Here is a 288,358-nt window from a genome sequence, read left to right as displayed (position 1 = left end):
TGTGTGTGTGTGTGTGTGTGTGTGTGTGTTTGAGAGAGGGGGAGGAAGGGAGAGAGGGAGGAAGGAGGGGAAGGAGAAGAAAAAGAAAAAGAAAGAAGGAGCAAAGGAGAAAAACAAATGCTGTCGCTTTAAATTGGAACTGAGCATGCCTGGCTGTGGAATTCTGGGAGTTGAAGTCCACAAGTCTAAAAATATTTGAAACCCAGCACTGTGTCAGTGCCTCACCAGTCATAAACTTCACCGCACGTCACTGGTTGTTAGTACAATATTCTATAAGCAATGCATGACTATGTTAAAGCTATAAGGTAAGATAATGCCTTTTGTGGTCAATTGTCTACTGCAGGGATCTCAGCAGTACTGATCTGAAGCCTCTTGGAAACCATGCCATAGAAATGGCACGCAGGCACATGAAGTTTCACTTGTGCATGTGTGGGATCCAGATTGTGACCCAAATACTTTTGTCTTCCTCACCCCACCCCCACTACCACTCCTGGTCCATGGAGCCAAAAAAGATTGGAAACATCTAGTCTACCGAGATCCTCAGGCAAAATAATTAAATACAGGCATAATTACAAATTAAATAAAACACAACAGAATTATTTTTAATGTTCAATAATTTATATTTAGAATTACAATCCAGGGGAACTTTTGAAGCATTCTTGAGGCTATATCCAAGGTTTTCAGGGGGAACCATGTGTATTTCTGGCCCTTTTATTGTGTACTTTTGAATAAACTGGAAAAAAACAAAAGGAGTAATCAGTGTCACACCTCTTCATTTTCTTACAAAAAGCACTGACAATATTTTACTTCAATGTATTTGGTTTATTGAAAGAAACATTTATCTCCCACAAGTGGAAATGCACTCGTGGTCAAAGTTCAGTATATTTATTTGCTTATCCTTTCACTCTTTACTAAATATGTCTGCATGTGATTCCCAAATATTTATGCATCTTTTCATATTTTTCCTATAGATCAGTGATGGTGGACTTTTTCCGCACTGAGTGCCCAAAACATGTACATGCATGTGCGCATGCTGGACCTCCGAAAACCCAAAGACAAGCTGGCCAGTGTGCATGTATGCATCGGCCAGCTGGTCTTTGGGTTTCCGGCATGCACATGCTGGAAATCCCAGTGCTTAGAGCACCGGAAACCCGAAGACAAGCTGGCTGGTGCATGCATGCCTGGTTTTGGCTGTTTTTGGCCGTTTTTCAGGCCATTTTCAGATCATTTTTCAGGCTGTTTTCAGGGCACTTTCCGTGCTGTTTTCAAGCCATTTTCAGGCTGTTTTTCAGGCCATTTTCAGGTGCTCCAGCACCAACAGAGACCAGCTGGTCAGCATGCATGTGTGCGCCGGAAATTAGAAGAGCAGCTTGTGATGGTGTGAGTGCCCACAGAAAAGGCTCTGCATGCCACCTCTGGGACCATGCCATAGGTTCGCCATCAGGACTATAGATGAAGTCAATTATTTATTTCCTCTGTCTAGGCATGAATTGTGTATATAATCACTAGCTCAGAAGCTGAAATCTAATATGTGCAGAGGATCAGCAAATCTTTGGAATTACTTTTTATTTAATTAAAAATTATTGTTATGACGTGCTTCAAAATTCAAATACATTCCTGTTTGTTTTCTGCTCTTAAAATGTAAGATACCCCAGGTTACTCTGAAGTTAGACAGCCTTTATGTTTAATTAATAAATAAAATGAATATATTACTTGTTGGTTTTTCCTAAGAAAGCCTTCAAAACTTTTGCTCTAATTAAGCGGAATTAGAATGTTCATTTGGATGATTTTTTAATATTAAAATACTGAATTTACAACAAAACAGATAATGTTATAAAGTTGCTATAATTTAATATTTTGAATTGTCTTCCAATATCCTATTTATTGCAAGTAGAATAGCAAACATTATTTCATTCTTGGAAATACATTTTTATGTCTTATTGTAGAATTAAATATTTGTCAACAGTTGAATTTATGGTTAGAAACATTTGACTATTAAGAAACCATATTTCATTTTAATGCATTACCTCAGTTTTTGAGTTAGTGAAATTTTCTTTCATTGGCACTTTTCTATAGTTGTCTGTGTGTTTAGCAGTTTTTCTATGTTGATAATTCTGTTATGATATTTTACAATTTACTTTTAGACTAAAATAAAGCTGTGATTTGGTTTTTTAAAGAAATTATATGATATTCATTCATCAAAGTTGAAAGTATACCCCAACATTACTTTTTCTTTATTTCTGATTATTTTCAAATCCTGTACTCTCTTAACTTTTCTTCCGCTAAGATTAATAAAACATTTGTCTCCTAGATAAAATTAGTTTTCAGTGTTTAATAATTTCAACATTCTACTCCCACTCAGGAAGTTACTTTCTTCCTGCATTTAAAATATAACCCTGCTACATGCTAAATACCATTTGTCACTGCAGTATATCACTTTATAAAACTCCTTTGTGCTGACATATATTTCAATTGGAAATTTTTGTGTGGATTATTTTAGCAATACTTTTTTTGAAAGCAGTTAATCGTAGCTTTAAATATGATTTTGCACTGTAGCTGAAGCTTGCTAGACAGATGGAAATGCAGTTGGGTAAAAATAGAGATAAGTCAGAAAGAAATCCTGGTTTTCCCCCATAGCTGCATCTCTACAAGATCTATGAATTGAATTCACAAATATGTAGAGCAAAAGTCTGGAAGGGGGAGAATGCTACAAGTGAAAGAGGGTAGATGACTTTCAGTAATTTCTCTTTCCTCTCGAAAATCTTTTCTGAAAGGTTGGGATACAAAGGGGAAGATAATATTCAGCCTACAGAGGAGGTTGGATTGATTAAAATTATCAAATCATTCTTCCAATGAGAAAGGTGCACTGGGTCTTAATTTTGCCTGCTGTAAATCAATTAAGTCCAGATATTGTTGATTAAAATTAATTTCACCATAAGCTTTTAACTGAACACCAAAGACCTCACATCACTATTCATGTATTTGGCTATCCACTCATCCTTGAGTTGGGAGAAAACTAACTTGGTACAATTTTGAGGGCTCTACTGCCCACCCTATCCTATTACTCATGCTTTTATTCCAGTCACCAAACCTTTTTCTAAATAATGAATATCAAAGGCTAATAGATTTTACATACCAGAATCTACTTTCAGACAGTATTGTAATAAAGGGGGAAATACTATTTTAACAGCAATAAAAGCTAACGGCCCCTTAAGTAAGTCTTATTCATTGGCTGGGAATAAAATAATGATAAGGGACATGGTGGCTCAGTGGCTAAGACGCTGAGCTTGTTGATCAGAAAGGTCAGCAGTTTGGCGGTTTGAATCCCTAAGGCCACGTAACGGAGTGAGCTCCCATTATTTATCCCAGCTTCTGATGACCTAGCAGTTCTAAAGCATGCAAAAATGCAAGTAGAAAAATAGGGACCACCTTGGTGGGAAGATAACAGCGTTCTATTGTGCCTTTGGCATTTAGTCATGCCGGCCACATGACCACGGAGACATCTTCAGACAGCGCTGGGTCTTCGGCATTGAAACGGAGATGAACACTGCCCCCTAGAGTTGGAAATGACTAGCAGGTATGTGCAAGGGAAACCTTCACCTTTACCTTAAGATGATGATATTAGGAGCACACAACTGAAAAAAGGATGTTGATAAAGGTTAGGGTTAGGATTTAAGTGAAGTATTCAAGTTGATCTTCTGATAAAGGACACAGAAAGTTAAATAGGCCTTCACAGGTAAGTTCAGTAATGAAGAAATGCTACCATATATGCAGTGACATCACAATGCCACTTCTTCCCTTTTAGACTAATGTTTTGACACCAGCTGCAAGAAAGCAAATCATGGAGTCTTCATCATGATGTCAAAATGTATGTTTCCTCAGTCTTCTGTTCTTTGTGGGGGCCTGTAGACAGGAGGAGAAAAAAAGAAACTATCTCGCTATTTGCTTCCTTGAAAACTGGGAAAACAGATTTTCCATAAGAAAGAATCAATGTGCAACAAAAGTTAGTATCTTTTGTGGAACTCTTCTGCCAAATTTATTGCCAGTTTATTTTCCATTATTCTGTTTTTTCTTGTTAAGTATTTTCTAATAAAAGAAGAGTATCACATCATGGATGGGTTCCTACCGGTACCAATTCACTTTGTGCATGCGCCAAACGCACGTTGCTCGTGCATGTGCAGTTCATTAAAATTGTTCTGCGCATGTGTGAAGACCATGAAAAGCTGATAAAATACATGCCAGCAATGTCAACAGAGACAGGGGAACCGTCTCCTTAGCATGGACAGCCTGGGTCGCTGCCGGTTCCGCGACCCAGGCCAAATTACCACTAGCAGTTTGCCCAAACTGGTGCGAAAAGGTAGGAATCCACCTCTGTATCACATATATAAATAATGGCTGGATAAATTCCCTTGAATTAGAATTTGGCTCTAGCAGCGAACCCAGTCTGCTAGACAAAAGCACATACAGTACATTAATATTTTGGGAAACAGCTTAAATTTAGTTCAATACAAATTCCTGTAGAAATAATTCAGACTTAATGATATATGTCTAAATGGATGAAACACTTCTATCTGTGAAGGTTCAAATCTAAAACCAACCCAATATGTACTTACCTTATAGTTATAAGTAGAGCTGTGGAAAGCACCCTCTTGAGATTGCTTTGTGGAACAGCATGTCTCATTCATTTTTAAGAGTGAAAGGAATTGGCCACATATTGCTTCATTTGTTCTGCTTTGCTGCTTTTTTTTTTTTTTTTTTTTTTTTGCAGTCTCCACTTGCATCCTCTGGCACTTGAAATAGATGGAACAGACAATTAAGGCAAATCAAAACCATCCTACATATACCTACTAGCTGGTAAATTCCAGCTTGATCTGCAACCACTGCAGTTTTAACCTCTTTCGCATAGAAAGGATGGGGTTTGGGAGTTGTGGACGACTTGTAAAAATACCACTTTCAAAATTAAATAGAGATGCGTATTAAAGTAAAACAAAACTACTATTTCATGAAGCACTCTTTGCACTACCAACATGTCAATTTCATTTGACAATTTAGAATTAGGGTTATAAGCGGGACTCCCTCCACTTGATTACCCTCTATCCCATCCATCAAGTCTGAAACATAAGACATGCTGCAGTTCCCATCTGCCAAGGAATTATATATGACTGGTCTCAGGAGGTAGGACTTCTCTTCTTTGGCAGCCACCTTGTGGAATTTTTCCCCCATCCAGAAGTTCCATCCTTCTCAACAAGACCCTCAGAATCTGACCCCAGAGGTTCAGGAAGATTTTGTGATAGCTGCCTTACTAATAACATACTCTCTCATGTGCCTTTTCATAGTCATTGTTTAACTATGTTTTCTAAGTATTTATTTTTTTAATTAAGTGTGGTATGCAGAGGTGGGCTTTTACTGGTTCGCACCGGTTTGGGCAAATCTGGTAATCTGGCCTGGGTCGCAGAACCAGCAGCAAGCCAGACTGGCCACGCCCCCAAACTGCTTCCCCGGTCTCCACTGCCATTGCTGCCATGTTTTTTATTAGTTTTTCATGGTTTTTCCACATGCACAGAACAATTAAAGGTGAACTGTGCGTGCATGTGCAGCGAACCGGTACCAATGCCGGTAGGAACACACCCCTGGTGGTATGGTATATCACCCAGAATCATTTTCTTGTGACCACGGTGGCTCATGTAGTGAGACGCTCAGCTTGTGCTCTGCTGAGGTTGGCAGCTTAACAGTTTGATTCCCGTGAGTGAATAAACAATATAGGGATAGGAAAGGAGGCTCCCGTGATTGCCTTTTGGCATTCAGGCATCCCACAGGTAAGATATCACTGCCCGAAAAAATTTCTTTCACAGAGGCAGCCTGCCACTTCAGTGATCCCTGGCTGACATGTACCATATGCTAAAAAAAACCACCCCACTTTCTTGTGAGATGGACAGTACAAATATGAGAGCAGGGAGAGGGAGGAGAGAGAGAGAGAGAGAGGGGGGGACATGAGAATCAGAATTTAAAATTATATATCAGGGCTTTTCAAACTTGGCAACTTTAAGATGTGTGGACTTCAACTTACTGGCTGGAGAATTCTGGGAGCTGATATCCATATGTCTTAAAGTTTCCAAATTTGAAAAAAACACAGTTCTATGTGATATTTTCAAAAGGCTGACCCAGGGGTGGGATCCGGCAGTCCCTACCGTCAGTTTGCTCATGGACGCACTGCACCATGTATGCAGGTGCTAGATGCATGCTGTGTGCACATGCATAGTGCAATAAAATTCCTCTGTGCATGCGCAGAAGCAAAAATCAAGATGGAGAACTGGTTCAGGGATGTGGCAGGCTTGGTTTGCTGCTAGTTCCAGCGACTCAGGCCTCCAAACCACTACCAGTTCGGCCGAACCAGGCCGAACCAGTAGGGATCCACCACTGGCTTTACCATAACTGGAACTGGCCAAGTAAAACATGCAGAAAGTAATAGCATTAGCAATGGCATATCTTACCATGAGAGGTGAGTACTTTACATTGTCCATCCTGCCACACATCTTGTTTATAAACATTATAGCTTGATTGCGGAATGCATTCTTCAGCAGCAGAATACTTCAACCAATCTATCCAGAAGTCCTTCATTATCATACTTTTGAAATCTAAAATATTTATTCAACTTTTCTTCTTCATTGAGGAAAGGATGAGCAGCTTGCTCAAATGTATCTGAATTTGGCATAAAGATTCAGTTGCCGGTGTCACAAACAGGACTTTTATTTAAACAAACGACTATCAACTTTTCTTTTCAATTTAAATATATGTTGTAGTTATGCACCTGTCAGCTTTAAAAGAAAACCCCACAACTTAAAAAGTGATTAGGTGGCTGTTATTGTGTACCCTCTGGGTACAGCAGATGTTCCGAAACTCTCAAGTGTCAAAAGTGTTACAAGAAACTTTATAGCTAAAATGCAAATGGTGAATTCTAATCGGTCGCTATTTAGTCTTGCTATTTCTTCTAAGGTTTTTTCATGGTTTGCTTTTGTAATGCCATGTTTGTTATCACAATCTGTAAGTCTATGGGAGAGTTCAGAATTAAAATAAATAGTTTAAAAGAAATATTGTTTACCATGTTTTTCCTTTGTTTTCAAGTGATAAGAATGGAACAAATTTAGAAATAATTAATCAGGTAAACTTTAGCCAGACCTAATTTTAGTTCTAAGCACATTCTGTGATTTTCCAAACAAGGCACACAATACTATATAGAAAAGTGTATGTACTGTTATAACTTCCCTTTTATAAAAGGATTATTTATTTTTTAAAATATATGGCCGACAACTCACACATAAAAACTTACAACCCACACAGACCCCTGGCAGCAATAACGGACTAAAATCCACCATTTGATTTTCTTTACCTCCATTTGTGGTTCCCAGGCACCCTCAGAAAAACAGTTATTTGAGATAGGGCAAACATACCTCAGGAAAAATTATGTTTCATAGAGAAGGGGCCACTACTGAGAAGGCCCCTTTTTGTAGTCTCACCAGACAAATTGATGGGACCCATAACATACCCTGCCATCTCATCCTAGTGGCCCACATGATAGAATAGGGGAGAAACACAGATACCTTTGTGTTGTTTTAGTACATAGCAACATTCCCAAACACAAACAGTATTTATAAAGGCAGGCTGGTTTTCCATGTCACACTAAGCCACGATTTGCTTAATTATGTTGTATTTAATGTAGTGCAATTAACAAGATTCACACAAAATATTAAACCACACTATCTGCTTCCCAGAAGTAAAGTCTACATATAAAATCTGTAACTTCTTCACCAAAAGCCAAGTAGATTTCTACTTTGGGCTTGTATAAAAAGTACCATTAATTAACTTGACTATTTGGAATGCCAACTAAAAAATTATCAAAGAAAACCCACAAAAACCTTTGATAGAGTCCTTTAATTCAATAGGGAGAGTGGGCAAGAATGCAGCTTTTATCATAGTGCTCATAACTAAGGTTAGCATTTCCCTCAGCTTTAAAAATGTTGAACTGCTATATAGATTCAGTCATTGCCTTGGAAAAGGCTGAACTGAATGCTAAAAGCAAGATCTGAGACCAAAGAAATAAACATAACCAACATTGTAAACTAGGACACAGAAGCCTCTAGAGTTCAGTGTGACTGTTTGATTGTACAACAACATGAACTTCTGTCTTTGAACATTTCCTACAAGGAAAAAAATGAATCCCTGTGAAACTAAACCTATAATTTGTTCCTGTTTGTTTTTTAATCCAATTATCATCCAAATGACAAACATTCAGAAGCATTTAACAAAATCCTGAATACACAGAGCCAAAACATCTTGCCCTTCAGTAACAATTTACTGTCCTCTGTCACCAACTGGGATCAGGAGGCAGAGGACAGGAGAAGACAAAAAGACATCCTTTTGCTCGCTTCTTCTTTTCTGTTTACTTTTAAACACCGTGACTTTTTCAAGCAATTACCTAGAAAAGTCAAGAAATCTGCCTAGCGACTACCTTACTTCAATCTCTAATGTTTAGAATTCTATGGAGGAGCTAGCTTGCCTTTTGGGGAACCAGAAAAAAGCAATAACTTAAAGTCCGCATCTTGAAGTTTAAGTTATCAGCCCCATTTCACAGGCAGGTGAACAGGTTGAATGTTAATATAAGTGAAGAATTCTGCCCAAGCAGCAACACACTCTAGAAGCTAAGAAGGAAAAAGATTGTTGCAAAATGGCAGTGACTAAACATACCATTTATTTCAGGAAGTCAAACTGGCGGCCTAAGGGCCAGATGCATCATGCACAGGCCACATCCACCCCAGCTCCATGAAGGGAAAAAAATATCGCAAAACTTCACATTATGGTAATGTGACGCCGCAAGTTTGAGTAGTTCAGACAACCAGCAAATAGGCTGGTCCCGCCCCCACTGCCTCCCAGCCTCCCAGCTGATCTTCTTTTGTTGCCCTGAATAGGAGAACTGAGCTGGAAAGCAGATTATTTGGGTGGGGAGGGAATGGGGATTTTGTAGTAACCTTTCCCCAAGAGTGGGGAGGGAATTTTGCAGTATCCTTCCCCTGCCATGCCCACCACGCCATTCCCACCAAGCCACGTCATGCCCACCAAGCCACGCCCACAGAACTGGTAGTAAAAAGTCTTGAATCCCACCAGTGCTACTTGGTTTCTAAAGACCATTGATCTCCTGAAGATATACACCCAGGAAAGTTTCATAGACTTGAAATGAAGACATTGCAGTATTTTCCAACTACCATTTGCTTTCCAACACAGAACTACCATGTCATTAAGTATAGATAGAATAATTAAGAGAAATGAAAAATAACAAGCAATTTCCCAAGAATTACATTCAATGAAAATAAAATAAAAAACTAGGATTCACTTTGAAACAATCCTTCCGAAATTTGCCTAGGCAACTAAATAGATTAGATCCTTTCCAGATTAGAATATGCTATTAACTGTTGATCTTGAACAAATACTAAATTAACGTTGTTTGATCTCCTTGAAGAGATATAGTAGATATGCTATAGCCCACTTGCCAACAAGTCTAGAACTATGGCTTATTACTGTATAAAAATATTTTGGAATTCTGTTTTCTAAGCAGCTGCAAGGGGCACAAATAATTATATTTACCATTTACAGCTAAAGTAAACTAATTTACATTTGTTATAAACAAAACTGTATAGGCTGCCCAAGAAGAAATTGGGATTGGTATGTCATAGCATACTTTAAAAACTATCAAATTTAAAAGCCACTATTTCACAACGTATCTTCATCTTCTGGGAACAGTCAGCACTTTTTCTATGACTGGCTATATCTCAATGTTTACTGTTTAATCATTTATTCAGTTTAGATCCTGTTCTTTTTATCTTAAATGCTATTCCACTTCCATTAACAGGAATGAGTCAAAGCGAATCAAGCATGTTCTCACGGCTCTCTCTCTTATTTTGAGATAATTGTGGGAGGGATTTCTAGAAGGCTTCACATTTGACTGATCACATCTGTTCCCTCCTTCAGACGTGAACATTGATTTGCTAGAAACCAAATTCAAAATATACATTATGAAGCTTGCTCAACTCAGTGTTAAAATTCACCACACACGAAATGAAATTAGGATCATTCAACAAATGGAAGTGAAAGTTTAAGCATCCTCAAGGCGGTGACGGAGGAAATGAGAATGTACAAGTCTGGAGTCTACTTAGACTTATTCCCATGATGATAAATCAGAATTTTAACTCGATGTGTACAATAAATCATGATGGAAAATCTGGGTTGAATCTGCACATTTCACTCCTTGAGTGAGATTTATTAATCATGAAAGGAATGCTTTAGGAAATGTAAAATCATTGCAGAATTAAAAGTTGAGCCTTCAAAGTATTGTCTTAAGGAGGAGAAAGAGAGACCACTTTTTTCTTTTCTTTTCTTTTCTTTGGATTTTTTTAAAAAAAATTTGTTCTCTTACATACCATTTTAAGTATACATTCACATAATTCTTCTTCTTTACATTTGTCATTCTTATATATTTATTCTTTCATTTAATAGGTTATAATATATAGTTTGGGTTGTTTTATTTACCGTCCCTTCCTCCTGTTCTAATACCACCTTATTTTCCCTTTCTTTTCTCCCTTCCTCACTTCTCTACTTTCTTCCTTCCTCCTCTCCTTCCCCTTCCTTGTTCCCTTACCTTTCTCCTACTCCTACTCTTCCTCTTCCCCTTCCTACTCTCTCTTTCTTCTCTTCATCTCTTCTATCCTTCTCTCCTTACCTCTTTCTTCTTTCCCCCTTCTTCCTTTCATATTCTGACCACTTTTTTCTTAACATAATTTGGAAAGAGGCTTTAAAAAAATGTCAGCAATTTAATAAACCAATGTATTTTATTTTCAAGTCACTTGATTCCCAGCAGCTGAAAGGACAAGTCCATGCAGTTTCTTGGTAACATTTTTGGAAGGGATTTGCTTTCCGCCTAAGGCTGAGAATATAACTGGCTCAAAATCATCAAGATGGCTTTGTGCCTAAGGAAGGACTACAACTCAAAGATTCCTTGCTCCTAATTCAGCATCTTACCACTGGCCTGCTAGATAGGATACATATGACCTTATTTTATGTTCACATTATAACACTGGATGTCTATATTAATACTGTACTGCTGTGGTAACATGTTTGTATTATAACTCCGATTAGTCTCAATCAGGATGGTGAAGAAAAGGCACTGGGCCAACTGTAATCCAAACCTCTTGTAGGTTGTCTGCTCCTGAACTGCTTTGTACTTTGTAGTTCAAGCCCCAATGAAATATGTAGAGTTACACAAAATGTGTAATCTCTGAAGATCAAGAAGATGATACAACATTTATAAGTTTCAAGCCCCACTTGATCTCAGTAAAAGAGCATTTTGAAACATTGGCTTCATGTGGCCACTAAAACTCACAGGGCTTTTAAGCATGCTTGATTTTGTCTTTGGCTCTTCTGCCTTGTAATTAATCCAACATGAGATTCACTGGACTGAAGGGAATTTGCCAATGGGGCCTCTATTTGCACAAGATGTGTGTGGGATTTGTTTGTCATAGGATTTGGAGGGCGGCAGGAGGAAGACAGGTGTGGGTCTTTGCTTATCATGCAGACCATGCCTTGCCATACATTGTTTGGAAGCCCCCTAAGTATAGGGCATTGTGCTTTAGTGAAAATTGTAAGGATACATTGTGCATCTGCTGGTTGATAATTGCTGAGCGCTTTTAATGATTGATGAGAACTTTGTCCTACTTTCTGTCTGGAGACGATCTTTTTGAATCAGTGGATGCAGCACAAAAGGAAGAAGTTTAAATAGTAGAGCCAGCTTTCCCTAATCCCTCTCCAAAGCCTTCTCATGGAAGAGAAACAAGAAGAAAATTGTGAACTTTCCAGGAACAAGCCTGTTTTTAATATATTGTTACTTATTTGTAGTCCAGTATAAATCTTGCCACTGTGTGTAAAGTCAGCGGGGTGTGTGTGTGTGTGTGTGTAAAACCTGGGTTATCTTTTATTCCTACTACTGAATAAATGATTTCAACCCCACGCACTCCAGAGACTCATCCTCATTAGTATGTATGAGTTGTTATAGTGTGAAATGAGTGGAATAAAAACTGAGCAATGGAGATTGTTCTATATTTAATTTAATTTAATTAATAAGGAGAATGTACTGATTTTGATGGGGGTGAAAGAGGCAATGTCCATGGATTTTTGCACTGTCGCTGTAATTAGCAAAATAAATCTATCATGGGCACAGAAACTTTTAAAAGTGTCTGTAACATTTCCTGGTCATCATTAGCCAGTTTTTCAATCTCCATGTTAGTATGTACCACCCATAATAGGTAGAGTTTTCATCATGAAACAATTTTCCTTTCAGAAGTGTAAATCTCAGCAGGGATATTTTAGGGTGCAAACAGGCTACCGACAGCTAGTTTTAAATGTGATGTGAATTGCACTTATTCCTCCTGAATTCCAGAGAAATTACAATTCTTCTCCAAAAACAACAAGAGGGCATGAAAAAAAAGCTATGTAAAAAAGTAATTCTCATTAGTAGCATAGGAATTGCTCAATTTTATCATTCAGAGTTTAAGAAAAAAATTAAATAAGCCTATCTTGATGTGTGTACTATCACCAATCTGAATATACACCAATCCATAACTGAGCTCATGTGTTTGATTCTTGTTAAACAAATAATTGACCCTGAATAGTTGTTCCTACAAGGAGTAATCCAAGGTCAACTGAGCAGTTCTCTACTCTCACTTTATAAAGATACACAATAAAACATAGTCTTTGACTTACGGTCACAACATTTCTGTTGTTATGTGAGACATTTGTTAGGTGAGTTTTGCCCCATTTAATGACCTTTCTTGCCACAGTTAAATGAATAACTGCAGTTGATAAGTTAGTAACATGGTTGTTAAGTGAATCTGGCTTCCCCATGGAGTTTGTTTTTCAAAAGATGGTAATAGGTGATCACATGACCTTGGGACGCAGCAACGTTCATAAGTATGAACCAGTTGCCAAACATCTGAATTTTGATCACATGATCAAGGGGGTGCTACAAAGATCATAAGTGTGAAAAACAGTCACACATCCCTTTTTTCAGTGCCGATGTAACTTTGAATGGTCACTAAATGAAGTGCTGTAAGTTGAGAACTACCTGAATATTCAAGAATGACAAATATTCTTTAGATTAGACAATGCAGCTGTGTTACTTCTGGATCTCTCAATAGCCCCATTCAGCCCCATTAATTATGCTATCTTCTTGAGGACTTGATGGAGTTGGGAGATGCCACCTTCTGAGCCAGTGCAAAATACTCACAATATTGTTGGGTTTCATTAGACCATTACTTTAAGTTTAAGGCTGATAAAGAATGATTCAACAAATTGTATCTTTGATAATCTATTATTATAGATTTTAGGCAATATGTAATTAGAGCGGAAAATAACCAGAACATGCCAACTACAGTATAAGCCTCAAGACATGCCTTTCCCCAGGTTCAAATCTTAGCATTTTTTCCATCTCTGCATCCTGAGAGCTGGTTGCCTCTCTGAAGAGTGTGGGCAGTTGAATCTACAGAATTGTAATTTTAATCTATCTAGCCTGGGGCTCTTTGCATCTGATTTTTATCTTTCCAGGCTTTAAACAGATTAGAACTAACCAAGACTATTTACTCCCATACAACACTCCCTGCACTCTTAGACCATCAAAGGGCAACCTACTAGAGAAAAATGAATAAGTCCCCTTCTTATTCAATTCAGAAGGGCATTCAAAATACTATTCTCTCAAACAAAAACTGTGCCTTCCAGTTTTTTTAATGTGTATTTTATGAAGTATTGCTTATTAAGGTAAAGATAAAGGTTCCCCTCGCACATATGTGCTAGTCATTCCAGACTCTAGGGGAAAGTGCTCATCTCTATTTCAAAGCCAAAGAGTCAGTGCTGTCCGAAGACGTCTCCGTGGTCATGTGGCTGGCATGACTACATGCCGAAGGCGCATGGAACGCTGTTACCTTCCCAAGGTGGTTCCTATTTTTCTACTTGCATTTTTACATGCTTTAAAACTGCTAGGTTGGCAGAAGCTGGGACAAGTAATGGAAGCTCACTCTGTTATGAGCTTTCGAACTTCCAACTTTTCTGATTGACAAGCTCAGTGTCTTAGCCACTGAGTCCCTACGTCCCAATATTGCTTATTGGTTTAATAATATTTTGATATTTATTTTAAATTACACTTTTGCTTTAACTTGGTTCTGTGACCTCTCTCAGCTGCTAAAGCAGTGAGGGTCATACAAATTCCTTCTTTCATAAAAGGAATATAACTGAGGCTAAGAGATAAGCAATACACACCAGATATTGAGTGCAAGATAGAGTTGATAGAGTCCCAAATCCACAAGCCTCTGGACATGATTCAAAGTTTTATTGTGGCCTTCCCCAAGAGTTATTTCCTTACCTTTCCATATTGACTTGCCAGAAACAAGATGCAATGACAAAACAGTATCCAAGGAAGGACACAAATAAAAGAGAAAGCAATTCTTTTCATTTATAATTCATACGTTTAAAGGCCAATTACCAGTCATATAAATAATGCCAAACAGTGCATTTTCAGGATTAATAAAACATGTCAATCTTCAATACAGCTATAGAAAACAAGCTACCAAAATCCATCTTAGCTGCATACCATGTAGGAAAACAGATACTTTCACATTCTTTATCCTTAAGAGCTTCGTGTTTTCTGCTGCTGCTGCTGAAGTGGATGAATAAAATAACAGAATACCAGAGTTGGAAAGGACTTTGAAGGTCTTCTAGTCCTAACCTGCACAAGCAGGAGACCCTATAGCATTTTAGAGAAATGGCTGCCCAATCTCTTCTTCAAAACCTCCAGTAATGGAACACCCACAAGTTCTGAAGGCAAGCTTTCCCACTGATTAATTGTTCTGATCGGCAGCAAATTTGTGCTTAATTCTAAAGTTACTTCTCTCCTTGATTAGCTTCCATCCATTGCTTCTTGCCCTGCCTTCTAGTGCTTTTGTGAATAGATTGATTCCCCTCTTCTTTATGGAAGATAACACTGCTATCATGTCACTCCTAGACCTTGTTTTCATAAAACTAGACATACCCATTTCCTCTAAGGGACATGTTGACTGAGTGGCTAAGATGCTGAACTTATCAATCAGAAAGGTCAGCAGTTCGGCAGCTTGAATCCCTAGTGCCGCGTAACGGAGTGAACTCCCATTACTTGTAGCAACTTCTGACAACCTAGCAGTTCAAAACCATGTAAAGTAGAAAAATAGGCACCACCTTTGGTGGAAAGGTAACAGCATTCCATGCACTTTCAGTGTTTAGTCATGTCGGCCACATGACCACGGAAATGTCTTTGGACAGTGCTGGCTCTTTAGCTTTGAAATGGAAATGAGCACCACCCCCTAGAGTTGGGAGCAACTAGCACATATGTGCAAGTAGAACCTTTACCTTTACCCTACCCAATTACTGCAACTGTTCTTCAAATGTTTTGATCTCCACTGTGATTCTGTATAGCCTGGGTTCCCAATATATAGCCTGGGGGTATTAAGAGACTGAAAAATACTCCCTTGGAATCCATTAGATACCATGTAGCATCCATCGTTATTTTATTTTATTTAGAAATTTATTAATAAAAATGGCTTTGGACCTTGCATATAGCTCAGAGAGATTCTTAAAAAGTAAATGAACAGTAACTAGTGAGTTCATCAAAGCCTAGCATTCCACAAGCAATTCCATCAACAGACATGCTGATCTACAACCAACCTACGAACCCCTCAAAATACAAATCAACCACACAGCCAACCAGAGGCAGAACTGACACTCAACCAACACACGCACCCCCTCCCACCAGCAGTTCACCTCCCAATGACCCTGACCTGATGTAATCTCCTTATCACAAGACCCATCACAATACTCACAGCTGACCCATCACAAAATCCTCACTTGATACCCACACCTGAAGCCCTTATAAACAGAAGACCACTGATACTGCCATCCCCTATACTCTGCTGAAGATGTTACACCTAGCCTTGTAATGAAGCATTTGGAAACCAACACAGAAGCTTGGAGAACAAACTTTCACCCTCATCCTATACCTGAATGATAGATATTTGCCACTATTGCAAAGTAACACAGTGCTATATTTAGAAATGTGCATGTGCTTAAAAAAAAGAAGTCAGAAATGGGTGAAAATAGCAGGTAAGCTTCTTGGAGTCTGGAGAAAATTGTAGGATATGGGATTCTGTGTCTAGTGACATTTTATGAGAATGGCCGTATCTGCTTATTAGTTCTTATAAACTGGGGGAGGGGCTACAAAAAAATCCTTTTATCCAGTGGATAATAGTAATTTTGATGTCCCTGTGCTATGTAGGGATAAAGCTTCACAATCTGCATGTAGAGCTATAGTTGTTGCTGTTTTTGTTTTTTGTTTTTGCCTTTGGGAATGCAGAACGTTTTATATCAAAACAATTATAAGAATCATTGAGCAACTAATCAGGCTAACAACCTAAATGAGACCACCATCAAGGCTGGGTCATTCATGTCTATTCTTCTCTTTTCCTAGGTATACATTAGGCTTACAAAGAGACAAATAAATGCGCGACTGCAACCACAGCAAAGCAAAAAAGAGAAAAAGTACTTGGAATTGTACAGAAGGGATTAATTGAGAATAACTTCACTGGAAATCTGTAAGAATTATCATCTCAGTGTTGAAAGGAGGGGTCTTTGATGCTCTATGATCTTGGTCATTTTCTTGCAAGCACCAAGGATCCCTGAGTTATCATCTGCCACTAATGAAAAACTGGTAGAAATACACAGTCAAAAATGAGCAGATTGAAATATTGTGTAGTTTTCCAAATACAAACTGGTAAAGTCTTGATTCATTACACACCAGATTTCACCATGGTTGAAAAGAAGAAAGCATGGATAATCGATATGGCACAATATCAGAGGATAATAGAATAGAAGACAAAGAATTGGAGAAAATCCCAAAGTATCAAGAAAATCAAAGTTGAAAGATTATGGCATAAATCAGTCATGGTCATCCCAGTGGATATATGCATACTGGGTGCCATACCAAAAACTTGAACAACACTTTGAAAATCTGCACATTGACAAAATTTCCATCTGTCAGTTACAAAAGGCCACATCACCTGGATCCTTACTATACTACGCTAATAGTATACAACATCCTAGGTTCTTGGAAAGAACTCTTTGGCTTGTCTCATCCATGCCAGCAGAAAGAGACATGATGCAGACTCCATAAATCAAGGAATTTTAGCTGGTAGGTTTCAGAAGAAGAGCCCCCTCTGACATGGCTGGTGCCCTTTGGAACATCTTGCTCCTAAGGTGAGGTCCACTCCCACCCTTCTGATCTTCCATAAGGACCTAAAGACTGGCTTGGGGTTTCAATGGGGGTACATCACACTGGAGGTGGCTGATGGATTAATACAAGACCCACTACCCCACCCCCTGCGCATCCTGCACCTTTCTTCCCATCTTTTAAATTCTAAATTATTATTGTAATTTTAGTATTTATTTTTGCAATATTTTATTGGCTTTTAATGTTGGAAAGCCATGCAGAATTGCCTCAAGATTAGCTGGGTGAAAAATAAATAAAATAAATAAATAAACTTGATGCATATCAAACTCAATGCCAGCTAAAGAACTGGCAGGTTTTATTACAGATTGATCATCCTCATCTAACCTGGAACTGGTTAAGAACAGGAGTACTGAAAAAAGAAACAGAAGACTTTATTTTGGCAGCTCAAGAACAAGCCTTAGACACAAATTGCATGAAGGCAAAAATTCAGCATGTTACCACCAATAGCAAATGTTGCCTCTGTAATGAGAAAGATGAGACAGGCGACCATTTGATCAGTGGGTGCAGCAAAATTTCACAAACTGACTACCTACAACGCCATGACCGAGTTGCTAAGATCATTCACTGGAAACTGTGCCAGAAGTTTGGATCTGAGTACAGCAAAACCACTGGGAACATCAGGTTAGAAGGTTCTAGAGAATGAAAAAATCAAGATCTTGTGGGATTTCAGAATTCAGACTGACAGGCACTTGGCCCACAATACACATGATATAACAATAGTTGAAAAGAAAAAAGTTTGGTTCATTGACATTGCAATACCTGGTGATGCACGAATTGAAGATAAGCAGCAGGAAAAAATCACAAACTACTGGAACTTGCAAATTGAAGTTGAGGGACTGTGGAAAAAGAAATCATGTGTTGTCACGATTGTAATTGGAGCCCTTGGAGCAATACCTAAAGGGCTACCTCACTATTTGGAAATTCTAAATTTATAGGACTTGAACATTCTGACTCTACAAAAAACCACCCTACTTGGAATAGCTTATATCCTCTGACATTACCTTAACAGTTCCTAGGTCCTTGGTTAGGACTCAAGCTGTTGAGCTACTAACCAGCCCCAAAAGATTATATTATTATTATCATCAAATAATAATAATAATAAGAATAATAATAATAATAATAACAACAACAACAACAACAACAACAACAATAATAACAGCAGCAGCAGCAACAACAATAATAATAGACTTCCAAGCTTTGAATCATAACTATCTTCAATATTGAGAGGGACCTGCTTCCTATTTTATTGACATATTTTAACTTGCAAGGATACTGTTTCAAGAACTATCCAATCCAACTCTGCTTTAAAAATAATTAATGAAAAAGGCAGAAAAGAGAATGTCCTATCAGAAATTGGGACATGAAGACTAGCTAACCTCTCTATAACAGTAAGTAATGGCAGTAAACTAGCATTATATTCTAGTTAAACTGTATTCACTGTATTTCCAGATTTGCATTTATACATAGAAATTAGCATGGGCTAGCTTTGTGAAAATCCCTCCTTTAGTCTCTTTGGGAGGGATGCTTTGTGCCTGTCTCTAATGATGTGTTAGCAGATATCCCAGTTCCTTATGGACTGACAATGAGCAAATAGATTTGATCAAAGTAGGCATTTCAGAGTACAATGCATACCAATTGTTATCTGTTTGGAACTTTATATCCTTTTTCTCCTTTAAAAGAACTCAACAAATGATAATACAAAGAAGGCTACAGAGTTGAATCAGAACTGAAGAAGCAAAATGAACTACGCAATTCTGTACCTGTCTACTTAGAAGTAACTCCCACTGAGTGTAGCTTGCTGCCCAATATGTGGATGTAGACTTGAAGTCTTACTATAAAATGGCAGAGTACAAAAGTATTTGCACATTGTAATAATATAATCCATTATCTGCCAATATAGTGCTGCAAGTATTTTTTTTACAAGAAGAAGAAAAAACCACACAGCAGTTTCAAGTCTATTCCCAATTTCCCATACCCCAAAAATTCTCCAAAAGTTTTAGTCCCTGATAAAAGGCTAAAAAGTAAAAAAAAAAAAAAACCTTTTCAACTTGAGAAGCATTATTGAGTTTTGGGAACAAAATTTCTTAGGAAATCAAGATATATAAATAACATCTTCTGAAGCTTTCCTATGTTTCTGGCTGGCTAGCTGCATGGAAATAGGCAGCTTATCATATATGTTAGTCCCAAACTATGAATGTTTGTAAGGTTTAGATTAGCATCAACAGTTTGAAATATATTGGCTGGCAAAGCAGGCAAGTCTCACTGATTATCACACAGCTCTACACACAGAGGTGGGTTTCACATAATTTTACTATCGGTTCGCCGCACACCCAAAATGTGAGAATGCACGTACATGCATGTGCCGTTCCATGCACATGCTTTGTGCGTGTGCAGCTTACACACATGCACTCAGCTTAGGAAACATGGCTAAATAGGATGGCATAGAGCCAGGGTCACCACTACCACTTCAACTGAACCGGTCCGAACCGGCTGAATACCACCACTGTCTACACAAGCACTCTAACATTCACATTTACATTCAGATCAAAGCAGAAAAGAACAAGCTATTGCCAACATTACAGCTGAACCATAAATTCGAATACTGAAGTTTGTTTAAGGGATTATAGCCAATCTCATTAATTTGAAGGTTCACTGTACCAGATGTTACTCCTAAAGAGAAATGTTACCATTTTAGCATAGGTTAGGCAAAAATATCTAGATCAGGGGTGTCCAAACTTGGGAACTTTAAGACTTGTGGACTTCAACTCCCGGCTATGCTGGCTAGAGAATTCTGGGAGTTGAAGTCCACAAGTCTTAAAGTTCCCAAGTTTGGACACCCCTGATCTAGATAATAGTGTCTTGCAGTGTATAAAAGTGTTCTATGAAATCCTTCACTCCCAGTCAAAATATGAGGATTTTTTTTTCTTCCTAGCATTTTCCTACAAGAGCAGGGTCCACCTTTAAAAAAAAAATCAAAATAGTGTTGATCTATTGGTTTTGGCAGTAATTGACTGCCTGGCTTGTCACCTGAGCCTGGCATTGCAGACTGAGAGAAAGAGTGACTGACCACTCCACCTAGCCAGTTTCTCTACCTAAGGTGAAACTAGCATTCACAGCCTTCTGATTTTTAGCCTGTGCTTTAATCACTAGACCAGTGATGGCTAACCTTTTTGTCGTCGCGTGCCAAAAGCGGGTGTGTGCAGATGTGACAGTACGTGCGTACGCCCATATCCATAATGCAATGCATGCATCACCCCTGCATGTCCCCCCACGAACATGCATGTGCCACCCTGTCTACATGTGCCCAGCCCCTGTGCATGTGCTTGCGACCCTGCACATGCATGTGTGACCCCCCCTGTGCTTCCATTTCCCCTCCCACCCACCCCTTGCCCATTTTTGGCTTCTAGGTTGGTGCCGGAGGCTTTTCAGGCCCACAATGGGGAATGGGGGTACTGCGCGAGGCCCCAAAATGCAATGTGAGCACCTCCCATGCAGGCACAGCAGAGACCCAAAGACCAGCTGGCCAGCAGGAGGGCTGCATGCCTGTGCAGTGGAACTGGGCTGGGGCGATGGTTGGCATGCCCACACAGAGGAATGCCAGCTGTGGTGCACAGCCATAGGTTCGCCATACTCAATACTCTTTCTTTAATATACGTGGATATTTAAACACTAGCAAGAAACTGATATATACTGAAGCTTGAAAACAGTTTACATATATTAATGTATACACTTTTTTCACACCATACTTTGTTCTACTCTTAACCTTGGAGCTGATTAAATAAAGAAGAAATATGATACCTGCGTTTAGTATTCCAGCAAATGACGGCTTAATGAGCCAAGTTGGTGCAGTGGTTAGAATGCACTATTGCAGGGTAATTCTGCTGACTGAATCAAGAGTTCGATTCTGATTAGCTCAAGGTTGACTGAGCCTTCCATCCTTCTGAGGTGGATAAAATGAGGACCCAAATTGTTGGGGGCAATATGCTGACTCTGTGAACCATTTAGAGATGGCTGTAAACTACTGTGAAGTGGTATGTAAGTCTAAGTGCTATTGCTAATGCCTGCATATAAAAGGGGTGGGACTTCAATGACATGCTGGCAGATGCCATCTTGACTTTTTTTTTTTACACAAACATATCTAACATTCTTTTTCTCCACTTTTCTTATAAAATACCCCATAAACCTATTTACATCCCTAGTTGAAGTCTTAAAATCAGCAATGTGTAACAGTTCTGAACAATAATAACTGCTACAGGCTCAAACTTTTCAACTTCAAGAGTGTTTAAAGGCATTAATTCCAATTTGTTCAGCTAAATTCTCTTTCATAGTCTTTTCAAATTGAATATGCTCTCATTTTGCTTTTGTGGTGGCACTTAAAACCATAAAATAGAAAACAATTTTATAAATTTATTTAGGCATCCTGTGATAAACTCTCCATTCAGTTGCAATAATTTTACTTTTTTTTAACCACCCATAGCTTTGATTGCTATTTTGAGAATTGTAGCCAATAATAATCTTCTTTAACCATGATTGTCTGCTGCAAAATCAGAGATACAATTTTGGTAAAGTATTTATCTCCCCTAAAGTTTTCACTGTCTCTTGATTTCATAAAGTACCACCCAAACAGTGTTGTTTAACAGTTGTTCAGTGATCTTGCACAAAGGTAAATGTATATATTATTTGAAAGCATTTCCTAAATTATAATTATTTACATAAAACAAATCATTGATATTTAAGTTTATTTTTCCCCGAATTTTAACCAATTAGTTGACATTTGAATTTGTTCCAAATATTTTGCCTTTTGCTGAGGAGATTCTCCTTGTATGGGCTTCTAATTCACACTAGGATTTTGTGACAATCCAGAAATTTTCAATAAGCTTGTACGGTTTCCAAGATTTGGAGGGCACAAAGACTAAAATATGAAATGTCTAAAATGAATAATGAATCATGCAGGGTGGGAATTATGAGACCTGAATACATTTCAAAGATATCAGACTCAGGACAATCTAGCCTAGAACTGAAGAAAACTTTATTAGAGAAGGTTTAAAGAGAAGGTTTGATTCTGAGATTCTTAATTTCTTTATCAGAATCTTTGATGCAGATATCAAAAAGCTGACCCTGTGCCTTAAGCTCTACTTAGAGAATATGTAGTCTACTTGGATTCTATATATTAAACCTAATTATATCCTCATCTGTCCAGTTAGGATCTGTACATAATTTAGAATTTTAGATCATTCAAAAAATGCATATTCAAATATTTAACTGCATAGAATTTCTAATCTTGTATATTTATGAACACTGATATTCTCCCTGACTTCTAGTTGCTCAGTTATAATTTAGCTTCCTAGCTCCCTGAAGAACTAAATTTTCTGTGAAGTTATGATTTGCCAAGGCACCCAGTTGAGTTTCACAGCTCACAGGGTCTAATAGCTGTCCCCCACACACACACACTTCCTTGGCATTCTGGTTTAGCACTCTACCTAAAGCACCATGCCGGTTCTAAGTGATTTGGAAATTATGACAGGAAACTTCCATAATATGTTTTCCATTAGTGGGAACATAAAATTAATGTTATTTATGATAACATTCTGTTTATAAGTGCATAGGTTTTCTAGATGATTTGCAAAGGATGTTTTCCCCCTACTGATTAAATCTCAGTGTAAAAGACAAAAATATCCCTAGCTCACCCTTCAGATTTAAATCTAATGCACTAAAAGGCTCTTACAAATACGTAAAGTATAATCTTCAGGCAAAGAAATAAAATAAATCCAAACGTCTTGATTTAGATTACAGCTCTTTCAATAAGGTATTTACCTTCTATTCTACAGATCTTTTTTATACTATCCTTCAGAATTGTATTAATTCAGAGTTCTTAAAATATCTTGCTCTTTAAAAATAGCAAGTTCTCTGAACTCATGTTATCTACACTTATCTTAACAGTACTTCAGAATTTATTCCAGATGGGAAATTAAGCCTGGGTGTCCTAACAACATGAAACTATAGTCAATGATTGTTTCAAAATTTAAAGTAAAGTACATTGAAACCATTTCAACTCTTCTGCATCTAAGCTTGACATCAAACAATTGTCTGTAGTTAGTAGTGGGTTGGACAAGGACTAAGTAACTAAAGTGCAAATTCAGGTAAGTGAGGCTTGCCTTCCTTGCAGGATGGGAGAAGCAAAAAGGGACATGATAAATCCACCTGCCCTGTTACAACTGCCCATCTCACCCAGACTAGTAGAACAGGCATGTTCTTGTCCTGTCTATAAGGGAAAGTCATCTGTCAAGAGCAAGAAAATAGTATTTTTTGTTGTGGTACCCACCCACTGGAACATCAGATCTGCAAAGATTAGATCAGCTCCAATGCTGCTGGCCTTTTGCAAAAATCTTAACTTCATGGTTTATAAACAAGGCTTTCGAATCTTGATGTGTGGCAGAGCCTGTGCAATAATTATGTGGATTTTCTTTTTCTTGGTGGTTCTGTATGATAGTTGTTTTTTTTTTATCTTTGCTGCTGATTCTCTGTATGTTGTTTTTATAGTTCTGTGTTTTATGATGTTTTTCACTGGCATTAGTCACCCAGAGTCATAAATTTGAGATGGGCAGCCGTACAAATAAAATAAATAAATCCATACTGACACCAGCCAAGCACCCACTGCAATCTGGATTGGAATTTTTGGATTAGATGTAGACGATTTTAAAATTGAATGTGTTCAGCTGCAATGCAGAATTGCCCTGAGTGAATTTTCTCTATCTCAAACCAATATTCCAGCCGCTACATTCTACTAATAATGTACTGCTTTTCCATTAGTCAACAGAATAGCCATACAATTCCTTTTGTTTGGCAGCATTAGAAGCTTTTTATTTGGATGTATCTCCTATCCTTATGTTTCTTCTGGTCTCTTCTTCTAATTTCCTCATCTCTAATAAGTAGAAAGGTAAGTAAGATTATCATTATATGTAGTGCTCATCTGGCTTTCTCTGTTCCAGCATTTCTCTTGAAATGACCCTTGATAAAGAAATTCTGAGTTCTGCCATGTACTTCAGGTTTTCTAAGTGCATCTGACAAGCTCATATGCTAAAAAAAACACTCAGTTAATTCTGCTCTGGCAACACAGTGATGCCTTATGTCTGAGAGTTCTGCTCTGTCCCTTGCCTTTTCACTTCCTTGTTGCAGCCAAAGTAAACAGAGCTGGCACCACTGAGCCATGTTGTGGAAGCAGCTCATTATGGTGTAGATTTTCAAATGATGCACTCGGTTTTTTTCTTTACAGCCAATCCTGCACTAAAATGTGCCTTGTTACATGATTTTTAACCAGATACCTTTGGTGGATATACAATTAATTCCTTAAGCCCAACAAAAATTGGGCTTAATTTTAGTTCATATAGTCTCCAAAAGATTTTTTTTATTAACGTTTTTTTCTGCCAAATGATTATACTGATCTGGGTGCTGATGGCTGCAGAATATAAATTGACAGCAAGCAGCACACTTTAGTAGCACTGATGGGTGTTACCTAGTTTGGGTAATGGCATGTCTGCAAGAAAACAAGCAAGATCAGAGGGCACCCAAAACACCTCATTCCAACCCTGAACTACAAATATTCTCTTTTATTGAAACTATTAAAGAAAAAAATTTTCCATTCTTTGACCTGCCAGCAACATTTTCTTCTTCTTCTTCTTCTTCTTCTTCTTCTTCTTCTTCTTCTTCTTCTTCTTCTTCTTCTTCTTCTTCTTCTTCTTCTTCTTCTTCTTCTTCTTCTTCTTCTTCTTCTTCTTCTTCTTCTTCTTCTTCTTCTTCTCTTGCTTAGGGAGGGTGAAAAGAGCCTCCTCCCCCGGGAGGCCCTCCGGAAGCTTCATGAGCTTCCCTGAAGCCTCCGGAGCACAAAAACCCAGCCCTACGGGCAAACCGGATATTCAGGAACGGACTTCCTGTTTGCTCTGAGGGTTGTTTTGACTGCTCTGGAGGCTTCAGGAAAGCCTCTTGAAGATCCCTGAAGCCTTCGGAGCGCTTAATACGACCCCCCGAGCAAACCGGAAGTGACCTCCGGTTTGCTTGGAGGATCATTTTGACTGCATCAGAGGCTTCAGGGAAGCCTCCTGAAGGTCCCTGAAGCCTCCGGAGGGCTTCCGGGGGGGCTCCCCATACTCCTATAAAGCCTCTGGAGCCTGGGGAGGGTGAAAAAAGCATGCAAAAATAGGGGGTCGTGCCTGTAGCACGTGTATGCGCACTGGGGGGTCGCACATTGCATTATGGGTGTGGCATGCCTGCACACGCCCCCCCCTGCGCTGCCCCCACTTATGGCACGCGAACCAAAAAAGGTTCGCCATTGCTGATCTAGTATTTTACCTACCTTTCACCAATTCTGTCATTGCTCAGGGAATAGCAAAAACAGGCAACTCATGAAGAGCAGCAAGCTGAGGCCAGGCTGTACTTACTCTCAGAAGTAGAGGGTAATCTAGGAAGGCAAGGAAAATATAAAAAATATGATATTGGCAACTTTAAGATACATGGTCTTCAACTCACAGAATTCCCCAATCATCATGGCAGAGGGCTGCAGGAGGCCATCCCAGTTGAAAATAGGGCCCAGGGGGGCATGTGTGCCCCCAAGTTCTATTTTTGCTGCCAGAGGGCTAGAAAAAAAGATAAAAACAAAACAAAAGGAGAAATGTTTCCCCCTTTGCATTTGAGCATGCAAGAAGGGACAGGAAAGGAGAAAGGGAAAAAGGAAAGACAAAGAAAAAGAAGAGAAGATGGGAAGAGGGCAAGGAAGGAAAAATAAGTAAAGAGGGGTAGGAAGAAGAAAGGAGAATGAAGAAAAAAGGAAAAAGAAGAAAGAAGGAAGGAAGGCAAGAAGGAAGGAGATGAGGGGGAAGTCCTGCTTTAGCACTTGGCCACTACAGGTCTCCCCCCCCCAAGAGTGATGGCAATCTGGCCATGCCCACCCTGGCTATTCCTACCCCAGTCCCCCGAGGTAAAACACAACCCTGATGCAGCCCTCAATGAAATCAAGTTTGACACCCCTGCTCTAGAAAATGCTGAGGTTAGATTGGACCCAACCTTCCTAGCCTTTAGAAAATCATTGGGAACACAGTTTTGCCATCAAGCATGGAGAACCCATAGTAGTTGGGAATCTGAGAGATGACCATGTTGTTTGTGAATTATTGAGTTAGCTGTCTCACCATTTATTTTTTAATGTCTTTGGACAATCGGTTTTTAAAAAATATTTATTTATGAGTTTTACCTTCTGTGGTTTTAGCTTGTAAGCTGTCCAGAGTATGTATGTGAGATAGATAGCAAAATAAATTGATTGAAATTAGACATGCAGGTGGTCTTGTATTGTTACTGCCTGCATGTCATAGTTCTTCAGATTTGCAGGCCTTTTTTTTCAAAATGTTTCAATCCAGCAGCCTAACACCTGAGTCCGGTTCTAGTGTCTTTTGTTTTATCATAGAAAAGACACAACAATAGAAATGAAGTGGGATAATTTTAAAAGGCTGCCAAGATTCATCTCCTGAAAGGGGGAAAGGGCAGCAGAACAAAAGCATGAAGCAATCAAACAGAACAGTTTACAGTGGGTAAAGAAACAGAGGAGTGGAGCACAGCGGGATGGCTAGCTTCAGTAGAAACGTGGATATGTTCAACAGTATCACAGATGACTAGACATGTATATATGGAGAGAGACTTGAATGAAGTTGGAGGCACAAATGATGCCAGTACTACTGAGCAATATGGTAGGCAAAACAAAGGGCCGAACTGCCCCAGCAAACCTTCACAATTCATTGTGTAGAAATAAATAATAAAAATAATGTTGGAACAATCAGTACCAGAACTCTTATTGACTGTAGAGCAGGGGTGTCCAAACTTGGCAACTTTAAGACTTGTGGACTTCAACTCCCAGAATTCCCCAGCTGGGGAATTCTGGGAGTTGAAGTCCACAAGTCTTAAAGTTGCCAAGTTTGGACACCCCTGCTGTAGAGTGTTTTAGGTTACAGAATTTCAGACAAAGAAGGAAAAAAGTCCATTGTAGTAAATAAAGCTGGATTTTTAAAAATGTCTGAACATTGCAGATGTGGTAAAGGGCTACATGATATATTGAGAAATATGTAGAATTCTAGAAGAAAATATAGCTTTTTTAAAAAAAAAAGTTTTTAATAGAGAAAGATCTAACATTTAAGAGTGTTTGAAATTGCTATCTCCACAAAAACTGCTGCTAGAAATGTTGTAAACTGTTTGGAGTAAAAGCAAGAGTAAATAGGTTTGCAATACTGTATAGAGCAGTGGTTCTCAACCTGTGGGTCACGATCTCTTTTGGGGTCAAACGACCGTTTCACAGGGATCGCTAAGACCAGCACAACTCTAAAGTTTAGACTCCACCTCGCATTCTGTGAAATCCCCGCGGATGGGCTCCGGAGTGGCCACGCAGAGCATTGCTGTGGCTCCACGCCGTAAAAAACTTAGCTGTGCATGCACACCCCGTACAATTAGCCTCGGAGACTTCATAATGGAGGGGAAGTGTTCCTGCGAGGGAGGAAGGGGCTTAGGTCCCGCTCCGGGCTGTAATTGTGTGGGGCGTGCACACGGCTATGTTTTCCACACCACTGCCAAGTACTTTTAACTGTATCTAAATCAACAACCAGACCTGTCATCAAGAGCCAAGCTCAGGAGCCCGAATTGGCCCCATTCACACAATGAAAACCTGCTTGCTAAAAGTACCATAAACCATGCACAAAGGAAAAGAGCAAAAAAAATGCAATGCAAGTAAACAATTTTAAAAAATGATACAAGTGGAATTATAAAATGTAACAGAGAAAATGATATGTATGAAAAAATAAAGTTGGGTTTCTTGAAATACCACCCTGACAACCCATCAGAGAAAGTAAATAAGCAAGGGAAACAATGGAAAGGGGGAAAGATGAGGAGGGAAAGGAATAAAGGGAGTAAAGGAGGGGAATAAAAAGTAGGAGAGACGGTAAGAGGGAGGAGAAGAGAGGAGGAGGGGAGGAAAGAGAGGGGAAGAAGAAGGGAGGAAGGAAGAGAGGGAAAGGAAGAAAGGGTAAAGCAGAGGGAGTAAAGGAGGGGAATCAAGAGTAGGAGAGATGGCAAGAGGGAGAAGAGAGGAGGAGGGGAGGAAAGAGAGGGGAAGAAGAAAGAAGAAAGGAAGAGAGGGAAAGGAAGAGAGGGTAAAGCAGGTGAAGCAAAGCAGGGGAAGGAAGAGTAGGAGAGATGGTAAGAAGGAGGAGAAGAGAGGAGGATGGGAGGAAAGAGTGGGGAGGAAGGAAGGAGGAAGGAGGAGGAGGGGAAGGAAGAAAGGAAAAAGCAGAGGAAGCAAGGGAGGGGAATTAAGAGTAGGAGAGAAGGGAAGAAGGAGGGGAAGAGAGGAGGAGGGGAGGAAAGAGAGGGGAAGAAGAAGGGAGGAAGGAGGAGGAGGGAAAGGAAGAAAGGGTAAATGCAGAGGAAGTAAGGGAGGGGAATTAAGAGTAGGAGAGAGGGTAAGAGGGAGGAGAAGAGAGGAGGAGTGGAGGAAAGAGGGGAAGAAGAACATGAGGAACTGTATTAAGGGGTCACGGCATTAGGAAGGTTGAGAACCACTGGTATAGAGTGTAAGAGGTCAAAATGAATGATGCTATTGTTCTGGTAGAAGTTCATATATCAGCTTGAATGCAGATTTAAAGGATAAACCAGCCAAATATGCACTACATAAAGACACATTCAGAGAGATTGTCACTAAGGTAAAAACACAAACCATTTGCAGAGATCCGTGCAATAAAGTATTGATAAATAGCAATAGCACTTAGACTTATTTACTTGTTCACAGTGCTTTATAGTCCTCTCTAAGTGGTTTACAGAGTTAGCCAATTGCCCCCAACAATCTGGGTCCTCATTTTACTGGCTTCGCTGAGTCAACCTTGAACTGGTGAGAATTGAACTGCGATTCAGAAAAAGAAAGTGAGACAGGCACAGTTAATTTGGAAATCACATAAAAGTAGGATCAAGTCAACCACATGGCTAACAACAAAAGTGAATCACAAAAGTGTAGTAATGCAATTGGACGCTGTTTATGTCCTACTGGTTATAGTTCAGTATGATTTCAGAGAGGTGCTGAACTAAAGTCATCAGAAAAACAGTTAAAAACAGATGCTGGAGGAAATATTCATTCCCAATAATATCTGTAAAATATAATACCAGCAAAGGATGCTGTATTTATGAAAATAGGGGCCAGATTCAAAAATGCTATCAAGATTTGTACTTTTAAAGTTTCCATTAACCCACCATTATCTTTACTTATAATTGAAAACATTTTTGCTAACCTTGTTGAGATTCAACCTGTCAGCAGAAGAAACCCAGCAGAAGCTTATTTACAAAATCATCATGCACAATGATTCCAAAGCTTTTCTCATCATAAATACACATAAATCATTATAAAGTATATAGTAGTCTTGTTTTCAGAGTAGCATCTGCATCAGTGCTTTGGCAGAGAGTCCTGGACCAAGTGCTACAAAGATTGTCCAGGAATCCAGTACTATTTAAATGACATCATTGTCACCAGAAAAAAACAATGCAACTGCATCTGAAGACTTCATTGGAATTGGTAGACTGTATAACAAATGCAAATTATTTAGTTTTGTCTTACATATTAGAGTCACATCACAAGTTTGCAGAGAAAATTCAAGTAGTTGTGAATGCCCAGAGGCTACAAAATATATCACAGCTATTATTCTTTTTAGCTAAATTTCATTTTGCATTCCCTGTACGGTACCAAATGTAGGAGCGTATGCCATGAACAAAACAATGACAAGAAGTCAAACACACTGCTCACACAGTGGAATTGGCTTGTTATGCCTCACAATATGGCATTGGCACACTTACGTCACACATTGTGAAAGATAGCTAATGTCTTATACACTCTAGCTGCAGAGAAAGAAAATCCACAATCAAGGATATGTTGAGCTTGGCTTGAGGAACTGTACTTCAACCAATGCTGATATGGACAAGAGTTTAACCTCGTAATTTTTCATCAGGCACTATTGAAATCTGTTGTCAATCTTCTGTGCTCCTCCCCAAAAGTATTTTGTTTATATGAGCTTTATTTTTTTCACTAAACATACTGTATGCATGCATATATAGATAAATTGTCTTATTTACCTGTATAACTTTAACTTTAACTTTTATTTAATTTATAAACCGCACCCTCTCCCAGAAGGGACTCGGGGCAGTGTACAGTCATATTAAAACACAATATAAATTCATACAGATATAGATAAATATAGATAAATATAGATGGAGGAGGTAACATATAAACTGTACAATAATAATTAAAATTAAAATTAGAGATACATTAAAAACTACCCCTAAAAAACTACCCCAGAATAAAATGTTTGCCAGGAGGTTAAAAATGGGACTATAAATGGGCCAGGCCAGCTAATTGGAACAGGTGGGTCTTGAGTTTCTGTCGGAAGGAGCAGAGGTCGGTAGTGGTTCTGATATCGGGGGGGGAGGTCATTCCAGAGGGTTGGGCCCATCACAGAGAAGGCTCTACTCCTGGGCGCCGCCTGTTGGCATTGCTTAGTGGACAGCACCCGGAGGAGTCCCTCCCTGTGGGAGCGAATTGGTCGCAGGGATGTATGAGGTAAGATGAGATCCCGCAGGTAACTAGGTCCTGTGCCATGGAGCGCTTTAAAGATGGTAATCAACACCTTGAAACGCACCCGAAAAACCACAGGTAGCCAGTGCAGCTCGTGCAGGAGAGGTGTTATGTGGGAGTACCTAGTACTCCCCATGATAGCCCGCGCGGCCGCATTCTGAACTAGCTGTACTCTTCGGGTATAGAATAAACAATCTGAGAAATACACAACAGGTAGGGATTCCTTTGACATATTTTATCTCACAGAGATTGGAAGTCTTTTTATGAGAGCTGACATTGTAGGAAAAGAGACACATGAGGTCTTTGATGCTCTCTGAGCTTGGTTGTTTTCTTGCAGATATTTCATTACCAAACTGGGTAACATCATATCTGCAAGAAAACAACCAAGTTCAGAGAGCACCAAGAACCCAGAGTTCCACCCTGAGCTACAAATATTCTCTTTTATCAAGAAGAGACATGTTAGCCTTTGGTAGCCCAAGATCAGAAGGCATCTGATAGCGCTTTTTTCATTGAACAAATTTATATTTAAAATGGTATAAGTTTTTGTGAAATACAGATACACAGATTGGATGAAATTCATGGATCCTATGATGTCCATACATATGATGAATTGAGCCATAGTTCACAATTTTCGTTACAAACTTTAATATTTCTTTCAGTATAAAAAGTTGCCACCAAATTCCTCCTGATTTTCATCAGAGCTTAGATGTTTCAAAGTTACAGACTGAATACTACCGTGTTTCCCCGAAAATAAGACAGGGTCTTATTTTCTTTTGCCCCCACGAAATATGGCCTTGGGCTTATTATAGGGGAGGGCTTATTATTTTCTGGGCAGGTGAGAAGCGAGGCGTGCCTTTTACCTTTCTAGCTCCGTCGCGTCCTTCGCCATTATGCTCAGGGAAGCAGCTGGTAAAAGAAAACCTTCTCAAGAGTTCAGTCAAACTTCTTGAAGTCGCAAGAAGGTTTTTTTTTTTACCAGGGGCTTCCCTGTACACAATGGCGAGGAACGTGACGGAACTGGAAAGGTAAGAGGCGTGCCTCATGGCCCAACACTGCCCACTTCGCCCCAATGGTAAAGGCAGCCTGCCTGGTTCCCTTCCCCGTCGTCCCTTTAGTGAGGGGTGGCAGGTGGGGGGGAGAAGTGAGGCGCTCCTCTTACCTTTCCAGGTCCGTTATGTTCCTCGCCCTTTCGCCCATTGAATGCCCTTGTAAAAAAACAACTCGCGATTGAACTCATGACGTTTTTTTTTTACAAGGGGGTTCAATGGGTGAAAGGGAGAGGAACGCAATGGACCTGGAAAGGTAAGAGGCGCACCTCACTTCTCACCCCCCCCCCACATGCCACCCCTCGCTAAAGGGACGGCGGGGAAGAGAATCAGACAGGCTGCCTTTGCCATTGGGGTGGACAGTGTTTTTTTTTTCACGAGAAGGAACAGGCGAGAGGCGTTGATCGCATTGCTTGCCTGCCGTTGTGTTTGCGGCTGGCTCTTTTTGCGCGGGAGGGAAGGGCATGAGGTGGAAGCACTTTGCTTCGCCTGCCTCTGTTTTTGCGGCAGGCTCTTTTTGCGCGGGAGGGAAGGGCGTGAGGTGGAAGCACTTTGCTTCGCCTGCCTCTGTTTTTGCGGCAGGCTCTTTTTGCGTGGGAGGGAAGGGCGTGAGGTGGAAGCACTTTGCTTCGCCTGCCTCTGTTTTTGTGGCAAGCCCTCTTTTTGCCCCGCAAGCTGTACGGGTAGGAGGTACAGTGATAATGGCGGGGACCTGTTGCACATGCGCTTAAATAGTTGGAGGCTTATTTTGGGGGGAGGGCTTATTATTATGGCGCATGCTCTGAAAAGCCCGATTGGGCTTATTGGCAGGGCATGTCTTATTTTCAGGGAAACACGGTAGCAATAACACTCAGACTAATATCCCATTCCATAGTGCTTTACAGAACTCTCTGTAAAGTGGTTTACAGTATCCACCTATTGTCCCCAACATTCTGGGTCCTCATTTTACTGATCTTGGAAGGATGGAAGACCTAGTCAACACTGAGCCAGTTAGGATTGAATTCCTGGCTGTGGGCAGAGTTTGCGTGCAATACTGCATTCTAACCACTGTGCCACCATGGTTCAGATCTGGAACATACCTGACTAATGTCACTTTATATAGTTTTATCAGTGCCATTATAAATGTACACACTGTTAAAAAGTTATTATAATGTTTAAAAACAAAACATATTAACAGTAAGAAAAACAGCAATATCTAACATTAAAATTGTAATACCAAAATGAATACAAATAAAATAATAACATAAACAAAAAAAATACTTGTTAGAATATTAAATGAAACAAATCACCAAAATAGATCACATATTCTCTTAATCACCTGATAACAATCTATCCAAGTAAAAACGTGTCCATTTTTGTAAAATATTATGAAATATACTGTATATACGAAGGAAACTCATTAGTAGAATTAGATGACTAGAAAAGATTGAAAGTCAGTTCAAAATGAACAAATTACACATTTCTTGAAAACAGTCTTTAATAACAGAAGAATAGTAATAGTGGTGAACCTATACTTAACTACAGTTGTATGTGACAACTGGGGATAATGTCCAAGGTGAGAACTGAAATAGAACCACTCTCTAGACTTGGTTGTTTGGTTGCAGACATTTCATTACCCAACTAGATAACATCATCAATGACATGTTATAACCCTGAGTTACAATTGGTCTACAATATTGGTCTAGAGTACTATACCCGATATACAACTAAGATATATTCTCTTTAGCTGAGAGATCAACTGTTGCAGGAGCTGCATGATATATATCTTGAATTTGTAATAATGAAAACTCTGCTTAGAGTTCTTTCATCAGGAAGAAATTGGTAATCAGGAATAGATCAGCAAATCAAACAGCAATGAATTGCTCAGGTTGCTGACTGGTCCTAAATATGCCAAGAATAGTAGCCCTCCACCGATGCCCTGTCTTGCCATGACAAAAAATTCAGACATATTGGTACTTTGCAGGGCCATTGATGGCCCCAGAAATTGTAGATGGAGTGGATGCAAATTCAGAGTAGCTAGGAGTGTTTCCACGACTCCAAGAATTGCCATGCAAACCACAGATGTATTTTAAAATTCTTTGTGAGAGCAGGTGTTCCATAGTGAGTAGAGTTTAGCAGAGTAGAGTTTAGTGAGTATAAAGGATCACAGTTAGTAAACAAAGAACTTCAGGCATTCTTGGGAAAAAAATGTAATTAAGCATTGTATCATCTTAGCTATAAATGGATTGACTAAAAGGGTTGTTCAAAATTTCCCGACTGTTTTATGCTCAGTGTCTGAAGAAACAGCACATTTAATCAAAAGCTTGATTTCTTTTTAATTTGCATTTTGCAATGGAATACATTTAGACAAGCAATAAATTTATTATTTATTAAATAAATACAACAACTGTAGGCAAGCATATAGCCCCCTAACTCATACACGGTAGCTCTGGGTGGTGTATAGTAATGAGAAGCCATAATTTTAAACCCTCAAATACCCTCACCTGCTCCCCCCCACCCCCCAACAAGTGGAAACAAACACAACCAAATAAGACATTTAATTGACTGCTTATTTCCTCATGGGCTCCAACACAACCATCTTCAGGGCCTTTCAAAAAAGTAGCAAGGTGAGACCAAGCTTATCTCCAGAGAAGGGAGCCACCAAAGAAAAGCCCCTTTTTCTTGATCCCATCAGATTTATTTCCTTAATAAAAGAGATCTGCAACATGTCCTGCCTTCCTGCTCTGGTGACCTGGGTAGATGTACAGTAAATGGGGAGAGATGAAATGCAAATGTTGTTGTTGTTAGGTTTTAAGTTACATTGAAGGCTGGAACTTCCGAAACATAAATTTGAAGTATTCAGAGCAAACAGCTAAAAAAAAAATCCCTAAGGAATTTTCTTATACCAAAACATGATTCATTTACCCAGTCAAGAGAACTGTACTACAGAATGAAGATGTTGTAGTTCACATGGTTGAAAACTCAATTATACTGTAATTTCTGAACTAAAACCAGTAGCATCTATTCATGAAGCAGACAAACAACCGGTAAGTTTTCTGTAGTCATCAGTACCATTGGACATAATTGGTTTCTGGTGATACAGTAGATCAGTGGTGGGTTTCAAAAAATTTTAGAACCTCTTCTGTAGGTGTGGCTTGCTTTGTGGGAGTGGCTTGCCGGCCATGTGACCAAGTGGGAGTAACTTGCCAGCCATGTGTCTGGGTGGCCAACTTGTAAAATGTGGTGAAACTCACTTAACAATGCTCTTGCTTAGCAACCAAAATGTTGGCTCAGGAACTCTGGCATTGAAGTGTGCAAGTCTTAAAGCTGTCAAGTTACAAGATCCTTGCACCCATAACCCTTTAGAAAAAAACCCCAGGGGTGTTCAAACTTGACAGCTTTAAGACTTGTGGACTTCAACTGCCAGAATTCCTCCTCTCGCTCTTCATCTTGATGATGTGGACAGGCGGGGAGAGGGAGCTGGAACCGGTTCTAAATGGCACTGTAGATTTGTGGAACCTCTTCTATAGAAGAGGTAAGAACTGGCAGAAACCCACCCCTGCAGTAGATCTGGTCTCATTTACACATAAATACATAGTACTTAGATTTGTAAATACAATAGGGTCTGTATTTTAGTGGGAAAGAATATGGATTATGTTATTGTTATTATTAATATTGGACATATCTATGAAACTTGTACTGTTGCTTATTTTTGGCTGCTTGTATCTTGGTTGGTTGGTTGGTTGGTTGGTTGGTTGATTTTATAATATGGAGGCCACCTGATTCCTGATGGCAATGGGTGGTTTTACAATTGAAAAGAGAAGAACAGTTTAAAAAACCCATAAAATGTCATAAATGACTTAAAGACAACCAAAAACCAATCTAATGAGGGCTATCCCAAGGTCTGGAAGAATAGCCAGTTCTTCAATGGCTTCTTGAATGTCTTCAGGGTGGAAGTAATCCAGATCTCTGGAGCAGGGGTGGGTTCCTATACCAGTTGGTACCAGTTCTCTGCTCGCGTGCACGCTGCACATTGCTCACACATGTGCAATTGACTGTATATGTTCTGCACATGCAGAGAAACATGCCAGCAATGGCAAAAGGGACCAGGGAACTGGTTCAGGGCATGGCCAGCCTGGGCAGCTGCCGGTTCTGCGACCCAGGACAAATCACCACTACCAGTTTGGCTGAACTGGGAGCAACGCACCTCTGTTCTGGAGGAAATATATCATTCCAGAGAGCAGATGATACAAGGGATATAACACATTTCCTGGGTTCTGCTAGGTGATATTGCTTAATTAAAATGCATCCATTCTGCCCAATCTCAGCAAGTGTCTTTACCTTGATCTTATGCTGAAAAAGTGCTTTATCAGGTGATAATGAGCAATTTGAATTGCACCTGGAAGTCTACTTCCATGTAACCAGCACAGGTCAAGAAGCATTGGTGTGACATGAGTATAATGAAGGCTACCTATCACTGCCTTCATCTTTGCATTCTGGAAGAGATGTATCTTCTGAGTTAGGGGACGGTTCTGGTTGCTGCTACTGCCGGTTTGCTCAGGGACACACCCTGTGCACAAGTGCAGTACTAAAAAATGCTTTTGTGCATGCGCAGAAGCAAAAAACAAGATGGCAGTGCCTATGACACTGCCGAGAGAACTGGTTCGGGGACATGGCAGGCCATAAGTTACTACCTATTTGGCTGAACCAGTCCAAACCAATAGGAATCCACCTCTGTTCTGAGTGTTCAGGAAATGCACAACTATCACTACATGTACATGCAAAGGCCCTCTTGTATCCAAGGCCATCTTAGTCACATCTTCCACATGCTCCTTGAACAGAAGTTGTGAGTCTAAGATTATTTCTATACCATGCACCAATTATGAATGGAAAAGTACAATCACATCCAAGATGGAAAGTTCCTTGTCTCAGGGTACCTAACTATCCACAATGCCTCAGTCTTGTCAGCATTTAAACTGTATCTGTTCTTCCCCATCCAGACCTAAAGAGCCTCCAGACCAGTGGTGGGTTCCTGCCGGATCGCACCGGATCGCGTACGCTCCCATTCGGCAAGGAACCCGGAAGTAAGTTCCTGCCCCGCCCCTGGCGACGGGACGGCACTTGCCTGCACTCCACCAGCTCGGCTGGGACCGGAGACGTTTCCTCAGCGGAGCGGAGCTCCTGAAAGGGACGCAGGCTCAGCCTGCCAGGCTGCCACCGCTCCACTGAAGTCATGTCTGAGCAGAGAAACGTCTCTGGTCGCACCTGAGCTAGTGGAGTGCAGGCAAGCGCTGTCCTGTCGCCAGGGGCGGGGCAGGAACTTACTTCCGGGTTCCTTGCTGAACGGGAGCGCACGCGATCCGGTGCGATCCGGCAGGAACCCACCACTGCTCCAGACCATGGGACAGTATCACTTGGTTGGCCCAGAGTTGAATTGTACAGTTGGGTATCACCAACAAACTCTCCAGGAGAAAAAAATCATATCGAGGAAGTATTGAACACATTAAATTTCAAAACCCATGTACACATCGAAAGAGGAGATTACCCAAAAACATATCTTTCTTGAGCGATGGGTATTCACATTTGTATTCAAAAAGAGTTTGCATTGCCTTTATTGTCAAGCAAGGATTTTAGAACTGAATTTAATGTTAAATGTTTGCCCAGTTATTTCTGCTAGAAATGGTAATTATCAGACTTCATTATCCGCTGATTGAATAGTAAGCTGCTGGCTAATTTCTGAAAATTCTTCCAAAAGGATATTTATCTTTGCAAGATAGTAATTATTTCCTGGACATTCAAAAATGACTTTCTGGGGGGAAAATTACTTGGTGAACTTTATTATTATATTTGATGCATATTATAGTTAGTTACATGGTTAGCCAGAAGTTTATACTGGATTTGGCTATTTTATCCACCTATTGAGTTCTTCCTAAGAACCTGGGATAGGCAGATGTTGTTTGCAGATATCAAACATATCATAAATTGCTTTTTCCAATTGACTGAAATTATTTTGTCAATGCCAATGGTGTCCAAGTGGTGCACCAGTTGTTTTGGAATTGTACCATTATTGGTACTATCTTTGCTTTCTTTTGCCACAATTATTCTATTTCTACTTGCAAGTCTTTGTACTTTGTGATTTTGTCCAGTTTTTTCCAATGAATAATGTTGGCAATTTGGTCATAATCCTGCTTATAACCAGTTTATGAAATTTTGATGCAGCCTCTAATCGACTGGTCAGTTGTTTTATCTTTTTTACTACAAAGGTGACGTGCTGTTGTTTTATTACATTTTGAGTTTTCACCTTCATGAGATTAGTTAGCAAAACTTTTTCTTGAGCCACTAAAATATAGTCTTCTGTTTCTTTCTATAATACTTCTGATCTTACCCAATCCCGTGTGATCACCCATTGGGATGTTTTGCCAGTTAACAAATTGGTTTTTTTTTTCCTGTATTCAGCTTTCACCTCATTTGTTTTCAAGACCTTTCCTTAATTGATTTCTTCAGCAAGGGCTCTTGGCTTTTCTTAAGGTAGTCATTTAGGCCATGCTTTTCTTCCTCCACAATTTATTTCACATGTAGGAGACCTCTACCAGTTTAGACTTGTAGCAAATATAAGTGTTCAATATCACTTTGGGAGTTCAAACCATGGTACATTGTCATTAGTTTTCTTGCCATTCAATCCAATTTACTAAATTCAATCTGGATCTAGTCAACTAATCCTACTGTATATCAAATAACAGGATATGCCCATATAGTTATTGTTTAAGTGATATTTCCACAATTTGGGTTTGATTTCAAAATTTTCTGAACTCATTTGATATATTTGGAAGACGTATTTTCTTTGACTTGCTTCTGTAATAAATCAGAAACTTCCAAAATCCAAAATTTCTTCTGGAGCTATTGTTTTTATGGTTAAGCTGTACGTCATCATCTTCAACAATGTTCCCTATCTTTATGGCTATTGTTGCACACTTATTGATGCCAAATGATATTCTAGTGATTACTGGATTATTTTGTGACTTTTAATAAAGAATCTAATTCTCCTTTATTTTTCCAAAGAATTTTAAGTCATCCATAGAGTAAATGCAACATTTTTTACTTCTTTTTTGCTCAATAATATCCACAGTTCTCAACTAAACCATGTCTAAAAAGTCTGGAATGTGAAACAATATGTTTTATCATATCTTAATCCTCCTTCAGCTTTGGTGGTCTTCCTTCTTTATTAAAGCTGATGACAACTTCTTGGTCTTCTTCGGAATTTAGCGGTGAAGTCACTGAATCTTGGTTTAATGCAATATTTTTCAAACTTGGCAACTTTAATTCCACACTTTAAGATGTGTGGAATTCAACTTACAAGATTTCTCAGCCAGGATTAGAATTGAAGTTCACACATCTTAAAGTTGCCAAATTTGAAAACACCAGTTTAAACATTTTGATGTTACATCTTTGTTTCACTACTGGCTACAATCTGTTCAGAAAGTAGCTGCAAGAACTTTATTGATCTTTACTATGTTAATTGATGCTTTTGGATGCTTTTTCTTTTACTTTGATCATTTGTGTTGCATCTGTGTTTTATTAAGCAAGGATAGACGCTTCCAATTTGGAATTCCAGTTGCTTTACAACTGTGTAAATTTTAAAATTTGTTTGAATAATTTCATTGGCTGATAAGTGTACTTGAAGTGCCTTGTGATAATACCCCTGTCTTCTTAATCAAAATAAGTCTCACATTTTTGGTTATGCTCATTTTGCCTTTGAACTCCCCACTTTTGGAATGGGCTCATAAACATGAAATGAGACTAAAAAGATTCTGTATTTCATTACAAGGAAGATTACCTAAGATAAAGAATCATTAACTCTTCCAAAGAGAAGGAAATGTGACTTGGACTTCTCGGCACTATAATTAGTCATTTCTGCTCTGCAGGCAAGTTACCAATTTTAGTTCTGTCAATTGCCTTCTTCCAAAACAATTCATTTCACCATTTACTTTTACAGGCAAAAGCTATTCAAAGGTATTTGGATAAGAGTTTTTCCAATTGTTTCTGGGAAACGTCTAAATTTGAGTCTGGAAACTATTCATGTTCAAGCTGCATGTTCTACCACTAAGTGATACCCTTTCTTTAGAAACACTTCCTGAACTCTGAGACCCAATTAATTTATAACAAGTATGTTCCCAGAGATTGTTTGTCTGAACAATGAAACTGCCTTTAAGAGAATCAGATAACTGGCCCGTCTAATTGAACAGTGGCTTCTTTTGCAACAGTGATTCATGGCTCCAATCCAGCATTTTTGCATCCTAGTTGTATCCAATTTGGCTATAAAAGTAACTTTCAACAACAGCTTGATTTATATAGTTTGGTAGAGAATCTGAAATTTCATAAAGTATTCCCATTGAAAGTTTGTGCTGCATAGTTTGATACTGTCTAGCCATAACTGATAAGGACTATTATCAGTTTTCTGTTGATTCATTCAAGTATTCACTATGTTCTGGTTCATTCATATTTTGGACACACTGTATTAAATTTATGTATACACATATACAATCAAAGCTAATCTCTTGGTAAATTAACTATCTTTCTTAGAACTCTTTAAACTACCTATTCTACATCTTTGCAACTTCAAAAGGAGCTGCCAAGATCAAAAAGAAACTCTCAATGTGATGGTGACTATCCTTGTGGTAGATGACAAGCTATTACTAGAATAGATGTCATTTTCAATGAAGAAATTGTTTTCAAAACTCACAGAAAAGATACACGCAATATTCATTCCTCTAAGTCAGGGGTGCAAACTTGCGTTGTCACAGTGGCATCGCGTGATGTGTCAGGACTTTCCCTCCCCCTTTGCTAAACCGGGCATGGGCATGGCCATCATGTGACACATCCAGCCTGCAGGCCATGAGTTTGACAGCCCTGTTCTAAGCTATTGAAAACACCAAATTAAAAAACTATTTGCTATGCCATTGCATGAAGTTTTTTTTCCCCTTTTGAATATAATCTTGCTAACAAAATACATCCATCCTCAGCAATTGTGCCTTTGACTAAATTCTGTTTTGAGTTTTCAATCAAGAGCAATGTAAACAATATAGGAATTTTCAGTTCCCGTCTTTTGGTTTGAAAAGTTACTTTGCATACATACTGAGTTTAAAGTATCTTGAGAAGAAAACATTTGCTTGATCCAGGAAGAAAGCTTTTCCTCACAATCTAACATAGTTGGAAGCAAATAAATGTATGCATGCCTTAGATTGGGAAATCAAAGCAACTCCACATTCTAACAGTCCTTTCATTATCTAAAAGCAAAAGGCAGACATACAGCACCATGTAATTATTTTAATTTTAATGCCATGCTTCTTGTAGCCACATAGTAAATTGCCTAAATGTTTTCAATCTGTACACTTCTCTGGATTTGAAAATATAAATCATCTTAAGGCAATTGCCTTGTGAGTGAATCCACTGGAAAATAGGTACCTTCCAAGATGAAATGAGTTGAGCATGTCATTGTAAAACCAAGTCATCTGAGACTTGAATGCTGCTTGAGATGTGGGATGATTCTTTGCCCATATTATTCATTGGAGGAATTTAATAAAATGAAGGAAATCTAAATGCTTCCGCCCTGTCTTTGTGGTTCTTGAATTTATATTGCCTTATTCTTTTCCAGTATAATTTTGAATTTGTCTAATGATAATTTCATATCAAAAGTGAATAGAGCCAAAGGGAATAAATGAAAGGATTTCACAAAGTACAGTAGAATGATTGTTGAATACAAAGGATAACACAGAGCTGAGGAGCTATTCATGAAACAGTGATACACTGAGGGCACTGTTTAGAAACACTGGCATATTAGTGCAAGCAAAATTGAAGGGAGATGGTCTTCTTTTTGCCCGGCATGAATTCAGATTATAGCTGAGCTGCTTCCCAAGATTTCAGAAGTTATGTTTTCTATCCATGTTAAAAAAAATTAAGAAGTTCCCACGTGTTGTTCTGAATTGAGGTGGTTTCCTGGGGATTGAATTGCTTCATCCCTGTCAGGAAGACTTTGGTTCAGGCATCCCCTGGCAAAACAGCTTCCATCACAGCTTTGCTCCCAAATTCCTACTGGATAATACAGCCTTTGCCTGCTTACCATGACATAAGTTCTATTTTGTTCAACAAGTCTTACCACCAGGTAAGTGTGCATAGCATTAGAGCAGGGGTGTCATGCTGGCGGCCCGCAGGCCAGATGCATCATGCGCAGGCCACGCCCACCCCAGCTCCGGAAAGGGGAAAACCATTGTGAAACGTCATGTGGCAGCAACGTGACTCCCCAAGTTTGATATCTGTGCATTAGAGTCTCTAAGTCTACACACAATAAAGCCTTTCCCCTGTGACCTTGTTAAATTATTCTCCATCCATCTTGAGCTGTTGGAAAACCATACAGGTTATCTATTGTTCTTCCTCTTCCTTATCCTTATTGTCTTTATTACCAATTTATGCAAGTCACTTAATTCTATACAGATGGTCCTCAACTTACTTGTTTAGTGACATTCAAAGTTATAAGGGAAATGAAAAAAGTGACTTATGACCATTTTTCACATTTATGACCCTTGCAGCAACCCCATGATCATGTGATCAAAATTCAGATGCATGGCAACTGGTTCCTAACTACAACTGTTGGTGTGTCCCAAGGTCATGTGTCCCAAGGTCATGTGATCAGCTTCTGTGACCTTCTGACAAGCAGAGTTAATGAAGAAGCCAGATTCACTTAACAGCTGGTTACTAACTTATCAACTGCAGTAATTGACTTAACAAGGGTGGCAAGAAAGGTTGTAAAATCGGGCAAAACTCACTAAACAATTGTCTCATTTAACAACAGAAATTTTGGATCATAAGTCGATAATTACCTGTACTTTGAGGCATTTCAGAATAAGTGGGGAATGGTACTTTAATTTCTGTAAACAAAAGCTAACTTAAATTTGTCTTACTTATGGGTTAGTATGAGATGAAGACAGAGCCATGGGGCTATGACAGAAGTGAGAGGCGATCATGCCACATGTGTGCTATGGGTAGTTGAAATGGGAGAAATCGTAAGAAAGATAGCTGCATTGCACCTAGCAGAACTTACTCCTTAGAGCACAGAAATGATGTGTTCAACTTCAGACATTGCTCTTTTGTTCAAATTTTGTTCAGTTTTTTTTACTTCAAAACGCAATACTTCAGCATACATTAAGTATATCTTGTTACCATGATTTTAATTAAATTCATGGAAATTATGTAACATATACAATACATTGGGTTCCCAGCTCTAGCAAGGCTAACAGAAAAATTAAGAAGAAAAATAGGTGTTCTTCTGGAAATGATGCACCTTTATTACTTTAATAAAGAAGAGTAAATTTTCCAAACATGAGAAATGGGAAAGATGCAGTCCCACAAATTATCATCATTGTGTCATTGCCTCAAAGTTGAGGTCTGTGCAATCTACAGGTAGTCCTTGATTTAAAACTGGTTGCTTTGCAACTATTGGAAGTTATTATGGAACAATCTTTGATCTACTTATGAGCTGGATATAAGTTCCAAAATTCCAAGTCATGCCCCCATTTCAGTCACATGACTGAAATTTGGATTTGCATTTATAACTGTAGCATTCTGTGGTCACAAGGCCGCATTTTACAATAGTTTTGCCTAAAACCACCAATTACTTCCAATAATCAGAAAATCCACAGTGAACCACTTGTTCACTTAATACCATGGCAGCCATTTTGTGATGTGGTACAGGTAGTCCCTGACTTACAACAGTTCATTTAGTGACTGTTCAAAGTTACAAGGGCACTGAAAAAGTGACTTTGGACCATTTTTCACACTTACAACCATTGCCGTATCCTCATGATCATGTAATCAAAATTTGGACGCTTGGAAACTAGTTCATACTTATGAGGGTTGTCCCGGCCTCATGTGATTATCTTTTGCGACCTTCTTACAAGCAAAGCCAATGGGGAAGCCAGATTCCCTTAACAAAGAGGTTAGTAACTTAACAACTGCAGTGGTTCACGTAACAATCATGGCAAAAAAGATCATAAAATTCACTTAACAAATGTTTCAGTTAGCAACAGAAACAAAGGAGTCAATTGACATCATAAGTTGAGTATTTTCAAAATTTGTAAAAAATATGTACAAATTTGTAAAAAATATTATAAAATAAAGACATAAAATCAAGTTGGTCGTGTTTTGCAACCATCATGACCTATGAACATTATGGATAAAAGTCAAGGACAACCTTTTAACCCTGCATGCGATGTTGACATACAACAAATAAAAAGGGTGGGACTTCAAGCCCTGTGATAAAATTGCCTTTAGCCTTTCTTATCTCCCTGCCTCACAGCCTGTGTCCTTTGCATGACCACTGCAAGCTTGGTTTGTCTATTTCCATGATCCCAATTAAATCAGTGGTACTATATTGTAAGGGTCAATATTAATTTTGCTTAGTAAAACAAGAATTCCGATTCAGTATACAGGCACGTGCACAGCAGAGGTGGTATTCAGCTGATTCTCTCTGGTTCAGCCAAACCGGTAGCACCAGCTCTGCCTACCCACCCCGATGTAATGTGCAAGCACTGCATATGCACAGAAGGCAGTGCGCATGTGCAGACGAAGCACATGTGGGCAAAGCGCACATGCTCACATTTGCAAACCCATATGGAAAGTAAGTGAATCCCACTGCTGATGCACAGAGGTTTAACTAAAGCAAACAAAACACATGATTTGAATCAGCAGATAGATTGATTATTGTCTGCAATTGGAGAAGCAAACCCAGATCAAGGAAAGCAACATGCCATATAAGATCCATGTTAGGACACATTAGGTGTTGGCACAATTACTCAATACAGAATTTATAGATCCACAACCCCTAATGCATGTGTATGTACATGTATATATGTTTGTGTGTGTGAATCTGAATCAGCAACCAGAATTTGAAAAACCTAATTAGTTATCAAATCATGAATAGGAAATGGAAAACGAGGGAACGTGGATTGGGATACGTGTGGTTTTATAATTTTAAATAGATTGGTACACATACTATAAATATAAAGGAGAACTGCCAACAAAATATTGCAGCGATAGAATGCTTTCACTGGGAATCTCAATTCAACATGCTGTTTTTCAGGAAAAAAGAAATTTTACTCCAATAGTTTCTCTGGTTAACAGCTAATCAATATGTTCTCTTTTCCTTTCTCTTCCTCTTTTCCATTCAGGTTATTCCCCCCCCCCCCCCCTTTAAAGACTGTCCTGCAAAACTCTGAACTTCCCCAATAGCTTATTTCCAACTTATGTGCCTGGATAGTGCTCTTTTGGCTACACGAGAGTATCCATAGAGAATGAGCCTTATGAGTCTGTTATTAGTAGACATGATTTATTTTTAGAATATAGGCAGAGTGATTGACATTGCCTTCTACCCACTTACAGAGCTCAGGGTGGCCAATAGATGATATGCAAAAATTGTGGTTAGCTAGACTCTGTCTTAATTAACTCACTATAAATGAAGGTTGGAAATTCCTGTATCCAGACTGTACCAATGTAAAGGCACTTTTCTAAATTTGGTGCAGTTGTTGCTCTCTTGATCTTGCCTGGATGTGGGGATCTCAAAAGTTGGCATCCTGACCCTTTCCTTGTTCTTTATTTATTTATTTGTTTGCTTGCTTGTTTGTTTGTCAAACATGTACAAGATAACAAATCTAGGTATGAACATAAACACAAACAAAGGAATTAAATACAGATAAATGGGGACAGTAAGACAGACGGTAGGCATGCTGGTGCACTTATGCAAGCCCCCTTTATGGACCTCTTAAGAATGAGGTGAGGTCCACAGTAGTAAGGTGACCAACTTTTTTACAATGAAAAGGAGGACAAATAAATTGGAAAAAATATATCGTAAATAAAAGAAATATTTCATTCATTGCAACAATAATACACTAAAATATGATATATGCATAATAAAAACATTTGCAACATTTTATATTGTAATTATGCTTACATGCCTGTTAATTATTATTTAAAAGAGTACTTTTCCATTGAATTAATATTTTTTGTCAATGTATCATCTTCTAAGAATATATTGGAAATATCTGAACAAGAAATATCCTTCATATTGAATTTTACGGCAAGTGTTGCAGCTAGAGTATCAACATTCAATCTCGATTTCTCACTTGTCCAAAAATCATTGGCAATTGAAAAAAAACTCTTTCAACTGCTGCATTAGTTCCATGGCAGCACAACGTAAATTGAACAAGTATAAATAAATGTTCACATGGAATATGTTCGTTTTTGAAATGGCTGAAAATATCCACCCATCTTTTATCAATTTCAACGTGTTGATTTTCCCATTGTATTAATTTTTCAGAATTTAAATATACATTCAGTCTTCTAATTTCTTCAAAGAGACAGTTGTCGTCTATTTTAGTGTCTAGCATTTCTTTAGATAAAAATTCAACACAAGATTCAATATCTGTTCAATATACTTGCGATGAAGTAAAAAACCACCATTAAAAACTGTTTAATAAAATACATCACATAACGTGCAACAGATTAGCCTTCAAATATCAAAAAGGAGGACATGTAGGAGGACACTTTTCGAGGGAGGACAGAACTTACAAAAGAAGGACTGTCCTCCCTAAAGGAGGACGGTTGGTCACCTTAACAGTAGACAGTTTGACATTGGAGCTGTGAGGGTTCACACTGTAACAACAGAGTCAGGTAGAGCATTCCAGGCACTGACCACTCTGTTGCTGAAGTCATATTTTATGCAATCGGGTTTGAAGCATTTTATCTTTAGTTCTCCTGGACTAGATGACCTCCACGGTCCCTTCCAACTCTGTTAGTGTTACTGATTTAGTTTGTATCGTTTATTTGCCCGTGTATGATTGTGGTTGAAACTGGAGAAGTTGTTGACAGGCAAGATGTTGTAGCAGACAATTTTGTGTACTATGCTTAGATCTTCCTTCCACTTGTTTTTTTTTCCACTGGAGAGAAAAATTAAAAAGTGATCCTGGGTAGGGACCACCTCTCTGGGTTGCTAGAAAGCAGCAGAGGGAAGGCAGAAAGATGCCACAGTGCTATTGTGTCAGGATCTGAGAAGAAACCTCAGGAGTCAGGAAGGATTGTGGACTTCTGCCAAAGGGGAACTACCTCCCTGAATCTCAGCTTTAGAGGAAATGCAGCAAATCTGTCCTCTGATATATATTTTTTTATGGAGCAGTAGCTGAACTGATTAAAGTTAATTGACTCAACATGTCAAGCCTGCCAAAAGCCCTACAGCATCATTGGAACCAAAAGGGTGCTTCCGATTAAGAACCAGTTTTGCTCCTTACTTTATTGTTTTTGTTTTTAAATAATTTTTATTAAACATTTTTTTAAAGGAGGTTAAAAACTAATACAAATGAACACAATCTAAGAAAAAGAAAAGAAAAAGACAAAAAGAAATCAAAGAACAAGCTAAGAGTGCAAAAAGGGGAAAAAACAAAAATTGAAAAGAATGAAAAAAGATGCAGAGAAGTAGCTCTTTGCAGCAGTTATATAGTTATAAATTTACCTCTTACTCTTCCTATGGTTACAACACAGCTCTCTTCTTTCTCTAATCTAACCCATCTAATCACCAAAAACATAAATGATAAGTAAAACATTTCTGTTTTACACAAAAAATCTAGAAGGGGAGAATTCTATGCTGTTCTTGTGTGTAGAAAGGACTTACAAGTAACTTTCTCACACAGCTTCAGATGTATTAAGCTACATGAGTTCTTACTGGTTTACTCTGTTTAAATTTAATAGAATTATTTACTGACTTATTTACATTACCACTGATTTTGATATTGAATCATCCTGGATTCACAAGCCCCGGAATTATTAGTTGATATTACAAAATATGCCATGCTATATATTATTCTATTCCTTTATTAATAAGAATATGATACATCACCTAGAACAATTGTGAGACAAAAATTATGTATATAAAGCAATACATAGAGTTTTCAAATTTGCATGCAGCCCTGACACCAGATCTTCCTCCAGATAGTTGTCTCCCTTTGACTAACCTGTTTTACACGATTACATTGAAGATAAAATTGTGAAAGTTGAAATGTTTTTGTTTTTTGACACCATGTTGAACCACTGCATCTGGTTAATATGAATGCATAATTTCTCCTCCAAAATGGTTCTAAAGTTAAGCATATTTAACTGTAACACATGATTAGAGTTTGATGGCCATAATTGCATGCTGCTACACATGAATGATTTTCTATTTTTTATTTTTTATTTAGAACTTTAATTTCAAAAGTGGTTGTTAGAATCTACTGATGGATCTGCTTCTCTATTTGAAGCCTGATTATTTGTCAGTGTCAAAATTCCGTTAGTGTTCTTGCTCAGTGTGGTGAGGGTCATCCAAAGATTAACCTTAGAAATGACAAAGCAGGTCAAGGCCAGACATACTAGAGTGGTGGCCATGATCATCCATGGGAGGTGAGGTGAGATGGGTAATGATCACATGTCCCTCTGGAATGAGCTGCCCCCGGAGCTTCGCATAATCCCTGACCTCCGGTCCTTCCGACGCGCCCTAAAAAGTTGGCTTTTCCAGCAAGCCGGCCTGGCCTGTTAATTTTAACTCATTTTTAAATGTATTGTCTTATAAATTCGGTTTGGTTTTTTTGGATATGGATTTAATTTTTTTTTAACTTTTGGGATGTGTGTTTTTTAATGTTGTATGCCGCCCTGAGTCCTTTTGGAGAAGGGCAGCATATAAATCCAAACAAACAAACAAACAATAACATCATCCCCTATTAGAAATGACTTCTTTACCTGCATCAGATGTGGAAGTGTGTAATGATATCATTGGACTGCGGTGGTGCAGTGGTTAGAGTGCAGTACTGCAGGCTACTTCTGCTGCCTGCGGTTCAGCAGTTCAAATCTCACTGGCTCAAGGTTGACTCAGCCTTCCAACTTGCCGAGGTGGGTAAAATGATGACCCAAATTGTTGTGAGCAATATGGTGACTCTATAAATCACTTAGAGAGGGCTGTAAAGCACTGTGAAGCTGTATATAAGGCTAAGTGCTATTGGCATGATGATGCCATTGTGCAGATTTTATTTATTAATCAAATTTACATAGCCACCCATCTCATAAGAGGTTACTCTGGGTAGTATATAACAATCAATAAAAGCAATGCACATATTTAAAGCAAAACAAATATTAAAAATACAAAAAGCAATATTGAAATAAAGAGAAAAGTAAACAATTTATAAGTCACAAACAGAGAGAGAATGAGTGCATCCAGGCTCAATAGAGGAGCCATCTCAACTTTCCAGTTCCTGGTCATTTGTGAAGATATCGTTTTAGCATCCTCAGGGTTTCCTGATGCACACTTGCACACATATCAACCAGACAGAAAGGTTGAATGTATAGTGTGGAGTGAACATAGATATCTTTAGGCACTCTTGGAAGAAACAAAGAAAATAACAGAGCACTGCTTTGTCTTATTCATAGGTCTTGAAACTCTTCTCAAACTTTTTTTATCCTATCTTTATTGTGTTCATAAATAACTCAAGGCAGCAAACATACTTAATACTCTTTCCTCTTATTTTCCTCACAATAACTCTGTGAGGTGGATTGGGCTGAGAGAGAATGACTGGTCCAAAGTCATCCAGTCATTCAAGCCTCAAAGGGACCAGAAAACACAGTCTCTCACCAAACCTGGAGGAAATTGACTATCTAGACCCGCGCCAGTCCGGTTTCCAGCCCGGGCACAGCACGGAGACGGCCTTGGTCGCGTTGGTGGATGATCTCTGGAGGGCCAGGGATGGGGGTTGTTCCTCCATCCTGGTCCTATTAGATCTCTCAGTGGCTTTTGATACCATCGACCATGGTATCCTACTGCGCCGTCTGGAGGGGTTGGGGGTGAGGGGCACCGTTTTGCAGTGCTTCTGCTCCTACCTCTCCGGCCGGACGCAATGTGTGTTGGCAGGGGAGCAGAGATCGACCCTAAGGCCGCTCACTTGTGGGGTGCCGCAGGGATCGGTCCTCTCGCCTCTCCTGTTCAACGCATATATGAAGCCGCTGGGTGAGATCATTCGTGGTTTCGGGGTCGAATACCATCTGTACGCTGATGATATGCAGCTGTACATTTCCACCCCGAACCACCCCAACGAGGCCGTCGAAGTGATGTCCCGGTGCTTGGAAGCTGTATGGGTCTGGATGGGAAGCAACAGACTCAAACTCAACCCCTCCAAGACGGAGTGGCTGTGGCTACTGGTGCCCCGGTTCAACCAGTGGGTTCCATTGCTGGCCATTGGGGGCAAGCAACTGGCCCCCATGGAGTGGGCGCGCAATTTGGGTGTCCTCCTGGATGCCCGGCTGTCGATGGATGACCATGTGGCAGCCGTGGCGAGGGGGGCGTTCCATAAGGTTCACCTGGTGCGCCAATTGCGTCCCCTATTGGACCGGGACGCCGTTTGCACAGTCACTCATGCGCTGGTGACATCCCGTCTGGACTACTGCAATGCTCTCTACATGGGGCTCCCCTTGAGATGCACCCGAAGACTGCAGCTGGTCCAGAATGCGGCCGCGCGGGCAATCACGGGGAGTACTAAGAGTATTAAGCACCTCTCCTGCGCGAGCTGCACTGGCTACCTGTGGTTTTTCGGGTGCGTTTCAAGGTGCTGATTACCATCTTTAAAGCGCTCTATGACTCAGGACCCAGTTACCTGCGGGATCACATCCTACCCCATACATCCCTGCGACCAATTCGCTCTCACAGGGAGGGACTCCTCTGGGTACCGTCCACTAAGCAATGCCAGCGGGCAGTGCCCAGGAGTAGGGCCTTCTCTGTGATGGGCCCAACCCTCTGGAATGACCTCCCCGCCGATATTAGAACCACCACTGATCTCCGCTCCTTCCGCAAGAAACTCAAGACCCACCTGTTCCAATTAGCTGGCCTGGCCCAATTATAGTCCTATTTTTCAATCCTCCTGGCAGTTATTTTAAATTTTGGGGGTAGATTTTATTGTTGTTTTAATTTTATTATTATTGTACAGTTTTTTATGTAACTCGTTTTTACCTGGTTTGATGTCTCCTCTATGTATATGGTGTTTTAACTTTTGACTGTACACCGCCCTGGGTCCCTTCGGGGAGAGGGAGCGGTTTATAAATTTAAATAATAATAATAATAATAATAATAATAATAATAATAATAATAATAATAATAATACAATATCTCCAGTTTTCCTACCACTTGTAAAGACTAACCATATATTTTGACATCTGATGGTCATGCCTGCATGCCACGCTGCAGCTGAATGATTTTCTATTTTTTTATTTTTAATTTAAAACTTGAATGTCAAAAGCGGTTGTTGGAATCTACTGATGGATCTCTATGTTTAAACCTGGCAGGTTCTTCAGTTCAACGGGATGCCTCTGCGAATAATGACAGAAACAGTAAACAGTGTTGGAAGGGACCTTGGAGGTCATCTAGTGCAACCCCTTGTTCAACACCGACCTTTCTGATCGACAAGCTCAGTGTCTTAGCCACTGAGCCACCGAGTCAGTGAGGTTCAAATTAGAACAAGAAGGGGCAGAGAAGAAGAGACCCGTCTAACTTTGAAAAAGTCAATGCGTCCGACATGCAAAGGTAACCATAGAAAGCAAACAAGACAACTTAATTGTTTGTTTCTCTAAGGGAAGGAGCTAAACTCAGAATTAATTTGGCTCCGCTCGTGAAGCAATCCGTTTGCTCTGCTTAATCCTGGCAATTAAATAAGTTTTCTCAGACACAATAAACATGTAAATCAGCTGCGGAGTGAGGGGCACGTTGGAAGGAAACGGGAAAAACAAGAATGGGAAGCGGGGCAAGGTGGCATCTTTCCCCTTGCGTTGAGCCTCCTTGACCGCTAGGGGCACAGACGATAGGACTTTCCGAAGGAGCCGCTTCAGATAAACGGCAGGCAATCGGTTTCCTTGGCGGGAGGGGCTGGGATGCTGAAGGGATTAATTTATTGCTGCTGCTGCTGTTCCTGCTGTTCACTGGGCTGATTGGCTCCGAGGCAAAGACGGATTAACCCAGCCAGTAGCTTTTAGACTGAGAGTTGGTGTATACGGTGGGGAGGGATGTCCGGGGGGGGGGGGGGGGAGGGAAGAAAGGCGTGGGAAGGTCCAGACAGATATGGCAGAGATCCCCATGAAAAGATTGCGACTCGATGGCCATTCGGGGACGCATTTGATTAGCATTCTCCACGCACGCAACTGTCTGCGTATAGCCGGTAGGGCTGGCACGTCCACCAATGCTGTCATTTGCCTGCGAGGGCAATGCTTACCCTGCGCCGGTCAGCATCGCCAGGAGTATCGGCTGAGACCGAGAACTTAAGCCAAAGGACGGTCTCGGTCCGGCACATCGGCTCCTCGTTACGTGATGAGCCCATCCTGTTCCTTAAGGGCGGGGGGGGGGGAGGGAAGACGTCCTGGGAGCAGAGCAGCACGTTTTCGCATTCGCGTTAAGGCTTCGGTCAAGAGTTGGACCATTCATTGTAAAGCGCCAAACTTCTGTCGAATTGATTATTAAAGCATCACTGGCGTAGCGTCCCCTTCTGGCAAAAGCGGCGAATTGCAAGAGGCAAAATTACTATTTCTCTCCCTTGGCGGTAGGACTGTCGTGGTTACGTAGGATGAAAATACACGAGTTGTGCGCTGCGCGCTGATGATCTCTGATAGTTTGGAATTGCGCGTGGCCGGACGGGAAGAGGTTGCGACAGAAAGTCTTCCTTACTGCATCTCGAGTTTTTCAGCGACTTTCAGTTGGAGTTTTGTCGTCCGCTGATCTTTCGCTGGGCAGGGACAAGGTCCGGCAGTTTCCCTCGGCGAACTTCTTCGCAGACCCAATTGAGTTAACCTCTTTTTTGTTTGTTTGCTTTTATTCCTTTGTTGACACGCTATCGCGTTGAGCCGCTAAAAGTCTTGATACAGGAAAGAAAGAAGAAGTTGAATCACTACGGCACGGTCAGATAAGGGAAGAAAATTAATTTGTAACGGCTATGGGCCAGTTTTCTAAGATTATTAGTGCTTCTTCCTTGTCAATAGATTTTTTTTAAAAGACAATGGCTGTGCGCACACGCACGCACCGATGTCCCAGGGATGCTTCTGAGCTCAAAAGCTCTTGGTCGGGTTGAATGCGAAAGGGTCAGCCAAAGTATTATAATTCCAGAGGAGATCCTTATATCGTGAAGTCTTGCACTCCCATACTGGTAAGTGATCTATGGCAGGCAAGGAAAAACCAGTTCATGTGCATGCGTGGGATGCTTAAAGTATATGAAATTGCAGAGGCGTTAGTCCTCTATTAAACTTAAATAACTACGATGCGATTGTCATTGCTTTAATTCTACACGTGCCTCTTGCGCTTTGTTCTTTCGGATGATTTCTTCAATCTTCGGTACGGTATAGTGCGGTTGTTTGGAAACATCTTTTCTCTTTTTCTTCATTCAAACTCTTCTTTACAGTTGTTTAATTTAATTTAAAATAACACCGTTTTCTAAAAACCCAGAGCTTTAAATTTTCCATTAAACAAACTTATTCCAAGAGCGTGGGATATATAGGTAGCAATTTATCACCCTTTCGTTTCTGTTTCGTATGTGCGACGTCGGCGGGGAGGATGAACTAATTCTGAAAGAGATCTGACAGTGCCCACAGCTCACACATACCTCCCACCCACGCACCACAACTAACCCACTCTGTCGCCCAATCGGCATACATTCATTCATGCGCAGAAGTGGGTGTAGGTGAAAATAATTATTGGGCCGGTCCGTTTCCACGGAATCCAGCCCGGGATTTGACTCCACCTCCAGCCAAGCTGCTTTCCAGTGACAGAAAGTGTTGGGACGGAGTCTGGCGGGGAGAAGAGGCAGGGCAGAGATCGAAAGAGAGAGGGAAAGAGGCGCTGCTCCGAAGTCATCCACAAACACCTTTCAATGACCAAGAGAGCTTGGGAAAAGCGCACTTTCCTGCCGGCGCACGAGCGAGGCTACTTCCCTTGGAAGAGTTTCCACGAAGCGATCTCGCCAGCCGAGATCACTTTTGGGGAAGGGGAAAATAAGACAACGAGAGGACTTTCCAGATCCATCGGAAGGGGACTTACTGGAGTGGAAATCAGAGTGGCCTTTGGACGAGGAGTAATCGAAGAGCCCGTATCTTATCCCCACACCTACCCTTTCCCCCTCCCCCCCTCCTCTAGTAGAGATGAACACAGCGCGTTCGCCTTCCCCAAACTAGTTCGGGTCCTAAGCTTCTCTCCCCCGTTCTCCGTTTTCCCAAGAAGCCCCCCCGCGTAATAATGACAAAGGATTGCAAAGGCGAGAGTGGATCGAGTTTCGCTGAGCGATCCCCTTAACTGGATTACTAAATGGGACGCTCCATCAGCTAGTCTTCTTTAAGGCTCCAAATACATGCACCGACGAGGTACGTGAACTCTTCTCCCGCGCCGTTTGTCTGCGCCTAAGGGATCCACGCGGGGCATTGTTCGGGAGTCGGGGAAGGTTGCGCGGCGAGGAGCTTTGCGAAGTCCTGCAAGGCTGCAGTAGAATGAGGAGCAAGTGGCGGCGGCGGCTTATCCAGGAAGGCGAAAGCTGTATGTGGAGGCCACTTGTCCCACCGGCCCTCGTGCTGGGCGCCTCTTTTTAAAGATTATGTTGCCGGTGGGATGGAGGAAGAGAACGGTTGCCACGCTCTTCTTTGCCCCAACCGCCTGCGCTGCGGTATTGCTCGGGGAAACGTTCTCCCTTTCCCTCCCCCCACCCGCCGAAGTCCTTTCTATTTTTTTGCAGCTTGGGGCCACTTTGCCCCGCTGGCTGCCCGGGTGGCGGGGAGGGGGGCGGCTGCTCCACCGAAGCAGCGGCAAGCGCGCACAATGCGCTCCCGGTGGGAAGCGCCGTCGTCGCCTTTCTGCCCAGGCGCTGCCCATCCCTTGACACGAGGTTTCCTTGGGGGGCTTAGCTGGGCGTGGAGTCTTTGTTTCCGAGACAATGTGGGCAGGAGAAGGCGGCTGCGGGGCAGGTTGGCTTGCTTTTGCTGAAGGCGGGGAACTTGAGGCTCTTCTCCTATGAGCCAACGCCTCTCCGCCTTCTTGGACGCTCTGTTTAGTGCCCACCCTGGTCTCTGGGGTGCTGGTGTCGACTGGCGCTGCCGCCGCCCGCCTCTGGCTTTGTTTGCAAGGCAGGAGCTTGGGATTGGCGCAAACTCGGAGCTCCTCTACCTTCTAAGAGGAGCGGGGTGTGGGTGTGCGTGCGAGGGGCTGTCACTCTTCTACCCTCGGGAGACCCAAGGGGCTAATCTGAGGCAAAGGGAATGGAAGTGGGGTCTTAAGTGGAAGTGTCAGGAAAGGGAACGGCTGGTAGCTCAGCGCCTGTCAGCTCTCGCGCGGTGCAAGGCTCTCCTTGCCGCCACTCCTTCCTTCCCTCGGCTTCTGTTGCTGGGGCAAAAGGGGGGTCGCCCGGCTGGGCTACTGTTGTCACACGCAGACGCTCCGCGAACTCCGCTGAAGGGAGAGTTAATTGGGTTATTGGGCCACATGTTGGCTTACTTCCTGCCTTGGGAAGTAGAGACTGGATGTGAGGCGGGGCTCGCGTTTCGTTAGCATTTCCATATCGCCGCCGCTGCTGTTTTCTCTTCCCCCACCGCCAATCCTTCCCTCCCTCCCCGAAGTCCCACAGCGGAGGACTTCGCAGCTCCGGGTCTGGAAGCAGAAGAGTTATCTGGGCGGCTCGGATCCCTCCAAGTGGTGTGGGAAGGATAACTTAGGAGCGGGGTGGGAGAAGCGAACAGCTTTGAAGGAGGTGTGGTTGGGGGCGATTAGGAGAGATCCTTCCATTGGACAAAGAATGGAAACGAGGAGCACAGAAGAGCGATTCGGTGCTCAGGTAAATAGGGTTGGGGAAAGAGCACAGTTGTGAGAAAGAACTAAAGGAGGAGATGGCGGAGAAAGCAACAATTACGAAGTGGGCCTCTGGGAAAGGAATTGTTTAGTTTGCGTGAATATTCAGTAGACAGGGCAGGCTGATCTAAAGGCGAAGGAAGAGAGGGAGGGGTCTCTCGGTATGTGTGTGTGTGTGAATATCTGTATGTATATCTATAAATGCACCTTGCATTTCGCCACTTTAAGATTCGTTTAACAGAAATAGAAGTTTATCAGGGATACAAGAAACAACCTATCTACTCAATCACTGGATTGAATTTTGCAACATCATTTGGAATAATAATAAAGGGTGTGTCTTTAACCATATGCAGAGCGACTTTCCATGACCCCTGGAACAATTGGTCAAACACCTCATTGGACACTAGTGAACAGGAAACCCAGAACAGAAAACAAAACAAAACAAAACAAAAAAGCCTTCCTGTGCATCTGTGAACCTCATTGGTTCTTTCTTCATTGAATCCCACAAGAGAACAGAATATACTAAGGAATTGAGGGGCAGAGTTGTGATTCCCTCCCTTCCTTAATAAAGGATGGGGCTGCACCAAAAGTCTAATGGGAGAAAGGATTAATGGAAACAAATTACCAATGCACTGGGAAAGTGCAATTCTAACTGCCCTCACTTTTTTCCAAAGCTACCAAGATTCTTTCAAAGAAATCTGTCCATGCCATACCAACCACTATCTTAAGCCAGTAGGAGACGAAATTGATTCTGAGGGCAGAAGATGGTGCTGTTAAGAAGAATTTAGGTTGTGTTTGTGTATTGTGTCAGTATGAACAGTTTTTGAGAGTTTTTTCTATTAAATGGCCTGGCTGTGATTTTTTACATGAGTTAAAGGTTTCATCTCCCATGAATTGTTCCCCCTGCCTGCTGGTCTTTTGGAGAAATGGAAAGGAACTTGGAGTGGATGCAGGGGAGGGGTCTTCTTGGAGAGAGGGATCCCCTTGGGGGATGAATGGGAGACTGGGAAAACAATTTCTCTTCCTGTGCTCAAGTAGCCCAAATGCAGTGTGGGCTATGGATTTTAGATTTTTAAAAATGCATTTGGATATTATCAGAAAGTTTTAGTGAAATGTTTGGGAAAATACATTTGTAGTGTTCAGTGTTTTGCACAGAATATTGTTTTGGAAAACAATTTTTAAAAAAGTGAAAATCTGTAGGATTAAGTAATTAAGTTGTGGGTTTGGCATTATTGTTTTTCATATGTATTCATAGTTTTATAAATCAATCCATCTTTTTTTGTTGGGGGAAATGAGTGGATGAGTTTATAATTGTATTTGAAAAGCCCCAGACTTATGTCAAATTAATCACCAGTTTAAATATTGTTAGCAGGGACCAATATTTGGTTATGCACAACATTGTAAGAGTAAAATGAACTTTAGGTAATTATAAACATATCTTGAAACTAACCACAAATACTATGTAACTTCAGAACGAAAGTTAAATATTGTCTTAAAATTAAATAAAAATGCCAACATTCTTTCTCCAACTATTATTCTTTTATGTCATTATTTGTCCTTCTGAAAACACTGTGGTCTTTGCCCTCATACAGTGTTATTAAAATACGTTTATAGCTTTTGGTACAAATGAATCCTGCTGGTTAACATAATCTGACAATGAACCAGAAAAATATGGATCTATAAATCTTTACAATGTTTTAAAAGAATTAACTAAATGGGTGTGTGTGTACACATAAAAGCATACATACCCCCACAGACATGCAAACATGTATGGGGGATGCTTTTCAAGTGATATTTCTCTAAAAGAAATATAGAATATTTTTCATTGGAGCACTGATTGCTCCTAAGAAAGTTTAAAAGCAAGAGTCAGGGTCTTCTGGGTAAGGATTAAGGAAGCATACAGATCATTATTCTTTAATGTTTTCTATTTATGAAAATCTCTTCCAAAATAGCTTAATATAGACTCTTGAGGGGAGAACATCCTGCCAGTAAAAACTGAAACATGAAGGGCGGGGAAGGAAATATAATAGAAGATAGTTGGTTCCATTGTTTTATGCAACAAATCAAAGAAGATCTGAACCATGTGTAAAAAGAACCTAATGTCCACATATGTTGCTCATGCTTTCCATCATAAAAAAATGTTTATTTTTTCCCCCTAATGATTAAAGAGATGTACTTCATGTTCTAATCCACTGTTCCTGAATGGGAAATAACTGGCAGGAGAGGAATAAAGAACAGGTCTACCAAAAATCCCCAGCTGTTTTAATACTAACAGAAATAGATGGTATGTTTCACACAGGATATATAATTGGAACAGTTGAAGTTATGCCTGTTGTATTCTGGAGAAAAAAAGGCAGCAGGAGTTAAAGGCAAGGGGCTGCTTTCATTGATTTTTTTTAAAAGAGAAAATTAATGACCTGTGATAAATTCAAAAGAAAACTCTGTTCATTAAAAGGAAGTGGGCAGTTCAAGTAAAGTTGTAAAGTTGTAAAGTTATTTTCGTCTTTGGGAAAGGAAGGAGGAAAGGTGTTACTTCAGCAAGAGTATGAAGAACCTTACATAAATGCAACAGGAAAGCAATCACATGGTTTCCTACAATAGAGGATATAAAAGAAATTCATTTGAACTCCCCTAATACATATATTACATATTACATCATACAAAAATACACTGTTATGCCACAGACAAACTCCGTAAACAAGTACTTACTATTCTGAAAAGTTAAAGGATAAGTTTGGTATAGTAGTGGAATTTTGAAGGTATTATTGTAAGATTTAAATTCTTGAGACAAATTATATATGGAAAAAGAGAAACAAAATATTGTATTCTCTTCAAGACAGATAATAAGTAATGGATTTAATCTTTCAAAGACTAAAACATGTGAGATTGAAGAATATTATAAACAGGAGAATGGCTACATTGAAATCAGTGGGATCATCTGCATGTAATAAAACAGAATTCACAGAACTCAGGATTTAGGGCAAGAATAGGAAACCCCTGGTTTCCCCCAGCATCTCTTGCCTGCTTAGAGCCGTGAGGGAATCATGTCCCAGAGGCAACGCAAGGATAACTTTGTGGATTCTTTGATCTTGAACTAATATTCAAAAAGTATGCTACTGTGAACTAGTAAGGGATGGCTAGAATCCCTGTTTCACACATTACCGTAAGCCATAATGTATTTTATTATCAGTTTAGCGTGATGTGTAAATCATTCATTTTGATTTATATATGAACCTTCTGTTATGGTTTGTTAAAAAATTATGGCTTAGTGTTTAGTGTGAAAGCATTAAAATTATGTTAAATAAAGCTTGTTTGTTTTGGACTATAATTTAGCATATAGCTCAAAGCAAAGTTACTGTTGCCTTGTTATCTACTTTCTAGAATATTGATAGTTTTTTTTTTTCAGAATATGGAATGTTTTACTCACTATGACTGTTTCATGGCACTACCCAACATATGTCAAAGCAAAGACTTATTTCCTACCTAAAATGTGTTTAAGGTATAGCTCAGTCTAAGAGAGGGGAAAAAAACCTAACAATAGAAAGTGGTAACCTCCTCAGTTGTCAATCTGTCTCTTGATTTTCACCTTTTCCAACATTTTTTCCCATTGCAGCATAACAAGTTGGAAGCTAGTCTTTCTTCTGCAATGTCTATAATTGGTGGGTCATGAAATGCTTTCAGTAATTAATTAATTACATTTCAAAGCAAAGATAGGTAAGAGATATGCTGCGATCAACTCACCTGACAAAGATACAGCTGCCTGTGGGTTTGCAGCTGCTGCTTTAACCTATGGTTGCAACATGATTATTAACAACAGGAATCAAATTTGTAATACTAGAACCTGTAGCCTTCTGGAGTCTAACCTATAATCCTGTTTCACTGTTCTTAGAGTTACAGTGTTTTCTGTTCAAGACTTACTTGACTAGTCTTTAGCTAATTTTTCACCTCTTCCCAGGAACCCTAAAGTCAACAAATCCTTGCTAGTTATCTGTATGACTTGTAATCTATATGACACTCTGCAAAATGAACAGTTTGAGTCATTTCCCTAAGTAATTTGCCATTAAGTTATTAGCTCCAAGTTTAAATGAATTTGGTGAGTTTTTAGATCAACCATGCATTCATTATGGTAGTATGAACTGTCTGCTTGAATGTGGGCTCAAAGTATGATATTGTATAGTTGCTGTTTAGCCATTAACCTTTATAGATTATTTTGGACTTTTTTGGCATTAACCTCAACTGTGTGAAATTTCTTTTGCTTAATAATATGCCCTCACAGTACATGATTATAGTGCATCTTTGTGTCAACAATGAAGACGAAAAGCCATCCATGCATTGCTTTGTCATTCTGAAAATTTGACATGATAAAAGTTTGGTTTCTTTTATTTAGAAATTGGCTTTGAATAAATACATCAAAGTTTGATGGCCACTAATGCTGTTTATATAACTGAATTGATTATCTTACTCTTCATAAAGTAATCCAGTAAAATAACCAGATTTAAGGTGAAGTATACAGTCAATTTCACTGATGCTCAATTGTCTTAAATCCAAGAACTTTGTCAAATTGTGCTGGAAGAAAGGTCAGCAGTTCTTAATTATAAGATCAGGAATTTGGTCTCAAATGATGAATTAATATCTCAGTTTTTCTGGTGGGCTTCTAAAATTGAAAGTCTAATAATCCCAGAATGGAAAGGACAGATTGGTGTAATCCTCAATTTAAAAAATTTGCTGATTTTTTAAAATTCATTCATTCTAGATGACTGTGATTTTCCATTGGGTTATTGAACCAGTATAATGTAGTTATTAATAGAGTTTTAGTATAATGTATAGTATAGTTATCACCTTAGAGACCAAGATGTCTCTACCAATTATATACAAAATAATTGCAAAATATTTTTGTTTAATAATTATTTAAACCGCACCTTTGGGCTATCATTATAAAAGTAACAGCTTCAATCTATTAAAGCTTCAATCTATCACTAGATTAAAGCAGTGGACCATTTTTTTTACTAGTACCTCCATACCAAATACTGTGGTTGCTGCCTCACATGATCTTTTAATGAAAAAGCATTTGGGAAACTCTTTAACAGGGAGGCAGTTACAGCTCAGATAGTGTCATCCCATCTGACGTTATCCTGGGATTCTGAAACTTGCTGTGGAAAACTGAAAATAAAACCTGTGAGATATTCAGACTGTCAGAGGATAGTTACAGGCTTGGGAGTTACATGCTGAGGAGAAATTTCCTGACTGTTAGAACAATTAATCAGTGGAACAGCTTGCCTCCAGAAGTTGTGAATGCCCCAACACTGGAAGTCTTTAAGAAGATGTTGGATAGCCATCTGTCTGAAACGGTATAGGGTTTCCTGCCTAGGCAGGAGGTTGGATTAGAAGACCTCCAAGGTCCCTTCCAACTCTAATATTGTATTGTATTGTATTGTATTGTATTGTATTGTATTGTATGTATATCAAATCTACAATCTAGAAATCTTGGTATGGTGCATTAGTAAAAGCTACTAATTAAGAACCAGAACAAGAACTGGAAGCAAGAAAATACAGATACATATATCTGTATATAAGAACAAGCATACATTATGTATGAGCAAATACATGTAAAAATACATGTAAAAATAATCAGAAATTAAATTTCCAAATAGTCAGTTTTTGTATTTTAAATTTAACTCAAGCAAAAGTTTAATCAGAAGTATTGTAGGCACTTTCGAACTCTGCTTGACAGGCACATAGCGTATCAGTTCATTGGAAAATGGCACAACAATTTAATTTTCTTGAAATCTTGAAACAATTTTGTTAGATTGGGTAATGGATAGGCACACACAGGCTTAACAGTAACAACAGCTTTTTATTAAGTACAACAAGTGAGAACAATCCAGCGAAGGTTGAGTCTGACAGCAGCCCTTTTATAGGGAGCTGTCAGACCCTTCAACCAATAGGATTAAACCTCTGTTCCCGCCGGAACAGAGGACCTTGGTGGAAACCACTGTACTTAGAGCCAGTATCTAACAAATTTCACATGGAATGTTACCACTATGCATTTCTTTGTTGTACCGAATAACATAATTTCTCCTTCCTCACCCCTCAATTCATGGTCTATTTAAAACAAAATCCAAAACTAACTGTGTGCAGACTGAAAAAGAAATGGAAAATGATGAGCCAGCTATAAACAGAACTGACAGTTGTTGTGTCTCAAGAGAAGAGACATGTGGCAACTCACTGAATTCAGTACTGACCTTTCCTTTTAAGAGTATTTTTAATAGTAACTATTCCTATATACAGGGATTCAGTGCAGTGACTTGGAATTTACTTGGTCTTCCCAATTCTGTTCTGTAGCTATGAAGCAAAACTTGTGTAGGAAGGAATCTGTCGTACCCTATAGAAATGTGTGGTGTTTTTATTTCTATTGGCATGTCAGTCTGAGGAGTCCAGAATTATTTTAAAAAGTTTATGCTTGTATCTATGTGCAACTATCACCCAATAGATTAGGCATGTCCAACCCACAGCTTGGACAGGTAATAATGCGATCCCATAAGATCGTAAATATTTAACATTACTATGTGATTTATATACATTAAGTATATTATATATTTTATATGTGGCCCAAGACAATTCCTCTTCACTCAATGGGTTCAGAGAAGCCAAAAGATTGGACAAGCATGCTATAGATTTTGGTTTTGGCTGCCTTCAGTGGAAACTGACTACTTTGGGGAAACAGGATAAAAGAAAATCCTGGTATTTTTATTGCAGGGATTCAGCCAGTCAGGGGCAAGGCTATACTATTTTGTAGGATGAAATTGTGATTATCATATTGATTATGTCCTTTAAAAATAGGATTTGTTCTATGCATAATCCATGATTGCTGGTGGGCATGACACAAAACTTTCCAGCAATTAAAATGAACACTGTTTTGCAGCTACTGTAAGGGAAAGTATTGTTTTTGTCTTTGTAATAAAATAATTAAAGGTTATACCTTGACACCAGAAATCTCAATTTTCCTCTCCAAATGTCACATTTCACGAAACTGTGTATCTCTTCATTGCTTGCGTCTTGATTATGCCTTTTGAAACATTTTTTCACAGGAGGCACCTTCTAAGGAAGAGAGAAATAAGGAAGGACATAATTTGTTACAACTTAATCATATATCTGCGTATAGACAATTTTTATTGATTGCTATCAAAATCATCAGCTTAATGCCAGTTTGACAGGAATCTATGCTAATTCCACTGTCATTCTTAAATTATAGTTTGGCTTGACACTGTCCTTGGCCTCTTCATCTATTAATCATGGAACCTGTTTCCTTATTCAGTTGCCATAGTTTCAGTGCCTCTGATAGTGTTGGGGTGCCTTGGGAAAGGCTGAAGAGATACTAAGACTTGCAAGTCTTGTAGTTCTGGCAGTTGTGTGGCTCTGAAAACACAGAAAACACCTTCTAACATAATTCAGCATTGGATTAAAAGAGGCAACTTCTGGATAAGTCTCTCTGGACCTTGTTATATGCACAGCCAGCAGATATTTACTTCAAGATCTGCTTCCTTTCAGTTCAAAAGACAATTGTTGCTTTAATGGACTCCAAGAAGAGGAAAGATTTTTTTAAAAATCAGTGGTGTTAATGAATATTTGGATAAATGGGTTTACCAGGTGATCTCAGTAATTGATTTCAGAAGGTTTTATGATTATTTACACATGATGGGGCCTCATTATTTGATACAGCAAATTTTAAGCTCATTTAAACTATTTTCGTTTGGTTGCCATCTGTGGCCTTTTCATTTGTCAAAGTTGAAAGAAAACTGAACTTCGGATATCCCAAGATATTATAGTAATTGGAAAGATCCTTTGGTCCATCCATCTTTTCATACTTTCTGCGCATTCATTTCCGATTTATGAGCTACCTGAAACTTAGACACCATCTTATAAAGCAAGTGATGTTTTAGATGTAGGAAGATCAATCTGGAGGGGTAACCCCAAGATACCAGTAGTAATTCCTGCACCTTTTAAAACGATGATGAATTTTTGATTTTAGCTCAAATGCTTTTTCTAAAATTTCATTTATTTTGAAAGAAGTGCTGATTAACAGTATTACAGAGCCATGGGGGTGCAATGGTTGAAATGCAGTATTGCAGGCTAATTATGCTGACTGCAGTTCGATTTTGACCGGTTCAAGGTTGATTCAGCCTTCCATCCTTCCGAGGTCAGTAAAATGAATTTTGTTGGGGGCAATATGCTGAGTCTATAAACAGCTTAGAGAGGTTTGTAAAACTCTTGTGACTGACCTGAGAAGAACAGCATTCATGCCCAGCAGAGTTGGCAAAATATGCTGTCAAGCCTGATCCTGCTGAACTCCAATTCCTATCACACCTTGACAACATAGCCAATAGTGAGACTGCCATCCAACAATATATATGGTGAGCCATCCATAATCCACCATATAGTACAAAGTAGTTCAAAATAGTTGATGGCATCCTCTTTTTGACAGCAAAGGGGATGAGTACTTGAAAGATTAATAATTATACTCACTGCTTTCTTTCACCACTTCTCCCTGTGAGTTCATTTTTCCTCGCTGAATTTCAGTAATAGAGGTGATTTTGGTTGGTTGAAAATTATATGGGAGAGACTAGCTATGGAGAAAGAAACAGCAGGTCAAGGAAGTGTTCGCTCGCATTTCTCTTAATGTTGTTAGAGTTGGATTTTTACCTTTTTATGTATTGGAGCCATTATAAGTTTTAACACATGGAAATTCTGCAAACGAAATTTGTCTGGCTATTACCAACTAGGCTTCATTTTCTTTTTTCTGCATAGTAAATATTAAAAGTGCACTCCTGTATGTTAAAGCAGTGCAGAATTTCAGATGAGAATGTGGAAAGCTGTTGCAGAACGTGCAGGAGCATGCATTTAATACCTATAAGCAACTCTGTAAAGTAAATATAAATTTTCCCAGAATTACATAGCAGCTTTACAATGCCAAAAAAAGAAATAACTATTTTTAAAAAATTCAATTAATTACTTAATATATGCATCTCTGTGTGCTCCAAAATCTTTGCATTTTAATCTGAAGGTCTGCACAGTTGATTTAATGCCTAATCTGAAGTTACTCCAGTTCATTCAATAAAATTAAGTGTTATCAACTACCGTATCTGTAAGGTTGAATCTTAAAACCGTATGAAATGTTTGTGTGAATTGTAATATTGTTTGAAAGCTATATATCGTTTTCTCAGGTGTAAAGTAAAGGATTTGCTTTTCACTTGGTTGAAATGAACGTATGAACAGGTTTTCATCTAACTATATACTTATCCAAAAGACCAAAATCTGACAAATACTTAGTTATACTGCAACATTGCATGACTGCAATAACATTATGCTATGGGACTGGGAAACTCCCATTCACATTTGTAATTATTGAAAGCCTGAAAATGATTAAACATCTTTGTTTACTGCAACATTAAGTGCAGTTAAATGAATCTGCCTTTCCCCATTGACTTTGCTTGTCAGAAAGTTGCAAAAGAGGGATCGTAGGATACTGCAAACGTCGTAACTATAAACCAGTTGCCAAGCATCTGAATTTTGATCATGTGACCATGGGGATGCTGCAACAGTTGTAAGTGTGAAAAACTCTTAAGTCACTTTTTCAGAGCTGCTGTAATTTCAAACTACACGAATGGTTGTAAGTCAAAGACTACGTGTATTACTACCCATCACCTTTAGTACAATACTTACATAATACATATATAGTATTTTAACTTTGTTTACTGTCATTAGCGGTTTAGATCGAAGAAATATTTTTGCTTTAAGAAAATCATTGCTTTTGAACACACACTTGTTAATGAAAGCAGTGTTTTGATGCGCAATTCTAAAAAATACATGTCTGACATCTTTACAGTATTCTCAAGGGATAGTTTGCTTCAAAGACCAAGTATTTATTACAAGTAAAATTACCTATCAGTAAAAATTGCTTTCTGTAGAGCAATTATTCAAAAATGGTTCTTTTTACTTAGTTTAAATAGGATCTTCTGCATCAAAAACAAGGCAAATATCTCTTTTAAATGTACTGAACAATTTCTGATTCTGTGCTTGTTTTCTGCAATAAAAATGTGTGGGAGGGATTTTTGTGGGGGGAGATGAAAGGAGCTCTGAGCAAACTAGATAAATGAGTAATAAAATGCCGTTAAAGTTTAAGAAGGGGGAAGTGCCCTAATACTCACTGGCTTATTTTGAGAATATGGATTAATTATTCCTGACAAAGATTGAATCATCTCTCATTTAGGTTGGATAATGTGTAACTGTAACTGTAACGGAAACAATATCTTGAAGTTTATTTATAATTTGAGAAATAACTTTCTTAAGAAATTAAGTGGTTCATTACATTAAAACCATTCAAATCACTGCTTGTATTCATCCTAAGTAATGAAAAGAACAAATTAAACATTTACTACTTACAAGTAATAAACCTTTGTACTTTAGACTCATTCAACCATGTAAATGAGAGATAACCTCAATAAATTTGATTTAATATTTATGGCTCACTTTTCTAGGAAAATGACTAGAACATAATTCCAGAAGAATTGTCTGGGTAAACTGATTTTTAATAGAAATACAATCATACTTTTTTCCTACTTCATAAAATTTGAACAAAAGGAGGAAACAGCTTTAATTTTAATTAAGTAGTAATGTAAAATGTTTTGAAGCCCTTTTTGTCTATTATTATGACTTTTAAAGAGAAAAAGGGAACCTTTGCATATATTGAGTATCTAAACTCAAATTTGCCACAGTGATATTATATTAATGGGAATACTATAGGGAAGCAATTTATGAATCAACTAAAAATTATTACTCCTGATAGTTCTGGGTGTAAAAGAACTCAGGGAAAAGGGAAGAAACAACATTAAAGGAAATCTATAATCTACATTTGTCAATATGCAAATTTGTAGCGGAGAATTCAGTATTTCTGTCATAATCATTATTTTGGCCAAAAGCTAAGTTTAAAATGATGCCAGATCTGTGTTTTTCATTGTAAGGGTTGAAGGATGAATTCTTTCTAGCAATAGCTGTTATGTAAACTTTTACAGTAATTTTATCTTCAAGGTGTTTCCTTTTTATTTTAATGAACAGAAGTTCAGCATATTTGACTACACTGCTTTTATTTCTTTAGAAGAAACATGTAAGGGTGTTATTGTCCCAACCTTTCACCTTGATTGGCACATAAAACCAGGACATTCTGCCAAGTTATCTTCTCTAACTGGAAAAGGTTGTTGTTCTTTTCTTTTAAAAACAGATTCCAGATTCCATTATTAAGTAACTGAAGTGCATTCTGAAGGTTGAATGAGATTACTCACAGAACCTTTGGATTACTTGCTCTGGATATAAAACTCCGGGAAGGAAAAGGAAGGACTAATAATGTACCCTTCCTGTTTTTCCTTTGTCTTGCTCAAAATATCATTTTTATACTACCCAGTTTAGAAGAGTATATAATTTCTGAGTATAAAGGTTATAAATTCATTTAGCAGAGGAGATAGGGAAATTTGGTGAACCAGAGAGAGAGAGACAAATACCCTGAAAAAAATCATAAACTCTTTAAAAATTTTACTTCAGAAAAAAACATTTATATCTATATTTTTATGTACATACTATTTGTCAAAGAGATGAGAGAACAGTGGAAAATACTTTGTTAAATTTGTTCAAAGAAGGGATTTGTTTAGATTTTGTTTATTAAAGCAGTAAAACTTTTTATAAATGAAATTGCATTCCTAGTCTCAAGCCATATTACTTCATATTTAGCTAGTGGTTTAAAACTGTATTTGACAAATATTTTACAAAAAGTTATTTTTATCTGTTTTTGTGGGAGAAGTGCTGAAGGTGACATCATTTCCAAAAATATAAATAGCACCCAACACAAGTATTGTTGGTGCTGAAAAAAAGAATTACCTCAAGGTAGCTTTTTTATGTGTGTCATGGTGCTGAAAATTAATGTGCCTTTTATAGGAAGAGAACGCTATAGTGTTTATGAATCTTTATATCAGTTGCAAGGATTTAAACCATTATATGTGATGACTATAATATTTAGGTATATTATCTGTAACTTTCAAAAGATATGCAGTATGAATTTAGGAAAATATGGGACAGGGCATAAAATAAATCCATTGATGTAATATTACCATTTTTTTTATACTAGGATTGGACATACAAATATTAGGAAGCATTCTAGTATTAATTAGGTTCCATATCAAATTGCACTAAGTCATAATATGGTTTGTTTGGTTTTGGCATAGAGTGCTTGGAAAATGTAGCAAATTTTCTAGGTGGTGCAGTGGTTAGAATGCAGTACTACTTCAGCTGACTGCTAGCTGCAATTCGGCAGTTCAGATCTCACCAGCTCAAGGTTGACTCAGCCTTCCATCCTTCCGAGATGGGTAAAATGAGGACCCAAATTGTTGGGGGCAATATGCTGACTCTGTAAACCGCTTAGAGAGGACTGTAAAAGCACAATGAATTGATATATACGTTTAAAGTGCTACTGTTAAATTGTGGCACGGTAAGCAGGGAGTTTTACCTCCAAGTATTATATACAGAATCTTCTTTGTGTGTCCCTTTTCTGAGATATCACCTATCAAATTTGTCTTTGAAAAAAACCTCCAGTGCTTTTTAAATGTTTTGATATGAGATTCAGCCTGGGTACTTTGATAGATTATGATAAATAGCATTACAAAAATTATTGAAAACCTTAAATAGGATGTACTTTATATGTGATAAATCGGTATGTGTTAGTTCTCCAAGGACATTTACCTGCTAAGCAGTATGCAAGATAAGTAAAGTGGCCTCATCCCTGAACAGATATGAAGGCACCTTTCAGTAGCAGTCAAAGAAAGATGGAGCTTTACATCACCCAAGGTGGACAACTTTTATCTTTACTTTCATAAAAGCAATTATTTTGCAGTAGGGCTAATTAAATTCAGTGAGATCTACTTCTGAGTAAATATATATAGATTTGAATTGTCAATTATGTTGCTTCCTCGGGGAAATAGAAGTTGCAGTCCTAGTACTCTTTGAAATTTCTCTTGGCATGAATAGACTTGAATGGGTTTTGCTGTATCGCAATCTTAAATTAAGATTAATTTAAGAAGGAAGAAGGGAGTCGTATTATGATTTTAGCAATATTTTTCTAAGTTCATAACTATTCAAAAATGACTTGAGGTAATTTAAAATTGAGAATTTATTTATAATGTAGTTTTTTTTTCTGCTTTAGGATTTTAAAGTGTCCAATCCTATTGAATGTCTTTTCCTGCTGAAATTTAACTTGTTGACTGGTGTAATATAAAGTGCCAAGGAAACAACCATCTAGATAATGTTTATCTAATTATATGGTGTTACTTGTTGAAAGTCCAGGATTTAAGGCAAGGAGGGGGATCTATTTTTCTTTCTCCCGTCTGCCCTCTTGTGATAACTGGTTTCATTGCCATTTCTTTTGCAAGCTAGATGCTTAAGAATATAATTATTTTTAAAAAGCCCTGTGCATATAGTATTTTTTAAAGCTTATTATTTTTGAAATGCATATTTATGATGTTTATATTGAAAGAAGAAAGCCTTTTACAACCCTTTAGTCCAGAATGGTTGGTTATGCATTTTGAGATGCACAAAGTAAGTCTCAGTATTTTATTTAAATTGAAATTGTTCATCAACACACTTTTGCTGCAATCTGGTGGTCATTCTGATTTTTCCAGCCAGATCTGGTAGCTCTAACACATCTAGGGGTCTCTTCAAATCTGGATTTGAAGATTGGCAAGGAAAATATGTAGTCAAATGTCTATTAAGCCTTGATGCCACCGGATAATCCTAAACTTCCAGAATGTGTTATGCGTGTAATGAAAAGGAAACTCTGACATTTTACAAGTAGTTCTCAACTTACAACCATTCATCTAGTGTTCAAAGTTACAATGGCACTGAAAAAAGTGTCTTATAACCAGTTTTCACACTTGTGATTTCATAGATGAGTGATGGGGAAACTTTTTTGTACTCACGTGCCGACCTGCATGTCAGAAATGACACGCAAAGCCATCCCACAAGGAACCCACGGCCTCGCTGTCCTTCGCTCATACGGGACCACCAAAACATGGAAGAGCAGTGGTCTATCTCACATGCACGCACTGGCACCCAAATTTCCAGTTTCCGACGTGGGCCCAACAAACAGCTGGACATCACGCATGTGCGCAGTGTAAACCCAGAAGTTCGGGTTTTGGCACTCCCAGCTGGCCAGCTCATGTGTGCATGCACAGGAATGTGGAAGAGGAGCCGGCAAGGCCACTCGTTCCTCATGGGATGGTTTTGTGTGCTGTTTCCAGCACGCATGCCATAGGTTTGCCTCCACTGCCATAGGTCACATGATCAAAATTTGGCCACTTGGCAACTGGCATGTATATATGAATGTTGCAATGTTTCAGGGCCATGTGATCACCTTTTGTGTCCTTCTAGCAAACAAATAAAGCCAGGTTCACTGAACAACTATGCTACTAACTTAACTACAGTAATTTCATTTAACAATTATGGCAAGACAGATTATAAAATGGCACAAAATTCACTTGACAACTGTCTTGCTTAGCAAAGAAAACTTTGGATTTGCAGTCGTAAATTGAGGGCTACCTGCATATATTTAAATATCTGTGCAAATTGCTAATTTTATAGATTTTACATTTATTTCAATATCAAATTATTAGTCAAAGGCCCTAATAAACATCCATCTATTCATAATATCACAACGGTATATGATTAGTATTACAAATTAAAGTTTTTTTCTGTTCACGCCTAGAAGGTTATTTGAAGATTTTCCTTTAATTTCTCTATATGCATTTGGAAGTTTACTATTCAACTTTCTATCAACCCCACATGTTCTGTTATCCTGGTCTACACCAAGTACCTGGGTCTGCATCTGTTTGTGAAAAATCTTCATTCAGTCCTTTTACCTGCCTAGAAACCAGACTTTCAAGTCAAGCATTTCATTTGTTTACATTTGAAAGATGTGTTAATTAATAATCTCAGCACATGAGAAAGCTTAAGAACAGTAATTATGCAGTCTGAAACATGTCCCAGTGCCAACAAAAGCCTTTATAACCATTGACTCTGTAGCCCTAGGCAACACGGCTCTTGCCCTGTTGTTAACATCACTAGACTAGAAATAGGATGTGAACAACATCTTATCTAGATAAGGGTTGACAGAAGACAGGCTTCATGAAATGTATGAAATTTAAAATAAACACTTTGGATTACTAGCTTCCCAACTATGAGTCCAAAGTCTTTTCTAATACAGTTTTATGATTGCTGGGAACAACGGTAACAAAAAGATTTGCTTTGCCCGCAGCGATCCCAGTGTATGGTATTTTTAGTAGAAAAGATAAGTACCAGTAAATGAAAAATATCTTTGTCAATAATGCTGGAGAACTGCTTCCAACTGAGCTCTCAAATCTCCTTCCAAAAATGCCAGTTTTGTTTCATCATTAATGATTTTCCAAAAACTATTAAGAAGCCTATTGTTTTAAAATAGGGTGCTTCGATATAACGTAATTAGTTTTTTTCTTTTGCTTTGAGAATATTTTAAAGCTTTCCTCATTGTTCCATTGTACTTCCGGCTGCTTTTCTGTTTCAATGTGTAATATTAATTTTTAAACTTGAAAGTTGTATTTAAACAAGTGAGGCAAAAGCCATCTCTATTAATTACTATGGTCCTGGAATTTGTGCCTATTTTTTATGGATCAATGACTGCTTGTTTTCTAAACAGCATGCCAGGGGTTCATTCTAAAATAATGGCGGAGTTATAAATGACAGCATTATTCAATACCCATGACATTTATTTCATTTGCGTAATGCTGATTCAGTGGGCAATATGGTAATGGATACCTTCTCCCAGTTAATCCATGAAAATGATGTTTTATCATATGTATGTTCATAATCCCAAAAAACCTTCTGCATTATTAATATTTTAGATGCTTTCTTTCCAGCTGGGGAAACCTTCAATACCTATCAGCTTTAAGAAAAAGTTAACATAATCTATGGTGATGATAATGTTATCCATTCAGTCATGTCTGACTCTTGGCAATTCTGTGGGCCAGATCTCTCCACATTTTCCAATTTTGCAGTACTTTGAGTTGTTTTATATTCTGTCTTAGATGATGTCCAACCACCGTGTCCTTTGATGGCCTGGTTTATTTTTTCCTTTTACCACTAATGCTTCCAACCATAATTGCTTTCTCCAGTGAACTCCCCTATATGACATGGACAAAATAAGTTTTGTGATTTTGCCTTCCAGTTACATGTTTGGTGTTATGCACTCCAGTACTTGCTTGTTAGTCACCTTTGCTGTCCAAGGAATACACAGGAACCTTCTCCAGCACCACAACTCAAACAAGTCCATTTTCTTCCTGCCTTGTCTTGCTTTTTTAAGGTCCAATTTTCACAACAATAGGTCGCTACAGGAAATACAATAGAGCAAACTAACCTGCATTTGGTTGACAGGCTGATATCCTTGCTTTACCATATTTGGCTCATGTTCCTCATTGCTTACGACATAGTGCAATCTGACATTTTATTTCTGAGCTGCATTCAGTGCTTTGAGTGATCTGTGACCCTAGCAAATTCTTCCACACATTCTATCTCTAACCCAATCTATAGGAAAGGTTAATTCTATCTAATAATGTAGGTTACAATTAATTTGGAGCATTTATTGTTGAACATCCTCTTAGCATTTTGTGTGAACAGCTTTTCACAGTTTGCAATAGCAGGGTTTATTTCTTTGTGTATGGCACATAACGAAAATATAGCATTTGTGTTTTGTAAACCTAGGTTTAATGTTTGTATGAACTTAGCTGTAATATTTACATACTGAAGGCAGCATAAAGGAAGTTTTCCCTTTGAATTGGAATAATTCTATAGGCTTGTAGCTGACATATGTACATTGATATGATTAATAGTCCTATGATGTGCTTTGTACTTATTACAGTAACATATTCTTTGTAGAACACAGCAAGAGAAATATGTTTGTGACTCTTTAAACCATTCCTGATCTTTTTTCTGGATCATAAGGGCTGCTTATGAATTGCTCCATTTACCATCCCATATGCTTTGAAGTACTTTCCATCTTCCAACCAAAGTGTTGCACAATTATGATTTCCCCTTCATGGTCATTCCACTGCACCATCCTGGTTATAATGCAGTATCGCAGGCTAATTCTGCCCACAGAAAGAAGTTCAATCCAGACAGGCTCAAGGTTAACTCATCCTTCCATCCTTCTGAGTTTGGTAAAATGCAAACCCAGATTGTTGAGGACAATATACTAACATTGTAAACTGTGCAGAGTGCTGGAAAGCATTATGAGGCAATATATCAGTCTATGTACTATTGCTATTGGAACCAGCACTATGTACTATTGCTATTAGAACCAGCACTCATAAAGAGATAATGGCATAGATAGAACTTAAGTTTCTAGTGTTTCTGAATATTATTAACTTTTTAATTATGGCTCTCATTTACATACTAGATACTTTACTATGATCACAGTTTGATCAAAATGTCTGGGTTTCAATAACTCTGGTAAAACGAATTGAAAATGCTTATTTTCTTGAACTATTTAAGTTAGACTACAGTTAGCATATTAAATGTCCTTTTCTTGGTGGTTTTCTTTGAAGGAATGGAAAAGATTTAATTTTTGCTGAGTTTTATTTCTCTAGAGCCTGAAGGCTTCTTGAAAAGTTGGAGCTCTTATCTGTAGCTGTTTGGAAAATGACGTAAGAGACAGCTAGAAGGAATCTTTGAATTCTAGAGATGCTCATTTTGTAAAAGATTCAACTTATGTTGTGTCCATTTGCTTCCCGGTATATTATGGGTAATTTATGGGAGTCTATAAGGCTAGAAACAGGAAGACTATGAGTGGGTCTCTCGTAGCCCTAGGAAGCAGGTTCTGGCAAACTACTTCTGGTATCTTGTCAAGAACACTGTAGGCAATCTCCAGGAGTCAACACTGACTTGAAAGCACAAAAAAACAATGGGAGGAACATATTCCAAATAGTTCATGAACTAAATGCAAACAAATGTACCTATTTATTAACTTGCATATTATTGCTATAAAAAGGTAAAGGTTCCCTTGCACATATGTGCTAGTCGTTCCTGACTCTAGGGGGCAGTGCTCATCTCTGTTTCAAAGCCAAAGAGCCAGCGCTGTCCGAAGACATCTCAGTGGTCATGTGACCGGCATGACTAAAGGCCAAAGGTGCATGGAATGCTGTTACCTTCCCACCAAAGCTGGTTCCTATTTTTTTCTACTTATATTTTTACATGCTTTTGAACTGCTAGGTTGGCAGAAGCTGGGACAAGTAACAGGAACTCACTCCGTTATGTGGCGCTAGGGATTCAAATCACCAAACTGCTGTTTCTGATTGACAAGCTCTATGTTTTAGCCACTGAGCCACCGAGTCCCATTATTATTGCTATAAATCAGTTAATTTGAGATTTATTGGAAGTTTCATTTAACACTAGGCTTATACATACTATGTAGCAGTATGTGAAAGTTGAATTTATCTTTGGAATGTTATTCTTGTTAGAACTTTATAATTAGAAAAGCACTTATGCTAAATTTTCTTCCATTTTGCTGTAAATAATTTGAAAGATGCATGGATCCATTCTCTACCTTTTATGTAGAAGAATTTTAGAATAACTGAAAAGCTTTTTTGAGCCCGTACAACCAACACACTGAGATATTTATTCCATGAGTCTTGAAAGGCAATACCTAAATATTAAAAAAAAACCACCTTGCATGCTTAATTTCCTGATCTTTTGTTACTCAAGCTTCCTGTATTTTAGCAAAAGCATTATTTCGGTCTTCTAGAAGTTTGGGCAAGGTGATTTTACTGCAGTAAGACAAAGTTTTTGAGGGCATATCTAAGGCTATCTGGGTCCTTGAGATAATGGCTGCATCACCTGCATAAAACTGAAGAGGAACTAGTGGATGGAAGGTTGGATCTGATAATTCTTCACTAATGAGTTGATGCTTATAAGTTAAATAGAGAGAGAGAGCTAAAATACATACCTGCCTAACTCCCCTGGGAAAAGGGAATGTGTCTGAAATTAGACCTTGTGGATCAAATCATATTCTGATGTTAAAGAGTTTAGATATAACTTCCAGATTAGGAACTATATCTTCAATTGAGTGCCCATCTATCTTCTTAGTTGAATGTTTTATAAAAATTAAATTCTGCTTTGATTGTCAACTTGCAAAACACTTAACAGTAGTCTTACTAAAATCACATATTGATGACAGTAGTAATTTTTCCCAACTTTTGTAAATTAAAATGAAAAATATATTCACTACAGCACCTAAAATGAAAAAAATGCTATGGATGCATTTGACAGCTTCCCCTTCATAAGTTAGATAAATTGTTCCTTCCTGAAAAGAATGTAGGTTGTCTTCAGTTCTGACACTTGTTTTATTTTCCAAAGATCTTTGTGAGTATTATTTAAGACTGACCAGCTGTCCATGTGGAGAGTAAGTGCTAAAATCTAGTTTGGCTATAAGATGTATTCTATTTGCCCGACTTTGACCTGACTGCATGCTGTTTTGCTAAGTTGAAAACCTCAAGACAATAACACACCTATGTGCATACATTAGTGTGTGTGTGTGTGTGTGTCAGTGGTGGGATATGACTGGTATGCCCCAGTACGGGAATACTGGTGCCTGCTGGGAGTACCAGGTACTGTTCTGGTAGGTGCTCCGGAGGCCCACCCACCCGCCTCCTTACCTCTAGTTGAGCTGATCAGGACTTTTGTGCACGGAGCATATGGCGCCTGCACAATGCTCTGCCACGCAGCTGGAGCGTCGCAGAGCGTTGTGGGTGGTAAGTACGCATGTGCTCATTGCACATGTGCTGTGCGCTTGCAGGTGGTGGACCCCCGTCCCTTGCAGCAGTTGCAATGGGATCCGGAACCCACTGTGTGTGTGTGTGTGTGTGTGTGTGTGTGTGTTTCTATAAAGGGATGTGACTCATGTCTGAATTGGTATATTCACTCATGCAGGAATGCAGCAGTATAAAATGTAAGTTCCTTGGTTTTTCTCCTTTTAGACCTTCCTTTCAACTTCCTCCCTGTGCACTGTAGAAGGCTGTCCTCATTAAAAAAAACTTTATGCACTATAGGGGAAAAGTTAAACAATGGATTTCTTAGTTCAAAGCCAAATCTGGTTTTATGGCACAATGTGTGGTTGAATTTTTAGTGGTTTCTCTATTTTTCCATTCATTATTGTGCTTTCTTTGCTATAACTATTTGTATATTAATATTCCGTAAAGACTATGGATGCTAGTGAACTAATCCAACAAGTGCAGTGTTTCATGTAATTATATGCTTAAGTATTATTAAAATTAATGGCAATTAAATATATTTAAATCAGAGATGAAACTGAAGCCTGTAGCTACATCTCAGTCCCATCTCCTGATTTATAATTTGTCTTTGTCATCTTGTTTAGAGTTCCAGGGTGGCCTCACTAGAAAGCGGCTGACAAATATTTTTGGTATGTGTGTGGTAACTGGAAGAACAGAAGATACTAATTTGTTAAACTAACAATACACTTCTTTGTAAGCATTATTACAGCTTCAACAATACATTCAGATCACGTCTGTGATTGTCAGCCCTCCTGAGTAAACCAGACAGGAAACACTTGACTAGATGAGCAACTTCTACTTTATCTGTATGGGTACATTAACAAATCTCCCAAGTCTGAAAGCACAAAACTTCTCGTGCCACTTTTATCTGCTTGATCCTTTAGGATTGGCCCTTTCTAAGTTTCTTTCTTTTACTGTGAAACTACTGGGGGGCTTGTTCTGCCTCTCTTGTCTGATTGTTTACTAGGCAGCATCTCTCCCTCCCTCCTTTCACCAAGGTCATTCCCACATTCCATTACAGTGATTCAGAATAATACATTTTCAGAAAATGATAGAGAAGCTATTGTATGGTTTTAGGAGTACCTTGTAATTTTAACTTTGATATAAAACCTTGTGAATATGTCTGTACAAAAAAAAACCTTAATAAATTCACTTTAAATATCATTTTTCACATTAATTCATATATTTTTTGCTACTTCTATTATTTTAATTCATATTATAAGTAATTCCCCTAACTCTCAATGATTACATATCTGAGTTCTGTCATGGGTTATGTAAATGTAGAATTACTATTTTCAAATTAGGAAGATCTAGACATTTTGATTTGTCATAGTCGCAGGCCTAAGGCCATTACCTAATATTAGTTCTCCTAGAATTTAAAATACTGTGACATGGGATCCATTTATCTGGAATCCTGGAAGTTTACAGAGTCATGTTAGAGACTATTGCTTTAAATTATTAATCTCATATACATATTTCATTATCTGCTTTTAGTAGTGGATTCCTTAAAGAAAGGAAAAAGAGAATGAATGAATGAATGAATGAATGAATGAATGAATGAATGAATGAATATAGACCAAGTCTTCCCCTCTCCCTTTTAACCATTTTACCATTGTGTGGCAGGTAGACAATGGGACAATGGTAATAGAAAACACATGAGAGAAATAAATGGTTATTTTCATGACTTACTTTGAGCATAATTTTGAGAAAAGCATAGACTAGCATTTCTTAAACATTTTCCTCTCAGTATCTTTTAAAATGATGGAGTATCCTAAAAGATCTTTTGCTTGATGAATTGTATTGATGCAGTTGCTGCCACTACCATTTTTTGTGATTGGTTTGTGAGATTTTAACACTGTATTATTTTTCTACATAGGCTGGTAAATAATTTTTATTTAAAAAAACCCTTGAGAAAGTCTTGAGGGATACCAGGGGTCCTGGGAATCACTGCCATAAACTAAAAAAAAAAATTCCACATTTAATTATTATTGTGTCACTGACATTTTCTTGAAATTCAAAAACAATATGCATTTTTGTAAAATATATCATGGTGATGATGCCAAATATTTCTGTTCCATGTCTTTCATTTCTGTGTAAATGTTTGAAGTTATTTCACACATGAAGAGAAAAGCATACCTAGAAGGATGAAGTCTTCAACTTTATATACTGTATCATTTTTCCCTTACTAACTAGAAAAATCAAAATTATTTCACATAGCATATGGAGTTATAAAATTTATAAACTAAAATTTATGTGCAGGTTGAGCAATGATGTATTGATGTATTTAATTGTTACCTCCTCCGTGTATGTACGTGTATGTATATGTATGTGTATGTATGTATGTATATGTTTATATGTATTTATGTATGTTTTTATTGTACGCCGCCCCGAGTCCCTTGTGGAGAGGGAGCGGCTAACAAATTAAATTATTATTATTATTATTATTATTATTATTATGAACCATGGATGCCTTATAGGTAGTTAGTTACTTGAAGGGAGCTCATAGAGAGCTTGTATCATCCAACATTGAAAAGTACTTACTCTTTTTAGATTTATAACTCTTAACCTGCCTCAGTTGAAAATAAAATGGAGAATGGAAACATTGCAAAAATGATATGTGAATCACAAACACAATTAATATAGTAGGGCATAGTGTAGCTAATGTTACTTTACTGTGTTTTACCCTAAATCCCAAACTTATATTGTGCATATATTGTTTACCTTTAGGGCTCATAACTCAGATGTTGACTGTACCTGTTTGTATGCTTGATATGTGTAAGCTGGCCCATGGAAATAGGATACATGCCTTTTTCATATTATACTTTTAAAATATGAATAATATACATATTCACTACCTGAAAGGTATAGCATCTAAGTTTTATATTTCCAGTAAGTGCCAGGGGCATAATCTATTGCTGACTAATGTGGGCATTATAGTCCACAGTATCAGGAGGATATCTGGTTACTTACCCCTGAATTACAAGAAAAGTCTTTTTAATGGATTTGGCTTTAGTATTTGCTATTATGAGAAATGCAACGTTGTTAAACTGATCTTCTTCCCTGTTTGAAATAAGGTGATTATAGGTGCTTGGTGGTATCATTTGATGAGGGTATTGGGAAAGCTAAATATCCAGATATAATACAGTGTTTTATTTTTAAGGGGTAGATTTGAATGGCTTAATATGAAACACTGCTTACATAGTATTAAAGTGGTTGATTTATGCATGTATTACAAGAGAGATCTTAAGATTCTCTATAATACCCATGATACCCTTTCATAGAATCTAAAATTGGGAAGTTTTTCTGTTTTAATTTGATGTTCTCTTCTTGTCAGTTCCCAAAAGTATGAAACATGAATACATTAATTATCTCTTATATACTACCTTATTTGGAAATATGTTTTTTTTCTTATATGATCACAGTATCAAAGAGTTGGAATGATCAAGTTAGACCATTGTACCTAACACTTATTTAGTGTTGAAATTGTCTAGGACAACTCATCATGACTACCTTGTTGTGGCCAACCTACTGCAGCCAACTTCGTATGCCATGGAAAATCCATGTAGTCCACTCAATGCACTAAATGTTATCCACCACTGTTTATCCTACATTTTTCCCCATTTTTGTCAATGGAAATAATGTTGAAGAAACAGTGGCAGATAACATTTGTTGCTTGAGTTATCCCCTGTGGAATTTTCCCATTGAAAGTTGGCCATGGCAAAATGGCTGTGGTGATGTAGCCATGGCGAGTTTTAACTTCATGCCAATCCACTGACACATTGCAAAATTAGATTGATTGCATGCCTAAGAAGATACCATGCTCACTTCTCTTTGATGGTTTAAATTACCCAGGACATTAATGCTTCACCATCTTATGGCATTTTACCAGCCCTTTCTTCAGATTTATTTGAAACACACTTTATTTTACTTTCTCTTTTCATTTATGATATTTTCCCATTCTATACTGTAGATTGGTATGTACTGACAAATACATCCTATTGTTTCCTTCTATAACTTTCTGATTCTGACTGGTTTTATACTGCAGTTGTGCAGAACATTTTAATTCTAATTGGTGCCATTTTCTTGTCCAAAATTAGTTAAAGGAACATTTAGTGTAGGTCTTACACTGCATTTTGGTTGACATTTTGGTTGATAAGTAATCCTTTTCTTGACATGATTGTCAATTTCTGTCCATTAGGCTTGTTTTTGTTTATCCATAGACTCCACTTTATTCTTTATACACTTTTCAAGCCTTACTCTTGTCACTTCAAATATGTCCCTTCATTTTTCATACTGGCATTAAAGAGACTTTTGCCAAATCAAAGCCTTTTAATATAGTTGTCATCCATAAATGTATTCATATATAGTGAATACATATATAAGATTTCTTATATGACATTATATAAGCACACAGAAGTTACTCCAATTCAAATACTGGGGGGGGGGGGGGATCCACTATTTTATTGACTGTCAGAATGGATTCCAAAAATTGCTATGACAAGATTTGATTTGCTGTTATAAAAGAGAAAGTATAAAAAGCCTGATGCCTTCATGTTTCTTCATATGCTTCCCTGTTCCTGTTTGTTCAAGGAAAGAAATAGAAACTTCTGGTAGTGGTTTACAGCAAATAATAGTTTGCAATTTTATATGAATCTGGGAAACTCTGTATTGTATTATGTCAGTGATTTGTATGAACTCTGTTCACACTTCAGGCTGTGTTCATATGATAAAAATAAAACAAAAAACAGTCTTTGGGCCAAAAAGCAGAACAAGAAAATACATAATTTGAAATTATTAATAAAACTTTTTAAAAATGTAATAGTGTTACATAAATATATTATTATAATTACCGTAATACAAATACTGTGGGGTTGCTTGTTTGTGAGATGGGCAGCTATATGAATTAGTTTAATAAAATAAATATATTGCAAGGGCAATCACCAAAACTTTTGGTAAATTTCAATTGTAGGTATGACCATTGAACAAATGATGTCACAAAATGAGGCAACCTGGAAAGATATGTCAGGATCCGGTCAGGCAGAAGCACTTACTGTACTTGCCTGGAGAAACCATGATCATGAAGGTGGTTTTCCCAGGGTCAGACTCATATATTCCATATGTAAACTATGTTTAAAGTCAGCTCCTTTCAAAAGAACTGAATATGAAACCCGTTGGAGTTGAAATACACTCCCCATTTCAATAGAAATATTCATGCATGAGATAGTAGTTAATTTTGTACTATGTTGCAAAAGGAGCATTAACAACAGAAGGACTGGTTGAATAATGCTACTTTTTTTCTCTGGAGGTTGGCAAATCTGATAGTGAAAGATAAGAGGCACAGAAGCCGCATTGGTAACCAAATTATTTAATCTTTTTTCTTATATTCAATATAGCATTCTTTACCAAGGCAATTCTGCTACTGTTTTGACCTAGTGCTCATTTTTAATTTCCAACCTAGGAACAATAAAATATAATAGTATCAAGTAATACTTCAAATAAAAATTATTTCTCTGACCTTTCTGCAATTCAGAAGAATATTGCTGACAATGTACAAATGCTATAGCCAACTTTCTGTCTGTCTGGGTTATTTCTGTTCACTTATTATGGGATGCTGATTGTAGTGACAGCGATATATTAAATTGGAATAAAGATTCCACCATAGGGAGCATCTATAAAAATATATTTATGAAACAAAAAGGTAAATAAATGTATATTATGTTGTAGCATCTGGTTACTTTTTAGCATCTCATTAATATTCTCTGTGTGCAAAACTGATAGAAACTCTGTGAAGTGAAATGGAAATGTGGATAATCTGTCTCTATGTGGATTAGACAGAAATATGCAGCTTAATTATACACAAGCAATTTATCTACAGCATATGACATAAGAAAGCGATGGTATATAAAATCCACGGTGTTAGAATTAAATTATTCACATGGTATCTCACCTTTTATAAAATAGTATAACTTTCTGAAGATCTATGACTGCTTTGCATTTTGTTAGCTACTCATTGATGCAAGAAACAATTTAGCACATACGAGTAAATCTGAACTCTTTATATGACTAAGAGGTTATTTAAAATATTGCAATGTTTCACACTTTGGGTTTTTTTAGGGATGGTGTAAAACAAAGAAAATGTCAGGGAACAGACATTTTTCTTCCCAAGTGGAAACAAATTCTTTGGAATGCAATCACACTCTTATGTAGAGTGTCTCATTTCACAAGTTTAACAAATACTTGGGGAGTAAAACATTCATTTGGCCAAACAACTAACATTGCATACCTTGTCTTGTCTTTCACTGTTTGGAGTACAAATGTCAACTTTCTATCTGCAGATAGAAATACAGCTATAGTTTTCATGAAAACAAAGATCTCAAATGCTTAGGATAAGAAGCATCTGCAGAGAGGCAAGGGGGCAAATGCGAACATCATGATCATGATAGAAGCTCCACCCCTTTTGTACACGTGTCCTAATGTTGTGCGCACATGTAAAAGAATTGGAGCTTATGCCATGAAACTGCTTTCATTGTTTTTATTAAAGCATTAGATCCAATAGATGTCTCTAGTCGGGGATATATGCCTATGAAGCAGTCATAAATAACCACTGTCTGCTTTCTTTGCTTTTTTAATAAACCATAACTCCATAACGATAGCTATGGAGACGCTCTGAAAATGTTATATTGTGTCACATCATTTATCGTTCACGTTTTTGAGGGACATTTGATCTTGCTTGAGGAAAGAATAGAAAGGCACCAGATTTTAAAATGATGTCTCTTCCACCAGCCTATTTATAATGGAAGTTACTACTTATGCTTGAACTTAATTGTAATACATTTTATATCTACATTACTTTAATATTACTATTTTCCTTGTGTTTCTCTTTCTGCATATTTTAATCTATGTTTTTTAACTCTAGGTATCTAAATTAGGAACTTCCTTTGTTTCTTCTTTCTTTTAGATATACAGTACATTCATTCTGGATCTTATCACAGAATGCAGTTTGAAGATGTAATTCCTTTTTAAATCTATTCCGAATAGCAGAACTTTGACAATAAGCCATGCCCTAAATTTCCCCCGCCCCAAATATTGGTAATATTCAATCTTTTCTTTCTCTTCACATGGCATTCCAATTTATAAATATAAAGACAACATTCATGTCCTAGCAATTTCAAAAATGGTAAAGTGTGATTATTCCTTTTAATAAGCACTGACCATAGATCATATCACAGTTTTTCTTGCTGCCAATTAAATATATTAAATATATCAGCAATTCTCAAATGTTTCTTTAACTGTGTCAGTAGGGCAGCTTCCATTAAGTCTCAGGAAACAAAGAAAACAGACCAAGGACTGAAATATGCCACACCAGAACTTTTAATAAGCACCTTCATCAAAGATTTCTAAAACGTATCAAGAAAAAAATATTTACTTAGCTAGCTTATTAAGCAAGCCTTGAGCAATCAGTGTTTGTCAGGAGATTATACCTTTGTTTCTTCATCACACATTGATTGTCAGATACCATTACTGCCAACAAAATCAGAGGCTGTTGTGAAGAAATCCTCTGTAAAATTTTGAAATGAACTTTTTTGTCTGGCCACTTGCTTGATGTACAGCAGAGCAAAGTTGTCGTTTTTGTTGTTACCATGTTTCCCCGAAAATAGGACATGTCCTGATAATAAGGCCATGTCACATTTTTCGGGTAGGCAAAAATGTAAGCCCCCTGGACAACCCCCCCTCCAGCCAGGCAGAGCACCACTCACCGACCTAGCAGTATCCCGAAGGCGCCAATCTGCAGGAACGGGGGGGAGGCAAAGGCTCGCGTTGCTTGGTGCCTTCGGGATACTGCTAGGTTGGTGAGCAGTGCTGTGCCCAGCTGGAGAGGGGGGTTGCCGGGCAGTTGCTCTCTTGCAAGTAGGCTCCCGAAGAGCCGGGCACAGCCTCAGGGTCGAATAGCTGTGTTGCCCTGTCGCAGCAGCACTACACAGCAGCCATCAGGTGACCACGCTCACGAGCAGTCACCCGGCAACCCCCCTTTCCAGCCAGGCACAGCACCATTCACTGATCTAGGAGTATCACCAGGATGCATGAGCGCCAGTTAGCCGCCCTTCGGCTCCCACGGTTGGCGCCTTCGGAATGCCCCTAGGTCAGTGAATGGAGTTCTGCATGGCTGGAGAGGGGGGTTGCATGAGAGGCTTTTCCACTCCCCACTGGCACACCTCCCAGCCTCACAATGCCCTTGCCTAAGTCTCCCTGCAGAGCTAGGGCATCTCCACTGCTGTCGCTGCACGCCGCTGCCGCATGCCTTTTTCTGTGGCTTCCAAAGCACGGAGGTAGGATGCCAAGTCTCCCAGAAGTTGCCACTCTGGGAATACACTCTATGGTTGTATGCTCTTGGAGTACGCTCTGCAGGCAGCCAGCCCACAACCATAGAGCGTACTCCCAGAGTGGCCACTGCTGAAAGACTTGGCTGCGGATCTCCGGAGTTTGGAAGCCGGAGAATAGGTTATGCTTGGAGTGCCGCAGCGACACCCTGGCCCTGCAGGGAGAGCTGGGCCAGGACATGGTGAGGTTGGGAGGCACACCAGCTGGGGACAGAACGTGCTCACACAACCTCCCTTTCCAGCCGGGCAGAGTGCCATGCACTTACCTAAGGATATCCCGAATGCGCCAAACTGTGGGAGCTGCAGAGAGGGCAGAGCACCACGTGGCTTAGCGCCTTTGGGATATCACTGGGTTGGTGAGTGGTGCTCTGCCCGGCTGGAAAGGGGGATTGCCGGGTGGCTGTTAGTGAGCATGGTCACCTCATAGCTGGCGTATTGCGCTGCTGCGATAGCACAACACAGCCGTTTGCCCCTGAGGCTGTGTCTGGCTCTTTGGGCGCCCGCTCGCAAGAGAGCAGCCACCCGTCAAACCAAAAACAATAAGCCCCTCGATAATAAGACCCAATCAATATTTTGGGGGTCAAAGGAAAATAAAATCCTGTCTTATTTTCGGGGAAACACAGTAGTTATGAAGTCATGTCCGACCCATCACGACCCCATGAACATCGTTCCTCCAGGCCTTCCTGTCCTCTACCATCTTTTACCATCTACCGTCTTTTAGATAGTGGTATTAAATAGACGCAATTTTAATAGCATGATAAAAAAAAATTGAAATTACCCCAAGTGGCATGAATATAAGTATATAACAGATTTAACAGACTTTCTAAGAGAGTTGAATCTAGATAACCACAACAATGTATAAATGTTTACTTAGAAAGTATATTATTTCTGAATATACATATGTACAATTAATTGCTACTTACATCTATTTGAAGTTATACCATAACTAATTTTGTATTTATTTCCACCCAAAGTATGTATAACTAACTTAATTTGAAACTGATTACTTGGTTAGTAATACAGTTAGTATTTATTATTTTATTTATTTAATTTGACTTCATTAGTCGCCCCCTCTCCCCCCAGGGACTCGAGGCGACGTACAATAGCAACAGTCACAACAATATAATATGGAGGAGGTGGAAAATAAATAAATAAATTACAGTACTTTAAGACAATTAAAACCCCAATGACAGTTAAAATTTAAAAATTAAAATTAACAATTAAAAATGCCCAAGAGGTGGAAAAGCTCTAAATTTAAGCCAGGCCGGCTAGTCGGAACAGGTGGGTCTTAAGTTTCATACGGAAGGAGCAGAGGTCAGTTGTAGTCCTAATGTCTGGGGGGAGGTCATTCCAAAGGGTAGGGCCCATCACAGAGAAGGCCCTACTCCTGGGCGCCGCCCTCTGACACTCTCTGGAGGACGGCACCCGGAGAAGTCCCTCTCTGTGCGAGCGAATAGGTCGCAGGGATGTGTGGGGCAGGATGCGATCCCGCAGGTAACTAGGCCCTGTGCCATGGAGCGCTTTAAAGATGGTGACTAACACCTTGAAGCGCACCCGGTAGGCCACAGGAAGCCAGTGCAGCTCGCGCAGGAGAGGTGTTGCATGGGAGAACCTCGTTGTATATGTCGTATATATGTCTTGGTATATGTTTTGTTATATGTATGTCGATATATTTATTTCCTATGTTTTGTTGTACGCCGCCCCGAGTCCTTCGGGAGAGGGTGCGGCTAAGAAATAAATATTTATTATTATTATTATTATTATTATTATTATTATTATTATTATTATTATTAATTACCCACGCGGCTGCATTCTGGACCAACTGCAATCTCCGGGCGCACCTCAAAGGGAGCCCCATGTAGAGAACATTGCAGTTGTCCAGGCGGGACGTCACCAGCGCGTGAGTGACTGTGCGTAGGGCATCCCGGTCCAAAAGGGGTCGCAATTGGTGCACCAGGCGAACCTGGTGGAACGCCCCCCTCGCCACGGCTGCCACATGGTCATCCATAGACAGCCGGGCATCTAGGAGGACGCCCAAATTGCGCACCCGTTCCACCGGGGCTAATTGCTCGTCCCCGATGGCCAGAGATAGGATGTACTGGTTGAACCGGGAAGCCGGGAGCCACAGCCACTCTGTCTTGGAGGGGTTGAGCTTGAGCCTGTTGTCCCCCATCCAGACCCGCATGGCTTCCAGACACCGGGACATCACTTCGACGGCCTCGTTGGGGTGGTTTGGGGTGGAAATGTACAGCTGCGTGTCGTCTATACTATTATACTAATAATAGTATTATTGCTATGTATTTGTTTGGTAATAATGGATTTCTGCACATGGTACCATAAATCTAATTTGTTTTGTAGAGGGTTCCTGAAGTTAATATGAAGGCAGCACAGAGTTAAATGATACTGAAGTTGGTAAACCTTAATATTTGGAATGTGCGCTAACGTTGTACATGTGTCCTAATGTTGTGTGCGTATATGAAAGGATTGGAGCTTATGCCATGAAACTGCTTTCGGCATTTTTATTAAGAACCTTGGATTAAGAATAAAATATTTTGAAATGCACAAGATGTATATGTAGCACTTAAACCAAATATGATTCTTCCGGCATTAGTGCCCCTGTGTACTCCAAAGTACCTTTTCATGATAAAATCCGAAATCCCATATGTACAGCCTGCTTGATACCAGTCAGGTGACGGAATCTGAACATAATTTACTAGTGTGTAAGACTACATAAAATCAATGAAGTTTATATGTCACATATGTGAAATATATAAAAACATGCAACTAATGGCCATTAGAAAAGGGCTACTAGGTTGCTTTTGGGTAAGCTAAATGATATTAAAGCACAAAAACATAATCTGGCACAAGTCATAGCACTGAATGTTAAAAAAAAATCAGAGTTCTGTGGCAACTCTGCCCCAGCTGATGACTAATGATGAATTAGCAAGAAAAGAATACTAATTAGTGGAGTGTCAGAAAAATCAGATGTGGTGTTGGTTTATCAAAAGCATGTCAGAAGGAATAGAAAAAAAATACATGTGGGGCCTGTGCACCTTACTTCAAAACCTGACCTATTTATTATAGTGAATCTTTGATTCCAGGAATGAGAAATGAGCTCACAGTGAATTGATAAATGAAAAAAGCAGAATTATTCCATATACAGAATACAGCGTGACACCCAGCAAGAAAAAGAAATGTTAAATCATATACATGTTTTTCCATGGGTCAGATAGATCAAAAATTTGTTGAGGCCACAAAATGTTTCCTATGAACAAGAATGTAAAGTACAATGGTCTTATTAACAGTCTGTATCAGATCTTATTTCCTACAAGCAGTGTCTACATGCAATTCCTGCTCTGTTAGAATTGATTAGCAAATTTGCATACTCCCTTTGTAATTTTTTAAGACCTGCTAAATTTAATGTGGCTTATTTCTTAGTAAATGTGCAAGGAAAGGTTTGTAACAAAATATCAAATGAGCTCTGTCAATTAATCATCCTAGAGACATTGGTTTGTTTATATCTCAATCGGTTTTGAATTATCATTGTAGTCTCACTACTTAGTTAATTAAAAATGCAGGTTTCTGATAGATATTATACGAGACCAGTATAGATAAGATATTTTATTGGACCACTAGGATTTGATAAAAGAGTACAAGATATTACCAGATATACTCTACTCAACTGCAGAAATAATTTAGAGATATAATGTGAATTATTCTTGAAGTATAGTCAACAAAATGAAAAAAATATACTGCATAATGCGTTTGCATATTATCGTACAAACATCAAGGGAGATACTTGATCTTCACTGAGCAGTGAAATTCTCACTACCATAGTTAGTGAAAACTGTTTTCATTACCGGAACCAAAGTCTAATAGAGTGTATCTTATAATACTTTGAAGTATTAAAATATATGTATTTAAAAAGTAAAACTGAAATGTATTTCTATGTTGCAAGTAATATTCCATACCCATATACGTATGATTGTACCAATATTTCCAATAAACCAGAAGTGGATATCCTCAGTTGCCCAGATTTTCAGAGGCTTTCATGTCTCCCAATGACATAATATAAATGAAAAGCTGAAAAATATACTCCTGGATTTGGTCTTGTTCTTGGCAACCAAAGCACTTTACCATTCATCTTGGGTCAGTTTGGATCTGCTACAATCTCTCAGGTTAACTTTATTTCACTGTATTGGTGTAGAGAAATAATGAAAAAAAGTGTAGGGAAATAGAATAGAATAGAATAGAATAGAATAACAGAATTGGAAGAGATCCTGTAGGTCATCCAGTCGAAGCCCTCGAAGCAGGAGACCCTATAGCATTTCTGACAGTCTCTTTTGGAAAGCTTCCAGTGATGAAGCACCCATAACTTCTGAAAGCAAGCTGCATTGTTTGATTTTTTCATTATTATTATACTATATATCAGCGATGGCGAACCTTTTTTGGCTCGTGTGCCATAAGTGGGGGGAGCGCAGTGGGGTAATGTGCAGGTGTGCCGCACCCCTAATGCAATGCACGACCCTCCCAGTGCACATGCACGCACTACAGGTGTTCCCTCCCATTTTTGCATGCTTTTTTGCCTTCCCCAGGCTCCAGAGGCTTTATAGGAGCCTGGGGAGGCAAAAACAGCATGCATGCCATAGGTTCGCCATCACTGCTATATATGCTATATTATAATTCAAGATATACAACCTTGAGCTCCTAAATGTAAGTTTCTTTTAAACTGCAAGGTTAGATGTTTAGCCTTTAAATGACTCACATTCAAGTCTGCCTATGTTGTAAAAATTTAGGGAAGACTATTTCCAAATTACATATTTTAATGAGATTGAAATGGTAGAGGATAAGACACAGGATCTTCTAAGTAAAAGTGCCTCTGTAATAGCATTTTTTTTTCTCCAGAGAAATCTGTTGGTGCAAGTACAATGAAATCTTTGTGAAAATTATGGCCTTTTACAAAGCCATTCAACAAAGGGTTGGGGTTGAAGCAAGGTGCTAACCTTTAATCTGCTGGTATGGCTGCTGCTCAGTTGTTTTATGTTGTTAACAGTTTACATCTGGATTGGCTTAATGGGGTGAGTTAATGTATTTTATTGACACTTATTTTTATTGTCCTTAAAACTATTTTGAGGCTTTCTTTGAAGCATATTATAGGATTTAAATCTTTTTTAAAAAGAAGCTGAAATGGGTTCCATATATTTGTTGAAAACAAGGAAACTATTTTTAATAGCTCAAAGCCACAGCCCTAACCCTTGTATGTACCTGCATTTTCCTTTTTGGAGAAGGAATATTCCTACAACTTTCACTTACAGTGCACTTCTTCAATTAAACAAAGGAAGTGTTTTATGGAAATAATCAAAAGGATACTACCACCCCCTCGTGTCATTTGACATGAAAGCAATCAAATAGAATTTGTGCAGCATCTCATAAGAATGATAAACCAATTGAAGAAGAAATAAGATGACTCAGTAAATCATCAGATACATCAAAGAAAGAAAAAAGAGCTCTCTTTTTTAGCTCATGGCTATAAAAGCAGACTAGGAAAATGTAAAGGTAAAAATGCTTCCATGTTTAAATTATTTAACACATTTAAAAATAGAAAAACCTCACCATCAGCTTTTTCATGAAGTAGAGAGTAAGGGGCAGGCAGTGGATCCACTTTCAAACAATGGGATTTATATTTTGAATTTGCCTTCACATAGAGACCTGCAGCTAGCCATAATGATGCTCAATTGACAAAATGTCTATCCTGATAAGCTCCAAATGTTTCACATAGATCATGGTGTCACAAGCACATATATATTGTGTAGATTTGTGTCATAGTGTACATTTTGTAACTACCGATTGTATTGCCTTGGGGATATTAAAGGCTGTGTGTTGGTAACTTCTTTGATGAATTGAATTTGAAAAGTGCATGCTCATCAAATGTTCATTTATGCTATTCCTCACATAGCTGGAGATAATTGTCAAGAGCTAATTAGTGCACGTATAGAGGGACAGACATGCTTCTGCTCTTGAACTTTTTTACAGTAAGTTAATTGGTAAAACAGTTTTTAATTATTCTCAGGTTGTAATTGGATGAAAATATCATTCGTGTGTGTGTGTGTGTGTGTGTGTGAGAGAGAGAGAGAGAGAGAGAGAGAGATAGAGAGATAGAGAGAGAGAGAGAGAGAGAGAGAGAGAGAGAGAGAGAGAGAGAGAGAGAGATTGATTCCCAAAGCAAGAGGAAAAGGCTATCAGAAAATCTTGGACTATTGTAGCATATCTGACCCTGTAGGGTTTAAGGTTGAGTGTTCAAACTTCCTGTCCCCAAATCTTTTTAAGTCTACACCACTAGGCTCTGCTTTTTGCTTTGTTGTTAAAGCTTCGTAGTTACTATTGTTATTTTCTGCCTTCCAGGAGATGCCTCATGTGGTGTCTTCTGCAACCAACAGCATAGGAGAAAGAGGTTCTGTGTGATTTTAGGACAATTTAACAGTGAAAAAAGGACAAAAATGAATCTATAATCATTCCTGACTTGTAACACTGACTTGTATGCGACTAGAGAAATCTCTCCCTCCCCTTTATGTGGCAATAGATCAATTTCACAAGAGAAAAATAAAATCAAGCTTTTTAAAAAAAAAAGGAAAAGAAAACATAAATCTTGTTTTTTGGCTTTAAATTATTCACAAGCAAAACATTCAGAAGCAAAGTAGATTAAAATACAGAGTTAATCAAATCACAGACAGCATCTGCAAAGAACCTCCAAAAGGAGAGGGAGGAAATGAAGAGAAATATAAAGTTCTGGCAGACCACAAGATAATATTGGTCTACTCCAGTTTATGTGCATTTCTGTTGCACAGAATTCTAGGTATGTTTGTTTATTAAACTTATATGTTGCCCATCTTGCCTAGAGGCAGCTCTAGGTGGCTTAACAATCAATAAAATAACAATGTAAAACATTAAAACAAATAGTAATACTAAAATTGGTTTGAAATTTGTCAAAGATGGGAGGAAGGGAACAAGATGCACATGAGAAGGAAGTGGGGACTTACTTGCAAAAATAAAATTATTCAGCTTGGTAATGAATATTGAGACAAAATATTAAACATTAAACATACAAAATAAAAATCATGTTTAACATTTCTAACTTTTCCTATTTCTCAAGCGATTGCCCTTGAAATCAAATTCCCTTTTGATTTCATTGTTACCTGGAAATCCTTTTATTCATGCTAGCTCCCCAGCAGAAGCTGATAGCTGTACCTCCCCCACCTCTTATATTGCTCCCTATATGCCTGCCTGAAACCTCACAATAGAACAAAGCTGCTTTCTCTTAGAGAGGGAAAGCTGGCTTTTGCTTGTGTCACAAAGACAGTGCCTTAGAAATAGGTAAGTATTTTGGGTATGTGTGAACCTGAACTTGCCTGGCATAAGGGAGAAACCTCATAACGGTATTTCTGGACTATCTCCCAGTTTCAGCAGCATTATATTTATGACTTTGGCCTGGGACCAATATGCCAGCTGAATCATGTTTTGTCTATTTAGGCCATACCCTGACTCTTCTCTTCCCCTCCTTTCTTTGAAATTTTCAAACAACATGATTATTTTCTGATTCATCAGGGGTCTTTTTGTCTTCAGTTTGGATGAAATTTGAATTGTGATGCCAACCCATATTGCTGAATTCACACATTGCCTTAACCAGAAATGTGGTTTGTTGGGTTTATGTTAAGAGTATTGTATGAATGCAACTACTGTAGTTTGTAAATTACAATTATGGCTTAGCACCGGTATCAATGCCACAATACCATTGTAGAGCTTATTTGACAAACTGGAAAAACCAATAGAGGATAACTTTATGAAATCAGTGCCTCTGAAACAGAACCCATTTCTGCCTAAGTGCAGGGGTGGTATTCACTTACCTTCCCTACCTTTTCGCAAATGTGAGTGGGCATGTGCACGCTCTTGCTTCGCTTGCATGCGCCACCTCTGCGTATTTGCTCAGCCTTCCATGCATGTGCTTTTGACGAAAAATGGCCTAAAAGGGATCCATAGAGCTGGGCAGGTGGGCTGGGCAACCCGCTATTTTTGCTACCAGTTCAGGCAAACCGGTCTGAACCAATAGAATACCATCTCTGTCTAGGTGGATATAGTTGAACTATCTTTGTCCCTGAAACCACGGGTATTTACTATTTAAATGATAAAAATGATCTTTTTACTAGTTAAATTGTTTGAAATATTTTTTATTGTACTATAAATTTTCCTCAAGGAAGATCAAATAGCAAGATAGACATTGATTGGCAAGTATTAACCATTTATAAAATGTGAACAAATTGAGCTACAATTCACCACCTGGAATTATTTTAACAAGGCAAAATATTGCTTAATTTAGTTTTTGCTCTTTTTAAAATTATTGTTATTCCAGTCTTACTCAATCAGGTATTTCCTTTCAGTCTGGCACTGTCATTTCTAGGCTTTCCATTCAGCATGGGTTGCTTTCATCTATTTTGCAGAAAGCTGTTTTTGTTAGATATGTTTCATTTCAAATCCTTAATGCGATTGAGGAAGAATTCAGTATTTGACATGCTTTGTGAAACATCGCCAGCACAATGGAAAGCAGAATTTTGATAGGACTGCATCTGAAAACAAAAAGATAAAAGGAGATTGGTGTCACTACTGACTGGATGTGATAGGAAGAATCGCCCTGGATTAAACTCTGCCTGGATTAGCTTTTTCTTATTACAATATTCAGCAAGGAAGATTTTCTGAAAGGAAACTTGACTGTTTATCAGCAAATTCTTTCATGCTGTTCTGAAAACAAATCTGAATAAAAGGAACAAAGCAACGTAAATGGAGTGCCGCAATCATCAAAAGTGTGAAGACAGTGAAATCTAATCACACAAAGAGATGTTTAATAACCAGTTTGCCTACGTCCTCATTATATCAGACAGGTTTATCATTCATGCAAAGGAACTTATATGCAGAAATATCTAGATTTTCTTAATATTTCCTTTATAAGATTTCCAGTGTGCAAAAAATTTCTTAACACTTCATATATATATTCAAGAAAGAAAGTTCAGTGGATTTCACTGAGTTTGACAAAAAAGCTAACTGCCTGAAAAACCTGCTTTTACTGCTATGAAGGCTATGAGAATGTTATCTTTTGCCACACTTAGCCACAATTTTTCTATATCAGTTCTTGTGAAAAAGGGAGTGAGGGGAGTGGTTTCCAGCATGGATTTAGAGCAGGCGCTGAATGCTACCAGTTGTTCAGATCTGTAGCAATTGCACAAGTTGTCATTTTTAAAACCAAAAAAGAGGTAAATATTCAGTATATAAGTAGGGAGCAATTATATTAACTGTGTTTAATTAAATTTACTGAGTGGAATAAAACCAAGTGTACTTTTTGCCTTTATCCTCTTGTTACTTTTGAGAGTATACACCTCCCTTGGCCTAGGAAAAAAAAGTATACTCTGAATGTATCTAGGCTGCAAAAATACAAACGGAGAGCCTGAAAACAACAGCCATTTGAATTAATTGGCCACCCAACGCCAATGAACTCTGTCATGTAGCAATCATCTAGATTTTTGCAACCGGCTTACCTGAGATAAAAATGTGTCCATCTTTTAAATAACAACAAGAAGAGAAAAGACCATGAAGCAGTCATCTCCTTAGTAATTGCATGTAGAACCTGTTTTGCGGTTTATGTGTTCAGAGCATTCCATGGGTAGCATATGGCAGCAGTGGCCATAACTTTAAAGAAAGTCATTATTATTATTCATGATATTAGAAATGGAATATCTAAGGCAGTGGTAGTCAACCTGGTCCCTACCGCCCACTAGTGAGCGTTCCAGCTTTCATAGTGGGTGGTAGGGGTTTGCTGTAACTCTGCTTTATAAATTTTATAAAGTAAAGTTACTTCCCTACTTTATAAATCACCATTACTGTGGAACCGGTGGGCGGTTAGAAAAGTTTACTACCAACAGAGATACAAAAGTGGGCGGTAGGTATAAAAAGGTTGACTACCCCTGATCTAAGGAAACTAATGACCTTAAAGTAGAGGTAAAATGCAAACAAGGGGCTGACTTATTCTTCATTTAGTCCTTTTATTAGAGTCTTGGTCCTTTACAAGTGCATCTTTTAAATCCATGTGCTCTGTCTATCTCTGTTTATCTTTCCACAACCATGGCACTCTCCAGATGTTTGGACTTTAATTCACAACAGCTCTGATCTTTGTAAACATAGCTGCATCATAATATCTGAATATCTTTTCCAAGACCTTTATTGCCACCTTATCAAGTTCTACTTTGAAACATTCGTCTTGACTCAATTTCCTTTACTGTTGATAGTTAATCCTAAAAGACAAAAACAATCTTCCACTTAATGCATTCACCATCAGTTCTAAGACTGGTTGCAGTACTTCTTGTGATTCTTTATATCTCATTTTAGTCTTCCACTCTTTACTTTTTATATAAACTGACTTCTTTTGTTGCCATCTTCTAGTACTAGAGGTTCTGGTAAATAAGAAATATTGACTGTTGATATCCCTATGATGCAGGATTTCAGTGTACACTTTCCCTCTGCTTGATGCTTTGTATCTATTACCATCCCTTGACATCCTTTAGCACTGCATGCCAAAAATGGCACACAAAATCATCCAGCCTGGACCACCTGGCCTTGCTGGTCTTCGCACATACGGGAGCACCAAAACCCAGAAGAGTAGCATTCCAGCGCACATATGCATACCGGCACCCGAACTTCTTGTTTCCGGTGCGGGTGCATACCCAACAAACAGCTGTCCGTCATGCATTCACGCAACAGAAACCCAGAAGTTTGGGTGCCGGTATACGCATGCATGCCGGAATGCTGTTCTTCCAGGTTTTGGCACTCCTGCGTGCACCAAGGCCAGCTGGCCAGTGCACATGTGTGCACAGAAATGCAGAAGACAAGCCAGCAAGGCTGCGTGTTCCGTGTGAGATGCCTCTGCATGCCACTTTCCGCACACGTGCCATAGGTTTGCCACCATGGCTCTAACAGGCCACTGATCAATACTGGTCTGTGGCCTAGAAGTTGGGGACGACTCCTTTAGCATTCCAATTGCTCAACAACTTATTTGAATTCATCCTACAGTTCTTTTGGCTTCTTTCCACAGTTCTATTCCTCTATCCATCACTCACATTTATATGCCATCTCATGAAAAAGACACTCTGGTGGCATACAAAACTATAAAACAATTAACAATCATTATTTTTTTAAAAAGCTAAGAAAGGATAACAGATATTAACAACAATTGAACCATCTCAGTACCTGGCTGGTCCCTAGGCCACCAGGCATGGCATAACCAAATTTTGAGGAACTTCTGGAAAATCAACAGGAATGGAGCTTATCTTACTTTGGGAGTCCAGATGTGTCCATAAAGCAGATGTCATGGAGAGAACTCCTGCCTCTTGGGACCTGCTCACTCTAGCTATGTATCACCCATAGCATGCTTCTTCTGTTGGATCTAATGGGATGGGCAGATATAATCAGGCAGAGGTAGTTCCTCAAATAACCCAGCCCAATGCCATTGAGGGCTTTAAATGAAGTTTAGGACTTCAGAGTAATTCTAGATTTCTCCTTGAAAATGGGGAGCTTCTGGTCAAGATTATCTGCTCAAGAACCACCCAACTGGGTGGCTTGGACACTACTTTAGCTTGACTTGGAATTTGCATATGGGCAGTCTTGGCATCTTCTGCACTATGACCCTGGCTGGATATTTACTGTTGAGTTCTTCTATTTCTTATGTTCCATCTTCCTACTATAATTCTGTTTTTGCTGTTTCCTTTTGTGCATAACAGCATGAGCAACTATTTTAGTAACTGGGTGAAATAGGGTGGGTGCACTTCAGGTTCCTTCCCTTAAATGTTATCAACTAGCAGAAACTAGGCAGCATGCCTTCTTGGTAGTGGCCCTTGCCGTTTGGAGCATCCTTTCCCCTGAGATCCCTCCTAGTTTTCCAGTGAAGATTTGAAGGCCTGTCTTTTCCCACAAGCTTTCAAGTATTATGAATCTGGAATCCAATAATGTTATTTGTGGATGTCTGAAGGTGTGTTGCTTTTGGTGGAACAGGAATTTTGCAATGGTTTTTAAGGTTTTTACTGTTTAAAATGTTGATTGTAAGCCAACCAGGCTTATGATGCATTAAGTGGGCAACTTTATATGTCTTTTAAATAAATAAGTGCATCATTGAATAGACATCCAGAAGGTTTTAGCCACATCATAAATGCCATTAGTATACTGAAAGATCATCAGACGAGTGCCATCTGATTTGAGGAACCCATCATCTGGCACTATGCTGTTTATCATTTTGTCTTGTCTATTCAGTGGCTTTCTTGTTAAAATACAGGAAGAGTTTGCCATTGCCTAATCCAGATAAAAAATGGGAAAACTTGATATATATTTTGCCTTCCACAGTAACTTTATTCGTTTTACTTTTTTAAAAAAAAGTCTTCTGTGCTACCTCCAACTGAAATGGTGGTTATGAAATACTGCTTTATCTGCCTGATATCTCCATTTTTCCCATCTAATTACTGCCTATATTTATAGTAATGTTATAAAACAAGATATTTGAGAGACTTTTTGACTTGTGGTGAGTTATTACTCTGATTTAAGTAAAAATGGTTTGACAAACTTGTCATTCACACGAATGTAACATTTTCTGCTAGGAGTGAGTTTTCATCAATTTCATTTATTTGAAAATAATATTGTATGAAGAGATTAATTTTAAGAACAGGAGGCATTACTAGAAGACCCTTAATTTTTCAAAAGAGTTAACTATTGCCTGTAATAGGTATATTTCTGGAAACACCCTATTAGTTTTAACCCAAGTTAAGAGAAACATTGGAGCAATTTCTTAATTAAAAATAATCAATGAAAACAAGGACAAGACTATGCAGTAAAACAAAGAGAAGATCAATAAAAATAATCCTTATATGGTACATAAATTATAGCTGAAGATAAGAGTTTTTAACCTCATTAATAAGGTATAAATCTAAAAACAGTTTTGAAAGAGTTTTATTTCCTAAACATGCTGCAATTACTGTAGGCAATTGGTCAAACCTGTCATGCTCATTGCCTTTGAAGGAATAATAATAAAACAGTTCATTTTGCTTTTAAATGCAGATGTTTGATCCTTCTGTTTTTTATTACACAGCCCTTTTTGATCCTAAACCACGTGAACTGCTTTCCCTCTGAAACCTATATCCTTGAACTATAACATCATTTATGCAAGATTATTTTTACCAACTCGTCCTAACATGCAAATAATTAATTACAAGGTGGGTGAGGCGGCGGTGGGAATAATGGTAGAAATAGCAGAAGATTTTATATATTTTTTTGATTAAACTTGAAAACTTTAACTGCTAGCATTAAATATTAAAAACAAAGCAATAAAAATAGCTCTTAAGTATTTTTAAATAATAAAGGAGATGGTCTGTTATCATTGCTACTTAATAGATCAGGGAAAACTACTATGTTTAGATTGTGGGTGGGTGTTCTTTTGAAATTATAGGGGTTTGAGTTTATTTTTTCATTCTAAAGACTGATGAGCGCTGCAGAAGTGAGAAGCTAGTGGAAATTGAAGTAGAATGTTTTTAGGAGACATACATTTGTAGGAATTTTGTTGTAATTACCAGTATCTCTATTCAATACTGTATTTCTTTCTTTCTAGGACTGCTAGATTACAGTTTTGAAAATAGTCATGTGACCAGTTGGGTTATTAATTTAGAAGAGATTATTTGAAAACAAAGAACATGCATCATGTTCTATTTAGCATTAGCACTGTTAAGTAAGATATATTCCTGTAATATAAGAGGCATTATTTAAATCAGGGACAGCCTTTTCAGTTGAGATATTTGGCTCTTGAGCTATGAGTTGCATGGCAAAAAGTATGCAAGATGAAAAATTAAAAAGTGCATTGCTTTTAATTTAATTAGTGTTAATTTAAATACAGATAATATGCCCAATTTGATTACATGGGATGAATAATAATAAGATTTCTGGCTCTAGAAGCATGTGAAATGTTCAGAAGAGAATTGCTAAGTGTCTGGCTAGGACAAATATCCAATATTTTAGTTGTGTGCTCCACTGCCAGAAAAAAATAATCTTATATTTCAAGGTGTCCTTGGTCTGAAGATCTGCCCAGTCCAGGTCTCCTTTCAAAATAAAGCAACCTTTAATTACACCCCCCAACATGTGCATAGGCAAACATATTGATCAGTCCCATTCCACTGTGGTATAAATATATTACATTACAGTGGCTCATTTGCTTATATATTTATGCCTGCCTGCCTGCCTGCCTGCCTGCCTGCCTGCCTGCCTGCCTGCCTGCCTGCCTGCCTGCCTGCCTGCCTGCCTGCCTGCCTGCCTGCCTGCCTGCCTGCCTGCCTGCCTGCCTGCCTGCCTGCCTGCCTGCCTGCCTACCTACCTACATACCTACATACCTACATACATACATACATACATACAATATCCATTCTTACACCTCTGGTTGGCATACATCGTTCTTCATCTTGGGTTCTCTACCAGAGACCTGGGGGTTTGAGGGTTCTGCTCAGTATCTTAGCTGTTCCTAACAGTTTCGATAGAAAACTCAATTTTTCCTCCTGGTATATGTTGAAACTACTCTCTCTGCTTAGGAGTCATCAATTTGGTCTTTACTTTCACATCCTCTCTAGTTTCTCCTTCAGACCCTGATACCTATCCACCTTCTCCTATACCAGAGGTCCCCAACCCCCAATCTGTGGCATGCAAGAAACTAGGCCACAAAAACCAGCAAAGCCCCCAACCTCAGGATGCAGGCAGCACACGAAGCCATGCCTCCTCCAATCTCTGGAAAAACCTCTCTCCATGGAACCCATCCCTGGTGGCCAGAAGGTTGGGGGCCGCTGTCCTATACCTTCTTCCTGACGTTGCTCTCACTTCGTAAACATTACATCTATCACCATGGATGTCCTCTAATCCTTGTCTGGATGATTGACCAGCACCTGCCTGTCTCTCTGGATCTGAAAATCCCATAGGATCTTATTCTACACAACCTTCTGTAGAAATCTCCCATCTGAATTTGGGAGGATCTAATCCATACACTGTGCAAATGTTCCTGACACAATGCCAGCTACTTGGTTGTGCCAGTCAATGTATGCTGTTACTGCCTGCATCTTACACCCTGCCATTATGTATTGGACTATTTCTGATTGCTTATCTTTCATGTTACCTAAATATTCTGATAGGACTATTTTATGAGTTCCAGCTTCATAATTATAATTTATAAACAGGTTAGACTGATTCTGTGATGAGTACAGCCAAAACCACACCTGTATATGCTTGAATATATCTCAGCCTGAGCAGAACCCCAAGATTTATCAAACCAAACAGATGCATTATTATATATTACACAAAAAATAAAAATATAACTATAAGGACAGGGCCTAGGCAGCATCCACAGAATCTTTGATACTTGGATTGGTAGAATTAAATAGACTAGTATCCATTCACATAATTTTTCTCTTTGAAATAATATGCATATACAGGAAGCATTTTTTATTAGTCTTTTTGCCACTCTCATTGATAACAACTCTGATAGGTGTTCATAATTAAAATATCTAAACAGGATTAAAACAATTTACAATAAGCAAAAATAAGATGTTCATATTGTGGGCCAAAATACTGAAATAATAATAATAATAAATTTGGATTTATTAGCCGCTCCCTTTCCAAGTAGGACTCGGGGCGGCGTACAATGGAGCATAAAACATAAAAAATATATAACAACACCAAACGTACATACATACACAACATACCTACATACATACACGGAGGAGGAAACAAATTACATCAATAGACAGTTAAAAATCAACTTTAAAATACCCCAATTGTAAAAACCCAATAAAAATTAATATTTAAGGACAATTTAAAACAGTTTGGAGGAATGGGAAAATTACGATTGCGATTGAGCCAGGCCGGATAATTGAAAGAGGTGGGTCTTCAGCTGTACACGGAAGGAGCGGAGATCGGAAGTAATCCTGATGTCACGGGGGAGGTCATTCCACAGGGCTGGGCCCATCACAGAGAAGGCTCTGCTCCTGGGTGTCGCCCCCCGACACTGTTTGGCGGACGGCACCCGGAGAAGTCCCTCTCTGTGTGCGCGAATTGGTCATAGGGATGTGTGGGGCAGGATGCGATCCTGCATATAACTAGGCCCTGTGCCATGGAGCGCTTTAAAGATCATAATCAAAACCTTGAAACGCACTCGGTAGACCACAGGCAGCCAGTGCAGCTCGCGCAGGAGAGGTGTTACAGGGGAGTATCTAGTCCTCCCCATAATCACCCGCGCGGCCGCGTTCTGGACCAACTGTAGTCTCCGAGTGCATCTCAAGGGAAGCCCCATGTAGAGAGCATTGCAGTAATCCAGGCGAGACGTCACTAGCGCATGGGTGACTGTGCGTAGGGCATCCCGGTCCAATAAGGGGCGCAATTGGCGCATCAGGCGAACCTGATGGAACGCCCCCCTTGCCACGGCTGTTACATGGTTGTCCATGGACAGCCGGGCATCCAGGAGGACGCCCAAATTGCGCACCTGTTCCATGGGGGCTAGTTGGACGCCCCCGATGGCCAGAGATGGAAGCACCTGGTTGAACCGGGAGGCCGGAAGCCACAGCCACTCCGTCTTGGAAGGGTTGAGTTTTAGTCGGTTGCCATCCATCCAGACCCGTACGGCCTCCAGACACCGGGACATCATTTCGACGGCCTCATTGGGGTGGTTCGGAGTGGAAATGTATAGCTGAGTATCATCAGCATACAGATGATATCCCACTCCAAAACCACGGATGATCTCGCCCAGCGGTTTCATATATGTGTTGAACAGGAGAGGCGAGAGCACCGATCCCTGTGGCACTCCACATGTGAGTGGCCTCCGGGTCGAACTCTGCTCCCCTGTCAACACACGTTGCAATCCCTGTTGTATCAAAAACAGTTTATATTGAATCTGTTGCCCACTTGATCTTAAAATCAGAATTAATATGATATGATGTACAATATATGAGTTTTTATCCAGTATCAATTTTTATAAGGCTATTCATATGCAAGAAAACTTGTTATTAACCTAGTAAATTTTTTCTTGTCCTTCTTGACTTGTCACAGAATCATTAAAGAGAGAATATTGGAGTAAAATATTTACATTCGTCTGCTACTCATTTAACTTTAGTACGAGAAATCTTGCTTTCAAGAGATTCTTGCCAGGGTTTAAAGGCATAATGCAGATAGTCCTCACCTTCCAACCATTCATTAATGACCAAAGTTAGAATGGTACTGAAAAAAAGTGACTTAAAACCATTTTTCACATTTACAACCATTGCAGCATCCCTGTGGTCACATAATCAAAACCCAGGTGGCTGGCAGATGGCATGTATCTATATGATTGCAATGTTCCAGGGTCATGTGAAACGGATCTTGGAGTCCTAGTGGACAACCATTTAAATATGAGCCAGCAGTGTGCAGCAGCTGCCAAAAAAGCCAACATAGTTCTAGGCTGCATCAACAGAGGGATAGAATCAAGATCACGTGAAGTGTTAATACCACTTTATAATGCCTTGGTAAGGCCACACTTGGAATACTGCATTCAGTTCTGGTGGCCACGATGTAAAAAGATGTGGAGACTCTAGAAAGAGTGCAGAGAAGAGCAACAAAGATGATTAGGGGACTGGAGACTAAAACATATGAAGAACGGTTGCAGGAACTGGGTATGTTTAGCTTAAGAGAAAGAAGGACTAGGGGAGACATGATAGCATTGTTCCAATATCTCAGGGGTTGCCACAAAGAAGGGGGGGTCAAACTGTTCTCCAAGGCACCTGAGGGTAGAACAAGAAGCAATGGGTGGAAACTAATCAAGGAAAGAAGCAACTTAGAACTGAGGAGAAATTTCCTGACAGTTAGAACAATTAATCAGTGGAACAGTTTGCCTCCAGAAGTTGTGAATGCCCCAACACTGGAAGTCTTTAAGAAGATGTTGGATAGCTATTTGTCTGAAATGGTATAGGGTTTCCTGCCTAGGCAGGGGGTTGGACTAGAAGACCTCCAAGGTCCCTTCCAACTCTACTATTGTATTATGTATTGTATTTGTATTATGTGATCACCTTTTGTGACTTTGACAAGCAAAGACAGTGGGGGAGTTAAATTGTCTTAACAACCATATTACTAACTTAATAATTGCAGCGATTCATTTAACAAGTGTGGTAAGAAAATGAGGCAAAAACTCAGTTAACTGTTTTACTTAGAATAGAAATTTGTGGTTGTAAGTCGAGAATGACTGTTAATAAGTAGTTGCCAGGCTGTATTCAAAGAAGATAAATTGAAATATTACATTCCTACTAAGAAATAATACTATTTCAATACCAATACCTGGCCTTATAGTATATTATCAAGTCTTAAAATTTTATATATAATGGCCAATAAAATATAACAAAAATTGAGAGAGAGAGACAGACAGATAGACACACGCACACGCGCACACACACACAGGTGGAAACCAAAAACAGTTGCAAGAAACAACAAGAAACAGTTGTTTTTATAGTTGTGCTTCATTGAGTCACAACTGACTTGGTGATTCTATGGTTAAAAACTCACCAAGCCGTTCTGCCCCTTACCATATTATGCAATGCTTGCAGCTGTCTTCCTGTTTCAACACTCTATTTATCCACCCCATGTCACCTTGCCTAGCATTATAATTTTTTCCATACATAACCTTTTTATCATGGTGTTTCCAAAGTTTGATACTTCTTGCTTCCTGACCTCCTGACCTTGCTTCCCCTGAGCATTCTGGCTTGATTTCCTCTAGTATTCAGTGGTTGATTTTTGGATGTCCAAGGAGTGCAAAGCAGCCTTCATCAGGACTATAAATCAAGGTGTTTATCTCCTTGCTCTTTTTCAAAGTCCATTGATTGCATTCAGGGATTATATAGAAGATGTAAGAGTAAAGTTAAAGTTAGGAGTTTTGAGGATAATTTTAGTTACTTTTGGAATAAAGCTCCAGTCCTTATCAGTGTTTGCAGTTCTCTTGATCCGGAGACTCTAAATTATGTAACATCCTGATGGATATGTGGAAAATGAAAAAATATTTATTTAAGAAAAGTACACAAAAAACTTAAGACATTGTGTCTTTATCTTGCAAAATGACCACCGTAAGGTATTTCTGAGGCTGTCTCCTCAAAAAATTGGATTATTGCCTAACAGTGGTTGTGATGCTTGCTTTGTGGCCTTGGCAGATTGAGAATTTTGCCTCTACAGAGGTCTAAATTGGGAATGTTTAATCTGAAGAACTGATAGTCGTATGAGTAAGGATAGGTTTCTCGTGACATTGTGACACTTAAGATCAAAGGGGAGAAGCCTGAAGTAATCAAAGCAGGTTGTTTCCTAAGACACAACATCATGTAGTTATCCTCTATGGATTAATTTCATTTAATAGCTTCAGCATGTTTTGCAGGGGCTCATCCTGAGTCCACTCTCAATTTTAAGGGGTAAAAATGTCTCATGTTCTTGATTCAGCCCTTCTCAGCAACCACGATTTATACCACCAAGAGTGTGGATATCTAGAATCATGGACTGAATATGAAGCGCTGTTTCTTGTTACTGCATCCAGCCTTGAATCTAATTAATCTTATTACAGCAGTATTTCATGGACTAAGTTATACATTCTTTTAAGACATGCCAAAAAAACTTCAGGAGTGTTTCTCCCCATACTCAATTACTTAGCTGATATTTAACAAGAACACTTTTTGAACTCTGGTTCTTGATTGAATTTTCATTCAAGTAGGGCAAGTAGAAAATACTTGGTTGTGCAGAACCTCTAAAAGCTTATTTCCCCCTCCCCCCCAAAATGCCCAGGTCGAAGTCTGAAAATAACACAAGGTCTTCCCCACATTTCATCTTCTGGGCAATTACCATAGAAAACACTTTTTCTTGGCCTGACATTTTTCAGGCAAATTTAAACAAGATTGCTCTGTCTTGTGTCCTGATCTCTTGCCATTTGGAAATATGTTGTGTAGTTTTGGCTTTAAAAATATTATCACTCAGAAATGGGAATATTCTGATCCCAATACAGGAGAATATTTAGGCTGAGGGTTGAAAGGAGGGGGTCCTTGGTGTTCTCTGAGCTTGGCTGTTTTCTTGCAGGCGTTTCATTATCCAAATTAGGTAATATCCACTAGCTCTGATGGTGTTACCTAGTATGGCTAAGAAAACAACCAAACTCAGGACCCCTCCTATTCTAGTCCACTTTTCAATAGCCAAAGCTGTTTATTGTTTTTGGTGTTGCTTTTGTTAGGACAAATTTTATTTACAATTTACATTCTCTGACATGGGGATGGAAGTTAGCTAAAATTCTTCTCCACTGCTTTTTATATCTGTTAGATGTTGTTCTTGGGAACTGACAAAGAAAAGAGATCCCGAATCCTATCATCCCTTCACTTTGCACCTCATTTACATCAATATGCACAACACCAAGAGATATTGTTACATACTGTCTATCTCCTATTACAATTGACATAAAAGCTGGACCTGGCTTGGAGCCAAAGCTGTAGCACTGCTCCAACTCCACATTTCGCTTCCAGAATGTCACATTCCTTTCTTGTTATATATATATTCTTCTTTCTTCTCATAGCAATGAGATTTCTGATACTCATACATGCACAGACACACAATCTTTTGTGTGTGTGTGTGTGTATAGAAAACCACTCTAGATTTAATTAGCTTCAGGCATTATGCTGTTACTTTAAAATATGTTGGAACCATCTTGCTTTGATAATGAAGTACCTGAAAGAAACCTGGCCAGATTGAGTTTTTTCAGTGGAAATGGTTTTGGTTCCTAGCCAAATATTATTTTTATGTGTATGCATGTTTATATGCATGTGCTTCTAACTTTTCATTTATATCCAAAAGTCCATGTAAATAATCCACATGTCTCAGTTTGCCTGTCAACAGTTGTTTCAGATATTTATTTTTGGGAAAACTTCATGATAGATGTAGGGATCAGCCTTCATCAGTTTGTGAATAAAATTTCGAATTTCATGTTTTGTAAATAAATCATGAGCTGACTTGAGTTTTTATGAATGAAAATATCTTAGCACAATGGCTCTTTCTTCTCCAGTTCACTCAGACTTGCCTCTTTTCTTCCTGCTAACAGTTTTTAGTTAGTGAAACTTCTCTTTTAGTATCAGTTGTATACAAAAGATCTAGCTGTTCTAAATTGCTGCACTAAGAAACTTCTTTGTATTTTAAAGTGTGAGGATTTAACCCACAAGAAATCCAGAAGTAATTGGAAGGAAGATATTTCTTACACCAGTTTGAAATTCAAGAACAACTTTTTTTCAGTTCTTGTAATTAACGGACTAATTTTGAAAGAGGGAGAGGAATATTTTCATATCTTCAGAGAAAACTTTCTTGGTGTCTTTTTAAGCTATATACAGAGAAATCAAAAACTTTATAGTGCTTTTCAACATTGTTTGCTATTGTTTTTTCTATTAAATAGGATTTGCAAATCTGTTCGCTTTTGGGAATAAGGCTGAGTTTTCTGGCTGCCAAAATTTCTCAGTCCAACATGATTTGGAACAGCTGAAAGGCAATTTCAGAAACATCCAGGAAACAGGAGTTTATATTGGAATTATGGTGATGAATATTAATTTCTATAGCTTTGTAAAAATTTCTACAGCTTCGTAAAAAAGAAAATACTTTGTGAATTAGATTATTTGTTCTTTAAAAAGTCCCATAGTACAGAGAATGCATTTATACTTTATCAATGTTATTTCCTGTCGTTTTCAAGTGCAGAATTTATATTTGATGTGCACAATACAATCTACACATAAGAATGTTTTCAGACAAATGATCTGTCACATACCTTTCAAGATGATATATTAATTGAAAAGGACTGTACTGTACCAAAATATGCACATTTGACAGTTCTGGAAGGTTTATTACACAGAAGTGTAAAAAAGAAGAATGAAACCTTTTGTGATAAATGATACTTTCAAAAATGAGTTCTGAATATGATCAGGTCACAAGGGCCCATGAAGTAGACCAGCTTCAAACTCAAGGCCCATGGGCTGGACCCAGCCTGCAGGTTGCTTAGATCTGGTCTGCAGGGCCACCCCAGAATCAGTGAAGGACCGGCCCATGGTGCTTCTGCCAGAAAAATGGAGCTCGGGAGGGCCACACGCAGCCCTGAACTACCATCTTAATAATTACCCCAAGTAAAATCAGTAAATAGTTTGCATGGAACATATGCAAATGGCTTAACAGGTGCCACAAATTCTATCGTAACTCTACTATTGCTCTAGGGATTTTTTGGTTGTGCAAGAATGGTTGTTGGGTTTGGAGAAAACAGCCTACTTATTATTTTTACAAGAGTCCGTATGAACTGAAATGCAAGAAAAATGCATGGCAGAGCATAGGACTAAACAAGGAGTAAATTTAGGGAAAGAAAAACCTGGTCCATACATATTGCTATTGTGATACAGCTATAATACTTCAGAAGTCTGTAAATTATAAGAAAAATGTATGCACAACAGAAGGATAGGAAGTCCTTGTCTTAGGAGCCTTAATTCATCAACACTTTGAAATTATGTCAAAGGAACTTAGACAGATGACTAAACTCACAGCTGTTGCAAGATCCCCTCTGGTCGTGTGATCAAAATTCAGACACTTACGAAGGCTTGAACTCCTCCCACCCAGATATCTCCCTCATCTCTGCCTTTTGGACCCCTGCTACCCTGTGGCACCCCAACTGACAATACTGTTCTTCATTCCTGATGCTGCTAAGGCTGGCCTGGTCCGACCTGTCCTTTCACAAAGCAACTGCTGGCCATGTATTGTCATCTTCCCCCGGTCTCACAGTTAAATTACTGTGCACAACTGGAAAAGATGCCACATGGCAAGTAGCGGCCTTGCTAAGGGCCAAACTAGGCATTAGGCTGGGATGACTACGGCTTCTTGCTTCTTGCAGCCCAAAGCTGCATGTGACCTCTTTGTATCACACATGAAGCCCAACCTCTGCTCAGAAACACAGCGCAGAGGGGCTTCCTGACTCACAGCAGATAGTCATTCTCTGAGATTTCAGATTGTAGTCACATACAAAATTGGTTATATGAAAATGATAGTAAAAACTTCTTAGGTACGTCTTATAGATTTGAGGGGAACACAAATGAATTTGGTGCATTGTTCACGGTTTCATCGTTTACTCTTTATAAAATTACCGTATTTTTTGGAGTATAAGACACACTGGAGTATAAGATACCAAAATTTTGAAGAGGCAAATTTTTTTTGAAAAGTTTTTGTGCTCTGCAGACCTCCCAAAAACGGCTTGTTTTTTGCAAAAACGGACCCATTTTTTTCAAAAAAAAGAAAAGAAAGAATAGCTTTTAGGAGGCTTCTAAAGTGCTCCTGGGGACTGGGTGGGGCAAAAATGAGCAAACAATGGCTCTTTTTTTGTGAAAACAGCCCCGTTTTTTGTCAAAAAAACCTCCTAGCCTTTAGGAGGTTTATAGAGTGCTCCGGGGGGGGGGGGAAGTTGAGCAAAAAACAGCCCATTTTCCCCTCATTTCTGCCCTCCCCAGCCCCCAGGAGCACTCTGAAAGCCTCCTAAAGGCTATGCACAGTCATTTTGGTGAAGGGGGCAGGGTTTCGGGAGGCAAAAAATGCTGTATTCAGTGTATAAGACACATCCAGATTTTCAGCCTCTTTTTTGAGGGAAAAAGGTGTGTCTTATACTCCAAAAAACACGGTACAAAGAAAAACAGCTAAACCCAGTTTAAAGGTTTCTTGTATCTCTGGATTTTTGAAGAAAAGTGGCGTTTTTCATGAAATGACACTTTGGTTCTCATAAGGCTTCTCAGAGACAGTAGCAAAGTTTTGTATATTATCTTGCACAACTGTAAATCCTAGGAGAATCACTGAGGACACAAACAAACACGAACGAAGATTCTTCTGTTACTTTAACAAAGAATGCCTATACTCTTTTTCCTACTGGAAAGAGAACATTAATTATGTGAATCCTAACCCTACACACACACACACACACACACACCCATTTCGACTAACAGCTGATAATCTCCTGAATGTTGGCAGTTGTTGCACAACTATTTCTTTGTACTTGGCGGAAGTCAGAGCTGCGCATTAGATGCTATCATGTACAAAATGTGGATATCATTAATCTTTTGAAGTCCAGGCACTGTTTTCATTACACATTTACAACATCTGAAAGAGGAGACTGGATTTCTTTATCAGCTTTATCTCCACTCGTAACTCCTATGTTTCTCTATCCATAGCTGTTACCCAACTCTACTTCTAGAATGGCATTGCCTTTGATTGCATCTCTTATTGCTCCTCTAAAATATTATGAGCAAACAAAATCATTTGAAATTACTGAGACATGTCCAAATAATAACATATTTTAGATCAGGTATTAACTAGTAAATGACATTCATGTAATTGAAATTTGATTTAAACTCTCTTTATGGAATTATTTGTTTTTTCTTTTACCATTAGTCAGCAATAATGTAGCCTAACATATTTGGTCCCCCAGAAGAAAACTAGTAGAGCAGCTAAAAGCCACTTAGGATTAGCATCTTTTGGTTCAGCACTGAGGACATAAGTAACTGGTTGGCCAGCATCTGTCTTGCGACACTTTTAAATAACTATGGGAAAGATAAAACTGCTTTTAGGATTGCAAACAGGGCCTGGTTCCCAAGAATGATTTTGTTTATCAGATTCAAATTGCTGCACTAGCCTATTGTGTACCAGTTGCACCACACTGTACAAGAACACATTTACTGTACACCTACTGTACAAAGAGTACAAATACTGCACTGTTTCTGGCTTCTAGGGTTTTCCCTCACTTTCTTATTCAAATATTATTTGGGTGACACCTATTCAGAACCTGATAGCAACCTTATTTCTGTACACAGGTGGTCCTCAATTTACAACCTCAGTGGAGTCCAACATTTCTGCAGCTAAGCAAGGCAAATGTTAAATGGGTTTTGGCCCACTTTTCAACCTTTTGGTAAAATATTAATCGAATCACTGTGGTTGCAAAATGAATCATGTGGTCATTAAGTGAATCTATTGACTTTGCTTGTCAGAAGCTGGTTAGGAAGGTTACAAATGGTGATCACATGATTCCGAGATAGTGCAACTATCCTAAATACTTGCCAGTTGCCAAATACCCGGATTTTAATTATACGACCATGACATGCAGCAACGGTCATGAGTGTGAAAAACAGTCATAAGTCATTTTTTTTCAATGTTGTTGTAGTTTCAGACTGTCACTAAACAAATAGTTGTAAGTCAAGGCCTACCTGTACTTTATTTTTTTTTAGAAAAGTTTTTTTTTTCCTTTCAGATACATTCACAAATATACATCCTTAGAAGTGTTATTAACATTTATCTATTAACCATTAATGTTTATCACAATCTGCTTACAAATATAGAGAATACAGTTTGGGTCACTTTCTTGCCACCCCTTGTCTCCATCTTATTTTGCTACAAACTTGCTCCTTCCATCTTCTCAACCTCCCTTCTCTACCTTCTTCTTTCCTCCTCCCCTTCCTCTTTTCTTCTTCCCCTCTCTTTCCCCCATTCCTCCTCTCTTCTTCTTCTCCTTCCCCTCTCTCCTACTCTTACTTCCCCTCCCTTACTTCCTCTACTTTACCCTTTCTTCCTTTCCCTCCTTGTTCTCCCTCTTTGCCCTTGTTGCCCTTGCTTATTTGCTTTCTCTGATGGATTCTCGGGGTGGCATTTCAGCGATCCCAACTTTATATTTACATAAAAATAATTTTCTCTGTAACATTTTATTTCCCAATAATAAATTAACTTGTACCATTTTTTAACTTGTATATTTGTATTTTCTATATAAAATAAAACTTTTCTATTTTCCCCTCTCCCCTGATTTAATAATGTGTGTCTGGGTTATTTATTTTATGCTTTGTTCCTTTCTCTTTCCATTTCTTCAAAATGTATTTTGTATGAAACCTTGACCAGTTCATGATCTTCAAAGTACAATTATGGCTTCTCAGATAAGTGATTGGATCAAGATTCAAAAGTAGTTAAAGTAAACTTAATGAAACAAATACAGATAGGTTGATCATAACTAACTTAGACCATGATTTCACTGGTTCTATTCTAAATAAAACTAAATTTAAATACGCTACTTGAAGAGTTACCCAAAAGCTGAATGACAAAGAACCAATAATATACTCAACATTAAACTGAACTGGCAAAGATCTTGCCACAAACTTTTCCAGAATCTATATTATATTGTTTAAATTATTATACTTATTTTAAGTGTACATCTGTTCCTACAAATTAGGACATACAAGCTTAGCATGGATTGTAGTCTTTTTTACTATGTATTTCCTCCTTTTCTGCAATGTACAGGTTGAGTACCTTAAATAAGATTCTTGTGGGTTATATTTGACTTAGTGGGTCAGGAATTGCACACAGTTGCACAAAGGAAAAACCCTTATCAAAAATATGTACTTGTGAGATTTTTGTACCAAATATACCCAACAAACTCTAAACTAATTGTCTGCTTAAGAAATAAGAAATTCTCATTTCTCACAAGAAAAAAAGAAAACTGCTAACAAAGTTTGTAAACCAGTAAAAACAAATAAATTTTAATTTCTTTTTAAATATGAGTGTGACATGGTAGCTCAGTGGCTAAGACGCTGAGCTTGTTGACCAGAAGGTTGGCAGTTCAGCGGTTCAAATCCCTAGCGCTGCGTAACAGAGTGAACTCCCATTACTTGTCCCAGCTTCTGTCAACCTAGCAGTTCAAAAGTACCTTAAAATGCAAGTAGAAAAATAGGAACCACCTTTGTTGGGAAGGTAACAGCTTTCTGTGTGCCTTCGGCATTTAGCCATGCAGGCCATATAACCCCAGAGATGTCTTCAGACGGCGCTGGGTCTTCGGCTTTGAAATGGAGATGAGCACTGCCCCCTAGAGTAGGGAACGACTAGCACATATGTGCAAGGGGAACCTTTACCTTATGTGTTTCATCTTGAGACGTTTCTAGATTTATTTCTGTAGTTCTATATACACACATTACAGTCAAAAGAGGGTTGTGAACTGGGGGACAGTGAAATGGCAGATGTTACAAAGGAGAGATTTAGTGTGTGTATTTGTCACAGCATTCATTTCCAATCAGGCATAAAACGCGCACCGCAGCTCTTCCCTGGGAGATGAAGGATGTATAATCAGTGTCTGTGGCAAAGAGCTGCTTTTAGAGCTTTATGGAGAGAAGAGAAGTAGAAAAAGGAAGGTGTGCAGTTTAATTTGGTAAAGGAATGAAAAAAGCATGTTCATTTCTTTGTGGAATGAGGCTTTAGTGTAGAGTTTTCAACATCTGTTGATCTTTGGTCCTAGGAAGATATGCACATCATTCTGGCAGGAACTCATTTGTCATCTATTCTGATGCTTCCTGGGCACTCACCAGAGGAAAATGCAGTAAGAAACCTCACTCCAGCAAACTTTTATTTTTTCATAGAAAATGTGGAAGCTGGGTATTACAATATAGCTGAAATTATTCTGCTTGGAACTTCAAACCAAGGCTTAAAAACAATCATGGAAATATTTGCTGCTACCTATCAGATGTTTCTAACATCCTATCCTTCTCCAGAATATATCGACTTAAAGAAGAAAAAGTGGCATTTTAATCGCTGATGTGATGCCAAAATGATTTACCTACTGAATGTAGTTTCACTATATTAATATACATTTGATGATTAGGCAGTGATTCTGAGGGATTTGGTAAGTGATTTTATAAATCCATTCCCTCATGTTCTAAATTGGCAAACGTTGACCTTCACTGTGACTTTTATGATAATGTAATCTGAATATGTATTGTCTAGAGCAAATCACATGGGACTATAGTTTTTAAAAATGTATGAATATTTCATACAGGCATGCTTGAACAAAATGAATTCTGTTTATAAAGCAGGAAGGGAGATGGGAGCTCTTGTTTCTAATGCTATACTGTTACAGTGTATTAGAGAGGGATTGGACATTCCCCTTCTAATTTCTCATCACACTCACCTAACAAAGATGTCTACTATGAGTCTTGGAATGTGTCAGTCAGCTTACCCAATACTATTAGATGCTTTTAAAATTTAGGTTCCACATTCAACATTCTGCCATAAACCAAAGCACCATCCATTACTGTGTTGAAGATAAGAAACCGCTACAAAAACCTCTAATACATGATAGTTCCACATAACTAATTGTCAAATGATAGTGGGACTCACTACATGAAAAAAAGTTGCAAATGGCTTCTAGTTAACTGATGTGTATCTTACCTTATATAAATGTACAATCCATTAATTTATAACCCAATATATACATAAAATTTCTAAGCTATGCATTTTGTCAGTAAGATGCCCCATACAAACTACAGCTGAATTGAATTCCCCCCCACTACTTTCCCCAATTTTGCACCAGCACTGGGCCTTTGCAAAAGCATTAATAGGAAAGAGCTTTCGCAAGGCAGGCGGTCTCTATTATTTTTCAAAAGAAAAGTTAAATTGTTACCAGATTGCAAGAATCTTTTTTTTTCAACAACTACAAAACATCAATACATCTTTGCCATCACTTTCTAGTGTTATTTTGAAAGAATAGTTGTAAGTGGCCACTTCCCCTAACCACTTTTATATCACTGTAATGATAATCAGCTACTCCAACTTTTTCAGGTGTTTTTGTTCCCGCTTTGAAAGTCAGGAAAATCACAAATTCAGCAGTGGTGATGTATAAAATAGCTCAGCAGAATTTCCTCAGGGAGACCACATATTATTAAGCCTACACTCGACTCTAAAACAAGGTAAATTGTTAGTGTCTGTTGCAAAATATAAGTTTTCTAGAATTTTGTCATAACAGCAATGCAATGAAGCATCCATATCATCCACAACTTTCTGTGACTTTATTGAAGGGCGACTGGAGCTTCTACAATCATGAAAAAAGACAAGGTCAATAATGTCAGAAACCAAGTGACAAAATGTGTATGCAATGAATAGGTTGCCACAGGGCTAGATGACACATTTTTTTAGATAATGTAGTTGGGGGATAGTACTTCTGTTCAAGCATAAAGACATAAAAGGTAACTGGTTTCATACCATGTGATGAATCTTTGCTCTGCACCATCTATTCCTCTTCCCACTTTATGCAGAAAATCAAAAGCTCCTTTTTATTCTCATTAACTTAACAGTGAAAATAGACAGAATCAATCTAAGGTCTCTAATTATGACTTTGTCTACTAATTTGATTCCAATAAACTACAACAGCCTATGTTCAGATGCTGTGGAGAAGATGAGTTCTAAAATGAAAAACAACAATGATCTTCTCTGAAGCATAAAACAGAAGAAATAAGTGCAACACTTTATAAAACCTGATGACATTGAAAATAATCTTAATTTCCTATTAGATTCAAAACATTCAACATATGTACTACATGTTCATCAAAATTGGGGCATTTACGATCATCAAGATTCAACAGCATAACTATATGCAATTGAGAGGATTCATTTCATTTTAATAAGGATTTTTTTTAAAAGATACAAGAAGGAGCCAACATTTTATGCTTCAAATTTACATAGTGGATACAACTAAGCAGCTGGAAATTTAGTGTTAAAGATTCATGGGGAAATCTGATGAAACAGTTTCTCTGTTGAGAGGAAGAAGAATCTGACACCATGGAATAATCCGGAATCATGATAATATGGCATAGTATTTTCATTTTGAAAAGACTCCTTAATAAATGTATATGGTATTTATTATTTTTTTCAATTGTTAAAATATTAAAATGAAATTAGATTTAAATTATTAGAATTGGTTTAATCTAAATCATTCAGGAGGTTTTAAGTCACATATTAAATGCTTTGACAGATATTTCCATATGGGAATATTATCTTTGTTTCAAATATGTAAAAGGCTGCCAGGAAAAAAATATGAAATACTTTCCAGATATTTAAAAAAAAAAAAACAAGTGTGCATATCCATGACTATGTTAAATTTCCAAATTGATTTTTAAAAAGGCCTCCAGAAATCTATTATTAAAACATCACATTGGTTGCCCAAGGTGACCTGGAGCATACTTACCCTGCAAGAACCTGTAGGGTAGGTTCTCCTGCAAATTATTTGTTCTTACTTCAACACCACTGATTTATATGCTAGTCAGTTTACAAAATTAAAAACTTTAACGAGTTCCCCATGATATAGAAAGTGAGTTATATTTTGAAGGTGCGTTCTAAAGCTAGGACCATAAGTTAAAGAACATACTGTAAGCTATCTCTCATGCTTATCATAATCAGTAGATAGCACCCTGATAAAAATTTATATAAAGAAAGTTTACAAAAATGGACTTAACAAGTAAACAATGGAATCTATGGGGCATGGCCTATAATATATTGTTTAGAAATTGATACTTTTTGCAGCACAAGTTGATAATCTAAGTTACATGTAACCATGAATCTCTTGTATGCATTTACTCAGTACCCATGTCAATCATAGATTCCAAAAGTTATGTTTAACATCATTTTCACGTGGGAAGCTCATAAACATTACACTGCAAGCTTTAAAACAGATTTAACATGGTGTTTGTTTGTTTTTTAAAAGTCATTTTCCCTGTTCTCAAAAAAAGCAGGGAAAGGGTTAATTTGGCCCTGTCCATATGGCTGGAAGACCCATATCTACTTTGCTTCGGTTTTGGCTAACTGATGAACTCCTCTCCAAAACTTCTCAGTGCTCTCTTGAAATGTGCTGATTGGTTATCTATTTTTATTTTTATTTTTTTATTTTTTGAATAAACACAAACAAACACCTTAAAATCATCTTCCATTACAAATTGTAGAGAGTGTGTCAATTGGTTACAAAGAACTTTCGTGCATCCTTTCCACAGTCATCATCTATAATTCATATCAAGTTATATATTTTACATCATATATATTTATATATATATTGCTATCATCATACCTCATTCTTCATATGACTATAGTTGTTTTAATGTCCCTTTATAACAAACATTCCAAAATTTAAAACAAAACCATAAACTGGCTTTCCCTTATCTATTTTCAATATCATCCAACCACATTATACCTTTATAACACATTCAAAATAAAAATTAATTATGTTTAATAACAAAAATATTAGACCTCTTTTCTTAATCATTGTTTACAATTTATATCCAATTTCCCTTTTATCATGTCAATACAAATTATTACTTTATTATCATTATCAGTCATTTATTTAACAATAGTTTGACTAAGTTTAACTTACTTTTTCCCCTTTTTTCAACATTTAAAATTTATACCAAATTTCCTCTTATCAAATCAATACATATGTATACATTGTTATCATTATCAATTATTTACCTAACTTTATCATTATCACTACATTTTTAACAATGCTCTAATTTTAAGTTTTATTATTAATTTTCATATCTCAACCTGTGTCTTTCCAGTAATAGTGTAGTCCTATTTCTTTTGCCATTTGTGGAATTAGTCTTCTGGTTATTTCCTTAATCAAATTTGTTTGGACTTCTCTTTGCAACTTGTTGCTTGTTACATATCTTGTAAAATCTCAAAACCCTCCACCAGCTTCTTTAATCAACTTATCTTTGGTTATCAGTAGTGTTTTTGTCGAAATTTCTCTCCTTAAGTCCATCCATTCTTCTCTTTTTTCTTCTTCTATACCTTGAAATCTGTAGTAAAGCACCTTTCCATCTAGCTTCCCTTTCCTTGTTACACACTTTCCATCTCAAACCACACTCAGTTCACTGTCAATATCCACGGTTATCTTGCCTCTTTGTTCATTTTTCCCTTGGATTTTTAGGACTCTAGCCTCCACTTTTTCCATTTGCTGAATATCTTCCATTTTTCCATCAGGTTTTACCACATTAAAATTTATATTTTCAATATTTTCCCATCTCTTTTCAGTTCTCTCTGTTGTTTCTAATAATTTTTGAATTCAAAACATAATCTGTTGTAATGTTATGGTTTCTTTTTGAAGTCGTGCCATCCTTCCAATTAGTAAACACTGCCACTCTAGTTTAAAAACAAATCTTTGTTTTCACTTCTACCAACAAGCATCCAGAGAGCACCGTAAACAACCCATGCTCTTCTCTATAAACAAGCGGAAGCCTTTGAAGTGCAAGGTCAAAATGATCAAAGAGGAAAAAGAAAAAGCAATGTTTCCAAGTCTCAACCTCCAACCTCCAAGTGGCAGTGTAACTTCTTTTCCCTCTAAGATTACTACCCTCTTTATATTTCTTTTAAATCTTCTTTATGTTTCAGGCTTAGAAGAAACAAAGTTCTTAAATGAAACAAAATAAAAAGAAAAAAATCCATCCCAACCAATATTGTAGAAATAAAGGAAAAGATTTAATCCATAGGTAAAAAAAGAAATAGAAGAAGAAAATCCAATACTTTCACTTTAAAAAGTAAAAAATGTTCACAAAACTTCCATCGATAGAAAAAATAAAATAAAATAAGATAACACACTGTCCAATAATGGTTAGTTTTGCCGCTTATTTCCTTTTCTTTACCAGTTTAATTTAACTTCAATCTTTTTTGGGCAGTCTTTTATAAAAATAAAATTTCCTCACCAGATGGACACACTTTCTCTTTCCGCTTTCCTCCCATTGTGGAGCTGTGCCGATTTCAGCAGCTTGAAGCTGTGCTTTTTGTTGCCGGCAAGAAGAGATTCTCTTGGATCAATCAGGACTTTGCGATGTCCCTGAGATCAGCAAGATGTACTCTTCCCTGTCACCATCTCTTCGGGACGGTTTAGGTCCAGATGGCCCATCCAGCGGCAAAAGTGTCGACTGCGATTTCGGAGCTCTGAGGTTACATGTCATACCGTTGTGATGTCAACTCCTTTCCCCTGATTGGTTATCTTTTGATGTGTTGCAGGAAAATTACATATTGTTTCAGCAATCTGTAAGTGTTCAGCTGACATTTTCTGTGTCATCTGTTGTAAGTTCAGAACCTAAAGTTCGGGATGAAATATCCTAGCATGTAACATTAAAATATACTTTCTTCCTATGGGCTACAGCTTACTTCTTGTGAGCAACTTAGTTGTAAAGAAGCATCACTTTTCCACAATTTCAATTAGAGGGAAGTGAGTGACAAGTTTGGCTTAGTTTTTAAGAAGAAATATGGTGTACAATGTCAAAGCAAAGATGTAAGCAAAAAGTAAATGAAGATTGTGACTAATAATAAGGGAATCAAGGCATGAAAAGTATCAGAAGTTACAGCATTCTTTTTCATATGTTGCACATCTCATTTTCATGTGGATAACACAGACGTTTATAGAGATGCATCTGTAAAGTGTAGTACCTTAGACAGACTACAGGTAGTCTTTGAGTTATGACTATAATTGAGCCCAAAATTTATGTTGCTAAATGAAACATTTGTTAAGTGAGTTTGGCCATTTCAAGACTTTCTACAGTTGTTAAGTGAATCACTGCAGTTGTTAAGTTAGTAGCAAAATTGTTAAGTGAATCTGGCTTCCCCCATTGAGTTTGTTTGTAAGAAAGTTGCAGAAGCTGATCACATGGCACTGCAACAGTCATAAATATGAGCCAAGGGTCTGGATTTTGATCATATAACATGGAGATACTGCAACAGTCTTAAGTGTGAAAAACGCTCATAAGTCACTGTTTTCAGTGCTGTTGCAACTTAGAATGGTCACTAAATGAACTATTGTAAATTGAGGACCACCCATGTATTAAAAAGTATAATCCAGGTCCATCATTTGACTTGTCAACATCCTTTTTGTGATTTCCAGCATGCCACCTTTGATACGACAAAGGTATGGGCTCTTTCTGCATTTTGAGGGGTTCAGGTCATGCAGATAAACTCCAAAATAGTCCATGTTTCTGCCCAGTTCAAGGTAGCCTGCAAGAGACTACTGAAAACTCCATCTGTTATCATGACAATCATAATGACTGTAGGACTGTCCTGGACAAAAAGTATTTTAAAAATGGCTTTGGGAGCTGGTTACTCCTTGCTGGTTGCTTTGACATTAAAAAAACGCTTTAGGTTATTCTTTAATTTTGACATCTGCTTGCCTCCTTTGTAAGCAATTCTTCAGTCCCAATGACCAGCTTTGATCTCTGTCTCTGTCAGTTTTTATGATTCATGGCTCACCTCAGATTACAGCTGATAACTTAACCATTGCAGGGAAAAAGCAGTTGTACTCAGACTGCTAGTTGTTAGTGGGTTTTTTTTCGCCTAAGGTATGGCAATCTTCATTATTTTAACAAAAGAGACACTTTTGATGCCTCTTACGATTCCCAGCAGTTGTGCCTTGAGCATTTAATAGTATCTTCCACATCCCAATAAAAAGCAAAAATGTAAACCCTTAGCACGTTTTTTCTTTCTATTTTGGGATTTGGGGGATATTGAAACAAGTCTACTTTTGTTTCAGATATTTGACATAGCAGTAGATGACAAAGAAACATGAGTATTTTGAACATTAGGAAGCTAAAAAGTCAGGGTTTTTTTACCCTTTTATGTTGCCTAGGAACATTCTTCTGATTTGTTGGGGTGACCTTTTTTTACTACTCTTTTGCAAAGCCTGGGTCTTATACTTGAAAGGGCAGGGAATATTTCCTGCACAGGGAAAGAATTATTTTGACTTATCCCTCCAATGATTCAGCATGTGGATTAGCAGTTACTCCTGCTCAAAAGGTAGCTCATCCATCATTGCCAATTCATATATCCATATAGTGCAAATTTACAATCTGGCCACCTGCAGCAAGGCACCCAGCTGAAGCTTTTTGAAAAGAGTAGAGCATGCAGATAACTATACAGCTGTGCTCCTTTTTTTGATCCTGATTTATTTGGTGCATTTTTCTCGTATATCCACATATTTGCAATGCATAGAGTCACACCATTTAAAATTGAGATGAAAGAATTCAGAGAAAAATGGGCTTTGGGTACAAACATAACTTTCACTAACCTTGTGGGATGGATCCATAAACATGAATTGATGGTTATAATGTCAACTCTCTGGATGAAAGAACCTTACAGAAGGCATAATCTTCTGATAGTAAAATGAAGTCTGTCCGTGGCCACATTGGGAAATACTGTTAAGCTAGAAGGGTTGAAAAATATGTCCTAGTGAACTACCAATATACTACTTCATTACTGCTGACTTAGGTTCACTGGCTCCTTTCAGTCAGTAGGGATGGCTAAAAAAAGATTGGTTCTTATGGTGTGTTCATCTGTTTGCACTGCCAGAATTTTCAGCCATTCTGATCTAAAATGGTATTATGAAAATCACCAATTACTGAAGTTGCCTGTAGATCAAATTATATATATATGATAATCTGCAATGTACTTGAGAATAAATTCAACATAATTAGTAGACTTATTGCCTTAGGATTCATTTTTTGTAATTTATGACTGGCATAGTCTTGGAGGATTTTAGACAAATGCAGATAGTCCTTGCATATCAACAACAATTGGGACCAATCATGTAAGCCCCACAGTCACTAACCCAGGGATTTCAAACTCATGCCCCACAGGCTGGATGTGTCATGTGCTGACTATGTCCACACCCAGTTTAGCAAAGGGGGGGGGAAAGTCCCAATACGTCACATGACGCAGTCGTGATGATGCGAGTTTGACACCCCTGCACTAACCAAATATCCCATGACCTAAATGGGCTTATGATCTTATTTCTCTTTCAGTTGTTGAGCAAATCACTGTGGTAAGAAAATGAAACATCATGTGATTAGTGACTGATGACTTTACTTCTACCTTTTCTATAAACTCTGCTTGTCCCAAACCAGTTGCCAACACTCAAATGTTGATCACATGACCATAAGATGCTGCAACAGTTGTAAATGTGAGGATTGTTCCCAAGGCTATTCTTTACATCAGTATAAATGGAGCAGCTACTTGATGAGGCAGTCAGTAAATAAGGACTACCTGTACACCGCATACCAGTTTGATAATGTTATAGTAAAAGAAATTGCCTAGGCAAAAGTCTTGTAGACCTCAAAAAAGTTCTTTAATGACCCTACAAGATAATTGCTTCAGGACTGTGCTTTTAAATTTCTTTAAATTGCCCTGACTTAAAGATAAATAAGTGTTTGAAATACCTAACTTCTTCTAGTTCCAGAGTAATTCTGCTAAATATTACAGCAATTAAGACAGTACAACTCTAGAATTTTCACATTTCCCATAATTCTAAACTTTCATTTATGTACCCAGTTGTTCAAAATTGTTTTTTGTTCAAAATTTTCTTTATTTGATGATTAATATTTGTCAGGGGAAATTTCACCCTGAGCTAATGAGGTGTAGACCGTCAGCTTTCCTAAAAAGCATATCTTCAGAAAAAGCGAAAATAAAAACCGATAACATGTTCTAATGAAAACAAAATTTTAATATGAAAATAAAATAAACAAATCTATCTAATTGTTACATTCTGGCAAGAGCTCTGTTGTCCACCTCCTTGGCAGACGAACAGAAGATCAAAAGACTCTGGAATGTGAGCAGGCGCATTACATCACTTGCTGATAAGACCTATGATCTGCGCAGTATATCTCAGCACAGCTAGCAAACAATTAACACAGTGACAATATTGCTATTAATATTGTCTTTTATTACATTGAGTCTTATAGGCATATAAGGAAGTTACATAACCACTTTCTTATAGAATTGTTCGTTTACATAGAATTTTGGTCTTTTAGTAATTACATAAATTATTTATCTTATTCTTTATTCCTTTCTAGAGGAAATCTGTACCTTATAAAGAATCAGTATAGTATAATAATGATGTTGGATTAATATCAAGAAGACCTGGATTTAACTTTAACCTTGAAAGCTCAGTGGTTGACTTTGCGCCAATTTTTCTCAGTCCAACCTGCCACGCGGAGTTATGAAGAAAAATTGTATTATTTTCTAGGAATGTTGGGAAACAGCCCCAGGGTACCTTCCATAGAATTTGAATTTCTAATTTGCTTTTACATTGCAATTTGACACTGCTTGAATAGATTTTGAATGTTGTGCTTTTAAAATGTTGCCACTCTTGTGACTGTTAGAACTACAGAGCAAGGATATTCTGCATGAACGATTGGGGTAATCAAGTTCTGATTTATATTTTTAAATGCTGAGAATTTTTGGATGGTTAGCATAGCTGTGATCAGTATTTTTGTTTTTCTGGATGATGGTTGTAGTGCATGGAAAGTTTCAAGTTCTTGTAAGAGAACTGATTATTATTGAAATGTATGCTACAAAAACTTGCTTTTCTAAAGCTAAATCAAGAAAAGCTGATGAGCTTTATTTCTTAATAAACTGCACCAACAGAAGCCAACACTAGTTATCCATAATTACAAGATGGAATAGGCACTTTTTCCCCAACAATTGACTAAAATGTGAAAATTTGCATGTATTATATTCACTTTAATACAACCATACAGAAATCTTTTAAAAGAAAATATGCTTAAAAATCAAGAAATATCACATGTTTCCCAATTTGTCTTGAAAAGTGCTATCTTTAAAAATGTTCAAATCATTAAAGTTTTGGTTAGGATTTACTGGTATATTATGAACCAGACATCTATGTAAATTCTTCATTTCTCATTGATTGGGTTCCTAGAAAGTCTGTTCCTCCCTTAAGCCTCTAAAATTTCCTTCCTTAAAAAGCAAACAAACACTAGCTACCAGATAAACCTTCAAAATAGCATGCACTAAAATCTTCAACTTACAATAGTAATTGATCCCAGAATTGCAGACATAAGTCACGTTAAGTAAGTCACCATGTAACTGCCCCTGATTTTATGACTTTTTTTGCAGTGATTGATAAAGAAAACCCATTATACCCAATGGACATTTTTTTGCTGGAAATAAACACCAGTTGCACACAAAAAAAAAAGCACTGCAGTCATATGACATGGAATGCTGCGAACAGCCATAAATGCAGGATGGTTGCTAAGCTCCCAAAATACAGTCACATGATTGTAGATGGGTGTAGGTATTGGTTACAACTTTGAAACCCTGTTGTAAGTAGCCGGAGGGGAAATGCTAGTTAGTCGTAGGCTAACTAGAACTATAAGAAGATATAATGAAGGCTTACAGTGACGTGCGGTGAGGTTTATGGCTGGTGAGGCTGGTGATGTCATCAGGAAGGTGGGGAATTCTTAACAAGGTGCCGGCCACGACTCGGTTTCCAGGGTCCTTTCGCGACCGAGCTGGCAGGGAAACGGTAGCTGACGGTCCGAAAAGTCTGTCGCACTTTCTGCTTTCGCGAGCAACTTCCCATAAACCTGTCATTGCTCAGTGCGAGGAAGGGAGCCGCTCGTGCATGCGCATTCGCCCTGGAACATGAGCTCCGGCGTCAGAACCCAACAGAAGGTGGGGAATGGAACCATGTGTGCAGAAGGGAGGCTGAGGCTAGAGGAGCCTCCTGCACCTCTCTCTGTCCTGCACACGTGGTCCCATTCCCCGCCTTCCTGAGTCAACATGAAGGGGACCGCGGCTCGCACAGTCCCATTCCCCGAGGCTCCTCAGCGCCTTTTCCCTTTTCCCTTTTTTTTCATGATGAGAGCGGTGAGGGTCTGCCTCCCCTGACCGCACGTCCCTGAAGGCTTATGCTGTGCATCTGGGAGAAGTTGGCCCGAATCATAAGACATGGTAAAGAAATAGAATTAGAAACTGTTACTATATTTTCTGTGAGCAAACAAAAATATTGATTCAGCTTCAGAAACTTAATTGGTAGAATTGAACAGTGTGGTCCTGAAAGGCATAACAAGTTTCATTATCCCTCCTTTTCCTTTATTTAAAACAAAAAATCCCCCTTCCAAAATGTTACACTTAATCATTGATATATGTGTTCAAAGGTATCTATATTTGTATAGATTTTCGTATTTTTTTTAAAAAAAATACATGTGCTAAAAGAGACTGTAGAGAGCCACTTGAGTAGCAAAAATATTTCCCATGCAAACACAGTACTGAAAAATACCACTATTTTTACCAGTAGTGTATTTATTTCATATTAAAGATGCAGAAATGAAACAGCTGAAAGTAGTTTTTCCCATGTCAAAACAGCACATGGTGCTGCATTTGGTGCTTAGTTCCACTAAAAATCTTGACAGACATGTGAAATTTCCACAAATTATTAATAGACCTACTTTTATTTCTTAAATGAACATGTATTTCTCCCATCTCTCAAATTATTCAAGCACCTATATAATTCTCTAATTCTCTAAGAGAATATCTGCAGTTCAGGATTGAATTTTGAATCCTGGGTCCACTCTGAGCTTGGTTGTTTACTTTCAGACATTTCTTTACCCAGCTTGGTAACATCATCAGTGTCAGTGGGTGTGGGGTTTGCTTCCTGTTTATAAACAGTAGCTCACACTGATAATGTTGATGAGAGCGTGCTATAACTTGTTTCAAACTTGGATTTTGTCGTTAAATAAAAGAAATAGTGCTTTTGCTCTATCATCAGAGATTGCAACTCCTTGTCCAGGAAACAAAAAAATGTAATTGATTCCAGAAAGAATTCATTTAAGCTTAGATATAGATGAGTAGCAACTATATGTAGGCATAAGTGATGGAGTGGTAGTGTGTTGCTGGAACAACCACCAACCTAGTACAAAGCAATGGCCCTAAACTTTTTGGCAGACAACTAGCTATAATTGTTCAAATTTCAGAGTGATGGTCTTTGGTCAATCCTATTGAATCACACAATTTATATATTAAGTGGACCTCTTCAAAGATAACAAAGACCTAACACAGTTTCTCTAACCTTATTCTCTTTCATTGGATGTAAAGAATAAAGCCTTCCTGGTAGCAACACTCATCAAGATCTAAATAATACTGTGTTTCCCCAAAAATACGACATGTCCTGAAACTAAGGCCATGCCAGATTTTCGCGGTGGGCAAAAATATAAACCCTCCCCCGAAAATAAGCCCTAGTGAAGGGGTGGGTTTAGCCAGAACAGGGGGCAGCCCTTCCCTTCCCCGGTCACCTCAGGGCTTCTTGGCCCCTTAATCGGATCAGCTGGGCCGCTCCGTTCACAAAACAACTGATTCGCAGGTGCCGCTCAGGCCTCTGCCTCCAGCAAACGCCGGTCGCTTTTGCAGCCAATTGCGGCTGCAAAAGAAGTCGGAGGCCAAGCAACACAACCCAAATGCCTCATGCTTTCCTTGCCTAACGGTGACAGTCACAGTTCGCAATTCCGTCCACGGAACAGGAAAAGAAGGCATGGAAATCAATACACCTGGGACATCGGAAGAAGCCCTGCGAGGAGCTGCTGCTGCCGAAGTGCAGGAAATCTCCCCCCCCCACCTGCAGATCGTCCTTTCAAAGAGAAGTTTCACCAGGATGAAGGCGACACAAATGCCGCCTTCAGCCACCTCTTCATCCTGGTGAAACTCCTATTTGAAAAGACGATCTGCAGGTTGTGGGGGGGATATTTTCTGCACTTCGGCAGCAGTGTCTCCTCTCAGGGCTTCTTCCGATATCCCAAGTGTATGGATTTTAAAGTTGCTTCTCACGTATATTCACATTGCAGGCTCGAAATGGGGCATTTTTGCAAATGGCTTGAAAATGGGGAGGGAGATACTCCTGCCTCTCCTCCTGCCCTGAAGGTCAGCACAGACTGAGAACAGGATAAGAGATTAAATCCTCCCTCCCCATTTTCAAGAGGTTTGAAAAACGCCACATTCCAAGCCTTCACATTATCCAGGATTGCAAGATTGAAGGCATGCGGGAGGGAGGATTTTGTCTCTTATCCTGCTTTCAGTCTGTGACCTTCAGAACGGGGAAAGGCAGGAATATCCCCCTCCATATTTTCAAACGGTTTGCAAAAACATTCAATTTCGAGACTTCAGCATATTCCAGGATTGCAGGATTGAAGGCTCGGAATGAGGCATTTTTGCGAACGGCTTGAAAATGGGGAGGGGAGATTTTCCTTCCTCTTACCCTGTTCTGAAGTTCAGCACAAACTCAGAACAGGATAAGAGGCAAAATCCCCCCCTTTTCCTGGCAATTGTTCTTTCCTTGGGACCTCAGCACAGACACACATCCCCCAAATGCTCTATCCGAAGCCTTATCTGGGTCTGTGCACAGCTCCCAAGGAAAGTATGGTGTATATGTGTGTGTGAGAAAGAGATCCCTAACCACCCCGCCAAGGCAGCCACATCTCTCCACTAACCTGCTTTCCTGATCCATTCTCCACTGCCATGTGCAGGGCAAGAAAAGTAGTTTGTGGGACTACTTCCAACTTCGCGAGATTTTTTTTTGTGTGTGTGAGAACTTGGAAGGTATTTTCTGGTATTTTTTTACCATAGGCACACAGTCTCCACGTACAGGACAAGAGAAGAAGACTGTGTGCCTATGGTAAAAAAAATACCAGAAAATACCTTCCAAGTCCACACAGCAAGTTATTGAAGGGATGTGGCTGCCTTGGAGGCGGAGTGTGTGTGTGTGTGTGTGTGTGTGTGTGTTCATTCGTTCTGCCAGGAAAAGCACCCCCCCCCTGGTGAGGCCAGAGCAGAACAGTCAGCTGTTCGGCATCCAGCAAGCAGGGCAGGTGAAGGCCAGGATGCAAGGAGAATTTGGGTCATTGTGGCCGCAGGCAAGCAGATGGTGGGACGGAGAGGGTGGGGCCAGTGGGCTTGCTGCTTCCTGCACCTGAAAAATAATAAGCCCTCCCTCTTTAATAAGTCCAAGGCCATATTTCATGGGTCAAAAAAATATAAGACCCTGTCTTATTTTCGGGAAAACATGGTAGGAACATTTTATTATATTTTTGAAGCATTTTTTATGATGGTGCAGTGATCCAAGGTTCAACATTCTTACGGTCTTATTTTAGCTTCCAGTTCTAGACACAAAATATGCCAAATACAAGGAGTTATGCTATCCTTAGAACAAAGATTTTTACAGGAGAACAATTGTTCTGACAATTATGTATGACACCTTTTACTGTTTTGTACTGAAGCCAGAAAGTGTAAATGCATCACAGTGTTTTTTGAATCAAGATAAGTTATTGTGATATCTTTATAAACTGTGTTTATCTTGGATCTCAACACAAGTAAATGTGATGATCAAGCTGTTCAGGATCATATAATGTCCTAAACACAAGATTAAGATTCTGTTTAAAAGAATGTTTCAGTGAAGCACATAGGATAAGTGTTGGCAGTAGACGTATATTTTCTAGTATAATTTGAAGAATTGACTCTAAGAACTGACAAACATTTGGCTTATATTAAAATTAAGCTTCCAAGTGCTATTCAACCTGTAGATTGTAATCTATAAAACCTTATGTGATTTGCAATCTTGTTCAAATCAGTGGTGAGATAATCCTAGAAGATTGATAACCCCCAATTTCCACAATGTACATATCATAGAAGTTTATTCTTATTTAATATTTTAAGCCAACTTTATTATTTTTATAAATAAGTTGAAGCAACAAACATGCATAATGCAGTTTCCTCCCTCTATTTTCTCCACAATAACAATACTGTGAGGTGGGCTGGGCTGGGCTGGGAGAGAGTAATTGGCCCAAAATTTCCCAGCTTTCTTTCTATGAGACATGGTGATGCAGTGGTTAGAATGCACTACTGTTCGATTCTGAACGGCTCAAGGTTGACTCGGCCTTCCATCCTTCCAAGGTTGGTAAAATGAGGACCCAGATTGTTGGAGGCAAGAGGCTATAAAGGGCTGTGTAGTAGTATATAAGTGCTATTGCTATGTCTAAGGCAGGACTAGAACTCACAGACTCCTGGTTTTTAGCCTACTGCCTACTGCCTTACCCACTAGACCAAACTGGAAACTTACTGGAAACTGGAAACTCCTGTGATCTCTTCTGACACTAGTTGCAAATTTGAGGAAGCACAGGAAAAATATTACCATCATGCATAGATTGTTGTGAAGATGCAACAGGTTATGGCATTCTCCCATTTGACAACCCATCATGTACATGAAGAATGCTTTCCTACTCTGTTTCAGCCATCTTTTTCTCGAAACTAAATACATAATAACCTTCATTGTTTTGGTTGATACTGTATTTTTTTTAATATTAGTTATCTGAAGTTTTGTTGTTGCTATTATTTGCCCTGGATAAAGTGGATTATCTAGATTCTTGGTAGTCTGGATGTAGGACTTGTGTTTATAGATGGTCTATGGTAGGTAATCAGACATCAATGAAACAGAATAATTATAGCCCAACATTCTGAAATAAAGCAACCCATTTTTAGATTGAATTCCTTATGCAAATCCAAAATATTAACTTGCATATTTCTAGTTAATATGCAAATTACTTGCTAGATTAACCTGAGCATCAATGTTTTAAGAATCATGACAGTATTGAACAACAGTGCTGTTTTTCTTTGAGTCTGATTTTTATTCTGTTTCCACAGAATGTTTGTATAGGCAAGGTATATCCAGTGATTATATGTGCTATATATCCATATCCATACATACAGTACATATATATCAGGGGTGGGTTCCAGCTTCTTTTACTGCCGGTTTGCTCAGGGACATGCTTTGGGCGTGCGTGCATGCTTTGTACTGAAAAAATGGTACACACCTGAACCAGTTCTATCGGCGGTGCCATAGACGGTTCATGGGCGGCCGAGTTACTACCTACTCAGCCGAAGTGAGGAATTTAGCATTGACTTAAGTTCTTAAGTTAAGAACTTAAGTTAAGAATCTTCTACTACCATTTTCATTGGATGCAGCATTGTTTACTCTTCTCACTGTTGCTATGAGTTGCTCCTAAAGATACCAGTTGATCCTTAGGGAAAATATTGTGCTAGGTTGGATTTTGCTTTATTTAGAAAATGTACCTTTTCAGTATGAGGGACACATTAGCTATTCTATTTTCAGGGGTTAAAAATAATGCAAGTTCTTCACAAAGTGGAGTCTCAAAACAGCCTGGGATTTACTAGTAATACAATATATGTATAGCTGCATAAATGTGTCTTCAGTAATTATAAAGATATTCCAGCTTCTGATATTTAATTCCTCTAACTCAGAAAGTAAATCTTAGTGGTACCTGCATGGCTAATACATTTTAAGAAGAAATTGTCAAAACTGGAACAGATGTCATCTTTTCAAGAATAGAGATAGCACTCCAAATAATCACTAGAGGAATATGACACAGCATTAAAAGCTATAGCGTCATTTCTATAATATCAAATGGCTTATTGCTGACAGCTATCTACTAAATAGAACCAAGGTCACTCAGGACTTAGGACTATTGATTTTACTACAAGAAAAGGACCTGATTCTGGCTTTAGAGAAAGGACTTTCTCTGCTTCTCGCTATAATGCCAATGAATCATCAATGCTAATGGAAAAATGGTATCAGTGACATGGACTAGCTATTTTAAAATAAAATAATACGCAGGCTTTTTTGCCTATCTGAATTTCTCTTGTTGCAATGTTGATCATATAAGTTGTTCCACAATATTTTCCTGTCTTAAATTTCAGTTTAAGATGTTTTTGTTAACAGCCATAGACCTATTCTTTAAATTTGCTGTCTACAATAGCAATAGCACTTACTGTATTTTTCGGCATATAAGACGCATCTTTTTCCCTCAAAAAAAGAGGATGAAAATCTGGATGCATCTTATACACTGAATATACAGTTTTGGCCTCCCGAAACCCCACTCCCTTTGTAAAAATGGTCATGCATAGCCTTTAGGAGGCTTTTTGGGTGCTCCTGGGGCTGGGGAGGGCTAAAATGAGCGAACAATGGGCCGTTTGTTCCCCCCCAGCCCCCAGGAGCACTCAACAAGCCTCCTAAAGGCTATGCCTGCCCTTTTTTTGACAAAAAAATGGGCTCATTTTCGTGAAAAATGGGCCATTTTGGGGAGGTCTGCAAAGTGCAAAACCTTTTTTTTAAAAAAATTGTCTCTTCAAAATCTTGGTGCAACTTATTCTCCAGTGTGTCTTATACTCCAAAAAATATGGTAACAATAGTTGTGAATATCTGTAGTTCAGGTGTGTAGGATGATGGTAAAGGTTCGCTCTCTGAGCTTGTAAATTGGTTTCTGAATATTTCATTGCCAGGTTAGGTAACATCTTCAGCGGAATTTAAGGAATGTCATTGTCGGTGTTCTTAGCAATTAGACCTATATACCTATCCATAGTGTTTTACAGCATTCTCTAAGCAGTTTACAGAGTTAGCATATTGCCCCCATCAATCCGGGTCCTCATTTTACCAACCTCAGAAGGCTGGAGGGCTGTCAACTTCTGACTGATCCATACTTTGAGCTAAGTCATAAATCATGTTTTACAAACCTCATTGACTAAATTTATGTAGTATGTAAACTAAACAGGCAGTGCCAGCATTTAGATATGAAGAAAAATTATGGATTATTCAGATGCCACAACATTATTTAAAGGAACATTTGTTTTAAAGAAAATGCATGTTCATATTCAGCAAAAGTATGAAACCAGCTCTGTAAACGTTACTAGTAAGATCCAGTTTTCAAATAAAGCTGTATAGTTTCTTATCAAGAAATTAGAAACAACAATGATGAACGCTGTCAGTATCTAAACTCACTGGCAATATTTAAACAAATCAGCCCTGAATTATGCCAAGAAGCCATTGCAAGTAGCCCTCAACTTACAATCATTCTTTTAATGACCATTCATAGTTACAGCGGTACTGAAAAAAGTAACATGGCCATTTTTCACACTTAGAATCGCTGCAGCATCCTCATGATCATGAGTCAAAATTTGGATGTTTGGCAACTGGCTCATATTCATTCAGCCAGTTGCAATATCTCAGGTTCATGTGATCACTTCTTGTAACCTTATGACCAATGGTCATATTGGTCAATGGTAAAGCCAGAGTCACTTAATAACCATGTTACTAATTTAACAACTGCAGTGTTTCACTTAACAACTGTGGCAAGAAAAGTCATAAAATGGGGCACAACTGACGTAACTTTCTTGTTTAGCAACAGAAATTTTGGGTTCAATTGTCAACTATCTATAAATGTTGTGGATATGGTTAGGCTTTTGGGATCTACGATATACCATTCTATCTCACCATGCAAAGGAAAATCCTGGAAATCATCCCTGCACCTGTCTAAATATTCACTTTGCAAAGATTATTACTGAATTGCAACTTTATACAGAAGGATATGGTTGTCTATGATCTATCTCCAAAAACTGAATATGATATTTTTTTAACAATCTCCCTTCCCAACCTCTCTAATGAAATTACTTATAGAAAAAAATGACCTATGTTTTAAAATTTTAAATCTAGAATAGTTTAGACTACAGCAAATTATACTCTGTCAAAGCTTTAGAACTTAACTTCATCCAGGGAAATTGTTAAGGAATGGATTTAGAACAAACAAGTTTTTTTTTCATGAAACATATAAATTACCATGCACACTTTACAGTACTGTTATAGATAATAACAGTAAGATAACCTAGCAATTGATAGTAATTGTGATAAAAAGTGAATCTTTATTTACACCTCTTATGAACATACATCCATATTTTGTTCATTTCAGAAAGGTATAGATTAGAACCTGCAATTCATGTTTATTTTATTTATTCACAAATATTTTATTCATGTTTGTTTTAGTCTTTTGATTTATCCTAGGTGTCCAAAAACAGTGTGTGTGTGTGTGTGTGTGTGTGTGTGTGTGTGTACACATACATTGGAAACTACTAAAAGAAGGCTTATCCCAATTGTTTAAAAAATATCAAATGCCATCCTAAGCATACATGCTTAAGCAAAAAATAAATCCCAAGTGGGCTATTACAAGACAATATGCTTTTAGTACTGCTATCTTTCCCCAAATGTCTTTGTATATTGATTCAGAAACAAGGCTTATTTAAAACACTACATGTTTTGTAAATAAATGTGTATAATATGTAATGTGTATTTATTAAAAGGTTTAAATATGCATACACAGTTGTACAACCTATCAGTACATATTTGCAAAGTAATTATTTTAATAACACTTGAAAATTACTGTTTGACCTTAGCTGAGTTTTCTGCCAGGTGCTTTGCATGGGAGAACAATTAATTGAAAACAAGTTTTGTCATAGGTTCAACTATGATGAGGATTTTTTCCCCAAAAATCTCCTTTTTTCCTTAAAAATAAAAAGGTCAATAAAAGATTTGCTCAGTGTCTTCAGAATGTAATGTTAACCTTGCTCCTCCCTTCCCCCCCCCTTTTCGGTTGTTTAGTCTGAAACATCTGTTAGTTTTCTGTGCATTTGTATTTTTTTTTTATTTAAGCACTTAAAATAATATTAAAAATGAGAGAGTTACAATGATGGACTTGTAGTAGAAGCATCAAATTGTCTTGATTTTCCAAAACACAATATATTTAAACAATGCACTAAAAGACCAAATAGCTTGTCCAAAGCCTTCAGCACTTATCCGTTGGATTTTATAGTGCTGGCTTTTAGAATAATAACAAAATGTCTTGTTAATCTTTTTGTGGAAAACACTTGTGCTTATAAGAACTGGAAATTTTCCTGTTATCGTAGAGACATCAGCCAGACTGGGTATGCTCTGTCCATTTACCAATCGGACACTTATGATGTCATCGGGCCCTTGTGGCTCCTCCCCAGTTTCAGACTCAGTACAACCTGGACTGGCTGTGAGAATTGATCTCTCCTCCAAATTATTTAATTATATCTTTAATTGGTGAATTTTTCCAAAAGAATTTGTTGTTCCTTTAAATTGGTTCCTTAAATAATCCTTTATTCTACAAATTGGAGGGAAATTCGAAACTGATCTCTGGCTGCCTCTCCTCAGCCATCTGATTGCCTGTGGCCACGAGTTCGCTCAGGAAGCCTGCTTTGCAATCAGATTGGTCAGCTCACGAGCTACGGCTCCACGGCTGTTTCCCCGCGACTACCAGGGCAGAAGAGCGCAGGCAGAAGGTCCTCGAGAAAGAATTTCAGAGGGCCCCAAAACAACATATTCTAACTGCCCAACCCACCCTCCCACCCTCTGAGGATCACCAAGTGGCGTCCCCAGCTCCACCTGTCTTGCCTCCCATGGGCCCTGACACCCCCCCTGGCCTATTCAGAAGGGGAATTGTCTTCTTCAGAGTCCTCTTCTTTACTGGAACCTGACACCAGAGGCAATTTCTTTGATGACCCTCTCAATAGGGAGCGCACCTTTGAACAGGCTTCCCTCCTGGTTACACTTGGTTCTGCCCCCCCCATACCATGTACACCTCTCTTGTTGATATGGCAACCATCATTGCTGAAACCATTAAACAGGTCATGGCTGCTGGCCTACAACAGAAACCCGAACCTGCTCCATCACATGGCCATAAGCATAAATCTTCTGCTGCAGCTCAGCAACCTGATCCCTCTGCCTCTACTTCTCAGGCCTCAATTGGCTGGGAGCAAGATAACCTGCAGGACTCAGACCTGTCTGATGACGAGGTGGTCACCCCAGATAACCCTGCCTTTCCTGGATTATTGAAAACTGATCGTTTCAAGTCCCTTCTTCTTAAGGCCATTAAAGCGGCTAACTTACCATCTTGTACTTCAGCTTCTACTTCACAGGATAAACCGGCAGAACAGGCTTCAACTGAGGGTCCCAATACCCCATTCACCGAACCCATGGTGGAAAAAGAGGTGATCCCTATTCCCAAGATATTCCTGAATGTCATCCAGAAGCAATGGGAATCTCCAAGCATGGGCCCACAGCCGACCAACCTTGACAAACATCGCTACAACATTGCACCAGACCTCACCAAGTTCTTCAAGACTCCCCCAGTGGACACACCGGTTGCAGCCCTGTCTTCACCTACTGTGGTCTCTGGAGCCCCTGAGGATGTTCTCAAGCCTGAGGAGAAAAGGTCAGATCAAACCTTAGTCAAAAACTACCGTGTTTCCCCGAAAATACAACCTGTCCTGAAACTAAACCCTTGCAACATTTTTTGCGTGCGCAAAAATATAAGCCCACCCTCGAAAATAAACCCTCTGGACAATCCCCCCCCTCCGACCAGGCAGAGCACCGCTCGCCGACCTAGCGGTATCCCGAAGGCACCAAGCCACTGGAATGAGGTGGGGGCAAAGGCACTTGCGTTGCTTGGTGCTTTCGGGGTACCACTAGGTCAGTCAGCGGCGCTGTGCCCAGCTGAAGAGGGAGGGGGGTTGCTGGGCAGCTGCTCTCTTGCGAGCGGGCTCCCGAAGAGCCGGGCACACCCTCAGGGTTGAATGGCTGTGTTGCGCTGTCGTAGCAGCAACGCAGCAGCCATGAGGTGACGAAGCTTATGAGCAGCCGCCCGGCAACCCCCCTTTCCAGCCGGGTACAGCGCCGCTCACCGACCTAGCAGTACCCGGAAGGCACCAAGCAACGCGAGTGCCTATTCGCCGCCCTCCGCCTCCTGCGGCTCGGTGCCTTCGGAATGCCCCTAGGTGAGTGAATGGGGCTCTGCATGGCTGGAGGGGAGTTTCGCAGCGGCTTTTCCTCTCCCCGCTCGCGCGAAGGGCATCTGCGCTGCTGGCGCCGTCCGCCGCTTGGTTTTTTTTTTCAAAGCACGGAGGATGGATGCCGCTCTGGAAGTACGCTCTATGGTTGTGGGCTGCAGATTGTACAACCATAGAGCGTACTTCCAGAGCGGCATCCATCCTCCGTGCTTTGAAAAAACAACCCAAGCGGCGGACGGCGCCAGCAGCGCAGATGCCCTTCGCGCGAGCAGGGAGAGGAAAAGCCGCTGTGAAACTCCCCTCCAGCCATGCAGAGCCCCATTCACTCACCTAGGGGCATTCCGAAGGCACCGAGCCGCGGGAGGCGGAGGGCGGCGAACAGGCGCTCGCGTTGCTTGGTGCCTTCCGGGTACTGCTAGGTCGGTGAGCGGCAATATACACGGCTGGAAAGGGGGGTTGCCGGGCGGCTGCTCATAAGCTTCGTCACCTCATGGCTGCTGCGTTGCTGCTGCGACAGCGCAACACAGCCATTCGACCCTGAGGCTGTGCCCGGCTCTTCGGGAAACCAGGCACAAGGGAGCAGCCGCCCGGCAACCCAAAAATAATAAGCCCTCCCCTTTAATAAGCCCAAGGCCATATTTCGTGGGTCAAAAAAATATAAGCCCCTGGCGTATTTTCGGGGAAACACGGTATCAGGCTGGAGCCTGGGGTGTTAGGGCCTCTATGGCCACTTCCTTTTTCTCCAGGGCGGCCTTGGTTTGGATTGAACAGCTTCAGGAGGGCATCGCTCCTACTGACACTAGATCACATAGGGATCTCAACAAGATCAGGGCAGCAGTTGAATTTGTGGCTGATTCTTCCCTTAATGCTGCTAGATTAACTTCTAAAGCCATGGCCTCTTCGGTCACGGCCAGGAGTCTGCTTTGGCTCAAGCCATTGCAGCTGGATGTCCGTACCAAGTGGTGCCTAGCAGCCTCCCCATTCAGTGGCACCCAATTATTTGGTAATCCCTTAGACCCGTACCTCACGGAATCTAAAGACAAGCACAAGGTCCTTTCATCCATCTACAAGAAACAGGACAGTCAGCCCTCTCCCTTCTATAGGAGATCGCCCTTTTGACCGGTGGATGGTGGACCTTCCTTCCCCCGTCCACAATGCCAATCCTACACTCCCAGACAGGGATCTCACCAGGACAGGTCCAGTAGAAACGCACAGCATTTCCTCTCCAAGAAATCTTACCGTGGAGGAGGCAACCGCCATTTTTCACGTAGGAATGACTATCTGGACTCTCTTCCGATTGGAGGCCACCTGGCGTTCTTTGCCCATCACTGGGAGGAGACTACAACAGACAATTGGGTTCTCAAAACTGTCAAATTTGGTCTCATGCTAGAATTCCTCACCATCCCCCAGGAATACTTCGTGCCATGCCTGGTCTCTCTGTGTCCTCGCAAGAGAGCACTGATAGAATAGGCCATTCAGCACCTGTTGGAGACCCGTGCCATCCAATCGGTTCCTCCCCATCAGGAAGGGCAGGGTTTTTATTCCCGCCTGTTTGTGGTACTGAAGAATTCCGGGGTATGGAGGGCAATTTTAGATTTAAAAATATTGAACCGCCACATTGTCTATCGGCGGTTCAAAATACATTCTCTGCACACCATCCTCCAGGTGGTCAGGAAAGGCAACTTCCTCACGTCGGTAGACTTGACCGAAGCTTACCTTCATATCCCCATCTTCATAGACCATCGAAAATATCTCTGCTTCTCCTATGGCACTTCCAGTACCGAGCTCTTCCGTTCAGTCTATCCTCTGCCCCCAGGGTATTCACAAAGGTACTGGCAGCACTAACTGCCCACATCAGGTAATCCCCAGTCCGGATTCTCTGTTACCTGGACGACATCCTCTTGTTGTCCAGGTCTCCGGTTCAGGCAGAAAGAGATCTCGCCCTCACCATTCACACCTTGCGGAATCACGGGTTCGAGGTGAATCTCAAAAAGAGTTACCTCGTTCCCAGCACTCGCCTTCTCCACCTCAGGGTCTTGATAGACACCATGGCGGAGAGGGTGTTCCTATCCAATGACCGCATTCTCAGTCTGAGAGAACTTGTCAGGAAGGTGCTAAATCTACACAAGGCATCCCTTCTTCTTCTCTCCCATGTCTTGGGCAAGATGGTATTCTGCTTCGAGATTGTCCCGTGGGTCAGGTTTCACAGCAGGAGCTTTCAGTGGTTCATGCTTTCACATCAAAAGGCCGACAGGAGCAGCTCTCCTCTCAGGGTCCCCCTTCCAGACAGGTATTACACTCTCTCAAATGGTGGCAGTCCCCGGCAATTTTGTTCAGAGAGCCGTGCCGTCTCACACTTACGACGGACGCAAGTCTGACAGGATAAGGGGCACACATGCAGGACCTAGTGGATTGGGGTCAGTGGTCCCTCGAAGAGTGCCAAAACAGCATAAATTGGCTAGAATTGCAGGTGGTTCGCCTTGCCCTCATACACTTCCACCACAGAGTTCAGACCCGTCACATATTAGTCCTCACGGACAATACCACGACCAAGGCACATATAAACAGACAGGGGGAAACTCTTTCCTGGTCCTTGATGCAGGAATCCAACCTGTTGTGCCAGTGGGTGGAATCTCACCTATCATCTCTCAGGGCAGAACACATCTCAGGGGTCTCCAACGTCCAAGCAGACTGGCTGAGCCGGACAATGATAGATCAGGCGGAGTGGACCATCCATCCGAGCCTCTTCCATCGACTGACACTATGGTTCGGCCTCCCAGTCCTAGACCTGTTCGCGACGGCAGACAACAACCAGGTTACCAGGTGTTACTTGAGGTTCATGGAGAAGAAGTAAACGCTCTCAGATGCCAGTGGCACAGGGGTCTCCTGTACGCATTTCCTCCCCTTCCCCTCATTCAGAGGGTAATTCAAAAAATGCTGGAGCAGGAGGCAGAACTGTTGCTGCTAGCGTCGAATTGGCCACACCGGCCTTGGTATGCCGACCTAGTGACTGTCAATCTCCACCCCATGGCCATCCCACGGTCTCTCCTGTCTCTACACCAAGGGTCAGTTTGTCATCCCGACCCCCAGTGGCTACAGATAACCGCATGGCAATTGAGCGGCAAGCCTTAACAGCCGATAACATCTCCCTCCACGTCTGTCAGGCGTTCCAAATACCATGTATGAAATCAATCAGACCAAGGCAGACTCATCTTTAAAGTTCCAATTTAATCATACAGGCAAGTTAGCATGTCTATGGAATTCCAACTCTAATGTTCTGAAATATCACCCAGTTGAAAGTTCATGATCTATCCCCACACCCACAAATCCATCACATGTTCCAATCATCATCTTCCACGCTGGCATCTACACCCCTCTGCTTCCGGTCAGGTGTCGAGGTGCGGAGACAAAAGATGACCTTGAGCTTCTATAAAAGAATGACAACAATACATTCCACAAATCCTAATGAAACACATAGAAAATTATAAGAAAGTGTGGCAGGCCAAAGATCCTAAAAGAAACATAACTACAGGCCTGACAACGTAATTGCTACCATTCAGGCATCACACAGAAGCTCTACTAACCACATTTATGATGCCACGTGGCGGACTTTTGCTCTGTGGTGTTCCAACCAGACTGTTGACCCACTTAGGACATCCATTCCACAGATATTGGACTTTCTGCAGAGGGGGCTTGATCAGGTACATACTCCTAACATGCTACGCCAACAGGTGGCCGCTCTGGCCTCTGTTCTGGACGGCCTGGCATCTGAACATCTGCCTTCTCACCCCTTGATGCGGAGATTTCTCCATGGAGCGTCCAACCTGCGTCCCCATGCCATACATAGATATCTGACTTGGGACTTGCCTTGTGTCCTAAAGGCTTTGACTTCCCACCCTTTGAACCTATGAGATCCACTTCTTTGAAACTGTTGTCCTTTAAAACGCTGTTTTTGGTGGATGTAACCTCAGCCAGACGTATTTCTGATTTAGCTGCTCTTTCAGTCAGGCATGACTTGTGTGTGTTCCATCCAGAACGAGTTGTCTTAAGACTGGACCCGACATTCATACCGAAGGTTAATAGCTGTTTCCACCAAGGTCTGGAGTTGACCTTACCTGATTTCTGTCTATCTCCCCATCACAAGAGGGAGTGCAAGTGGCACACTCTTGATGTACGTCATGCCCTCAAGATCTACATCGACCGCATCACCTCGTTCTGCCACTCGGAAGCTCTCTTCATCTCCTTTCGCCAGGCCTCCTTGGGTACCAAGGCTTCATCATCTAGTCTGGTGCATTGGATAAGAGCCTGTATTAAACTGTCTTATAAACTTCAATTCATACAGGTCCCTGCAAACATTACAACTCACTCTACATTCAGCGCTGCGACATCTGCGGCTTGGTCCACTCAAGCCACCTTGGAAGAAGTCTGCCAGGCGGCCACCTGAGCATCTCCTACAGTCTTCATACGTCATTACAAGTTGGACAAGTATGCATCGGTTGACGTGGCTTTTGGGCGCAGGGTGCTACAACAAGTGCTTGTGCCCTAACGGACCTTTTTTACAATTTCCCACCCTAGTGGACAGCCCAGTCTTTGGTACGTCCCAGTCTGGCTGCTGTCTCTACAATAACAGGAAAATGGGTGTTGGTTCTTACTTGATTATGCTCATTTTCTGGTAGAGTAGAGACAGCAGCCAGCCCCACCCTGGTAAGGGTCACACGAGGGAATTCCTTGTGCAGAGGAGAGAGATACAGTGACTATGGACTTTCACTTTTTGCTCACAATTCTCACTTGAGTCTACAGTTTTCCTTCATCTGAAACTGGTGAGGAGCCACAAGGGCCCAATGACATCATAGTGTAACTTGGTTAATGGACAGATCATACCCAGTCTGGCTGCTGACTCTACTCTACCAGAAAATGAGTGCATCTGGTAAGAACCAACGCCCATTTCCACCAAAGCTATTTCCAAAAGAATTGAAGGAAGGATTCTGTATATTTATATATGCATATTCTAAATCTACATATTCTAATGTTGCCGAACTCAGAAAAGTAACCAATGAATTGCTGATTAAGTTGGTTTATTATTCATAGACTGGAACCATGCCAGCTATGGATTTGTAAAAATAATAGAATAGAGACATATGGAGAATCGATGTATATTCTTGCAGCCTTCTATGGACCACTGATTTTATTTCGAAATTCATAATTTTAAACCAAAGTCCACCATGTAGTATTAGCACTAGCAGTAGCCAAGTGCTTTACAGCACTCTCGAAGCCATTTACAGAGTCAGCATATTATGCCCAACAATCTGGGTCCTCATTTTACTGACCTCCAGAAGGATGGAAGTCTGAGTCAGTTTTGAGCCAGTGAAAATTGAACTGCTGGCAGTTGCAGAATTAGCCTGCAATACTGTATTCTAACCACTGCACCGCTAAGATAAAATATATATTTTAGAAAGAGGTATTAAATATATGCTGTGCAAAATGTCTAACAAGCGCTGGGAATGCAGAGGAGGAAACAAGGGCATTGTAAAAAATAGATCTCATCCCAGGGAAGAGAAAAGCAGAGAAAGAGTCTCTGCTAAATATAAATTGAGCTGGGAAATGGGTTTGACAGGTTTTCAGCTAGCAATAACAATCTCTTCAAAAGTTCTTGTTTCTTTGCATTTGTCTGTCTTGAAAGGATTGCTTCACACAAAGATGTTTTAAGCATGAACACTAATAATAGGAAAGGCAGAGGTATATATAACTATTGAAAGTAAATAAGGTTGACATAATAACAATACAAGTGATCTTTGTTTAGTGGCTACTTTGGGGAGCAGAGACGTGGTTGATAAGCAAAGTGGTCACTTAGTGAAACTTTGACTGGGCTTATGATCTTAGCTTAGAGCAGTGAAGGTCATAACTGTGAGGATTGGCCACCAAGTTACTGTCTCATCGCTGCAAATGGTTGTAAAAGAAAGCCATCACTTAAATGGAAATTATATGTAGTACAAATTGCAGAATGTTTGAAACAGTTTAACTTAAATTTTAATTAAGATTCCAAATAAATTAAGCAATGATGAGGATGACAATTTCTATACAAGGTGTCTTTGCCACGTTTATCTAGAACAAGGAAGTTTCTGCAAGGAGAAAAAAGGTAATTTGCACCCCACACCAATATTTTTCCCCCAGTGCAACAGGACATTGGAAATAAATTAGAATTCTCCGGAAATTGAGTAGAATGGAATCAAATTTGATATGACAAAAGATAAGGTGACCAACTTTTTTACAATGAAAAGGAGGACAAATAAATTGGAAAAAATATATCATAAATAAAAGAAATATTTTATTCATTGCAACAATAATACACTAAAATATGATATATGCATAATAAAAACATTTGCAACATTTTATATTGTAATTATGCTTGCATGCCCGTTAATTATTATTTAAATGAGTACTTTTCCATTGAATTAATATTTTTTTGTCAATGTATCATTTTCTAACAATATATTGGAAATATCTGAACAAGAAATATCCTTCATATTGAATTTTACGGCAAGTGCTGCAGCTAGAGTACCAACATTCAATCTCGATTTCTCACTTGTCAAAAAATCATTGGCAATTAAAAAAAACTCTTTCAACTGCTGCATTAGTTCCAGGGCAGCACAACGTAAATTGAACAAGTATAAATAAATGTTCACATGGAATATGTTCATTTTTGAAGTGGCTGAAAATATCCACCCATCTTTTATCAATTTCAACATGTTGATTTTCCCATTGTATTAATTTTTCAGAATTTAAATATACATTCAGTTTTCTAATTTCTTCAAAGAGACAATTGTCGTCTATTTTAATGTCTAGCATTTCTTTAGATAAAAATTCAACACAAGATTCAATATCTGTTCAATATATTTGCGATGAAGTAAAAAAAACACAATTAAAAACTGTTTAATAAAACGTGAATTGTACTTACCTCTGTATAATTGAATATTCACTGAGAAAGAAATAATTACCGTGAGTCATTCAATTGCCGACGTGCCGTGAGTCTACTGTGTGCGTATGTGCCATGTTGTGTTTCGGTAAGAAATAAACAAAGCCACTTGCACGCGGCGCTCTCTCTCAAGGTCTCCCGTGCGGAGTGCATGCGTCTCCTAATCACGTCTTATACCGCACTATACCGAGTCTTGACGAATTGTCATGTCAAATACAAATACGTCACGTAACGCACAACAGATTAGTCTTCAAATACCGAAAAGGAGGACATGTAGGAGGACACTTTTCGAGGGAGGACAGAACTTACAAAAGAAGGACTGTCCTCCCTAAAGGAGGACGGTTGGTCACCTTACAAAAGAAAACAGCTAAAGATCTGCTCTGCATCATTTCCCTGACTAGTTATTTTTTCCCCCAACCCAACTAAATACTTGGAATAATGTACGTAAAGATGCTTAGGACTTTGTCTGATCATCTATCTGTCAGCAGGATAACTTTCCAAAATCAAAATGGTATGGGATAAGGTTTGGTGTAGGAGGAGAAGCCAGAAAAAAACAAACAAAAGATCAAGTCAGAAAATGGGCCTAAAACTGAAGGCCGTTCAGAAAATACTATAATTTCCTCAATGCATTGCTATGGTTCTTGGTCAACAATTTGGAATGCTTCCAACAGTTCCATTTTTCAGCCCTCATCCCCCCCTCATAATGCGCCTCAGAGTCAAACTGCTATTAAGGAAATCAAAAGAATTCTAGAAGTCATGTTCTGCCTGTTTGCTCTGCTTTATTTTTTAAGACTTAAAGATTAAATTCCACCTACAAATTCTCCTAACCATATAGTTCAGAGATTGATTGCTGCTGGCATTACTGCCGGTTCGGTGTGCGCACAATTTAGTGCATGCTCTGCATGTGTGCGCAGTTGTCCATAAATAGGATGGCGCATGCCAGAACATTTAAAAATGGGGGGGGGAATGTCCCGCCAACCAGGAAACCAGTTGGGGGCGTGGAAGGCCTGGGTGACTGCCACTTCCGGTGACCCAGTCCGGCCAACCACTACCGGTTCAGCTGAACCAGTCTGAACCGGTAGGAACCCACCTCTGATATAGTTATGTAGCTCATGGAATGACAGAATCAACATAAAACTCACTCTTGAAATTCCTTATATTCCTTGTTAATAGGAATTAATATTCATTAATAGATTAATCTTGTGAGTGAAAATGTTTATAATTAAAACATAGACTTGATCATTTTCTTTTGATAAACATCCTTTTCCCAATGCAATTCCCAGAAGAGCATTATAATTGTTCAAAGACAGACATTATTTTAAAAAATAATGCTACCCCTGAAATGTGTTTGCAAGGTCACCCCCAAAAAGTTTAAAGCTATCGTAGTGTGACATTTCATATTTGCTTTTATTTCTTAGAAATAAATTTATTATTTCTTAGGACATAAATAATTCATATAAATGCAATGAACCCTGTGCCTATGGATAGATGGACCTTATTAGAACAATTGTTCTAATATTTAACAGGTCATTCATTCTATAGAGTCCATCTACCTCTACTATACCCCTATGAGTATGAACACGTTCATTATCTTTTATTCCAAAGCTATTATTTTTGTAATGGAAGTGAAATAGTTTGGTAAATGAGCGAAAGCATACTGTGCATGAAAGGTAGTGAGAAATCAAGCATAATCTAATTTATAGGGCAAAATTACCTCTGGCAGTATTTTTCACATACTTAAATAAACAGTGTAAAGTCTCTTTTGGATTGCAGCCCGATTCAAAGGTCTGCTCCTTCCTTCTTAGAATCTCTGAATGGATTTGGAGGGCACTATTTATGCAACTGCCAATTAATATATACTATACTATCAGAGGGGTTTGCTACCGGTTCGGGTGAACCAGTAGTGGAAATTGGGACTGGGTTGCTGAACTGGTAGGGATGGCAGGCCGGCCACACACCCAAACCGGTTGCCCTATCACCTCTGCTGTTGCCAGTTTGTTTTTTAGTCATTTTTTTCATGTTCTGCACATTCGCAAAACAATTTACAGGCAACTGCGCACATGCACACAGCTGCGTGAAGCTCACGCAAAGCAAACTGGCAGCAACGTTGACAGCAACCCACCCCTGATATACTATATATATATTAGTAAACATATAGTAAAGATGACTTTCTACTCACATTCATAGACATCTTTCTTCTTCAACCTGAAACTTTTAGATGTGACTTTAATCAGTTTGGGACATTAGGTTGGGAAAGTTGAAAATGCATGAATGCATTTCATGAATGCGTCCTCAATGGAATTGCATCTGCGTGGAGGGAAGTATGCAATGGAGTACCCCAAGGCTCTGTTTTAGGCCCAGTACTCTTCAACATCTTCATCAATGATTTGGATGAGGGAATAAATGGGGAACTCATCAAATTTGCAGATGACACCAAGCTGGCAGGAATAGCCAACACTCCAGAAGATAGGCTAAAGATACAGAATGATCTTGACAAACTTGAACATTGGGCACTATCTAATAAAATGAAATTCAATGGATAAAAGAGTAAGGTTCTACATTTAGGCAACAAAAACGAAATGCACAACTACAGTATAGGTGATACCTTGCTCAGTAGTAGTAACTGTGAAAGGGATCTTGGAGTCCTAGTGGACAACCATTTAAATATGAGCCAGCAGTGTGCAGCAGCTGTCAAAAAAGCAAGCACAGTTCTAGGCTGCATAAATAGATGGATAGAATCAAGATTACATGAAGTGTTAATACCACTTTATAATGCCTTGGTAAGGCCACACTTGGAATACTGCATTCAGTTTTGGTCATCAAGATGCAAAAAAGATATGGAAACTCTAGAAAGAGTGCAGAGAAGAACAACAATGATGATTAGGGGACTGGAGACTAAAACATATGAAGAACGGTTGCAGGAACTGGGTATGTCTAGTTTAATAGAAAGAAGGACTAGGGGAACATGATAGCAGTGTTCCAATATCTCGGGGGTTGCCACAAAGAAGAGGGAGTCAAACTATTCTCCAAGGCACCTGAGGGTAGAACAAGAAGCAATGGGTGGAAACTAATCAAGGAGAGAAGCAACTTAGAACTGAAGAGAAATTTCCTGACAGTTAGAACAATTAATCAGTGGAACAGCTTGCCTCCAGAAGTTGTGAATTCCCCAACACTGGAAGTCTTTAAGGAGATGTTGGATAGCCATTTGTCTGAAACAGTATAGGGTTTCCTGCCTAAGCAGGGGGGTGGACTAGAAGACCTCCAAGGTCCTTTCCAACTCTGCTATTGTATTGTATTGAATTGAATTGTGAAACAGTCTGCTGATGTAATGTCAAAACTGAAAACTTGCTTATGAGTTAGTCATGATTTACATAGGGTTACAAATCTGGGCTGCAGAAATCAAGACCACTTCTACTTGGCAGCAAAAAAAACCAGAAGGCTATAGCTTCTTGCTGCCATTTTGTGGTTATCTGAATTTTTGGAACTCAGATTTTGTAGTCCTAAGTATAAATAATGTTTTTAATTACTCGCAAAGAATAGGTGACTCTTGTGTATGTTCAGGCAGCTGGTTCCTTCTCATGTGAACGTAAATGACTCTAGAAATGTAGTCTCTTTTGACGTGTCTCTTTTACATGTGTTCCTAGATTAATAATTTTAAAATTATGTGTATAGTTAAATACAAGCAATTAAAGTAATATAATTTCATTTGCATAATTTAAGATTCTTCATAGTATATTGAGTAATACTCAACTCTCTTTCTTGACTCCATTAGGTGTTTTAATTTAAAAGCATATAAAATGAATCACAGAATTAATTACTATTTATAACTGGACAAATTAGTCAGTATTGGCTGTGAAATTTTATTTTGAAATGAAGCAGAACTTATTAATGCATGTTTTGACATAAGAAAAAGTGTGAATATTACATAGAGTTTCAAAAGGACACACTGGCAGTTTATTTATTAAAGTATTGTGCTCAATTCACTGTTGAAGTGACTCTGGGCAACTTACAAATTGATAAAAAGGAACATAAAACAACTAAAATTAATATAGATATGATAGAAATCAAAAATCAAGAGAATAGGCAGCATGGGGGTAGGATCTTCTTTCTACCCCTGTTAGCTATCCCTGGCATAGAGCAATTGTCTCAGTTACAAATCTTTCATTTCCTTGGCGTAAATCAAATTTTGAAATTTTGTAAAATAATGAGCACGGAACAGAATAGAATTTAAAAAATGTCCTATACTGATTTATCCTATGGGTTCTGCATTCCCAGGAACCTCTCTATTGGCATCACTTTACATATTTTTAATTAAGCAAATTATTTAAAATTAATACATTGCATAATTTAATAACTAGATCTAACTTGACTTTTGAAACTAACTACGGGAGCTAACCTTCAGAGGGCTATCCATTTCTTATGGCTAGTAAAACGCCCATGGGAGTTAGAAAACATGTCTGGTAGTTCATAGCAGCTTTTACGGGCAAAGAAGATGCCATTGCTGCTCTGTGTTAATGGCTTATTGACAGACCACTCTTTTTCTTTTAAAATGAATATATGTAAGATGTTATTGTCTATAACCAAAAGTCAGGGGAAACTCCGCTTTATTACTCAGTGGTTTTGGAAATTTTAATATATGAGGACCTCAACTCCCAGAATTCCCCTGCCAGTAAGGGTTATCACAGAGCCATGGTGGCGTAGTGCAGTATTGCATGCTAATTCTGCTGATTGCTAACTGCCAGAAATTTGGCATCTCGAATCTCACCAGCTCAAAGTTGAGTCAGCCCTCCATCTTTCCCAGGTTGGTAAAATGAGGATCCAGATAGTTGGGGGCAATATCTTGACTCTGTAAACTGCTTAGAGAGAGTTCTAAAGCAGTGTGAAGTGGTATATATGTGCTATTGCTACTGCTACGAAAGCTAGTAAAAGTTACCAATGTTAAAGTTATCAATGTTGATTGGTTTATAGTATCTAAGTACCAATTGATCTTTCATTATCTTGTTTGTCTTTCACAGGGTGAAGTGAAGGATTAGTTTCCCAGTTGAACTACTATGAGGTCAGAAGCCTTGCTGCTATATTTCACACTGCTACACTTTGCTGGGGCCGATTTTCCAGAAGATCCTGAGCCAATCAGTATTTCGCATGGCAACTGTAAGTATGGAAGGCTGGAATATAATTTTCCTCCTTCCCTTCCCAATGTCTGGTCATAGTTTATTGCCAAGCAAGATTAAGGACTGCCAACATTAGCAGCGCAAAAACATCCTTTCCTTTGCACCCTCTCCGGGCATCTACAGTAGATTTTTTTCAGATTCCCTACCACTATTAGTTGATGCAAAACAATTCACAAAACCACTGTCTTCTGAGCCGGTCTATAAATGTAGAATAACTCTTAGTTATCATTTCTGTCTCTAAATCTTGTTCAGATTTGTGAAATTATTCTTCAGCTACAGATACAGAGAGAGGAGGGAGAGAAGGAGAGGGAAGAAGATAGAGAAGCAGAAGTATTGGAAGGGGACTAGGATTTTATGAGTGGAGGAAGAATAGGCACATAAGTGTTTTCTGCATTAAACCTAAACGAGCCTTGTTCTCCGCTAAGAATGGTGGAAAACTGGGTCTAGTGTTTTAGTGGGTGGCCATGATTAGTCATGATTAGTAAGTTTGACATGATTTCTGGGTTTGAGGGTTATTTTCTCTGACATTGAGCAATAAGGTACTGAACTGCAAGTCATTTTCCTTAGTTCTCTTATTTTATCAGGCACACTAGTCTCCCTTTTACTTCTATTATTATTTATTTATCTCTTTCCATTTTGGATTATTAACAGTCATTCAAATGTTTTTGCTTTTGTAGCCAAAAAGGTTCTATTTTTGTCATAGTGTACTTGAGCTTTAAAAAGTATGTGAACACAAACTTATTGAATTGGACAGAGTATCTATTGCTTCTAAACGTTTACAAGGTTTGCCTCCATTTGAGGGACTTGAAACATTTTGTAACATAATAAAGCAAAGCAGAATTTAATTTACTTCCAATGAAATCCTTACAAGACAGTCTGCCAAGGAAATAAAAATAAATTCTCTTCACTAGTAGAAAACTGAAATTATTTAAAAGTTCATTGAATGAATCTGTCTCATCCTTCCCAGAAATATGATTAGTGTGTTACCCTTGCAAGCAGCCTGTAATCCTGTCCATTTCTTCTATTTACAAGACAGTATGGCTATTGGACAAATTGATAGGTTCCAGGACAGCATTTTATCCTGACAGATCAACTTCACAAAGCTAAATTCTAACTATATAGACTGCTGCAAAGATTGACAAGGAAGCTACTTATAAGTGTTAAATATTGAAATCCCCAAAGGAAATTATCTTAACATAGGCGGTCTAGATATGTAGAACTACAAATGTCACCACCCCTGTGAACTATAAGCAATTATCAAGGATGATGGGAGATGTATGTAGCATTTCTGAAGGGCATCATGTTCTGAAGGAAAGGAGAAGCACGGTGGTCTAGAGGTGAAGCCACTCGCCTCCCATCTGGAAAGTTAAAAGTTCAATGCTAGGCAGATGTTTTTCTATCAGGGTGCAAAGAAAAAATATCTGCTGCAAACTCCGCATAGGCGTTAGGAAGGCATCTGGCCAGTAAATGCTCGGTTCCAGTCAGGCATCACCCAACTCCACCCTGAATAAGGGGATTAAAGGGTCATTAAATAATCATGTTCTGAAGAGGAAAAAATGATGATGATGTTCTTACAAATCAGAAGATTGTGGTCAATTAGATTGTTGTGTGCAATTTAACTTTAATTAGAACCATGTTAATTATAGCAACTAGGGATCTGTCTGTCACTGTCCTTATTTTTTTAATTGCTTTTCTTTCAATCTTCTCTGCGTTTCATAGATACAAAACAGTATCCAGTGTTCGTGGGTCACAAACCGGGACACAACACTCCACAAAGGCACAGACTTGACATCCAGTTGCTCATGATAATGGACAGAACCCTCTATGTTGCTGCTCGGTTAGTATTGTTCAATAAGTGCCTTGGTTTTAGCATATATACAAGCAGAATTGTAGGGCTGGGTTTCATTAATGTCTTCTTTGGGTGATATCTAGCATCTTAACAAAATTTGGATGAGGTTTTATGTTTATTTCCTCCTCAAGCTGCTCACATTCTCTCAAGCGGCATACGGTAGTTGCCTGTGTTCAGTTTCTCCAAATTGCTAGTCTAAGTTATCTTCAACTGTCCAATAAGAGGATACAAGAATGGCAGATTAATTGATGTCTCACTCTTGGTCTTCTTTTCCTTTATTGTTTTTCAAAAGGAAATTGGTTTCCATTTCCTTTTTTAATTTTTTAAAAAGTTTTTTTTTATTTTTCCATTTTCATAACATATAACATGTATACTATTACATAGCCAACATCATATTGTATTATTAAATGTTTACATAAATTCACCTTACCATCAGTTTCTTCTCCCTCTCTCCTCCCCCTCCCTACCCTCTATCATCCTTTCCTTCTCTACTTCCTCTCCCCTTCTCCTCTCTCCCCTTTCCACTCCTTTCTCTCCTCCCCCCCGTCCTCTCTCCTATCCCTCTCTTCTTCCCTTATCTCTCCCCTCTACTTCACACTCTTCATCTCATTTACTTGATGTGTTTCTGCTTCTGAGCTAGCTCCATTTTATGTTGATGGTGTTTATAATTCCTTTTCAATATACATATTTAATTTTGACATATATCTTCCTCCTTTAAAAAAAGAGAACAAAAAAGTATACATATATAGTCATTGTGCTTTTAATCCCACCCCCCGCCACCCCCGAACTTATTTTTGGCTGAGATGTAGACCTGGTTACAATTCCCAGCTATTCTCATCATTATATTTATATAATTATACATCCTTACATGCTCCCAATTTGTGATTCTGTATTTAAATCTCAATAGTTTCCCGTTGTAAGTATATTTCATGTTCCCTCCCTTGGTTTCTTTATGAAGCAAGAAGATTCAAGTTCTGGCCACTGAAAGGCCGTTTGCTTCCTTAAAAAAAAGAAACACTGCAAAAATGGCTTTGCTCAGCTTCCCAAACTGTGCACAAGCCCCATGGCATTGTGCAGGCAGCACTTACATAAGTTCAATATTCACCTATGGGACAACATTATTTTCATAAACTTAAGAATTCTGTGGTGTATAGTTTGAGAACATGGTGGCCTTAGGAGAGAAATAAAGTTGCACCAGTCCATTCTGTTAATGGTGGAATTGTGTTACACAATGTTCAATTAGATTTATTTCTAATTCAAAACAAGAATAGTACACATTACAGATATTATAAAGTCTTAAAAAGTTCCCTGTGAATTTGGGTCCATCACTTAATCACTGCATAAATCAGTCTCACTCTCTGTTTTGAAGTATACCTCCAGATTCAAATCTGATCTATGTAGTAGGCTGACATTGCCACTATTTTGTGTTGTTTGCTAGTTTTGATATAATATATCAAGTTCTTCACATTGATATTTTTTGAAGAAAGTTACTGGGATTTGTAGTATAAGAAGTATTCTGCATATTACAATAGAAAATTGGGATTCTTAACTCTTCAAAGTAGCATGACAGTGCATCATACCCATTCACTACAGGGCAGATAAATTTACATGCTGGAAAATTATTTCTACAGAGCTAAACCATTGATTTATGATAATCTTCCCTAACCTGACATTTTCCAGATGGCTTAGATTACATCTTCCATCATTTTCAGTTGGGGATGGGATGGGAATTGCAGGCCAGCACATCTGGAAAACTTCAGGTGGGCTGACCAAAATAGAAAACAACTTATTTCTAGTACTAATTGATAGGATCAAGATAACTAGTGAATGCTTCCTGGACCATATTGGAAGAGTTTTGTTTTGAAAGTGGAGTCAGGTTGTTTTAAGTACCGTATTTTTCGCCCTATAAGATGCTCCGGAATATAAGACGCACCCAATTTTAAAGGAGGAAAATCTAGAAAAAAAAGATGTTTGGGCTCAATTGCCACTCAATTTTGGACTCAATTTGGTCATAAGTTTTCTTTCTTTGTTTGTTTCTTTCATCTCTCTCTCCCACTTTCTTTTTTTTCTTTTCTTTTTTCATTCTTTCTACCTTTCTTTCTCTTTCTCTCTCTTTCTGTTTCTCTGTGTGTCTGTCTGTCTGTCTCTCTCTCTGTGTGTAGCTCTTTGTCTCTCTCTCCCTCCCCCCTCTCTGTCTCTTTCTGTCATTCTTTCTGTGTGTCTGTCTGTCTGTCTCTGTATCTGTGTCTCTCTCTCTCCTCCCTCCTCCATCTGTCACTCTGTATGTGTGTGTCTGTCTGTCTCTCACTCTCCCTCCCTCCCTCCCTCTCTCTGTGTTTCTCTCTCCTCCCTTCCTCTCTGTCTGTCACTCTGTGTGTACGTGTGTGTGTGTGTCTGTCTGTCTGTCTGTCACTCACTCAATCACTCACTGTGTGTGTGTGTGTGTGTGTGTGTGTGTCTGTGTGTGTGTCTCTCCCATTGAAAGTCTCCCATTGAAAACAGCGCTGAGTGAGGTGGGGAATCCTCCCTTTCCCCCTCTTAGAGATCTTTTGGGAAGTGAAAGAGCTGAGAGGGGGAAAAGCCTCCCATTGAAAACAGCACTGAGTGAGGTGGGGAATCCTTGCTTTCCTCCTCTCAGGGATCTTTTGGGAAGGAAAAAGTGGGGTGGGGAATCCTCCCATTGAAAACAGCGCTGAGTGGGGTGGGGAATCCTTGCTTTCCTCCTCTCAGGGATCTTTTGGAAAGGAAAAAGTGAGGTGTGGAATCCTCCCATTGAAAACAGCGCTGAGTGGGGTGGGGAATCCTTGCTTTCCTCCTCTCAGGGATCTTTTGGGAAGGAAAAAGTGAGGTGGGGAATCCTCCCATTGAAAACAGCACTGAGTGGGGTGGGGAATCCTTGCTTTCTTCCTCTCAGGGATCTTTTGGGAAGGAAAAAGTGAGGTGGGGAATCCTCCCATTGAAAACAGCACTGAGTGGGGTGGGGAATCCTCCAGTTCCTCCTCTCAGGCTCGTCCTTCTTTTTAAGCAGGCAGCTATCAGAGAGAAAAAGGCAGCGAGGCTTCTTTTTAAGCAGGATCTTTAAGCAGGCGATCTTTAAGGGAGAGATTCTCTCTCTTCCTCCCCCCCCCCGTTTCTCTCCCCCCTTTCCTTCCTCCTCCTTTTCCTCTTTCCCGGTTTTTCACACTGAGCCATTGGGGGACGTCAGAGGGAGAGAGAGACGGATTGAAGGGTGCAAAGAGATGGGGGCCTCCCATTTTGAGAGGAGGAACTGGAGGATTCCCCACCCCACTCAGTGCTGTTTTCAATGGGAGGATTCCCCACCTCACTTTTTCCTTCCCAAAAGATCCCTGAGAGGAGGAAAGCAAGGATTCCCCACCCCACTCAGCGTTGTTTTCAATGGGAGGATTCCCCACCTCACTTTTTCCTTCCCAAAAGATCCCTGAGAGGAGGAAAGCAAGGATTCCCCACCCCACTCAGCGCTGTTTTCAATGGGAGGATTCCCCACCTCACTTTTTCCTTCCCAAAAGATCCCTGAGAGGAGGAAAGCAAGGATTCCCCACCCCACTCAGTGCTGTTTTCAATGGGAGGATTCCCCACCTCACTTTTTCCTTCCCAAAAGATCCCTGAGAGGAGGAAAGCAAGGATTCCCCACCCCACTCAGCGCTGTTTTCAATGGGAGGATTCCCATTCGGCTGCACAAGCGCTGCCTTCTTCTCTCTGATAGCTGCCTGCTTAAAAAGAAGGACGAGCCCCAATGCAAAAAAATGCCATGGACTTGCGAGTGAGTTACAGGGGCGGGGCTTCTAGGTTCATTGACCAACCAGCAGAAACCCACCACTGCCCAGGTGGCTACATTCAGCCTATAAGACGCAACCAGATTTTCACCCTCTTTTTTGGAGTAAAAAAGTGCGTCTTATAGGGCGAAAAATACGGTAGCTGAAAAAAAAAGGCCATTGAACGCTTTCTGTATTAATTTATTCCTTTGAATGGAAGATTGCATTACAGTTATTTGGCAGATTGGTTCTATAGCATAGGCTTGGGTCTTTCGTGAATTATGAAAAGGATGTTTCAGGTTGCCCATCCCTATTTTAATCTATATCTGAAATGAACAGATATGACTCTGGATAGAAATCTTAGAAAAAATAACAATAATTTTATGATCGCAGAAGCAGACACTTATTGGCCTTCCAGATGTTTTTAATGGAAGTTTTTACAGTTCCTTCACATTAGCAATGCTGGCTGAGATTGATGGAAATTGAGGCCCAAAAAAATCTGCAGACTACCAGGTTGCTTAATTCTTCACAAGGAGAACATTCCCTCAGAACTGAAAAATAGGAACAATTGGCAGTTGTTCTATAGACTGTGAAAAATCAAGCTCTCCCCATCAACTTACACATTTGGCACGCTAGTCAGAATGCATTTATATTCCTTCACTTGTATTTCCTTAGTAATGCTGCTGATCAAAAGGCGCTAGCTGATAGCTTCAGCTGTTACCAACCCAATTTACATATTTATCTAGTATATAAGAACTTAAAAAGAGTCTCACTGGACCAATCTAGGCCAATATTCTGTATTGGACAATGGCCAATTATAGGAATTCAGGAAGCTTAGCAACTTGAGCATGAAGCAATAGCCCTCTGTCACTGTTGCTCCCTTGCAGCTGGTATATACCATGTGGTGGAGCAGTAAATAGGCATAGTAGTTACTCATTCATTTGGAATATTGGCATCATTCTCCTGTGTTTATAAAAGCAACTAATTGCCTATTTTGGAAAATAAGCAACAATGTTGTACATTCTGCAAAGTTATAAAATTAAATTTTAACGATGGTAGTTTAACCATTTATTTTTTAAAATTATAGCAAAGAAAGAACCAGACAGAAAAGAATGGAAAATATGTGTATTTTTATATTTGACACATTTGAAATTTATCTGTATCGCATTGTGCAAATTATGAGCAAACTTTTTTATTTTATCTTTAAAATCTCATATACTGTGTGGGGTTGCCTCTTGGCCAGTCTCTAATAACTTTCAGAGGTCTTATTACAAAAAAAGAAAACAAGTCACAATTAGGAGCAAATATTTTTCAGTAATGTGAAATAAAATATGGACTGTGAAAAGGATGGATGTCTCCTAAAGCCAGTGGCATATCAAGCACATTTGACATCCATTATGAATATTTTTAAATATCCATATCAGTTCATTACTAAGAGACTGTTTGCTATATTGGTTAAGGCCTCGGACTAGAAACAGGAAGTTCACCATTGGCCCTTTTGGGTCCGCAGCTGATGCAGATATTATCACCACCACTTGATGTACCACTGCCTAAAGCACTTCTAGAATTCCTTGAGTGGAAATTAATTGCTTAGCAGGTCATTATTAACTCTCTACTGTGACAACTCAGGTTTTCTTAATTGATTCAAAATATGTTGTATACTATGCTTTAAAAAACCCTTTAAGAGCTTCTGTATAAGGACCTTTTTATGTGACCATCTGAAGACAAGCCGTAGTCACTTACATTAGCTGGTAAGTGTGTATACACTTGCTATCCATGGGAAACTAATATGTAGTAGATATCTCACCCCACATTTTATTACTCACTTGGGATGATTTGAGCTTGCATGCAAATAGTTTGTCTCTAGTGATGCCTTCCTGTGACCAGTTATTGTGGATAAGTAGGGGAATTATTTCAAAAGGATTTCTAGTAGCAACCTCTTCCAGAACTGAATGTGAGCATATGTTAATCTGTATTCTATTGCAGAAGATTTAACATGGTTTTCCAGTAAAAATTAGGCCAATTTAAAATAGCAACTGTAAATGGAATTAGTAAAAATTATTACAGAATAGTATTATTCAAAAACAGAGGCATTAGATTAAATAAACCACTTAAAAGATGGTCTCAACAACTTCAACACGTGAAGATGTTAGTTGGTGGTTTGAAAGTTATTCTAAGTTTTTGCCATCTGCTGGACTTGGACATCCTTCAGTAGAATAAAAATTTCTTTTAAAGAAACCTAAGGAATATTTTCAACGATAATAAACCAATCATGCATCAAGTATTTAATTAAGCTGAAAATGCAAACATCATATTAACTAAAACAATCCGCATTGGACCATGTCTAAATTGTGTCTAGGCTAAATGTATTTTTATAGAATTGGAAAGGTCCTTTAAGGTCAAAACTCCAACAGCTGCTCAGAGGACATTCTTGACAGATGGCTGTCTAACTCTTGCTTTTATGGTTAATTTCTTTTTTCTGGCATTACGTTTGGAATCTGTCTTATTGTGATTTAAGTTCCATGTCTTGCACTCTAAAATGACAGAACAATTTTTGACCTTTTATCTTACAGGAAAGGCAACTTTGGCCTAGCTGATCATTTCCTAAACCTCCTTTTCCATAAAGAGGTCCACCGGATCTCTTTATTGATCATGGGAGCGCCCTGTTCGCGCTCTGCTTTACTATTACTACTGTTTCTGCTATGTTTCTGAGTATAAGAACATTACTCTACTAGCTTTGGAGGAGCCTTCTGCACATTGTCACTTCTATTCCTCTGAGCACTTCTGAGACTTGGGTCAGTTCAGGATTATCAAAATTATCACCTGAAAAGATGTCAAAGTGAAGGTTTTTAGACTATTCGGCATTCATCAGTACAAAAACATGTTTTGCTGCACTGAAATTATACAAAAATGTCTCTATTCTAAAAATTATTCTTTTTTTAAAAAAAAGAACAAGGATAAAATGGAGCAAAAGTCCCTTTCATCTTTAGGTAATAAACTTTAAAAAGTGAATCACATTTTGATAACTATTAAGAATGAAAATTAATAACTGCTTCTGCTTTTGCAGTGTGGCGTAACAGTGACAACTATGAATTCCAATGAAAGGAATTTAATAAGCAACTTTGTATGGCATTTTTTACACAAAATAAGCAGCATTTTTTTTAATTTTACATAGTTACTGCATGAAAAGTTACTTCCATTCAAGGTTTGCCTGGCACTTGTTAGGTGTCTGCCCATCATCTTGCCATTATTTAAAGAGGTAGTTAATAGCCACATATCTTATTTCTCATCCTTTAATTGTCTGTCCCAGAAGTTTGTTTTTCACTTTTTCTTTTTGGCAGAGATTGTATTAGGTGTGCCTGATGGTGTCAGCATTTCAGTTAATGCACAAGCCAAATGTGCTCCAAATTATTTGAATGTTTTGAGAATCTATTTTGCTTTCTGATAACAAAGGGAGGTGTTTTAAAATAGGGATTCATAGAGTAATAAATATATACCCATTCACCCATTTATTGGACCAGTGATTCAGATGCTTTTCTCTACTGCGCTGCTTCCTTTGCAAGAAATTCAGTTTCTTCTTGTTGGAAAAGATTAATGTATTTACATGAAAATGTAGGCTTTCTGCCTCCACATTGAATATTGTGTAGAACATAACTGCCTGTGCATGTCGCAGGTATATTTTGCATAGAATGCAATGACAAACCATCGAGCCCCGATTACAATGTGTTAACTTAAGAATTTGAACATTCCCTGCTACACCAAGGAAGAAGTAATGTAACACAGTATATTTTGTTTGTTTGCATTGTTAACAAACCCTGAAGCTGCTTAACTGCTTATTGGGAATTGCAGAATGGAATGACCCTCTAGTGAGGATAAATATCATGTTAAAAATTATTTTTTTTTACCATGTGCAATTGCAGAAAGTTATGTACTCATTGTTAATTAGCACTGTACTCCAACCTGAGGGGAAAGGCATAAAGGATCAGCCAGTTTCATGAATGAACTTAATGTTCTTCTTAGAATAAATGACAAAACCAGCAGCAGTGTGCGGGCGCAGATGGATGATGATCGAGACTACGTAATATAGAAAGTGTTTCTTGGACAAATCATGTGAAAGTCATTGTTTCACCCTAAACTAGGTCAGGAATGGAACCCCCATTGCTAAACTGTTGCTACTGATAACTATTGCTGTAAATTGCAATTCAACAGCATTAGTATAGTCTCTGATTCACCATCAAGACATAAGGTGCTTTGTATAACTCAATTATTGTCCATAAGAGCTCTAGTTATATTTCACTGATTGTAGCTGTTCCCATAATCTTACATAATTTTCCCCTCTCCATTTTTAATTGGACAGAGAAGCTGATGAGTTTTCATCTCTTCTGCAGAACCAAGCATCCACAAAGTTCCAGTTTTCCCTGTTCAGTCCTTTGCTAATGTATCCCCAATTTGTTTTGAACGAAGATAAATGTCACTGTATTTCCTTGTTTCATTACTTTTGAAGGCAATGCATTCTTTCTCAGCTTTGGGGTTTGCAACAGAACCTAGCTGTATCCCAGGAACATTTACCCCTACAGTCCTTTATACTTGGATGCTAGATAGGGTTGCAATCTGGCTTAAGGCAAGAGCACAGTTAATTCTGTAAGTATAACATTTGGAGAAACTGTAACTAGCTTAAAGAAACTCCAATAAACATGTCTTTCTCCAAGCTGGTAAGACATACTAATAGTTCCCACATGAAATCCTCTAAAGTGGTAGTGAATCCTTGGAGCACTTATGTCATTAAGTATAAACTGCAAAATCCCCTGGATGGCTAGCTTTACTAAACTATTGCAATCTGAACTCTCAAGGGGCCAGGAAGCAATCTCTTTATATTCTTTAGACTCTTATTGCCCCCCCAAAAATGTCATAAGAAGGTTAGATCATTTTGCTGGTATGAGGCAAGTGTTGAAGAGAATATGAAGTACATGAAAGACAAGCAGAATTTGAATAATTAAATAATGTTTCTTATAATAGCTACAGGAGAAGACTGATTTTTTTTTCTTCTTGCCATCTTCACAAAAATCACTTAATTTTTCAGGTGTTCGTTTTGCCTTTCTCTCTCCCACTACATCTTTTGGTAATTTATCATACCTCCCTGGTGCACACCAGAATCTTAGCATGCATTTAATGCCCATAGCTGTGGCCACGGGTTAGAAAAAGGCAGCATTATTTACATTTTCTTTCCCTGCACAAGTGTGGCATAATAACATCTGCGGCAGCACTTCTAACTGCAGGTGGGAAAACCAGAAGTGCTAGAATTAGTTTATTTGTATAAAAAAATGAATTTGCAAAATCAGGATGACGGAGAGCATCAATATAAAACAAAACGGCATAGATTTATATATTCAGTTTAGCAAACCTTTTTAGTGTTTGGCAATTCTTGTATGGAAACATCTGTGGATCAGTGGAAGCTTTTTTTTTTTTTTTTTTACTTATCTGGAAATCAGAGTTCACATAGGTCCATAATTCTGGCTTTTACTTTTTCTGACAATTGACTGGCAAATCTGTCATAAGTCCTTATAGTGTTCCTCAGTTAGAAGGGAGTTAAACATAATGCTGTGCTGAACCTTACAGTGTTATTTTTTTTCCTGGCATTCAGTATATACAAAACTTCTAACTGAGGGTAAATAGAACTTTTTTTTTTTAGATATTGCCAGGGATAATCACTTATTAACTTGTCATACTAATGCATGTTTTTGTTTTTAATCTATTTTGCCAGAGCTTTACAATGAAAATCTGCAGAATGAGGACGCACTGTTTTCTCTGTAAAATAAAAACCAAACAAAATAGTAGCTTTGTATTAACTTTGGATCAAAGTTCTACCAATGTATTCAAGAAAATAATAAGCATTAAACTTGTCATAAAAGTAAATGGCAGTTTTCCCAGAAGATTAAGCAATATAAAAATAAATATCGACACACCTTTCTCAGCATGGCATTTTAGAAAGAAAGCTGCTTTCAAATGGGAGGAAATTCATGAAAAACTTAAGAAAAGCTGATTTTTTTAATAAACAAATCCTTTTCTCTATGTGGGGAAAATGTTGCTTATATTTTGGCTTGCTGCAAATGTTTTCAATCTGCTAACCTTGCTTCCTCCAAATATATTTTTAAAAACTAGTATCAATAGAGGAGATTTCCTTATATACACTGACTATTTTAAAATACCTAGCACATACTCCCTTACAGGTAGTAGGGAGAGGGTTAATGTTATTTGAAAGAACAGTGAGTAGCTGAAACTCCTTTTTTATCAGTCTCATCCTCCTATTCTTTGCTCAGTGCTACAAGGTTTTATTATACTAGTGCTGTCTTCTGTTTTATAAAATGATATTTCCCTTATATTTCACATTGTTTAAGAGCATGTAGAAGCAGGCCTATATTCTTTGATCTTAATTTGTCTCTAAGGAGAAAGTGGCATCTAATTTTATTTATTTGTTAATTTATAAACTCTCAAAGAAAGAAAGAAAAAGGGAACACAAACAGCTTACATTAAAAGAGGTCTCACCGTCCCAGGATAAGTTTTCAAACATTTCAACTATTCGTTTGACAAAACAAGAAACAAAGCAAGAAAGATGTTGTGAGCTTTTATCCCTGTTTATATTATAAATCAAACAACATTTCTATTGAATTTGGACACAAACTTTTAAAAACAAAGCCACATTATCATTGCATACACCGGCACCTCAAGCTCACTCAATACCACCCAAAAGACCTAATAATAGATCTTCAAGCATTTCAAGTAAAATAAACATCAATGTGACCTATGTGATTTATTGGGACAGGGAGGTAGCAATAGCACTTAGAGTTATATACCTTTTCACAGTGCTTTTCAACCCTCTCTACAAAGACAGCATATTGCCCCCAACAATTTGGGTCCTCCTTTTAGTTCAAAGTTCTACATGTACCAAAATGTTTTACTATATGATTTTTGCTTGTGAAAAAAGAAAAGATGCCCTTCAACATACATCATTTATAGCAGGCATGTCCAAAGTGCAGTCCGGGGGCCAAATGTGGCCTTTTTCAAATTTCAAGCGGCCCGCAGCCTCTTCTCCCCACTGGAGTTATTTGTTTAGTCTTTCATAAAATACCATATTTTTCGAAGTATAAAGATGCATCTTTTTCCCCTCAAAAAAGAGGCTAAAAATCTGGGTGCATCTTATACACTGAATACAGCATTTTTTGCCTCCCAAAACTCTGCCCCCTTCACCAAAATGGCTGCGCATAGCCTTTAGGAGGTTTTCAGAGTGCTCCTGGGGGCTGTGGAGGGCATAAATGAGCAGAAAATGGGCCATTTTTTGCTCAACTTTGCCCCCCCCCCAGCCCCTAGGAGCGCTCTAGAAGCCTCTTAAAGGCTATTCATGCTCTTTTAAAAAAAGGCCCATTTTCGTGAAAAATGGGCCATTTTGGGGAGAGTGCAAAAACTTCTTTTTAATTTGCCTCTTCAAAATCTTGGTGCGTCTTATACTCTGAAAAATACGGTAGTTAATTCGCATTTAATGTTAAGGGTTCAAAGAATGTCAGGCTGAATGATCGGACCCACACATTTTCACCTCACCAAATCTGGCCCTCCTTGCAAAAAGTTTGGACACCCCTTTTTTTTTTTAGTGTTATCTTAAGTTTTCTTTCTCCCATATGTTTTTCCAGTATTGATCGGTTTCTGTTGCTTTATTGTTGCCCAGCAATTGGGAGTACACTGTGTGAATGGTTCTTTGGAGAATAGGGCATGTATCTTCTTGGACTCTGCCTCTATACTCCTTAGCCTGGTAGCCAGGACTGTGAGCTTTGTTTAGAAGGCTTCAGATGGAGTCAGGCTGTACTTTTTTTTTTCAGTAGCCAGCTCTTTTTCTTAATTTCCACACCCTTCTGTAGGGTTAGTTCCACAACTAACTAACTACTTTCAAAGTTGCCTTGATCTTAGTCTCCAATCTCATTATCTGTGGTGGTGGGGAGAGAACTGGTATGTACTGCTGTAATTTTCTATCATATAGCCAAGCATCTCTAGGATTATAGCAGCTATTCAAATTAAATGGTTGTGTTATGGTGATAGAAAGGATTGTTGTGAAGGCTCTATTGGTATCTTTTAGCATACTGTATAATGGTACTTGTCAAAAGAATCTTGAAAATTGGTTTCAAGGGTCAACTGCAGCTTGATTATCCATGATCTTGTTTATTTTATTACTTTCAACTTTAGCTGACAATCCCAAAATTGGATATTCTTCCCCCATCCAAATTCGAACCAGTCCCGAACTTGCTTAGCTTTTTAGGTTTAGACAAGATCACTTGTATCTGCCACCCACTAAAATCTTACTAGACTATAATATAAAATAATAGGTCAAGGAATGGAGTCCCCTAATTTAAAGAACATAATGTCCATGAACACATGTTGAGTCCAGATATGTGTTTTCATATTAGGAGCCACAATTCTTAATAGGAATATCTATGCTGGATTTTTTTTAACAATGATAATATTGTTGAAGGATTATAGGAGTCTCATATTTTGCCAAATTATACAAACTTTACAGATATCTTGCAATATATCCCAATCTTACAATATATCCCATTCTCCGAACAAGGTTGACTTGTTCTGTACTTGCAAATATACAAAAAACATAATCTGTACCAAAATGATTTTAGGGAACCTCTGTCTTCTCAGTTAATTCCTTTTTACACCTTTTGTTCATTCATAGTGCATAGAATGACAGTATTGTTCATGTTGTATTTGCATTGATTGTTTATCTTCTGTAACACAAAGAAAGCATAAGATATGCTGCCTGGTGTTCTTTGATATTATCCTTAGTTCCTGACTAAGGGACAATGATTTATTTGAACATGAAGCACTCTTCCTGTAAAATATGAACCATCTGAGTTTATCTTGGCATTCTTTTTCCTCTTTGTTTACAGGGACCATATTTATACTGTTGATATGGATTCATCACACACAGAAGAAATTTATTTTAGCAAAGTAAGTAGTTTCTGCTATTCACGAGTCAAGGACAGTAAAAATAAGAAAGTAGAAAATAAATAAGAAAAAATACCCTGCTCTTCAGGTTTTCCAGACCTGCTTTTAAAATTGCAATGATTATATAAGCAAAGTGCATACATTTGCCATTTTCATTATGTACTTTGGATAAATAACTTAGCTGAAATTATAAGCAAGATTTTTACATTACAATAGAGGCGCATGATCATGCCAACATTTTTACTTATCATGCAGCTTTGACGTCTGTATTATTATAGTAAATATAAGTTACTCAACAAACTCCACTTAAATAGTTTAATGATCACGTTTTATAAGGAATTAAATACATAGACATATAGATAGTAAACACAATAATCTTATTATTTTTACAATTCTTCCCCAAGACTACAAATACTTAAGATTAAAGATAAAACTTAGAAAGCTGCCACAATTTTTTTTCTGTTAGTACTAGATTAAATATCCCAAAATTAATAGGATACGTATATAGTTAAGGAAGGGCTAAAAGCAACTCACTTGTTTTAGCACTTGAGCACTTCTAGTATCCTATATGTCATCTATTACATCATATTCAAGACAGATGATACAGCTAAAAGCTAAGATGACACCGCTGAGAGGAAAGGAGGAGGGTGCAATATCACCAAAAATATTAACTTGCAAAAATGCTTAACTACTGAATTATAGATATGGATGGAAATACTGCCCAGAATCTTAATATAACTATTAGCTTTAATGGCATTTTAGATATCATTTGTTTGTAGCAATACATCAAGCTACTCAGGTTGTATATTTATAAATAGTTCAAATATTTATTTTCAATATTTCTTATTTAAGAGCAAGTATCTTAAAACTGTTGTGCTCATGAAGTAAAATCAAGCAGAGCAATAAATAGGTTGGGCTGAAATTTATTTTCAGGTAGAATGGTTTACAAAATCTAAGTGATTTTTTTAAAGACAATCTAAGCAAAAATGAAAAAAAAAGTTTCCCAATGGATTCTGAATGAAAAATGCATGAGTAAAACAGTGGAAAAAATCTTCCAAAGTTGCATGGCTTGCTTGACTAGGAGTGCATGTCTTTGTGAGAAGCTAAATCTGCATAAAATAGTGTATCTCCTATTTCTGTTCCCCATTTTTCTGAGAACTGAGGCCCAGAACCATGTAAAATAAATATTCAGTTTTATTGTAAATGTTTGATGGCCCTTTGCCTTAAAATGTAGCATTTCTAAAAATCAGAGCAGCATATGAAATGTTCAGTTTAACTGAGATTCAGATACTTCTTTGTTGTTTTTTCCAGTGAAAATTGGCAAGTGTATATACATATCTTGACTAAGATGGCAAAGCACCATCAGTAGATACTTTTAAATACAATTCTTCATTGTTTTTTCTCATTCAGGATCCATTGACAAACAGTCTGTGGCAATTTTGCCTAGGTGCATCAATTTTTGACTCATTGTTAGAGTTTCATGAAAGTCTTTTTACAGGTAAAATCTGCTGAAAGTACATTAGACAGGTAAAATCACTGGCCTTCTAGCTGGAATCATTTATAATAATTAGCAATGGCTCTGTGGTCTTTCCAACACTACCTGAGAATGTAGGTTTTTTTTACATGCAAACATGTTTTCTGGCACTCATATCAGAAGCTGTCAGACTGCGTTCCAGCTTTGAATTAAGAGATAACTCTGGTCATATTTCTTTGTTCCTCTAGAATGAGCTCAAGTATGCTCTGCACAACTTTGAATCAGTGGAGAGAATTTCTAACTCAGTTTATTTCCCTAAACATTTTATTTGACTAAACACTACTTCCAAACAGCAATAGGGAATATTTAGTATACTGTATGAATATGCTTTAATTTTTGTTAAAACAGAGCAAAATTATAGGTGGGGTCCTTGGTGTTTTCTTAGCTTGGTCTTACTCTTACAGATATTCCACTACCAAACCAGGTAACATCAGTGCTAGAAAAACTAGGTAGCCTCCACAGATCTTTTAACACTACTTACGTTACCTAGTTTAGTAAAGAAATGTCTGCAAGAAAACAACCAAACTCAGAGAGCGCCATAGAGCCCACAGTTCAATACTAAGCTATACATTTTCTGTTGTTCTTCTATTGGTACAAAATTATATGGCTCTATTTGGAAGGCATGTATATTTATGTGCTGTATACAGTATGTCTGTTTGTGTAGGTGTATACAGTATAGTATTATACATTGCATAAATAGCAGTCATTTCTAACTAAATGTTCTACATCCATAAGGCTTCTGTACTAGAGTAAGTCAAGCATAGAATAAGCATGGAATGTTTTTGATAATTTTATATTCAGTAGCTAGTTTTCCTTTTGAAATTAAATACAAACACCCCAGGCTCTAATTGATTTCTTTCTTGATCTTTCAAGAAATTGACATGGAAATCCAGACAGCTTGATGTAGATACATGCAGAATGAAGGGAAAACATAAGGTAGGCAAATTTCATTTCTCTGGCAGATGCCACATTGTTCAATTGCTTGACTGTTCTCGTATACTGTTCTCTGTGTTACAGATTGCATCATGCCATTGTTTTCTTCCAACAGTTTATTGAAGGTTTTAATTTTCAAAAAAAAAAGTTTACTTGTAATGTAATGAAACATTATAACCAAAATGTCAAATATTGTGAAATGAAGAGGCGTTAAGAAGCTTACTACCACTACTAACTTTCTACTAGGAACTGACATAGTTTAGAGTCTTTATAGGCAATGAACAAATCATCTTAGGAAAATGTTTTAGCAATTTAAAGTTTGATTAACTATGAATGATTTTAGATCATATGTATTTTGTGGGTTTTATTTTTTTCCCATTCTACCCAGATAATGTTCAGTAAGACAGAATGTACAAGAAGCATCAGTCCTTCGTTGTTATTGTTAGTCGTGTCTGACCCATTCCGACCCCATGGACAACGTTCCTCCAGCCTTCCTATCCCCTGCCATTCCCCGGAGTTGACTCCATCCAGCAACCTCATTCTCTGTCATCCCCTTCTTCCTTTGCCCTCAGTCTTTCCCAGCATTAGGCTCTTTTCCAGTGAGTCCTTCCTTCTCATTAGGTGGCCAAAGTATTTGAGTTTCATCTTCAGAATCTGGCCTTCTAAAGAGCAGTCAGGAGATTGATCTCCTCTAGGACTGACTGGTTTGATCGCCTTGCAGTCCAAAGGACTCACAGGAGTCTTCTCCAGCACCATAGTCCAAAGACCTCAATTCTTTGGCGCTCAGCCTTTCTTATGACCAACTTTCACAGCCATACATTGCAACTGGGAAAACCATAGCCTTGACTATATGCACTTTTGTTGGCAGGGTGATGTCTCTGCTTTTTAGTATGCTGTCTAGATTTGCATAGTCCCTCCCCCCCCAGGACCAAGTGTCTTTTAATTTCTTGGTTGTAGTCCCCATCTACAGTAATCTTGGAGCTCAGGAAAATAAAATCTGTCACTACCTCCATTTCTTCCCCATCTATTTGCCAGGAATTGAGAGGGCATATGCCATGATCTTAGTTTTCTTAGCTCCTGATTAGATTACTGAACTTATGCCTACATTGGTCTGTCCACAAAACTTCACATAGTGCAGAATGCAGCCATCTTTATGTTTATAGTCTAATCCCAGTACTGGTAATTCTTGTTTTCCAAATGGCAGGAAAAATTGCTGAAACAAACAAATTGGTATATTGTATTTAATTGTATTAAACATTTATGATGTTAATTGCTGGAATAGTAGTAATGACCCTAATTGAATCTGAAATTATTGTTGTTAAGTAATTGCTGTCATTAAGCAGGTCACCATGTGACCCACATGCCTTTTTTGTGACCAAGTGACCACTGACTTCACTGGCTGTTTTACAGCAGTCGTTAAGCAAATGCTGCACTAATTAAGTAAATTAGTAAATCCATTTTATCCAATGAATATTTTTTGCCAAAAACTGGCAAATCAGAAATCAGCAAAAAAACAACAACCAAAGAAGTCAAAAATCATGTTTATGTGATCACAGCTGTAAATGTGAGCCAGTCGCTAGGTGCTCAAAATGTGGTCATATGACCTCAGGTCTGTGCGTGTCCATCAAAAATTCTACATTAGTACTTTTTAGAGGGTCCTTTATAACTTTGAATGGTTGCTGAGCAACAGTTCATTAAACAAGGATTACCTGTATTGCAGTGTCTTACACCTGCTGCAATAGTTGCATTTTCTGTGGCATTTTTCCTCATCTGGATCAACCTTTCCGCTTACTTTTAATGTCTGAATGTAATATGTTATTTATTATTATTGTTTTTATACCTATAAACTGCCTGGGATGCACCAGTGTATAAATTGTATAAATACATAGAGACATACTGAAGTCCTATTCTTGATTCATGATTGTCATTAAAGTACATTTTCTACAATAAACAGTAGCAGAAAAAGACAAGTATTATCCTTAAATCCCTGACAGCCATGTTACTCTAATGCCACTCTGAGGAAATCCATTGTTGCCTTGTTTTCCAAATGGCAGGAAAAATTGCTGAAACAAACAAATTGGTATATTGTATTTAATTGTATTAAACATTTATGATGTTAATTGCTGGAATAGTAGTTCAGTTCTTTTCCTTTTTTAAACCCTTTTGGCAGGATGAATGTCATAACTTTATTAAGGTTCTTCTAAAACGAGATGATGATACATTATTTATTTGTGGGACAAATGCCTTCAGTCCTTCCTGCAGGAATTATAAGGTAAGCATTGCATTTGTAAGACAGCATGCAATTGGAAAGGTTTTGCCATTAGTTTTTACAACAGTACGAAACCCAGAAAGTGCAAAACTGTGTTCAGAGAAATTCCTTCTTCCTCAGGAAGTTGGTTCTTCAACTAGAGGAAGTAACACAAGACCTCTTATAAAGTCGCTGTAGCATAACCACTCCCAGTCTGAGGCAGAGCTTTGAGCTATGGCAGGGTTCATGAAGTCTCATCTCACAGAAATGACCTTCCGATATAGAAAGAAGTAAGGTAAAGGTTCCTCTCACACATATGTGCTAGTCATTCCTGACTCTAGTGTGTGGTGCCTATCTCCGTTTCAAAGCCGAAGAGCTAGCACTGTCCAAAGACATCTCCGTGGTCATGTGGCCGGCATGACTAAATGCCGGAGGTGCACAGAACACTGTAATCTTCCCACCAAAGGTGGTTCCTATTTTTCTACTTGCATTTTTACATGTTTTTGAACTGCTAGGTTGGCAGAAGCTGGGACAAGTAGCAGGAGCTCACTCCATTATGCAGCACTAGGGATTCGAACTGCTGAAATGCCGACCTTTCTGATTGATGAGCTCAGCGTCTGTAGAAACAGTATATTTGCATGGAACTTAATATATAAAATGCTTGATTCTGAACTGAAAAGAAAGTTGCTGCTGAAAGAATTGGATTTTTTTTCACAATTTGTTTGGGACCTGTCTTTAATGCAGAATAACCCAGGTCATATTTGGTTGTCTCATAAAACATGATACTGCTATTTGGTACACTCACGGTATCCCTTTGGTTGCTGCTAATTAAAAGGCAGAGGCTTGAAAGTAGATGCCTGGAGTGAAGAATTGGCAGTTAACCCAAGCATATGGAAGTAGGAGGCTAATTGTGGCTTTATGCCCAGCCCAACAGTCTTGCACACAGCCCACAGAGAGGACAGTGCAACAGGAAATTGGCTCGTCCAAAAGTGAAGAAGTCAGTGCTCATCAGCCTTACCGGTCAGTTATCCAAATTTATTCCTAATAAAGCCAGCCACCTTCCTCTTCAGAGAACGGTACTTTCTCAGAATACAAATAAAATCCTCATCTGTTGCTGCCATTTATTATTTAATTTTCAAATTTTGAATGAATTCTTCTTTTGCTTATAACAAGTGATTCATCGAGACGGTTTCCAGGATCAGCTTCTCAGAGATCAGCCAGTTCGGCATTTGAGAAATAAGAAACAAACAAACCAACCACTGTTTAAAACATTTCAGATTCTGCCTGTCTCCATTGAGTAAGAAGTTTGAATATCATGATAGTGAACTCAGCTGGTGAATATGAAAAGAATTATCATCAGAATGGGGTAATCATAGGACCCCATGGCTTGCAAAAAAAATGTTCTAAAAGAATCTTAGGGGGTAACCCTCCCAAGTTCATCTACTAAGGAATGCGCACACTGAGTTGGGCACAGTGATAAAAGACAGAATAGTTTGCTCATATGGCATAACATATTTCTTGATTCTTGTTTACTATTTCCCTTAATCATTGGCTCTGCCTTTTCTAAAATCACATAAATGCTTATACAATTAATATTAGCCTTAAATTCTTAAAAGTATGAACTAAAGTCCTGGCGCCCCCGGGGGGAGGGGAGTGCAGGGTACTCCTAGAAGTGATTCTCAAAAATATATCTTGGGTAAACTTGGAATTAGAATCTAAGATGATTGTCAAAGCAACTGAATACTGCAGTAATCAGGCACTTCACATTCATCTCAAGGGGAAAAAAAGCAGGCTCCATTTAGCTTATTGTGGAGCACAATAAAAATTATTCCTTCTGTTTTCTTTTAGCAAATGGTTGCTCTTAAGGGTATATATTGATGTCACTTTCTTCTATGTGAGAGTGTGTGGGTGCTTAGGGTGTTCTGTTTTGTTTTTACTTTGAGTAACTTAAAGAGTTACTCAACCTAGCAGTTCGAACGCCTGTAAAAAATGCAAGTAGAAAAATAGGGACCACCTTTGGTGGGAAGGTAACGGCGTTCCGTGCACCTTCAGCGTTTAGTCATGCCAGCCACATGACCACAGAGACAGCGTTGGCTCTTCGGCTGTGAAACAGAGATGATTACCATCCTCTAGAGTCGGGAATGACTAGCACATGTGTGTGAGGGGAACCTTTACCTTTAACTTAAAGAAAATGGACAGGGAAGTACTTGGAATCCTAACTCAAAGCATGATGTATGAACATATTGAATTGGCTGTATCCCAATAATACAAAGTTTGAAATATTTTTACTATTTGCCCATAGGAAACAGTGGTAATTTATTTTTTTTGTTCTAAGGCTGGAAATGTAGGTGGGTGGTAGTCTATTCTGAATGCTTCATATATTATCTAAAAAAATGGGTCAAAAAGATTATTTTTTTAAAAAACGATGCAGTCAAGTTGGACGAAACCTGGCCAATTTCATTTTTATTTCCACTTTTTGCTATGTAAAAAAATAGATGCAAATACAGATATAGATATAATCTTCCTTGCATTCCTCCTTTGGTCAATTTTTTTGAAGTTAGGAAAATAATAGTATTCAATGTGTAACACTGTTCTATTTTTTTTTTCAAAAAAAAGTTAAGCACTGAATGTTTCAAGTTCAGAGTATTTTGCACATATAGTTCAGGAAATCATTTTAGTACTTTCTGAAATAAATTTGCCAGACAAATTTCAGGCAGCTCCCAGTGGAAAAACTGTTATTTTCTACCTACGTCTTTTAGGATGGGGATGGAAAGATAATATGAGGGATAATAAGAAACTTTTCATTATTTTGGCAAATACCGGTATTTCTTCTTCTAAATAGAACCATGCTAAATTTTTCAGTGACTGCTATGTATTTTCCCAGTAATACATTGAGGTTTTAGAAGGCCAATGAAATACCTATGCTAATATATTGGAACACTTGATCTAGCAGCCTTGGCACTACCATCATGTTTCAAAAGCCTATGTAAATACACACATGGCCCTGGAATGTTATGCACTCCTTCCCTTCTACCTTTCCTTTAAATATGTTTCCATTCTAAGGAAGACACAAATGATTCCATTTAGAAAGTCTAGAGAGAGAAGATGCATGACAGGAAAGAAACGATGACAAATCACCCAATGCTTGAAAGAGGTCTCTCAACCCATGGGATTGACAATTGATTGGATGAGACAAATGATGCTTAGATGTCTTATTATCCACACTGGTTTTTCAAATTCCTTATCTTACTTTACTCTATTGAAGTAAATTGAATATGCTAGGTAGATCTGAACTGATATAAAGCAAAAGTCACCGCTGAGTAATCCTAACACACTTGAATCTTAAAGCCTGTAGACTTTGCACTTTTCCCTGTGGTTTCCACTGTAAACCAGCTTTGCATTGAGCTGCTTATTTGTATAATTATTGCTGCTCAGTAGAATATTATTTTCCCAGGGGTTGCACTTAAAGCTGAGATTTTAAGTACTTCACAGATTAATTATTGACAGAAGAAGAACGATTTACACATGATACTAGTTCAAATCAATTCTGTAGAAGTTTTTCTGAAAGAGATTTTTTAAAAAAAAAAACACCTCATAAATTATATGGGGGAATAAAAAGAAGAAAGTTGGATCTTCACTGATTGAGAACCATAAAAAATATGGTTATTGTTTTTGTTCATAAATGCTGCATGTAGTATAGGGATGAACAGGCCTCCCCTATCATTATGAGAACTTGATCATTTGTCATAATCACATTTGCTCAGCCTTACGTATAATTCAGTAACAAGATTAATTTAAAAAATGTCCATAGGAGAATGTTCACCCAGCCTCTTTACTCCTTGTAGCTTTACTACTACAAACTACCTCAAGAAAGATGGTAAAGCGGTGCTGATCAGTCTTCCTAAATTCAGGACACCACAGAGTATTTCCAGACATGTGTGAGGTTGGAATGAAAAGTAGATAGAAATAGAGGCAGCATGATGCCTGGCTTTGTCTCTACATGATTAATTTCAGTATATCTGATGGGATAGATTATCTGAGCCTTGTTAGTTTGTTCTGCTTCACATCTGTGAGCCTTGCATAGTTTTTAATCACTCTTAAATTTGAGGAACCACCTTCCACAAACATATTGCTGACAGAAATCTGAATTCTGAAAGTTAAAGGGATGCCACAAAGCACTATTTTTCAATCAGGCACTTATAATACTACTGGTAGTACGAAGTAGCAATTCAGATGGGGTGCAGCTCCCCTTTCCAAATTAGAAAAGTGCACATGAGAGAAAGAAGAGCAGAGGATGGCAAAACAGCCAATATCCACTTGAATAGACTGAGGTGAAACAAACTGATCTTCTTGGTATCATGTTTACTGAAATCCAAACAGCCTTTGAAATGATTGAGCCTCGGTGGAAAAAATAAACCCCATAGCCTAGTAAAAGATACAAGTAGGTGTACCTCTAATTATTTGGATATATTTTTGGTCTTGGGCTTAGGGAAAGACTGCACTCAGAGTGGCAAATGCTGCTTTAGCACCAATTATCTTGGTGGGACCTAGGGTATTTGACCAGGAAATTGAGGCTATAACTTCTAATCTATGAACATTTTCTCAATGTTTGTACAGTTTATTGCTGTAGCTTTAAAATGGTCTTACACAGCATAGGTAAAGAGCAAGTCTCCTTCATGCTGATTTAATTGTTTATAACTTCATGGATTCATCCATGTAATTTTCTTGGCCACCTTTTTTCAACTTTCCAATCTAGCAGCAGGCTTGAAATTGCTCCCTGATCTCACATCCAAGTAATACCTAACTGTAACCCTGCTTAGCTTCTTGATATAGCCGTGGTCAGTGAGAAATAGTCGTTTAGGTGGCTTCTCCAATACAAAGAACTCTTCAAACAATTCCTTATGCAAGATCCCTATTAGTTTGCAAAGAAATATGCTGTTTTATTTTTCAGATGGATACTTTGGAATTTCTGGGAGATGAATTTAGTGGAATGGCTAGATGTCCTTATGATGCAAAGCATGCCAATGTCGCACTGTTTGCAGGTAACATAAAAGGATAAAAATATTCTCTTATATAATGAGGTGCTTAGAGAGTACAATTATAGCTCCTTCCTGAGATATGTTTATGGGCAGTAGGGGGTGGAATTATCCATTTATTGGGTATCACATGGCTTAAACTAATTAGCTAATAGTCAAACAAATAAACATGGGATTCTCGCTTTGGAAAATAAATTCATTTTCTGTTGTATACTTACAGTGGTAAAGTAACTTTGAATTTGAGTAGGCAGAAAATTATTTCATAAGATACAATACTTTATCTCAGCTGTTAGGATAACAAGCTATTATATATGCCTTCTACTCTGCTGGATAAAATAGAAAGGAGAAAAAAGGAGAAACCTGGTGAGATTAAGCTTCTTGATGTTTTGTTACCAACTGAGGCAAGGGAGGAGACTGAAATGGCAACTGTGGATTTAATCATGATGTATTATGCATGCAAAGAAATGCAATTAACTCTTAATTCTTTTTGCAATGGTCTAAAAATATGAGTATGTGTTAGTGGGGTTAATTTGGGCCATTGATTATAAAATGGTATTTTAGAATGCTGTTCTTTATAGATTTTAGATTAAATTGTTTCATTACTGAAATTCTGTTAGCATCAACCCTTACAAACCCAATGTAAAAATAGCCATAAAATATTCAGCAATACTATGGAAATTACTTTGAATAACTATTCAGACTTTTTTTACAAAGCCTTGCTCTATTGTAGTGTAACAGAATGTGGGAAAGACCTTGGGAAATGGAATGAAGACTTACATCCTAGGGAGCAGTCAGATAAAGAGAGAGAATACCCTACAGTTGAAGAGTGGTCAGGGCAAGAAGTTCAGACCCTTCCTAGTTTCTTGGGCTGTAAAGGAGATGGAGGAGAATTGTACTTTCAGTCTTTCAATATTGATGTCAGCTTTACCAGTAGATCAGGCAGGAAACAGATAAACGAATTCTACTTTGTTATAAAGCTCCATTAACAGAATCTTGTAAATCTAAAAGTGCAAATCTGCCATTATCTCTTTTACAGTCTGAGAACTTAGAAACAATCTCTTCTGGGTTTCTTTCTTCATCCATTAAAGCAGCCGTGGACTATGCCCTCTTTTATTTGACTGTTACCTAAACAGAATCTCTTCCTTCTGTTTCTCAAGGTCTTTCCCACATACCAATACAGTACTGCTGCACTTGAGTTATAAAAATATATCAAGCCACAAAAAAGTTTAAAGTGGGAACTTGAATCTATTTCCATTGTACTCCCAATCTTTATACAGTTGATTTACATACTGCTCAAATAGCTTTCTTCAATCTGGCACAGACTTATTTGACCATCTAACCAATCATCCTGGTTGATTACCAAATTAGAAAAAGCCAGTGTTGCTGTCTATATAATAGAGTGAAGGACAGGAAGATGACATACTGTGGGGCAGATAGAAATGTGCTCCAGAACAGAAATTTAAGTATTAGAGCTTTTAGAGCACAGTAAAGCAAATCATTCATCTTCTGCTTATACGTATTAGGTTCAGATCCTGAAAAGTAGTTTTGGTTTTAAGAGTTCCTCAGTGAAAAAGGTGAATTAGCAAAAAGAATATCTTGATTTTGGGGGTGGGGGGACCTCCCTCCCTTCCCACTTTCCTGCTCCCACCCTTCTGATATTTCTTAAGGATTTGAAGACATGGCTCTGCCAGTTAATTTGGAGCTCCAATGGTGTTGGGGGTGTATAACCCTGGAGGTGGTTAACAGATTAAGAGAAGCCCACACGCCTCCTACCATGTGCATTCTGTTCTCTTCCTCCTCATCTTTTAAACTAATTTTTACTGTTATTATAAATATTTATTTTTTGTGATTTTATTGGCTTTTAATATTGTGAGCTGTCCATAGTTACCTCGAGGCAAGATGGGCAGCAAACAAAACTAATAAAATAAATAAAATAAATTTAGGCAGAGCTGGATAAATAACCAGAGAACTGTAGGTGATAGAGAAGCAGCAACCATCTCTGGCATACGTATCTGCTGGGACCCTACAGGCTTCATAACTCACCAATGGAGCATTCCTTCTTCTTAATTAAATAATAATAATTGAGATAAGAACATAGTTACACAGAGATCAACTGTATTATGTTCATTTTCTTTCAAATGCATAGTTCTTCCTAACAAAATTATTAACATTACTTCCTTTTTGCATATTTGAATTAAGATGTAGGTGTGAAGCGGAAGGATACAAGAGTGTTAGGCCTTTTAAAATGATCTAGTTGCACTACTAGGAACATACTGTATCTTGATATATTCTACTGTTATGATTAGATCAGGAATGTAATATGTGCAGTCTGCAAGTGGGATATAGTCCAAGGAGGATCCAGGGTGATTCTTCTTCAGCTCTGCCTCCTTTTTTAGTGCTGAGAGGGAGAAGGGCTTTTTATCCAAATGGGTCATTACCCTAACCCAACCGTTTTCATGTCTTAAGACCCCTTGGATGAGCTGTTTCAATGATTACCTAGCAATTACACTTATGCTGTTCTTTTCTTCTTTTTCTGTATCCCTGATTTCCAATTCTACCCCAAAAGAGGGAAAGCTGTATTCTGCCACTGTGACAGACTTCCTTGCAATAGACGCTGTCATTTACCGGAGCCTTGGAGACAGCCCGACGCTGCGGACAGTCAAACATGATTCAAAATGGTTGAAAGGTAAATAAAGACCTACAGGAAGAAGGGGCACATTTTGGATTACACTGTTGGATTCTCTGTAGACCTTGTGATCTTATTTTACTTACTTTTGCTTTTCTTCTTCAAAATCTCAACCTTTAGTGATTGTTCAAAGAACAGATGTTTAAAGCACAAAGAAACCATATTTTATTTCAGCAATGCGCTCTGTCAAATAGAAGTACTGAAATTGCTTTTTTTTTACAGTACACTTGTTCCACTGATTTTTTTTTTAGTTGCTAGGTATTCATACAAAATCACAAGAGCAAGCCACCAAAACAGATAGCATCCAATTAATTTTTAAAGGCTAGATATTTCATCAAAGATTGAGGGCAAGGAATGGGTAAAAAGTTATTTTAGGACAGTGATTGACACCATCAGCTCTTCCCTCTGATGGGACACTAGGAAATCTAGGCTTTGTGAAGTGTGGAAGATTTGTTCTGCAGTGTTCAGACACACCAATAAATAATAGAATATCAGAGCCTCCATTTATTGTCAAGAAATAATGAATGAGTGCCTCTAAATTAGGCAATTTGTATGTCCTTAATAGCCTCATTGTTAAAAAAAAGTTGCCGTTCATTCTTTTCCAATGGCATTATGAATGAATGCCATGCAGCATTATGTTGTGAGAAAGGGGGGATTTTGTTTATAGACAAAAAATGCAAAAGAGACGGAGTGGGGGAGAGAGAGAGATAATGGTGGGGACCATAAACAGTTACAAAAAACAAGATTGCAGTTGTTTTTGTAGTTGTGCTCCATTGAGTCACAGCTGACTCCTATTGATTCTATGGTTGAACAATCACCAAGACATTCTGTCTTTCACCATATTACAATCTCTCACAGTTTGTAAATGATGTCTTTTCCAGTTCTTTTTTTGAAATTATTGCATTTTATAGACATTTTTAATTACTTCAGCTTGTAACTATGTTGTTAATTCTCTTTGATAAAAATAATCCTGTGTCTGCAAATAAAGAGAATTGGAGTTCCGTTTTTGGAGTAAATTATGCACATTAAATAGTTGTATCTCTGATTTATGGGCCTGTATAATTTATTTTGCCCTCTAGGTTAAGGATTATTTTTCTCACAGTTGGGTAATGGGTAAAATATATATAATTGAAGGACAGGTCAGTGGGGACAAGAATAAAGAAAAGATTCCATTCCAAATGCAAGACAAATATTTGATCACCAGATATACATTATGAATGTGGTTTTCCAGCTTATTTTAGTGTGATTTGGGGATATTAAACATTGTTCACATAGTTCTAATCTCTTTAAATGTATAAAAATTGAAGATATGTATAGCCATGTGAGTCCTTTTTTAAAATTCCCATCAAAATCCCAGTTTCTATCTCTGTGAGTCTCCATACACTACTGGACCTCAAAACTTTTCATATTATATTTTAATCATATTAAGTTAATAATTTGTCATACTTTAGAGTCTTTTGTAGTCTTCATTCTAGTCCATGCAGTTACCCCGAAGGTTAGACAATAATAAGTGTCTTCTCTTTCCTCCAATACAGAGATTCACTTGCTTTACCCCCACCCCATGCCCAGAAAAGACTATTGAACTAAAGGCTTGCTTATGAGTATGGCACTGTTCATCTCATCAGTAGAATTCCTTGTAGTTATTTCTATTACCTTGAAAGAGGCTGTGCATGAATTGTTGGTCTCAGATCATACAAGCATTTCATCACCATGTACATCTGTGTGTGTGCGTGCGCACGCACGTGGCCACGCACACACACACATCCACGTAGATAAGTAATTGTATCTAAATGAATGGTCAAATAGGATATTTAATAGCCTAGCCTTCATTTGGTCATCCATCCACTGCCAAAATTGGAACTATATTTGAAAATAATATCCATTGCTTCATTACAGACAGCATAATTCTTAAGTGTACCTAAGCAATTGTAGCATTTTGAAGTTTTTGAATCTGTATGCCACTAAAACCTTTGTATCTGTTTGATTGTTTGCAACTTTCAATTGGGTGAAACAGTGCACCATTGGGCAGCAATTTTAGAAACAATTTTCCCGAAGTGGGTTCATTTACAGAATGCGTCCAAAATTTGAGATCTATGGCTCCCACGGCATTGAAATTTGGCAAAGTCGTCTCTGTTTCAGGGCCGCTCTGCCACTTCACTGCTGCTGTCACCCGACATGTCATTGTCATTTTCAGTGCTCCCTGCTAGCTTCCTACAAGGAAAGTCAGTGGAGAAGTTGTCAGGAAGTCAGAAGTCAATCCCGCTTTCTCTGCTGGGCCTGTGTGGGTGGGTGTCCATCCGTCCCATGGTCACTCTGTTTCTCCCTGTAGATTAGAACTGTATGTCTAAAATGATGACCAACAGATAGTCATGGATGAAGCTAATTTGCTTGTTTCATATATATGATCTTTTCAATAGCTTTCAGAGCTCTGACTGACCAGCCTCCTACCTATATCCTCTTGATTTATAATCACACTGTATGGTAAACTAAATACGTCCTACAAAAAGCAGATGAAAAATATTCAACCCAGATTAGACTGATTTTACTGTTTGACGGAAGTGTTTATATTTATGAGCACATGTTTTCTTTCTTTCAGAACCATATTTTGTTCATGCAGTAGATTATGGTAACTATATCTACTTCTTCTTTCGAGAAATTGCAGTGGAATATCACAGTATGGGGAAGGTAAGGAGAATAACCTTGAAATGAGAGCTATAAATCACAATAACAAGGTCGCTGTTGTGAGAAAGATTCTGCTGCTCATGCCAAATTTTGGTAGGAATGAGGCATGGTGTTATCTTGATATAAAACACCTTCCTTATGATGGCTTAGGGATAGTGGGAGTTCTACAAATCTGAAGAGCACAGATTAGGGGAAATCTAATATAAAATATAAAATATTTTGGCTTGGAATGATGACAAAGTGTTTGTTTTTTTAATGGACCCCCCCCCCATTAAACTGAAAAACATATGGCAAATTGATTTAATTCAAAGCTCCAAATAATTTACAGCAAGACTGACTTTAAAGCAAGGGAGCAGCTGACCTTCCTATGAACAGCAGAAGTAAATGAGGAGAAATTTCAGTCTTGCCATGTAATAAAGCACAATGAAAGCCTTTACTGAAAAGACCTTTTAAGGAATATTTCCACAATAAAAGGCTTACAAGGTTAAAAAGGAGAAAGCATGAATAAAAGCTTGATGAGTCTTCCATATTTTTTTAAATAAAATATGCTTGGGATATGGGACTCCGGCTGCCAGTATGGGCTACATGGATTGCAAATACAGAATGTCCTTTTGTTTGTAAGAAGAGAAAGCTGAGTGGCCTGCATAGAAATGAGTTTTACATGGGCTGAGAATGAATCTCCTGAAGGATTTATGGCTGGATGTGAAATGTCAGAAGCTTATCTTTCATAGCACACAGTTCCAAAGCTGAATTTTGTTCTGTTTGTTATTTGTCACAGATTATAGGAAACTGGAGATCCAATTAAGCACTCAGTTCTGCCAATTCTGCTTTTTTTCAAGAAGGAAAAGGCAGAATTCTACTAAAAATATATTACAGATTCTTTATTCCCCTTTCGCATTGCAGGTAGTTTTCCCCAGAGTAGCCCGGGTTTGCAAGAATGACATGGGTGGATCCCAACGAGTGCTAGAAAAGCAGTGGACTTCCTTCCTGAAGGCACGATTGAACTGTTCAGTACCTGGTGATTCGCATTTCTATTTCAACATACTGCAGGCAGTTACCGATGTTACCCAAGTTAATGGCCGGGACACTGTCTTAGCAACTTTTTCTACTCCTTATAACAGGTAATGGATTTAATAGAGGGTGACTGTTTTCAACCCACTTGACAATATTGCTTTAAATAAAGAAAACAGGCTATTAAATACTAACTTGTATAAAATTTCAGTAAAAGCATCTTTAACTTGATATTGCAGTCAATAATTTTTGTGACCGTTCAGCTTTTTTATGATCTGTCAGCTTACACTAATTAGTTGAGAAAAATACACAAAATGGGAGTACATAAGACTTTTTTTGCTTCCCTCCCATTTTTCCTTGTAACCACTGGAAAAATCATCTATTATTACTAACTTGCTCCTTTTCTTCTTATTGCTGAGAATTGGTTTTTCTGCCTATTCTCCTAAAATTTCCGAAAGAAAAAAAATATTGGCAATGCAGTTTTGGAGTGGGGTTTTTGTTGTTGTTGTTTTTAATTAAAATATTTTGAAACTATTTGTCAAAATCTTCCACTGTATTGCTTACATGCATTTTTGTCTACTGGTCAATAGGGAATCTGTAGCGAAAACTCAGGATACATAAACTTTGAACTCATTTATTCCCTGTTTCATGTATTGTTTGCACATCATAAAAGGCAACTAATAACATCTGCTTCCAAATTTGAATTAATCACAAGCCATCTCACATAACATTCAGATTCTAGGAACTATAGTTTTCCAAGCTTTGATTAGAATAGATAAGAATCTCATATTACTGTTTGCTTGAAGTTATTCTCACTACTTAAAATTTTTCAAATTAAATTGTTATAGGAAGTCTTTAGTGTTGACTTACTAGTGGATAAAACAGAAGACATTCATTCATATACTGAGGGATTGCACAATATTTTCCCTATGACACATGTTCAGTATGTAGAGCTTGTCAATGGCTGCATGGGGCCTTTTACAAGGGTATAAAGTGAAAAGTGTGTGTGTCCAGAAGAAAAACAGCAAACTTTCTATCCTGTTTCCCTGAAAATAAGACTTCCCCGATAATAAGCCCAATTGAGCTTTTGAGCGCATACGCTAAAATAAGCCCTCCCCCCAAAATAAGACCTCCCCAAAAGTATTGCAACACAGCAGCAGCTATGAGGTGACCACACTCGCCGCTTTCTTTCTTATTTGAAAATGTTTATTTTTATTTTTGCATAAACACAAACAAACACAACACAAAGAATCCTCTTTCTTTACATACTATATAAAGTGTGTTAATTGGTTACAAAAAGCTTTTGTGCATCTCTTCCATAGTCATCACCTATAATTCATATCAAATCATATATTTTAAATCAAATATATTTATAGATATTACTATCATCATACCTCAATTTTCATTTGACTATAATTGTTTTAACGTCCTTTTGCATAGAATATTCCAAAGTTTAAAACATAACCACATAATGGCATTTCATTAGCTATTTCCAATACCATCCAATAACATTAAATCCTTATGACCTATTCTAAATAAAAATCAATAATATTTAGTAACCAAGTTTCTGGTCCTCCTTTCCAAATCACTGTTCACAATTTATATCCAATTTCCTTTTATTAAGCCAATACATATATGTAGGTAGGTAGGTAGGTAGGTAGGTAGGTATGTGTGTTACAACCCCTGGTATGCCCAAATATGTTATATGTAATATATATATATATATATATATATATATATATATATATATATATATATATATATATATATATATATATATATATATATATATATATATATATATATATATATATATATATATATATATATATATATATATATATATATATATATATATATATATATATATATATATATATGTTATTATCATTATCATTATCAATCATTTTTTGACTATGTCCATTATCATAACATTTTTTGACCTAATACTCAAAGTTTAACTAGATTTAATTTAATTTTTTATTATTACCTTTTATGTCATAACAAAATTTCTAATCTTCCTTTCATAGTCACCATTTACCATTCATATCCAATTAATTCTTATCAAACCACTACATATGTATACATCATTATCAGTTATTTTTAACCATATCCATTATCACTTCATTTTTACATAATGCTCTAAATTTAACTATAACTTTTTGTTATAAGCTTTCATATATCAACCTGTATCTTTCCAGTAATAATGCAATCTTATTTGCCATTTGTGGAATTAATCTTCTGATTATTTCCTTGATAATATTTGTGCGGATTTCTCTTCGCAGCTCATTGCTTGCTGCATCTCTTATATAATCTCGATACCCTCCATCTGTTTCTTAAATCAGCATATCTTTGGTCATCAACAGTGCTTCTGATAAGATTTCTCTCCTTAAATCCATCAATTCTTCTCTTTTTTCTTCTTCTATACCTTGCCATCTGGGGTAGAGTTCCTGGCCATTTAGCACCCCTTTCCATATTCTACTCTCTCCATTTCCAACCATACTCCAATCACTGTAGATGTCAACAAATTTCTTGTCTTTGTGCTCGTTTTTCTCTTCCATTTTTAGGACTCTAGACTCCACTTTTTCCAATTGAAATTCTCCATCATATTTTGCTGTTATATGCTCTATGTTTTCCAGTTTCTCCTCGATTCTCTCTGATACGTCTAATAATTTTTGAATTTCAAACATTATCTCTTGCAATATTAAAGTTTCTTTTTGATGTTGATATTGTGCCATTCTTTCAACTGGTAAACACTGCCACTCTGGCTTTCAAAGCTTTTTATTAGATTAACCACAAATTCATTTGTAATCTCTCACAATAAGACCTTGTTTTCACTTTTCTCCAGCTGGCAATAAGGTTCAAAAGAACATCTGCATAAACACTTTGTGCTCTTCTTATCACTCTCTGTAAACAAGTTGCAAGGTCTTAAAGCGCAAAATCGAAATGATCAAAGAGAGAAGTGAAAGTACAATGTTTCCAAGGCTTAAAACCTCCAGCCTCCAAGTGGCAGTGTTGCTTCCTTTCCCCCTAATGTTACAAGCCTCTTTGTACTCCTTTTGTATCTTTTTTGTATTCCAGGTTTAAAGGAAGTAAAATTCTTAAATGCAGCAAAATAGAAAAAAGGAAAAACTCATATAGAAATGAAAAAAGAGGTTCAATCCATAGGTTACAAAAATAAAATGTAGAAAAAGAAAAACTAATCCGTTCACTTTAAAAAGCTTTGCGCAAATTCCATCCATAAAATAGCATTTAAAAAGAAAGATAACACACTGTCCAGTGCAATTAAGTAGCTTAATTTCTCCGCTTATTTCTTCTGTTCTCAAATTTAATTTAGCTTAAGGTTTTTTTGGGCAGTCTCTTTTAAAACAGTAAAATTTCCTCACCAGATGTACATACTTTCTCTTTCCATGTCCCAACTTCATCAACTTGTGGCTGCGCTTTTGTCGCCAGCTAGAAGAACTTCTCTTGGATCAATCAGGGACTTTGTGGGGTCCCTGAGATCAGCAAGACCTATTCTTCCCGATCACATCTCTGCGGGATGGTTTAGGTCCATACGGACTGTCCAGCGGCAAAAGTATCAACTGCGATCTCGGAACTTCGAAATCGCAGGTCGTGACGTCAGCTCCTCCTCTCCACACTCGCCGCTTTCTGTACCTCAAAAATAATAAGACCTCCCCAAAAATAAGGTCAAGCGCTTATTTTGGGGGTCAAAGAAAATAAGACTCTGTCTTATTTTCAGGGAAACACGGTAATAAAAAATACGATTCCATTTTTTCATGAGGTTAGATCTGTTCTTCTACTCAGGCCTCTCTTTGTAAAATCATCTTTTAAATCACTACAGTTAATTCTACTTCCTGAACATTGGCAGAAGCTGAAAAGAGGGTGGGCAAATGTCACGAGAAGCCACAGTTTCCTTTGAGGATCTCATTCAAACTCTTTCAATCTTTCTGAAACTATTTCCACAATAACCATTTCTTCCAAAATTTAAACCATTTTATTTATCCTTTATAGGGTTTCCTGTTTGTTGCATTACCACATAAAGTATTGTGAGATGCTTATGGGCAAAAGTAAACAATTATTGTATTACAATGAGCTGACTATGTACAGCAGGCTATTTTGGAGATGGCAGGCTTTTGGGAGCCAACCCCCCCCCCCCCCAGCTTTCTTTCAACCTTTGAACAACTCAAGGGATTTAATCATGATATTGTTGGAAAAAAGATGGAGTTTTAAAAAGCAAAATAATGGCAAAAATCTGCAGCTGTCCTAATGTACATAGTTTTGTTCTTCGTGAAAGAAATATATCAAAAATTGTACCATTAAAGCCTAGTATTTCATTACCCATTTCAAACAGCATCTTCATTACATTGGATCAATGATATATTACGTTCATTATAGTTTGGTTCATAATTAACAATAGTGGCAAGATCATATATGTGGGCAATTATGCAATTTTTCCTTTCTTAAGTATGAAAAGGGATTTTTGTGAACTTTCCTTGTGCAAATTGTATCTACATTTGGAATTCATGTATCATACACAAAAGGAGATGTGATAGTTTGTGGTGTGTAAGGATTAAATGGTGTGAGTCATTGAAGCTTCAGCTCTAACCATTTTGTATTGTGTGTCAAGTATGTCTGGCACAACTCATTGGAAGCATCCTCTGCTCAGGCATTATTAAAAACAAATGGAGTTTGTAGGCAGAACAATGCATTCCTACACAAGCTCTAGCAGATTGTACTCCTTGTGAATCACAGGGAAATAGAGTATGCCAAGGAAAATCATTCTCCTTCCTCATGGACATGAGTTTCCTTCCTTCTAATGGATATCCCTTTCTTGTACAATGCCCAGCACAACAGATGGCTTGAATGTGGCTATGTCCTTTGCGTTCTATTATGTGGAACCCCCCCCCCCCAAAAAAAAGCATAAGACGAAATAATAGGAGTAATTCTGATACCAGGTAATAAAAGTCATGAAAAATATTCCCCTATACTTAAGTTTGTGTGAGTACTGGTATCCCATCTTACTTTTTTTTTCATTTACAGAAAAATAATAAAATATCTTATTCTTACAATCTGTGGGAAACTGTAGCTAATTAAAGTAAATTTTGCACTGTGGTAAAACCTATTCCCTTCCCATGTGGTCTTTTATGCAAGATATCTGAGGGGAAAGAAGTTAGTATACTCAAATATTACTGCATGTTTTGGTGTATTCATACACCATTGCACGTTGGCTACCTAAAGTCAGAGAATGACCTCAGCAAAGTTAATAATAAATCTCCTGTTATTTTGCATTGGGATGAAATGCAGGCAATATGGCATAATAGGACCTATTGAGAATCAAATTAAAGCAGCTGCTTTGGGAATGTTTAAGGCATAAATTGAAAATACTATTCAGCCAAACACAAGGAATAGACATATTTTGTTTGAAAGGCAATCATTGTTCAAAATTAGATGTATTTAGCCAAAAGAGGGCAGAAGGAAAAGAAGAAGGATTTAAAAGACTTGGTAGAATTGGTCTAACTTTTTTTAAACATTTCCTTGTTGCATCTTTAATCAATCTTCAGCTTTAATGTTCCTGCAGAATTAATTGAATTAGTAAAGAACTTGGCTTTCCATGTGGAGCTGATGTCACCTATTACTGAAGTAGACTTCTTTCCACTATTACATTTGTTAACTTCTTGATTCTAGCATTTTCTCACATTTTATAAAGTACAAGTCATAATTATGTAGATGTTTGTATATTTGATCATATCATCTTTGTAAATAGAAATTATTTAACATGTAGCCAGATAGTATTTATTATCTGATCAGAAGCATGTAGCTGAAGTCAGACACAAAAGTAATGTAGCAGACTGAGTAAGCAGTAAAAACAGATCAATAAATAATTCATACATGAAAACCATCAACAAAAAAGCTTTTCCAGAAGTGTTTGTATAAGACTGTAATTATGTTTGATGATTACTATTATTGTGTTACATGCAAATAATCTAAATTTAAATTGGACTGGGAGTAAGATGAAACTGCATTTGCTTCTTTACAGTTGACTGAATTAAGCAAATCCCTGTTCATAGGAATTCAACCAGAAACACCCAGGAAAATGGAATGACACAACTTCAACAGCCAAATAGGTTGTGACTGAGCAATGTGCATCTCTGCAAAATATACCTGCTCCGACACATGAACGTTTTCTAGAATGCAACTAGATAACCACCAAGGGCTCAGACAGTATAACACTGAGCATATGTTCAATTTTCAACATCAGTTTCCTCCACAAAGAGGTTATAACTTGATAATACAGTAATTTCTTAGTTCAAGTTACAGGAATATATCTCAACATCTTGGGGAGTCATCAGAATTATTACTGTGCTATTACATTTTTTAAATCTTTTGAAGATGAAAACTGATAGAAATTGGCTGTCCACTGAATGTTTCAATATAAATGTCTTCATAAGGCAACCTTTTACTGTCAATGCCAAGAGGTTGCAAGATTCAGAAATGAACCTATGACAGGAAGGCTTCTGTGCTGTATGTTTCTCAGACCAAAAAGAAAGAAAAAGAGAAAAATGCGTAATTTCAGAATGAGTAACTATTTCTGGAAATGTCACATTGCAGCATCCCTGGCTCTGCTGTCTGCGCTTATGATATTCTCGACATTGCCAGTGTCTTTACTGGAAGATTCAAAGAACAAAAGTCTCCAGATTCAATATGGACACCAGTTCCTGATGAAAGAGTGCCGAAACCCAGGTATATATCTTTGTTACGTACACAGTAATCCCAGGGCTGGAAGCCCTTCGGTTTTCATTTCATGGGAAACTTAAGATATAGTGTAAATGCAAGACTTGAGGCAAATGCAGAAGTAACCAGCGTGATTCATACAAAGGCAAAATCCAAGACCTCTCATCCTTGATAAAGGATTTGGTCAAACAAATGAGAAGCAAGCAACCAATCTGTATAATTTATTTTTAGAAAAGGAAAGCTCAATGCTTTCCTAGCAAAAATATCAACGTAAAAATTTGGCATACAATGACAATATTCAGTGTAGATAATTCTCAGTTATCCTCATTAATAGGCAGAAACAATAGGTTAATTGTGCCAAGAGAAAGAATTGTCTGCAAATAATGATACCTTTATTGTCAACTAAGATGAGGTTGATTCTTTTTTAATTCTAATTTTTAATAATACATACATACACATATATACATACACACACACACACACACACACCTATAATTGATATAATTTTCTTTATTAAAAAATGAAACCAAGCAACACTACAATACAAATGGAAATGAATGTATTAATTTATTGCTTTTGATCTTGACCTACAAAGAAGAATTGCTCATTTTTGTTTCACCTTCTTTCTTTTTATATATTTTTTTAAAAAATTTATTCACTTGTGTTTTGCCCTTCACTTATTCTAATGGCAAACTCTGCAGTTTCCTCATGTACACATTGTTTGTGTAATGGTAGAGAGCTTTTATAATCCAATATTGTAATCTTTGTAAATTATAACTGCATATATCACACTTATAATTTATAAAGAATATAGAAGTTTTTATATTTAATTCAAATGTGCTTGTAGTTGTTTAGCTTGATATTGATTTGCAGGAGTTTCCCCACCCCTTCAGTTCAAAGTCAGGACAATCAGCATTACCGCAAACAAGAAAAAAACTACAGAAAAAGGAAACAAGGGTAGGGCATAGTCAGCAAAAGAAAAGAGTGTATAACTATTTTTGCCCAATTGCCATAAAATATGGGAAGATTCCAGGAATAAACTGAGCATATTTGTACTGTAATCCAAGATAGATGATACTGTGTCTTGTTATTAAAAGGTCCTGCATAATAATGCTTTAATGGCTCAAGTTTTCATGCTGTCAAAAATAAAATATTCTTGGAAGCATAGAAGAGGATACTTGCTCTTTGCTGCTGACTACATTTACCCTCCAAGCTGTTTATTTAAAACAGCTTGATATTATACTTTAAGAGAAAAAAATGTAAAAATTTTCTTCTGCAATCAACATAGTTATCTTAATTCTAAGAGACTTGATTTTGAAATATGCCTTAAAAATAAACAGAAGATTGCCAGACTGTATGTTTGTTGGCATACCGTGTGGGTGGATGAACTGTGAGCACATCTTTACAAAATGTAAACTTACAAACTTAATACTCTGTTAAATACGTTTATATTTATCAATAGTCCTAAATTTAGTATTCACGGAAGTGACTGCTGAATGCTGAGTAGGGTCATGGAAACACTATAGAGTATAGACCAAAGACAAAATACAAGATAGCTTCAGTTGGAAGCCTTATGTATTGTTGGGTTTCTTCTACAAAGCCTCTGGCATATTCTCAGCTAATAACAGATGCTTATGAAAACAGCTTGTCCAGAATATTCGCATTAAGAAGCAACATAATCATATTTCCTTCCAACCTGTTTTTGATTTAGGCCAGGTTCCTGTGCAGGTTCCAGTTCATTTGAAAAATACACATCCTCCAATGAATTTCCAGATGACACACTAAATTTCATCAAAACACATTCTCTCATGGATGAAGCAGTACCATCAGTTGTGAACAAGCCATGGTTTCTACGCACTATGGTTAGGTAAATAACTTTTCTTCCTATTCCTTTCACAAGGTGTTCTCTTCTACCCTCAAATTTGAGATTGCACTCTAATGTACAACTCACGCATGTCTGTCCTGGTTCTCAATAAGTTAGGATTTTAACTGATCATTGATAATTAAGCAAAAATGAAAATTAAAGATAATTAAGCAAACAGGACAGTCCCGGCCTCTAAAACCAGCACTGGGAACAATGTTACTTAAAATATTGTTGTGAAATAATCTGAAGTCAGGGTATTATAGGAAAGGAAGTAAGTATACAGAATGATAAAATTATTTAAAAGCCTTTGAGGAGATTTAATAGAATCTCTCTAAAATGAACTGACTATATTTTGAAATCTAATTCTGAAATAGACAGGCTATTAAAGTAGTCAATTATAACATGTTTTAAGTTTTTATGAGCAAGAATAGGCATGAGGAAATTGTCATAGTACTGTTCGATAAATTGTAGTGACTAGAAAAATGTTACTAATTTTTACCAGGTTTCCCTCAAACCATATTTCAAAGGAAATACTAACTTCCGTGTTTACATTTGAGTCATAATTTTAAATGACTCCAATAGAAAATTCTGAATAAAATAATTGGGTAGCTGAAGGAAACATTGGCCGGATATAAAATTTCTATAGGATGTTTTCAGGATGTATTGAGGTCTGTAAGGATATGTTAAGGAAAGTTCAATATTTATACAATACTAATGTTCAGAGGCTAATGTTGACATCCAAATACTCATGTGTCAGCAAAAGAAAAGAAATAATACTTTCCTCCTTCAAGATTATATAAACCAACAGCTTTCAGAATCTGTAAATTGGAGTGTCTTGAAAATATGCCAGCTGATATGTAAACTTCATTTTACAGGTAGATTTACACCTTGCTGTATTCATACACATTCACAAGTATGCAAGTGCTTACTTATTTTAAGATATGTCTGGGTGGGGAAAGGGTTTATACATTTGGTTTTCTGATTAAGAATCCAACAACAGTAAAATATGTTGATTATTATTTTCACATTGCAAAGCACAAGCTTTGCACATATGCATGCCCTACATTCTGTATTACCACAGCTGTGCAGTATTTTGATTCAAGCCAGACAAAGGTATTGCACATTGCTCCTTCAAGAAACTCCTGATAGAATGAAAGTGCCTGATCCAAAATAACTTTATCAGAGAGAAAGTTATAATCTGTCAATTGTTCAAATGTGTTTGAAAGCACTGAATAAATACATAAATCAATCTTGTGTAGCTTCATCTTGACCCAGGCTAAATTTGGTTTTATGCTGGAGAAAAAAAATCTAGATATGAAAGTGCAGAATTGTGCTTATATCTGAATAGATTTTAAAAAGAAACTATTGTGGTGATTAACACTATATAATGCTGTCATTCCAGATACCGCTTGACGAAAATTGCTGTAGATAATGCTGCTGGCCCTAATCAGAACCATACTGTGGTTTTCCTTGGATCAGAAAAAGGAATTATTTTGAAGTTCTTGGTCAGGACAGGGAACAGTGGTTTTCTAACTGACAGCCTTTTCCTGGAGGAGATGAGCATTTATAACTCTGAAAAGTATGTATCAATGGTTCTTTCTTTTATTACATTATTTAGCAACAAGTGCTGAATTCCTATCTATTGCTTTTTTTTCTGATGGAAGAGAATCCCTAGGGATTTTTAAAAAATTTTAAATATATTATTCTCTTTTATATTGCTGTAGATTTATGAAAAAAATACTTCCCAATACTTCCCAGTAAATAATTATACTACAGACAAGATTATATACAAATATGTAGATAAAATGCAAATAGTACAATGTAAGGCATTCAAAAAGACTCTTTCTCATCCCTGGGAAAATTATTTGGGATTTTGTTTGAACTTCACTCCAGTTGCAACTGTGCATCAATATTATCTTTCAACAATCACTTCCTGTCTCCATATATTTTTGCTCCTTGTTTACTGGATGCCAAAATGGTTCATTAAGGCTTACTTTTCATGTGGAAAAATGAAAAGCAATAGTTTCCCCTTTCTCCGTTTATGATAGCTGTGAGTTAGGAAATTTTCCAAAATATGGTTCAATCATATGATGGTTCTAGAGCAAAAGGTGAGGAATAGATTTCCCCCACCCCCACCCCACCCATTATCCAACACTTTCTTCCAGTGGTTTTCTCAGACCATACCAGAAAGGAAATAAATCATACCTGTGGCTCTCCGGCAACTTACATTAAATCCCATCTCTTTGGCACACTCCATCAAATCAAACATTCGGTTCATATAATAAAGGATTTAAATTAGGTTATCCCAATATATTAGTCTAAATGAAATGTGTATATGCTGCTGATTTTATTCTATCTTATGTTTTTTTATAATCAAAGTTTTCAAGACTAATGGAAATGACTATGCAATCCATTCATCCAAATTAGGTGCAGCTATGATGGGGTGGAGGACAAGAGAATTATGGGTATGCAACTGGACAAGCAAAGCCGTGCCCTCTATGTAGCATTTTCAAACTGTTTGATAAGAGTGCCTCTGGGAAGATGTGAGCGTCATGGCAAATGCAAAAAGTATGTATTCCTCAATATCACTTCTACATATCCTCTATAGTAAATACACTGACATCTTGATACTGACATAGAAGTAATAATAACAAAGGATTTACAGAATGATTTGTACATGTTTCCTCTATTAAGGGCCTGCATAGCTTCTAGGGACCCATACTGTGGATGGATGAAAGAAAGTGGAGCATGCATGCAGCTTCTACCTGGAGCAACGTAAGTTTGAATTGGCCATGGGAGAATGTATTTATTTCAATTATAATACTGGGCAATATTCTTTTGAACATTTGTTAGAAGTTTCACTGAAAACTTACAGACATGCATGCTTCTTATTGTCCCTCCTTCCAGACTGGTATTTCAGGCGGACTTATTTCTGATTAAAGATGAAGATACATAAATATTATACCAGTGCAATGCTTTGGATTCAATAAGTTCTTCCTCCTTTAATCAATACAAAAAACAAGCCACATTCTAAATTGAGATAAGAATTGTAAAGGTCCTATTATTGTACATCTTCATCATTACAACATTGTTATAAAGAAACTAACACTGTGCTAGCCCAACACAGGATAAACCTAAGTCTGACAGTGCTTTTTTTTTCATCTAGCTCAAAAGATCCTCTCGAGACAGATCAGATTGTTCTCATTTTTTCCAGCTCAAGACTAATACTGACCTGCTAGTCTTGAACATTTTCTGTTTTCTCTTTTGGAGCATGACTCTTGGATGCCCTTCGATTTTAGAAAATAAGTGCTGCTGTGTTCAAGTTTGCCAAGTAATTATAACAGCATAAAGTCTAACCTTAACCCTAACTTTGTCAAGCTTGTTATTTGTATGCTGTTTGAAGAGGTTTATATGAGGAAGAATAAAAAAATATTACTGGTGTTATACATGATGGGTAAATTGTTTTCCCAGTAATTTATCTGCCCCAAATTTCACCAGTTGGCTTCAAAGATCACTTCAGAGTGTCCTGCAATAGTTCAATTGATTGGTGACCCCAAACCATGGTACATGTGGAGTTGCAACAGGTGTATCAACTAAAGCATGGTAAATGACTTCCTGGCCACAGCTTCTATCTGTTGCTTGAGAAAGATTGAAAGTCCATCGGGACTCTTAAATTACAATCCATGTCTTTTGGGGGGAGAGCATAAACCCTTTTACAGAAACTGCTAGAGTCAATGTTATCAAATCATCCAGATGTTTACTGACAGCAGCTCCATCTTGTTAGGATTTAAATTTGAGTTTGTTTTGCCCCATCCAGATCCTGGTAGCCTATCAAATATCATCTGCAAATATCAGTTGAGATGTATCTGGATGGTTTCTTACTTATTTTGGATATAAAAAGACAGCTGTATATCTTTTTTTTAATTTTTAAAACAGACAAGGACAAACAATACATAAAACATAAAACCATCATCAATTACATATACATATAGCATGTTGTTTGGTTACAAATCATTTGTGCATCACTGCTTTCAATTATATATAAAGTCACAGATTGTCCATCAGGTCTACATAAGTACATTATTGTCATTGTAAATCATATATTCAATTACAATTGTTATTCCTTCATTTTAAACCAATGTTCTAAATATTAGATTCATATATATACCAACATTCCATTGCATCATTATTAGTCTATTTAGTAATAATATGTCTTTATAGTATCACCTATCTCATTCTATTATTCTTACAATATAAAAAACTTCTCCAAAATTTTTCATTTCCATGTTTTTTTATCTAACCATTGATAGAACAAGTCCCACACCTTATTAAATTGTTCATTTTCTTGCTCTCTAGTTTCAAATGTCAATTTACTCATTTCTGCACATTCCATTATTTTTCGAATAACTTCCTCCTGCGTTGGTATTTTCTCGTTCTTCCAATTTTTTGCAAATACAATTCTAGCTGCCGTTAAAACATTTACAATCAAATATTTCAAATCTTTATTGTATGTTTCTGGTATGATTCCCAATAAAAAAAGTCTCTGGTTTAAAGTCTATGTGACAGCTGTATATCTTAATATTCATCTACCCCTATATCTCTATCTCTCCCCAAACACCCACACATGCATTCCATTTGAAAAATAGCTTCAATAACTCTCCCTCAGTCTGAAGACTCTTGTATCTCTGCTCATCTTTGAGTTTGGAAAAGCTTGAGACATATTGTGAATGAATTGCATGGAAAAGTATTGCTGGCGAATATTTCATTCTCCTTTCCTTCATATGTGTGTGAGCATAGTCAAGGTGGCAGGGAAAAGCTTTTAATGCAGTCTTGTATTTTTAAAGAAAAATATTCATATAGACATGTTCTCCTAAAGGAATAACTGAAAAGTCAAGCAAAATGAATTATTTTGAGCTTGCATTGTGCAACTATTAAAAATATAAATTTCTCTTTTATTTGTTTTATCTGTATGAATTCTGTGTGGTAGGACACATGCTTATTTATGCTACTCTCTGCTTCTTTATGTTATTTAGATTGGCCTTTGAGCAGGATATAGAGCATGGCAATACTGATGGCTTGGGTGACTGCCAAAGTAAGCAAAAGCATTTTACTTATTTATTTTAATTTTACATGAGAGAAACTGTATAAATGCCTCAATGCTGTTAATTCAGAATCAGCGATGGCAGAAATAAGAAAAAAAATCATAGCAATGATGGAAACTGTGCAAGGCAATTGACTTTGTTTTTAAAAAGAAAACATTTTAAGGAAATGGGGTTTACAAAAATACCATATGTTCAAAGAGCAATCATTTTGGAATTAAAATCTAGCTCGGAAGAAAAATTAGAGATTTCCCTTAAGATGTGTGTCAAACATGAATTAATGGTGGTGATTGCTTTTGAAGTGTGAATAAGAGAGTTGTGAAGCCATCAGGAAGGAAAGCACATATTTAACAAAACAGACCCAGTTCTTTCATCTTTATGTGTTATGTATGAGTAAAATCAGAATCCCTGACTTTCGTATTGTGACTCAGGAGACAGTAAGCTCTTTCAAAATGTGATTACACCTCAATACTATTTAATTTGAACTATAGTTACCTTTCTGGGAACAGTAATACAATCACAAAATTCAGATTTAGCTTAAACAGTGGAACAGTAATATAGACATTCATGGTGATCCTGGATTTCATCTACTAACCTTCAGATTTTGATGATGAGGATGATTACAACAACAACGATGACAATCAAATATATAAAAATCTTTATGTTCTTATCTGGAGCCTCATGATATTTTTGCCACTTTTAAAATTATTATTTGGGAAGGGTTTTTTGACATTATGCAAAATGACATGTAAAAACTTGTAATGCAAAAGTTTTCTGTCTCAAGTCAAAGACTTCACCAGACACACTTATTACACTTATTGGAGCCTAAGAAAATGGAAGAAGATTCTGGCATTTGCTGTTGATCCCTTATTACTGCTGTTACCACTGTTGTTGTTCTAATTATTATCATAATAATCTTAAATGATCATCGCCATCAAAAATCAAAGGACATCTATATGTCATTCAATCTTGATACATCAAAAGGAGAAAACTAATATAAAAATAAGTTTTTATTTCCATTTTTATATTCTTTATTCATTACACATGAAAGTCAATCAACATTCAAAAATGCATCACAAATACCATTGACTGGTGCTAGTGGTTGATACGGGTTGCTGCCAGAGTCCTAGGTATCTTCTTAAGATGGACAATGTTCTGAGTAGCACCGTTTTTTGCAGTTCTGCTGGTGTTATTGCAGGAAGTTGAAATTTCTTGATATATTTTATAAAATTCTTGGTCATGGTACCAAGTGCCCAGATGACACTGTTACATGTTCTTCTTCCTCTTCCTTTTCCTCTTCTTCCTCCGCCTCTTCTTCTTCTTCATCATCATCATTAAAATGACCCTAAAATAGGAAATAGTTGAAGGCCTGGCACTTTGTTCCTGGGTCACTTAGACTCAAATCTCTTTGGCTAAATACAATGCATTTTCATGCAGAAGAACAGCTGGCTCTGATTGGCGCTACAATCTTCTGCAGAACAAAAAAATAAAAAAACTTGAAATGTCTAGGGGGAGGAGGTTTCTTTGGATCTTCTAAAATTTTCCTGCCAGAATTGTTCACTTCTAATCATTTTGGTTCAGCCTTGTGAAGGTGAAATAAACATGTATTCATAGTTAGATTCCAGCTACAGATGTTTAATGCAAATGTACATTTGTTTAATGTTACTTTAAACAAATAAGTGATTTATTTTGACTTGGATTATATTTGTACTTGGAAAATTTTAGTTTGCCATTCTCTTTATGCTACAGTTTTACATTAGCTCTATTTATCTTATATTGTCATTTTAATATTTTGAGATTTCAATGCTTTTTCTGTGTTTGTGGTTACATTGATTTTTGCATTCACTGCAACAGAAAAATAGTCAAACAGTGGTCAAACAGTGATCATCTGAAGGAATACATTTAGAGTACAAAGGAGTACAAAGGAGGGAAAACTGAGAATTGAGTTCCAAAATGAGTTCAATTTATGTGATTCGTTTCTCTTAAGAACATCTTTGAAACAGTTCAAAGTTCAATATTTAAAAATTTACAAAGCATTTTAAATGCAGCTCTTCTAAACAAGTTAGTAAAACTTTACTAGAAGTGTTTCAGGTTTCAATTTTAAGGAAAATATACCAACCTCTACATAACCCAACGCTATTTGTTGCTTGTTTGGTTGCTTGCTTGCTTTTACCTTGAAATGAGATGAGAACAGTTCAAGGGGGGAACACTTCCAGTCCGACTGGCAGAAGATCAGAATGCTTCTGATTAGATTAGAACAGCTGGCTTGAGTTGAAGTTTGAAATTTACACACCTTTAATACATGTATAGGTAGACATTATAGCAAGATTAGAACATAATATTTGATGTTTTCCAGGGTGTACATGTCTGAGAAGGTCAGATGTCCTATTTATAAAAAATAAAATTAAACTATTGTTTAAAAAAAGCACAACTGTAACTAATCATAAGCATTCTCTGACAGTAATTAAACGCTTTAAAAAATCATACACTTCTCCACCTTAGTGTCTTCCATAGAAAGAGTTCAAGAAATCCCATCCAAAAATCCAAGTCAGTATGATCAATGTTATACTAGTTATAAATTAGAATAGAATAGAATAGAATAGAATAGAATAGAATAGAATAGAATAGAATAGAATAACAAAGTTGGAAGTGACCTTGGAAGTCTTCTAACCCAACCCCCTGCCTAGGCAGGAAACACTGCACCACTTCAGACAAATAGTTATCCAACGTATTCTTAAAAATTTCCAGTGTTGTCATTCAAAGTTGTCATTCAAACTATCTGGATAGTGCTACCAAAGTTTAAAAGTATGTTGAATGTTAAGAGTTAAATTGAGATTTGCAGTTGGCAGTTTCCCTTTCTGCCTTTTCACTATTCCTGTTTTACAGGATTCTAAATATGATTTTTTTCCTTTATTCTGTTATCTTTAACCTAAAAGATCACAGTAATCTTGTTGCAGAATAAGAAAGCAGATAACATAAACTGATTATAAAATATCCTTGTGATTTTTTAAAAAAAGAGTACTATTTAACATTCAAAACTCATTAACAGCATTGTAGAAGATAACTCCTCCTTAAAATTGGCCTATTGGCATTAACCTCAAAAGAAACATTTAGAGGTATATATGCCAAAAGTCTTTTAAATTATAGCTTCTGTGGCAAGACTTCTCACAAATCACCCAGTTCTTAATTCCTTAATTCCATTAAGAATAATTCAAGGTACATTGTGATATCATTTTAAATATTTTTCTTCATAACATTAATTATTTTAATTAATTAAAATGGAAAGAAAGATATACAATCTGTGAGTTTACAAAAAAAAAGTGATTCATTATATATTTGACATATATCTACTCTGACCTAAAGAAGCATCATATATATGAAGATTTGGAGAAATTTACATAGAGACTCAAACCTTTCATTCAAATCCTAAGCATATTAATCCACAAATTGACTAAACTGATTCTGAAATCCATGCAAGGTCTTTAAATATGGCTTGAGTTCTGTAAGTCTTCAGGTTGCATCAAAAATATTAAAATAATAGCCACATCTATGCAAACCTCCTTGCTTTTTTATTTACATCACAACACACATAAAGGGTAGGTTTTTGATAGTACCATGGTTACAGCTGCCATCTTGATTTTCTCACTACCCTCACTGAGCATGCTTGGGTTTGTTATCTTTAAATACATCTTCACTGCTTCATTTGTTCAAGTATTTCCCTATTCAAATAATCACATAGAGGTTCTGAAATTATTATACTGTATGAATTATAGTACATATTGTCAGGATTTATTTATGTTTCATAAAAGTTGTTTGTATAGTATAGTATAAATATTTACACTATACACATTACAGCAATACATATTACTTTTTACAATATATTAAAAAGTACCGATATTAAAATATAATTAAATTGATGTTAAAAGTGGATAATAACATACATGTTCTCAAATTGTTTGGATCACTCCCTGTTTTACATGGGTAAAAAGCCGATAAGTATGGGAATAAATACAATGATCCAGAAATTGTTAGAGATATGTCCAAATAATTGGTACAAGATGACAGCTATACTTCTGTAACCAATTTTTTTCTTGTGGACAGCCGGGTTTGTGTCCTGGAGGAGAAAGCCTACATAAAAATTGTCTGCCCTCCCTGGCAATCTCTCTAATAAGGAGAGAATATGTGCAGACCTACAAACTTTGTATAGCTCACAATGTATTACTCGTTTGTATAATTTAATAAATAAAACTTAATAGACAATGACTCAAAGCCAATGTCACTTTTTACATATACCGCTAGCACTCATATTTTATATAGTATCTTATAAATTTGATTTTCAAGTGTGAGCCTATTTCTCTTCTCACCTATTCCAAGACAAGGAATCTGGAAGCTATTTAGCATTTTGCTAATGTTTTATGAATTCTAAATAAGGTTCTTTACACTAAGATAATCCCATTTGATAGCTGTAATTGGACAGTTCTTGTATAAGATAGTCCTCAACTTAAGACCACAGTTGAGACCGGAATAAAGCAGTTTTAAGCAAAAACATTAAAACATTCTTTCCAAAGCCAGCATTAATATGAAATGTCATTAAGAAAAAGAGTGTAAATCAAGGACTATCCTAGTCTTTCTACCCCTAAGTTCATCTAATACTTTAAAATGAAAACTGTTTAATTTCTTTGGATTCTATGCTGCTTATAATGGAATTCGAAACAAAGATATTTTCATTACATGCCTCTCTTTCTTTGCATAGAAGTTTAAAAGAATTTTTAATTCCAAACCTACTCTTATACATTCTGTCAAAATAAATATGATTGTTTGAAATACTTGATATTTAGCCATATAAGGAACATAGCTAACCTGAAGAGATATATTTTTCTGTAACACTATAGGCTCCTTTTTTTTAATGTTCCTTGGAAGAAGTTAGCCTATTACAGATATTAGAGTACTTAACACAGCTTACTGAATGGAAAATGCTGCTTGTGGTTCAGAATTAGTTGTGATTTTCAAAGTCTTAATACACTTAAAGCTTTTTAAACTCAGAACATTAATACATTGAAGAAGAAAGATCACTATAGTATATATTCTTTTTTTTTATTTTTTCCAATTTCTCCTTATTGGAACTCAGTCGAGTGTGCATTTCTGCCTTGATTGGAGAGTGTATATTCTTGGAACATCAGCACTTTAAAAGCTCACAAGACAAAATGAGTAGCTGAGAACAGAAATCTCTTTGCTAAGGCTGAGGGATATCTCAGTTTTAGGCACTAGAGAATTACACTGTATGATTTACAGTAGTTAGGACTAATTATGACATTCATGCATTTGTTTGGAAGGGAATGTTACCAAGATGCCTTGTATAAGCATTCCTTTATATTTAGATGATCTACTACATCTCAGGTGCTGTTTCTCATAAAATGAACTTTGATCATGCTAAGAGAATGTTGTGGTTACCGCAATTGTGGTAAAATGAGTCAGAGCTATAATTTCAATATTTTAATATGAAATAAATAGTTTAACATAGAAATGTATAGTGTTAAGAGTGACAATCCTCAGTTCAGAATCCCATTGAAGCTAACCTTTTAATGATCTCTGTATAAAATAAGATACATTATGGAAGAAAGCTTTTAGGTGTCTTCTGATCCAAGAAGAAGTGTATAACATATATAAGGCACTGATTCTAATCTTCCTAAAGAATTTATGTCTGAGATTAAGAAGTAGTACTGATTTTCCCACTGCATGCAGTCAAATATAAGCTCCCCTGCTTACTTCAAGATCCTTATGCTTTTCCTTAAAAACAACTTCCCCTCCAGCTTTTTTTTTAAGTGCAGTAAAAATATTACAAAATTTTATGAGAAACTCCATTCTGATAGGCTGATCTCAAGACTCGGTGTTGTCAAAGTATCAAACAGTAGCAAGGATGTATGTAAATTAGTGCCTGTGAAAGAGAATTTAATGATATTAGAAATAATTCTTTCCCTTTCCCTCCTTTTCCTTCTCCTTCCTCTCCTTTTTCTTTTTTCAGATTCGTTCGTAGCACTGAATGGTAAGGAAATTCCCTAATAATTTTTGTATGAATACCTGTCTGTGCAGATCAGTTTCAAATGAATCATGTTGTCAGACTTGTCAAACATTTCCATATTTTAATTGTTTTTAATACTGTGCAATTTTTTTCATAGACATTTCAGCTCCTTCCTCAGACCATGAAATGTCTTACACTACAGTGTATGGTCAGTTTATGGATTTTTCAAATAATCTTTGTTCAGTTCCTTGTCATAATATTAGTTTCGATCCTACAGATGATAGTATCATTTCCATTTTGTGGCCTAGTTCACTAAACTGATACAAAACTCCATTAACCCCTGAATTATTAAAATGACTTAAGTCATTTCCCTATGGGAAATCTTCCACTGAACCTATTGTAAGTTTAAGCCATATAGTTTAGAAATTGAAATGTCTGAACCAAAAAAAAAATTGGGTAATTTTTATTAAAATCTCTAAGTGAGTGGAGCTTTTTTTATCCGGAGAAAGATCTAGGGACTAGAAATACAATATATTTCAGTGTTTAAAAAATGGTCAGAATTCATAATTTGATACAATTAAGAGCATTACAATTTATGGAACCAAATCAAAACATTTTGTGATGTTGATCCACAATCGTTTGTATGGGATAGAAAAAGGGATTGGTCTATATGGGGAAAGTATTAAAATACATGACATATATCTATTTTATTGATTAATCGAATTACTTGAGATACTGCTTATCTCAACCAAAGCATCTTGGAGTGGTGAATAAAAATCAATGCGAACAATCATAAAACCAAAAATATTTTAAAACTTTTATTAATAAATGTCATAAAAGTGAAAATACAAACCATAGGAGAGGGAGGGTAAAAATAGCCACCTCAACAATGAAGCCATCTTTGCAGGTCCCCAATCACATGAAATCCTCAGGTCTGACAATACACCCAAGACTGTAATTTTGAGGAATTTTGATATAATTATTCCTCAGTACTGATTGGTAATGGTACTATTAGGAACATATTTTCTACATTGTATGCACAAACAAACAGCAGTATTATGAGAATACTGAATGTTGAAAAGAAGAACAATTTGAGTTTATGAGACTGTTTGGATAAATAGCAGTTCAGCTATACAAGCTTGTTTTTAAACTGCTTGTACCCAAAAGGTTTATCACATTCTTATAAATCTTGTAATCAGTACAAAAATAAGGTAGCACCAGCTTGGTGTAATAGTTATGGCACTAGGCTGGAAACCAGGAGACTGAGTTTTAGCCCTGCCTTAGGCCAGCTGGGTGACCTTGGGCCTTTCTTTCTTCTTGGGCCTTGGACCTTGCTCTCAGCCCTGGAAGAAGGCAAAGGCAAACCACTTCCAAAAATGTTGGCAAGAAAATTGAAGGAACTAGTCCAGGTAGTTGCTAGGAGTCAACACTGATTCAAAGTCACCAAAAAGTGGGGACACATGATACAACATCCAGGTTGGAAACATCTGGGTGACCCACAGACAAGCAGCAAAGGAGATAGGACTAGGTGGATGGAACCAAATTAAGTTTCATGTAACTCAATTAAATGGAGGATTTGGAAAGCATAGACAACGCAACATGCAATTACACTACTCATTTTTTTAACAGAATTAATTAGCACTCCCAGATTTGGAAGGGAACAATCTTTATAAAATCGGTATTCATCTAGGGCCGTGTTGGCGAACCTATGGCACGCGTGCCACAAGTAGCACGCGGAGCCATTTGTCAGGGCACGTGAGGAGCTGCCCTGTCAGCTGGCCAGCACGCATGCGCGCGCTGGCCAACTGAGTTCACCTTTTTAAAAGCCATTTTTCGCCCTCCCCAGGCTCCAGAGGCTTTATAGGAGCCTGGGGAGGGCGAAAAGACCCGCCCCCGCCCCCCCCGAGGCCCTCCGGAGGCTTCAGGGACCGTCCGGAGGCTTCCCTGAAGCCTTCAGAACACTTAAAACCACCCTCTGAGCAAACTGGAAGTGACTTCCGGGTTGCTCGGAGGGTCGTTTTAAGCGTTCCGGAGGCTTCAGGGACTGTCTGGAGGCTTCCCTGACGCCTTCAGAGTGCTTAAAACCACCCTCCGAGCAAACCGGAAGTGACTTCTGGGATACTCGGAGGGTCGTTTTAAGCGTTCCGAAGGCTTCAGGGACCGTCCGGAGGGTTCCCTGAAGCCTTCGGAACACTTAAAACCACCCTCCGAGCAAACCGGAAGTGACTTCCGGGTTGCTCAGAGGGTCGTTTTAAGCGTGCCGAAGGCTTCAGGGACTGTCCGGAGGCTTCCCTGACGCCTTCAGAATGCTTAAAACCACCCTCCGAGCAAACCGGAAGTGACTTCTGGGATGCTCAGAGGGTCATTTTAAGCATTCCGAAGGCTTCAGGGACCGTCCGGAGGCTTCCCTGATGCCTTCGGAGCGCTTAAAACGACCCTCCGAGCAAACCAGAAGTCCCGGTTTGCTCAGAGGGTGGTTTTAAGCGTTCTGAAGGCTTCAGGGAAGCCTTCGGACGGTCCCTGAAACCTCCGGAGGGCCTCCGGGGGGCGGGGGAGACTCTTTTCGCCCTTCCCAGGCTCCTATAACTCCTCTGGACCCTGGGGAGGGCGAAAAAAGCATGTAAAAATGGGGGGTTGCACGTTGTGCGCGCATGCGCACTGGGGGGGTCGCACGTTGCATTATGGGTGCAGCATGCCTGCACAGGACCCCCCTGCGCTCCTCCCACTTGTGGCACGCGAGCCAAAAAAGGTTCGCTATCGCTGATCTAGGGTGTCTCCCTGACAAAGCAGATGTTTAAAACAAAAACATGGAAAATGAAAGGGGGAGTAAGGGTAATTATTGAGTAGACATTTACTTGCTCATCCTGGATTCTAATCAATATAGTCTTTTAATGTGCAACTTTCCCCTTAGAAATGTACTTCCTAGATAACATATTATGCATAATAATTGAAATTTTAGTAAACATTATCTAAATATTTCTTCCCAAATAACAAATTCATATCACTTGGAGTTGCTATCTGTAGTTTTATTAGCACAAAATTCATCATGTGCATCCAGTTCAATCCGACATCTCCTTCTATACTGTGTACAGATTTCTGCTATTTAAAAAAAGCATTTTGTCAATTTTTTTCCAAATTCTGAAACAAATACATAACTTAAGCAATTAATTTTAAGGAGAAGCAGGCACAGAGCTATTCTCACATGGCATTGCAACTTCCCCAAGACTAGCTGAATAGATAGGGTATCAAATAATTCTTAGCGGATGATTGCATAAAGGCAAAAATGTACTGTAAGTTTGTTTCCAAAACAAGATAGAAACACCTCAATCAAGAAAGTCAATGTGGTTTTTAATTTTGGCCATTGAACTGTTGGCAGAAGATGAAATTTCAACTGCTGCTTTGATCACTTGCCAAAGTTAAAATGATTACAGTTGTACACATTTCAAAACCAAATTAGAAAAATTGTTTTGTCACTTAAGATCAGCACCTTTAATCAAAGCAGCTGGATTTTTTTTCAGGTTTCAATATAAACTTGAAAAAAGGCCTGGATGCTTTAATGAGTTGAATTGATCCCAACCCTTAAAACAACTTTGTCCCATCTCTTGCAGCATTTGTTCAGAATTATTTTAAAGTAAAAATAAAATTAATTTTTATTTTTCAAGCTCCTTTCTTGTATAATAATAAAGCTAAATATCACAATAGTGGCAGTCATCCTATAGTGTAATTCTATAGCTGGAAGAAGTAAATATCCCTAAATTCAGTTAGCTTATTTCCATCAGTTGGTATAACCCTTTATAAGATAAATCTGTTTATGATATTTAACATGCAATTGTTTTATTTGTAAATACTTTTTAATTTCAACCATGTAAAAGTAGAAAATTATTTAAATAACAAAGAAGTTATGTCTGTTTGAGTAAACATCCTCATAGGTCTTTTGGCCTATATCCTAGGGAACCAAATACAGTGATATAGGGACATGCTATAGCATGTTTCCAAATGCCAGGCAAATAGATGCTTCTGCTCACTGTAATCACTTCCCTGCTTATTTAGTCTCATTTTGGCTGCTCCACTGGAATATCAAACCCCTGTAGGTTTTTTTTTTTATAAAACTCTGCTACAAGTAAAAAAAAAAAACCTGCACATTTGACCTTTTCTGCATAGTGATTTCCCACCTCCAAACTAACCACCAAGAAGCCAACTGCATGTGCATATGAACTGAAGGATACAACAGGTTTTCTTCCTGTAAGACTTTGTTCTTATCTTCATCAGTTTTAGTGAACCAAGCCTTCATAGTACATTTACATCCTCCCTCCCTCTGCACTGATAATTTAACTTTCTTAGTTTCTTTAGTTGCTGTAGTCACTTAACAAAATAATACATTGGGCATCTTGCAACATATAACTAACTACTTTATGATAAATTTTCCAAATCCTTACCTTTCAGTGCTCTAACAAAATCTAATTTCTCTTTTGTATATAACTCTACTACTGAACTATATAAATTGTATTGTTGCCATACAATATATGATGCAAACCTCTAATTAGGCTGATGAAAAGCCCATAAAGAGTTTATTTTTAAAAACTGACAGAACAGTCATGTTTCAAAAATAATATTGATGCTCATTACATGTGTAAGTATGTATGTAAGTATGTATGTTTTCGTAGATTTTCATGGGTACAGGTATGCAGGTCTTGGCGTACTCGGGTCTTTTCCTGTGTAAGATTGAGAGTATCTTGGCGACGTTTCAATGAGGTCCCACTTGCCATCTTCAGGCTGGTGCCTTCAGCTTCATGCTTGTGCGAGCAAAGCGTGATTGGAGCTGCAGTCTTTCTATAAATATTGGTGGGGGTGTGTGGAGTGCTGGCTTTGTTGCTGTAAGTGGATTGGTTGGCTGTATTGTAACATCTTGATTAGTTGATGGAGTTGATGTTTGCAGATCAGCTGTTTCGTAGCATCCTGTGTGGCTGAGATACTGGCTGTGTGCCTATTGTTCTTTTGTGTTGTAACGACCTGGGTAATGGGCTGTGTGATGACATCCTGAGCTCTATTGTAGTGATATCCTGAGTCCTGTGCTGCAACCTCCTGGGGGGTTGGCTGCATTGTAATATCCTGAACATTTGCGTTGTAACCTCCTGAGGTTACTGCACCCCCCCTCCGACCCCCACACAAAGCAAACTGACACACGCCATGAACACATGGCCAGACCGCAAACTTGGAGCCAAACCAAAGCCCGGGATGTTACACCACAGCCATCTGCTCGGGACATTACATCACAGAACTCAGGAGGTTACAACGCAAAGGCTCAGGATGTTACAACGCAGCCAACCCCCAGGAGATTGCAGCACAGGATTCAGGGTATCACTACAAAAACCCAAGAACCGAGACACAGAACCGAGACACAGAACAGGACAATGGCATCGCCCTCCTCCCTTACATCAAAGGCACCACAGATAAAATTAGCAAAATTCTCCACAAACGCAATATCAAGACAGCATTCAGCACTGACCAAAAATAGCCAACATCTTAAGAAACCCCAAAGACAAAATCCAGCTAGAAAACCAAGGAGTCTACGAAATACCATGCAAAATCTGCCCTGCAACATACATAGGACAAACGAACAGGAGAATAAATGCACGTATCACAGAACAAAAGAACAAAGTAAGAAAAAAAGAAAAAACTTCCCCCCTTCTCAGCACCTTAAAGCTACAGGACATGAAATTAATTTTGAAGGAACCAAATTAATCTCCAAAACTGAACATTTCAACAAGAGAATAATTTTGGAAGCTATTGAAATAGAGAAACACCCCCACAACATGAATAAATGTGACGGTACCTCCTACCTACCAGACATCTGGAAATCAGCCCTAGTCAACAAACGACCCCACCACCACCACCCAGGCCGTTAAAACACACACACACACACACACACACACACACACACATATATATGCTTGTCAATTAGAAAGGTCAGCAGTTTGGCAGTTTGCATCCCTAGCACTGCATAACGAAGTGAGCTCCCATTACTTATCCCAGCTTCTGCCAACCTAGCAATTCAAAAGCATGTAAAAATGCAAGTAGAAAAATAGGAACCACCTTTGGTGAAAAGGTAGCAGCGTTCCATGTGCCTTCGGCATTTAGTCATGCTGGCCACATGACCACAGAAACGTCTTCGAACAGTGCTGGCTCTTTGGCTTTGAAGCGGAGATGAGCATCACCCCTACAGCCAGAAATGACATGTGTGAGAGGAATCTTTACCTTTACTCTTATTCCATGGATAACTAACAAACAATAAAAAGGACTCCTTAGACACCTTTCAAGCTATAATCTTGGAAGTTGCAAGTAATAATTCAATGCTACAGAGGTATTACAGGTGGTCTTTGACATACAGCATTTCATTTAGTGACCAAAGTTATGGCGGCACTGAAAAAATGAGTGACCATTTTTCACACTTATGACCATTGAAGTATCCCCATTAGGTCGTGTGATCAAAATTCAGTCCCTTGACAATTGGTTCATATTAATGACAGTTCCAGATATACCATGATCATCTGAATATCTTTTATAACCTTCTGACGAGCAGGTTATAAGTCAATGGGAAAGCCAGTTCAACTAATAACCATGTTGCTAACTTAAGAAATGCAGTGATTCATTTAACAATGTGGCAAGAAAAGTTGTAAAGTGGGACAAAACACATTAAAACAAATGTCTCACTTAGCAACAGTCATTTTGGGTTCAATTGTGGTCGTAAGTCGAGAACTATCGGTATATTTTACAGTACTTTTACATAAAAGATGTAAAAGTATAAATCACTAGTCAAACATCTGTTAAACCATTTAGAAGAACTCAGGCAGCACTTTTAGTCAATATCTTTATTTAAAATCCTAAAAAGCTGTTTTTGTTATCAGCATTTTGCTCCATGAACTATGATATGACTTGGCAATAAGTGATTTCTTATGTGCAGCATAGAAATGCATATAAATAATGAATATCCAATTAACCAATATTCCAAGGATGAACCAAAAGAAAAAGCAAAGCCAGATCAATAGTGGCCAGTTAGAAAACTGCCAAAGGGGAGTTTTGGATTCAGTCCTTATGTTGATCAATAAATCTAGGTGATATAGAAACATATTGCATTTGCAGAAATAGATACGTTCACATTCTGGGTCCATTGCTTAAAATCAGAGGGTATATGTAAAATTGGAAAGATATCACTACATTCATTAGAACCAAACTTCTTCATGAAATGACAAATTCTACATTTTAAAAATATTGTTCAGCATCCCATAAAGACCTTTGACTATAATTTGCACTCCCAAAGTTGTAATAATCTTTGCAGTATTTGAAACCAAAATAAGACTGTTTTTATTCAAGGCCTGATCATATGAGTTAAAGTACCTTCAAATTTATTACATATAAAATGAACATTTTCAAAATCTAATGTCCATACCTTTTCAAATAGTCTTTGAGCGCCTCCAATAAATACAAAATATTTTCTGATAAATTACTTCCGTTTTTAAATCATAAGAAGTATATCTCATGTTTCTTCACACCTGCACCCAAAACTTCAAAATTTCAATTCTTCATTTCACAACTGAGAAATATAGCTAATATTAACTTTCATTTTACTTTTTTTAATTATTTCTAAAATTAATGTGTTAGTTACCATTCAAGCTTTCCTTGTCTTAAGCATCCTAAAACTGCAGATAGCTTGAACTCTCTTAAACCATACACACCATACCAGTTAATCAAAATGTTTACAATGTTTCAATTGCATCTATGGAGAATAGAATAGAACGGAACGGAACGGAATGGAATGGAATGGAATGGAATGGAATTAACTGATCTAAAGTGTTGATCCTTTATCTAGCCCAAGCATTCCAGTAAAACATTCCACACTATTTCCAATATTATTTCACACTGTATGTTTCTTGTGTGATTCAGGATCAAACTGTAATCAGATAACCAATTAATAACCAAATCTTCCTAGCAGCTTCCCAGATTGGAAATAAAGATCCTTGTTTAGTGTACTTCAAACTAGCATTTGCCAAAATTTCTGAGATGTTACACACTTACTTTCCAAACAGACCCTAATGCCAGGATGGCGAACCTATGGCACGCGTTGATCTGATCTGCAAAATAAAATCTCATTGTCTACCTTCCATTGTAACTTTTTATTCCAGTTGATATAATCCTCTCAACATAATAGGCTAACTTTGAAAATTTTTGTTTTGTATCCATTTTGATAACTGCTGTAGAATTTGGCTTCCAATGGGTGGTGGATAGGTAGCAGAAGGAGATAGGTGTTCCCCATGCATAAGACCTTGTGGTGGATGCTTGCTGTTTTCTGTGGATAAGTCATTTTTAAGTAGAGTTGAACAACATTGATTGGGTCTTTATTCTCAACTTGTATTGCATGAAATTGTTTGGCATAATCCTCCTCCACATTTCATTTGAAAGTATTTTCTATGATGGGCTGCAGCAGCTCTAGTACCCACTTTTTAGAAAGAACCATATAAGGCCTCTTTTGTTCTAAGGGAACAGCTTAAGCTATGTTTTTTACTTAAATATGCACATATAAACAGAATAGAATAAAATAGAATAGAATAGAATAGAATAGAATAGAATAGAATAGAATAGAATGGCGTATGGCTCCTCGCTTAGCTACTCTCCCAAGATTAGTGAGCCACTGTGGAATTTTTTGTCTGCTATATATAGTTTCCTTGTACGTGGCTTGTATTCTTTATTTTATTTTTTACTGATTTTAAAATGGTAAGCCATCCAGAATTGCTTGGAGTCAGTCAATTTCTTAATCATGTCATTTATATCAAATATATATGTATTTTTTTCAATTCTACTTTGTATAATAACCCCAAAAGTATGCAATCATCTGATAGCATGGAAAGACAGGATATAAACAATAAGGAACAATGGAACAATAAGGGCTAATTCTTTGTAGCCCTTTGCTTAAGTTGAAAATCCCTCTGCAAAAGATGATGGCCCACCTTATACTCAGGTACAGCTTGAGGTATGAGATGGCAGAAAGACAAAGAAGTGTTGGGAAGAGAACACGTTTGCTTCTCATTCTGGTTTCTGGCCCCACCCATTGATGTAGCCTTTTGTAGCTTTGAAAAGTATTGCTTCTCCCTAGAGTCTTAAGTCAGTCTTTGATTATATTAAAGTCTATAAGAGTCCATGTTATTTCGTTTCATTTGATTCTGCTCATATCCATGAGCTCTGCTCACATTTCAGAATGTTCTACTGGTTTCAGCTACCATTTTGTTTTGCGTAGTTGTAGGATTATTACACAAATAGTCAAGAGTTACACATACATATTTTATTTGTACATAAATAAATTTTCGGGTAATTCATGTAGCTCACAGATTATTCTATCTTTCTGTCCGATGTTGTCCTGTGTGTTCCAAATGTGAGCAAAGTTTTGATTTACAAGAGCTCAGATTCCTTTCTTGATCCGGACTTACAAACACCTTTAGAAATGTTACTTGCTATTAACTGCTTGTTCTCACTGTCCTTAACTGTATTTATGGTGCAAACAGGACACTCCAGTTCGCTACTTCCCAGCATGTCTACTTCAGACTCTCCAGCCCAACAGGGTTATGATGCCGGAGGGCACATACTAAATTGGAAGGATCACATTGGCTCATCTGAGAATACCAATCCATATGTGGCTGTCTCGTCCCATAATCACCAAGAAAAAAAGGGTAAGGCCTTGGAAATCATTCTTCCTGTGGGGGCAAGGGCGGGGGACTGACTTTAGTGTAACTGCTTCCAGCTACTGCTTGGTGTACCATGAAGTTAAAGTCCGCATTCTGCTATTGTGTATCACACACATACACAAACACACCAAAATGAAGCATTTTTAAAAAATAAATAAATACATAAATTTTATTCTAGCCATTCAGTGACAATGAAAAACCACACAGAACAAATGCAAGACTAGACGTTTGAGTAGGTTTTGATACAAGATTGGAAGGTTTAATTCAGCTCAGATGGTAATAGTGATGTTAACAATGATGATACTAAAATATAAATATAAAGCTTGGCTTTACATTAATCCCCGCTTGCACTTCCAGTGGAGTACAGTGCATAAAACTACTTTTTATTTTTAATTAAAGCAGCAAGTTCAACCTAGAAGTGACATTAAAAAATAATAATCATTTGATATTAAAGGTACACTATACAAGAGATTCTACAATTCAAATTCAACTGAAATTATATTCGGCTTGAAGTGACTCCATTCATTTTGAAAAAAAATTTCTGAGAAGATTGTGCTTGAAAGAATTAAACAGAGTTGCTGATGAATGAACACAGTAAAATGCCACTTTGTTTGGGCTTTTCTTTATCTGTGGTTAAAAAAAAGAAATAATTTAGTGAAGGGGGTTCATTTCTCTGTTGGCTTTTTAAATTTCAGTTTCAGAAATTGAATTAAGTTTTTAAGCTCTTTAAATTCTCCATTAAGAGAATTATCAGCTATATTAGCATACTCCTTTTCAAGCAGGTAATCCTAAAGTAGCAGTATATCTTTATATGTGATTAATATTTTTATTAAAAGTTAGAATGGACTAGGACCAAGCCATGAAAGAGCACATATTAAATATATAGAGAAAAGAGGCTTTGGGATGCATCAATTACTGCTAACTCCAACCTTACTCTTACTAAAAAAAAATCTGCTAATTTTCAAATGGAATGATTGTGATCATAAATGCTCAGATCATGAAAATAATTCAGTTCAGCCTCACCAGTACAGTGACACTTCTCAACAGGTAGCTTTGATCAGTCTCTACATTTAAAGATGAGAATTACAAAATTGATAAAGGCATCTTGTTCTATGTGGTTTTTTAAAAATATTTTACAGCAGTTGTCTTAATGGACAGGCTGTCTACTTTTCATTCCAAATTTCAAATCTTTGGTGAATTTATCCTAAGTGGAAAGCTGATTGGATCATAATTATTTTGACTTGAAATTCTCTGAATGAAATTACCAGAGGGAATTTGTCAGAACTTAACTAGCTTATTTAAATACCATGGAATCTTTGGGGTCTAATTAGGAATATTAACAAAGCTGGAAGCAGTCTGTACACGTTAAAGCAAGCAAACAATGGTGGCAGAGGTGTCTGCATGGTTGTTTACCATTATCACATATCTTTGTGCTCTTCTTCCTTCCCTTTGCCCACCTCAGATCCACTTGCAGCAAAACGAATCAACAATATGTTGCACACCCAAACCTACTTGCAGCTTGTTCCTTGTTCAAGGGCAAAGGAAAGAGACATTAAACACTTTCTAAAGAGAGTGTTATGCTTAATCTTCTGTGTGTTCAGTTTGATTGTGGATTTATTTTCTTGCAAATACTTTTCTTCATGCCTTGAATTTTTGTTTTGCAAAATGCTTTTGGTGATTTGTTTTGTTTTGTTTTGTTATTCTCGTGAAAGGTGCTTTCCTTTACTTTGTTTCACACCCTTCAAAAATGACTTGCCTTTAATTGTACTAATTCTTCAGTCACTTGCTGCTTTGTTTCCAATGCCACTGATGCCTTGATGATGTCACACCCATATGTTCAGCATTTCAATTCTACGCAAATATCTCCTGGGAATATCGTGAGAAGGAGGGGCTAATTAAATGGGTTTTACTCATGGGAATGTGACATTTGTGCACACTGCAGCTTTAGTCGCTAAATATACTCCAGAAGTGCTGTTGGGAGAAGGCCTCACAATTCTTGGCAAGATGAAAAACAAAGAGTGCAATATATAGCATATAAACTCTGTGTTGCCTTTCTTCTTTCTGGTTTGAATTTTGACCATTGAAAAATCTCTCCCATTACGCAACAATGCTGCTCATTTGAATTGGCAAAAATTTACAACTTCTGCTATCACATACTTTTCCGGAATATGCTTTTTGTTCGTTCTTTTGATTCGGTTTTCTTTTGCTTTTTGCATTATTTGCAGTGTTCTTTTATTTCTGTCTGTCCTCATTTTTATTAAAGCTTGTATTTCTCACATAGCAATCTACTAACCTTCCCTCCTGCTACCATTGTACATAGTCTTTCCCCCTGCCTGCTTCCATAACAGAAAATTCTTCCTGTGGAATTTCCAAGGCTCAACTCTATTTAGTATGAAGTAGTATTTAACTGCTGTGCTTAAATATCCTACTAACTGGAAGAATGTAAAGGAAGAAAGTAGAATAATATTATCTAGCAATAACAAGTCATTACTGTTTTGTTGCCTACTGTCCCTTGTCTGTTACCCCTTTTTCTTCATTAGAAATTCCTGATATATATTGTGTTCTCCAGTTTTTGTTCGCTGTGTAGATTTCTCAAGCTGTTCTTTTTAAGCCAGAAACTCAAGCATAGATACAGATCCAACTTTGTTATTATTATTTTTCTAAAGTTGTACTGATCCCATCATGCAAACAATGGAACAATTTGGGCTTTTCCAATTGAAAAATCAATTCTGAAATTGATTAAAGAAAAGTTATCTTTGGTGAAAGTAATCCTGACAATTTATTTCAAAGCATGAGGTTAAATAGTCTAATCACAGTATTTCTCACATTTGATTCTGTTAGCTCTTTTTTACAATTTACTCTTCAAATAAGAGATTTAGACTCATGAATGGAATTATTTTGGGGCTCCAGTTTCATTTGACCTAAACGAAGCAATCCATTAAAATAAACCCATTATTTTACAAACGAAAAATATTTTTTTATGAATTTACCCAATTTGAGGTAAATTCATAGCTAAGTCAAAATTATTTACAGTTCATTTTGAAGTCCCTTGGATATTTAACGCCTGAGAAATGGAGTATGAACATAACAGTAATAAATATTATGAAGTTTGTGTCACATTCAAAAAGCTTGTTCAACCTTTTCCCCATTTTTTCAATATTATAAATTTATGTATATACTTGTTTATATCCTGCCTTTATTATTTTTACAAATAACTCAAAGTGGCAAACATATCCAACACATTTTCCTCCTCTTATTTTTCCCTCAAGAACAACCCTGTGAGTGAGTTGGGCTGAGAGAGAGTGACAGGTCAACGTCACCCAGCTGGCTTTCAAAGCTAAAGCAGAACTAGAACTCACAGTCTCCTGCTTTATAGCCTAGTGCCTTAATCACTAGATCTAACTGACTGTCATAATAATGACAAAGTAGACATAAAAAGCAGCTTAAAATCAAACTCCTGTAACGTACAAGATAAAATGCAATCTCCTCAATGTGTGTGTTTTGTGTGTATCAGGAGAACAGGGCAACTTTAAAAAAAAATTATGAGGTGTTCAAAATTATATTTGCACACAGAGTACCATATTTCGTGGTACTCTACTTCCTCTCTTAAAGCTGCATGGAAAATGTTATAGTGCCATGGAAGCTGAACTAATAAAGTGAAAGTGTTTTTAACGAAGGAGCAGAAAAAGATGATAGCCAAATCTTCCAAGCAGCTGTATATCTGAAAAGAGGAAAAAGGTATTTCTCATTCCTTTTCTTGGGTTTCTTGTGCTTGGGTTTTTGCGCTAGTAAATTTCACTTTCATTACTGTATTTAAGAATATTAAGAATAGCTGCATAATATGCTTGTTAATGACTGCTAACCAAGTAATGTATTAATATCATTATTTTTATGATTTTAAAGTTACTGATAGATTTCAGTTAAAAGGGTATTGGAAATAACATTTCCAAGGTCAGCTGAATACTTTGCAGCTCATTTAGGATATGTAACATTGATAAAAGGACCAAATAAAATCTGTCAGGCCAAATGGCAATTTTATAATCAATTCCATCTTTGAAGGCCAAGGAACCAGGGCTAATTTTTAAGATGCATGTGGCTGGAGTCATTCTTGTTTTCAGTAAACCATTTTGATAACCAACATCAAAAGCAAACTCTTGAGTATGTGACATTAAAGAAGACGGCAAATTTTCTTCTTTGTTGTGTGGATTTTACAGCAGTGAGTTTCTCAGCTTGAGGTGCTGAGGTTTCCAAGTAGCCTAACAGAGCAGAATTAGTCTGTCTGACTCTGTTTCCACCGTTTCTTCAACATCTGGCAGGGATCTGTAATTAGACTCCAAGTAATAACTTATACGTATTTGCTTTTTATTGAATTGCATGAACTGCCTTACATTTTAACATACTACATCCTCTTTCAGATCAAGACAAACATGTCTTTACTGTTTATAGTGAAGCAGAAGTTTGTTTAGATTAAATAACACCCTATAGTATCCTTTTTCCTCGGTATATCCTTTGATTAATAACTGTCCAATTCTTGTAAACATCTTTCAAGGGTGTCATAAAAGGTTTATTTTTAAATAGGAGGTTTAAGCCAAAGCGGAAAAATAGATTTGAAACAAAACATTTATATGAGACAATAGAAAAACAGTATATTTGGAAATATGGAAAACTGACATAAATCTTGCCTAACAGCAATATTCTACAATTGTATATATAGTATGGTTTTACTGTGAGGACAGAAATACACCCATACCTATTGATTGTGAAGATGAAAAGCTATACAAAGTCTACAAGATAACACTACCACAGGATACACAATTACAGAGCATTCCATCAACCAGCAGTTCATATTCAAATTGGACAAACTAAAGTACATGTTAACTTATATAGGATGATAAACATAAGGTACATATGCATGCATACATTATATGTAAATATGTATGTATGCATGCATGTATGTATGTATGTGTCTCTTATAATTATATTTCCATGAAAGACCATCATATCATAATGCATTTTTTGTCATTTAGTGTCATCATGATAAAGAATGGATGCCTGTTATACATCTTAAAGGCTAAATTATATTATATTCACAATGTATTTATTTTTACTTAGTTATTAGACTTAAATTGACATCTGGATGCAGAACTATAGTAAGCAAAAATACAGTATATAGATTAGTTTCACATAGCCTTTCTTAATCTTCCACTCATTTTCAGAAGGCATAGCACAGTAGTCTAGCGAAACTCAAATAGTCACTGTTGGCAATTGCAGCTCATTTTGACAGCTGAATAGTGTAGAATAATATTGTTCCAAAGCTAAAGTAGTTCAACTTCGTACGAATATAGGCAGAGATATAAACTCTGGTGTCCTGAGCCCTGCTGTATAGATTTATCTATTATTTGAGATAAAATGAGCTATAAACCTCCCTAACTTAGGATTGTGAGTCCCTATACAGAATTGCTTCTTTTATTATTCCCTATTGATTTGTGTGTGTGTGTGTGTGTGTGTGTGTGTGTGTGTGTGTGTGTGTGTGATACAGACCTACAGCAGATAAAAAACATGTAAAATCCATTAAAAAAAACTCTAAGGCAATCTCATTTCAACAAAACACAACAAACCCTTGTACCAAAGCAAGTCTACCCTCATCAACATTCAGATGATCTAAAGAAGCCCTCAGAAAAACCCTAGAAGATGCCCTTTAGATATCCAGAGTCCAGGTTTTCCACAAGAGAATCAGTGGTGAGTTCCGACCGGTTCGGACTGGTTCAGCCGAGCCAGTAGTGGTTTGACAGCCTGGGTTGCTGGAACCGCCAGCAACCCAGGCTGGCCATACCCCCAAGGCATAGGCGTCTTTGTTTTTTTGCACCCACGAGCGAACCAGCAGTAGTGACTGCTGGAACCCACCCCTGAAGAGAATGCATCAGCTACACCTTTTAGATGCTTAAAATTATTAAGGAATTATAAGACATGGTGTTGTTTCCAAATATGTATGCCTCCAGCTCCACTGGAAAAATTATTTTGAACTAAACCATTAGTCATGAAAATTCTTTATAAAAGTAATGGTAAAGTTGAGTTGAGTAGTTTAACTAGCTTTTATTTCCTTCCTCCAAAACAACAATTATTTCTGCTGCACAAATAATAATAGTATACTTGCCTCTCCCCCCTCCTCGCAGCCCCCTCCCCCTACACAGTTAGTAAAAGTTTCAACTCGGCAATTTATATCTCATAAAAAATATAGAAATAAAAGGCAGACATGTCCTGCCACAGCAGCTTTCTACTCTCCAAAGCATTGCATGTGACTTCCAATTAATAGAATTAAAAGCAAATAATTTAGTTCCACTTAGGAAAGGGAGTTGAAAGTCCATAAATGAAAGAGTTCTAAATATACTTAATGTTAACTGATTTACATGCTAGCTATATTCCCACAGACAATAATACATCTATTTCTTAGGCTATCTGGACTATCCAGTTTTTTCTTCTGAACCATAGCTCCCAGATTTATTTGGAAAAAAGGATTTAAATTGCTTATTTCCAGATCCAATTCATATTTATGAAGATATTTAAATATGTTTTTATTTATTTTTATATTCGCATTTTTGCAGTTTGTGTTTCCCAATGATTAATATGGGTTTATAGTGTTATGATTAATGTGATTAATTAAAATCATATTTATTGCATATTCTAAAGGGGATGTAATAATTGGTAATTGTTTCAAAGGACTTAAAATTCCCAAAATTTATCTGGCTAGGATTATATTCAAGATATAAAAGATATTTCTTTTTTAAAAAAAATATTCATAAAGAGAAAATAAACCCCAAATCCTATTTAGGTTTAGGTTTAGGTTTATTTGAATTTATATGCCGCCCTTCTCCAAAAGGACTCCAAAGGGACTGTTGAATATCCTTATTTATTTAAAAAAGAGATGGTTTTCCCAGACTATGAATAAATGGGAGCAAGGCAGTGGTGGTATTCAGGTGGTTCGGACAGGTTCAGGTAAACCAGTAGCGGCAACCTGCCCGGTGCTATGCCATCCTATTTAGCCTCGTTTTCTAAGCCACACACATAAATAAACTGCATGAGCGGAAGGCCATTCACATTTTCGGGGTACGGAGGACCGGTGGTAAAATTATGTGAAATCCACCTCTGAAGCAAGGCATGTATTACATATGTGAAAATAACAGAAGATTTTAAACAGAAGCTGTTTAAAAAAAATTTAAAATGGAAAGATTGGAGAATGAATGGAAGCTGTGAGAACCAACAATGGCTTCTTGGAGGGAGGGACCATGACCTCATTCAGACCTGGCAGAATTATCACCTCCCTCAAAGAAGTGCCACCACATGTAGCCTTCCACATGTTGTCTCCTGAGAGGCCTTAACAGCCAGGAGAGGCATGTCCCTCTATGGATCTAAAATACAGGTGGCCAATCCTGAGGACACTGCCCATTTTATCAGTACTAGCAGATTGAAACCCTTTTGGGGCAATAAAGGAGGACCATGTTCCAATTAACTCCATGTATGCAAAGACGTTGCTTCTGATTTCCTTTACAGCAGTTATAAAATTTACCTCTTATTATATGGTTACAGTGTAATCCCTCTTCTTTCTATAATCTATCCTTCAAACCATTAAATCATGTTCATTTTTTGTGTTTTACACAAAAAGTCAATAAAAGTTTTCCAGACAGGAGTAAATGTAGATACTATACTCTAAACAGACTAAGTAGTTGAATCCAGAATTTTCTAGCTTTTTTATGCAAGTCCACAGAGCATGATAAAATGTCCCTTCTTGTTCACATTTCCAATATAAATTTGAAGTGCCTTTATAATTCTAGACAATCGCTTGTGGCATATACCAACATATCATTTTATTAAAATTCTCTTTATGATTATAACAGCATATATTTCAGTCTTTTCAGCCATTGTTCTATAAATATGCATTATATTTATGCATCTTATCAGTATTCTTTCGTTTCAGATTTCAATAGAATTTATATCAGTTTATCATTTGGACACAATTCTGTTTCAATTGTATTTCAAATTCAGCCTGACAATGATCAAAGTTATAAACTCTTTTGTCTACTTTAAATCTTCCCAATAATTGTAAATAGGAGAATGCTAATAACTATAAGGTAATTCTTACAAAAGTCTCTTACCAATACTTAGTCACATTCACACTTTGTTTTCCTCTGTGTTCAAGGACATGTCACTTCATCATCCAGGGACGTCTGAAAATCAGATGGTACTCCCAAATCCATGGTATAAAATAGTCCAAATACAGATAATTCAGTCAAAGACTATCACACTCCCATTTCCAAGTAGAAATTAAGATCTCAGTAAAGTGTGCAACAGAACCTCAAGGACAACCCTTCTGGAACTGACAAGATCCATTTGAGTCTTGACATTAATTTACTGTGTGTAAGCCTTCTCTCCTTGCAGCCCAGGAGAACTTCAAGTCAACAGGAAGTAATCTGACCATAACAAGGCATTGAAGGTAAAATCCCCTAAATTCAGATCACACCATCACTGCTTTGAGATAAAGAACACAACTGATGTGTATCTCCCACTATGTGTCAGGTCCTCAGTTAGATAGATCTGGCCCATGGTTGCCATCTTAGCCAAGCGGCTTCTAAATCTGCATCTAAAGAAAGCAGCTTGAAGTCTCTCAATGCCATAGGTTTGGGGACTCCACTATCAACCCACCTGCAGCATTAAGTAGTTCTGGTAAGGAGGTTTGTAGACCTGCAGCAATTCTATCAGATGCCTTTTTTCCTCTATTCTGTTATCCTTTATTATCCCTCCATCATTGTACTCTTTTATTTTTTATTTTATTTTTTGCTGGAAGGAAGGGAATGTGTGAAGTGGAATATTTCTGTCTTTCATAGTAATTTGTGGATGAAGAAATGGTTGGTATATGCAGATGAGTTCAATTAGTTTTATAAATGAAATACCTTTAGTTACAGATAATTAATTGTAATCAGTTTCATATGTATCTTTATGCTACTGGCCATGTACTTTTTTAGAGTGTTAAGGAAAATATGTGCATATTTGCATCCATGTATACCAAATTTGCTGAGGAGGACAAAATTTCTAGAATTGTTTTCTTTGGAGGAGAAACCTCAAGTTGACAAAGTTGGAGAAATTGGACATTACACAGGATTTTTGTTAATTTATAATAATTTTCTATCTGTTCTTTTCTTTTGAGAGATTGTTTTAAATTCAAGATTATACTCTTTCGGTAAGAGGATATAGCAGCTTTATAAAGAAAGTTTATTAATTTTGCTTCTCATCATGTCTTATGCCAACAGTATAATATATTTTTTTACTTCATTCCAATTAGTAAATTATAGTTATGAGTGTAGTATACGTTGCATCTACCATTAATCACACTAACCAAACAGACATGAGATGATAAAAATGATTATACGCTCTATGGAGGGGACCTTTTGAGGAGTCATGAGTTGTAGTTTGTTTTATGGAACTTCCAAGCAGTGATTGAGACCATGCAATGATATAATAATATTACCAAAGAGGTAGAGTTGAAATTCTATGCCTTATTTCTTCACCAGATTTTCTTTGAAAATCTTTTCAAAGAAGGATTTTAGAATAATAGTGGGATGGGATGCCCCTCAAACGTGTCTTCCATTCTAACTTGAATGGAGTTATAAAACTTGGGGAGGGAGGGAGGAATAAAAATCATATTGCCACAAATATTAGGAAGGTAGTCTCAAGATGCTATAATACTTGCATACCGCCTGAATTGCTGTACTCCAAATCAGATATTTCTGATATTCCAAATCAGACATTTCTGATTTTTGTACAGATATATGGTAACATTTTTGTTGCAAACAGCTGAACAATTGAAGTACTTACAATTATAGCTTGTTAATATTCACCTGATGTTTGTGATCCATTCTGAAGATTTTCCAGCTATCATAAGACAGTAGAAAAATGAAATTCAGGTATTGATAAGGAATTTTTTTGAAAACTATGCATCGAATGTCAGTGTTTTACAAAACAAACCTCTGAGATATTTTTTCATTCCAAAAATAGATTCATTTTAAAAAGCTGATGATTTTACCTCCAAAAACAGATTAAATTGCCTCTACCAAAATGGATTTTAAAACTGTAACACTCATTCTAGTTTTCTTTAAGTTTCTTCTTGACCAAAGTACAACCAAAATAGTTATCAATTAAACATTTGTCATTTCTAGGGCATGCTCCGCACTCAGGTGAAATCTTTATAATGCTCAGAGCAAGTGAGGGGCACAGAAAGTATGTTCCTACTAACTGTTTAATACTCCTGTCCTGGTGCTCCCATTGTGTTTCTGTAACTGTATCCAGCTAACAATTGAGATAATCAGTTTTGTCTACCTATAACCTGTAACATTTCTAATGTGCCAGTAGGGATAGACATTCTTGATTATATCGCTATTGCTTTCACAACAGGATAAATTATGCTTAGTGTTGCTTTGTTGCTTGTATATAGGAAACACAAAAGATTAATGGAATCCCCAGCTTTCATCTATGTTCAGGACTGGGGCAGAATGAAATTCCTTCCCTTCAATAACTGGGAGAAAGCCTTGGGCTTGTCTCAGGAAAGCTTGCCTAACCTCTTTCCATGACAAGGAGGTGCATGCCATTGAACTCTTACACATAGGGCAGGGACATCTTTTAACTAGATCTTGACATTAAGTAGATACTACCTAAAATTCCATTTATCAATGAGTAGGTTATATATGGTTGAGATTGTAAAGCTAAATATGCAGAATCCACATGCATAGACCTGGTAGGTAGCATACTCTCCTTTCAATCAATACACTTTCATTTCAACATCTGGAGCAATAATAGTTTGCATATGTTGCCCAATCTTATGGATGTTTTTAAGTTCATTTCAAAGATTGAAATGCCTATAGATCAGAATCTTTGGGATCCATCTCTCATCTAGTTATGCATATTGATGTTAGAATGTCTTATAATGTAAGATCTGGGGTATTGACGAATTGGGGAATAGGAGTTGAACCTTTAATCTCATCTTCCATTTACATATTCAGCACATATGCAGTCTGGTTCTGTAAAAAATGATAATGGTGTTCATCAGAAAAAGTGATCCAGACACTAATGCACTAGTACATTTCTGGCTTAAGTTTTTTTCTCTGAGCTATTTAAAGCTCAAACTCTGGAATAGTTTCCAGGATTATATCATTTGTTTATTTTTTTCTTTGAATACAGGAGAGTGCTTTCAAAAGAGAGAGAGAGAGACAAAAGGAATAAATACCCAAGATAAAATAGTTTAGAGTATCAATGTCATTAGCTAAACCAAAAATGCAGTGATAACAAAAGTCTTGGCAAATGTTGTTTTTCCTACTCCAACTCATTTATACCAACCAATAGGCCTTTGTTCAAAAGATGGCTTCTGTTCAAAGTATTTGCCAAATACAAACAGCTCTCTCAGCAAGTCAACAGCCCAGTTATTGACTGACACTAGATGCAAGAAAGGCATTTGAGCAATCTGCTAACAAAGCAGCAGAAATTTAATTTCTGGCTTTATCTGATAGATACAACTCCATAGTTTTCTGGCTTTCTTTCAGGGAAGCATGAAACAGTTCCATCCTCTTCCACGTTTTTAATCTTTAACTTTTCTCAGATGTACTAATCTGACTTCATAATAGTTAGACAACGTGTTGCCTTTGAGTAGCCTCATATCTGTGGAGACTGCGGAGAAGGTACCTTAGTACCTTCCAAGCTTCCAGCCCACCTTATCTCATTTTTAAAGGTTCTTTAAAATAGAGCTATAAGCTGATCTTTAACTTGTATGGTTCAATATTATCTACCTTCAATATGTTTATGTCTATGTTCCTTGAATTAACATGCCTTGATGATCAACATCCCAAATTAGAAGCCAGACTGGCAATGTCAATGTCTCCTGAGGGTATTAGGTTAGGAAGATTGGCCTACAGTTATAATAGCAGTTGGCCAGAGTTCAATACCTTAGCTAAAGAGAATGGATCTGGACAATGAACCTAGGGACTTTTGTGTTTAAAGCATATGCTTTTCTTTGATTTCCAGAACAGAATAGTAATTTTAGCTAAGAGCCAGCCCCCTTGCATCTGCTTGTATTTGAACAGCATTCTGTGGTTGTCTGTTGTGTACCAGACTTAGTATCTCAGGATAAATGCTTAAGCCCAGCATATTGCTACTGCTTCCACACTTCAAAAGCCATGACTCAGGGATGGATGGATGGGTGGATGGAGATAGGTATAGATAGATAGATAGATAGATAGATAGATAGATAGATAGATAGATAGATAGATATGGATGGATGGATGGATGGATGGATGGACGGACAGATGATAGATAGATAGATAGATGATAGATAGATAGATAGATAGATAGATAGATAGATAGATAGATAGATAGATAGATAGATAGATAGATGATAGATAGATTCATATCCCAATAGTTGCAAAAAAGAGTTGAGCCCCAGAGAACCACTACTAGTTAGTGTTAATAGCACACAGGCTATTTCATTACAAAATAGCTTCTTACGTTTTTAATTATCATTTTAGTGTGTATTGTTCTCAGCTTAAATTATTGTAAATTCAATTGATGCAAATCATGGAAATGTTTTGGATAACCATAAAGAAAAAAATCAAATGATAGTCCTTTAATATTTAATATGGATTTTCCACATATTTACTCACATATCCAATAAGAACGCTTGTCTTTTATCCTAATGATGCCTGAAAAATAGATTAATCTCTCAGCAACCCTGCTTACTATCTATATGCAAATACCCAACCTATCTTCAATACCATGTTTTATGCATATGGTCTGTCACTCTTAGACAGCATAAATCAGTCATTATTTAGGATAAATCAGATAATTTGAAACAGAGAGTGTTAATTCCACCAGCAAGGGTCTATCCTTCAATTTTTTTCTTGAAAATATATTGCTATTTTTCTAAAAATATCAAGTGTCCAGATTGATTAAATAACTATCAGTTATTTAATCCAAGTTAGATAACTACAGTGTTTCCCCAAAAATAAGACAGGGTCCTATTTTATCACATTACCCATTAGATAGACTAAGTTATATAATACCTCACTATTATCTGATCCTTGTTGTGCATCCTGGAAGTTATTAAGCACAATAGGAGCATTCCTGTTTGGCAGGAAAGGGTTTTATCAGCTATTATCCAACCCATTGCAAGGAAAAAGAATGGAAGATATTTTTCTGTGCAACCTCCACTATTAGTTGCTTCTTCTGGACTTCCAAGAATAGTACAGTAACCATGTGGGTGATATTTCCTTTAAATAAAAGGCTCGATGTTAAGCATTCTTTTAAAAATTGAGTGTGATCCTGGAGCACACTTTTTAAACAATGTATTTTTCAAATGTATTATTTGTTCCTAAAAGTGGCAGTTGTAAGCATGTGTTTTTGTTCATAACATTGCTTAATCCACTACGTTGTTTTGCTTTGGAAAGCTTTCTCAGGAGTGCCTGTTTGGCTCTTATTCTTGTGCATATTTTCAATTTATTTGTTGATCAAATTTATATGCCACCATCTCACTATATGTGTGAATCTTGGTATTTTATAAATAAAAAGACTATAAAAATCATTAAATAGAGAGAAGAAGAGAGGAGGGAGGGAGGAGTATATATAGATATAGGGTATAGTTATACACAAAGTTAAACAGTCAGAGAAAGCACCCACAATCCACCTAGCAGCCCTAGGATTGCTTGCCACTATTGGATCCCTGTATTAGTTGGCAAAGCCAGATCTTAATGCACTTCTGAAAAGCCAACCTCTCCTCTGGAGGCAAGATGTTCCCTAGGCAGGGGGCAATGGCACTAAAGGCTCTTTCAGAATCAACACTGCTTCAGGGCTTGAAACTTCAGGTGGCAATCTTACCACTGTTCTGGTTTCATGCCAATGTGGCAAAGAGAGTGAGAAGAAAGATGGTGTTGGGTCAAAGAGGGAGGCAGTTCCTGCACCCTGTATTTGGCTGGTGGGGAATTGCTGGCCTCAATCCAGTTGAGTTGTATAGTGAAAAGTTAACAAGCAGTTTGCAGAATTGCAATGAACCAGCTAGTACCATCCCAATGCATTCTACCTCAACCTTCTTTCCTATCTTTTTTCATACCTGGGACATGGAAAAAGAAGAAATTATCACCTGCCTATTCAGCTTGGTACCTCTTAAAATAAAATTAATAGCTTCTACAACATTTTTTTTCATATTTTTTGTAATACTATGAAATAATATTCACCCTTTGGGAATTTTTTGGATGTTTGCATTTCTTGACACTGAACATTATCAGAAATCTATGGGTCTTACTGATCTATCCAGGAAGTCTGATTGGACAAATAACACTGGTCATACAACACATTCTGAGCCCACGTCAAAAAGTTATTCTTCATCTCAGTTCAAAAAATTCATTTAAATGGAAAACAAGGCCAAAACAAGTTCTGGCAACACATTATTCAGTACAGCTGATTTGAGTGAGACATATTTTACATAATTCTCACAAACTTTAGCTTCTGTCATAACAAATAAATTCTCACCCTACAAATTTCTTGAGGTGTTTCATGCACTGCTCCAAAGAAAATAAAGAGATTTGGGCAATGTGAACCTTCTCAAGAGCAGCTGTGCTGTAAAAAGAATTATAATAAAAAGACCAGAACTTGGTACAAAATCATCCAGGAAATAATACAAGATTCCAGAAGATCTTCAAAGAATCGGTAGCACTCCCTTACTTTGGCTAAAGTCTGTGTACATGAGAGAGAGTAAAAATGAGATACATTGAATAGTAGCTAAACAGATCTATTATCCCAAAGAACACTGATGTTCATCTTAAGTTTGCCAGGATGACACTCCAGATTTTTTAAGGAACATTCTAGGACAGACCAAAGATTATTTCCAGCCACATGACTGTCATAATGCTTAATGAAAAACAGACACTGTTCTCATACCAGCTGTCAAACATGGAAGTAGCATGACATACCTTGAGGTTGCTTTGCTGCCTCAGGACTTGAATGACCTGAAATCATTGAAAGAAGCATGAATTCTGTTTTGTATCAGAGAATTGTACAGGGAAATACTTGACCTGAAGCCAAAGCAAAAATGGATCATATTGCAAAACAAAGATCTCAACCCGTACAAACACAGAATAAGGACAAATACAGGTTTTTGAAATGGTCAAATCAACATTCAGACCTAAAGACTAACTAGTGTTGTGGATCATACTAGAAAGCCTCAAAAGTTACTGAGCACTTCACCATGGAGGAAAACATGAGAATTACTAAGCAGTTACATGAGAGACTAATCACAGTTGTGGGAAAAGCTTACTTCTAGTTTTTGCTCTTACAAGTTAACTAAATCTAAAAAAAACATTTTTTCCATTTAGGCATATCCTGTATTGGATTTGTTTGCATTGTTTACAAAGTACAGGAAATGATAACAGGGCCTTTACCCTTAGTATTATTTATTCATTCAGATTTCCTTTATAATTAGTAGGGCCCACATAAAGTAATCGCAAAGATATGCAAAAAATAAATAAATTCCTCAGGCAACGTGAAAGAGAGTAAATAATTTTCCTAGAACTGTATGCAGAATCCAGCATTCAAAAACTATATTTTATATTTGCTAAAGCAAATATAAACTGATTGGCATAGGAATCACTAGATGACAAAGAGATTTGCAAACATATTTTGTTTTCTAGTGGTCATTTTTAGACATATCTGAAAGCACTGAGACTTGCACAGAAAAGGTACAAGGGCACTGTCTTACATTTATACCCTTGGAGGAATGCTATACGCTGAAAAGAACTAATCAAACTGGGATGAACTACAATTATCTAGTAATCTGCAATGAGCCATATTCGCATATTCAAATCTAAATCTAATAAATACCAGCTGCTTTGAGTTCTCCCAAAATAAACAGATGCCTTCAGCTCTCCCAAAATAAACAGCTGACCATGTTTTATTTTATCTCAGCCATATCATATTACATATTTTTCAGTTTAACTAAAATACTCAATTTAATTTCCTGTTTGTCCATACTAAGACTTAAATCTTTTAAATTTACAGTATAGAAAACCCTGGATAGGGAATGGAAGTGTGAAAAATTCCCTATTAATATGCCATTTTCCTGACACAAAATAATTGCAGGCAAATAGTGTGATCGGAGTGTTATCAGTGGAACACTAAAACCTACATTGAGTGTATTTCAGAAATAAAATTACAGTGCCTACAGGGATATGTTTCTAACACAATAAAGCTGTCACTTTACGAATGAATTTTATTTTCTCCATTATAAACAAAAGGAGCGAGGTAACTAATATACAGTCAGTCTGTTGCAGAATTGACCAACATCCTGAGAGATTCCCTGCCAGGTTTGGAGTTGTAAGGGAAGTGGATGAGAGACACTTCCCAACCAACCACAGCAGGCATCATTCCAAATTGGGAAGCTAAAAATAGCTGCCATGCTCTTTTCATCTACCGTTTATGGTCAGTGTCTTCGCCACAGAACTTGTAATCACTGAAATGTTACACATTTAATTGGTGGCTTTCTCATCACCCCTTCCAAAAATCCCATTGTATTTCACTTACTGAACCTTGCTCCCCTTTCTAAGGATGCCAGCATTTGCAAAGACTAGAAGAAAGGTAACTATCTTATGATCTTCTCCATATTAAATTCAACCACAAGGAGAAGATGACAGATCCCTGCTTGTGGAAACCACACTATGGCCACTTTATTCAGTCAGTGTGGTCGTTGTTGGATTGCTGCAACTGTAAAGACAAAAGGCTACCCTTAGTAAATGATGTGATCACCAAAAATAATAGGCGCGTCTGGTACCATTTTGTTGACATGTATGTAAATATAAAAATATTTTGCATAGACTAAAGCAAAGAGAAACAAGCATTACTGATAGCAACAGTTATTTATGCTACAGGTGTGCCCATTTTATATTTTTCATTCACTAAGCCTAGCAAGAGACATAATGTGTAGTAGTGCTTAAGACATCAAGCTAGAATCCAAGAGACTTAGGAACAAAGCCAGCTGCATAACCTTGAGCTAGTCACTCGATCTTAGCCTTAGGATGCTAGCAAGAGAAAACCACTTCCAAAATCTTGCCAAGAAAACTGCAGGTCCACATAGTCACCATAGTCACATAGTTACCAAGTCCACATAGTCACCAAGACTCAACTGTTGACTTGAAGGGGCCAAAAGAAAAAAGACAAGAAAACTCTTTGGCAAAACACTAGCTCAGGTTTGTGGAGATAAGTAAAGGTTCACTATCATGATGCAAACGGCAACTTTTTCTAATCCGATGCCTTTACCCAGATGTGTTTTGGTTGCTTTGGTTGTGAATTATATGAGTTTAAGTTGGATACATTTGGAGGACAGTTAGCACTACAATAATGGCACTATAAGAATGACCCCATTTATATTAGTCAGTTGTCTTATAATTTGACAAAAGCAAGCTCGTTTGTATTTTCATTCAACAGTGCCTGACCTTAAACTGGCCTGCCATTTGGCTTGGCTTTTCTACTACCATCTACCCTTCTCTAAAATCTGTTTTTAGAAAACCTAGACATCAAGGGTTTAATTGGCATCTTGCCATTTCTATTTGTGATTTCAGAAACAAGTCTGTAATGAGTTTGAACAGGCTTGCTTCTGATTGATATCTGCTTTTTAAAAGATCCTTTTTGTAAAGTCTGTAGACATTGTAAAGCTATTTTTGCTTCAACTACTTTAATAACTTAACTTCACCAGTGAGAAATGTCAAGAACAATGACATATTTAATATTTTTTGAACAGAGCGAAGCTAGTGGTATTTTTCAAAGTGAACAAAATCATACTATAAAATCCAATTTGATCATATAGTTGATTTGTACATGATGCCAGCTGTTTCCTGGGGATCATTACTTTGAGATTATTTGGTGACTTTTCATCAGTTATGCAGCCCATCAGAATTGCCTGGTTGAATTGGATCTTGGAGCATTATTTTTTCATTGGATCCAGCCTTCCTTATTGGGTCATATTTAGAAAGTGAAAATGGGATACAGCTGTTTTACTTATGAGATTTATCTAAGGTATTGGGGATTTCCAACTTAAAACTGTGGTCCAATTAGGCCACCAATTCAAACTTTTAGTCCAGCCCAGGAATCCAAATTAAGACATTGCAGACCTATGTTTGTCTAACATTGACTTGAGAACACAACCAGTGCAGTTGCGGACATTTAAAAAATTGGAAGGGACTGGGAACAGAATGGAGCACATGGAATCCTGCACTCCATTTTCTTTCAGATTCACTTGTATTGATAGAGTCTCTGGCCCTGGCCCTACTTGTTAAATGAATAAACACAGGCCATTAATAATGAGTTCACCATGTTTTATAGATGCAAAAGTAATACACTAAAGAGAATGCCATTGTATTAAAAGTCTAAAACAATATTGCAGAACTGCCTCCTTGGATCCCTCAATACAATAACACTAGATTGTTGTTGTTGTTGCTATATTAAAATATGTTAATTTGTGCATTGAAAGCAGATAGAAATATTTTTCCCCACCATGAAAGAAACAAGACAAAGATCATTTTTTCACCACATGCATGCTTAATATGATGGGACTTATTGCAATATATGAGATTGGTGAGGAATTTAAATGAGGATTAGACCCACTCATAAAACCTGCCAGGGGTGTCTGTTATTTCCCCATAAGAAGTGGTTTGTCTCTGACAAAGCTGTCTGGTAGGTATGACTATGGGCTTGGAAGAGCTCTTCTCAAGGAGACATCTTTGGTCCCATTGGTCTCCTATTTAGGAAAATGGCAAAAACATATTTCTTTCACTAAACTTTTGACTTAATTATTGCACTGATACTGATTCTGTATTAGATTTTAAATCTATTCATTTTACTATTGTGTTTTACATTTTGTGTATTCGTTGGTTTTGTTTTTAACTTGGTTGACTAAAAATACAGGACATACATTTAAGAAAAAGAACATGGGCACTCAACGGTGATACCTAAATGTGAGAAAGGTTTATTCTTAGCTGATTACTCCTTATATGAAATAGCATATTTCTAATTGCAGCATAATAATTTCCACAGAGAGCTAATTTTTAAATTGGTCTTTTAAAAAAACATTTCAGCTTCTAAAATCATAAAATTTTCAACGTATGTAGATATACCATGCTTCTTTCATGACACTTGTATAAAAGAAGAGCAGTTCAACTGCATAGTGAGTAATAAGACACCAGCTTCATTAAAATATTATTCTAATTAATTATGCAAAATGTGGGCTTTCTGTAAAGCCTTGTCATTGAAGATAATCAGCTTCATTGTTGCCCTGCTGCATTTTTTTTTACTTTTAATTATAGCAGTGTAGATTTTTACAACATATAGTCAAATGATCTGCAAAATATGATGACATTTTAAGCAAATGTTCACCATGATATAGTTCTAGTAACACAGAGATGAAATTGACCTCATATCATCTAGTCTTAACTCTCTGTTCAGTGCCAATCTACTAAAACATTTTAGATACATCACTTTGCTTTGTATCGAGAAGAGCTCATGGTTGATTTCTAGGCAATTGGTAGAAAGTAGAGGGACAACACCCTACTGGCAAAATCCAGAGTCACTATAGGCATCAAAGCACCATTTGAGGAATTTTCTACCAAATGTGATATAATCCAAATCAATTATTCTGCCAGAACACCAGAGAGGCATCTATTGTATGTTGTTAAAGTGAAACATTCTATGTGATCATGTACTTTTCTGCTTACCATTTTGTGATATTTTTTGCAGGAGTGATCCGTGAGAGTTATCTCAAGGGGCATGATCAGTTGGTGCCTGTCACCCTTCTGGCTATAGCAGTCATTCTTGCTTTTGTCATGGGAGCCGTCTTCTCGGGGATCATAGTGTACTGCATCTGTGACCATCGACGTCGAGATGTGACCATTGTGCAGAGGAAGGAGAAGGAACTGGTCCAATCTCGTCGAGGTTCAATGAACAGTGTTACTAAGCTCAGTGGTCTCTTTGGAGATGGTCAGTCCAAAGAGCCAAAGCCTGAAGCCATTCTCACCCCTCTCATGCACAACGGTAAGCTTGCTACTCCAGGAAGCACAGCCAAGATGCTCATCAAAGCTGATCAACATCATCTGGACTTGGCTGCCCTGCCTACTCCAGAGTCCACCCCAACACTTCAGCAGAAGAGGAAGCCAAGCCGTGGCAGCAGAGACTGGGAGAGAAACCAGAATCTCATCAATGCCTGCACAAAAGATATTCCCCCCATGGTGTCACCTGTGATTCCCACAGACCTTCCTCTCAGGGCTTCTCCCAGTCACATCCCAAGTGTTGTAGTCCTGCCTATTTCTCAGCAAAGCTATCAGCATGAATATGTTGATCAGCCTAAAATGAGTGATGTGGCACAGATGGCCATGGAGGACCAAAATGCTACTCTTGAGTACAAAACCATAAAAGAGCATCTCAGTGGCAAAAGCCCAAATCATGGGGTGAATCTTGTGGAAAACCTGGATAGCATGCCACCAAAAGTCCCCCAGAGGGAAGCTTCTCTTGGTCCCCCTGGGTCCTCTCTTGCTCAGAGCAGTCTAGGGAAGCGATTGGAGATGCATTCTTCTGCTTATAACGTGGACTACAAGAGAAACTACCCTACGAACTCGCTTACGAGAAATCACCAAACATCAACACTCAAAAGAAATAACACTAATTCTTCTAATTCCTCCCACCTTTCAAGAAATCAGAGTTTTGGCAGGGGAGACAATCCTCCTCCTGCCCCACAAAGAGTGGACTCCATACAAGTCCATGCTGCTCAGGGTCAGACTGTGACTGTTTCTAGGCAGCCCAGTCTCACCACATACAACTCGCTGACAAGATCAGGGTTGAAACGCACACCATCGTTAAAACCAGATGTACCCCCCAAGCCCTCCTTTTCCCCTCTTTCAGCATCCATGAAGCCTAATGATGCATGTTCATAATCACCGTGGGGTGGGGTGGGGACAGCTGTGGATCATGGAATAACCTTAAAAACCAGGATTCAGCAATGGCAATGCTAGTTTCAACTGACCAAGAAACTGCAAAGCTGAAGGACATTCTGCTCTGGGGAAAAGTGGAATGATTTTTTTTAAGGAATTGGGCCATACAATCTATGGTTTGCAACTGTAGGACCCACCCCACAATACAACAGCTCTTCACTCAAAAGACTAACTGCAAACATTGAGCCAAAAGCACACACACGAAAGATGACTGTGATCCTTCACTTTTAACTGCACAGAGCATCCTAGAACTGGGAAATGAGTGCTTTGAAAGCAAAAATGCCCTGAGAAAGGAACAACTCACAAGAGGAACCCATTGTTTAAGCTAACTCTTACTGAACCATGACAGACTCTTACTATATGCAGGTACTGTGAAAGCCCATCAGTGTTACAGCCTTTTGATTATACCAGATTTGCCATGTTGGGCAAGAACAACTCTGTCATAGGTTATTGCTACTCTTCTCTCTTAATGAATAACATGTGACTGTTAACGCAAGTAACTATGATTATTTATTGTTCATCTTTTTTGTCTTTTTTTTAAATCCTAAAGAAATTACTTATGCCTACCATCATATGAGCAACTCTTTCCAGAAAGAAAAACAAAATACCATTGAAAATTATGGCTATTTAACGTGAAACCCCATTAACTAGAGTAATTAAAACTCTTTTTATTTTTCCAATAAATTCACTGAGTTAAATAAGTTGGAGATGGAATTCCGAACTTTTGTGTTTGAACTCTCTAATCTTTTTCTGGAAGACAAACTAGAGGGAAATACTTACTTCAGTGTCGGTCCATTTTGCAGGCTGGCTTCCAGCTTTTAAGGTCAGGTTGCAAACCAAGGAAGAAACCTCCCACCACATCATTTTTCCCTAAAGTTCATTTTTTCCTAAAGTACTAATGTCTTACAAAATAAATTCTTTGAACACTCCCCTTCCATGCCCCATTGCCATGAACACAGTTTTTGTCAGTAGTTGATCCTTTCTGTGAAGGCACCCACTCGATTTCTGCCATCTCATTTCATCCTTGCATGTGAGATGACAAGCTGACAAAGAAAAACGCACAGTGCAAATTCATCCACACACTGGTTTCTCCCAGCATAGTTTTCAGTTTTACCACATAGAGTTTGTTTTGATGGCAATATATCTGATTTTTTTCCCCACATGTAAATTTGTGCCTTACACCTTCAGTTGTGTATATTTGTGAGCTGTAGTATGTACAATCGTTCCCCTTTCCTTAGAATAAATCAGATATTTATTCATCTCTCCCCTTCCTTATTCCCCTAGAATAGGGATCTCCAAACTTGGCAACTTTAAGGCTTAGACTTCAGCTCCCAGAATTCCTCAGCTAGCCATGCTGAGAGTTGAAATCCATAAGTCTTAAAGTTGCCAAGTATGGAGAGCCCTGCCCTAAAGAACTGGAAGATGCAAAGTTTTATGTTTCAGTTTGCAGAATTAACAGCCCCTCTGATCACAAGAAGGCAAGGGGCAGCAATATCTATTGTTTGGATGTGAATCCTAATCATGCTCATTTTGGCCTTTGCATTACTTTTGTGCTATCCTGGAAGTTTAGACACTGTTTGGTGACAGCATATCCATCTACCTGAATATTTTGGTATCACTTCAATGTGGAAATGTATCCTTTCTCATTGCCAGCAGTGTAATGTATCATCAAAGTCAAGCACTGTGTACTGTTGACATTCTGGTGCAAAACAATCCAGGCCTAAGGTTGTATAGCCTGTAGAATAAAATGGAAATAAATGTAAAGCAGGCTGGTTCCTGCTGGTTCTCAGTAGGAAAGCAAACCCAGATAATTCTTACAATTTACAAAAGTAAGAAAGAAATCCAGCTCTTATTTGTATGGATGGGTGGGGAAAACAGGAAGAACCTTTTGCAGGAACGTATGGTTTGACAAAGTCTTGGCTGCTTGTCCTTAGGTTTTCCTTTAAACTGTCATTACACCTATGTCAGCCTACTGTGGCAAAAAGAAAGAGAGAAATGGACGCGCATGTTTGATATTGTCTGGACAGAACGTTTGGGAAGGAGGAACAAGGTTTTTGAAGAGAAGATGTGTATCTACTCCAGTAGAGCTGGTTTCGTTGCCTCTGAAGAGCATTCACAAATGGTTTCCCTGGAGAGGAAAATCTTCAGGCTGGGAGCAACATATAGATGGTCATTAGGAAAATCAGGACGATCGGAACCAAAGGGATCTGCTGCCTCTGCTCTCCTTTTGCCCCTGCCTCCTTGTTCACTCTTGGTGGGCTGGGTAGAATAAAGTCAAAGCAAGTTTCTTTCTGGAATTTTGTTTTGTTTCCCCCTTAACCACCACCCTCAGTCTCTTTTTTTAAGCTATTCATATGAAAAGTTAAACAGGCTTTTGTTTTTCCTCCTTGAAGCTCAGTCCCCAAACTCTGAAGGGCATGGTACCCCATGCTACATCTTAGTCAAGCAGTCTGTCATTATGGAGAAATGAAGAATTATTGCAGTCTTGTTCAGGGATCTGCCTTTTTAATATACATCACACCAGTAATGGGGTTCACCCTGAGATGCCCATTTTTTTTACTCTTTGTTTTGTTTTCTATTTAGACTCTTCCATGTCTTTCGTCCTTCTCCTTGCACCATTTTTACCCCTTTGTGTGTAAAGGTTCTTGGACCTACGTGTGCCTTTTCTTTCCACCTTTGGTATACCCTGGTAAATGCAGCCAAGTCAGACACTCTCTTTTGTTGTAAAGTTGTAAAAAAAATACTGTGTTGTCACCAGTTTCCCTACATCTCCACAAATTCCTAACATCATCAGATTCACAGTTTAATGTATGTTGTAAACAAAATGAAGAAGAAAAAGAAGAAAGGGGGGGAAGAGTTGAAGTGTTTTACAAAGAAATAAAATGACAAGGGGAGGGAGAAAATGACTCTTGATGACAAAATAATAAAACCAGACTGTTCTACTTTATATTTGGTCTCCTTGCTCTTATTTATTTGTTTTAAAAAAAGACATAAATTAACATACCCTGTAGAATTAAAAATAAATAAAATTAGGTTGAAATAATAATACTGATAAAAATACTTTTGAAAGCAGAGAAAGCTTACAGTGGAAGTCTTAGTCAAAAGGAGATAAAATTGCAAGTCTCCTATTTTAAGTACTTATAATTTGCCCTGGTGGGGGGCAGCACTGCCCAAGGGAGGCTTAGTAGGGATAACGAATGAAATGATAACGTCATTAAATCAGTGTTTCTTAACCTTAGCAACTTTAAGATTTGTGGACTTCAGTTCCCAGAATTCCCTAGCAAGCATGCTGGGGTAATGTTTACTGTAGTGCAATAAATATGCAGATACAGAGCTTCCCAGCCTAACATCAAAACAGAGTGTTCACTGCATGGATTCACATAGAACTGAGACATAACTTGATTTGTTGGGTTTGGCTTAATATGTCAATTCTGAATTCCCAGCCATGGTTTGCTGATTAGCATAATGCATCAATTCAGCAAATAATTTATTGTGTAGATTTATTCAATCAATTGTACATAAGCAAACCCTAATTGGGACAAAATATGAATTGGGCCACCATATCACAAAAGAATGAAAATATTTCTGGAAGAATTTGTAACCACCATAGACGATGGTTCTCAAATAGATTTCCATAGTCACCAGAAAAAAATTTTCAGAGAAGGAACACTGCAAAAGAAAGCTCCATAGGAACAAACATCAGATGTCTAATTATCACATTCACCATTCAGCACAAAGGCTCTATAAAGGAAGAGAATCTACTACACCTAAATGGGCAATTCTACCTGGTTTATTATTTGTTGCCTTATTTGTTTCATCCTGTACAACATGCTAAATTATCTCCTAGTTCTGTTAAGATAAAATCTGCTCAAACAATCTCTTCCATTCCCCCCCCCCCCCAATAAGAAAGCTGTATCTCTCAGAAAAGTTTATTTTAACAGCTCTATTTTGTACTTCCAAACATTGGGAAACCATCAATTATTTCCTTGTTTCTTCTCAACAATAGAAGCTCCATGAGCATTCTCTAACTTCTCATAAGGCCCATCTTGCATCCTTATCCATTTAAGAGGGTTAGATGCTCCTCTTTCTTGTTGCCCTAGTTTTTTCTGTAGATGCTTAGTCATATGACTTGAAGAAAAATACCTGAAAGTTTAAATGTTTGCACAGTCCACAGAATCAATGTAATACTTAACGAGACCTACAAAACCTCCACATATTTGCTCACTGAGAATATTCCTAAACATAAATGCTGTTCATGGAATAGATTTAAAAATTCAACTAAATGAATGTGTTTCACAATAGTGCAATGTACAAATACAAAATAGCACAATGTATAAATACAAAATTAATTGATTAGCCCTATTAATGTTGTTGTCTCCAGAAACATTTCCTCAGTGAGGTGTATAGGTGAGCATGCTCATCCATGCACATCATTGAGGAAATTTTCTAGAAACAGCAACATTATTCCTTGATAAATCCTTATCTAATAAGAATTGGGAGAACTGAAAATGGGAGGATATAGATTTTCATTTTCAAGGGCAAAATCACAAAGTACCCAGCTCAGTTTTTTCCCCCACAGCTGTGTATGAAAGTTTTCCTCTTGATGCCTCATATATTCAAGTTCATAATGCATGAATAATGCATGAGTGAAGTAGCATAAGGTGCAGCTACTTACGGTCACCTTGTTTTAGAGCTACAAACATTTCGTTGGCTAGATTGGTGACATGTAAAATTACCTACAGACTAAATTGATAACTGTCAATGAAATAAACAATAGTTTCACATATAAAATTCCCATACTGTGATCCATGGTACAAGTTTTTGAAGCACCGAACACCAAACCAGCAAAGTCCAAAATGATATCTCTACCTAGGTTTCTTTTTTTCAAAATACTTCTTTTGCTGAAATCCCACATAAACATCAATTTACATTTGCAGTGTTTCAAATTATCCAACCATAGAAAAAATAGAGTATGCCTATCTATTTCCATTGGGGATTTGGTTAAGTTGGAAAAAGAAGTGTATTTCATAACAGTCTAAAATACCACATAGACATCTGTATGTAGAAATTATTCTTAAATCTTCCAGATTTGTACAATACTAGGTAGCAAGAGCATGAGCAGGCACAAGCAGGGGAAATAGTATCTGTGATTTATTTCCATGACACCTTTCATGTTCATAATATTTTTAATTTGTTTGTTTTAGAAGACATTGTCCAGCAATCTGTGAGTATATCATTTACAGGAAAACAATAAGATCATAAATGCTCAGCTGGAAAGTTCTTCAACAATCTCTTTGACAAGATCATGTAATGGTGGTGGAAGCCATTAGCAACCATTTACCTACACAAGGGACAACTATCATTGTGATCCTTATATGCTTATGCTTAAGGTAAGAGTATCTGACATAGTTTTGTTACAGACTGCCTTTTTAAGAGCAAACTCAAGAACACAATCTTTGTATACTTCTGTATATTGGCTTACCTTTTGCATTTCCCCAAGAAACTCCAAATGTAGTACATTATAAAATCCTCTTTCCTTTATTATCCTAACAGTTACTTTAAGGTAGGTTTTTTGATATTTGATTTGCTCATGGGAAACCAATGAACTGCATATCTGAGTGATTTTTTTTTTTTGCTCTGTTCAATATTTAGTATTCTAATTATCACCACTTTATCCATTTCATGTTGGCTGCTTTATCTTGGCCCAACACTCTTCATTCAACATCTGTTGTCAATTTAAAAACTTGGAATTTATACTATTCTAGAACTAGCACAAATGTCTAATCTTATGTGTTTACCAAGCACTTTGTCCCCTCTAGATTAGATGAAAAAGTTAGCAAATATTTGCTATCCCAACACATTTCTGGGCTCTTTCAGTGTGGAGGTGACAGCTTTTGCTTGGAAACAAATTATAAAGTTATTGTGGAAAGGATCAAGAAAGGCGTGAGGGAGGGAGGGAGAGAAGGAAGGAAGTTTTCCCTCATTCAGGATATTATGAAAAATTAATATTGATAGTAACAAAATCCATCAATTTATTAGCAGAATAATGATACTAAGAACTGTTTCACACCAATGTCATGTTACACATCAAGCATAGAGTTCACATCTAACCAAAAAATGCAACTGCCTTACATTGTATTGTGGATATCAATTGAATACTTGAAATAAATATATCACCTAAAATATGTTAGTTGAAACATTAAAGAAGGCTTTCCTATTTCCTCACCTGTTGGTCGGAGCAAAGATCTAGAAGTACAGATGGACGCAATTCAAAAAGCTAAACAATGTGAGGAAATGATTTTATCTCAAAATTTTGGCAATAAATGATGTCACAAATTAATTTCTGGTTGTTGTTTTTTTGTGTCATTGTGCGCACCCCCAAGGCTATTTCTCTCCAAGTTTCTCAAAAAATATTTGGTGGAGAAATAGATATACCAACAAAGTTCCCTGCATCATCATTTCAAGCTCCACTAAATACAGATTCAATAACTGGCACCATAGATCAAACACTATGGTTCCATTGAAAGCCACCAGCTGAGTTTTGCCCTGAGTCTTTCTTATCAAGTATTTGGATATTTTTCTTGTATGTTAGTCACTGTCGCTTCTTTGACAAGCACTGTGAAAGAAGAAGTAGCAGCTTCTAATTACACTTGAGGACTACTTCTGGTGGGAAGTCATTCCAAGCATTTTAGATTAAAGACCTATTTGTTCAAGATACACATGAGTAGAAGATACCCCTAGGAGTAGAAATAAAAATATGTGACATGCACATTTGAAAGTCAAGTTTAAGCTGCTAAGAGAGAATTCCAGCTTCCTCATCATAATCAGTCCTCCACTCTGATTGGACACCAGAAAACACTACCACTTCCTTTGCAACTTCGTTTAACCTTTGTTATCAGAAGAATATCCAGTTAAATTGGAAATCAATGAGAACCAAGAAAACATAATAAAATATGAGCCATTTTCTTTATTGAAAACTAGAGGGACATCATGGCAAAGAATGAATTATTCAACAGTTCTAAATTGGATCAATTTATCTGGTGGAGCAAAACAGATAGGATAAAAGCAGTAGGATTATCGGCTTTTTAATCAACGCAACAGCAAAATATTTACTGTATTAATGGCCATTGTCAAGACAGTCATATTTAGAATGCCATTGTAAAATATGGATGCTCATTGCAAACCTATGTATATCTGCATAAAAGCATTAACACACTAAAACTGCTATTAAGTAATCATAGTTCAGTGGGTTTTATTCACTCCTGTGCATCTGCCAGAGGAAGGGACACCATATGTGAAACAGATTATTTCTCCTGTCCACTTTGCCAAAAATTTGGTCCATAAAATTGGGAGAGAATTTGGAGTACATTGAAAGAGAATGCAGAGATTTACAAGGAAGAGAGTTTGAGCAGAAGTAGAAAGACTCCTTTTGCAGTGCTGGATGGGTTATTATTTAGAGAAGAACACTGCCAACATCAACATATGCTAGGATCAATTTTATTTTTAAATATAAATTTAAATATGAAGTCAAACCAAGGTTTCATTTTTTTCAATTTCAACCAAAAAGTGCAGAAACAGTTTTCATATAGAAACAAAACTAGATATATTCCCTTTAATTACCGTATTTTTCAGAATATAAGACGCACCGGAGTATAAGACGCACCAAGATTTTGAAGAGGCAAATTTTAAAAAAAGTTTTGCACTCTGCAGACCTCCCAAAAATGGCCCATTTTTAAAGGGGGGGGGCGTGAATAGCTTTTAGGAGGCTTGCAAATTGTTCCTGAGGGTGGAGGGGGGCAAAAATGAGCAAAAAAGACCAATTTTTCATGAAAACAGGTCCTTTTTGTCCAAAAAAGGGCATGAATAGCCTTTAGGAGGCTTTAGAGTGCTCCGGGGGGGGGGGAATAAGCAAAAAATGGCCTGTTTTTCTCTCATTTCTGCCCTCCCCAGCCCCCAGGAGCACTTTGGAAGCCTCCTAAAGGCTATACACAGCCATTTTGGTGAAGGGGGCAGGATTTCGGGAGCCAAAAAATGCAGTGTTCAGTGTATAAGATGCACCCAAATTTTCACCCTCTTTTTTGTGGGAAAAAGGTGCGTCTTATACTCCGCAAACTATGTGTAAAACAGTTTTTACCATCTTCATCAATTCCATCATCTTTACTACCCACTCCTCCATTGTGGGAATTAGTGTATCTTTCCATCTTCGGTGCATGTAAGATTTTTGCTGCTGTCAACATATATAATTACAAAGTTCCAAATCTTCTTTCAAGTTCTTTGTCCATCAAATCTAAAAGAAAAACTTCTGTTTCAAATTTATGTTTATTTTTAAGAAACATCTGAATTAAAGTAAAAATCTGGTCCCAGTATATCTTGGCTTCCTCACAAATGCACCAAAGATGATAAAAAGTATCCACTTTGCAGTTGAATTTCCAACATAGATCAAGTAGTTATTTCTGATGACCTCGCTGTTCTTGAAGACAGCACACAAGAAGAATGTTAAACAATAGAATATACTGTAGTAGAAAAAGTAGCTATTTCTTAAAGGAAATCCATATTGAAGCTATTGCAGTAAAACAACGGAGCAACTTAAGACTTTCTTTCAACTCACATGGCCATTTCAATAGAAGCATCAAACTACATTATATTTCAACTATATACTATTTGAAGAACTTCAAAGATAAATTCTAGAATTAAAATATTATCAGCAAATAAAATTTTATTCTTTTTTAGTAGTAGGATGAAATTACTGCAAGATAAACCTAAGAAGAATATTACAAATTTATGACTTAATATAATTAGCTTCTCATAGTATATGGTATATATTCTTTGGACATCATTACCCACAATGTTCTCTGTATGCATTAACCAACAGAGAATACCGTTCGTTTCATTACATCAATATAGTGGCCTGTAATTCATGAAAGTCTATGTGCTGCAACTATACTTGTTCATATTAAATTTTCACAAAATAATTACTTTGATTAATTTAAAGCAAAGACACATACATGCATAGAATCCAGCAGAAATATATTTATCAGAGCATAGAGGAGAGTTCAATACAAATAGTTCTAGATTGCTTCTCTCCTTGATTATTTTCCATCTGTTGCTTCTTGCCCTGCCTTCAGGTGCTTTGGAAGTAGGTTGTGTGGCAGCACCTAAGCTATTGGTACACTGCTCTCATGTTACTCCTGGTCCTTCTTTTCATTAAAAGAAAAAAAAAGTCTTATGGACTTCAACTCCCAAAATACCCCATATCTTGCTGTGGTATTCTGGGAGATGAAGTCCACAAGACTTGAAATTTCCAAAGTTGGACAGTCCTGTTGTAGATTTCACCTGACTAAACAGTACAGTTGCTATAAATATGATTCCCCACAATTTTGAGTTATGCACACATGTATATTTAGGATTACAACATTCCAGTAGATCAAAAGAGTACAGTAGGAGGGTGAATGCCAAACCTTATGCTACTGCTTTAGCTGCTGAGTTTTGTTAATCTCTTTCTTTTGTTAGATTTTAAAAATGAATTTATGCTCTTTCCAGAGTGATATTGAAGCAACAATCACACGTTTTGCAAAGAAGAAGAATGTGTTAGACTTCTTTATGAATAGAAACAGGTGCATCGTCATGTACCTTCCGACTTCATAATTTATACAGTGTAAGTCTGCAGGGAAAGGCTATAATTGGAGTGGAGTAAGTGAGGTGAAAATTGCTAGGTAGCACAACCATCTGCATCTTTCTTAATTAGGCAAGTTCATCGCTGATATGCAAACTTTGACTTAGTCATCTCTAGCATATTTTATCCATCAGACTAAGAAGTTCATCTTATAGGAAGGTATCTATAACTAGGGATATGCCATTGATGTGATATCTTTCTCTTTTTTTAACATCTCTGTAATCCCTCTTATCATGGTGGAGTTGGGGGCGACTGGCCAAAAGCCCTTCTTGAAGCCTATGTGGAATCTGCAGCAGATATTTTTTTTTACATCCTGATAGAGAATCATCTGTTACTGCCTAGGATTGAACACTTAACTTCCAAGTGGGAGTGAGCATCTTCACCTCTAGACCACCACACTGCTCAAATATTTGTGGTTATACCCAATAACCACAAGCAATGAGGTTACTAGTGAGGTATATAGGTTAGCCCCTGAGTTACGACCACAACTGAGCCCAAAAATTTATGTTGCCAAGTGAAACATTTGTTAAGTGAGTTTGCCCAATTGTATGACTTTTCTTGACACATTTGTTAAGTGAATTGTTAGATACTTACTACAACTATAGTGGTTTCCACCAAGGTCCTCTGTTCCGGCAAGAACAGAGGTTTAACCCTATTGGTTGAAGGGTCTGACAGCTCCCTATAAACGGGCTGATGTCAGACTCTACCTTTGCTGGATTGTTCTCACTTGTTGCATTTAATAAAGAGCTGTTGTTACCGTTAAGCCTGTGTGTGCCTATCCATTACCTGATCTTACATGAATCACTGGAGTTGTTAAATTAGTAACATTGTTGTTAAAAAGAATCTGGTGTCCCCATTGATTTGCTTGTCAGAAGGTCACAAAAGGTGATCACATGATCCCGGGACACTGCAAATATTGTAAATGTGAATCAGTTATCAAGTATCTGAATGTAAATCATCTGACCATGGGGATACTGCAACAGTCTTAAGTTTGAAAAATGATCATGTCACTTTTTTCAGTGCCATTGTAATTTCCAATGGTCACTAATTGAACTGTCGTAAATTGAGGGCTATCTGTATACAGTATAGACGTGATAGATTCATTGAGCATTTTCTACCAGCAGGTAACATTGGGAAATCAAGAAAAATGTCATTCATAGCTTCAATTCCTTTTAATTTTTTCTTGATAGATTTATTGTCACAGGTGGGAAGTTACATGGCTAACTAAACGTATTTGCAAAATATTAAATAAATCTCACTGCATCTATTCACTTGCTCAATTTGATTGTGATAAACAGGAAGAACTGAACAAGAATTCATTTTTCTGGTGTTAAAAATCTTGTAAACTCCTTTATAAGAAATGTAAATGATTTTCCCCACTCTATTCACATCCATTTGGGCATTTAAAAAAAATTAAAATAAGAAACTTTTGAAACATATATGCTTCAAAAATTAGAATAGAATCTTACAATTTTTCAGAAAAAAATGTACCTGAAATGTTCAAGGTTCTGATAAATGGCATTTTATTCATTCAGGCGTCAAATTGCAGATTACATTCTTCCTTTAATCTAGACAGGGAGAAAGAGAAGCAGAGATTTTATGTTGCAGGGAATCAGCTAGGAAGCAAGATTTTATAAGATGGGGTGGTTCAAACAATTTTGCAAAGAGCAGGAGACAAAGAATTCATTTCACATTAAACTGGTTCCCTTGGCAACAGAAAAGAAAGAAGAAAACAAGATGTTTTAGAAAGAGTTCAAGGATCTCTAGCTGTCTTGTGATATAGCATATTTCTGTCTAATCGCCTGTTTAGAGCACATAAGGACAAAACAAATTTTGCAATACAGCATTACAGATATCATTGTCAATTTTATTTTTAGACACATACAAAGATACAAGCATCCATTTCAGCAAATTATATTTTTAGTAATAATTTTCAAATGTCAAAGAAAACTGTTTCATACTTCAAAATAGGATTAAAAAAGACTTCAATAACTATCTAATTTAATCCTTTCTGCAATTTACTTAAGTAGAATCAACCAGAAGTATTTTGTCCTTGATCTTCCCTTCATTTCCAAATTCTAGCTACCAAAAGGAAATATCATTTACTCATTGTTGTTCTTTTTCTTGAGGTACATATAAATAAGCAGTCTTCAGCCGCTAAGTGAATTGCAGGATTCTCCTCTACAATCAACATCCTGCATAGTTCTTGTCTTAACCTTTCCAGTCAAATATCTAAAGACTACTTAATTAAGTAATGGAATGATACATTCGTGTCTGGCAATCAGATAAAGTTTCTAAGATGAATCAAAATGTTAGAAATAGAAATTCCCATTTCTGAAATTCATATATTCTAATGTATTTTTATCCCAGATTTATTACTTTTGTAAATAACTCAAAGCAGTGGACGTATTTTCCCCGCAACAATAACCATGTGAATGAGTTGAACAGAGAGAAAGTGACTGGCCCAAAGCTACACAGTTGGATTTCAAGTTTAAGGGGAGACTGTGGGCTTGATACAACATGCACCAGACAGAGATTGTAGTTGTTGGAGAGTACAACAGCCTCATAAAAAGTGCTTTTCAACCTGTACTTTCACTTATAGCCATTGTATCACCCCAACAGTCACATGATCACAATTTGGGTATTGGCAATTGAATCATTTATGACTGGTTGCAATACACTGCAGTTTTGCAATCATAATTTGCAAACTTTTTTTGCCAGTTTATGACAAAAAAAAGGCCATTGGGGAAGCTGTATTCATTTAACAATTATGTGATGTGCTTAACATGATTCACTTAACAATCGTAGTGATTCTCCTTAAACCATAGTAAAAATAGTTGTAGACTCTCGTCTGTTCGACCTTGCAGTTTTATCACAGAAATCCCGGTGCCAATTGTGCTAGTAAATCAAGGACTACCTGTAACTGAAATCAATCCATCATTAAGAGTCACCAAATGGAGGCTTTCTCAGTATGTGCATTTCATGATGTTCCCTAACCTTGGATGGTATTGGAGAAGATTCTTGGGAAAATCATGCATTGCTAAGAGAACAAATAGAACAATTCAGTGCAAGTTTTTGACTCAAGACACACATGGCCTGGCTCAAATTATGATAATGAATCTATAATCTCAGCACAAGTGAAAAAGAAGACCACAACATCAGGATGAAGAGACTCAATTATAACAGCGCTTCATTGGAAGTGCATCGTTGGAAGAGCTGAAGGACCAGTGTGATCATTTGAAGAAAATCTATCAAATGGTCACTAATAGTTAAAATTGACTTGATGGCACATAATTATCATCAATCATCAATTTTATATGCGTTAGGAAATATGGTCCTAAACTGGTAACTAGGTTCTTGTGAAAGATTGCTAAATGATTTCTCCAACATTTTTAGAAAGTTTCAGTAAAAATAACTGATAAACTGGGGGTTGCCTCCAAACAAAATTTGCTGAAGTAATTAGTGAAAGTATTTTTATGGCCTAAAGCAGCATACAATATGCAATATTGGAAACTCTGTTAATTAACCTGATATGTAAAATAAACACTATTCATTTGTGACTTGTGACTGATCCTTTTACAAAATATTCAGTAGTAATATTCATTTGGTTCATTTGTGACTTGTGACTGATCCTTTTACAAAATATTCAGTAGTAACTGGGTTTCCATCAAGGTATTTAAAAGGGGATTGAGCAGCAGAATAAAACAGGTTCCATATATCTGGAAGAAGTTCAAGAAGAACAGAAAAGAGGTGAGAGACTAGAAACTATGGAGAAATACAAAATTGAAGGGAGATGTAATACCACTCTTGAAATATTTATTTATTTATTTAGTTTGTCAAATAAGTAGGAGATAACAGGTATAAGTATAAACATGGACATGAACACAGGAAATGGGTACGAATAAATGGAGACAATAGGACATGGACGGTAGGCACGCTAGTGTGCTTATGCACAGCCCCTTACAGACATCTTAGGAATGGGGTGAGGTCCAGGGTAGACATTTTAAGGTTAAAGTTATGGGGGTTTGAGGATGTAACAACAGTCGGGTAGTGCATTCCAGGCATTGACCACTCTGTTGCTGAAGTCATATTTTCTGCAATCAAGTTTGGAGTAGTTAACCTTGAGTTTGTATCTGTTGTTGCCCGTGAATTATTGCGGTTGAAGCTGAAGTAGTCATTGACAGGTAGGACATTGTAGCAGACAATTTTGTGTACTATGCTTAGGCATAGGCAGCATAGTTCTAAGTTGCCCAAAAATATGCCTGGTGGCATAAGGTATTCTATTGTGAACAGAGGAGTGGAGTACTATTCTCGTGAAATACCTCTGGAAGAATATCAAAATAGAAGAAGCTCCAGATCTGTTCTCTCTCATTTCAGAATAAAGAATTTGAATTAGAGAATGGTAGACTCCAAAATGATTATTAGTAGAAAGTTATTAACATAATAGTTAAATAGTGGGACCAGTTTCCCAGAGAAGAGAGATCCCATTTCCACTAAATATGTTAGAGCAAAGGCTAGAGAAACATTTATATGGTATGGTTACATCTGGATTCCTGCATAGGGCAGAGGTCTGGACTTGATTACCTAAATGTCCCCTTCCAGCACTATTATGATTACTAGATTTTTGATCTTTTGATTTTCTTTTATGTCATTCCAACATGTGAATTGTTTAAAGGCTCACACTAGTTAATGAACAAGAATATGTAACAATTTAAGATAGTTTCATTTAGGGTTGTGCTGCAGTTAAGAGCAAAGTTTGTCTCCAATCCTGAATAGCAGGATTCCAGGGTTGGATGGAGATTCCTAAATTGCCTTGTATCTTACTCAAAGCTCCTCTCTCAAGATCAATCTTTTGTATTTATTTTGTGAACTTAGGGTGTTGAAAAGGGTGGTGCTACATGCTGAAGGAGAAGGAGGAAAAGAAGGGAGTTTAAATTAGAAACAGCACTTTTGATGGATTGTCTGCAAATATCTTTGGGGGAGGAGAAGCAGAGAGAAGAAAGAATAATATTCAGACTTCAGCAGGTCTGTCTTGTTGCTCATTGAAGTGCAGTCAGGATAAACTGCTGGAAACAGTTCACTGTTCTCACACACTCCACCTGAAATCCACTGAAGCATATTAGAAGGAGGCTAAACATCTAATGTGAGGGGTTTTTTTTTCCTTCTGTGCACCTTTTCTTTAGGAGAGATGCCCTGATAGCTGTTAATCTCTTGCCCTTTGTTTTGTCATTGGAAAACTGATTTCCCACTGCAGCCCCATCTGCTAGTAAACAGATTACAAAGAGTGGCAGAGACAATCAGCAGTCTGGCTTTACTCTCCACTGGGGACAGTATGCACTCCCAAAAGGATTGCAATATGGAAGGTTTCAGAGATGTCTATATATTCACTGTCATTACAATCCCGACTCATTGTTACTGGCTTTCTGAGTTTGATGGCATTCTTTCTGCTGAAAGACAAGCAATCTGTCTTTTCTTTTTTCAATTCATTATTCCCATTCTCAGGTACCTTCTTTGAGTTTGTTTATGTTACATTTTAATTCTCTGTTTATCCCATTCTTTCTTCTGTTCCTTCTTCTCTTCCTTTCATTATTAAAATTTAATGTTCTGCTTTCTTTTGTAAAGACAATCATTTCTTAATCACTTTACACAGCCTTCCTTCCTTGCTCAATTATTCATTGTATTGATACAGTGTTAGGTTTTTTTTTAATTCACTGATAAATATAAATTTACATTTTAGGTGTCCTCATCATCCTACATCTGCCCTTTTAATAAGTCTTTATCAATATCTTAAGCAGAACTGCACCCACAATCCATTTCATCCCCTTGCTCCAATATACTTATCTCATTTGTAACTACTTGCTGTCACTCATGGAGTTTGGTGTATTTAAGAGGTAAAGAGGCAGAGACAGAAATATTAATGGCAGGATCGTGTTTCATGATTTATCTTCTCAGTATCTTGCACAGATTCTAGGTCTTAAAAATCACAGATTATTTTGGTTGAGGTTTTAATTAAAAATGAGTAAGTATTCAAAATATCTTAGCACAAAAAATTTTTTAAAAAAATATTACATGAATATATTTACATAAACATCAGTGAAATGTAGTTTTAACGTAGAAGTTATATACTCTTGGTTTTACTCAAGATAATAAATGAAAGCTGCTTTCTATGTACAGCCAGTTTGATTGGTAGCTAAGACACCAGGCTGGAAGCCAAGAGACAGTGAGTTCTAGTTCCATTGAAGGCAAGAAAGCTGGGTGGGCGACTTTGGACCAATCATCCTCTCTCAGCGCACCTCACCTCATAGGGTTATTGTTGTGGGGAAAGTAACGAGAGGAAGGAGTATTGTATGCGGGGGTAGGATTCAGCCAGTTTGGACAGGTTTGCGCGAGCGGGTAGTTCCAGCAATCAGTTGGCACCGCCCATTCACCCCTGTGCTAATCTGTCCTACATTTCCTTTGATTGAAACCCAGCTGATAGGTGTGGCAGAGCAGATTGCCACGCCTCAGCTATTTACTCACCATGGCTGCAATAGAAGGTAAGTTTTAAAACTGTTTACAAACGCACTGTGCATGTGGAGTATACACTGGTTGAATCTCACCACTGATTGTATGTATTCGCCATCTTGACTTATTTAGAAAAATAATAAAGGCAGGATATAAATCAAATAAAAATAAATAAATAAATAACATCTTTTAAACTTTAAAAGCAGTATTGATACATATAAATGACGGGTGCTTGAAATTAGCAGTAGGCCGGATGAAAGTGAAGAAGTAAAATATCCTAAAAACAGAAAACTGCCTGCTCATGGTTTTCCACCAAAAGATCAGGCATCCTGGGATCAGTACTGCTGCTTGATTTTTAGTTTTGGCTATTACATTCAGTTTCTTTTTTCAGCTGATTTACTTATTTTCTTCTAGAAAAAAAGAATGATCTTCATAGCTTGCATATATCAGCCAACTTATTTTATTATTGTCTACATTTTGTAAGGAGCTGCCATAGAAAGGCAATATGGGTACTTCAATTTATTCTGATCTGGCAGTTAAAACACCAAGAATTTCCATACTAGCAATTTATAACATTTCCTGACCATTGCCGCAGCAGTATGAAGCCTGTCAGCATCAAGGATATATCACTACAGCAGTGGCTGGATGAGGTTATAAATCATGAATATGGAAATCTTCATTGAGCCTTGCAGCTGGAAGTACATCATGCTCGTCTCAGAAGATTGGTTACTGGTCAGTTTTCAGGCTAAGTTAGGGTGGATTTGGTAGCTGAGAAAGTACCATATTTGCTGTTCAATTAATAATTAGAGCTAATCATTGTAATCAACAATCACTGTTGTATTTCATGCATGGTATTTTAATTATTCAGTTTTTCAAGTCCACCAGAAACTAAAATTACCTTATATTAAACCATAAAAGTCTAATAAAATTGTTCATTTAAGTAGCTATATTAGCAGGCAATCAATCATAGCTGTACAATTTAAGAAATGTATGACATTTTGTCACAAGCTTCCATGTCTTCTATACCATTCAACACAGCTATAAAATATTGTCCTGAACTTGATGAATTCAGATGTACTGGGCCTTTGAAGATCCTTTGAATTCACTTCTTTATCTTCACTATTTCATTCTGTTCATTTTTCTCTTGTTAAAAAAAATCTAATAAATGTATTACCAAAAGATACCTTTGGATTTATTGTGCAAATCATCATCAAACAATTAGCCATTCACAAAACAATTCCTGGTGACAAAAGAGTCATTTTTGGGGTTAATGAGATGATTAATACATATAGTATAAATCAGTGATAGCTAACCTTTTTGTCACTGCGTGCCGAAAACATGTGCATGCCCACACCCATAAGGCAATGTGCGCATGGCTCCACCCATGTGCCCCACTGCAACGCATGTGTGTGTAACCCCCCATGTGTGCCCCACCCCTGTGCATGTATGTGTTATCCCGTGCATGTGTGCATGCCCTATGCTCCCCCACACACGCACCCTGCCTCCCCTTGCCCATTTTTGGCTTTCAGGTTGGTGCAGGAGGCTTTCCAGGCCCAAAATGGGGTTTGCGGGACAACACACATGGAGGAGCTGGCTTGGGGTGACAGGTGGCATGCCCATCTGTGGCACACATGTCATGGGTTCACCATCATGGGTATGTATAAAGATGATGCCTTAGTTTAGAATCATAATAATAAATTAATTGGTCTATTATAATCATTGATTTCTGGTAAATTCTGAACCCAGGTCTAAGATATCATCATAAAACAATCCAGAAAAAAATATCCAGGATTTAATTTTTTAAAGAAAAAGATCTCTTGACCTTGGTCTCGAAGAATATCAAAGATCAGAGCAGTGTTCTAGGGGATGACACATCACAAGCATTACCACTGGAGGTGTTTTTCTTTCACTCACAGTTGTCGAGTATTGGCAAATTCTTCTCTTTCACATCAAAAATCCCAACACTCTTGTGAAAGTGTTTTTCTGCCCCATGAACTGAACATTTTTTGTATGGGCCCATTTACTGAGCTAAAGATGCTCACATTGGTGTGATAAACCAAGGTCACAAACAAGGGCAGCATTAAGTAAGAAGGCTTTGAAGTGGTGGGTGGGAAGGAAATCTCCCTCAAAGAATGTCAGTTATTATATAGAAATATTGGCTAAAGTGGAAAATCCTTACCTAAGTAAATTTTTATGCTGCTTTTTCATCGGTTCCCCCAGAAGATTAAGACCATTTCACAGGTTCACCAGGGAGGCTACACTTAATGACACATATTAAGTAAAGATTTAGATGTTGAAACATTTACATCCCAATGACTCCCCTCTTACTCATCCAACAACCAAATCCTATCAAGATTAAATGCGAAATAAAACCTCTCTGGTGGACATATATGGTGTTCCCCTAAGAAACTTGCTCCGACTGAAGAAACTACTTGAATAAGCAGTTTCTGCTTGTTTCAAACCAACAAGAAGTCCAGTTTCCATGATTCAATCTCCAAACTGCATTTAGACTTACATCATGCTTCGCAGTGCTTTACAGCCTCTCTAAGTGGTTTGCAGAGTCAGCATATTTCCCCCAACAATCTGGGTCCTCATTTTACCAACATTAGAAGGATGGAAAGCTGAGTCAATCTTGAGCCAGACAGGATGGAACTGCTGGCAGTCGACAGAATTAGCCTGCAATACTGCATTCTAACATTAGATACAGCCAAATGTAACACTATAAAAGTTATACCTGCACATTCGCATGACAGAAAAAGACAACATTCATTCAGCCCATTTCTTTAGTAAGAAAAACCCACACACCTATACATATGAGCAGCTCTTCCACTAATTGTTGGCAATGTCAACTATACATGTGTTGCCAGACTACAACTCCCATCATACCTCATTGGACTGCATGTTTTAAAATGTTAGTCTGAAGAGAATGACCAGGGAAGATCAGTACAATCTAAGAAAGTGGTCCTGATGCTATGGAAGCCCTTGTTTATGTAACACACCAATGATACTTATAAAAAGAGATGCAGCTTGAATCACATCATCATAACTGACTTTTTGTTTTGTTTTATTCTTTCTCCCTCTGTAAACACCATTGCCTTTTATTGGAAGACTTACACCATGAAACCACAGGAGATAATATTACCGGGGATAATATTTAGAGTAGAGTAGAATGTTTTCTCAGGCACTCAAACTGAGATGACCAAGCTGTCTCTTAGCTGACTGTTTCTCACGATCCTATTGTCATTATAAAAGTGGTTTGTATAACTGTAAAATCTCACCTCTGGAAGGACCTGAGGAAAAAAATACTTAAGAAGAAGGTCACGTGCATAAAGAACCTTGTGTTTTGCATTATTTCACACTGTTACATAAACTGTAGCCAAAATGAAAATGTTACATCATTCCGTTAGCTTTTTTCTGCCAGCACTTGAGCTAATTAATGTTCTTCTCCTACATTGCTATCATGTACAGCACTCAGCCTAAATGCACTGTCAGCCTCATGTCTCCTTGTGCCAAGGACAATGAAGTCTGCAGATTTAAGGTAAGAGTGTTTCTCTCACTGGTCAAGGTTGTGGCCTGACCCTAGTACGGAGACCAAAAAATGAACTTTTGTTCATTTATATCTGCCAAGCCTGCAGTTTGGCATAAATCATTCCGTATTAAATTGTGATTTAGCACAATTTAAGCTTGCACAATTTATTGGTGATGCTTGATTCCTGCTTATTTTGTAATATGCTGGTCAATTACCATCCAACATGCAGAGGAATTTTGAGGATACTCTGAAAAGAAAATGAAAAGTATTTTATTCCCAAGTGTCCTCTGTTTGCCCTCCGTTAGCCAGTTCAAAAGGATTTCATCTATCTGGGAACTGGCAAAATAAAAGATCTAGAAAGATAAGGAATTGTAATGATGCAAGATTGCCCAAAAGGCAATGCTTTGTACTTTTTGTTTTTAAGTAACATCAGAATAAAATAGCATTAAAAAAAGTCCAAATCGAAAAGGCTCTATATAAAAAATCCATTTCAACATCTATATTTTAACACTATTTTTAACAAGGCTTTGATAATATTCAGGATCAGACTTCTGATGTCCTCCGGGCCAACACGCTTGGGAATTTTGAGAACTGCAGTCTAACACATGTGAATGGAAACAGCAAAGGGTGTTTTAGAAACAGACAGAATACAAATAATTGTTTACCAAGTGATCTTTCTTTTATATAATTATACAAGTCATATGGAGATCAGTTCATATTGGAAACTTGCCCCACATGGGAGAAAACTTTCATAACACATCTGCAGTCAATCATAAATCCAGAGTAAAAAAAAACCCTTATTATTTTCCTTTGGGAACATTACAGAAAAGGAGGCAATTGTCTACGTTACCAAAGTAAATAAGCTAATTATAGAGGAATAATAATCTAACAGTCCAATCAAACAATGGATTAAATTTTCTTGACCTTGAATGTCTATCACTTCATCAAAAAAGCGAATAAGCAGCATCTGTAACAAATTGCAGTGATGCCAAATCAAAACATTTGTGTGATGACATAATATGCAAGCGCTGTGATTATGTTCCTGTATCAGGAGGCCTGACGCAAGTACATATTTTATGACAGTTATATGATTGTGTCGTTAGGCAGGCTGCATTTGCTGCTGCTGTAGAACTTTTCAAAAGTATGGATTATAAATGATAAGGCTAACTTCTACCTGCAGGGACCTAGCTTCTTCCATGGTTGAAATGGTTGGTTGATATGTATTTCTTTCCTCAATAAAAAAAGATCTCATTATTGGCATATTATCAGTCTGACTTTGAAACACACAATTGTTGCACTAGCCCAGTGGTCGGCAAGCCGCGGCTTGCGAGCCACATGTGGCTCTTTACACACTTTAATCCAGCTCTTCTGTGTGCCGGGCGCCCACTCCCCTCCCTCCTCTCGGGCACTTCAAAACAAGCGCCCCTTTTCCTTTTTTCTTTTCGACCCACAATGATTAGGGAGGATCCTGAAGTCGGGCGGGGACGAGAAGCGAGGAGGCAGAAAAAGAAACGGAGGCTAAGGAGCTTCCCCCCCCGCCTCCTCCCAGCAAAAATCTAACCGGGGAGCCGGGCGGTCAGTAGCAAATTAGCCGATCACGCCGCGTGATCAGCTAATTTGCTACTGCCCGCCGGCTCCCTGATAAGATTTTTGCGGGGGGGGGGAGAAGCTCCTAGCCTCCGTCTCTTTTTCTCCCTCCTCGCTTCTTGGGGCTCCACCAATGGGGGAGCAAGGCCCGCCCAGCGCCAGGCTTTGGGCTAACACAGAGGTCTGCAAAGGTGGCTGTTTTAAGACTGGTGGACTTCAACTCTCAGAATTCTGGGAGTTGAAGTCCACCAGTCTTAAGAGCCAATTTTGCAGATCCCTGCCTGGGCTAATATGATTGATGCCCTTGGTGGACTTCAACTCTCAGAATTCTGGGAGTTGAAGTCCACCAGTCTTAAGAGCCAATTTTGCAGATCCCTGGGCTAATATGATTGATGCCCTTGGTGGACTTCAATTCTCAGAATTCTGGGAGTTGAAGTCCACAAGTCTTCAAGCTGTCAGGTTTGAAGACCCCTTGGGTTTTTTTTCCTAAAGGGTTAGGGATGCAAGGATCTTGTAACTTGACAGCTTTAAGACTTGCGTGCTTCAAATGCCAGAGTTTATTGAAACTAAAAACAGTGTACCATCCTATGTATTTTCGGTTTTAAAAATGTGGCTCTCAAAATAAATTTCAATCGTGGTTTTGGCGAGATTTGGCTCAGTTGAAAAAAAAGATTGCCCACCACTGCACTAGCCAAAGCTGTGCAAATCTCCTCCTGGCCATGGCTTCCACTGGCCAATCCACCAGGAGACAAAAGTCCAAGACGACTCCCAAATTTCAGACCTGTTCCTTCAGGGTAGTGCTTTCCCATCAGGAGTTACAACTTCTCAGGTACCTCTTAGCAAACAGTAACTATATCTGCTAGAGTTCAATTTGAGCCTATTCTTTCCCATCCAGAATTTTACTGCCTCTAGATACTCAGATAGGAACTCAGTTGTGTCACCAGAGTAAAGGGTTAGGGTAATGTTCACTTTTCATTCATTTATTTAATCAATCAATCAATTTGTATAGCCACCCATCTCCCCAAGTGGGCAGCAATTTTTGAACTTTTAAAAATAATCTCTATCATAAATACAAAAATAAAAATACATAGGAACCAAAAGAAACCATAAAAATCATTAACATAGTCAGAAGATGGGTTCGTTCTCACATTCAAGGGCCCAGGCACAGCATCAAAACATTAGTAAGGTGAGAGTCAATCTTTTCTCCAGAAGGATATGTTCCATAAGGACATTTTTGTTGTGTCAGGTCATTTTTGTTCCCCTCTGCCTATACTACAGGCATTATGTCTGCTACCTCATCTCCTGGAGACCCTTGGGAAAGCAGAGAGCTGCCTAGAATTGAGGTGCTAGTCAGGAATGGTTTCTTCAAGGGCTGAAGTCACTCCTTGCTAGTGGCAATCCAGGTCCTAAGCAAATTCACCCAACACATTGTCAGGAAAATCCTAAAGTCTCTGACAGGCAATCCTTGATATCTGGGACAGATCATTTGAATAAACTCAATCCTATTGAGGTCACAGACAGCAATCAATTAAAACTGGGCTGGGAAATTATCTGACTTTGAAATAATAATGGATATGTGACTTAGCAAGTAGCATTGTTGTCAATGTTTATTAGTAGGGTAATGAACATCTGCATCGCCAAAACTCAATTCCCAAAGAATTCTAACAATGCAACCAGGGTTTTTGTTTCGATTTTGTTTGTTTACTTTTCAAATGGGGTTTTCTATTTCAGGTCTTGTGTTTCTGGTTTTGTGGGCCTCCAGCTTTAAGTTTAACATATTAATCTTACTTTTAGACTAGGCTATTTAGGAACCTAATCTTAACAATTCATTAGAATTTCCAGTTGTTAAGCTTGGAGTCAGAAAATCATTTTAATTTTTTTTTCAAACAAACACAAACACAGAAAACATATAACATAAAAACCTCTTCAACTGCATACAGCGTGTTGATTGGTTACAAGGTCTTTCTTCGTCCTTTCCATAGTCATCACTTGAGCTTTGTCAAAAATCACATATTGTCAATCTTTGTATACATTATTATTATACTTCATTTGTTTGATTATCACTATTGTTTCTCCATTTTAAACAAGGTATTCTAAATATGTATCCATTTATATTATAATGATTCATTATATCATCTTCAATATATCCAATAATAAAGTTTTTTTTTATCCTATTCTAAGTCATTCTATTATTTTAGCATTGATAATATTTCTCTAGTAATTTTAAATTCCATGTTTTTTCCATTATTAGTATCATCAATATAATATACATGTATACAAATTGTTATCATTGTTAAACATCCATTAAGCATAGCTATTATTACATCCTTTTAAATGAGGCATGTTAAATTTGAAGTAAATTTATATTATGGCATTTCATAATATATGAATCATCCAATGATATTACATCTTTATATTCTATTCTATATAGAATTATTTATCTTTTACAAGAAGGCTTTTCAACATCATCTCCATAATCCTCACTTACAATTTGTATAAAATTTCATATTATCAATCTAGTATATATAATGCTTTATTATCATTATTGATCATTTATTTGACTATAGCTATTATTACTTTTTCTTATACATAGTACTCAAAATTTAACTACATTTAACTAAGTTTTATTGTGACATTTCATTTCATCATCCTGTATCCTTCCAAAAATACTGTAGTCCAGTATCTCTTGCCATTTGTAAAGTCTGTATTCTAAGTGTTTTCTTGATAAGTCTTATGTGGACTTCTCTTGACAACTTATTGTTCATTGCATATCTTATAAGGATTTGAAACCCTCCATCTGCTCCTTTCATCAGCTTGACTTTTGTTATCATTGTTGTTTCCGCCGAAATTACTCATTGTTTCTGCCAAATTTTCACCCCTTTCTTCATCTATGTTTTGACATCTGAGATAAAGTTCCAATTCATCGATCTCTCCTTTCCATATTTCACACTTGTCATTTTCCTCTACTCTCAATTTGCTGTCAGTGTCAACAATTTTCTTATCACTTTCATATATATTTCTTCTTCATATTGCTCCATTCTTCCAGGTTATAAACACTGCCACTAAAACATCCAAAGCTTTTTCTAGGTTTCAAACAACTCCAGTGAAGTTTTTCAAGTCAAAGCTTTCTCTTTCCTTCAAAGGAACACCTGTATAAACAACACGTTTCCACTGACCCTTTCAGTAAACAAAGCCAATAGCTTTGTAATATCAGATGTTGCCAAGCCTCTAGCCTCTAGATGGCAGTGTTACATCTTTTCCCTCTGTTTTTGCCGCTCTCTCTCTCTCTCTAAGCTCTGAACTCTGGAAGAGGAGAAAAAAAAATTGTTTAAAGATTACAATCCGGCCGAGCATTGCGAGGAAAGAGATTTTTAATCCACAAATACAAAAATTGGAAAAAGTATAGAGGAAGAAGGGGAAAAAAGAGCAGTCCAGTTTAAAAGTAAGAGGCATTTGTAAAAAGTCCATCCCTAGAAAACAAACAAAATTAAAGTGGAAAAGATCACACAATAGTTTTAAACCAGGGTTAATTCGTCGCTTGCTTTCTTCTGTCTTCAATTTTATTTTAACTCTAAGTCTTTGGGGTTTTCTCTTCTCTAATAATAAAGATTTTTCTCACCATTTTGACACACTGTCTCTCCTGTTCTGCTTCCGTTTCAGGGTCTTGACGTCGCGACGACACAACATGCAATCTTGAGGCTCCTGGATTGCTGTCAATATCTCTGTTGCTGGACTGTCTTTTTTTGGATCTAAACCATTCTGAAGGAATGGTGATAGAGAAGAGCATGTCCTGCTGATCTCAGGGACAACACAAAGTCCCTGATCTATCCAGAGAAAGCTCCTTTTTGCTGGCTACAAGAGAAGCCGCCAAAATGGCTGCAGAAGGTTGGGACAAGCCCCAGATCATTTTTATCCTCAGTATCCTCATTTCACAGTGCACCCCAGTTCCTTTCCATGGGAATTATTTATTGTCAATATATTAGATCATTGATCCATAAGAACAATTTTTTGGCTAGATTTTCTTGTTCCAATCAGCTCTATTATAATATACAGTAGGGCCCTAATGATCAGCTATGGGATCACGTCTCTATAACGCTTTCATTTGGGGCAGTTGAGTCATTTTTAAAAGGGGAATTAGGTGACAGACTTATTGGATGAAAAGTAATGTGATTTTGGCTTGGCTTCTTCTCTCTTTATATTCTTCTGCTACTCTAGATTTTGGTTCTAATCCAAGTTAATGATAGTCACCTCTTCTGAAGACCATTTTCAGTATTTAAATAATAATACCCTTCCTTCTCAATCATTCTTCCATCTTCTTGCAGTAAGTGCTCTCAGCTTTACTAACGCTGCTTGTATTATGATTGGAAAAACCAAAATAGGTTTTTCTGAAATAAGATGTCTGGAGCTCCACCTTTAGTTTACATAGTATTCTTTGTTATTGTTATATCATACTTCCACGTCTGGTTTTTCTCAGTCAAACCACAGTTGATGCTGAGTGCTTTAATTTAAAACTCCTACTTAACATTTATAATCTAAAATTTAAAAGTATCAGATAGTGCTCACATAAATACAACTTCTTGCATCAACATCTTATCTGAAGTCCAAATTTTCCTTTGTGTTTAAAAAAAATTATTTCAGACCAGATAATAGACAAGGTGGGATTTTGCACAACAGACATTTTTTCTGAAGACAATCAAGGACATGCTTAGTGTGAACCTTATTTACATCCCTTTTTCTTGAACCTGGAAAATAAAGGCCTGAGGAATGATTCAGCCTACATGCATTGAATATTATGGACTGTACCTATTAAAGTCAGCTATTAAACAGAAGCATTAAAAATGGAAAAGAGTTATTAACAGAACAGTTAAATATAACATTAATAAGGTTGTTACAATTTCCTATAAGACACTACATTAGCTTGGTTTAACATGATTTTTTTTAAGTTTACAGAATTTTAAGATTTTACATTATATATATATAAATATATATATATGAAGTTTTTCCCTTCTTCCCTTTTCCAGCACCTTAAAGCTACAGGACATGAAATCAACTTTGAAGGAGCCAGGTTAATCTCCAAAACAGAACACCTCCACAAGAGAATAATCATGGAAGCCATCGAAATAGAGAAACACCCCCATAGCATGAACAAACGTGACGATACCTCCCGCCTACCAAACATCTGGAAACCAGCCCTAGCCAACAAACGAACACCACCCACCACCCAAGCCGTTACAATACAAAACAACAATGCACACACAGCCTGCACCAATCAGCACCAATCTACCAATCATGATACAACCACACAACCAATCATTCCACTTACTGAAACAAAGCCAGCACCCCATCCCCTCCCACCAAGACTTATAGAAAGACGGCAGCTCCGTTCCCATTTTAAGCCCAATGCTTGAAGATGGCAGGTGAGATCCTGCTGAAACGTTGCAAAGACAATCTCAACCTTACACGGGAAAAGACCCGAATACAACAAAACCAGCATACCTACACCCATGAAAATCTACAAAAACAAATATATAAAAGGAGATTCCCCCAAAAAACCAAGATACAGAACAGGACAATGGCATCGCCTCCTCCCTTACATCAAAGGCACCACAGATAAAATCAGCAAAATTCTCCACAAGCACAATATCAGGACAGCCTTCACCACTGACCAAAAAATAGCCAACATCTTAAGAAACCCCAAAGACAAAATCCAGCTAGAAAACCAAGGAGTCTACGAAATACCATGCAAAATCTGCCCAGCAATATACATAGGACAAACAAACAGGAGAATAAATGCACGCATCACAGAACACAAAAACGCAGTAAGAAAAAAAGAAAAAACTTCTTCCCTTTTCCAGCACCTTAAAGCTACAGGACATGAAATCAACTTTGAAGGAGCCAGGTTAATCTCCAAAACAGAACACCTCCACAAGAGAATAATCATGGAAGCCATCGAAATAGAGAAACACCCCCACACCATTTACAAACGTGATGATACCTCCCGCCTACCAAACATCTGGAAACCAGCCCTAGCCAACAAACGAACACCACCCACCACCCAAGCCGTTACAATACAAAACAACAATGCACACACAGCCTGCACCAATCAGCACCAATCTACCAATCATGATACAACCACACAACCAATCATTCCACTTACTGAAACAAAGCCAGCACCCCATCCCCTCCCACCAAGACTTACAGAAAGACGGCAGCTCCGATCACATTTTAAGGCCCACAGCTTGAAGATGGCAGTGAGATCCTGCCGAAACGTTGCAAAGACAATCTCAACCTTACACGGGAAAAGACCCGAATACAACAAAACCAATAGCAATTTAAAAATCAAAATATTGGGCTTTGGACAACCCATAATAACCTGCTGATATGCTCTTGATTTTAAAAGGAACTGTGTTTTAAAGAGAATCCAAGTTGAATAAAACACACAGTTACTGTGCTTTCAGAGAAATGCCAGAGAAAGAAAATATTAGGCTTAAAGACACAAAGATCAAATAAAAGTTCTCAAAGAGTTTTCCATTGTCTCAGTTATGCTTGGACTTGCTCTCCAGACCTTTGGAAATTTTACCCAGTTAATTCTGAGGATGCTGAGAAGCTGGTATAAATCCCATATTTGTTTCCAGTGCTGACTTTTGACTTTTGCCATTGTTGTTGTTTTTAAATATATCTTTCCTCTAACAAAAAAAAAGCAGAAGAAGGGATTGTGCTATCTCCCTGAATGTGATCTCTAGCCCAGCTTCAGTCATCTTAAACAACTCACACCCTGCTGTTTGTCAGTGAATGAGGGGGCTGAAACAGGGGTAAAATCTACTTACCTTTGTTAGATATTAACACAGGCTACTGTAGTTTCCACTCCAGTTCTCTGTTTAGGCAGAAACAGAGGTTCAATCTGATTGGTTAAGAGGTCTGACAGCTCCCTATAAAAGGAGAGCTGTCAGACCTAACTGCTGCTGGATTGTACAGACTTGACTGTTGTAATAAAGAGCTGTTGTCGCGTTAAACCTGAATCTGCCTTCTCATTGCCCTATCTAACAACCTTCACTACCGGTTCACAAATACAAGTGCACATGTGTGCACGTGCACACATCATCCGCACGTACCACTTCTGTGCATGCACAGAGCATCAAAAATGGATGTGATGATGTCAGGGTGGGAGGGCAGAACCTGCTACCAAACGCGCTTGCAAAGGTAAGTAGAACAGTGAGGGTAGAGAATCCGCTGAGCCACACAATTTAGATTAGCTACAAAGCAGTAAACCCTGCTAATATAAACCCCTTGTCACAGCTGATCATTGGAAATACCAGTTCACCCAAACATTTTTGTACTACCGGTTCAGGCAAACAGGTAGCATTTTTTACTACTGGTTCAGGCAAACCAGTCCAAACTGGTAGCATTTCACCCCTGGGCTGAAGAAGCAGACTTCATCTCCAGGCTTTTGCTAGAAAAGACTCCTGCATGAAATTCTGTGTAGCTGCTTTCCATCAATAGAGTAACTGCTGAGGTAAATAGTTGACAAGGGAAGATTGTTTCTTATATGTCTATGTATTTTTGTCTTTTTAATCATGTCTGACTCTCGGAGACTGCGTAGACAGGTTCCTGCAGTTTTCTTGGCAAGTTATTTCAGAAATGGTTTGCCATTGCCTCCTTCCTTGTGCTGAGAGAAAGTGACTGGCCCCAGGCCACCCAGTTGGCTTTATACCTAAGGCAAGACTAGAATTCACAGTCTCCCATTTCTATCCTGATGCCTTAACCACACACCATCTAGCTCTCTGTAATCATGCAATAAACCTCCAGCTAAGAATGTTTAAAGATGAAACTTCTTTAAAAACAAGAGGCAGACAAAATCCTGAATGGCATTCTCGACTTTGATATTGTAGGTCTAAAAAAAATGTTTCTTTGTTACTGGAATTTTTCAAACTGCTGCAAGATGAAGGCTGGTTATGAACTTTGTTGAGATGAAAAGATCTATGACAGAATGATGGGAATCAGTGCACCTTATTACCCTTGAAGCGCAAAGCACGAAGTGACTTAATAATTCACAGCCATTGTTTAACGGTTACTTTTTCATGATTATTTGTGACTATTATGTAGGAAGAGTTCATACTGATATGTCGAATTGATTCAAATATATGCAGATCTAACCAGGAAATATACCATATTTTTCGGAGTATAAGACACAGCTTTTTCCCTCAAAAAAGAGGCTGAAAATCTGGGTGCGTCTTATACACTGAATACAGCATTTTTTGCCTCCTGAAATCCCACCCCCTTCACCAAAATGGCTGTGCATAGCCTTTAGGAGGCTTTCAGAGTGCTCCTGGGGGCTGTGGAGGGCAGAAATGAGAGAAAAACAGGCCATTTTTTGCTCATCCCCCCCCCCCGGAGCACTCTAAAGCCTCCTAAAGGCTATTCATGCCCTTTTTTTGAAAAAAAAAATGGGCCTGTTTTCGTGAAAAACGGGCTATTTTTGGGAGGTCTGCAGAGTGCAAAAACCTTTTTTTAAATTTGCCTCTTCAAAATCTTGGTGCATCTTATACTCTGAAAAATACGGTATTAATTCATTGATATAGAACTTTAGCCAAAAATGGCAAGATGGGTATGCCAGTTTATGACCTGAAGCTCTACAAAGCCAGAGACCCTTCAAAAAGTATTTAATCCCCATCATGAGGCATGCATGGCAATTATAAACACAGGCATTTGGAAGCGCCAGCTTAGGTGCATATGTGACAGGGATTCTGCATTAAATCATCCATGATTTTCCTTTGTAGTTTATAAACTTTTTAAACAGCCAGTCCTTAGGAGGATACTTGGATGTTCACATTGCAAAAGAAATTGCCAGAAAAGGTGGTTTTATCACTGGTGCATTTTAAACAAAACCTCCGACAAATGCTAAACTTGGATTTAAGAATAGTATATACTCAAAAATAGAAAGAATTAGGAACAATGTTAAACAAAACAAAACAAACAGAAAGAAATGAAAAAGGTACTGCTACTTCTTCTCCCACCCAATTGTTGTGGCCCGCCAGCAGAACCTGTAGCAGATTCGGACAGTGAGGAAGTTGGGGAGGAACATGGACCATTCCTGGAGTCTGGGGAAGGCTCTAATGAGGGCTCTTTGTCAGAGACAGAGAGCGGGCCAGGGCCGTATGCCAATTGCCAAATACAGATTGCCAAGTTCTGCAGATATCGGCCTGTCAGCTCTCCAAGCCAGATAAGACGTGTGACCGTAAATCCTCCTTTGAAAGACTTTTCCGGCTGTGAATGAGCAGAATTCACTGTAAATTAATAAAAGGGGCTTTTGCCCACGTAAGGAGTTTGTTTCATGCTCTTGGAAAGTCTCGGTCAGAGCAACAATATAGCTGCAGTCAACCCCATCTATTTCTAAGTTTTTCCAAAATAGTTCTGCATTTATCTGTAACGTGAGTAGAAATTTGTATATTGATATTGTATTCTGTTATACTTTACCAGAAGGAAGCTGGAAGGCAGCATTAATAGTACAATAAAACCTTTAAAAATGTAAGATTCACAGATTTAAATGCCCAGCAAGTTGCTGTTATATTTATAGTTTTGTTTAAATATTAATACAGGCAATCCCCAGTTAAGAAAGTCCAACTTATGGACAGCTCATGCTTATAAATGAGCTGCCTATTACTAAAAATGGTGGATAGTGTGCTTCTTATTTGAGCCAATGAACTCTGAAGCCGTGCAATTTTTTCATGAACCGCTGAAGCTTTTATATTCCCTTTAGTGCAATATACAGCCTGTTTTCAGCAGTTTATAAAAACTGTGCCTCTTCAGTGGTTCGTTGAAAAAGAACACCAGCCACCATTTTAATAATCAACAGTCTGTTTGTAAGTATGAGTTCTAACTTACATACATATTGAGTTAAGACAGACTTAGGAATGGAATTCATTCTTAATGCAGAGACTTCCTGTATACTTCTTATGTACAGATTGGTATCCTATCAGGACATGAGAAAACTTGCCTCAATCACTACTGTAACTACTGTGTCAAATCCAGACAAGAAAATTGTTGTGCCTTTCATGTGGGGCTACCTTTAACTCCCATGACTGTAAAATGTCGCAATCCTGCTGCTAGTAGGGATAAAATGCTCAGGTCGTAATACATCAATTCTGTATCTGCTGTGTTGGTTCTCTGTGCTCTTCCAAGTTCAGTTCAAAACTTTTGGTGCTGATGTGGGTATAGGAATGCTCACATAAACTTGTCTTGGTGTTCATATTAAGTATAAAACTTGCTTCAGTAGGAATAATTGAAAAAGAAGACAAGAGACGGTAATAGCTTAGAATATATCTGTGGAACTTCTTGTTCATCAGAAGTGAGCAATACTTTAGAGACCAGGAGTTGCTGTTAAGATTTGGCACAATGTGGGAAGGGTTAATGTGGCAAAAAAAAGGTCAAAACTCATTATGTATATGGGTTAGCTGAGGTTTACATTTTCCCTTTAGTGCAATAAAGGCTTTCCTCATTTTTAAAAATGTGTTAAGCCTAATTTTATGCCTTGCAGCATCGTTTTAAGTGTCTCCTGGTTCAAAATTTTGAAACCAAAGAAATATGGATAGATCTAAGGAGCAACTCCTGCCAACCTAGCAGTTCAAAAACATGTGAATGCAAATAGATAAATAGGTACCACTTTGGTGGGAAAGTAACAGTGCTCTGTGATGTCATGATAGCCACATGACTGCAGAAATGTCTTCAGACAGTGCTGTCTCAATCGCCTTAAAATGGAAATGAGCATCTCTCCCTATAGTCAGCACCAACTAATGGAGTAAAATCGGCAGAAACTCTTTTTTTTATTCCTGAGAAGAAAATTCCTTAGTTATACCCACAGAATGAACTATGACAGCATGGAGTTTCTAAATGGATCCAAATAAAACTTTGGAGTTTGGGGACTGGAGACTAAAACATATGAAGAACGGTTGCAGGAACTGGGTATGTCTAGTTTAAAGAAGGACTAGGGGAGACATGATAGCAGTGTTCCAATATCTCAGGGGTTGCCACAAAGAAGAGGGAGTCAAACTATTTTCCAAGGCACCTGAGGGTAGAACAAGAAGCAATGGGTGGAAACTAATCAAGGAGAGAAGCAACTTAGAACTGAGGAGAAATTTCCTGACAGTTAGAACAATTAATCAGTGAACAGCTTGCCTCCAGAAGTTGTGAATGCCCCAACACTGGAAGTCTTTAAGAAGATGTTGGATAGCCATTTGTCTGAAATGGTATAGGGTTTCCTGTCTAGGCAGGGGGTTGGACTAGAAGACCTCCAAGGTCCCTTCCAACTCTGCTATTTATTGTATTGTATTGTAAAACTCGGGGGGGGGGGGCGCTATTGTATCAGATGATGTTATTAGATGAGTTCGTGCACAATCCCACAAAGCAAATTAACTCACACAAACATTTCTTTCTTTCATAATTCTTGCTACATTTTGAATGACTGTTTCTTTAGTAGGGGAGAATGCAAAAACAAATACAAAATGCTTTAGGACGTGTGTAACAAAAAGTAGGTAATAGTACTACTGCAGCTGTTTTACTTCTGTATGGTATTATTGTTACTTAATATAGCAAAATTTTGCTTTTATTGCTTTTCTCTGTACTTTTCCCATCCTACCCCGGGTAGGAAGTTGGGATGGCTTTTGAAGTGCTGGAGAATCTGTAACATTAGTTCCTACTGCCATTTTACTTAAATATAAGTAAATGCAGCATCACCCAAGAAAACAATATAAATTCCTTTTTTAAAAAATCAGTAGATGAATCAAAGCAGGGAAATAGATTGAGATACATATAATTTCACAAACTTCATGAAGATTTAGGTTGCTATTTGTCATAAACATTAGGGCAATACATTATGCTACTGGACAAATACACTGTTCCAGAGTGCTTTCAACTTATCCCTCTTTCCATAGAACATTATAATTACACTTTTCTGAAATGAACAAAGCCTCACAACTTCTGGGGAAGCACAAAGATTGATGCCAAATCCCTGGTAGAACAACTACTTTAGATGATTAAATAAAATCTACTCTAAAAAAAGCTTTCACGCTTAGCAAAGATATCTTTGCTAAGCATGAAAGCTTTTTTTTAGAGTATATATTTGTTTTTTTAGATTTTTACGGGTATAGGTATGCAGGTCTTGGCGTATTCGGGTCTTTTCCCGTGTAAGATTGACAGTATCTTGGCGACGTTTCGATGAGGTCACACTCATCATCTTCAGGCTGGTGCCTTTGGCTTCATTTTTGTGCGAGCAAAGCTTGATCGGAGCTGCCGTTTTTCTATAAATATAGGTGTGTGTGTGTGTGGAATGTTGGCTTTGTTGCTTTAAATGGATTGGTTGGCTGTGTTGTCACATCTTGATTGATTGATGGAATTGATGTTTGGTGAGGGTGATTGGTGATGGTGTCCTGTGTTGTTCTGGGTCCTGTGTCAGTTTTTGTGGCTAGGACTCGTTTATTGACTAGGGCTAGTTTCCAGATGTCTGGTAGGCGGGAGGCATCATCACATTTATTCATGTTGAGGGGGTGTTTTTCTATTTTGATAGCTTCCATAATTATTCTCTTGTTGAAGTGTTCAGTTTTGGAGATTAATTTCGTTCCTTCAAAAACAATTTCATGTCCTGTTGCTTTAAAGTGCTGGAAAAGGGAGGAAGTTTTTTCTTCTTTTCTGACTGTGTTTTTGTGTTCTGCAATGTGTGCATTTATTCTCCTATTAGTTTGTCCAATGTATGTGGCTGGGCATATTTTGCATGGTATTTCATAGACTCCTGTTGGAAATTAATACGTTTGTGAGGGTAATTCAGTTTTCAGGTGGTCTTTGTCAGCTAGGCATTTGGTTCTGGAGATGAGAGTCTTGGCTACGGAGTTAATCTGTGCAGGGTGGTGATGGGATTGTGCATTTAAGTAGCAGTTGGTGTGTTTTTTTTCCCAGTAGTGTGTCCTAGGGAGCCATTGGGTTTTTTGTAGATTAGGACATCCAGAAAGGTAAGTTGGTTGTTAGCTTCTATTTCCATAGTAAATTGTATTTTGGGATGTAGACTGTTGAGATGTGTGAGGAAGTTGTCCAGTTTTTCCTTCCCGTGTGGCCAAATTACGAAAGTGTCATCTACATATTTAAGCCAGAGTTTGTGTTTGTGTTCAGATTTATCTAAGGTGTTGGTTTCAAAATGTTCCATGTATAGGTTTGTGATGACGGGTGAGAGGGGTGATCCCATAGGTGCTCCTTCTATCTGTTAGTATCTTTGTCCATTGTGGATGAAGTATGTGTTGGTTAGGCAGTGGTTGGTCAGATCTAGGATGTACTTAGGGAGGTTGTATTTGTTTTGGATAACTGTCAAGGCTTCTTTAATAGGCACTTGGGTGAAGAGGGATATGACATTGAAGCTCATGAATAGGTTGCTGGGTTGTAGGTTTTGTTTCTTTATTGGTTCTATGAAGTGGAGTGAGTTTTGTACATGTGAGGTGATGGATTCTGTGTAGGGCTGAAGTTGTTTGGCAAGAAATTTGGCAAGATTCTGTAGAGGTGAGCCTATGGAGCTGACTATGGGTCTGAGTGGTGTTCCTTCTTTGTGTATCTTGGGGAGGCCATAGAGTTTGGGGCATCTGGATGATTTTTCTCTGGGGATGATTCTTTGCTGGATCTCTTCACTGATGGGAGAGGCTTTTATTTTGGATTTGGTGGGTTTTTTTCCAGGTAGGTGGTGGGGTCTGTTTTTAGAGGTTTGTAAGCAGGGTCTTAAATATAAATATAAATATAGGTGGGTGGATGTGGAATGTTGGCTTTGTTGCTTTAAATGGATTGGTTGGCTGTGTTGTCACATCTTGATTGGTTGATGGAATTGATGTTTGGTGAGGGTAATTGGTGATAGTGTCCTATGTTGTTCTAGGTCCTATGTCGGTTTTTGTGGCTGGGACTCGATTATTGACTAGGGCTAGTTTCCAGATGTCTGGTATCACTCGCCATCTTCAGGCTGGTGGTTTTGGCTTAAAACATGGTAGGAGTGGCCGTCTTTCTATAAATCTTGGTGGGGGAGTGTGGAGTGGCTATGTGATTGTATTATGATTGGTACATTAGTGCTGATTGGTGCTGGCTGTGTATCCGTTGTTTTTTTGTGTTGTAACGGCCTGGGTGGTGGTGGGGCTCGTTTGTTGACTAGGGCTGGTTTCTAGATGTCTGGCAGGCGGGAGGTATCATCACATTTATTCATGTTGTAGGGGTGTTTCTCTATTTCGATAGCTTCCATAATTATTCTCTTGTTGAAGTGTTCAGTTTTGGAGATTAATTTGGTTCCTTCAAAATAAATTTCATGTCCTGTAGCTTTAAGGTGCTGCAAAAGGGAGGAAGTTTTTAATTTAATTTTCTTTTTTTCAGCAAGACCTCACCAAAACGTTGCCAAGACAATCTCAATCTTATACGGGAAAAGACCCAAATACAACAAGACCAGCATACCTACACCCGTGAAAATCTTCAAAAACAAATATCTTACCTCTATGGGGAGGAAACCTTCCTGCTCACCAGGACCTACGAAAAACTTGAAGTCCGAAGAGCCACCATCTTATGTGACCTCACATTCCTATGCAACTGCCAAGACAAAAGCCTGATTCCCACATGCTTCCAACTAAAATTCCATTCTAAAACCTCAGCCACCGAAATGATCCTGAAAAGAACTGAATTAGCCCTAATCAGAAATGAACTCCACAGGAAAAGATTCCTATTAGACCACACCAACCGGGACCTACTCACTCTTCACCTCAAACTCAGAAACAAAATCCACCCAACACTCTGGGACAAATCCAAACAACTAGCCCTCTGGAGAACCGAAACAGAAACCTCCTACAAGACAGACATACACACACGAACAAACTCCATAGACCAGAAAAACAACGTAAACCCAACCCCACTCCACAGCAACTCATGAAACAAACAGTACACAACATATCAGACAGAACCCTCACCACAGCTGAAACCAATGTCCTTTCCAGAGGATTCAACTTTGCAGTAGCTCCTAAAGGCATCCCCACTGAAGACATATGCGGAATTTGAGCTACACTCATCAAAATCAACCCAGATGAAGCCAATAAAATTAGTCTTGCAGTCACCAACGTCCTTTGCTCCAGTAATCCACCCAGAAGCAACTTACAGCAAGAAGAACAAAAAGCACTCACCAACCTGAGGAAAGACAACAACATGATCATTTTCCCAGCAGACAGAGGTAACACCACAGTGGTGATGAACACGTCTGACTACCAAGCCAAACTATCCAACCTACTCCAAGACCCTGCTTACAAACCTATAAACACAGACCCCACCCCCTCTCTGGAAGAAACCACCAAATCCAAAATAAAAGCCTCTCCCATCAGTGAAGAGATCCAGCAAAGAATCATCCCCAGAGAGAAATCTTCCAGATGCCCCAAACTCTATGGCCTCCCCAAGATACACAAAGAAGGACCCATAGTCAGCTCCATAGGCTCACCTCTACAGAATCTTGCCAAATTCCTTGCCAAACAACTCCAACCCTACACAGAATCCATCACCTCACACGTACAAAACTCACTCCACTTCATAGAAACAATAAAGAAACAAAACCTACAACCCAGCAACCTATTCATGAGCTTTGATGTCATATCCCTCTTCACCCAAGTGCCTATTAAAGAAGCCTTGACAGCTATCCGAAACAAATACAACCTCCCTAAGCACATCCTAGATCTGACCAACCACTGCCTAACCAACACATACTTCATTCACAATGAACAAAGATACAAACAGATAGAAGGAACACCTTTGCTTGGTTTATTTCAGAATGAGAAACAAAAGACCAGATAACTTGGATCAAAATTAACAAAAAAGAAATCCAACATGTAATGAAGGGTACGTCCCAATGCTAATGTCTTAGAATTCACTTTTAGAACATCTGCCCATCAGAGGCAAATCTCAGAAAATCCTGGGTGCTAATCAACATTCCTTATGCCTGTTTTGATAGAGCGTTGGGAAGACAGTGAGCGTTGGCAGAACTATAGAGGATGTTTCTGACTGCCGCAGTTGGAAGAATTCAAGCAAAAAAAGGGGTATGAGCCAGAACACTTTGAAATAGCAATTTATTCAAGTTCCAAACAAAATTAGGATATTTCCTTCTTTACAGTCAAATAGTCAGGACTCCCACCACCCATCTTTAAAGGAATCTGAGTTGATAAATAGTAGACACAACATCATCATGATCATCATTCACCATCACCATTCTCTGGATAATTCCTAAATGGCTAGAATTGGAATTTCCAAAGAACACCAATCAAAGAAGTTATTCTTGTTGGGTCTTTAAACCATCTCCTTCCTTCCTTTTCTCCCTCCCTCTCTCCCTATCATCCTCATCCTCATCCTCATCATCAAAGTGGATTTTAAGGAGCATATTTGTTTTCTTAATGGTACGCATTGTGCTCAGCCTGATATAAAAAATTTGTTTTTTTTTCATAATTCCTTTTCTTCCTTGCTACAAGAAACAAACAATTGAAGATCAGATTTAACAAATAGCTAAGAAATTACATAAAAAGACTTTCTGCTCTTGTTCTTGATTATTTTTCCTAGTGTTTTGTTAGCATAAAATAAAATAAAATATTGTCTTCCAAAGAAAACAAATGTTAAGCAACAGGCTTCCCTGCTCAAATGGAAGATCAGATCACATGTAAAAAAAAAAGCAACAAGAGTATTCAGAGGTAAAGGATAGATCCAGCAACTTGAACATTTATCTTTTCTCAACTCAACCACAAATGTTCTGCAGCCATTAGCTAAGTGATCTATTCTTTCTCCATTTTTATAAACAAATTGGAGGTGAATATTTTAAATCTTATGTGAGCATAACAAGGATTCAATATCGTGTTTCCCTGAAAATACGACATGTCCTGATAATAAGGTCATGCCACATTTTTTTGGGTGGACAAAAATGTAAGCCCTCCCCTGAAAAAAAGCCTCCTGGACTACCACCCCTCCCGTCCGGCCAGGCAGGCTTACCGACCTAGCAGTATCCCAAAGGCACCAAGCTGCGGGAATGAGGTGGGAGGCAAAGGCTTGCATTGCTTGGCGCCTTCGGGTTACTGTTAGGTCGGTGAGCGGCATGGTGCCCAGCTGTAAAGGGGGGTTGCCGGGCAGCTGCTCTCTTGCGAGCTGGCTCCCGAAGAACCAGGCGCAGCCTCAAGGTCGAACAGCTGTGTTGCTCTGTCGCAGCAGCACTACACAGCAGCCATTAGGTGACCATGCTCATGAGTAGCCGCCCGGCAACCTCCCTTTCTAGCCGGGTACAATGCCATTCACTGACCTAGCCACAAGAGCTCCCATTCGCAGTCCTCCAGCTCCCGCAACTTGGCATCTTTGGAGTGCCCCTAGGTCAGTGAATGGGGCTCTGCATGGCTGGAGAGGGGGGTTGCGTGAGCGGCTTTTCCTCTCCCCGCTCACTTGAGTCCCAGGCTCATGATGCCTTTGCCTAACTCTGCCTGCAAAACCAGGGCAGCTCTGCTGGTGCTGCTGCCGCTGCCACCGCATGGCTTTTTCTGCGACTTCCAAAGCAGGGAGGTAGGATGCCGAGTCTTCTGGCAGTTGCCGCTCTGAGAGTACATTCTATGTTTTGGGCTTGCTGCCGGCAGAGCATACTCCCAGAGCGTACAACTATAGAGCGTACTCCCAGAGCAGCAACTGCCGGAAAACTCAGCATCCTACATCTGTGCTTTGAAAGCCGCAGAAAAAGCCATGCGGCACCGGCGGCAGCAGCAACAGCATAGGTGCCCTGGTTCTGCAGGGAGAGTTAGGCAAAGGCATCGTGAGCCTGGGAGGTGCGCGAGTGGGGAGTGAAAAAGCCACTCGCGCAACCCCCCTCTCCAGCCATGCAGAGCCCCATTCACTGACCTAGGAGCATTCCAAAGATGCCAAGCTGCGGGAGCTGGAGGGTTGCAAATGGGAGCTCTTGCAGCTTGGCAATACCCCTAGGTCAATGAATGGTGTTGTGCCCGGCTGGAAAGGAGGGTTGCCAGGCAGCTGCTCATGAGCGTGGTCACCTCATGGCTGCTATGTAGTGCTGCTGCAACAGCGCAACACAGCCGTTTGACCTTGAGGCTGCGCCTGGTTCTTCGGGAGCCTACTCACAAGAGAGCAGCCACGCAGCAACCCCAAAACAATAAGCCCTCCCCTGATAATAAGGCCCAAGCCATATTTTGTGGGTTAAAAGAAAATATGACCCTGTCTTATTTTCGGGGAAACGCTCACAAGAGAGCAGCCGCCTGGCAACCCCCAAACAATAAGCCTTCCCCTGATAATAAGGCCCGAGCCATATTTTGTGGGTCAAAAGAAAATAAGACCCTGTCTTATTTTCGGGGAAACACAGTACTTTTAATCATATGGAGTACTTAGAGTCTCCAACAAAGATGCATATTTAAGCCAAAAAGGTGGTTCTTCATCTCTGAATTTTCCAGTTCTTCTTCCTTGCAGCCTAGATTTCAGAGTAAATATATTTGGCATGAAATCAAATAAAGAAAGAAAATTAAAATGGTGCACTTATGAGTCACAATTCACAGGCTGGCCAAAGTCCAAAAGAACCTGAGGGTTCCAATTTACTCCTTTCAGAAAGGAGGAATTCTAGTAATTTAGGATTACCCACCTGGGCAAGGAGTTCTTTATAAGGATTTACAACATTTGTTTATATGCTTCATTGACTCCTTTATCATTGGATAATACAGCTCCTTTCTTTACTTTCTCCTTCTCTCTCTCCAGATTTCTTATTCCTCTGGATACTTTTGCCAAGAGGCAGCTGTTACTAGAGAAGAAAAAAATAGTAGAAGGCCCAAACGTGCAAATGCAAATAGAAATACAAAAGACGTTGGCAACGCCTCCAAATACCATCTCAGTTGTGAGCCAAAAATCCCTCTTACTCAAAAACCCTGTATGTGCTGTCAACCCACCATATCATTGTCAAACTTAACTTTTATTTTTTAGTTCACCTTTTCAAATGTGTTCTATCCAAGCGTTGGCTAATTCTGGAAACTTGCCATTGAACAGAATAATCAATATTGGGCTACATTGACAAATGATTTGCTCTGGTGTAAGGCAATTTACTGTGCTCCCATAATAAAAGATTCTAAATAAAAAACCCAGAGCAGTAGGGAGCCTTGTGTAGCTGTTTAGGCTTAGATATCTCTATGACAATTCTGGAAACATCTGGCCTTTGTTATTTCTCTTCATTGTTGGTGGTGCTTGTTGACCTATTCTCTTTGGCCATCAGTTAGTGAAGCAAAAGGAGCAAAATCCCTGGGGTGCTAAACTTTCTCTGCAAGAAAGACAGACTAACTGAAAACAATAAGAGAGTTCAAATTCAAGAAGAAGGCTAAGCTTATTTTGGAAGCAGAAGGAACAAGGATAATCTAAAGTTAGCAATACCCTTGCTACAAAAACTAGAGGGCTCATTTGATAATACATAGAGGAATTCATATTTGTTTTCATTTCATGTACCATCTCTCCAGTGAACAAACTACTTTAGATACCAGATAAAATGTGATGACAGTAAACATGTTTGCTGAAATCTGGGTTCTTAGAACAAAACTAGTGCACATGAATATCTTTTATGGATTCTTAGGTCTCAGTCAGCTTAATTTCTGACAAAGAAAGGAATATGAGCAGAATACATGGGTGGAACACAGTTTTGTGCATTCCTGATACACCAAATACATCTTACATTACTTTACTTACTTTAAACAATGGATGTTAATCTTCATGTTATGCATGAACAGGATGAATTTGATGTGAAAACAAGCATGTTTTCCATCTTTATCTTTTATTAATAATAATAATAATAATTTGAATTTATTAGCCGCTCCCTTTCCAAGTAGGACTCGGGGCGGCGTACAATGGAGCATATAAAACATAGAAGATGTATCAAAACACATAAACGTACATACATACAAAACACACATACACGGAGGAGGTAACAAATTACATCATTTAGACAGTTAAAAATCAGCATTAAAATACCCCAATTGTAGGAAACCCAATATGCAGTTAAAAATTTGACATTTAAAAGACAATTTAAAAAACAGTAGGAGGAATAAGAGAGATTACGATTGCGATTGAGCCAGGCCAGATAATTGAAAGAGGTGGGTCTTCAGCTGTACACGGAAGGAGCGGAGATCGGAAGTAATCCTGATGTCACGGGGGAGGTCATTCCACAGGGCTGGGCCCATCACAGAGAAGGCTCTGCTCCTGGGTGTCGCCCCCCGGCACTGTTTGGCGGACGGCACCCGGAGAAGTCCCTCTCTGTGTGAGCGAATTGGTGGTAGGGATGTGTGGGGCAGGATGCGATCCTGCATGTAACTAGGCCCTGTGCCATGAAGCGCTTTAAAGATCATAATCAAAACCTTGAAACGCACTCGGTAGACCACAGGAAGCCAGTGCAGCTCGCGCAGGAGAGGTGTTACAGGGGAGTATCTAGTCCTCCCCATAATCACCCGCGCGGCCGCGTTCTGGACCAACTGTAGTCTCCGAGTGCATCTCAAGGGAAGCCCCATGTAGAGAGCATTGCAGTAATCCAGGCGAGACGTCACTAGCGCATGGGTGACTGTGCGTAGGGCATCCCGGTCCAATAAGGGGCGCAATTGGCGCATCAGGCGGACCTGATGGAACGCCCCCCTTGCCACGGCTGTTACATGGTCATCCATGGACAGCCGGGCATCTAGGAGGACGCCCAAATTGCGCACCTGTTCCATGGGGGCTAGTTGGACGCCCCCGATGGCCAGAGATGGAAGCACCTGGTTGAACCGGGAGGCCGGAAGCCACAGCCACTCCGTCTTGGAAGGGTTGAGTTTTAGTCGGTTGCCATCCATCCAGACCCGTACGGCCTCCAGACACCGGGACATCATTTCGACGGCCTCATTGGGGTGGTTCGGGGTGGAAATGTATAGCTGAGTATCATCAGCATACAGATGATATCCCACCCCAAAACCACGGATGATCTCGCCCAGCGGTTTCATATATGTGTTGAACAGGAGAGGCGAGAGCACCGATCCCTGTGGCACTCCACATGTGAGTGGCCTCCGGGTCGAACTCTGCTCCCCTGCCAACACACGTTGTGTCCGATCAGAGAGGTAGGAGCCAAACCACCGTAAAACGGTGCCCCTGACTCCCAGCCCCTCTAGCCGGTGCAACAGGATACCATGGTCGATGGTATCGAACGCCGCCGAGAGATCTAATAGGACCAGGATAGAGGAACAACCCCTATCTCTGGCCCTCCAGAGATCATCAACCAATGCGACCAAGGCCGTCTCCGTGCTGTGCCCGGGTCGGAAGCCAGACTGGCGCTGGTCTAGATAATCATTTTCCTCCAGGTGACGTGGGAACTGCTGTGCCACCACACTCTCTACAACCTTCGCTAAAAAAGGAAGGTTGGAGACTGGACGATAATTGACTAGGTCCGTTGGGTCCAGGGAAGGCTTCTTGAGCAGGGGCCTCACCACCGCCTCTTTCAAGGCGGCCGGTATTGGCTTTAAAGGCTTCCAAAGTATCTTAGGAAAACAATAAGACAACATTTTCTAGAAAAAATAACAGGACAATGATTACAATTCCACAGGTTAAATCAGGGACTATTTCAGGAGTGGGTGTCATACTTGGGGTGTTAAATTATTTCAATCTACAAGGATTAATATTGCGTTGGCAATACTAGGAGCAGGAACATAATATATCTCCTATTTGGTAAGCGAGGGTTGAAAGTTTAGTGCACATACTCACCCAATGTATAAAGTTGTCATGTTTATTATGCATTATATCATCCAATTATTTGCACCTAAAATGGAGGGGGGGGGAATCACACCACCAATAGAGGGGCTGTTCTTGGGCTCAACCTTGGAATTTCAGATTTCCCACCCTAAACTAATATAACTTTTGGGAACAGACAACAAAAGGAACTAGCATCAGTGTCTATAGTATAAAAAGACTGAATTCTTGTGAGGAGTAGCTATCCAGAGCAAGTAGGTAGGCAATTTCTTGGTCTCTCCTTTTCAATCTTCATCATGGTATAGAGATGTTTGCATCTAATCCATAAAATCTCAGCTGGAAGTCTCCTTACCTAGAAGGTACAGGAATTCAATTTATTAGTCACAGGTTAAGCATTCTGGTATAGAAAGGGACATTATTGATCTATATCAGTGGTTCTTAATGTTTGGTTCATGGACCCCTGGGCAGCCATGACATCATCACAAAGAGTCAGCAAAGGCTTGAAGAAATGTTATGATTTAAATCTTGAGTTAAGTCTTGGTGGCCACAAAAGGTATTTAAAGGGGGTCCATGGTGAAGAAAAGGTTGAGAACCATTGACCTATAACAGTGGTGGGCAACCCACGGCTCGGGAGCCACATGCGGCTCTTTACACCCTTTAATGCGGCTCTTCTGTGTGCTGTGTGCCCGCTCCCCTCCCTCCTCTCGGGCTTCGGAGGGAAGCTTCTGCAAAAGCCCGGGCGAGTGACAACCAATTTTGGTCCTATGACTGCAGAATGCTGCAAAATACCATAAATGCAGGCCAGTTGTTGAGTGTTTCAAATGTGATTGGAACACTCAACAAGGTGACCACAGTGTGTGTGTGTGTGTGTGTGTGTGTGTGTGTGTGTGTGTGAGTGGGAAAGACAGACAGGGAGAGGAACAGAGAGAGGGAGTGAGGGAGGGAATCAGAGAGAGACTGACAGACAGACACACACACACACACACAGACAGAGAGGGGGAGGGAGGGAGAGAAAGATAGACAGACAGAGAGACACACACAGAGTGAGTGATTAAGTGAATGAGTGAGAGACAGACACACCCACATACACAGAGTGACAGAGAGAGAGGAAGGGAGGGGAGAGAGACAGAGGGAGAGACAGAGACAGACACACACACACACAGAGTGACAGAGATGGGGGAGGGAGGGAGAGAGAGACAAAGAGCCAGAGAGAGAGAGAGAAAGAAAAAGAAAAAAAGAAAGAAAGTGGGAGAGAGAGATGAAATTAAAAACAACAACATACAAACCTGACTTACTCAAACTATCCAAGGAAATGCAAGGCCAATGTTCACATTAGTGGTTGTGACTTTGTCAGTCAATGTCAGGATGTAATTTTCTCTACATTGTAAGGCAAATTTTACGGAATTTAATGTTATCGATAAATAATATCGTTCTAAAGTTTTTGTTTTATTAGTTGTGTTATTTGTATCCTCCCGACCTATGTGGATACTTGCATGCAGAATATTCTCAATAAAAACTTATTGAAACTAAAAACAGTGTACCATCCTATGTATTTTCGGTTTTAAAAATGTGGCTCTCAAAGTAAATTTCAATCGTGGTTTTGGCGAGATTTGGCTCAGTTGAAAAAAAAGGTTGCCCACCACTGACCTATAACAATGACTGGAAACTCCTTAGAGACTTTTTGCATAAAAAGGAAAATGCATTTTCTTCTAGAACCAACCAACCAAAATATGAAAATAATGTAGGCTTCCAGAAAAAATGTTTTTTTAAAATTCTTGAACCACTATTTCTATTTTAAAAAATAATTATTATCCATATATCTTTAATGTAGGAAACCCACTTATTTGGGATTTATACAGATATAAATACAGGTTCCCTTGTAATAAAAGATTCCAAGACTAATGCAGCAAAATGAAGAAACATTCTCAACATAATGAATCTTTCTGAGCCAAACCGAGGGAGGCATTCTTTAAAAATAGTACTTAGTGATGATAAATATATGCAAATAATCATAATTGGGCACAACTTGTACTAAAATTCTACAATCCACATAAGTTATATTAATCAAAATCAATGTGGTTTTAATTTATCCTGCCACTACCAAAGAAAGGAGCACAGTTAATATTTTTTTGTTTCCCAATTATAGCATTTTTAAAGAATCCCATTTTAGCGTATACTAGTGAGGTATAGAAAATCAATGCAATTATTATATTTTCCCAATAACCCTTGCAACCCATTTCATCCCATCACAATTCATTCCAAGAGCAAGATCACAGCTTAATATTGTTTCCACATATCTACATTTTCCTGATCAGTTAGGGTTTAATAATAAAAAAAATGTGAAAGATGATTTTGTAATTGTACTTATATTTTCTGCATAGAAAATTGGAAGCTTCTATTTCTTTTATTCAGAGAGAGGGGGGGGGGAAGAGCAACATAGTTAACATTTCCCAGGAATGTCTGGAGCTAGACTTTAGCTACTTTTAAAGAATCAGAAAGAAGTACGTATGTATGCATGTGTATATTTGTTTGTTTTATGTACGCACATACATACATACATACATACATACATACATACATACATACATACATACATACATACACTGTATTGCATCTTTCATTTTGTCTTTACAATTGCGATGTGTTAAACATTTCAGAAGGCTGGACCATATATTTATATATTTGAGATTTGAAAATCTGTGGTTTCTTTTATACTTTTAAGGCATTGTATAAAATACAATACAATAGTAGAGTTGGAAGGGACCTTGGAGGTCTTCTAGTCCAACCCCCTGCCTAGGCAGGAAACCCTATACCGTTTCAGACAAATAGCTATCCAACATCTTCTTAAAGACTTCCAGTGTTGGGGCATTCACAACTTCTGGAGGCAAGCTGTTCCACTGATTAATTGTTCTCACTGTCAGGAAATTCCTCCTCAGTTCTAAATTGCTTCTCTCCTTGATTAGTTTCCACCCATTGCTTCTTGTTCTACCCTCAGGTGCTTTGGAGAATAGTTTGACTCCCTCTTCTTTGTGGCAACCTCTGAGATATTGGAATAATGCTATCATGTCTCCCCTAGTCCTTCTTTCTCTTAAGCTAAACATACCCAGTTCCTGCAACCGTTCTTCATATGTTTTAGTCTCCAGTCCCCTAATCATCTTTGTTGCTCTTCTCTGCACTCTTTCTAGAGTCTCCACATCTTTTTTACATCGTGGCGACCAGAACTGAATGCAGTATTCCAAGTGTGGCCTTACCAAGGCATTATAAAGTGGTATTAACACTTCACGTGATCTTGATTCTATCCCTCTGTTGATGCAGCCTAGAACTGTGTTGGCTTTTTTGGCAGCTGCTGCACACTGCTGGCTCATATTTAAATGGTTGTCCACTAGGACTCCAAGATCCCTTTCACAGTTACTACTACTGAGTATGGTATCACCTATACTGTACCTGTGCATTCCATTTTTGTTGCCTAAATGTAGAACCTTACTCTTTTCACCATTGAATTTCATTTTATTAGATAGTGCCCAATGTTCAAGTTTGTCAAGATCCTTCTGTATCTTAAGCCTATCTTCTGGAGTGTTGGCTATTCCTGCCAGCTTGGTATCATCTGCAAATTTGATGAGTTCCCCATTTATTCCCTCATCCAAATCATTGATGAAGATGTTGAAGAGTACTGGGCCTAAAACAGAGCCTTGGGGTACTCCACTGCATACTTCCCTCCATGTAGATGCAGTTCCATTGAGAACTACACGTTGAGTGCGGTTGGTCAGCCAGTTACCAATCCATCTGGTGGTGATGCTGTCTAACCCACATTCTTCTACTTTATCTAGTAGTAGGTTATGGTCTACCTTATCAAAAGCCTTACTGAAGTCCAAGTAAACTATATCAACAGCATTCCTCTGGTCCACTAATTTTGTCACATTATCAAAGAATGCAATAAGATTAGTCTGGCATGATCTGTTTTTGACAAATCCATGTTGGCTTTTGGCTATTACTTTGTTTGCTTCTAGGTGTTCGCAAATTCGTTGCTTGATTATTTTTTCCAGAATCTTTCCTGGTATTGAGGTTAGGCTGATAGGTCTGTAGTTTCCTGGATCTAATTTTTTCCCTTTTTTGAAGATGGGAACCACATCAGCTCTTTTCCAGTCCTCTGGTAGTTCCCCGGTGTTCCAGGATCTCTGAAAGATATAATTCAGTGGTTCTGAGATCTCGTCTGCTAGTTCCTTCAGAACTCTGGGGTGTAATCCATCCGGTCCTGGTGATTTGAACTCATCTAGGGTAGACAGGTACTCACTTACCATTTTCTTCCCTATTTCAATTTGTGTTCCTAATTTTGTGGTGCTGCTTTTGATAGGTTGGACTGTTTTATCCCTTTGTGTAAAGACAGATGCAAAACATGAGTTAAATAGTTCTGCTTTCTCCCTGTTGCTTGTCACCTTCTTGCCACTTTCTCCTAGCAATGGACCAATTGTTTCCTTAACTTTTTTCTTGTTTTTAACATGTTGGAAGAAGCTTTTTTTGTTAATTTTTACTTTTGTGGCAAGCCTTTCTTCATTGTGAGCCTTAGCTTTCCTCACTTCATCTTTACAGGCTCGGGCTATTTGCTGATATTCTGCCTTAGTTATGTCCCCCTCCTTCCTCTTTTTATAATGAATAACTTTTAGCCCATGGAAAATAAAGAAAAACTTCTGTTCTCTTTCTCTCTTTCATACAAGACAATGAAGAATGATATTCCCCAGCAAATATCAATAATCTTTTAGGTTTGTAATTAAAACACTATCAAGCAATTACTAATGTTTAAGTCAAATATACTGCACAAAATCAACTTTCCAGTTTCTAAGTAGTTTTGAAAAGAGAAAGCTGGGTAATATATTTCTTTCTGTAACTATCAAACTGTAAATATTTGGGACACATTGTCAGGACATATCTAAAGAACTAGGCAAAATATCAAAATTATTTTTAATAAATAATTTATATACTGGGATGGTAAAATTGTCAAGGCTTATAAGACAAATCAACTGAAAATTTTAATTTCTTAAATCTTCTTTTAATTTCACCCAAACAATGCAAAATTTAAAATTGCTTCTAGAAATCCAGCTTCACTATAAAATCAAAATTCTTTCCTTCTGCATTCTGAAAATTAGATTGGACATGTAGTTCATTCTTTTTGCCTTATTAGTCAGGCCTCTGAGATGGATGGATATACCAGTTGAATGAATGAGTAAGTACATATGTAAGTAAGTAAGAAGTAAGTAAGAAAGTAGGTAAGAAAGTAATCATAACCCATTTAATCAGCAATCAAATTTAGAAAGATAGGCAAACAGATTGCCCAGGATGGGAGTGAGCAGAAGATTATCTGAGGTAGGAATGAGATAAAGGAATGGATGACTGCAATCATGATAAAATTGACCACAGCTGTTAAGTAATTAAGCTCCCCGTTAGAAGAGCGAGTATGCAGAGAAGCGTAATGAGAGTGATATGGAATAACACACACAAACCAGCATACAGAGACACTGAATAGTATAAATATATAGTAGAAATATAGAGGTACTCAGAGTCCGGTTAACAGTCCAAGTCATACACAGTTCAGTCAGTCAGTTATCAATATTCTCAGTTTAATACACAAAACAGCTAAACAGTAGCAAACCACAATATCTCAAAATACACCTGATCAGTTTCTAACAAAACAGAGAGAGAACTAACAGTCATTCTGGCTCCCTTTTATGGCTGCTTGAGGTAATAAGCCAATTACATCTCTCTAACATTTAAAGTAACAGTAAAGTAATCATAGCTTATATACATTGCCAAGCCAAGCCTAGGGTTACATCCCTAACAACAGCCACAAAAACCATCTCAAATATCACCAATCACTTTCCTTCTCCCATTAATAAAGAGAGTCAATTTCACACAGGACTTTTCGGAGAACAAAAATACTGAATTTCCCTTTACCTGTGTTATGATAATGTTACAAAAAACAGCTGTCCTCCAGGGCAGCCTTTTTCCTTTCTCTTCCCTTCCCTTCATTATTTTTATGCTCAAACCTAAAAGAAGTGTTTGCTCTTGCTAATTTATATTTTTTGCTACTTTATTTTGTTTTATTGTTTTCTTATTGAGTCAAACAGAACAGTCAAACAGCAATTTTAAAAATGCAGATTACAAAAGAAAAAATATGAATTTTACGTAGCAAGTGTTACAGAAGTCCCCTATATTGTCTTTCTTTCTTCTCACAAAATAACAGTCCTTATTCCTGAAGTGTTGCCACTGTTATTTTTGAATTCATCCTGACAATCCACTAAACCTACCTTAACAAAAAAGCACGATGATGCATGCATCTGCTATTTCCTATGTAGTGGATACATACCACCCAGGAAAAATGAACAGTGTGATGCATGTCTTCAGAAAAATATAAACCATTAGATTCTTTGTGAATAATTATAAGACTATCTTTACTATGGTATCCGAAGAATTGCCCAGAAATTTATTACCAGCCATGAATTAATAGTCAAGACAAGAATTAATAGTCATTACACCTATGAGATGTATTTGACCCAATATGTTTATACGGATTCTCAGTTATCCAGGTCATGGTTATTCCAAGGTGCTTTTTCAAGAGGCACCTTAACTTTCTGATTTTTCTTGAAAGATGTTTCGCTTCTCATCCAAGAAGAAGCTGAAGCACCTTGGGATTTGACACAATACATTGTGTTAAACTCATTGACCTAATTGTCAAGGTAGTTGTCCTACCTTGTTTCATTTTCAAAGTGATCAAAATACATTCTTTATGAATTCACTATTTTTGTTGTGTTGAATGTAATAGTGAAGATGATGGAAAAGAAAGAGAAAGACAATGTGAGAGAACCAGATTCACTGACACTGCATTGATTTGCAAAATGTCATCTAAAGTAAGACTGGATTATTTAGTTCACACTAAACTTGAGTTCTAGGTCCAGTTTACCTGAGGGTGCCATTTTATGCTTTAATAAAATTTACAAAACATCTCCTAACCTATTAGAAGTGCACAAGCATGAAAGCAAAGATTGGAGGCATCTTAGACACAATAGAAACCAACAAAGCTTTAGGTTATAGGACATTGTATAAAGGACACATATAATGATGTAATGGTTAAAGTGAAGAACAAAAATTCAAACTAAAATACATCATATGCTTTCGGAACAAATTTAGAATAAAATTATATCTTGCCCAATGTATTTCAGTTTCATTTCTTGGAGGATAGTTTGGATGTATCTGCAATAAATAAATAGGAAAAAGATATTAACCACTATATTTATAATACATATGACAATTTAACCTACAAAAAATATTTCCAATTCAAGATAATCCTATACAAGCTCAAAAGAAAGTCCTGGTTCAGAAAAGGAGAAGTATGTGATGTGATAGCATTTGTGGTGGCTTATGCTTGTCATAGTAGCTTGTAACAAGGTGAGAAAATGTGGATGACATAATCAAAAAGTGGATTAATGAATTCAGAACAATTTCCAGTAACTTCCTTTGTAATAAGATTTTTTAATTTATTTATTACTTGCATTTCTACCATCTTTTCTAATGACAGCAGTGGTGGGTTGCAGGCGGTACGCCCCAGTACAGGCGTACTGGATCCTGCCCAGAATACCGGGTACCGTTCCGATACAGTGCTCCGGAGGGCCCACCCGCCCGCCTACGCTTCTTACCTGTGCTTTATGCTTTTGGCACTTCCGCACACATGTATGGCACATACGGCACCTGCATGACACTCCGCAGAGCAGCTGGAGTGTCACGGAGGCCTGTGGAAGCGTCATTTGATGCTAGAACCATGCACACACCGCATGCATTTGCACACGGGCTACAAGCGTGCAGGTGGATAACTCCGGGGCCGTTCCAACCGTACCAGTTGGAACCGAATTCGGAACCCACCACTGAATGACAGTAACACTTTTTGCTTCAACTGTGCTTTAATAGCAGGAATATAAACATATAAAGGGTGTAGAGTCCTGGCAATGACGTCAGGAGTTTTCCCTGAGTCTGCCGGCAACAGCCAGGTCGTGTCTGATTGGTCAAGACGCGACCTGGCTGAACGCGGGCAATCCTCGCATCCTGATTGGCCGCCCTGCCCGACAGCTCCATATAAATAGCTGTCAGGCAGGGACAGCTCCCGCTTCTCTCCTGTACTTCGTATTTTGCCTTCTGTGAATAAACATAGTTTGAATTTGCCTCACGGCGTCTTTCTGAGTTCCTGCCTATCTAACACTGGCGACGAAGGTGGGATCCAGCCGCCGCTGACCCACCACTCGTTCCCACCTCAGCAGAACCAGACAAAATATTTTTTCCTCTCTTTTCCATTTCGTCTCCGCGCATCCCTGAGGCACGAGAATGGCTTCCTTGCCACCTTTCGCACCGTTCGGGACTGCCGGGAAGACGTGGGAAGCATTCTTAGAACGCTTCGAATGTTTCCTCATCGCAAACGGCAAGAGGACCATTCCGGCCGATGAGAAGTGCAGCTTTTTCCTCAGCTGCTGCGGCCCCTCGATGTTCGGCGCTGCCCGGGCTCTGGCGGCTCCCCAGCCTGTTCATTTGCTTGACTGGGAGACGCTCACCAGAAGGCTTCAGCATCATTAGGCCCCTACGCTGTCCTGGATCGCCAGGCGCTACGCCTTCAGGCGATGTGTCCAAAAACCGGAGGAAACGGTCAGCCAGTTCCTCCAATCACTCCGCACATCTGCCATGCAATGCGAGTTTTCCAACATCGACTCGGCATTAGTAGAGCAGTTTGTGTGCGGAGTGAAGGACCTTCGCCTCAGGCGGCGTTTGCTATCTCGCACAGATGTCAACTTCGAAGGGGCAATCGCGGAGGCCAGGGCTGCCGAACTCTCAGATGAATCCATGGCTGAGATGTTCCAGCTACCCCCGCCTCCTGTCCGCACCTGCCTGGTGGACGAGCTGGTGCCCCTGCCAGATGACTACCCCGAGGAAGGCATGGTGGCTCGCCTCGGCCAGGCTGCAAGACGGTGAATGCCTCAATGAGCCCGTCAAGGTTCTACCGCTTGTCTGGGCTGCGGTGGCAATCACAACCACTCCGTTTGCCCATTCAAGGCTGCCATCTGCTGCCGCTGCCTGAAGAAGGGTCACCTTGCGCAAGTCTGCCGGGCATCCCTGCCGCTGCCCCAACGAGCTGATGACGGTCCTCCACCTGCAGCCAACGCATCGAGACCAGCAGCCCAGCAGAGCCAGCAGCAGCAGAAGGCGTGCAATGGCTGCTTTGCTGTTGACTCCAACCGACTGACCACCCCTGCAGAATTGGCCTTCCACGCGTCCACAGGTGCGGGCCACATCAAGGCTTCGCTGCTGATTGAGGGCTCCCCATGTACTATGGAGGTGGATTCGGTCCCTCCTTTCCTGGGCAGAGTTCTCTCACCTCTGCCCAGGCATTTCTAAAGCGCAGCTCTCCGCCCCGGATGCTTCCCTACGGGACTACCAAGGGACTTTAATTCCCACCCTGGGTGTTACTCTGTGAGGGTGGAGTACGGGGAGTTTTCTGGGTGTCTGCCCCTGCTGGTGGTAGAAAAACCATTGCCGGCCCTGCTTGGCCTGGATTGGTTCCCCGCCTTGGGCCTATCTGTACACGGGGTGCGATGGATAGTGGCCACGCCTCCTGACATGGCCGACGTCTAGCGCAGTACACTGACGTTTTTGACGGACAGCTAGGGTCCTACAAGGGAACCCCCATCTCTCTAAATCTAGACCCCCAGGTTGCCCCGATTAGGCTGAAGGCCCGTAGGGTGCCTTTCGCCTTGAGGGCCAAGGTGGATGCCGAACTTGATAAACTTATCACACAGGGTGTATAGGAACCGGTTGATTACTCCAGATGGGAGACCCCAATAGTGGTCCCTGTCAAAGCGGACGGCTCCATACACCTCTGCACGGACTTCAAGTCAACCATCAACCTCGCCCTCCAGGCGAACCCCTATCCAGTCCCTGTAGTGCACACCTGCTTCATTCCTTGGGGCAGGGCTGCATTTTTGCAAGACTGGATATGGCGCAGGACTACCAGCAGCTCCCGGTGGATGACGAGGCGGCGGCCGCGCAGACCATCGTCACCCACCGTGGGGCCTTCCGCTGCCGCCGCTTACAATTTGGCGTTTCCGTTGCCCCGGGGATCTTCCAGAGCCTCATGGAGCGTCTGCTCCATGGGCTCCCTGGCGTGGTTCCGTATTTCGATGATGTCTTGATCGCTGCCAGCAGCCGATCAGGACTCATTGAAATACTTCAGAAGGTCCTCGATCGTTTTAGGGGCGCGGGCTTAAAACTCAAGCGCAGCAAATGCTCATTTGCTGTGCCGCAAGTGGATTTCCTGGGGTTCACTATTGACGCCCAGGGAATTCACCCCACCCCTTCCAAAGTAGCAGCCATACGGAACGCCCCCAAGCCTGCCTCCAAAGCGGAGCTGCAGGCATTCCTCGGCTTGCTCAACTTTTACATGCCTTTCCTTTCGCATAAGGCGTCACTAGCCGAGCCGCTGCATCAGTTGCTCGACCGATCGATGGCCTGGTGCTGGGGCAGCCGCGAAGCGCATGCGTTCGCAGCTGTCAAAGGCATGCTGATGTCAGAGGCAGTCCTAGTACAATATAGTGACAGGCTGCCTCTGACTCTAGCCTGTGACGCCTCCCCCGTGGGTTTGGGGGCGGTCCTGAGCCATGTCCTGCCCAATGGCTCGGAGGCCCCCATCGCTTTTTACTCCCGGACACTGTCTCTGTCGGAGCGGAATTACAGCCAGATAGACAAGGAGGCTCTGGCTGCAATGTCTGGAATTAAAAAGTTCCATGACTACCTCTACGGGCGGCACTTTACGCTGTTTACCGACCACAAGCCACTCCTTGGGCTTCTGGCCAGAGACAGGCCGACCCCCCCCCATCCTGTCGCCAAGGATGACCTGGTGGATGGAGTTTTTAGCTGCATACAGCTACTCCCTTCAGTACTGCCCTGGAAAGCACATCAGGCATGCTGATGCTCTCAGCCGTTGCCCCCTTCCTGTCACTGACCCTCCGACAGTGCCGTGCCTGTCAGTTCTGGCCATAGCCGACCTTGACCTGCCCCTCTCTTCGGGAGAGGTGGCCACCCTGTCCAGGGCGGACCCCGTCCTGTCACAGGTGATGACATGGGTCTTGCAAGGTTGGCCGGATGGGCCGGTGTCTGTGGACCTCTGCCCCTTCAAGGCCCGGCAGCTAGAGCTGTCACTCCACAGTGGGTGCCTCCTGTGGGATGACAGGGTGGTGATCCCGCCCAGCCTGCGCCATCGGGTGCTCTCTCGCCTCCACGAGGGCCATCCGGGCATAGTGCAAATGAAAGCACTCGCTCACAGCTATGTCTGGTGGCCCCGGATGGATGATGAGATTGCATCCTGGGTGGCCGGGTGCTCTCCCTGCCAGCGTTCCCGGCCGGCGCCACCGGCTGCTGCACCCAGGGAATGGGAGCTTCCCCGGGGCCCGTGGTCACGCCTGCACCTGGACTTTGCGGGCCCATTCCGGGGCCAGGTGTTCCTGGTCGTGGTGGATGCTTACTCCCGCTGGGTGGAGCTCATTCTCATGGGTTCCACCACGGCCAAGTCTACTGTCAGAGCGTTGACTAGGCTTTTTGCCACCCATGGCTTGCATGACGTCATCGTCTCTGACAACGGACCACAGTTTGTGTCCACCGCGTTCCAGGTTTTCCTGGCGTCCCAGGGCATCCGCCATGCCCCGGTCGCCCCTTACCATCCTGCCAGCAATGGTCGGGTGGAATGGGCTGTCCGCTTGGCCAAGGAGGCCCTCGGCAGGATGGAGGGTGGCGACTGGCCATCAAGGGTGGCAGCTTACCTATTGGTACAGCACTCCACACCTTGCCCCCTGTCCGGAAGGTCTCTAGTCGAGCTGCTGATGGGCCGGCGCCTGCGGACCACCTTGGATAGGCTGCACCCGCTCTATTCCAAGGAACAGCCTGGCAACCTGGGGCCTCCTTCCCGCAGTTTCTCGGTGGGGGATCTGGTTTGGGCGCAGGCATTTTCAGGGGATGCCAGGTGGGTGCCTGCCACCATCACCTCCGTAACCGGTCCCTGTTCCTACAGGGTCCACCTTCCTGATGGGTCCGAATGGTGGCGCCATGTGGACCAACTGAGGCGCCGCCAGTTGTCTGAGACCAACGACAGCCCTGCGAGGTTGACCGCCAGTGTCTCTCGACCAGCATCAACCGTGTCGCCACATGGTGCTCTTCCACCATGGCCATCCAGTTACCCCCAGTTGCCCGGGAATCTAGTTGCTCTGGACGCCGCCTCCCGGCCGTCCTTGTTGAAGGAGACCCACCCAGTTGGGCGGGCTCCTCCTGGGTTGCCACTGCCTTTGGCCTTCCCAAATCCAGGCGAATCCTATCCGGAAAGCCTTCCCGCATTGCCCGTCTCAAGCCCGCCTTCGGCCACGCCCCCTCGGCCCTGCCTACCTGTTGCGGTGGATTCATCGCTTGAAGCAGGCCCCAAAGATGGCGCCCGGAGCTCCACTCCCTTGCGGTTCTGCGGCATTCTGGGCGGGTCCGGCACCGCCCAGCGTATCTTCGCGATTACGCATGCGCCACATCCACGCATGCGCCCTCGCTGGGGGGGAAGGGGTGTAGAGTCCTGGCAATGACGTCAGGAGTTTTCCCTGAGTCTGCCGGCAACAGCCAGGTCGCGTCTGATTGGTCAAGACGCGACCTGGCTGAACGCGGGCAATCCTCGCATCCTGATTGGCCTCCCTGCCTGACAGCTCCATATAAATAGCTGTCAGGCAGGGACAGCTCCCGCTTCTCTCCTGTTCTTCGTATTTTGCCTTCTGTGAATAAACATAGTTTGAATTTGCCTCACGGCGTCTGTCTGAGTTCCTGCCTATCTAAGATTTTGGTCTGAGTTTTACTTGATTGTTATGACTGCTCACAGCTCTTATGGCAGAGTGAGTTAGAATGAATAACTAAAATAATGAATTGCCACCTTTTTTACTATTTATCTAAACATTTGGCACCATATCACACAAGATTGAAAGCAATGTGCTTCATTGTCTTTATTTATGAAGAAGATATATAAATATTCCTTTGAGTCCATGACATCCATGATACAGGACAGACTTAGAGTTTCGTTAAAACTGCAATCATCTGATACATTTCCCAGGACAGGTTCCCAAGCTTTTTGGGCCAATGGGCACATTCAGAAGTTTGCATGCGGATGATGGCTCTCACAAACGGTTACCATGGTAAATGTGGCCAATCACAAAATATCCACACAACATAAGGCAAACAAAGCACTGGACTGCACTTCCTTCACCATATAAGAATGTCTCTGAAATTGCTATGGGACCCCAGTGACATTGCTGGAAAGCTAGGTTAGGTGGGAGGGGAACGTTTTAATTGCAACATTCTAACTTTCCTTTTATTTATTTTTTAATTAAAAGAATCTGGAAAAAAATGTTTTAGAGATTTGCATATTACACTAATTCACAGATGTGGTTTGTTAGGTTTCAGCTGTGTAAAGTCAGCCATTGTGGACTTGGTTAAAAAAGTATGACCAAGTAAGATGTATGAAGAACATATTCCAAGGAAATTAAAGAGCTTAAACCTATATCTAGAAGTATTAGTATATGTTGTACTTTATGAAACTTGCAGTAACTTTGAGCAATCATTCAAGCCTTAGTCTCTTGGATAAATTTCCAATAATCTGATCAGTACACAATTATCAATTTGTCTTTTGTAATTATAAGATCCCCAACTGGTCAATCAAGAGCTCAGTGAACCCGGAGACAATTCCCTTGGCATATTCAAGTCTTCTTGAGTTTCATTAATAATTTTTAAAATATTAAGAATGAGGGGAAGCAATAGAACAAAACAAAATGCCAATATTACCTTTCTTTCCATAAAAACGAACTTTGGTCCCAAATGTGTCCTGCCAAGTATGACGGATGGTTTGTTGTTGTCTGAAAATGTGCAAAACTGCCTTGGACAAAACCTAAAGTAATCAAAGGAAAAAATCTGTAGAGAGGGATTACACTGAATTAGGCTGAGATAGCATTATGGTAAACATTGTAACTGATTCTGTCCATTATGGACAATTGCTTACTATCACGGAGAGCATACTGCTAAAATTCGCAGTACGGTAATTTCCTCAGAAACTCTATATTCAACTGGAAAGTTAGCAATTGGTTAATGAGTTTTTAGCATTTCCCCCCATGTGTATAAGAAAAAAATCATGGATACTCATAAAAAGAGAATTTGTGGCTTAAAACTGATCTCTCAAATTATTTACTTCTATAAGAACTCAATCAGCTATCAAGTTATCAAGGAAAAATATCAGACCTAGGCTGCAAAAACAATGACTAGATGCCAGAAAGTCTGAGATCTGCAGCTTTAGTCAAAGTTATGTAATGCTCAGAAATTGAAAGTAAAGCATTCTGAGAAGCTGCTATTTATAATATGGTTGCTGCTGACTTTAAAAGCAACTGCGGTATATCTTGTCCTAAAAAGATGGCTATAATTCTTCTTCGCTACATATATATGGAGTATGTGTCCTATAACTTCAAAATATATCAAAATGTAATCATGTCATCTGAAAGCCATTATGATATTAAGTCATAACCTATGATGAATGTACTGTGCTTCTGCAGGATACTTGTCCTCAACGATGGCACAACAATAACTTCAAACCACACAGGGACTTCTGATAAGGACATGGCAAAATGAAGTTGTCCCTGAAAATAGAGGGATGACATTATGGCTGAAATCAGCAGTCGGATACAGTATTCAGACCCATGAAATTTCTCAGGAAAAAGGATTATGAGACACTTTCTAGACAGCTGCCCCTCATGAGTAAACTGCAGGAGCAAAATTTTTGCAGTCGACTAAAGAGTTGAGCAGCTGGAAATCAAGTAACTACAGGTAGTCCTCGACTTATGACCACAATTGAGCCCCCAAATTTCCATTGTTAAGATATTTGTTAAGTGAGTTTTGTCCGTTTTATGACCTTTCTTGCCATAGTCGTTAAGTGAATCACTGCAGGTGATAAATTAGTGAACCGGTTGTTAAGTGGATCTGGCTTTCCCATTGATTTTGCTTGTCAAAAGGTCTCAAAAAATGATTGCATGACTGGGACACTGCAACGGTCATAAGTATGGACCAATTGCCAAGCCTCTGAATTTTGATCACATGATTACAGGTTGTAAGTTGCGAAACAAAGGTTGTAAGTGTGAAAAATGGTCCTAAATTCCTTTTTTTCAGCGCTGTTGTAACTTTGAGTGGTCACTAAATGAACTGTTTTGTAAGTCAAGGACTACCTTACATCTAAGTTCATAGCCATAGTTAGTGTAGCATTTAAGGCAGGGGTGTCAAACTGGCAGCCCGCAGGCCAGATACATCACATGCAGGCCACACTCACCCCAGCTTTGTGAATGGAGAAAACGTCATGAAATGTCACGTAACGGCAATGTGACATGGTTAGTTTGACCCCCAATACTTTAAGGACTCAATGTCTGTGGAGATTCTCAGTCATCCAGGTCATAATTGTCTCAAAGTTACTTTTTCAAAAGGCAACTGGACCGTTTTTTTCTTGAAGATGCTTCACTTCTCACCCAAATTTTTTCATCAGTTCTAACAGGATGGTGGGGCTATGGATGGATTAGTTCTGACAGAATGGGAAATGGGGTTGGAAGAATCATCTGATCATTATCACTCTTCCTGAGAGCTCTTGGGGCCACTTGCCCTCTGCCCTCGGAGTCACCTGAATCAAAGTGCAAATAGAGGTGGAATCTTCTTGGAACTGTTAAAACTCTACAACTGCTGCATTGCTGCCTTGTAGAATAGAATAGAATAGAATTGTATGCGTCTTATATACGTCCTTGTTATATGTATGTCCTGTCCAGATTTGTATTGTACTTTGTATTTTATTTGTTTTATTGTACGCCGCCCCGAGTCCTTCGGGAGAGGGTGCGGCTTAGAAATAAATATTCTATTCTATTCTATTCTATTCTAAAACTCTACAACTGCTGCATTGCTGCCTTGTAGACAGCAGTTCCCCTTCTCCTCTGGCCCGTGTTAACATAAATCACCTCTTTTACCCCTCTTTCAAACCAATGGTCCTCTCTATCCAGAAGTTCAGCCAATCCTCATTTCTTAATCGTTTTGGAATTAATTTTTAATTGCTTTTTAATATTGAGAACTTTCAGAATAGCACATTGTATGGACTTCGCTGGTTATGTTGCCTTCAATTCATTACAAAAGTACATTTCAGGATTTATTTATGTATTTATTGGAATTAACAGCAAAGAGAGTGATTATAGTTTTAATTTTTAAAAGTTGTAAATGGACTAAGGTTCATATGAATTTAATAAAATATGGATATTTGTTACCATGTGAAACTATTTCCAATAAATAGTATATTTGCACAAATATATCTCTACACTATATCAAGCAATTTATTTATTTATTTTATTTATTTCTTGGATTTCTAAACCGCCCCCTCTCCCAAAAAGGGACTCGGGGCGGTGTACAGTCAAATAAAATGCATAAAATACAATAATATAAAACAATTAAATACTAAACATTTGGATGGAGGAGATAAGACTGTACAAGAAATAAATATACTATAAAAACCCTAAAAAACATCCCCAATTAAAATACCCAAACCCAATTAAAATATATCCCCGGGAGGCAAAACTAAGAGAGTGCCAGGCCAGCTGATTGAAACAGGTGAGTCTTTAATTTTTGACGGAAGGAACGGAGGTCGGTGGTAGTTCGAATGTCGGGGGGGAGGTCATTCCAGAGGGTTGGGCCCATCACAGAGAAGGACCTACTCCTAGGTGTCGCCCGCTGGCATTGCCTAGCGGACGGCACCAGGAGGAGTCCCTCCCTGTGTGAGCGGATTGGTCGTAGGGACGTGTGTGGTAGGATGCGATCCTGCAGATAACTAGGTCCTATGCCATGGAGCGCTTTAAAGATGGTAATCAATACCTTGAAACGCACCCGAAAGGCCACAGGTAGCCAGTGCAGCTCGCGCAGGAGAGGTGTTATGTGGGAGTATCATGTACTCCCCATGATAACCCGCGCGGCTGCGTTCTGAACTAGCTGCAGTCTCCGGATGCGTCCCAAGGGAAGCCCCATGTAGAGGGCATTGCAGTAGTCCAGGCGACACGTCACCAGAGCATGAGTGACCGTGCGCAGGGCACTCCGGTCCAGTAGGGGGCGCAATTGGCGCACCAGGCAAACCTGGTGGAACGCCCCCCTTGCCACGGCTGCCACATGGTCCTCCAATGACAGCCGGGCATCAAGGAGGACGCCCAAATTGCGTGCCCGTTCCACAGGGGACAGTTGTTCGCCCCCTATGGCCAGCGATGGTGTCAGAGGGGTTTTATGATTAGAGGGGTTTTAATTGAAAGAGACTTAATTATGAATAATGCTTTCATTTTCTGCTTAAAATGAACAGGGAGATAATATTGCAGTATAGTTGGCTTGTAAACTAGAATCTGATCTGAGGAGATTTTCTTTAAGGAAGAAAAGAACACAATTCACTATTTTCAAAACAGTAGCTTGGAGCTTCTATCATATCATCTACAGAATAAATATGGAGAAGCTACTGAATGCCAACATTCTTACATTCTTAAATTTATACATACTGCACTTTACATTCAAGTTCTATAGTACATTTAGTAAGCTAACAGTAAAGGTTTCCCTGTCCAGTCATGTCGGACTCTAGGGTGCAGCGCTCATCTCTATTTCTTGGCTTACGGCACCAGTGTTATCCAAAGACATTTTCCATGGTCATGTGGCCAGCATAACTATATGCCAAAAGCGCATGGAATACTGTTACCTTCCCACTGAAGTGGTACCTATTAATCTACATGCATTTGCATGCTTTCAAACTACTAGGTGGGTAGGAGCTGGAGCCAAAATGGGAGCTCATTCACATTGCACGGTGCTTGAGTCTCGAACCTGGACTCTCAGCTTTCCAGTTGACAAGTTCAGCGTCTTTAATCACAGAGCCATTGTGCACTTAGTAGTAACTTCTAATTTGTAAGTATACTAACTTCTAAGTATAAAAGGCTTCAGCAACTGTAACTTTCCCAAAAAATAAAATGGAGAACACAATCATCATTATTTGCTAATAGCGTTGAAATTCGTACAGATAGTCCTTGACTTATGACCACAACTGACACAAAATTTTTGTTGT

At 38.3% G+C, this 288,358-nt stretch overlaps 1 protein-coding gene across 6 annotated transcripts; it reads left to right on the top strand.

Moving 5' to 3' along the window:
- Positions 1-52,731: 52,731 nt before the first annotated feature.
- On the top strand, positions 52,732-230,047 carry SEMA6A (semaphorin 6A). Of its 6 annotated transcripts, none has more exons than XM_081943595.1 (19): positions 52,732-53,316; positions 145,702-145,837; positions 147,577-147,694; positions 160,419-160,479; positions 162,884-162,946; positions 165,114-165,215; positions 170,143-170,233; positions 172,794-172,913; positions 175,510-175,598; positions 176,499-176,716; positions 183,219-183,350; positions 185,053-185,208; positions 186,608-186,784; positions 187,633-187,773; positions 187,900-187,980; positions 190,239-190,297; positions 196,327-196,347; positions 205,878-206,042; positions 225,867-230,047. In XM_081943595.1, the coding sequence occupies exons 2-19, from the start codon at positions 145,738-145,740 to the stop codon at positions 227,054-227,056; spliced, it is 3,084 nt and encodes a 1,027-aa protein (XP_081799721.1). In that variant the 5' UTR covers positions 52,732-53,316; positions 145,702-145,737; the 3' UTR covers positions 227,057-230,047. The 6 variants fall into 6 exon arrangements, with proteins under 6 accessions (XP_081799721.1, XP_081799719.1, XP_081799722.1 ...); XM_081943593.1 differs by lacking the exon at positions 52,732-53,316 and adding an exon at positions 53,970-54,523; XM_081943594.1 differs by lacking the exon at positions 52,732-53,316 and adding an exon at positions 55,758-55,980.
- The last annotated feature ends 58,311 nt before the right edge of the window (positions 230,048-288,358 follow it).

Source organism: Natrix helvetica (assembly GCF_964273705.1).
Source record: "Natrix helvetica genome assembly, chromosome: 2".
NCBI classification, from domain to species: Eukaryota; Metazoa; Chordata; class Lepidosauria; order Squamata; family Natricidae; genus Natrix; species Natrix helvetica.
Note: the sequence above shows the minus strand (reverse complement) of the source record. Positions and strands in the feature narration are given on the sequence as shown.

Coding starts and splice junctions, on each gene's coding strand:
- SEMA6A (XM_081943595.1), top strand. CDS start 145,738: ATGAGGTCAGAAGCCTTGCTGCTATATTTCACACTGCTACACTTTGCT. Junction 187,981..190,238: donor CAGCTTCTACCTGGAGCAAC/GTAAGTTTGAAT, acceptor TATGTTATTTAG/ATTGGCCTTTGAGCAGGATA. Junction 190,298..196,326: donor TGGCTTGGGTGACTGCCAAA/GTAAGCAAAAGC, acceptor TTCTTTTTTCAG/ATTCGTTCGTAGCACTGAAT.